Source organism: Neoarius graeffei, chromosome 18 (genome assembly GCF_027579695.1).
Source record: "Neoarius graeffei isolate fNeoGra1 chromosome 18, fNeoGra1.pri, whole genome shotgun sequence".
Lineage (NCBI taxonomy): Eukaryota > Metazoa > Chordata > Actinopteri > Siluriformes > Ariidae > Neoarius > Neoarius graeffei.
The window spans coordinates 46781217-47069574 of NC_083586.1; the positions used below are offsets into that span (position 1 = coordinate 46781217).

General features: G+C 42.6%; 4 protein-coding genes across 4 annotated transcripts; 3 read left to right on the forward strand and 1 right to left on the reverse strand.

Moving 5' to 3' along the window:
• Nucleotides 1–22481: 22481 nt before the first annotated feature.
• Nucleotides 22482–24486, forward strand: zic2b (zic family member 2 (odd-paired homolog, Drosophila) b). The gene is made up of 3 exons (XM_060899537.1): nt 22482–23310; nt 23739–23902; nt 24015–24486. Exons 1-3 carry the CDS (start codon nt 22482–22484, stop codon nt 24186–24188), a joined length of 1167 nt encoding a protein of 388 aa, XP_060755520.1. The 3' UTR covers nt 24189–24486.
• A 6575-nt stretch (nt 24487–31061) lies between these two features.
• pcca (propionyl-CoA carboxylase subunit alpha) lies at nt 31062–183770 on the forward strand. Its single transcript, XM_060898942.1, has 23 exons — nt 31062–31148; nt 41230–41307; nt 46372–46419; nt 51279–51347; nt 59298–59411; nt 59598–59651; nt 79801–79932; nt 93542–93578; nt 101789–101867; nt 105534–105636; nt 109240–109334; nt 112943–113093; nt 113342–113485; nt 122820–122894; nt 127478–127546; nt 127647–127722; nt 128405–128618; nt 144502–144604; nt 148873–148971; nt 149613–149666; nt 164855–164995; nt 176416–176493; nt 179166–183770. Exons 1-23 carry the CDS (start codon nt 31095–31097, stop codon nt 179232–179234), a joined length of 2136 nt encoding a protein of 711 aa, XP_060754925.1. The 5' UTR covers nt 31062–31094; the 3' UTR covers nt 179235–183770.
• Nucleotides 182869–242864, reverse strand: marchf4a (membrane-associated ring finger (C3HC4) 4a). The gene is made up of 4 exons (XM_060898943.1): nt 242433–242864; nt 211129–211284; nt 209786–209978; nt 182869–183393 (listed from the first exon to the last, which is right to left on the reverse strand). The coding sequence occupies exons 1-4, from the start codon at nt 242862–242864 to the stop codon at nt 182972–182974; spliced, it is 1203 nt and encodes a 400-aa protein (XP_060754926.1). The 3' UTR covers nt 182869–182971.
• Nucleotides 242865–257797: 14933 nt separating this feature from the next.
• Nucleotides 257798–258997, forward strand: LOC132865783 (general transcription factor II-I repeat domain-containing protein 2-like). The gene has a single exon (XM_060898293.1). The coding sequence runs from the start codon at nt 257798–257800 to the stop codon at nt 258995–258997; it is 1200 nt and encodes a 399-aa protein (XP_060754276.1).
• Nucleotides 258998–288358: the final 29361 nt, after the last annotated feature.

Sequence of the window (288358 nt, forward strand, 5' to 3'; positions counted from 1 at the left end):
GTGTTTCTGAATTCGAAGCGTGTCAAAAACGTCTAATCCTGGTGCAGTCCAACTATTAGAAAATTTTGTTTGCTAAGTTTATTAAGGGTAGTTTTAACACTGATGGAGGATTTTTCCATCTTTTCAGAGAATGCTTTTTGCTCCCTAAGGTACAAATAATGTCATTATAAATCTGCTATGTATCTTCCGTTATAATGATTTTTATTTAACTAAATGTACATTGAGGGCGGCACGGTGGTGTAGTGGTTAGCACTGTCGCCTCACAGCAAGAAGGTCCTGGGTTCGAGCCCCGTGGCCGGCGAGGGCCTTTGTGTGGAGTTTGCATGTTCTCCCTGTGTCCGTGTGGGTTTCCTCCGGGTGCTCCAGTTTCCCCCACAGTCCAAAGACATGCAGGTTAGGCTAACTGGTGACTCTAAATTGACCGTAGGTGTGAATGTGAGTGTGAATGGTTGTCTGTGTCTGTGTCAGCCCTGTGATGACTTGGTGACTTGTCCAGGGTGTACCCCACCTGTAGTCAGCTGGGATAGGCTCCAGCTTGCCTGCGACCCTGTAGAAGGATAAAGAGGCTACAGATAATGAGATGAGATGTACACTGACGTACACTGCCAGTGAAAAGTTTTAGATCATTTTTGTTCAACTTCAAGAAATTGAGTCAAGTTAATAACTTGTGAATCTGAAATTTCAATCCGATGAAGGTGACCTGAGAAATTTCTGTAACTTTTTTGCAAACTTTTTGTAAAATGTTTGTGTTTTATTAGAAAAAATATCTAGATCAGACTGGAAAATGCTGATCTAGATCACTTGATTTAGGAACTTCCAGCCAGGCTTGTAGTACTCGAGTCTGACTTGTGCCCTAATTTTAAGGACTTGTGACTCGACTCGGACTTGAGCACTGATGACTCGGACTCGTGCATTAACTGTATTTGGACTCGTAACTTGGAGACATTATTGTAATATCTACATTACTACAATATTAATGTAATATCTACATTAATTTTTGTACTAATTTCGTGCAAGAGTGTCACACCTTGGCGCGTGCATCAGACAGACTCTCGGGCGTGCTCCGGACAGTGCGCGTGCAAAGCGGACTCTCGCGTGCGCACCATAAACGACTCGCACTTGCACAGGATTAAGGTGCAATCAGCGCGCCTATATAAAAATTGCGAAAACACACTTACTTTGCGAAGTATTGAGTTGTGTTGCTGACACATTACTGAACCTTATTTCCTTGTTTGGTTTCCTGAGCCCTGATTTCCTGTTTCTTATCTTTGATTCTGCCGAGTCTACAATAGCCTGTTTGTGCCTCACTCGACCTATTGCCTGTTTCACTGTTTTACGATTTTGCTTGCCGTTCTGGATTGTTTACCGTCTTTGCTTGTATTAATAAACGCACCTGCATTTACATCCGTCTCCCAGCCATCTCTGACAGAATACTTCACACTCCCTGATAAAGAGAAGCAAATTCACCTGTTCATACGTCACGTTCAGGAACAAACTAATGGTAATGGCGCTAAAACAGCCACTGTCAAATGGTGCGGTTGGAGTCTTGGACTCGACTTGGATCAATAGTGGACTCGACTTGGACTTAACTCGAAATTTTCTTTAATAACTTAGACTTGACTCGGACTTGAATACTGGGGACTCAAGACTGGACTCTGACTCAAGGTTTAGTGACTCGACTACAACACTGCTTTCAGCACACAATGTATACACTGTCTACTATCAACCTTGAGACAAATTATAAGTCTTACAGTAACTGCTTTACCAAAGTCCCTTTATAATCCGAGGGTGGGCAATGAAGAAATCCATAAATACAAATAATTTGGGGATTTAATGGAGCATTTTGTTTAAATTAGTGCATAAACTAATCAATTAGAAAAGACACATGTTCAATAACTTTTGACAGCCAGTGTACACTCACCGGCCACTTTAATAGGAACTTGTTTTTGATTCTAAGATTCCTGTTCTTGGCTGCAGGAGTGGAACCCAATGTGGTCTTCTGTTTTCTGTTGCATGCTGAGATGCTTTTCTGCTCACCACGGTTGTAAAGAGTTGCTATGAGTTACTGTGTCCTTCCTGGCAGCTCGAACCAATCATCTGGCCATTTTCTTCTGACCTCTCTTATCAACAAGGCATTTGTTTCCACCCACAGGACTGTCGCTCACTTAATGTTTTTTGTTTTTCACACCATTCTGTGTAGAGACTGTTGTGTGTGAAAACCCGAGGAGATCAGCAGTTTCTAAAATACTCAAACCAGTCCATCTGGCTCAAACCAACACCCATGCTACAGGGAAAGAAAGTCACACTTTGAGATCACAATTTTTCCCGTTCTGATGTTTGAAGTGAACATTAAGCTCACTGAAGCTCTTGATTTCTATCTGCATGATTGTGCTGCTGCTGTCAAGGGATTGGCTGATTAGAGAACTGCAGGGGGCGTCGTGGCTCAGGTGGATAAGGCGCCATACCATAAATCCGGGGACCCAGGTTTGATTCCGGCCCGAGGTCATTTCCCGATCCGTCTCTCTCTCTCCCGCTCGTTTCCTGTCTCTACACTGTCCTATCCAATAATAAAGGTGAAAAAAAGCCCAAAAAAATCTTTAAAAAAAAAGAGAACTGCATAAAACAGCGGGTGGATGGGTGTACCTAATAAAGTGGCCGGCGATGGAGGGTGTTTTGAGGTGCTACACCAGTGACAAGTCCTAAAGCTATTTTAGCACCTTTTGATATGCACATGCACAACCATGATGTTTCATCCAGTATTTTTAAATATTTTGTAAGCCTCCTTGTGCGTCATAGAAAGCAGAACATTTTAGAGAAGTAATGGATTTGAAAACCTCAAGCGATATTCCTGTCGTCTCCTAAATTTTCCAATATTCCAAACTTTACCCCAACCCTAACTCAACCTTCAAACATTTTTGTACAAAATACAGTCATTTATTTTAAATGTAAATGTTTCTTTGTTGTCTTTTATGATCCTGTGAATTTCACGTTTCTTATCCATGGCTGGACAAGAAATAGTAGTTGAAAATACTATTTATACACAAACATGCCTTAAAGCAAACAGCGAAACAATGAAAGCATGATTATGGACTTCCTCTTGGGACAGGGCTTTGATCTTTAACAATATGAGCAGTAAACACCCGCACAGACACATCCTTGTTTCTAACACTCATTATAGCAAAACATCAAAACCAGCTAAAGCTGAAAGAGTGTTTGTGCTCATAACCGCTGTGCTCAGACAGCCCTTGCTGTCTTTGTCAATATGGCATATACACTGAGCGGCCACTTTAATAGGAACCAGTGTTGTAGTCGAGTCACTAAACCTCAAGTCTGAGTCCAGTCTCAAGTCCCCACTGTCCAAGTCCAAGCCATTAAAGAAAATTTTGAGTCGAGTCCGACACAAGCCCCGCTATCAACAGGGCAAATAACATGAGAGAGGGTTAACACTAGCTAGTTCATCGGTCAGCAAGCAAACCCTGCTATCAACAGAACAATGAACATAGCATGTCACTTCCTTCTCTGGGTGGAGTCTTACCAAATGACGATTGAAGTTCAAGGTCATCCCCGTCGTCTCCTCGATAGTTCTTCTACATATGGAACACGAAGCAGTGTGTTTTTTTCCCCACTGCATGAGAAGTCTGTATAAGCAAAGCGGACAATCCTAGGGGCTTCTCTCCAGGCATTTTGGCGCCATTAACGTTAGTTTGTTCCTGAACATGGCGTATGAATAAGTGAACGTGCATTCTCTTGCACAAAATTAGTATAAAAATTAATGTAGATATAAATATCTTATGCCAAATTATGGCATCTCATCTCATTATCTCTAGCCGCTTTATCCTGCTCTACAGGGTCGCAGGCAAGCTGGAGCCTATCCCAGCTGACTACGGGCGAAAGGCGGGGTACACCCTGGACAAGTCGCCAGGTCATCACAGGGCTGACACATAGACACAGACAACCATTCACACTCACATTCACACCTACGCTCAATTTAGAGTCACCAGTTAACCTAACCTGCATGTCTTTGGACTGTGGGGGAAACCGGAGCACCCGGAGGAAACCCACGCGGACACGGGGAGAACATGCAAACTCCACACAGAAAGGCCCTCGCCGGCCACGGGGCTCGAACCCAGACCTTCTTGCTGTGAGGCGACAGCGCTAACCACTACACCACCGTGCCGCCCAAATTATGGCATGTTACAAAAAAAAATAAAGAAAAAATCCGAGTCCTCGTCTCCAATTTACAAGTCCGAGTCATCAGTGCTCAAGTCGGACTCAAGTACTACAAGTCTGATAGGAATACATGCACTCCTGCTTGTTCATGCAATAATACAATCTCTGTGACTTTTACAATGGTATAATTGTTGGTTCCAGGTTTGAGTATTTCAAAAACTGCTGATGTCCTGGGAATTTGAAAACAGTATCTGAGTTTACACAGCATGGTGCGAAAAACAAACAAAAAAAATCCCGTGAGAAGCAGTTCAGCAGGTAAACACTGTTGATAAAAGTTAGAGAAGAATGAAAATCTAATCTAACTGGTTTGAGCTCCCAGGAAGTCTACAGTCACTCAAATAAGCACTCTTTACAATGCTAGTGAGCAGAAATGCACAACACATCAGACTTTGAGGCGAATTGGACAGCAACTGCAGAAGACCACACCAGGTTCTGCTCCTGTCAGCCAAGAACAGGAAACTCCCCAAACCTGGACAGTGGGAGGATTGGGACATCATCACCAGGCCTTTTTCCAATCTTCAACTGTCCAGTTTTGGTGAGCCTGTGTCCACTGTAGCATCAGGTTCCTGTTTAACTATATCATCTCACCTGACTGTATCATACTTCATTACTTTTGGCCCTTTTCCACTACCCTTTTTCAGCTCACTTCAGCTCGCTTCAGCTCACTTCAGCCCGACACGGCTCGCGTTTCGACTACCAAAGAACAGAACGACTCAGCTCGCTTCAGCCCTGCTTAGCCCCTAAAACTCGCACCGTTTTGGAGTGGGGCTGAAGCGAGCCAAACCGAGCCGAGTGAGGCTGGGGGCGTGAGCAGACACTCCCCTGTGCACTGATTGGTGAGGAGGAGTGTCCTCACATGCCCACACACGCCCCGCGAGCACGCTGGGATCTGTAAACACCGTAAACCCGGAAGAAGAAGAATTACGAATTACGAGAATTTCTGAAGCCTTATGCGCCTCGCCTCATCTATACACTCTTGCCAGTATCTGTTGGCGTTGTCGGTGACAACAAGCCACAGCACCAAGACCAGCAACACTAACGACTCCATGTTTATTGTTTACTATCCGGGTCGTGAGACTACCGCTTAAAAGATCACTGATGTCATTGTTTGCGCTGCTTAACGACATCACGTGACGTCCACCCACTTTCGCTAACTCCACCCAATGTGTCCACCCACTTCCAACCAGCACGGTTCAGCGCGGTTGTAGTCGAAATGCAACTCCAATAGCCCCACTCAGCTCGACTCAGCCCAACTCAGCCACGTTGGTAGTGGAAAAGCGGCATTTTACTCAAAAATGGATAATAATATTTTGATTATACTGGAGCTATGGATTATTTAATGGCTTAATATTTCACCACCATGAATATCATTGTTTTGACCAGTTGTGGAGCTCTTCAAGTGTTCTTTGGATAGTCCAGGGTGCTTTCCTTTTGAATAAAATCTACTTGGAGTGCTTATGAATTTCAAACTCCGAGCTAAAAAGCGAAGAATGGAAAGGTGAATTTCAAAAAACTCATCGCAAAAATGTGTATACGCTCACATGTGTTGGTTATTCAAATGATTTGGCAAAGCAATATTTCGCAAAATTGAAATGGAAACATGTTTTTTGCATTTAAGTCACATGACATGACATTAAGAAGAAAAATACAACGAAAACCACCGTAACAACCCTCATCAGGTCCTGGAGGTCTGTCATCATGTTTAATTGGAATAACTATTGCGAGAGCAGAAAACCTAGCTTTTGTTTCACATAACATCACTCAGTGGAAACACGGACCATTCACAATTGTGTTTTGTTGACTTAAAAAACAAAATGCTTCTATTTTGTGCAAAACTGCAGTGGAAATCTACCAAATGTGTTAAAGATCTAGATTTTTTTTCCTAAGATTGTATAGTTTTGGCACTGGGACTTTTGCAGTGTTCCAAACAAGACGTGATGAAGGAAGTTCTTACTTGTTATTTCCAACATACAATTGCAAAGTGTTGTAAAGAATGCAAAATCTTAATTTGGGAAACTTGTGGAGCGTTTTCATTGGGCTAACTGAGCAGACAGTAAGGTTCAACAATCATCCTATGTAGTTACATCGGTCACTACAAGTATAGTAGGTTATATTATTAAGTGTAACAGGTTATATATCATTCTACCAATGCATTGTAATGGTATAATAACTCTTAATTGGGGTGTGTCACCAAAAACTGAGTCCAGTTGGTTTAAAAAAAAGAAAAATTATTATTAAAATAATAATTTGTCATTTGTTAAAGGTAAACTGCCCTTCAGATTTTTCAACTGTAGGTCATAAAAAGAATTTTCCCGACACCCAATTATTTTTGTTTAGTGGACCGAAAGCTACTGAATTCGAATCACAGACTTCAAATTTTATTAGGCTTTTTGTAAATAGTACAATTAATGAATTTAGGGCCATGTGGCCCTAAATTCTCCGCTATTTTTTCCTGCTTCACCATGATGCAATTCAAGATACTACTTCATGCATCACGTGGTGGGCTTTCCCCATTCGCTCAAGGCATTGTGGGATACAAATTTGAAACAGGAGAGAAAAATGAAGGACATGAGTGTGCGAATGAAACGTGAAAGCCCGACTACAGTAACGGAAAGCGAGAAGGAAAGATGTTATGTTATATACGAAGGAAAGGAAACGCAGGCCCAAACTAATAAATATCGGCGGTCAGCGAGCACCTCGGTGTGATCAGCTGTTCGTTTAGCGACAGAATGATGGAACTGTCAGTGCACGCTCAAAGGTAAACCTGTAGATGGCAGTAATGCAACACTGTGGATGCTAGTTGTTGTAAAACCCAAAAGAAAAAGAAGGTAAACCTGCGCATGCGCACACGGACTTCCTCTGTCTGCTTGACTGCGTGAAGTAAGCGATTTCATGCACATTATTTGCTCAGGAATCCCCTCAAATTAAATAACCTCCCATCCACAGAATAGCCTCGTTGTTTTTTTTTAGATATTACAGAAATAAACATATGGAAAATTAGGCCAAATTATATATCACAATGACCAAATTTCAGAGGGAACTAAATTCCACCGATTTTATGAAATTGAAAGGCCGCCTACTTTTAAGGAGGTTTCACAGTTTTCCGTTATCTATCCTCAATTATTTGTTCAGTTTTAGACATATAGGTTTTGTGTATTACTGTTTAAACACTATTAGTCACAGGACCAGCCATAAAAGCTGGATCATATATTCATTCTGTATTAACATTGTTGAATATGGATCAGCTTGTCTCCTTTAACAGCTCTGTGCTCCGATTGGATTTGATTGGATTACGTCCTAGTAACTATCACTCTTTATTCTATCCACATTCACTGGATATGAGCAATCGTGTGCTCTGATTGGCTACTCTACTACTAGGCTATCAACTCGTATACCGTGAGTAGAGAAAAACGAAATGGCGGAGCGTGTTGCTGAACCAACTAAGGATGAAATAAAAACTTGACTCGAAAACAAAACCGCAAAAAAGAAGCAGCAAAATATGGAATAAAAGTATTTGATGGTAAGAACATATCTTCTTTTTTTTTTATTTTTCAAGAATGATCACACTTCACAAATTGCTCCTGTCATTTCGCCGGTTTGTTTACATTCTAAGTGGCAATGATTTTGTCGGGCGTTTTGTGTAAAGTTTTTATTTATCGAATTTGCTAAAAATAAAAATGCTCTGCTTCTCAAAATCCAGTGAATGTGGATAGAATAAAACAGCTATTCTACTCAATCTCATCATACATGGCTTATAGCCAACTCAGCACTATCAGCTCATGTATGACTCGATTTTGTGGAATAATTGTTTAATATCCTATTACTGTAAGAATATATTTACATATTTGTCTATTATTGTATATAAAAGCATTGCCTTGTGTGTATATTTGAAGAGTTGCTCCAGTGCGAGTGTGATGCTTTAGTGAGCAGCTTAGTTTAAGCGTGCATTATTGATTGTTAACACAGGCGTTATGTGTGGATAATGGTGCTCTGAAAACTGTGAAACTCTTTTGTCCTTCTCCTCCATCACCTGTTAGCTGGAGATGCCTGGCGGACAAGGGCCTCCAACGCCACAAAGCGCCCTGGGCCGTGTGTCGTCCATCTTGGTAAATCCTGTCTCTGTAGGCATTGTTCCCTGACCTTCGACCTTCTCAGACCCGTTTTGAACAAGGCAGCGATGAGGGAAGCGGAATGCTTGGGAAAAGGTGGATGTCATGGGTGTCCCAGTTGGGGTGGGTTGGCAGGGGGTGTTTGTTGGCCTGACCACAGTTAAATAGCAACAAGTTATAGAGCCATGCTCTGCAGAATTTCAATTCTAGATCCCTATTGAGCAAAGCAAATGCAACAATGATGAGGAAAAAAAACTCTGTGAGGAGGAAACCGTGAGAGAGGAAGCCATCGTCCTTTGGCTCTCCATTTTACAGTCTAATTTCTCATTGAAATGTGCTGATGTCGCTAATAATAAATGAAAGCTATACTATAAAGCTGAAAGCACTTCCAGCCCCCTCATATTTTCTAGCTCCAGGGTTAATATAAAGTACCAGTTAAAATTCTAGACAGATGTGTATCAATCATCTGAACAGAATTATGAACAATGAAGCTGATGTGTATGCGTATTATTTATTTTAAAAAATGACGTCAATTAAAAAACATCCCACCTCCAGCTATTGGAAAAGCATCCAAGTGCTCAGCGTGTGTGAAATTCTTCAGCACTGTTGCAAAACCATCCCAGGTGGCTCCTGATGAAACTCCATCATCAGCATGCCAAGAATGTGCAGAATCGCGATCACGTCTACTCAGAAATATAAGATCATTGATTACTTAGAAAAATATTTAGCTAATGGTGTTTTATGATGAAATTGGGGGGGGGGACATCAAGGAATCGATGTACTGTATTCACAAAAAATCAGCTATTTGGCCCGGTTGGTGTTAAAAATGTCATTATTTATTTATTTATTTATTTATTTTAAATCTCGGCGGTCTTACCCGGTAAAATAAAAGTTCAGTATAATAAATAGAAAAGTGAAATTTGGGAATTGTCAATTCATCTAAACCAAAACGAACATGACTTGATCTTTTTTTTAAAAAAAGCATCTTACCTAAGAAGAAACTGTACTAAATTCTCCACTTCTCAAATCATTTTCAGAGCAATTTTATGAGTTTCTTTCTCTTTTTTTTTTATTTGAAGATGCTACCGTACATCGCTAGCAAGTAATTAAAGCTTCTAGCCACCAGTCTGGCACTGTGTAAGCTGCATGCTTGAAGCCAACAATGTAATTCCAACAAGAAAACCTGTTGGTTTTGAGTTTTTACAGCACAATAAAGACTTATCTTTTGTTCTCAGACTTTCTTTGGTCTGTGATTGTGATTGTTCATCCCAGCAGATTCACAAAACAGCACAATATGTCGTTATTAAAAGAGCTAAATATTAAAATTTAATTGGAATGATGCCATTTTCCAAATCACTTCTATTATTCTATCTACATTCACTGGATATGAGCAATCATGTACTCTGATTGGCTGCTCTACTACTAGGCTATCAGCTCATATACCGTGAGTAGAGAAAAATAAAATGGCGGCGTGTGTTGCTGAACCAACCGAGGATGAAATAAAAACTCTACTCGAAAACAAAACCTCAAAAAATACAAAAAAAAGCAACAAAATATAGAATAAAAGTATTTGATGGCAAGAACATATTGTTTTTTTTATTTTTCAAGAATTATTTTAGCAGGTGCCACGGTGATGTAGTGGTTAGCACTGTCGCCTCACAGCAAGACGGTTCTGGGTTCAAGCCCAGTGGCCGACGGGGGCCTTTCTGTGTGGAGTTTGCATGTCACCCATAGTCAGCCGGGATGGGCTCCAGCTTGCCTGCGACCCTGTACAGGATAAGCGGTTACAGATGATGGATGGATGGATGTTTCAGTATGACGCACTAGAATGTCATTTATAATGGAAGTCTTTGTTGAACTCTGTCAAATGTTTTTGTAGAATCGTGAACTTTTCACTCCAACTTGTTTGGAAATTAAACTCTCAATCTAATTAATCTGTCCTGTTAAAATGGGATTACTTTTTCACATGGAAGAATCTGTCCTAAAGCTGGAATGCTTCATTTGGTATTGCTGCAGTGTTGAAAAGTTGGAGACATCGTCAAAATAATAGCTTTCTTTAACCCTGTGGTGCCATACCCTTTGAATATCGTTCCTCTAGGAATAATGATGTAATGGTTGCTATGAGAAAATATGAAAAAATACCTTGAAAACAAACAAACAAAAATTGTCTTACAATACTTGTTTAAAATGGCAGATAGCATGACGGGTGTCCTGAAGTCCAACCTCAAGCTATATTTGTTTGAATAGGCATTGGTACAAATAGAGGAATTTTGGGCAGGCACTAAAGGGTTAATGTCCATCTCACCCTAAAACCTTTATTGTTAATGTAACAGTTAGAGGTATAACTTTGTTGTTTGTAGTGTTTGTATGTATTTGAAGTGCTTATTAAAGGAATTCAACAACTGCCCTTTGACTTCCATTGCGAGTTTTGCGTAAAACAGGTTTTCTGTTACGTTCTCAGCACAGGAAAAATGTGTTGAAAAATTTTTATGGTAATCATATATATAATTCTACCCACATTCACCAGATATGAACAATTGCACATTCTGATTGGGTACTCTACTACTAGGCTATCAGCTCATATACCGTGAGTAGAGAAAAACAAAATGGCGGCGCGCATCAAGTCAGATATATCACTTTATCAAGTATTTAAAATAAATAGAAACAGCTAAAAGAATATAGTCCCCCCCCCATATCTCCTGTTCCACACTCCAATCCAGTCAGTGGCTGTAATGCACCTTTAAGTTGGTTTGCCAACCACCAAAAAACCCTAAAGAAGAAGAAGAAATGGCGATGTGTGTTACTAAACCAACTGAGGATGAAATAAAAACACTACTCAAAAGCAAAACCCCAAAAAATACAAAAAAAGGCAACAAAATATGGAATGAAAGTATTTGATGGTAAGAACGTATCTTTTTTTAATTTATTTTTTTGAATTTATTTTTATTTCGAACATGTATAAAAAATGTATGTAACTATTTATACATACAAAAGAAAGAAAACGAGAAATAAAAAAAATAAATAAAATAACATAAAGATCTAAGACATTACAAAACACCGCACATTGTTCGAAAAAGGAGTGGGAAGAAGTACAATACTTTTTTTTTAGTTTTTAAGAATTATTATCACATTTTTCACAAATTGCTACTGCCATTTCGCCGGTTTGTTTACATTCTAAGCGGAAATGATTTTGTTGGACATTTTGTATAAAGTTTTTATTTATCGAATTTGCAAAAAATAAAAATGCTCTGTTTCTCAAAAACCAGTGAATGTGGATAGAATAAAACAGTTATTCCAATCAACTTAATTGTATATGGCTTATAACCAACTCGGTGCTACGCTCTTCTTCAGCTCATGTACGACATGATTTTGTGGAATAACTGTTTATATATGCGCTACAGATGTAGTAAATCTAGATCAGGTTAAAAACACTAGAGTATTCCTTTAATGACCAGGAAAATGGGTTTATAACTGTAGGGGGAAAAAAAACGTTCATGATTATGAGTCATTGTGGTACATGAAACACTCCAAGTATTCTTTTTGAGAAGCAAACTGTTACTCTTATATTTTAGCAGAAAGCAATGCTTTCTTTTCTCCTCTAAACCCTTCGAGGGACCAGTGCTGACAGGAGCACCTCATGCTAACTGTCATTAACTTCACGTCAGTTTTGTTTCTCGCTTTCAGGCTAAACTGAAGTAATTACTCTGAAGCTGGCTGCATTCCTGCTGTGGCCCCCTGGTTTTCTCACTATGTCCTGTTTCACCGCCCTGTGGAGAAATGACCTCAACATCTCAGCAGAAACCCCACATCTGCCCCATCAGTTGATATAATTAAAGTAAAGATGATTTGGTTTAGAGACTGTAAAACAACAATGGCTTTGAATGAATTGTGCTCTCTCTCTCTCTCTCTCTGTGTTTGTGTGTGAGTCTGTGATGAAGGTTCAAACTCCTGCTGCTGTTCTGAATAGAGTCCATCATGATCCCCCACTCAGTTTTATTCCTGCCTGTTAGCGCAGACATTATGCTAATCGAGCTCTGCTTCTGAATCACATCAAGTTTTATGGAAATCCAAATCTCATATGAGTATGTTGGGTTCATAACTACAGATCTAATAAGAAATAGAGAGAAAGAGAAATGGGGTGGAGGTGTTTATTAAAGGAATACTCCTGCATTTGTCAGATAATCTCAATTCTCCACAAATGCACTCAATACTTTCAACATGCACTCAAAAAAAAACCCCAGAAAACTTGCCTTTCTCTAAATTAATTTATGATGGAAGTCAAAGGGCAGATGTTGGACTCAGGGCTTTGAACCGGTTCAAGGAACGAAAACGAAAACCGGGAACTTTTTCTATTTCACATGGAACAGAAACGAAACCAGAAACTTTATTATTTTTATGTTCCGGAACAGAAACGCTTATTAAAAATAATGATAACTGGTTAATACCGGTTTTTATTTCGTTCCTCAAAGTTTCCGTAGCCTACAAATAAAAAAGTCATTCTTCTCCTGCGCAAGTTTCTATGACCCGCTGGGGTTCACTTCCTGTGTGACGTTCGCTGACTGAATGGAGAGAGCGGGAGGGTGGACTACTATCACGTCTCCACATCTTAAATAAGAGGTAAATATTGCAGTCTATCGTTATTCGAAAACGTCAGTTTCAAACACGATATCAATATATTTGTCCACGTTAATGAGAGGCTCGCGAACATTAAATGACGTTAACCTTTGTTAGCCTATCGGTTAGCCTATCTGTAGGCCTGACTAGCCTTTGGTAACACACTAAACGAATTCTCTTTCATTTTTGGCACTTTTTCTGTTTGTGTAGATGGGAAGACATACTGAGAATCCAAATCGCCAACATTTGAAATAATAATTGTTTTGAATTATTTCTTGTCTTATTTAATGAAGGTTGTAATAGAATTAGCCTACATTTGGCTTAAGCTGGATGAGACAGAGACATCATTTTATAGCCATTTGTTAAACAGCTGACAGGGAACGTAATTAACCGTTCCGGGAACGAAATTTTTTTGTTCTAACCGGTTCGGGAACGTCTATTTAATGGTGGAACCCAAAACCGGAAACGTTAAAATTCCGTTTCTGTTCGGAACGAACCAATAGGAAAAAAATTCTGGTTCAAAGCCCTGATTGGACTCAATTATGGTTATCATGACTGACTAGATAACCCCTAAATGTGACACTATGACTATACACTCTTACAGTGAAGTGTTTATAATGAGACTGACACCTGCTTTTATGGAGTTTTATACAACATTCTGTACAACAGCTGGAGCAATACAGACATACATTTCGCATAATTCAACATCTGCCCTTCGACTTCTATTGTTGTTTTCTCACTATAGGGAAACATGTTGAAATTCTTGTGTCTGGTTACTGACTTACACAGCAGATAAACATTGGGTTGAAAACTGACAAAGTGTTCTTTTAAATTTAAATATTTTACTATATATTTTTTCACAATTTGTATGAATATTCCCATTTTGAAAACAAGCACAGAAAGACCAAGATGTTGACGAAGAGGAAGTGGAACGAGAGATGAGACCACAGTGTTGTTGAACACTGCTGGAGTTATTTTTCCCCTTCACTCCAAGTTTCCTTCTCATTTTTTCTTTCTTCATCTTCTGTCACATGAACGGAGTCAACAAGGGAGGGAAGGAGAGAGGGAGGGAGAAAGGGTGTGAGGAATAACATTTGTGAGTTTCCAGATGATGGAACTTGATTAGAACTGGAGTTTTCATTGGACAAGGAAGAGCCTGAGACAGAAACTTCCACAAAGAGACAGGAAGAAGAGACACAGAGGCTGTCATACATAACTAATATTATGCTTCTCTCTCTCTCTCTCTCTCTCTCTCTCTTCAAGCTGCATAAAATGCCTTGGGCACCTGCAAACCCTTCCAGATCAACCCCATATAAAATATACTCCTGCACACACTTTATTGATATTTTATAGCAATAATGAAAGATAACGCTTGATGTGAATATATACAGTGCTGTGCAAAAGTTTTCGGCATCCTATTTGTTTTAGTATAAACTTTGCTATGGATTTTTACTGTTTTACAAAAACATTTTCGAGTCCAAACATTTGTTTTCCAGCACAAAATTAAATGTTACAGAAAAAATAGTTTGTATCTGAGCAGCATATTCCATAAAAGAGCACCTTTCAGATGAAAAAAGAAAACATAATGAAGGCTGCTGGGTTTTGGTGCAAAATGAAGACGCGAGCGTGACGGTCCAAGTGTCCAGAAGAACTGTGGCTGGTTCTGTAAGACGCTCAGTAAAACCTACAGCTCATTTCCTTATCAAACTGCACTCACTGTACCGGAGAATCCTTTTTTTTTTTAATTAAAGGGTCGTCTCAATTTATAGTATTTTTTTTAATGTACATCTAATTTCATTATTTTTGAACGCAGATTTTTGCATGTGCCTAAGACTTTTATACAGTAATATATCCACACGGTACCAGTCATAAATTTGGACACACCTTCAAATTCAGTGGTTTTTCTTTATTTTTATGAGTTAAAACACACTTCTTCATGTCTTAAAGTAATGATGGACGTCGTTTCTCTTTACTTAGTTGAGCGGTTCTTGATGTAACATGGAGTTGTGGTGTTGAATTTACTGTATTGCTATTATTTACTGCTTACTATTTAATCTCAAATGCATTAAAAAGGCAAGAAACTCGTCCACTGATTAACTTTTGATGAAACACAACTGTTAATTGAAAAGCATTCCAGGTGACTACCTCATGAAGCTGGATAAGATAATGCCAATAGTGCCATCAAGGCAAACGAAAGTGGATATGTTGAAGAATCTAAAATATGAAACATATTGTGTGTTTTTTTTACTCTTGTTTGTTTACCACTTAATTCCATATGTTATTTCATAGTTTTGATGTCTTCAGTATTGTTCTACAATGTAGAAAAGAGTCCAAATACAGAAAAACCTATGAATGAGTAGAATGGGGGTGTACAAACTTTTGACTTGTTCTGTATATTCTAGTCAGTTATGGAAACAAGTAAAACACGAATGATCTGGAAATATATTTTCCTCTGAGCCTCCATAATCATAAAGAAAGGAAAAAAGGAGACGGAGACATGGAGCCTCAGCACAGGATTTATTTACATTTTGCTCTTGAACCTTCTTTATTACTCTTTTGCAATTTGGCATTTGTTAAATTATCCCGGTTTCTTCCATATCATATTAGTGTACAGTGTTATAATAATAATAAACAGATATATACAGTACTGTGCAAAAGTCTCAGGCACATGTAGACCAAAAATGGCTTAAAAAATAATGAAATGAAATGTTTCACCATTTAAAAAATCCTATAACCAGTAATCAGTAAGCCATAATAAATGAAACAAAGTCAGTATTTGGTGTGAAATGACCCTTTGCTGTTATAGTCTCAGGTACAATGAGTGCAGTTTGATAAGGAAATGAGCTGTAGGTTTTACTGAGCATCTTACAGAACCAGCCACAGTTCTTCTGGACACTTGGACCGTCACACTCGCTTCTTCATTTTGCACCAAACCCCAGCAGCCTTCATTATGTTTTCTTTTTTCATCTGAAAAGTGCTCTCTTATGGAATATACTGCTCAGATACATTTTTTTCTTTCTAACATTTAATTTTGTGCTGGAAAATGAATGTTTGGAACTCTAAATGTTTTTGTAGACAATTTAGAAGTCATAAAATAGAAATCTATAACAAAGTTTGTATGAAAAAACAAACAGGGTGCCCTGAGACTATTGTACAGTTCTGTGTATAGATACAGCTTCAACTATGGCACATTTGTTTCCATGAATAACTCGTACAGAAACAAATTTGTTTAAGCAGAACGTGTGCGAACTCACCTGATCATCCTTTTATACAGGTGTATATATATATATATATATATATATATATATATATATATATATATATATATATAAGTCTTCGGTATATGTAAGGCTTAAAAAAATAATGAAATGAAATGTTTCAACATTTAAAAAATGCATATAGCACTATAAAGCAAAGGGTCGTCTCACACCAAATACTGACTTTGTTTCATTTATTATGGCTTACTGATTACTGCTGATAGCATTTTTTAAAATGTTGAAACATTTCATTTTATTATTTTTTTAAGCCTTACATGTGCCGAAGACATTTAGATTAGATTAGATTAGATTAGATTAGATTAGATTAGATTCACTTTATTGATCCCACATCAGGGAAATTCATGTGTTACAGTAGCAAGAAAATGTCAAACAGATAAAATCAAACTGAAATAAAAATTAAACGAAAGATAAAACAGAGGGCTATTTGCATCATCTACCGTGAAAAAGTATAGAAATATTGCCTTATTGAGAGGCTGAGAAAAATTGCACATTACAGGTAGACTCTGTATTATATATATATATATATATATATATATATATATATATATATATATATATAAGTATGCATAAAAATAGTTTAGGGCCTATATTATTGCACATAATTGCATCGATGAGAGATGGCAGAGGTAGTAGTGGTGAAGGAGTGCAAATATAATGACAAACAGGTTATTGGTGCTACGTTACAAGTTGTGGGTGTTATACAGTCTGACAGCAGCAGGTATGAATGACCTGCGGTATCTCTCCTTCTTACACCGTGGGTCTAGCAGTCTACTACTAAACGAGCTGCTTAAAGCCCCCACAGCCTCATGTAGGGGGTGAGAGGGGTTATCCATGATTGAGGTCAGCTTGGCTAACATCCTCCTCTCACCCACCTCCTCAATATATATATATATATATATATATATATATATATATATATATATATATATATATCAGTAAGCCATAATAAATGAAACAAAGTCAGTATTTGGTGTGAGATGGCCCTTTGCTTTATAGTCTCAGGTACAGTGAGTGCAGTTTTAGATTTTAATGCAGGGGTGGGCAATTATTTTTTCCATGGGGCCACATGAGAAACAGAAAATTTTGTGGAGGGCCGGACCAAAAGGCTGAACTAAATTCTGCATAATATTAATTGTATTTCTTTATATAAAGCAGTAAATAATTGTTTTTACAAGCTGCTAAGACTGGTAAGAGTATGGAAAAAACGAGGTTGCCTTACAAAAAATGTCATTTATTCAATCAAATTTCCCAAAACAATGGTTCACAAAATGTCAACTTTGTACCAATTTTTTTCAGTCACATTCACCCCAAAACACAATAAAGACATCACAATATTGTCTTTCTACTCCAAACATCAAGCAAGATACATCATATTATAATAATGATGCCCACATTTGTAGTCTAATCACCTCATTTGGTGTTTTTCAGTTTTTTATTTGTTCAGTGAGAGAAATCTAGTCTCTGTTGGTCTTTAACGAGTGCATCAGAGTCAGGTTGAATGTCTGAGGTGGAGATGCGAAGCACAGCTGGCAGATTCGGTGTAGGTATCAGATCTACAGATCGGCTCGGGCTCCGGCGCCTGCTGGTGACGTCACACTACGTGATTGGCTGGACCGTTTGAAGGATGACGTAAACGTTTGTGGTTGGTCTGGACAAATTACGGAAGTAGTTATCACGGGATTAGGTTTCGTGGGATTTCATGTCGTGCGCATTGCGTTTTAGTTGAACACAACTTCAAAATAAAAGCACTGCACATTCAGTCCATGCATGAGGTAAAATTAGAAAATACGTTTATTTTGTAATTTCTAATTAACCTTACGCGGGCCGGTCAGAATGAACCAAAGGGCCGGATGCGGCCCGCAAAATGCCCAGGTCTGTTTTAATGAGCATCTTATATATACAGGGTGTCTCAAAAAATGTACTCACACTTTAACTGTCCCTAACATGCTGCCTTTTTTGTGTTGCAGGTGTAATTAATTAATCACAGCATGGACTTCTTTTTGGGGGGATATCTCAAAGACAAAGTTTATCACACCAAACCAAGAACAATTGATGCACTGAAATTGGAAATTGAAAGACAATGTCACGATATTCCTAATGACCTGTTTCGTGACGTTTGCGAATCCCTTGGTGCGCATTATCAGCGTTGTCTGGACAATAACGTTCATCAATTTGAACATTTGCGAACATGATTCTTCAATTACATTTGTCTTCTGTATTCGAAGCTATTCCATTTCACTCTATGTTCATAAATAAAGGTTTTCTCGTCATTCAAAGTGTGAGTACATTTTTTTGAGACACCCTGTATATATATATATATATATATATATATATATATATATATATATATATATATATGTGTGTGTGCAAGTTTATTTAAAAAAAAGCATTTAATCTATACATATAATCATTTCACAGGAACCTTTGGGTCATGGGGGAAATTTTGCTGCACAAAAGAACAAGTTTGATGAATAGTTTGGTGAAACAGCTGTATTAAAATGAACAAACTTCTCCTGAAGGTATTAGAACTATAAATTAATGAGTTTTGTTCTGGGCGGCACGGTGGTGTAATGGTTAGCGCTGGTGCCTCACAGCAAGAAGGTCCTGGGTTCGAGCCCCGTGGCCGGCGAGGGCCTTTCTGTGCGGAGTTTGCATGTTGTCCGCGTGGGTTTCCTCCGGGTGCTCTGGTTTCCCCTACAGTCCAAAGACATGCAGGTTAGCTTAACTGGTGACTTGTCCAGGGTGTACCCCGCCTTTTGCTCGTAGTCAGCTGGGATAGGCTTCAGCTTGCCTGCGACCCTGTAGAAGGATAAAGCGGCTACAGATAATGAGATGAGATGAGTTTTGTTCTGTCATATCTATGCATGGTCAGATTTAGGTTTATATTGTGCTGATTATATTTCATTTTAGAATAGAATATAATAGAATGCCTTTATTGTCACTATACACATGTACAATGAGATTAAAGTGCAGTATTTATTAAATTTATTTACTATTAAATTTAGTAAATATTTATTTATTTTATTAGCAGTTAGACTGTTTAAGTTATTTATAGTTGATCAGTTGTTTAGTGAGACTAATAGTGCTGTCCTGAAGAATGTTAAACATGTCTGGGGTCGTTAAAAGGTGAGAAAACGAGACGCTGTTTTTTTCTTTTTAACAAACTGACAGTGATGATTTTCTTTTTTCTTCTTTTCATTGCATGTGGCGTCTGAGAGTCTGTGCATTAAAGGAAAACTCTGCCCACGGGTTTGGGCTAACTTTATTGTAGAGAGGGCAAGAAGAGAGAGAGAGAGAGAGAGAGAGAGAGAGGAACCACCGCCGTCACCAGGGCAACAGGGTGGCATCCGACAGCATAATACCGGATCACTTCAAAGCGCGCGTCTGCGCCTATTTCCTGCGAGCTCATGCCGCCTGCCCTGCCCGCCCTGCCCCGAGAGAGAGAGAGAGAGAGAGAGAGAGAGCTCTTCCCCACACAAACCCCGCTGCCTTTCTCACAGGAAGTTTTGTGAAAGAGGAAGGAAGAATTAAGTGTCTTGTGTACAAATGTTTAATCCTGCATATAACAACATAAGGAGCACATCCTACTCATTAAGTGTCATTTCTGCAGGAGTCTTTCATTTGTCAAACACACTTTGCTACATTTCCATCATATTATCCAAAACAAAAAGAAAATAAACGCTAACCGGTTATTAGCCCATGACCTCCATTTATTCTGACTCATTACCCCCACCACCTTTTTCTTCCCTTACCTTTTAAATACGTTTTAATTTAAACTTTTCATTTTAATTCATTCAGTTGACGAATCCCCATAATCCATTAAAAATAAAATAAAATATAGCCTAGCAAATATTTGCTAGCTCAAAGTACAGTGCAGTATTAGCTGCGTGTTACCAATACACCCGATTAGCATATTAGCCGAATTTGTTTCTTTCCCCACAAATATGGATTTTAAATCAGTTTTGTTCGTAAAACTTTTTTTTTTTGTAAGCATGGCACTTTTTTACGACTTCCCTCAAGAGCTTTAAAAGAAAGAAAAAAAAGGATAACCTTGTAATCAAGCTAAAATGGCATCGGATTTGGCTAATCTGTGGTAATAAACAGCTAGCAAACAAATGCGTTAAAAGTGTTAGCTTAATTAATGTTTACATCGAAAGCTATCATGAGAATTCGTTCACTGAGTGCTTAATAAATTATTAAGTCGCAGTTTTAAAGAATTATTAAATTCCAGTCTTATTTCAAAGTCAATTAATTGGATGAGACGAAACAAAAACAGAAAACTATGCTAATACCGTGATGTGTTAGCTATTTTAGCTGCTCAAGTGAATATGATATTCTACTGTTACATGAAAAGCTTAACTTCAGCAAGTAAATATATAGTCTTAAAACATTATTATTATTATTATTATTATTATTATTATTATTATTTAATTAGTGTCTGTAGTTGTCTTGTTCAGTTTTTTTTTTTGTTTTACTGCTGTGACAAAACATCTATCTATGCCTATGATTTTCTTACAAATATACAAATTATCTGCTTTAAAAGACTGACCAGAAAAACACTTGTCACTAAATGGCTGAAGAAGCCTATAATAATAATAATAATAATAATAATAATAATAATAAAATGGATGCAGAAATGTCAGTGCAGCACTTAGCTCGAATCAAGAGTGTATAACTTATCCTTGAAGTTTATACCCTAATAGTGTTTATTTTTATTCTGTTTTACTGTAATGTTTGCCATTAAACACTGTGTTTCTTATTTTTGGAGCCCAGTGTCCCTGAGACACATTTTTTCAAAACATAGAAGCGATCACACATGGTGGGGGAATCGTGCACATGTCCAGTTATTGTGTGTTTAAACCCAACTGCCAGAGGACATCAAAAATGCTCCTGCTGTTGGCAGCTTCAAATCTAGACTAAAGACCAAGCTGTTTTCAGATGCTTTCTGCGAATTGATAAATATCATCATCTTTACATGTTTTAAACTTTACTTAACTTTTACAGTCTTTGCATGTCTTAAACTTTACTTAACTTTTATTCTGCTGTTTTTACTGAACTTTCTCTCTTCTTCCCCTTTATTTTATGTAATTTTATTTTCTATTGTTTACTGTTTTGCTTTTACCTCTGTAAAGCACATTGAACTGCCAGTGTGTATGAAATGCACTATATAAATAAACTTGCCTTGCCTTGCCTTGCCTTGCCTTGCCTTGCCAGATTGCATGACACTGTATAGTGTTCAGGTTCAGCTGAGCAGCGCGCGGTCCTCAAGGTCAACATCTGCAGCGCGTGCGGGGATCCAGCTGCTGCTTTTCTGCTCAGCTGCCAAAATACAGTGTGTGTGTGTGTGTGTGTGTGTGTGTGTGTGTGTGTTTGGCTATGGCTATACTAATATACTGGAATGTAAAATAAAAAGCACACAAAAGGGCTGGGATACAATACACCACGTGAACCTGTTGTGTCCAGCTATTATTCAACCTCATGCACAGCTGGTTGTACAGAGCCCAGGTTTTTATTTTGCTGGTTGAGAGGCTGAAGGAGTCTAGCTGCATGCGTAACCCTATTATTATTATTATTATTATTATTATTATTATTATTATTATTATTAAGACTCTGGGTTGCATTCTGGCTGTAATATGGCAATTCTGGTAATATGGTTGCATATGCACATAAACACCTCCTGTGTCAGCTGCATATTTATGCCATGCACCTAAATAAAAACTGTACTACACATGAGAAACTTTTTTTTTTTTAAAATAAATGGATTACAGATAAACACACCTAGATATGATATTTGTATTATCTCTTAGTCACACCACCAAACTGCCCCACTACTGCACCAGAGCAACAGTCAGTAAAGATTAGTCAGGGTGACTCGGCGTCTGATTGGACGACAGTAACGGATTAGGGATTCAGATCAGCCAATCGGAGCGTAGCAGGGCTCTTGTAGTAAAGGGGGCGTGGGGCAGCGAGCTGGGAAATAAACGCAGCCCAACCCGAAAAAGTCGCACATTTACAGGAGGGTATGAGTGCATCCAGTGTGAATGTTTTTTTGCGCATCAGGTTGAGCGAGTTTAATCCTCTACCCAGATGACTTGTTCTGTTTGTTAGGATTTGAGACAAACTTAAACATTTAAAAAAAAAAAGCAAGCTGATCAGAATTTGATCACTTTTTTCTGGGTCATGCCTGCATTTTCATGGTTCTGATTTGCATTTTTACGCACTGTAGCGTGTTTCCGCAGAGAACCTGAGAATGTTACTGGACGCGGGTCACCTGGCTCCATTTTCCCGACATCACCCGGCGGGTGAGTCACACGACAGGGACTCGAACTTTGGAGAAGCGGCGCATGTAGGCGCCTTCAAGCTGAGCCACGGCGAGCTGTCTCCGGGTCAAGGAGCGACCTTCGGCCCACAGGCTTCAGGCTACGCGGCTCTGGGCGCCTCATATGGAGGCTCGGCGTTCGGGTTGTTATGCGGTCGAGGCTTTGCAGATCCAGAACGCAGCCTCTTCAGCCCGGCGACCGGGGCGCTTCATCCATCCCATGCGGACGCGCAGGGTCATCTGCTCATCCCTGGGTTCCACGAGCAGCACAACTCAACCAACAACGCGCTGTTTGCACGGCCAGACCAGTACCACCATCATCACCACCATCACCAGGTGTCCACCAACGCGCGTCCTGACCCGTACGGCTTGAATCCCGTCGCAGCAGCAGCCGCGCATCACCACCATCACCCGGCAGCTTTCTTCCGCTACGTGCGGCAGCAGTGCGTCAAACAGGAGCTCGTGTGCAAGTGGCTCGAACCGGATCGCGAGAAGCGCCGCTGCGGCAGAACCTTCGGCACCATGCACGAGCTGGTGGCGCACGTTTCCACAGAGCACGTCGGCGGCCCTGAGCAATGCAACCACGTGTGCTTTTGGGAAGAATGTCCTCGACAGGGAAAGGCCTTCAAGGCCAAATACAAACTGGTGAACCACATTCGCGTGCACACCGGGGAGAAACCGTTTGCGTGTCCGTTCCCAGGATGCGGTAAAGTGTTCGCGCGCTCCGAGAACCTGAAAATACACAAGAGGACGCATACAGGTGAGAACACACCACACCATTCTCATAGCCACACCATGGTCTTGGCCTGTGCCTTTCAAGTGGACACATCCAATCAGAATTTCTCACTGCAACTTACTTAAACAGACCTCTGAATCATGTCTAGGACCAGAACCATGTCCATTACCGTCCCATGTGATTGTATAGACACTAAGAAATACTTCGCAAGCTCTTTGACCCGCGTGCTTTTCCGGTCCAGAACTCAGTTTCCATGGTTACATGATGGCACTGTTGTGTTTACACGCGTTTGTGCGGTACAGCAGGTCTAAAGATAGGAAGTAGGTGTGAACTGCACTTTATTGAGGCCTGAGTGCTAGCAATAAAGTGTGGCTCAGGTTACAGGTGTGTGTGTGTGTCAGGACTGTGTTCATCCATTCATAATCTTAGAATAATCTGTTTTCTATTTGCAGGTGAGAAGCCGTTTCTGTGTGAGTACGAGGGCTGTGACCGACGCTTCGCCAACAGCAGCGACAGGAAGAAGCACATGCACGTGCACACATCCGACAAGCCGTACTTGTGCAAACTGTGCGACAAGTCGTACACTCATCCCAGCTCTCTGAGAAAACACATGAAGGTGAGTGTAGATGGGATGCAACACCACTGTGTGCGTCATGCCATGCGTGCTGTTGGTAAGAATTATTATTATTATTATTATTATTATTAGAGTCTTATCAAGCTCTTAACAGGTTCACGACGAGCAGAGTCCGATGGCGGAGTCGTCACCAACCGGAAGTTCCGGGTACGAGTCTTCCAGTTTGGTGTCGCCATGTTCAGAGACTCAGAGCACCAGCATGTCTCCAGACTCTGCCGTGATGAACAGCAGCAGCATAGCGTCCAACTTCAGCGAGTGGTACGTTTAGGAACCAGGAACCCTCACACCCAGGCTGTATCCCAAATTGTCCACAGCTCTGCATAATGGGACGCAACAGGATTCCAGGACTTTAGGACTTCAGTGATCAACAACGTAGACAATCCTCTAAAAATATAGTCATATTGTTTATCAATTAATCCCATCCAGTGAGCGATATGTTATGGACTCCATATGGACAGGCTACATAGCCTTCTCACGCTTTAATGTTTTTACTACCACCTGTGGTGATGCCCCTCTCTATTCCTCCACTCCATCCCTTCATCCCTTTAATTTTTTTCAGCAGGATTCAATACGGTATCTGTCAATTAAAAAAATCTTCAACTCTGCTCCGAGTCAAATGTGTATATATAAAAAATAAATGAAGGTTTATCTTTTTTAAATTGCTTTTTTTTGTTGTTTATTAGTATTGCACTGTGAAAATTGCTATGCTATTATCCACTGTGTATTATAAATGATGAAGGATGTATTTCTCATATAAAGTAATAAATATTTGTTTTTCTCTAATAATTTCGACCTGGCTGTTTGTGTCTTGTTCTATATAATCAGGAGGGATTATACGCAATGAAATGGACTAAAGGCAACAATCATAAAAATAAAACTTACCAGATTTTTTTTTTACTATAAATTACACCAAAGGAAAATGGACACGTTTTTTTTTTTTTTTTTAAAGAAACACATTTTTATGAATTGTTGCACTGTACCCTGTGATGACCTGGCGACTTGTCCAGGGTGTACCCCACCTTTCGCCCGTAGTCAGCTGGAATAGGCTCCAGCTTGCCTGCGACCCTGTAGAACAGGATAAAGCGGCTACAGATAATGAGATGTTGCACTGTAGAATTATTATTTATTAGTTTTTTATATTGTTCCCTGTAATGTGCATATTGTGAAAGACACAATAGAAGACAAAGGTATTTTGGGGAAAACAGCAAATATGCGTGGTTTAAAAGGTTTGTAATAACCTATGCAAAATAAACTTTTGTGGGGGGGAAAACCTTGTTCAAAACAGTGAAGAATTAACATTGAGTTGGAAATTGACATTGAGTGAGTTGTTAGATTTAAAATTTGTACGATAATTTTGAAACTTTTATTAAAAGACAGTTCACTGTTCTTATGAGTAAAGTGTTAAGACAATAACATTATACTGTGCTTCATGTGACTAATAATAAAGTCATAAAGTTTGTTTTAAATAGAAATATGCAAGAAAGTACTTGAAGATCTTTATGTTGTAAATTCAGGTATAAAGTTTCTACCAAATATTTTAGAACAGAATAACAATTTTAATTCTTCTTACTCAGATGTATGTCAATAACACAAAAACTATTCTATAAAATACAGTAAACTAGAATATATATAAAACTCCTGCAGGATGGGAATTCAAGCTAAAATCATCCTGTGAAACATTCAATTCTACCAAATATTCTATATCAATTCATCCAAAGGAGTCCTAATAGGTCCTTAATTTATTATATATATTTTTAAAAGAATTCACAAGTTTGTACATTATAAAAAAAATCTTTGGCCATACTATGCTATAATGTGTGAGTAAAAAAAGAAATAATAATAATAATAATGTTCACACCTGTCTATTTCACACAAGTAGATGAAACTATAGGTTATGTATCTAAAATTTTTTCAATGGTACTTTGATGACCATTATTAAACAATTTAACAGGGACAGTACAAGCAAACATTTTTACATGAAATTTGAGAATGATGTGGACAAACAAGCATTTTATGTCCAATACTATTATTATGAAGTAATATAAAATATCTGAACAGCATAAATTAGTAGTATTATCATTATATATTTTTAATTATTATATATACAGGCCACCTTTTCCATGGAATAAAAATGTCTTCTATTCTCTTCTAGTGGGTTTATTGATGGCATGCGATATTATCATATCGCTTATCCTCCATGTATTATGCCACTCTCCCCAATGGAGAATGAGCGTGCAATATTGTTATAATATTGCACGTTGTCAAGACAACACGACGTCACACAATGGCGCTCATGCGAAGATCCAATGAGAAAACTTTTCTGCTGCACATGCGCGCAATCATTTCTTTTTTGTCCAGGAAAAAGAGACGATCTAGTGCTCGGTTTAAGCACTAAACAAATAAACTGAAAACTGAAACTAAAGATGCGCTAAACACCTGAGGCTACCAAAACTTCATTATACATTCTTCATGCATATTTACAAGAGAAAAACATACCAATGGACATCGAAAAACTGGAAAAGATACACATCCAAGATGCAAAACTTCCATGCTAGCAAGTGACTGTGACAGTTTGTACACAAACATGGCTGCGAGGTTTGCTTCATTAAAAGCGGAAGATTTATAGAGGATTTTGAAAGAGAAAGACGTTCTGAACACCTGAAAGGCCACCAAAACATTACTGGATATTCTTCACGCATTTAATTTTCCTCATTAAATATATAGAAAAACTGGAAAAGAGACACATCAGAGACATAAAACTTCTGCGCTAGTGAGTGACTCTGACAGTTTGTACACAAACATGGATGTGAGATTTGCGTCATTAAAAGCGGAAGATTTAAAGCATAAGATATATTTTGAAAGAGAAAGACGCGCTGAACACCGGAAAGGCTACCAAAACTTCACTGGATATTCTTCACACATATTTACAAGAGAAAAACATACCAACGGACATCAAATAACTGGAAAAGAGAGCAATAGCGGAAATATTGTCTAAGTTCTACTTGGAGGTGAGGAAACGTGACGGAGATGTTTACAAGAGGACTTCATTCGTGGATTTCATTCAGCAAAACCCTTTTGTTTTGAACGACTGCAATGTAACAATTAACTACGACCAAAAGTAACTTTGAACTTGAACTGTCAACCTGTATACAGCTTGTATATAAATTGGGTTGTTGTTCAGGCTTCTTGGACTTGTACCATTTTTATTGTTTGAATTTTGACTTTGTACATGTACACTGGATTTACAGAACACTGAATTACATTCGATCAGAATTAGCATTCAATATTGGTAAGTTACCCCCCTGTTCTTAACTTTCTGTAAAATCTATAACTGTTCCATCAAATGTGCATGTAGTATCTCATCTCATCTCATCTCATTATCTCTAGCCACTTTATCCTTCTACAGGGTCGCAGGCAAGCTGGAGCCTATCCCAACTGACTACGGGCGAAAGGCGGGGTACACCCTGGACAAGTCGCCAGGTCATCACAGGGCTGACACATAGACACAGACAACCATTCACACTCACATTCACACCTACGGTCAATTTAGAGTCACCAGTTAACCTAACCTGCATGTCTTTGGACTGTGGGGGAAACCGGAGCACCCGGAGGAAACCCACGCGGACACGGGGAGAACATGCAAACTCCGCACAGAAAGGCCCTCGCCGGCCATGGGGCTCGAACCCGGACCTTCTTGCTGTGAGGCGACAGCGCTAACCACTACACCACCGTGCCGCCCCGCATGTAGTATAATAATAATAATAATAATAATAATGGGCAGCATGGTGGTGTAATGGTTGGCACTGTTGCCTCACAGCAAGAAGGTTCTAGGTTCGAGCCCAGTGGCCAACGAAGGCCTTTCTGTGTGGAGTTTGCATGTTCTCCCCGTGTCTGCGTGGGTTTCCTCTGGGTGCTCCGGTTTCCCCCACAGTCCAAAGACATGCAGGTTAGGTTAACTGGTGACTCTAAATTGACCATAGGTGTGAATGCGAGTGTGAATGGTTGTCTGTGTCTATGTGTCAGCCCTGTGATGACCTGGCGACTTGTCCAGGGTGTACCCCGCCTCTCGCCCGTAGTCAGCTGGGATAGGCTCCAGCTTGCCTGCGACCCTGTAGAACAGGATGAAGCGGTTAGAGATAATGAGATGAGATGAGTTTTTGGGGTTGGTTTCTGTGGTTACAATGATGTCTGGTGGGATTTCATCAATGACGGTAAGGTACTCGGGCTTCTTATTGGTAATATATAACAGGAATGAAGACAAACACAAGACAAGAGGGCATAGTCTACAACTGAAAAAGAACACTGTCAAGAGCAACAAAAGACTGTATTTCTTCAGCAACCGAGTGGTCTGTTGGTGGAACAACCTGCCTGAGACAGTTGTTACAGCGCCAAATGTTAATGTATTCAAAGCATGGTTGGACAAACATATGAAGGACCATCCCATGGTATACAACCACAGGGCACTAGACAACCCACAGAGACCTGAAATGACAGTCAACTGAAAATACGAGCGGCTCAACTTGGAATACTACAGCTCCTACCCAGCCGAAAGACTCTACTCTACTAATAGTCTATATCTAGTATGATCCATCCATCCATTATCTGTAGCCGCTTATCCTGTTCTACAGGGTCGCAGGCAAGCTGGAGCCTATCCCAGCTGACTATGGGCGAGAGGCGGGGTACACCCTGGACAAGTCATCACAGGGCTGACACATAGACACAGACAACCATTCACACTCACATTCACACCTACAGTCAATTTAGAGCCACCAGTTAACCTAACCTGCATGGCTTTGGACTGTGGGGGAAACCGGAGCACCCGGAGGAAACCCACGCGGACACGGGGAGAACATGCAAACTCCGCACAGAAAGGCCCTCGCCGGCCGCTGGGCTCGAACCCAGAACCTTCTTGCTGTGAGGCGACAGTGCTAACCACTACACCACCGTGACGCCTTATCTACACTGCAAAAAATGGCCTTTCAAAAATAAGAAATAAAAGATTAAAACAAAGCATATTTGCTTGAATCAGGTGAAAAAAATCTGCCAATGGAACTAGTCAAATTTGACTTGGTAAGATTTCTTAAAGTAAGATGAAAAATCTAACCTGTTTTTAGATGAAATAATTCCAAAATAAGATTGGGGAACTTATTATGCGAGATCTGATTAACTCAAAATAATCAAAATAGTTCTTATAACAAGATCGTACTTCTTACATTTAGCCATTCAAGTCATTTTTATTTATTTCATTTTAAGGGTATTTCACTTAAATTCATGACAAAGTCTTAGCAGTAAAAACTGAATTTAAGAGAAATATACTAATATTAGGATTGTTAAATTCTACAACTAAGCATTGCTAGCTTAAAAGATTCTCCTTTTGTGACCTGTAATTAGTAAAATACTCTAGATATGAGACCAGAGACTATCTTGAATCAAGTTGACGACACATGTAGCATTGCAACAAATTTATTTTTTTTTCCCATTTCAACATTCAAACATTAAAACATCTCTTAAGATTCCACTTCACCAGGACCTCAGGCACCAAAAAAAATGAATAAATAAAAGTCTACGCATTTTGACTTACAGTGCTTACACAACGCCAAAGCAACAGTGCATTTTGGGGGCACTGACTATTCATGTGTACGAGGGGTTTACAAGATCAGGCACAAAAAAAAACCCCAACCAACCAAACAAACAAAAAACAACACTGAACTTAACTCACAGCATTCCAAAAAGACCTCACTAAAACGCCCTCCACTCACTCATAGCCTTTTTGAAGGCACTTGTCTGGTCTAGAGTCTGTACAGCATCTAGAAGGAGCTCACTCTGAATGACTGAGAAAACAGTCGCAGTAAACTTAGGATATGTAAGGTGGAGTTGAATTGTAATGAAAGATTCAAAGATTTCAGTAAAGTTCATTTATTCCCAAAACAAGCATACTTTGTTTTTTTTTCTTGAAACAAGATGAACCGCATTTGACAAATGTCCAAAATGTACTTACTTGTTTAAAAAAAACTTGTTTTATTTTCAAAGGTGCTCCAAATAAGACTTTTTGTCTATACAAGATTTTCAAGATGGGCAGCACGGTGGTGTAGGGGTTAGCGCTGTCGCCTCACAGCAAGAAGGTCCGGGTTCGAGCCCCGTGGCCGGCGAGGGCCTTTCTGTGTGGAGTTTGCATGTTCTCCCCGTGTCCGTGTGGGTTTCCTCCGGGTGCTCTGGTTTCCCCCACAGTCCAAAGACATGCAGGTCAGGTTTAACTGGTGACTCTAAATTGACCGTAGGTGTGAATGTGAGTGTGAATGGTTGTCTGTGTCTATGTGTCAGCCCTGTGATGACCTGGCGACTTGTCCAGGGTGTACCCCGCCTTTCGCCCGTAGTCAGCTGGGATAGGCTCCAGCTTGCCTGCGACCCTGTAGAACAGGATAAAGCGGCTAGAGATGATGAGATGAGATGAGATGAGAAGATTTTCAAGATGGACTGTCTAAAAACTAGCCTTTCTAGCTAAATGAGGTTTTGCTTGTTGGGCAATTATGTCTTATAATAAGGGTGGCTAGATGTTTTGACTTGAAAATAGACAAATAAACTTCCTAAGATTTTTATTTTTTGCAGTGTATTATGATTTTTAAATAAAATTCTGGTTGTATTATTTTATATAAAATATTACATTATGATTATGGGGGGGGGGCAGCACGGTGGTGTAGTGGTTAGTGCTGTCGCCTCACAGCAAGAAGGTCCTGGGTTCGAGCCCCGTGGCCGGCGAGGGCCTTTCTGTGTGGAGTTTGCATGTTCTCCCCGTGTCCGCGTGGGTTTCCTCCGGGTGCTCCGGTTTCCCCCACAGTCCAAAGACATGCAGGTTAGGTTAACTGGTGACTCTAAATTGACCGTAGGTGTGAATGTGAGTGTGAATGGTTGTCTGTGTCTATGTGTCAGCCCTGTGATGACCTGGCGACTTGTCCAGGGTGTACCCCGCCTTTCGCCCGTAGTCAGCTGGGATAGGCTCCAGCTTGCCTGCGACCCTGTAGAACAGGATAAAGCGGCTACAGATAATAAGATGAGAGATGAGATAAAATAAGAGTATAATTTGTGGATGTAAAACATCTGCATTGTAATTGGCTGAAAGAGAAAACACCTCCGTCTTGGCTGCGCGCATGCGCAGTAACCACCAGCACCGGTCATCATGGCGGCTTACAGGATAACACCAACCTTTCAAAGAGTTTTGCAGGCTGTAAAGGTGAGTGTGTGATCCCTATTCTTTTAAGACACGCAAATGATCGTGAAAGTTTGAAAATAAATAAAAATTAATAATTTTTAAAACACACAACATGTTACAGTCTTGCAGAGAATAAAAGCTGTCGGCTAACTAGTTAGCAAGTTGAGATGAGCGTGAGGGTGAATCCCAAATACCACTCTTCTCCCTGTACAAGTGCACTTCAAAGGCTGTGTTGGAAAGGATTCTGTGACGCACCTAGTGCACTAGGTGTACAAGAAGAATGTATTTGGTATTCAGCCGCTATTCAGCGTCTCCTTTAAAATGTGTAATGCTTGCTTGCTTGCTTGCATGCATGTACTGGATATTTCTATTATTTTGTTTCCGGAAGTAAATGCAGCTGAGGTATATAAAGTGTCAAAGCTGAGAGCTGATGAAGAACTGAAATGATCATGAACCAAAATCAGTATTTTAGTTAAAATGAGCTGTCTTTGGCTCCACAATAATGCCACTATTCACCTTGTTCAAATACCTGTCCACGTCACATGACCCAAATGACATCAACCATAGTGCACACACACCTACTCACAAAAAGTTTATTTACACATTATATTATTTTATATTATATTATGCAATCTTTATTGTTTTACTTACAGCTTGCCTTTTAAGATCACACCCAGGATCAGTATTCTTATCTTCACTACTGTATACTGTGCAAAAGTCTTAGGCACCCTATTTTTTTTCCATACAAACTTTGTTATAGACTTCTTTTTTATGACTTGTACATTAAAAGAGATACACAGGAAAACAGCCCGCGTTTTCCTGCGATAGTGAGGTGAGAAAGCGAGTGCAGGCAGGGTGGAGCAGTTGGAGAAGGATTTGTGATCGGAAAGTCCCAGCAAAAATGAAAGGTAAGATGTATAAGACAGTAGTGAGAGCAGCTGTGATGTATGGATTGGAGACCGTACCCTTAACGAAGAGACAGGAGGCAAAGTTGGAGGTGGCGGAGTTGAGGATGTTAAGGTTTGCGATGGGAGGTTGGACAGGATAAGGAACGAGCACATCAGAGGGACAGCACATGTGGAGAGCTTGGGAATTAAGCTAAGAGAGATGAGACTGAGATGGTATGGGCACATCCTGAGAAGAGATGCAGAGCATGTTGGAAGGATGGAGTTGCCAGGCAAATGAAAATGAGGAAGGCCAAAGAGGAGATACATGGATGTGGTGAGAGAGGACATGAAAGTGGCAGGTGTGGTAGAGAAGGATGCAGAAGACGGAGCGATGGAGACGAAAGAGCCGCTGTGGCGACCCCTAATTGGGAGCAGCCAGAAGAAGAAGAAGATATTAAAGGAGATACACAAAGCCTTTATTTTTAAATGCATTTCTGAGTGGATAGTATCTCCATCCTTGACTCTTGTATGCTGCATAAATGGGAATAAAAAAATATATTTTTGAGAGTTAAAATCGACCGCAAAGTTGGCATTCGAGCTGAGCCAGCCAGCCCTGAGTGCGTGACGTCACAGCGGGAATCGGTTTTAAAGTGCATATCACGGGCAAATTCAGGCGCAAGATCAATGTAATTCTCCTATTTTATATTAAACTTTGGTCAAATATCTGTCACATTTTGCATTTTGTGCAATTTTTTTACCTTGCGCAATACGAGAAAAATTCAGTTGAAATCAAGCCATTTGAGGCGAATTGGTCCGCCTCTGAAAAAACTTGCCATTTGGATTTCCTGGCAAACATTGATTTTCGTGGCGTCGCGTGCGGGACGCCTCCCACTGAATCCTACGTCAGCGCTGGTTTGTTTATGAGAAAACGACCTGGTGGTTTTCTGCAAATTTCTTCAACGTTATCTCGTAATTATTAAAATGGTTAACAGATGTATCGTAGGAGGGTTTAGCAACACCAATCTTGATGGGATTAGTACTCATCGTTTCCCAAAAGACTGGACAATGAGGGAGAAATGGGAGCGCTTGGTCTACACAGGCTGTGCACTGAAACTGTGCAAGCTCTGGCAGCCTGCTGGTGCTTCCGCAGATAACGTCACGAATCTGGCTCCAGACTCCCTTGGGATTTTTCCAGACGCATTTTGTTATTTTATTTTTTTTCTGCTGTAGACAGATGGCCTTGTGCAAAATTACCCTTCTGGATGAGTGTGTAATGGGACATACTTTCATATTAAAAAAAACAAAATTGGTCCAGAATATGCACTTTAAGGCCGAGGCCTTTTACAGCTATAGACCAAAGTCATATAAATAAAAATTTACGGTGAAAGTAAGAAATAGCTTTGCCGACTTGCTCAACTAAGACTGATTTGACTTCATTGATTGTGGGTTGACTCTCATTAAAACAGGATAGGTGTTATAACTTATGCAACATGCATGCATTTTCACTGATAAAACGTAAAAGGCTCATTAAATAATCAGATGAACTGAGACAATCACATTCTGAAGCAAATTAAATAATCTCATACCGGTAACTTAAACACAGAATACAAGTTACATGGATTAATTTAAATGCAGGTAAACAACGTGTTGTTGTTTTTTTTATCCAAATGAGAGTCGGAGCTTACCTGTCTGTGTTCTCGCTTCTTGAAAGCCGACCTTGTGGCTGATTGTTTTTGAAACAGTCTGACTTTTAGTTGTTCGTTCAGTTCTTCATTCATTCGCTTCTTCCACGTAAGGGCGAGATGGCAGCAATATCCAGTTTAGAAATAAGACTGCTGCTCCACTCATTCACTTTTCTTCATACTGTGTACTCCGCCATTACTGCTGGGCTCAGGCAATTACTAAAACCCGGGACGGAACGGGATGTCGCCAGTTTTAGCAACAACTGTGGGGAGGCCACTGCCCTAGAGATATGTCCTGTCTCGTTCCGTCCTGGATTTTAGCAACAACCCTTGGCTCACTCTGGGAGGACTGGTGCAACTGAACTCACTTTCCTTTAAAAATAAATAAATACTTTCCTTTTCTTATAGTTTTCTTTTTCTTTAATTATTGGTACTGCACCCTCTTTCAATACAGGCTTATAGCCAACGCTCCTCAACAGATCAGAGGTTTCGTACGAGTCTTCAGTAAAATGTGCAGAGCAGAAGACAGACCACTTCGTAGGCGCCCAATGTGCCCGTGAACTTCTCGCAAAATGTGTCCAAATATTTGCAGTTTGAACATTCTTGGGCCATGACTGCAACAAATCCACCTTCTGTTGTGTTGCTGCACCGGCCAGCAACACATCTACATGGCATGGCGATAAATTAGCTCAAAATGGAGGATCGGAGTTGCAGTCAGCTCTGTGTTTTAGTATAGCGGAAATGGCGACGAGACCGATAGACTTCCTGCTGTGACGTTACGGATGTCAAGGTCATTCACTCAGACCGCTACCTATATAAATCACTTTAATCGTAAAAATTACCATATTGGATTTATTGTTAACGCTTAAAACTATTCCTGTGCCATGCCTGAGGTCTCAAGGCATTTATAAACGAAAATGAGGCCATGGCTCTGCGTATATACTTTAAAGTTTGTTTTCCAGCACAAAATTAAATGTTACAGGGAAAAAAAAATGTTTGTATCTGAGCAGCTTATATGTATATAAGAGAGCACTTTTCAGATGAAAAAAGAAAACATAATGAAGCCTACTGGGTTTTGGTGCAAAATTAAGAGGCGAGTGTGACAGTCAAAAAGTCCAGAAGAACTGTGGCCGGTTCTGTAAGATGCTCAGTAAAACCTACAGCTCATTTCCTCATGTCCTACCTGTTCTGCTCCTCGAACCTGCCTGATCCATCCTGGTGCCCTGTGTCTGGTTGGAGTCTCATCACGTCGCTCCTGTAGAGGACGGCCCCGTATGGACAGTTGAAAGTCACACCTGGAGGACGCTCTGGACTCTTACAGTAATGCTTTTATGGCTGAGGACTACAGTTGACTTACTAACTTTAGGACTGCAGTTGTCATGAACAGTTTTGCACTCAAGTTTCCATCAATGAAGAGTTACAACATCAACGAAACGACTTCATGTTAAAACTGTTATTATAGTCATGCTGTCTGTTGTTGTCCAAATGAGGATGGGTTCCCTTTTGAGTCTGGTTCCTCTCGAGGTTTCTTCCTCATGTCGTCTGAGGGAGTTTTTCCTTGCCACCGTCGCCACAGGCTTGCTCATTGGGGATAGATTAGGGATAAAATTAGTTCATGTTTTAAGTCGTTCAAATTCTGTAAAGCTGCTTTGCGACAATGCCTATTGTTAAAAGTGCTATACAAATAAACTTGACTTGACGTATAAAACTTATTAAAGCAAAGGGTTGTTTCACACCAAATATTGACTTTGTTTCATTTATTATGGCTTACTGATTACTGTTTATAATAATTTTTTTTATTTTTAAACATTTCATTTCGTTATTTTTCAGCCATTTTTTGTCTACAGCATTTCTTTACATGTGGTGAAGACTTTTGCACAGTACTGTATTAGCCCAGGAGTAATAGGGTTATACCCGGAACAAATTGGTAACAAGCTGAAAATTTCAGAATATGTTCAGAATACCTTTAGGAATAACATACTAATGCCGCTTTTCCACTACCAACGCGGCTGAGTTGGGCTGAGCCGTGCCATGCTGAGTCAGGCTGAGTTGAGCTGAGCGGGGCTGTTGGAGTTGCATTTCGACTACAACCGCGCTGAACCGTGCTGGCTGGAAGTGGGTGGACACATTGAGCGGAGTTAGCGAAAGTGGGTGGACGTCACATGATGTCGTTAGGCGGTGCAAACAGTGACATCAGCGATCTTTTAAGCGGTAGTCTCACGACCCGGAGAGTAAACAATAAACATGGAGGACATGGAGTCGTTAGTGTTGCTGGTCTTGGTGCTGTGGCTTGTTGTCACCGACAACGCCAACAGATACTGGCAAGAGCGTATAGATGAGGCGAGGCGCATAAGGCTTCATAATTCTCGTGATTCGTAATTCTTCTTCTTCCGGGTTTACGGTGTTTACAGATCCCAGCATGCTCGCGGGGCGTGTGTGGGCGTGTGAGGACACTCCTCCTCACCAATCAGTGCACAGGGGAGTGTCTGCTCACGCCCCTAGCCTCACTCGGCTCGGTTTGGCTCGCTTCAGCCCTACTCCAAAACCGTGTGAGTTTTGAGTGCTGAGTAGGGCTGAAGCGAGCCGAGTCGTGCTGTTCTTAGATAGTCGAAACGCGAGCCGTGTCGGGCTGAAGTGAGCTGAAGCGAGCTGAAAAAGGGTAGTGGAAAAGGGCCATAAAAGTCCCCAGAAATCCCCCTCGTGCTCTCTGAGAAATTCAAGATGGCGTCCAAAATGGCCGCCAAATGGAGATCTGCCCATATCTCAGGCCCAAAACAAAATATTAATGCAATTAAAAGGTCAGAATATATGTTTTGTAGGGTAGGAGAGTAAATTCCAACATGTGTGTATTAATTACATTGTGTATTAACATTATATAATAACAATGTACACATTATTATAACAGTATATTTGTGTATAGTGTGGATCCATTGGTTACTCGTTCACTCCGTATCATCCTATTCTGTTCACAAAACAACAAACACAATTACTAGGGGTTGGAGCACTTATTTTCATTAATATTAATTAAAGTAAATTGGTGGTGTAAAATGAAAAATGGCATGTTAAAAGGTCATGCTGAGTTCAGTCATTTTTAAAAGGTCATGCTGAGTTTAGTCATTTTTTGTCCGAACACACTGGCATTGCTAGTAGTTAAGACTGGCGCTAGAAACTCAAAGATTAATTTTTTTCCACCCTTAAACAAGCTTGAATAAATTCCCTACTTCATTGATGGTACAACAAAGGTCCAAGCATCACAACTGAGGCACTGAGAAGTGTTTAAGTCTACTCATTGTTTATAAGCAAGAGCTTTTATTGAGGCAGACCTTTTTGTCATGAAAGTCACCGGAATGTTGAAGAAGTGTACTGAAACAGCTTGCCATTGTAGTTTTAGAAGATAGAGTTCTCAAATTTAATTTCCCTTTAATATTTAATCAAAGCTTAAAGATGCACTAAATATTAAGGAAATTGATGTCTAAGTGTTGTCTTACATTATGTTCATGTATGTAGGTAGCCTACTAAGCTAATCTGTCAATCATGTCAACCATCAAATTCCATGTAATTTCCACATTAATGACCTTGTAATCTTGGTTAATTTTAATTTTAACAGTGTGACAATGGTGAATTTGCATTGCTTGTATGAGAGAACATATAATTTAACATTTTAATTGCATTTATATTATGTTTTATCCCTGAGATATTGAAAAATCTCCAATCGGTGGCCATTTTGGACGCCATCTTGAATTTCTCAGAGAGCACAAGGTGGATTCCCAGGGACTTTTAGTATGTTATTCCTAAGGGTATTCTGAACATATTCTGAAAAATTCAGCTTGTTACTAATTTGTTCCGGGTTGGACTCAATTTTGAGCTAATGCTCTTGGGCTATATATCCAGGGCAATTTTTTTCCCTCTTGCCCCAAATGTAGTCATTCATCCATGACGTGTGGCGTCAAACACTTGGATAACATTAGACTTGGAAAAAGTAATATGGAAAGAATAAAACCGGACAGGGCGTGCTGTTATAGGAATATAACGGGGTGTTGGAATGCAGCTCAACATTAAGTATTCCTCTTATACCACAGCAACACACATACACATTTTAGGCTTTTTATCTGTTTATAGTTGCATTAAATGTTGCTACATCTGTGAGACAAGTTAGTTCTTCCATCCCCAGCCTCACTTTTTCTCTCTCTTGATGTTAATAATAGTAAAAAAAAAACGCATGAACTTGAAACCTGAAGATTTTCCCATGGTAGGAGACTTGCACTGACACGTGTTATGAGACTCATTCCAAAAATGCTTCCTTAGAAAAATCTTCACCATATCAATGATTAAAGGTTTTTTACTTTTTGTTAAATAATGTTTTTATTATCCCTGTGGATGAGTTATTACTATAGACATGATAATGTATTAGAATGAGCGCATTAAAGCTAGACGGCCTTTCAGTGAAATTTAGTTCCCTCTGAAATTTGGTCATTGTGATATGCTTATTTCTGTAATATCTCACAAAATATCAGGCCATTCTGTGGCTGGAAAGTTATTTAATTTGAGCGGATTAAAGTGAATAATGTGCATGAAATCACTCGTTTTGCGCAGTCAAGAAGACAGAGGAAGTCCGTGTGCTCATGCGCAGGTTTACCTTCTTCTTTTGGGTTTTACAGCAGCTGGCATCCATAGTGTTGCATTACTGCCATCTACAGGTTTACCTTTGAGCGTGCACTGACTTCCATCATTCTGTCGCTAAACGAACAGCTGATCACACCGAGGTGCTCGCTGACCGCTGATATTTATTAGTTTGGTCCTGCGTTTGCTTTCCTTCGTATACAACCCCGATTCCAAAAAAGTTGGGACAAAGTACAAATTGTAAATAAAATCGGAATGCAATAATTTACAAATCTCAAAAACTAATATTGTATTCACAATAGAACATAAACAACATATCAAATGTTGAAAGTGAGACATTTTGAAATTTCATGCCAAATATTGGCTCATGGGCGGCACGGTGGTGTAGTGGTTAGCACTGTCGCCTCACAGCAAGAAGGTCCTGGGTTCGAGCCCCGGGGCCGGCGAGGGCCTTTCTGTGTGGAGTTTGCATGTTCTCCCCGTGTCCGCGTGGGTTTCCTCCGGGTGCTCCGGTTTCCCCCGCAGTCCAAAGACATGCAGGTTAGGTTAACTGGTGACTCTAAATTGACCATAGGTGTGAATGTGAGTGTGAATGGTTGTCTGTGTCTATGTGTCAGCCCTGTGATGACCTGGCGACTTGTCCAGGGTGTACCCCGCCTTTCGCCCGTAGTCAGCTGGGATAGGCTCCAGCTTGCCTGCGACCCTGTAGAAGGATAAAGCGGCTAGAGATAATGAGATGAGATATTGGCTCATTTGAAATTTCATGACAGCAACACATCTCAAAAAAGTTGGGACAGGGGCAATAAGAGGCTGGAAAAGTTAAAGGTACAAAAAAGGAACAGCTGGAGGACCAAATTGCAACTCATTAGGTCAATTGGCAATCGGTCATTAACATGACTGGGTATAAAAAGAGCATCTTGGAGTGGCAGTGGCTCTCAGAAGTAAAGATGGGAAGAGGATCACCAATCCCCCTAATTCTGCGCCGACAAATAGTGGAGCAATATCAGAAAGGAGTTCGACAGTGTAAAATTGCAAAGAGTTTGAACATATCATCATCTACAGTGCATAATATCATCAAAAGATTCAGAGAATCTGGAAGAATCTCTGTGCGTAAGGGTCAAGGCCGGAAAACCATACTGGGTGCCCGTGATCTTCGGGCCCTTAGATGGCACTGCATCACATACAGGCATGCTTCTGTATTGGAAATCACAAAATGGGCTCAGGAATATTTCCAGAGAACATTATCTGTGAACACAATTCACCGTGCCATCTGCCGTTGCCAGCTAAAACTCTATAGTTCAAAGAAGCAGCCGTATCTAAACATGATCCAGAAGCGCAGACGTCTTCTCTGGGCCAAGGCTCATTTAAAATGGACTGTGGCAAAGTGGAAAACTGTTCTGTGGTCAGACGAATCAAAATTTGAAGTTCTTTATGGAAATCAGGGACGCCGTGTCATTCGGACTAAAGAGGAGAAGGACGACCCAAGTTGTTATCAGCGCTCAGTTCAGAAGCCTGCATCTCTGATGGTATGGGGTTGCATTAGTGCGTGTGGCATGGGCAGCTTACACATCTGGAAAGACACCATCAATGCTGAAAGGTATATCCAGGTTCTAGAGCAACATACGCTCCCATCCAGATGATGTCTCTTTCAGGGAAGACCTTGCATTTTCCAACATGACAATGCCAAACCACATACTGCATCAATTACAGCATCATGGCTGCATAGAAGAAGGGTCCGGGTACTGAACTGGCCAGCCTGCAGTCCAGATCTTTCACCCATAGAAAACATTTGGCGCATCATAAAACGGAAGATACGACAAAAAAGACCTAAGACAGTTGAGCAACTAGAATCCTACATTAGACAAGAATGGGTTAACATTCCTATCCCTAAACTTGAGCAACTTGTCTCCTCAGTCCCCAGACGTTTACAGACTGTTGTAAAGAGAAAAGGGGATGTCTCACAGTGGTAAACATGGCCTTGTCCCAACTTTTTTGAGGTGTGTTGTTGTCATGAAATTTAAAATCACCTAATTTTTCTCTTTAAATGATACATTTTCTCAGTTTAAACATTTGATATGTCATCTATGTTCTATTCTGAATAAAATATGGAATTTTGAAACTTCCACATCATTGCATTCCGTTTTTATTTACAATTTGTACTTTGTCCCAACTTTTTTGGAATCGGGGTTGTATAACATAACGCCTTTTCTTCTTGCTTTCCGTTACTGTAGTCGGTCTTTCACGTTTCATTTGCGTTCTCCATTTTTCTCTCCTGTTTCAAATTTTTATCCCACAATGCCTTGTGCAAACGGGGAAAGCCCACCACGTGATGTGATGCATGATGTAGTATCTTGAATTGCGTCATGGTGAAGCAGGAAAAAATAGCGGGGAATTTACGGCCAAGTGGCCTTAATTCATTAATTGTTCTATTTAGAAAAAACTAATAAAATTTGAAGTCTGTGATTCGAATTCAGTAGCTTTTGGTCCACTAAACAAAAATAACTGGGTGTCGGGAAAATTCTTTTCATGACCTCCACTTGAAAAATCTGAAAGGCAGTCTACCTTTAATATAAACCTGTGATTTGAATTACTTTCAGAGCTGCTGTTATAGAAACATAACTAATACCTTCTGAACAGTCAGGTTTGAGAATTCAGCAGCGCTGTGGTAAAAAGCGGAGATATCGCATTACAACACTTGTCATTATCACAATATTAGTTTTCCTAACTCAGCTGTATGCGCTGGGGTTTTGTTTTTCCGTGATTTAAAAACTAATAAGCATGTCATTAGGAAAATGATGGAAATTAGACAATTAGTACAAATGCAGTTTTTGCATTTTGCATCCGTACATATTCTTGTGTTTTACATATTCCTTTGTCGACCGATTAAAATACATTCGCACTGTTTTGTTTCAGCGCACCTCTCTGCAGCCTCCGTGCTGGCTCATAAGCCGCCATGCCTGCTACTCCACTGTGTATGACTGCAACGAGAAGGTGAGCTTCAGCACCTCTGATATACTTACCAGAGACCCAGGATCAGGTTTTCTCACCCACACATCTGAATAAATGTGCTGGGAAAACCGGTGTGATTCGAGAACATTGAGCACACAGTCATGGCACGGATTCTTTTGGAGATGAACATCTCCAGCTGTGCAGTCTCCAGTTCAAACATGGCAGCATCTTAGTGCTTTGATCTGCCTCCTTCAAACAGCTAGTGCCCAGAGGCTGTGTGTGTGTGTGTGTGTGTGTGTGTGTGTGTGTGTGTGTGTGTGTGAGAGAGAGAGAGAAAAAGGGATGGTATTTTTGGTACAGATTTAGGAATGCAAAACACATTTCTGCTTACTGTTGAGTCACACTGCTGGATCCTGCATGTGTGTATGTAGTTGTATTTACTCAGGAGGTTACGGCACACAGCTCAGATTAATGGGTTTTACTAAGTGGCCTGGATTTGTAAATAAGCTGAAACTGTGATGGCGTTGAAACATTGATGAGAGTTTTACAGAAAAGCTGTAGATTGGAACTAGTATAAATACCAGTATACTGATTTAATGGGTAGATGGATGGAGTAATGGTTGGATATGTGAATGAATTCCTGAAAAGATAAATGGATACATGGTTTGGGTGGAAGGATGTATAGTTAAACAACAGTTGAATGGATGGATGCATTGGTGGTGAGATACAGTGTATATAAAAAAGTGTACACACCCCGTTAAAATGATCGGTTTTTCTGATGTAAAAAAAACTAGACCACGATAAATAATTTCAAAACTTTTCCCACCTTTATTGTGACCTATAACCTGTACGATTTGATTGAAAAACAAATCTGTTATGGAGAAAAAACAAAAACAAACGTACAATAAGCTGGGTGCATTTAAGTGTGCACACCCTTTTTTTAAAAGATTTTTTTGGGGGCTTTTTTCACCTTTATTGGATAGGACAGTGTAGAGACAGGAAATGAGCGGGAGAGAGAGATGGGGAGGGATCGGGAAATGACCTCGGGTCGGAATCGAACCCGGGTCCCCGGATTTATGGTATGGCGCCTTATCCACCTGAGCCACGACACCCCAAGTGTGCACTAGGGGTGTGCAAAAATATCGATACGGCGATATATCGCAATACTTTGTCTTCCGATTCAATATCGATACTCAAAATTTGAATATCGATATTTTTTCAAATAATAAAATCATGTTTCAGACGGGTTGTAAATCCAGTACGACTTCCGCACCTCCGCTCCGCGAGGTGTCGCTGTGCCGCTACCTCACTGCAAGGCACTCTTCGTCTTCTCTTTTTTCCCCAGCGGTTGCAGTGAGGAAAAAAAACAGGCAAGCATGGCTGTTAACATAAACCTAGAGACGCCGCCGAACTTTAAGGCAGATGTTTGGAGGCACTTTGGATTCCAAAGGAAAGGAGAAAAAAAAACAGTGAGCCGGACAAAGAGAATGCACTTTGCAAAACCTGTTTCGCTCCAATTAAATTAAGATGCTCCAATTAAGATGCCCACTGCACTTTTCAATGTGTTTCAGACAGTGTGTTGTTCCTGCAAAATAAGCACAAGTTAAATGTTCTCAGGTATATGTTCTCAAGTTTACAAAGAACAAATTGATATTAGTGTTAGCACTGAAATGTATGTGCAGTCTGCAGTGCAAGTTTTAAGTTTTCATAAAACAATTTGATTCTGCTTGTTAAGCAGCACTGATGTGTCCATGCTTACAGAAAAGTTGATAATACTAGCACAGAAATGGGAATTTTCTGTATGTTGTAGTGAAGCAACTCTTGGTTTTGCCAGCAGTAGAATAGAGACAAATATATGTCTGGCAAGAGTGTGTAGTTATGTATGTGAAATGTAATTTTACAGTGGTCAATAAATTCTGATTTTCTTCAGTGACACAGATATTGTGATGTGGTTGAAATTTCTTGCAATATATCGATTATCGCAGAATCACTGTACCGTGATATTATCGTTATCGTGGGCAAAATATCGCCATAGTATCGTATCGTGAGGTATCTGGTGATACCCAGCCAAGGTGTGGTGTGCACACCCTTAAACTAATACTTTGTTGAAGCACCTTTTGATTTAATTACAGCATTACTTTTGGGTTCACACCTGCCATCAATTAAAATGACTCTGATTAACCCCAAATAAAGTTCAGACATTTACTCAGTTGCATCCTCCAGCAAAAGCCAGCGTTCACAGAGAGCTTACAAAGCAGCAAAGGGATCTCACTGTTGAAAGGTATCAGTCAGGAGAAGGGGACAAAAACATTTCCACGGCATTAGATATACCATGGAGCACAGTGAAGACAATCATCAAGAAGTGGAGAACATATGGGACAACAGTGACATTACCGAGAACTGGACGTCCCTCCAAAACTGATGAAATAACAAGACGAAAACTGGTCAGGGAGGCTGCCAAGAGGCCTACAGCAATACTGAAGGAGCTGCAGGAATTTCTGGCAAGTACTGGTTGTGTACTACATGTGACGACAATCTCCCGTATTCTCCATATGTCTGGACTATGAAGTAGGGTCAAAGAAAAACATCCAGGCCCGGCTAAATTTTGCAAAAAAAAAAAACATCAACTCTCCCAAAAGCATGTGGGAAAATGTGTTATGGTCTGATGAAACCAAGGTTGAACTTTTTGGCCACAATTCCAAAAGGTATGTTTGGTGCAAAAACAACACTGCGCATCACTTAAAGAACCCCATACCCACGGTGAAGCATGGTGGTGGCAGCATCATGTTTTGGAGTTGTTTTTCTTCAGCTGGAACAGGGGCTTTAGTCAAGGTGGAGGGAATTATGAACAGTTCTAAATACCAGTCAATTTTGGCCTAAAACCTTCAGGTGTCTGCTAGAAAGATGAAGATATAGAGGAATTTCATCTTTCAGCACGACAATGACCCCAAAAAAGTTTTGGAACGGCCCAGCCAGAGCCCAGACCTAAATCCAATTGAAAATCTGTGGGGTGACCTGAAGAGGGCTGTGCACAAGAGATGCCCTCACAATCTGACAGATTTGGAGCGCTTTTGCAAGGAAGAGTGGGCAAATATTGCCAAGTCTAGATGTGGCAGGCTGATAGACTCCGACCCAAAAAGACTGAATGCTGTAATTAAATCAAAAGGTGCTTCAACAAAGTATTAGTTTAAGGGTGTGCACACTTGTTCAACCAGCTTATTGTACTTTTTATTTTTTATTTTTTTAATGTTTCTCCCCCTAACAGATTTGTTAGGTTTTTTTTTTTCTTCAATTGAATTGTACAGGTTATAGGTCACATTAAAGATGGGAAAAGTTTTGAAATTATTTATCGTCGTCTCTTTTTTTTTTTTTACATCAGAAAACCTATCATTTTAATGGGGTGTGTACACTTTTTATATCCACTGTAGATGGATATATATATATATATATATATATATATATATATATATATATATATATATATATATATAGATGGATAGACAGATGGATTGATGAAATGGACAGATTTTAAGATGGATACATGCAGGGATATATAGGCTGGAGGGATGGATTGGTGGTTCGATAGATGGATACTTGCATAGATTGGTTGAATAGATGGTGGATGGAGGGATGTATAAAAACAGTTGAATGCATAGATGGATGGATAATTGGATACATAAATGAGGTGGATAGATGAGAGTTGGGACAGTGGATGGATAGATTAATGGTTGGATACATAAATGGATATAGCTAGGCTGACTGGACAGATGGGTGAATGGAGTGATATATATAGTTAAAAATATTTGAATTGATTGGTAGATTATCCAAGGTCTAAGTATCTAATGGCCCTTTTCCACTACCCTTTTTCAGCTCACTTCAGCTCGCTTCAGCTCACTTCAGCCCGACACGGCTCGCGTTTCGACTACCAAAAACCAGCACGACTCAGCTCGTTTCAGCCCTGCTTAGCCCCTAAAACTCGCACCGTTTTGGAGTGGGGCTGAAGCGAGCCAAGCCGTGCCGAGTGAGGCTGGGGGCGTGAGCAGACACTCCCCTGTGCACTGATTGGTGAGGAGGAGTGTCCTCACATGCCCACACACGCCCCGCGAGCGCGCTGGGATCTGTAAACACCGCAAACCCGGAAGGAGAAGAATTACGAATTACGAGAATTTCTGAAGCCTTATGCGCCTCGCCTCATCTATACGCTCTTGCCAGTATCTGTCCGCGTTGTCGGTGACAACAAGCCACAGCACCAAGACCAGCAACACTAACGACTTCATGTCCTCCATGTTTATTGTTTACTATTCGGGTCGTGAGACTACCGCTTAAAAGATCACTGATGTCACTGTTTGCGCTGCTTAACGACATCACCTGACGTCCACCCACTTTCGCTAACTCCACCCAATGTGTCCACCCAATGTGTCCACCCACTTCCAGCCAGCACGGTTCAGCGCGGTTGTAGTCGAAATGCAACTCCAACAGCCCCGCTCAGCCCGACTCAGCACGGCAAGACTCAGCCCAACTCAGCCGCGTTTGTAGTGGAAAAGCGGCATTAATTGGATATATACTGTACTTAGATGAACGAGTAGATGGCTCTGATTGTCGGATACATGAATGGATGGGTAAAAAGTTGGATGGTGGGACGTATAATAAAGTTGAATGGATAAATGGATGGGTCGATATTGGAAAGATGGATACATACATACTTCGCTGAGTAGGAGGACTGATGCGGGTGGATGAATGGAATGGCAGATGGACTGATGGAATGGATGAATAGAATGGATAGAGGGATGTATAGTTATGTAGTTGAAATGACTAGATGGATGGAAGTATAGAGAGATGTAACACTTGGTATGGATGGAATGATGTATTGATGAGTGGATGGATGGAGGTTAGTCTAATAGTTGGATAGATGGATTTCTTGTTTTGATTTTGTGTATAATCTGTTTCTCAGTAGCATTAAGAAACGTGTTTTGGTCTACAATCACCTTCCTATTACTATGATTCTACTAAGATGCAGTGTGGAGAAGAGATAGTATGGGCACACACACAAATGACTTGTCAAAACGAATGTCCTAATCGCTCTGTGTTCTGGCTCTCTTCCCACAGACCTTTGATAAGATCCTCATCGCAAACAGAGGAGAGATCGCCTGCAGGGTAAGAAGAGTGTGTGAGTGTGAGTTATCAGAAGGAAAGTGTGTGTTCTTGAGCTCCTATGGCACTTACAGGTGGGGGGGGGGGGGGGGTCACTTCAGCAGACTGTCTGAACATAAACTGTATGCATTCTTTATGAATTTTAGTTAGAAAGCTGAATTTCATCGAAGGCCTTGTTCAAAGATTGATTTTATTTTGCAAGTTGCCAGTCCTGTCCACAAACCTGTAAGACAATTTTGAAGTGCAACCTTGCTATCACTAACACACTTACATAATGACATGGAATAAACGTGATTTTTAATGTAAACACTAACGAACCACTGCAACTCTACACACTTCACATCGTGTTGTAATTTGTTTATAGAATGTACATGAGTCGATGGAGAAAAAGGTTTTCAAAGAATAATAACGGAAAAAGATTTTTTGGGAAAAAAGTTTTGGTTGTGTGCATATACTGTATATGGAAGTCACGTCGTGTCCGATGACAACTGTCGGTGGATGGGTGGGTGACATGCGCGGGAATGAGCAGCAAGGCCAGCAGCAGAGGCACACAGCCTGGAGCACACATGGCATCTGTGGGTTGTCTTATCAGCAGCTTCAGGGTATTTCCTTATAAGACAGGCTGATTGATGTTATATTACTTATTTCGCTCGAATTTAGACATGCCATTATGAACGGTAGTTCTCCAAGCTTTGCAGTCAGCAGCAAGCTCTTCAATGTTGCGCAGAGCTATGCCACAGTTCTTTAGTGAGTCTTTGACGCAATCTTTAAATCGCTTCCTGGGTCTTCCTATACTCTGGTATCCTTTAACCAGCTCATTGTAGAAGAGCTGCTTAGGTATTTTGCGATCGTCTATGCGGACAAGATGTCCCATCCATTGCAGTTGACTGTTTATGATGATACTTTCAACAGAAGCGCACTTTGTCTTGCTTAGCACTTCTATATTTGATACTCTATCCTCCCAGCTTAGTTTAAGGATCTTTCTTAAACAGCGTTGTTGGAAAGCCTCAAGCTGTTGGATATGCCGACGATATGTGATCCAGCACTCAGCTCCATACAGTAAGGTGCTTCAGACAATGGCACAGTAGACAGCTATCTTTGTAGATAGTTATCACATGGCTATTTCAAACCCTTTCGTAGAGGTGGCCAAAGGAGGCGCTAGCCTTCGCTATATAGTTTGAGATTTCTCTGTCCAACATTGGTGTAACAAAACGACCATCTGATCCAGACCACCAACGTGCAAGATCGTGACTACGACTGCCAGTACTATCCTATACCTGTCGCTTCACCATGTTCCCATCGCCGTTGGACTTAACACCAAAACCCATCTATCAACTCCAATGCAATGATTTTTTAAGGTGGTGTAGTTGTTGCACAGCATCTACTGCACCCTCTCCTCGTCATCACCTGAGTCCAGTTGCAAGCATTAGCAAGACGACTGGAGGCAAGTCAGAAGCAGCCAAAGCTCAATTAGTTTACCCTGCCGCAAGGCCAAGCTATCCAGGGTGCACCTGTCAGCATTGCTGATGGAGGTGTAATTGGCTTTGGGGTGTGAGAGGCGATCAGACTTGGTTGGACTTATGTAATGCCGACCAAGCCTGGCTGGCAAGATGATATTCGCAAGTTACGCATCAAGACCCCACCCCAGTTGCACCCATGTGTGTGAGAGAGAGAAAGATAGACACTCATGGCTGTGGTGGGAGAATATGAACGCACACAAGCCAGGGATTTAGTACAAGCAGTGAGGACATTTTAATGAAGAAAGGTTGAGGAAGTGAAGCATGCAGTCAATACAGGTGCCAGAGGGCCCAAGCTGGCTGCTGGTGAGGTTGCAGTTGGCAGCTGGCTGCATCTAGGTCTTTCAGCGACCATCCAGAGGCAGTGAAGGCAGCCGGATCTGGCGGCAGTGAAGGAAAGGCTCTCTGAGTTCTTTGGTGTTATCCTTAGCATTGGCAAGGTGCCCTGAATGAAGAAGGAGAGCGAGAATCAGTGTGTGTGCACTGAGTGAGCTTCACTGACCTCTGATGGTCGCAGTGCCTCTTTATACTCCCCTGACTGCTCGAGGAGGGTGAATTGAGGCACCGATTACACCACTCCAGCTGTATCTAATAGATTGGCCCCATCCTGTAGCCGTGTGGCTTTTGACTGTCCAAAACAGTGGTGCTGAAGCGCTTTTGTCTGTTCAGCACCACAGGAGCAGTAGAGCAAGGATCTATGTGCTACTTACATGGTGGTTTTCTAAGGCCACAGTCATATTTCCCCCCCTTTAGCTCCAAGCCTACTGTCCTCCACGGTTCAGCCCAGAGGCTGTCCCTCCTAGAAAGACTGTCGCCGTTCTTGTGCTGGGTCCCGGATCTGTGCCGGACCTGTAAAGAGAAGTCTTGAAGAGACAAGAACCAGCAAGTAACACAAGCATTGGTATCTTTTGGCAGCTGCTATCCACTGGAGTAGGGCATGGTGGGTGACCAATGTGAAATGACGACCAGACAGATGGTGACCAATATGAAATGATGACCAGACCTCAACTAGATTACTGCCCACTTGATGGCCAGGGTTTCTCTCTCCACAGTTGTGTAGTTCTTCTTAACTGGAAGTAGCTTGCAGTTGATGTACAGCACAGGATGCTCTTCAGTCTCTATTACCTGCACGAGCATGGCATCCAGGCCTGTCTCCAAAGCGTCCATCCGTACTATGAACGGGAGGTTGAAGTCTGGGTTTCGGAGGCTTGGGCAGTGGTGAAGGCCTTCTTCAGGGCCTGGAATGCCTGCTCTGCTTGGTTAGTCCACCTCCCCTTTCTCTGGCTGGCCCTTTCTGGTGGGGTATGAGACTAGGGAGGATAACTTGGGCACAAATCTACGATAGTACCCAGCCGGCCCCAAGAATGCACGTACCTGGTGCTTGGTGGTGGGCCAGGGATACTTCTGCATGGCCTCCACTTTCTTCCCCTGTGGCATCAGCAATCCCCGAACAATGCGGTAGTCCAGGTACTGTGCTTGGGGCAGCCTGAGATGGCAGTTCTGGGGATTGGTAGTGAGCCCAGCCTTCCTCAACTCCCATAGCATGGATTTTAGATGGTGCAGGTGATCAGCTCAGGTGGATGAAAGGATGATGATGATGTCATCCAGGTAAGCAGCGGCGAACTCTGAGTGGGAGCACAGCACAATATTGTAAGCCTCTGGAAGGTCACTGGTGCCACATGGAGACTAAATGGGAGGACCCGGTACTGCCTGTGGCCTGACGTGGTGGTGAAGGTGGTTTTGGGGCAGGCCGGGGGCATCAGGGTCACTTGCCAGTAGTCCGTAGTGAGGTCTGGGGTGGAGATGAAGCAGACACTCCTGAGCCTGTCGACCAGTTCATCCACCCTGGGCAGGAGATAGCTGTCGAAGTCCCCGACCGGGTTGAGCTTCTTGATGTCATTGCGTAGTCTCAGACTTGCATCAGGCTTGGGCACTGCTATGATGAGGCTTGAGCAGGGGCTGCTGGACTCCTTGATGATGCCACTTCGCAGCATTTGTGCCACCTCATCCTCAGTCATACGACAGTGGGCCTCTGGGACATATTGACGAATTACCACTCCGGAGCAGTCCGGATGTCCTGCTCTGAATGCATCTGCGTGCTGGTCCAGCAGTTCTCTCAGCTCTTGGTGCTGTTGGCTGGAGAGGTCTTCTCCCAGCAGAACCAGTGCATGCTGTGGAGGATTTGGGGACGCAAGGGTATGGACTGAGAGCGGAGGAAGGGGCTCAGTCCAGCTCTTTAGCAGACTAACACAATACAGTTGAGTGTCTTTGCGCTTACCTGGCTGTTGCAGGTGGTAGCTCACAGGCCTGACATGCTCAGCCACCATGAAGGGACCCTGCTACCATGGGAGGAATTTGCAGTTAGCAGTGGGGACAAGTAGTAGCACTCGATCACCGGGCTGGAACTCCCGAGGCTGGCAGAGCAGTTGTAGTGGTGGCTCTGCTCAGCCTGAGCAGCGAGCATGTGCTAGTGCACGATGGGGATCACTTTGTCAATGCACTTCTGCATCTCTCTTACATGTTCAGTGGTTGTCCAGAATGGTGGGGGCTGCTCCTCCCAGGCTTCCTTGGCCATGTCCAGGAGGTCCCGGGGCCTTCTCCCAAACAACATTCGAGCAAGGAGCAATGTGCTGCTGATATGGCGATTCACCCCCCCCCCCCCCCCCCCCCCCCCCGGCCACCGTGTCTCTGTCTGTCTGTCTGTCTGTCTCTCTCTCTCTCTCTCTCTCTCTCTCTCACATGGTTATTAACTCCCCTTGTAAAGATTACTAAAAAGGGTTACCAAAAAAAAAAAAAGGTGAAGAAGCTTCATCTTGCACTGAAAAAAGGAGAAAAATCCAACCTTTAATTGAGAAATTTACTCGTTACATTTATTTAGTGACGCATGTGACTTTTTGTTTTTTTGAAAGTAATTATTTCTTGATGAGGTATTTTGTTTGATTTCATCTGAATAAATTTATTTCAATTAAAGGTTGGATTTTTCTCATTTTTTTCAGTGTGAGATGAAGCTACTTCACCAAAAGGTGGATTTTTTATTTTTTGTAACTCTTTTTATTAATCTTTATAAGGGGGGCAATAATCGTGGAGGGCACGGTAAAAAAAAAGTGTGTGTGTGTGTGTGTAAAGAAAAATAAATGCTCTAAACATACTTTTCTATGATGGATGCTTGGTATTTTGAAGCATTTACCATAACAATATATTGAATATTTACAATTTTATATTTAACATGTATTTTAGATGCTTTTACTCAGAGAGGCAACAGAAAGGATGTTTTGGATCACAGCCCGGATGTTACAGCTGCTCTATGTTTGCACTACTTTTAGACCTCCTTTCTCTTGCCCTCAGGTGATTAAAACATGTAAAAAGATGGGGATCAGGACCGTCGCCGTGCACAGTGACGTCGACTCGAGTGCGGTGAGTGACCTTATACAAAGTGGTTTGAGCTAAAGTGAAGTGCTAAAGTGTTAGTCATGCAGGGAAGGTGCTACGCTATGCTGCTCCCTTCATCTATTCGTTGTTTTCCACCCCCGTGACTGATGGCTGTCATTCATCCCCCTCTTCCATATGCATGCGAAGGCTTTTTCACACAAAGTCCTGGCTGTCCCCCCTGCTGTCTGAGTCCAAACTGGGGGAGGGGACATGGTTTGGGGTAAAAGAAGAGGGGGATGGCGTGATGTGCATTTGATTGGATGCTTCTAAAGAGCTTTTAAATGAAGATCTCCTTAAACAGAACGGCAGGGGAGCGGCTGATACGCATACGAGTGGAGTTTGGGTTAGAAGTCCTTACTTGCTGGCTTTAGGGTTGGTGTTTTGGACTTTTTGGGAGCCAGGAGGGTTGGTAATCTGTATTAAAGTGTGTATTAATGCTTATTTGTCTTGTAAGAAACCACGTTTACCTTGACTTGAGTGGGATTTGGACTTGCATCAAGATGTTCAGGACATCATGTTATCCAATCAAGGCACACCGTCATCATGATAGAATTGGAACATATGATTTTCAGTCGAATAGAAGTCTTTATCATACAGTGAAGTGTTTAAGAGTTAAGCCCCGTTGTTCATTTTAGCTCTGAAATAATTCAAAATCATTTCTTAAGTTCTTCTAGTGCTAGCCTTCTTCATATTCCACATACGAAACATAAAAAGATCAAAGAGAAACAGCTAAATTTTTTTTTCTCTTTTTATTTTTAACTACTGGCACACTCTTTTGCTTTTATATTATTTTCATGATTTTATTCTATTTTTACATACTTTTAATTTTAAAAAGTATTAGTATTTTCTTCTTTCTGTCACATTATTATTATTATTATTATTATTATTATTATTATTAGCCTATTTAACTATTTTTTGTCTACTTTTTTTTTTTACTTTTATTTGTGATATCACACCGTTAAACACTTTTTTGGCTGCATTTTAAATGTTTGAAAGGTGCTATATAAATCAAATATAAACATCTATGTTCTCATCAATATTATTAGTAATATCGTTTGTGTTTACAGTAATCTGTAGTTGTATTCACATCTGTGATTCAGATAATCGAATAAAAATCAAGTGAATTGCTAATCAGAATTGTAATAAAGCTTAAAAAATTGATACAGAACTTGTATTGAATAACTCCCTGTACTTTATTTATGAGATAACATGGGTTTTCCAAACAGGCTTCACGATATGGACAAAATGTCATCTCATGATTATATAGCTCATCATAATTAAAGATCGACCCGACCAGTGTTCATTTGCCAAAAAGAAAATGGCACTTTTTTCTTTTTTTGAAACCTGCCTGTTCCACGTCTGATATTTCCAGTATATTCTATATATTTTATTCCCATGTTAGTTAGCGTTTATAAGGGAAACTCTGGTTTCCTCACGCCTCAGGATGATCCTGCACTGCCTGAGGTGAACTTTCCTCACGCTGCCAGATGGAGAACTGAGTTTATTGAGACAAATGGTGTGAGAGAACGAAGCCCTTATGAGGACAGCAGACAGACAGAACACATGTGACCTGCTTAAAGCGCTCTGTAAAAACCACTGACCTCGCAGATGGCTGGAAGGCCGCAGCGTGAAAGACTTCCAGTTAGATTTGTGGCCATAAAAAAAACAAACACAAAACAGGATGCGGAATTGATATTTGAGCCACGAAGATAACGGAGCACTGTACTGACATGAAGGAAGATTTCTGAGCAGTGAACGGAGATGAATCTTTTTTTTTTAAACTCTCATAAAGGACTCTGAAGTGTCACATCTACACTACTCCTGTTGGCACGTTTCCTGTTGCCAGGTGGACAAAGTGTTAGCGAAGGAAAAACACTAACATAGTGAGCTCGTTGAATAGTTATGTACATCAAGACAAACCGAAGGAAATGAAATTTCCTCCGTGAACTCGGAGTAGCCTCTTCTAACAAATTTTCTAATGTAGCATATCATATCATTTCTACTTATCAAAAAAAAAAACCCACAAGTGGTATGGCAGAAGATCAGTATCTTTTTCTCTAGAATTACAAAGTGACTACATTGCTGAACCAGCATGGTGGGTACATAACACCATTGGACTGCACTTTATTTCCTCGGTTTAATTAATGTTTCCTCAGAGTTTCATCTTCCTCGTTCTGAAAACATCATAATAATTAATCCATCCAGAGAAACTCATTCCACAGTTAGCCAGATCGTGTGTTGTGTAGATTTGGAAGCATGTACATCGAGGTACATAACACTACAGCGAAGCACTTTAAGCTTAAATGTAATTACGTAGCAAATGAAAACCATGGTGGTGTGAAAGTCAAATAGGAAGTAGATTTTTTTTTTTTTTTCCTTTTTCTTGTTGGTGAACATGTAGTATTTTCCCTATTTGGGCAACTACAGATTACAAAAAAAACCCCCAAAAAACTAGAGCCCAGTTACGAAATCTGCCACTGAGGTGAAACCAGTCCTGATGAACTTCAAGGAAGTGACTGTTTGTTTTTATTTTGTTCAGAATTCTTAATGTGTAGAAAAATCGCTCCTATTTCCTTGAAGTTTTATTCTGTTTCAGGTGATGGGTCTCCATCCAGAAAGAGAAGTCAGGAAGACAGTCTGATATCACTGCAGGGAAGATAGAAGCAAAGCTAAAGTGTGTCATTACTGTAGTAGAGCTCTGAAGGAAACAAAAGTGGACTGAGTACTGATTCTTGGGGAACTCCTCGAGGCTCTAGAGGATGTGAGGAGATGAAGCAGAACCTCTCGCTGCTCCGCGGTGGGAACAATCTTGTAGATCTGATGACAAATCATTATAAAAGTTGAGTAAAAGATGTTGCTGTGAGGGCGGCCTGTTTGCTGCTCTTATTCTTTTTTTTTTAGCTGGTGTTGTGTTTAGGATGAAAAATTCGACAACTGTATCCAATCTCAACATCAGACAAGGAATTCAAGCCAATATGAATCCAATACTGAATCCTCACGGTTGCTTTAATAACACATCCAACCAGGTTCTCCTGTAATCCCTCCTGAGTTCTGCTTCACGCCTATTTGACACCAGAGTGCTCTCCTGTTGAGTGTTTTCAGTGCACGAACTCTCAGATGAGCTCAATGCAAGCTTAAAGTGCATGTCCTGGACCAATTTTTTTTTTTATATGAAAGTATGTCCCTTTACACACTCATCCAGAAGGGTAATTTTGCACAAGGCCATCTGTCTACAGCAGAAAAAAACAAAACGCGTCTGGAAAAATCCCAAGGGAGTCTGGAGCCAGATTCGTGACGTTACCTGCGGAAGCGCCAGCAGGCTGCGAGAGCTTTGCACGGTTTCAGTGCACAGCCTGTGTAGACCAAGCGCTCCCATTTCTCTCTCATTGTCCGGTCTTTTGGGAAATGATGAGTACTAATCCCATCAAGATTGGTGTTGGTACACCCTCCTACGATACATCTGTTAACCATTTTAATAATTACGTGATAACGTTGAAGAAATTTGCAGAAAGCCACCAGGTCGTTTTCTCATAAACAAACCAGCGCTGACGTAGGATTCAGAGGGAGGCGTCCCGCACGCGACGTCACAAAAATCAATGTTTGCCGGGAAATCCAAATGGCAAGTTTTTTCAGAGGTGGACCAATTCGCCTCAAATGGCTTGATTTCAACTGAATTTTTCTGGTATTGCGCAAGGTAAAAAAAATTGCACAAAATGTGGCAGATATTTGACCAAAGTTTAATATAAAATAGGGGAATTACATTGATCTTGCTCCTGAATTTACCCGTGATATGCACTTTAAAGCTAGACGGCCTTTCAGTTTCATAAAATTGGTGAAATTTAGTTCCCTCTGAAATTTGGTCATTATGATATATATATGTTTTTCTGTAATATCTCAAAAATATCAGGCCATTCTGTGGCTGGGAAGTTATTTAATTTGAAGGGATTCTTGAGCAAATAATGTGAATGAAATCGCTCACGTCGCGCAGTCAAGCAGACAGAGGAAGTCCGTGTGTGTGCGCACACGTAGGTTTATCTTTGAGCGTGCACTGACAGTTCCATCATTCTGTCGCTAAACGAACAGCTGATCACACCGAGGTGCTCGCTGAGCGCCGATATTTATTAGTTTGGTCCTGCGTTTCCTTTCCTTTGTGTATAACATAACGTCTTTTCTTCTCGCTTTCTGTTACTGTAGTCGGTCTTTCACGCTTCATTCGCATGTCTTTTTTATTTTTCTCTCCTGTTTCAAATTTGTATCCCACAATGCCTTGTGCGAACGGGGAAAGCCCACCACATGATTTGATGCATGACGTAGTATCTTGAATAGACCCCTTCGCATGTTTGTAAACAAACCGACCGTTGCCAGGATGCGCGCGCAGCCTGGACCCAGAAACAATGGCGCTGCCCATAGACCAGCATTATGAGCTGTCAGATTATGCCAAACAATTGTCGTTACAAGATCGAGAATGCTACATAAATAAGTTAACTCTAACAAGTGGACATCGCCTACCGGATCCGCATTTAATTAAAGAGTGGACGGACGATGTTAGTAAGTTCCCTGGTATACAATGGCCAGATATATACTCGTACCTTATTGACAAGACTTCAGTGTACACCCACGAAAAACTTCATGCCTACAAGTCTTTAGACGCATATGATTATGTTATGTGCGGGCATGTACAGAACGTGTTTTACACTGAAATTGTTTTAATCAAATTATGCCAGTGATGTGATGGCAATGTGGCTTTAGCTACAACAGCAAATACCAACACTAAACAGCAATTTGCAGGAGGTGATGGCATGAAAGGAATGATAGTGTAAAGAGTGCAGCTAAGAGAAATCAGAGCTGCGTAAAAAGCGAGAGGCAGAGAGCAGAAATGAAACTGAACGGGGCGGGAGCTAGGTTAGAGCAGTCAACGTAAGTTGGCATTTAGAGTGAGGGCACACAATTTTACCTTTCCATCCTTGCTTTAAAATTGTGATTTTCGGCATACACAAATAATGACGGCACAAAATGTGGACTGCTTGAGTCAAGCGAGACCTCTCCTACAAACAAAATTGCATGCAAAGCTAAGTTAACATGCTAACAATATTCATTACATTGTGTAACTATGACCCAGCTAATCAGACAAACGCTACCAAAGTATTTTGCTACATCAATAAACGAAGACTGGCCTGGGAACGCCTCGGTGTTCTTCCCGAGGAGCTGGCCGAGGTGTCTGGGGAAAGGGAAGTTTGGGCTTCCATGCTTAGACTGCTGCCTCCGCGACCCGGTCCCGGATAAGCGGAAGAAGACGAGACGAGAATAAACGAAGACTAGAAAGAATAAAAAAGAAAGATTTAATAAATAGCCTGATCTTACCTGTGATGAAGTGGGCGCTGCAAACCCGCACATTTTTGATAGTGCTTTCATCCCAGTCTACACGTATGATGGCTTGTAGTCATAGACGTCGGCGATTTTTATTTTTATTTTTTTTGGAATGGGTGAGATCCTGCTGGAATTCTGTACATGTTAACCCCATCACTGCTACGATTCTGACACCCGACAACACAACAACTAGGCATTTCTGAGTCTTTTTTGGGTCCAGGCTGCGCGCGCAATTTCCGCTTACGTATGAATGACGTTTACTGCGAAGGGGTCTATTGTAGGGATCGACCGATATGTTTTTTTCAGGGCCGATACCGATTATTATGGAATTGGGATGCCGATAACCGATATGTGCAACCGATAAATATAAACATTATAATTCACATGAAATTAAACATAGCACACACTGACACAGACCTTCATATCCATGAAATGTATGTTTAATTGTAAAATTGAACATGAAATTTTGTGCAGGGAGATGCCAGCAGCATTTGTACAATAAAGTCAAACAGTTAGAATAAAATGAGAAATAATAATAAAATAAATATTCACCAATAAAAAAATAAATCACTCCCTACTCTATTACAGCTCACCATTTTCAGTGGAAAATAAATGAAAATACACTCTGGATTCTTTTACACTAAGAACTAAGTAAGACTTGCCAACTTCAAGTAGTTTTTAAATAACAAATCAGGTGTAGGGAGCTGCCTGCAGCATTTTTTAAAAAGTAAAATCAAACATAAAGTAGGCTATCACTCCCTATTATGTAACAACTTAACAAGTAACCATCTACGGCTCTGCTCCTTTAAGAGTATATCGCTTTCCGAATCAGAAGCGCTAGCGAGGAGAATCACTTGCGCAAGAATTATAAATAGTGGAATACATTACAGCGCAATATGAAGTAGCATAAGAACATTTTAAGTCAAGAGTTTAATTGATGTATTTTGTTCATTACCGTTTATCCAAGCAAGTGTGCATCCACGACACAATTAATTACTGAGCCCACAACAAGCGTCCAGACAAACTCCCTACAGTATTACATAGCCTACATACAGTATTACACAGCACCATATCACACCTGGCGTGTTTAAATGTTCAAATAACGCTTTATAAAGTTACCTAACATATACAAGTGCAATGCGCTTTTTGAGCACGAGTCACGTCATGAAGTTTACTCATCACCATAACAAATAGCCAGTAGGCTTGCGCTAGCCTACAGAACACAAACACTACGTTTTACTTCGTCTTCCCTTGACCACCTCTCTGTATGGCTGTCATTCTACTGTTCGAGTAGAACTACTGACACATTCACAACGTTTCCAGACGGGGATTTAAAAATGACTGCAGCCTACGTTATGCTGGGGACTGCTTACTGTGGACAATATTGCATGTAGTTTCAGCGAGACTAGTTGGTTGTAGGCTAATTCAAGTGCTTCCTTCCGTAAGCTAAGTTTGCCTGGCTACACAGATGCAAATGGACAATTTTAACGAGTAGTAGATGAAGAATGTAAACATATAATAATGTTGTGCTTTTGTAACTTGTGTGTTTGTGACTTATTGCGGCAAAAGCAGCGTGTCCTTACCTTGAAGTGGGATCTGCTTCTGTCCGAGTGCCTGTACGAGCGCCTTGAAACAGTTCAGAGTTTAGCTACGCGTGTTGATTGGCTGTATCCCTTGTGCCGCTTCTGCCCGAGTGCCCGTACGGCCGCCTTGAAACAGTTCACAACAAATCAGATGTTGTGGTGGGCGGGACCGTGTTCTTGAACTCAGAGAGGCGAGTGCAGGAAAGGACATGCAGCGACAGTCGCGTTAGAAACGAAATGGCTGCAGAAAGGCATGTTATCGGCATATCGGTGGAAATTATGGCTGATATCGATAACCCTAAAAATGCAGAATATCGGCCCGATATATCGGCCAGGCTGATTATCGGTCGACCCCTAGTCTATTGGGTCATGGTGAAGCAGGAAAAAATAGCGGAGAATTTATGGCCATGTGGCTTTAATTTATTAATTGTTCTATTAAAAAAGCTAACAAAATCGGAAGGCTGTGATTCGAATTCAGTAGCTTTCGGTCCACTAAACAAAAATATTTGGGTGTCGGGAAAATTCTTTTTATGACCTACGCTTGAAAAATCTGAAAGGCAGTTCAGCTTTAATGACTCGAATCAGTTGTGTTGGTGCTGAGAGAACTCGAGTGTCCTTGGAAGCCTGAGAGGTCATCGCTCTTGACCCTGACTTGCAGCATGACTCGTGAAAAGCGCACAAGCGGCACGCCGCGTCGTCTCTTTCCTAGTGTTTGCGTGTTAAGTGAAGTGGTGTGAAAGGCTGCAGCTGGTTAAGGGAGTGTTTTCTGACGCTGTCCTGTTGATGCAGTTGACGTCGTGGATGTTTCCCCTGGCTGATGTCTGTCACTTTGTTACCGAGACACGATTCCTAATGGTGTGTGTGTGTGTGTGTCATCCTGTACCATCTCTTTTAAATAAGCTGTTCTGCATAATTATGGGCAATAAACTTCAGTTTGTACAGTGTTTTATTATAGGTGTGTGTGTGTGGGGGGGGTTTCTCTCAGGTTCACGTGAAGATGGCGGACGAGGCAGTGTGTGTAGGCCCAGCCCCGACCAGTAAGAGCTATCTCAATATGGACGCCATCATGGATGCCATCCGAAGCACAGGAGCTCAAGCTGTGAGTGTGTGTGTGTGTGTGTGTGTGTGTGTGTGTTTTACCTGAAACAAACCTAAATTGCCATTTCTCTATACTCCATATATGTTTAATCTTTATGAGAAATCAAGTGTGTTTTTAAACGCCCCCATCTCTCTCTCTCTCTCTCTCTCTCTCTCTCTCTCTCTCTCTCTCTGCCCATTTCACCAGGTCCACCCAGGCTATGGCTTCCTATCAGAGAATAAAGAGTTTGCTCGGAGGCTGGTGAGTAGTGTGCTCTCTATAAGTCACAGAGAAAGAGAGAATAAAGAAAGAATGAAAGAGAGAGAGAGCGGGCTTAAGAGACGAATATTTAAACGACCTTTTTTTTTTTTTTACAGTCGGGGTTAGAATGACCCACTTGTATGCTGATCTTCAGCACACACACACACACACACACACACACACACACACACACACACACACACACTCTCTCTCTCTCTCTCTGTGTTTTTGTAATTAACACCTCACAGCCCCCTGGGGTAATTTAATTAAAGGTATGAGGTCTAAGGTGAGATGATGATTTACAAACCAAATAGAAGCAGAGAAGCCAAAAGGGTCAGCAGATGAAGTCTCTCACTCGAACGGTTCACACCTCGATGGCTTACATCCACGTTCTCAAACTATCGTTTTATACATCGTATAAATCATTTCAAAAATGTGTAGTTAGAACGTCAACTTGGTCTCAGTAGTGCGATACTGTCCATTACAGCATAACACACGGTTCTGAGATATCGTCGGGGCTGCAGTGTGTCTGATTTTTTTTTTTTTAAAGATATTTTCTTTTATAATTCTTTTTTTTTTTAAGAACGAGTGCAAACTTTTTGCTTGGAAGCAGCTAATTTGATGTTAAAATTGTATATGGTTATTTCATTTTATTGTAATTAAATTACTAAGTATTTCTTTTACTTAAAGGGATCCTCCAGTGGATTTATTCTCAAACTTTAAAAGTCGTCGCAGATTTCAAAAATCAAACTTTCATTTTCGGAGACCGAATAGCATTCGAGAAAAATGAATTTTCTTTAAAATGTCAGATGGGCTTCCTGTGGTGGTGACGTATGCGATGACGCCAGGTAGCGGTCGCTTGGAGCAACTCGGCTGTTTATGTTCTCTGTTTACATCGTAGTTTTGCTACTTTTACAAGTATTTTGCCGAATTTATCAGTTTTTAAATAAGTATGCCTCAGTGTGGCATTTATATGCTACACAGTGATGCTGAAAAGAAAGCACAAGCTGGAACTAGACTGCTTTTCCACAGAGAAAATGCAAAGTGTGCTTGTTCAGCTGGAACAGAGTGTCACTGACAGAAACTGGATCAGACATGAGACTTCGTGCTTCAAAATCTTTTATTTTACATCATATGCAGAAAGTGTGTGTATAGTGTAGTGCTCTAAAATCTCTGTTTTAAACCATATCTCACACACTTTCTGTTAGTTTACCCAGCACCAGCTGGAGATCATGTAAAAAAAGATTTTAGAGCGCAAAGCGTCACGTTGTGCTGCGAGTTGAGCCATTTTAAAGCACACACAGCCACGCACACTACGCCACACACACACTTTCTCTAGATTATGTGGGGAAAAAAAAAAAGATTTTGCAGTACGAAGTCTTATGTCTGATCCAGTTTCTGTCAGTGACGCTCTGTTCCAGCTGAACAGGCACACTTTGCATTTTCTCCATGGAAATTTATTTAAAAACTGATAAATTAAGTGAAATACTTGTAAAAGTAGCAAAACTACGGTGTAAACAAAGAATATAAACTGCCGAGTTGCTCCAAGTGACCGCTACCTGACGTCATCGCATACGTCACCACCACAGGAAGCCCATCTGACATTTTAAAGAAAAGTCATTTTTCTCAAACACTATTCGGTCTCCGAAAATGAAAGGTTGATTTTTGAAATCTGTGACTTCTTTTACTTAATAAGTTTGAGAATAAGTCTGCTGGAGGATCCCTTTAATAGATTTTTTTTTCCACCAGATATATTTAAGGTGTATGCAACCAACCTTTTATATCACGATGTATCTCATCTCATCTCATCTCATCTCATTATCTCTAGCCGTTCTATCATTATCGTTCATTATCATTATCCTGTTCTACAGGGTCGCAGGCAAGCTGGAGCCTATCCCAGCTGACTACGGGCGAAAGGCGGGGTACACCCTGGACAAGTCGCCAGGTCATCACAGGGCTGACACATAGACACAGACAACCATTCACACTCACATTCACACCTACGGTCAATTTAGAGTCACCAGTTAGCCTAACCTGCATGTCTTTGGACTGTGGGAGAAACCGGAGCACCCGGAGGAAACCCACGCGGACACGGGGAGAACATGCAAACTCCGCACAGAAAGGCCCTCGCCGGCCACGGGGCTCGAACCCAGGACCTTCTTGCTGTGAGGCGACAGCGCTAACCACTACACCACCGTGCCGCCCCACGATGCGTATCATGTATTGTGGAAATGCTTTCAAGTATTGCGATCTGATCCTTTTCCCTCATATCGTTCGTCCCTTGTGTCTATGAGATCAGATCATAACAATAATTTGATCAGCGTGTTTACATGTAGTTAAGGAATCTGCTTATGGGGGTTAGATTTCTTTCTAGGAATACGGTGCACTTCCTTTGGATCTGACCAGTAAACTGTCTGAAGCTGATGGCGTGTGAAACTTCCTGTTGCCTTTTTGACTGTAGAGATCTTGCAGTCACGTGACCGGAAAGTACACAGCCGCCATCTTGTCGGTAAAAAACACCGCTGAATACTGCTGCACTCGTGTACAGAATGGATCAATTTCAACCGACGGACTACACGGCTCATTTTTCTAATGAACAGATAACTAGATATATGTCTAAAATAAACGATCTACAGATTTGTGACCCTTATCGCTTACCGGACGGAGTTTTCACGACCGGATTTTGAACTGCCAGCGGAATACCCAGACGTGTATAATTACCTCATCAACTTTCCCTCGCTGTTCAGTGGTGAAGCACTGCGTGCTTATAAATCTCTGGACAGTTATCTTTACAGAAATTCAGGATTTGTCAGCGACTCAGATGTGGCATCTTGTAAACAAGAATCCTCATTGGACGGGTAAGTCACTTAAGTATCTAGTATAGCACTGACCAGCTGATTATAGAATAGAATAAGGTAATTCCAGCTGTAATTCCAAATCGTCCGTGTTGTTTACCATGGATCTGGCGTTGGAGAGATAGAGGCTTAGCAGTGGAGGTTTGAGTGGCTGTTTTCTGAGCTTAGTCAACAGGCCGGCTCTGCAGTCTCGCTTTTGTTTCCGCTCCCGGCGCCGCCTCCTTCGCTTTGCTTCCGATAACAATCCACGGAGACCCCGCTGGTTTCGCCATCTCATCCGGAATGTTGTGCATGCGATGGAAATCGCTACAAACCGTCATTTTCTGCTGGAAACGAATGTCCAGTAAGTCCATACGGTTGTAGTGGATATTGAAGTCCGGTACAGACGAACAACACGCAAAAATACACACAAAAAACATAAAAAACGTGCACAGGTAGGGAGAGCTTGTAGCCGCAGTCGTTGTAGTAGAATTGTATATAGTAGGGTTTTCCAGAAGAAAAGGTAGAAGTAAAAGCAGAAGTAGAAGCAGAAGTAGAAGGCGGAAATATGGCGTTTGACCGACAAGATGGCGTCTGTCACAATCTGGATCGGCTGTGACGTCACATGCAAGTGCTCCATAGACTTTCTTTAGTGCTTACATTTACATTTGGGGTTTTCTGCTTTTTTGCGCATCAGAAATAAACCCACAGAACGACATGACAAAAGAATCGCGTGTCTTTATCTCCAGAGATGAAGGTAGGTTTGCAGACGTGCTTTAAAAATGCAGGAATTTCAGATGTAGATTAGATTTCAGATTTACTGTGACGGTTCACGCAGGATTGAAGAGTGTAAGATAAATAAAACAGTCGAACAGCGTATTGAACTTGCACAGGTACGATGCAGGAATTCGTGTATAAGTCAGGTCAAGTACTTGTATTATGAAACACATCCTCTTTTATTTTTTTAATACTTTTTTTTGCCCCATGATGCCAGTCTGGGGCATTTAAAAAAATTTATTTTTGCTTTCCAAATGTGTGTTACCGTGGCAACCACACCAAATTCCCCCTCCTACCCCCATCTTTGTGCCAACTTGATCCCTTTCTTCTTTCGTCTTGGGGTTTCAGTGTGCCAGGATTTGACACTTTATAGTGAAATGTAGAGGCAGTCGCTGTGAGTACACTCACGCTTGTGGCTTATTTTATTTATTTTCTTCAATTTAAAATTCTCCTGCTGATCTTTTGATCCCAGAAATCAACGCGCGCGCGCGCACACACACGGGTACACTACGCTGTGGGACGTTTCTGTGCAGTGTGATGAAGGATGAGGGGGAAAAATGTAGAAAAGTGCCCTTGATCCATCACTCCTCAAATATGCACTCATCTAGCACTTGCACATGCACACACCAGTTTGCATATCATATAACTTTGTGTGTGAGAGAGAGAGAGAGAGAGAGAGGGAGAGAATTATTTCTCAGTCATGTGTCTGTATGGTTACTAGAGAGAGAGAGAGAGAGAGGCAGAAGGATGGGGAGAGAGAGCGAGAGAGACAGGAAGAGAGAGAATGCATGAGAGAGAGAGGCAGAAGGATGGGGGAGAGAGAGAATGAGAGAGAGACTGAGTGTGGCAGAGAGAGGCAGAAGGATGGAGAGAATTATTTCTCAATCACGTGTCTGTATGGTTACTACAGAGAGAGAGAGAGAGGTGTTTTTTTTCCCCCAAGCAACCAATAGCAGTGCAGCGTGATAATGACATCATAACAGCGGAGTAGAGCGTAGCGGGGTTCCTACAAAAACTGCTTTGATTTCAATCTGGCTCATGCAGGAGACACACACACACACACACACACACACACACACACACACACTCTCGCTCAACCTTGGCCTCACCTTCATGCCCAGAATACTCCTACTGCTCCTGACTGTGCTGAAATCCTGCCTGATGCTTTTCTAATTACTTTTTTTTCAACCACTTTTTCACGTCTCTTGAACAGCACTTATGATCAGGGCTTTGAACCAGAATTTTTTTCTTATTGGTTCGTTCCGAACAGAAACGGAATTTTAACGTTTCCGGTTTCGGGTTCCACCATTAAATAGATGTTCCCGAACCGGTTAGAACAAAAAAATTTCGTTCCCGGAACGGTTAATTACGTTCCCTGTCAGCTGTTTAACAAATGGCTATAAAATGATGTCTCTGTCTCATCCAGCTTAAGCCAAATGTAGGCTAATTCTATTACAACCTTCATTAAATAAGACAAGAAATAATTCAAAACAATTATTATTTCAAATGTTGGCGATTTGGATTCTCAGTATGTCTTCCCATCTACACAAACAGAAAAAGTGCCAAAAATGAAAGAGAATTCGTTTAGTGTGTTACCAAAGGCTAGTCAGGCCCTATGCATTGATAGGCTTACAAAGGTTAACGTCATTTAATGTTCGCGAGCCTATCATTAACGTGGACAAATATATTGATATCGTGTTTGAAATTGACGTTTTTGAATAACGATAGACTGCAATATTTACCTCTTATTTAAGATGTGGAGACGTGATAGTAGTCCACCCTCCCGCTCTCTCCATTCAGTCAGCAAACGTCACACAGGAAGTGAACCCCAGCGGGTCATAGAAACTTGCGCAGGAGAAGAATGACTTTTTTATTTGTAGGCTACGGAAACTTTGAGGAACGAAATAAAAACCGGTATTAACCGGTTACCATTATTTTTAATAAGCGTTTCTGTTCCGGAACATAAAAAATAATAAAGTTTCTGGTTTCGTTCCTGTTCCATGTGAAATAGAAAAAGTTCCCGGTTTTCGTTTTCGTTCCTTGAACCGGTTCAAAGCCCTGCTTATGATTTTAGTCTCATTTCTCATTAGTATTATTAAAACATGGAAATTAAAATTTCAGGGAAAATCGTGTCAAATATTTAAAATGTTGCCTGGATGGTTAATGTAACCCTCAAGCATGGGATTAAAATTTAAAAACAAGCAGCTCTAACAAAGTTATAGTGGGCATGGCCTAATATTCTGAGGAGCGTCCCTGATTGACATGTTTGTGAAAGACTTCCAGTCTGCTGAATGAAACACGAGCACAAACACTGAGAATCAGGAGGTTCAGTACTGGTGTTTTGGACAAATCAGCACTTTGGTCCTGAAATCTTTTGTGTGCAAACATTCCCCTGTTCTTGACACTAACCTCACCAAAGCACGTGCTAATGTCATGTTTTCACAACAGTTATCACGCTTTTACATTTTATTAAAAAGCTGAAAGTGAATATTCATCTTGAATGTCCGGAATAAAAAAAAAAGAAGCAATAAACCTGTGTTCTAGTTTGGCTTTAACTTGCTAGTTTGTACTTGTGCTCTAAGTTAGCTTTCGCTGTTTGTCAGCATTTGCTGTCGATGTTCGCTTTCTCTCATGTTAGCTTTTGCTTTCTAGGTTAGCTTAATCTCTACATTGGCTTTCTCTCTAGGTGAGCTTTCACTTGCTAGTTTTGCGTATTTTCTCTAAGTTAGCATTTACTCTAGGATAGGGTGACCAGATGTCCTTGTTTTCCGGGGACAGTCCAAGTTTTTGGTGGCCTGTCCCCGGAAATGTCCCCAGTTTTAACCATGACCAACACGCCCAAAAAAACCCCAGACCGAAACATCTATCAGCTTTCAGCAAACGCCTCGTGCATTGTTTTGTGGATTGCTTTAAAACGGGCTCAGGCCGATAGCAGAGATGTTCTAGAACACCTCTGGCGATAGCCTTTCCAGTATTTTGATTGGTGCCGCTGAGGAACAACTTTCTAGCGGAGCGCTAGAATCTTTGCCGAAACTAAAGTCATTCATTCAGCTTTGACAGATTGCTTCATTCGTTCCTGGACAGGTGAACCATTGTCTTTTCTGGTAGGCCTAAGTGACATTGTTTGTCATCTGTTATTTAGCCTTTAAAGGAGAACTGAAGTTATTTTTAAACTTGCTTTATTTCTTAATTAATGTGTTATTCAGTTACGTTTTCAGTTTTAGCAACCTTATATCGTGACTCGTATTGGCAACTAATTGCAATTAAACATTATACTTATCGGCCTATTCAGTTTTTAGCCATGTTGAATTTAGTTCGTTTGGTCCACGGCAGGCATCACTTATCCACGTGATCTTCGCGAGACTTCGAAACGTGAAGTGTCAGCCAGGTGTCAGTGCCGCCATTTTTGAAAACTGTTTTTCAAACGAAGTATTGCACAAAAACGAGTTTAAATGACGATTACTGCCTACTTTTTTCAAACTTTCCTGATTGCTATCAAAACAAACAAAACTTCCGGCTTGATTACATCAGCATTCGAAAGAGGGCGCACGCGTCTTTTGATAACGTTGGCAGATGTTGGTCACTTTTTGATTTCCGCTGTACGTTTTCTTCTGTCTTACGATGTCTCGCACAGGTCTCAGCGAATCTCGTTTACGGCCATTGCTTTGACATACTGTATGGACTGATATATTCTCATCTTATCTCATTATCTCTAGCCACTTTATCCTGTCCTACAGGGTCGCAGGCAAGCTGGAGCCTATCCCAGCTGACTACGGGCAAAAGGCGGGGTACACCCTGGACAAGTCGCCAGGTCATCACAGGGCTGACACATAGACACAGACAACCATTCACACATCAGAAATGCATTCCGATATTTAATAAAATGAGAAATAGAATTTTGATGATAAAAAAATTTGCCTTCAGTTCTCCTTTAAATGTGTAAGCTACATTTTGCGATGTTGTATATGACATAACGTTGCTTGTCACACTGTAGTGAGATGCAGCGGTTGACCGAACAAACTGTAGCCTACTGCGGCCAATGCTAGCAGGAGAAAGCTCAGTGCGGCGCCAGTCCGTCAGCCAAAGTTGTTGCTAGCTGTAGTGTTGCTGTAACAGAAATCCAGCTGAGGTAAAAGTGTAACAGTTCCACGGCGTAAGCTAACTTACACACAAATTGGTGTGTTATCCCACAGAGTAGCTGGCTATGTAAAGCTGTAGGTTTATGGTAATGTTACCAAAGTGTCAGTAATTTGTATAATTTGTGATGTATAGCGGACTACACATTTTGATTAAGGCTACTCATTTAGACTACGTCGTCATTTCAGCTATGGCTACAATTTAGGCTATGGGAGATCAGGAATTATGTGTATCCTCAATAATAATAATAATACCTTGAAATTGCTTGGATTGAAGTAAACTGTTTATTTAAATCGTGTTGGGTGTTTTTTGTATATTTTTAAATACATTGTCCATTACTAGTGGCATATATGGTAATTAATTTAATATATTAACTTTCATGGGTCTAAAATATCTGTTTCAGCTCGCCTACAATTTAAGAGTCTATAAATCTAAACTATGAACCTATACCAGAGATTTTCACATTGTCTTTAATTAATGTAACTCTAAATCAGTTGCAGAATCGGCCTACGGTGCACTCAGTGAGGAAAAATCCCACTTTTTATGCAGTGCATGATCAAAATACATGAAAACCAGAAATGCCCTGCTTTTTTTATTACAAAGTTGGAAACGGTAGACGTTTTAATGATATTTTCACCACCGAACTGAAAATGTCCCTGGTTTTCTTCTCAGAAATTTGGTTACCTTACTCTAGGCTAGCATTCTTTTGCTAGTTTTGTTTTTTATTGTCTAGGTTAGCTTGCTCTTGCTAGTTTTGTGTGTGTGTTTATTTTTCTGTAGGTTAGCTTTGACTTGCTTGTTTTTTTTTCCTCTAAGTTATCTTTTTCTCTCTAGGTTAGCGTTCTCTGTACATTGGCTTTCTCTTTAGGATGGCGTTCACTTGCTAGTTTTGCATATTTTCTCTCGGATAGTGTTTACTCTAGCTTTTGCTCTGTAAGTTAGCTTTCTTTTGCAAGTTTTAAATTTTTTTGTCGAGGTTAACATTCTCTGTAGGTTAGCTTTGACCTGCTTGGTTTGTTTTTTTCCCTCTAGGTTAGCTTTTGTGCTCTACAATGTACAGCTTTTTCTGTACATTGGCTTTCTCTTTAGGATGGCTTTCACTTGCTAGTTTTGCATATTTTCTCTAGGTTAGCATTTACGCTAGGTTAGCTTTCTTTTGCTAGTTTTGTGTTTCTTCTCTAGGTTAGCTTGCTCTTGCTAGTTTTGTGTATGTGTTTATTTTTCTGTAGTTTAGCTTTTGCTCTGTAGGTTAGCTTTCTTTTGCTAGTTTTTTTTTTTTTTAGGTTAGCATTCTCTGTAGGTTAGCTTTGACTTGCTTGTTTTTTTTTCCTCTAGGTTATCTTTTTCTCTCTAGGTTAGCGTTCTCTGTACATTGGCTTTCTCTTTAGGATGGCGTTCACTTGCTAGTTTAGCATATTTTCTCTCGGATAGCGTTTACTCTAGGTTTTGCTCTGTAGGTTAGCTTTCTTTTGCTAGGTTTTTTTTTTGGTCAAGGTTAGCATTCTCTGTAGGTTAGCTTTGACCTGCTTGGTTTGTTTTTTCTCTCTAGGTTAGCTTTTGTGCTCTACAATGTACAGCTTTTTCTGTACATTGGCTTTCTCTTTAGGATGACTTTCACTTGCTAGTTTTGCATATTTTCTCTAGGTTAGCATTAATGCTAGGTTAGCTTTCTTTTGCTAGTTTAGTGTTTCTTCTCTAGGTTAGCTTGCTCTTGCTAGTTTTGTGTGTGTGTTTATTTTTCTGTAGGTTAGCTTTCTTTTGCTAGTTTTTTTTTTTTTTTTTTAGGTTAGCATTCTCTGTAGGTTAGCTTTGACTTGCTTGTTTTTTTTTTTCCTCTAGGTTATCTTTTTCTCTCTAGGTTAGCGTTCTCTGTACATTGGCTTTCTCTTTAGGATGGCTTTCACTTGCTAGTTTTGCATATTTTCTCTCGGATAGTGTTTACTCTAGCTTTTGCTCTGTAAGTTAGCTTTCTTTTGCAAGTTTTAAATTTTTTTGTCGAGGTTAACATTCTCTGTAGGTTAGCTTTGACCTGCTTGGTTTGTTTTTTTCCCTCTAGGTTAGCTTTTGTGCTCTACAATGTACAGCTTTTTCTGTACATTGGCTTTCTCTTTAGGATGGCTTTCACTTGCTAGTTTTGCATATTTTCTCTAGGTTAGCATTTACGCTAGGTTAGCTTTCTTTTGCTAGTTTTGTGTTTCTTCTCTAGGTTAGCTTGCTCTTGCTAGTTTTGTGTATGTGTTTATTTTTCTGTAGTTTAGCTTTTGCTCTGTAGGTTAGCTTTCTTTTGCTAGTTTTTTTTTTTTAGGTTAACATTCTCTGTAGGTTAGCTTTGACTTGCTTGTTTTTTTTTTCCTCTAGGTTATCTTTTTCTCTCTAGGTTAGTGTTCTCTGTACATTGGCTTTCTCTTTAGGATGACTTTCACTTGCTAGTTTTGCATATTTTCTCTAGGTTAGCATTTACGCTAGGTTAGCTTTCTTTTGCTAGTTTTGTGTTTCTTCTCTAGGTTAGCTTGCTCTTGCTAGTTTTGTGTGTGTGTTTATTTTTCTGTAGTTTAGCTTTTGCTCTGTAGGTTAGCTTTCTTTTGCTAGTTTTTTTTTTTTTTAGGTTAGCATTCTCTGTAGGTTAGCTTTGACTTGCTTGTTTTTTTTTCCTCTAGGTTATCTTTTTCTCTCTAGGTTAGCGTTCTCTGTACATTGGCTTTCTCTTTAGGATGGCTTTCACTTGCTAGTTTTGCATATTTTCTCTCGGATAGCGTTTACTCTAGGTTTTGCTCTGTAGGTTAGCTTTCTTTTGCAAGTTTTAAATTTTTTTGTCGAGGTTAGCATTCTCTGTAGGTTAGCTTTGACCTGCTTGGTTTGTTTTTTCTCTCTAGGTTAGTTTTTGTGCTCTACAATGTACAGCTTTTTCTGTACATTGGCTTTCTCTTTAGGATGACTTTCACTTGCTAGTTTTGCATATTTTCTCTAGGTTAGCATTTATGCTAGGTTAGCTTTCTTTTGCTAGTTTAGTGTTTCTTCTCTAGGTTAGCTTGCTTTTGCTAGTTTTTTTTTTAGGTTAGCATTCTCTGTAGGTTAGCTTTGACTTGCTTGTTTTTTTTTTCCTCTAGGTTATCTTTTTCTCTCTAGGTTAGTGTTCTCTGTACATTGGCTTTCTCTTTAGGATAGCGTTCACTTGCTAGTTTTGCATATTTTCTCTAGGTTTGCATTTACGCTAGTTTAGCTTTCTTTTGCTAGTTTTGTGTTTCTTCTCTAGGTTAGCTTGCTCTTGCTAGTTTTGTGTGTGTGTTTATTTTTCTGTAGTTTAGCTTTTGCTCTGTAGGTTAGCTTTCTTTTGCTAGTTTTTTTTTAGGTTAGCATTCTCTGTAGGTTAGCTTTGACTTGCTTGTTTTTTTTTCCTCTAGGTTATCTTTTTCTCTCTAGGTTAGCGTTTTCTGTACATTGGCTTTCTCTTTAGGATAGCGTTCACTTGCTAGTTTTGCATATTTTCTCTCGGATAGCATTTACTCTAGGTTTTGCTCTGTAGGTTAGCTTTCTTTTGCAAGTTTTAAATTTTTTTGTCGAGGTTAGCATTCTCTGTAGGTTAGCTTTGATTTGCTTGTTTTTTTTTCTTTCCTCTCTAGGTTAGCATTCTCTGTACATTAACTTTCTCTTTAGGATAGCTTTCACTTACTCGTTTTGCATATTTTCTCTCCGATAGTGTTTAGGTTAGCTTTCTTTTGCTCATTTTTTCCCCCTAGGTTAGCTTTCACTTGCTGGGTTTGTGTTTATTCCCAGGTTAACTTTCACACTTTGTTCACTTGCTGTCTCTCTTCATTTTTACTCTCTAGCTTTAGTTCTGTAGGTTTGTGTTCATTTTCTAGGTTTCCTTTCACTCTTTAGGTTTACTTTTGCTCTCTCTTTCATCTGCTCTCCATGGTACATGGCCTTTTTGTTCTAGTGTGTGTTAACCCTTGAATTGTCACTTTGGGCGCTCGGCTCGGATTAGCCGTATCTAGTCTTCACAAGAGCAAACGTTACACTGATGAGAAACAGTTTTGGAAGTGTTCCAAATTCAATATATAGAGGACATTACACGGTTGCACGAGGATATGAAGTTAATCTTTGAGTGGTGGACATAAAAATATTTTTCAACACGAGAAGATAAACTTCATATCTTCGTGCCACCATGTAATGTTCTTTGTATTATATTGACACATCACAAAAAAAACCCTGCAAGTTAATCAATAGAATTTTAATTTTGACCCGGTTTGGCATTTTGACAACATGTGTCTCGTCAGTGGGAAAACACTGGGAGTGATGTCATCAAAGTGAAATATTGGGAATTATTATACATCTCATCTCATCTCATTATCTCTAGCCGCTTTATCCTTCTACAGGGTCGCAGGCAAGCTGGAGCCTATCCCAGCTGACTACGGGCGAAAGGCGGGGTACACCCTGGACAAGTCGCCAGGTCATCACAGGGCTGACACATAGACACAGACAACCATTCACACTCACATTCACACCTACGGTCAATTTAGAGTCACCAGTTAACCTAACCTGCATGTCTTTGGACTGTGGGGGAAACCGGAGCACCCGGAGGAAACCCACGCGGACACGGGGAGAACATGCAAACTCCACACAGAAAGGCCCTCGCCGGCCCCGGGGCTCGAACCCAGGACCTTCTTGCTGTGAGGCGACAGCGCTAACCACTACACCACCGTGCCGCCCCCATTATTATACATACAGGACACTTTTTCGATGGAATAAAAACATGTATTCTGTTCACTTCTAGCGGGTTTCATTAGTTTGGTTTGATAGCATCCAAAATTGTTAGCATATCCCTTATCCTATGTGTATTACGTCACTCTACCTAATGGAGAATGAGCATTGAATGTGGTTTACGATATTGCATGGTTGTCAAGACAACATATCACATCAGAGACGCAAAACTTCCGCACTAGCGAGCGACTGGGACAATTTGTAAAGAAACAAACATGGCTGCCAGGTTTGCTTCTTTAAATACAGAAGATTTTGAGAGAATTTTGAAAGAGAAAAATGTGTTGAACACCTGAAAGGAATGTGTACGTATAATAATAATAGCTTTTTTTTGTGGTATATCCGATATATTCTGTTCAGCTACTCGTCTTTGACTTGTTCAGTATTGTGCTAGCTGAATGGAATATTTCTGATATACCACTCAACACCAGTCAGTATTATTTAAATGTGTCATGGTTTTGGTTCTCCTTGTCCCAGATGTAGCTTGTATCAAAAAAATACGAGCGGTGTATTTCCTAGTAAAACATTTGTGTCTATGTAATATAACTAGCTATGTCTCGATGTCCATGTTAAGGATGAGGGATGATTAGTGACCTGTGGAGAAAATGAGCAATTGATATAGAGAAAGCAAGATTTCTACACTCACATTACTGACACCAGTTGATGAAAAATCAGCATAAATACACCAGTCCAAGTGAACACATTCATTCACCATTCACTCTGAAGCTCATCCACACTGACTGCTTATTTAGATTGTTTTTAGCTCCGTGCAGTGTGTTTGATGGCATTTGTTTCTGTCATCTTCTCTCAAATTACACTACAGCCTACCTCAAATCCCCATCCTTTCCCACATACATACACAGATGAGTGGGCTGTCTGCTGCATGTGTGTGTGTGTGTGCGTGTGTGTGGAAATGAAGATGTCATTACATTAGCAGTTGAATGGTGAGCATCCCCCTCCCCCTGTGCGTGCACACACCACACACACAAATACAAGGTGAATGAGCGCCCTCATTGTGAATGGAAGCCCCCTCTGTCTGAATGTTAGTACACTTTTATGCAGTGTAATCGACGGGCCGAGGCCTCGGGCCAGAGCACAGCCGCCCCAAAAGACCTCTTAGCATTCCCTCTGTGGCCTCTTTACCATGGCAAAGCCACATCGCTTCTGAATAGAGCAGAGGAGATTGACTTCACGTTGAGTGGCCTTTTCGAGGGATTAGAAAAGTGTGTGTGTGTGGTCATGTACTATTAGGACTTGCCCAAGACAAGATGTTAGAATGCCGAAATGAGCATCACTTTATTTATTTATTTAATAAATAAATAAAAGTATTCTGCGTAATACTTTTTTTTAAAAATCAAGTTTTTTGTATATATAAATACATTTTAAAAAATGGTGTGGAAATAAACAACCACATTTTCACCTTTTTAACACATTTTTCAACAAATTTGAAATTTATTTCTTCTCAAATATGTGATTCCTGCCCTTACCCCTCAATAAACACCTTAATGAGAGATTTGAACAATTGGATGCAAAGGTTTGTGCCCCCTAGAAGCACAAAACATTATCCATTTTACAGTTTACCAACAAAGGAATTCCAGGCTTGAGGAAAAAAAATGTGGCTGCAGCAAATTTCTTTCATGACTGAAGAAAGCAGCGTACAACATCTGATGGCATTGACGATTGTGGGGAAAAATATTACATCTGGTCATACCGGTATATATACACACACACACACACACACACACAGTGGTGCTTGAAAGTTTGTGAACCCTTTAGAATTTTCTATATTTCTGCATAAATATGACCTAAAACATCATCAGATTTTCACACAAGTCCTAAAAGTATATAAAGAGAACCCAGTTAAACAAATGAGACCAAAATATTATACTTGGTCATTTATTTATTGAGGAAAATGATCCAATATTACATATCTGTGAGTGGCAAAAGTATGTGAACCTCTAGGATTAGCAGTTAATTTGAAGGTGAAATTAGAGTCAGGTGTTTTCAATCAGATGTGAGTGGGGATTTATCAAAGTTTGATCTTCACAACATATGTTTATGGAATTGTATCATGGCACGAACAAAGGAGATTTCTGAGGACCTCAGAAAAAGCATTGCTGATACTCTTCAGGCTGGAAAAGGTTACAAAACCATCTCTAAAGAGTTTGGACTCCACCAATCCACAGTCAGACAGATTGTGTACAAATGGAGGAAATTCAAGACCATTGTTACCCTCCCCAGGAGTGGCCGACCAACAAAGATCACTCCAAGAGCAAGGCGTGTAATAGTCAGTGAGGTCACAAAGGACCCCAGGGTAACTTCTAAGCAACTGAAGGCCTCTCTCACATTGGCTAATGTTAATGTTCATGAGTCCACCATCAGGAGAACACTGAACAACAATGGTGTGCATGGCAGGGCTGCAAGTAGAAAGCCGCTGCTCTCCAAAAAGAACATTGCTGCTCGTAAACATTGCTGCAAATATAGAAAATTCTAAAGGGTTCACAAACTTTCAAGCACCACTGTGTGTGTATTTTATATATAAAATTTAAAAAATGGTGTGGAAATAAACGACCAAATTTTCACTTTTTGACACATTTTTCGACAAATTTCAAATGTATTTCTTCTCAAATATGTGATTCCCAGCCTTACCCCTCAATAAACACCTTAATGAGAGAGATAAACAATTAGATGCAAAAGTTTGTGGCCCCTAGAAGCACAAAACATTATCTATTTTACAGTTTACCAACAAAGAAAAAGGAATTCCAGGCTTGAGGGGGAAAAAAAAATTGTGGATGCAGCAAATTTCTTTCATGACTGAAGAAAGCAGCGTATGACATCTGATGGCATTGACGATTGTGGGGAAAAAATATTACATCTGGTCGTTTGTTCATTCCAATAATAATCCATTCTGAAGTATTTAGTTCCTCTGCAGCAGTATGACAATGATTCCACTTTTATTTACCAAACACGGCACACTTTATAAGCGGTTATATGTAATTACATTTAATATTGTGGAATGTCTGCATGACAAGTTATTACTTACATTATAGTAGCTGTAAACGTTCACTCTTTCACCCGCCTCTCTTTTTCCTCTGTCTTCAGTTAGACAAGAAAGATGGTGAGGGGGAAAAAAATGCCTCTATTGATTTTATGGTGATGCTGGCTGGTTATTAGCTTTGCACTTATTAATGATTAGACGTGAGTACAGTGAATGCCTTCACCTTCTCTTACTTACACACACACACACACACACACACACACACACACACACACACACACACACACACACACACTCTTGGAGGTGTGAAACTGAGCAGAAGGTGGGAGGGAGTGTGTGAGTGAGCTGAATAGACAGATGCTTTATTAGATTTCTCTCCTACAGAGAGCTTTTAGTCAAGTGTGTGTGTGTGGTGAACACAAGCTCCTCAGATCACGTCAGTAATGACCACCGACTGATCCACGCTGTGCTCAAGGCTCATTTTCTATTTTTATTTTCTTTGTTGTTAGAGTACACATTACAGCATAAAGGTAGAGGTTTCATTTAACATCTCATTAACAGTAATAACGGGAAAGTTTAAACCTCATGATTAATTATGAAATTGATGTATTTTGTAGTTTTAGAGGTTGGACTTTTTCAGAAAGGAATAAAAACATTTACACTACGTTCAGACTGCAACCTGAAACGACCCATATCCGATTTGTTGTGAAATCCAATTTTTTTGTTAGGCCGTTCACATTACCAATTATATGAGACTTGTATGTGATCTCCAATATGAACGGAAAACGACCCAAAAGTGTCCCGCATGCGCAAATTGACACGTAATAAGCACATCTACGTAATACGTAAACAAAAAAAAAGCGCACTCTTCATGTTTAATGATTTTTTTTTTGTTTGTTTGTTTAATTATCTGGTTAGTGTTAAAGTGTGAGGTCTCGTGTGTGTTTTTGTTTCTGAACTGAAATGAAAACGTGTAGCCTGGTAACGAGGGTTGACTCCTAAATGTCTCTCTAATTTCTATATAAGTGCACTACATGTTACTAGGAAGTAATGGATTTTTAAACTCTATATAGTGCACTCAAGCTTCAGTAGGCAGTCATTTGGGATACGGCCGCTGTATTACCAAACTCTTAATTCAGGCTTAATAATTTGCACATATTTATTTCGTCATATTAATAAACTTTTTCTACATTTTTATAAATATTTATTTAGATTGTTTATAGCCAGCTGAATTCTGCAACTTCTCTCAGCGCTGGCTCAAGGTGCAGAAACACCAGTGCAGTTTGCTATGGAGATGAGGCGAGACCTGGCGATGTGGTTTTTGTGGTGGCGGCGGAACTCAAACAATAATCTGATTAATGTGGGCAGCAGACTAATGAGACCGAAGGTGTCAAATTACTGGAAATTTCCAGAACAATCTTATAATCTTGTAATACAGGATGGTTTAAGTTATAAATCAGTTATAGAAACTGTTTTATTTAATCAGGCTAACAGATCAACATCCAGGTCCCTACCAAATCCACCATTAGCTTGATCAATTCTATAAAAGTCTATTTAAATTCTGAAAACTGTACAAATGTTGTTGTTTTTCACCAAAGAGGCGGGATTAGCCAACGCAGAATAGTGACGTTTGTCTCTTGTTGATGACGTGTAGGTGGCATGAATGCGACCTGTCCGGTCAGACTGCAGTCGCATGTGAAAATAACGGATATGCATCGGATTTAGGACCACATATCCAAGCGGCCTGGGTCGCATATGAAAAAATCGGATCTGTGTCGTTCAGATTGTCAATAACAAATCGGATACAGGTCGCATATGGGCAAAAAAATCGGATATGGGTCGTTTCAGGGTGCAGTCTGAACATAGTCTTAAAATATTTCAAGTTTTCATTATTAACTATAGCTGTTATAACTATTATAAACACTGAAGTTCATTATTTTTAAAGTAGTTTTACAGGTTAAACTTTTTCATCATGGGGGAAAAGGTTTCATTTAAGAAAAAGTTTCAATGATTTCATATTTATTAAAAATTAATAGTTTGGGCATTTTCACTTTTTAATTCATGACACAATTTTTCTTTTTTTTTTTTTTCATTTCCCTCCCACCCCAGGTTGGACTTTTTCATAGATTACCAAAAAAGTGTATATATAATACTTGCTTTCCCCTTTTGTAATTTTTAAATAGGGGTGTTTTTTTTAGCTGAACATGTTGGACTTATTGAAATGCAGTAGAAATTTAATTGGATAAAATACTTCCAACTTTTTTTTGTTGTTTACTAAACATTACAATTTTACGCTTTTTTATTTATGAATTTTTCTTATTTTTATTGGTTTACAGGTTGGACTTTTTCATTAATTTGATAGTATTTTAAAGGGGAACTGAAGTCATTTTTAAACTTGCTTTATTTCTTAATTAACGTGTTATTCAATTACGTTTTCGGTTTTAGTAACCTTATATCGTGACTCGTATTGGCAACTAATTGCAATTAAATATTATACTTATCGGCCTATTCAGTTTGTAACCATGTTGAATTTAGTTCGTTTGGTCCACGGCAGGCGTCGCTTATCCGCGCGATCTTCATGAAACTTGTGCGAGACTTCGAAACGTGAAGTGTCAGCCAGGTGTCAGTGCCGCCATTTTGAAAACTGTTTTCCAAATGAAATATTGTACAAAAACGAGTTTAAATGACGATTACTGCTTACTTTTTTTCAAACTTTCCTGATTGCTATCAAAACAAACAAAACTTCCGGCTTGATTACATCAGCATTCGAAAGAGGGTGCGCGTGTCTTTTGACAACGTTGGCAGATGTTGCCCTGTGTCCGAAATTGCTCCCTACTCAGTAATTAGGGCACTATATAGTGGGGACACCATTTTGTAGCGCCGTCCGAAACCTTAGTGAGGATTATTTACACCCTAATATAGTCCACTTAAAGTATCCCACAATGCATCACGAAAAGTAGTGTACAACGATGGTCACTAACCAAAGCGATATATCCCATCATGCATTGCGGTTGCGCTGAAAGAAATCAAATTAAAAGTCTCAAATTTGATTTAATAAAAGGCAGCGGCAAAGAAGAAAGTATTAAAATAACTGCAAAATGCAGCAGACACAAAGTCCTTTGTATTTATTAATGTGGGAAATTATACGCTGAGTATAATATGGATTTATCACAAAAATACATATGTGTTTATTATTCTGAAAACCCACCAGCCGGCTGATCCGGCACGTTTTAATCGTGCAACAGTAATGACGTAAATCCCAGCGCGACGGACTAGTGTCCGAAAGCGTTTTTTCATTTTACCAATGAGCTCACTATGTAGTCCTCTATATAGTAATTCCCTATATAGGGAAAAGTGAACAAGTGAGCGATTTTGGACACAGGGTTGGTGACTTTAATTTCCGTTGTACGTTTTACTTCCGTCCTACGATGTCTCGCACAGGTCTCAACGCATCTCGTTTACGGCCATCGCTTTGACATATGGACTGATATATCACATAGCGTATTTCAGACACTCATAACTTGCTACAGCAGTGACAAAATAGCGATCAAAAATGCATTCCGATATTTAATAAAATGAGAAATAGAATTTTGATGATAAATTTGCCTTCAATTCTCCTTTAACTTTATTTACTAAACACCAATTATTGGTGTCTTTTTTTTTTTTTTTTTTTTTAACTTTAAAATGCAAAGTAAACAAAATAAAAACATTCCTGTTCCTTATTTATTTATTTATTTATTTATTTATTTGCTTCTTCAATAGAGGAAACAATTGACTGTGATATTAATGATTGTGGCTAAAGTTAGCTTGAAGTCAGATGTTGGATATTGGTTTTATTGACCGGTGTGATCAAATCTGGTTTAACTGTCAGTTTGGATAGATATTTTTCATTAATTTATGCCATTAGTGATGTCAAATAATGATATTTCTGTTCATCGTTGAAACCACTGACGCTTGGAGGACAGAACTAAAGAGTGGATTTGAAACGCTTTTGTGTGCGCTAAAACTTGGTTCAAAACACGAAGCTCTTTTCGTCGAAATAATTATGAGAAATATTGTGATGCCAGTCTTGTAACAGTGATCATATTATTCAGTTTATCAGAATGCAGCTTTAACATTTTAATGAAATATTTAGCAGGAGGATTTAGTCTACAGCTGGATTTCACTCCTTTTCCTCCTCTTTTTTCTCATGACACTAATTGCATTGTTTTGTTGGAGTCATGGGGTCAGATCTGTCTCCTAATTACAGACTCCTCTCTGTGCTGATGAGCGCCCGAGGCCCTTTCTATCTGTAGTATATTAGCCAGGAAGCAATAATCTCCTGATTCTCGGACAGGACAAAGACTAAAACGTGGACCCCATCTTCCCGTGCCGCGCGAAGACTGGGGTTTTCGTGCTGCTTGCGTCCTCGGGTGTTGCTCGAGGCTACACTGGTCCACACTACAAAGTCCAAAGCATCAGGGTGCATTAGTGAGGAGGATTTAGTTTGTAATGGTGAAGCAGTGGGATATCTGCTGCATCCTTTCCTCCTCATGCTTTAGTGTGAAGCTGAATGAGCATTTTAAATGCTTACATTTGTGTGTCATGATTTGAAGGAAACTATTGTTTTATTTGAGGTAACCAGATGTTTTATTTCTTTAAACAGGCAGCCGAGGGCGTCGCCTTCATTGGTCCTGACACACACGCCATCCAGGCTATGGGGGACAAGATCGAGAGCAAACTCATCGCCAAGGCGGCCAGAGTCAACACCATTCCTGGCTTCGACGGAGTTGTGAAGGTTTGGATAATTTATCCAATCCAAAACCTTTTCCCAAGCACCAGTCATAGAATTTGGGCAGAATATTACTGACTAATCCCACAAATGACCACGACACAGTTACAGAAGTGTTTTTTATTTTGTGAATGTCAATTATTATAATAATATGAGAAAATCCTAAATTCATCCCCAAACCTCTCTTTTCTCAGCCTTACCCCAGCCAAGCTCCAGTTTTTCCTCATCCCATCTCTATACAAGTGATGAAATGTTTTGCATCTAGGATCACAGGGCAACACACATGGTTTTGATGCAATTAATCCAAGTTCCCACGCTTTAAACTCAGGTATTTACAGGTCTGGAAAACAGGAAATGTTCTGGACATCTTAGTTAAAGCTAGACGGCCTTTCAATTTCATAAAATCTGTGAAATTTGGTTCTTTCTGAAATTTGGTCATTGTGATATGTTATTTCCCAGCTGGGAGGTCCGTATCGTGAAATACCGTGACCGAGGTCTTGAAAGTACTGAGCGAGGCCCTCTGGGCCGAGGTCAGTATTCAAGGCCGAGGTCACGGCATTTCACCATACGGACCGACCTTAAGCTGGTAAATAATATATTTATTTTTTTCTTTTCCAAATTCTAACAGAAAAAAACGAGAGCGCCCGAAAGGGAAAACCGAGCCGAGACGCCATTTTGAATCCTCATTCACGGCTGTAATGCAAATGGCTTCCTCCACGGTATACAAGTGCACTTCCATGGCAGGAAAAAAATACATTTTGCCACCTACGTAGTCCCCTATTTATACAAATAGGAGTCATTCAGGATTCAGCCATGTTTTTGCTCGGTGTTAGCAAGTTACAAGTTTTTAGCTTTCTCCTGAAATGTTTTCTTTTTCTGCTTCCTCAGGGTAGTAAAACTCGCTTTCATGGTGAAGACTGTCGTTATCGCTATCCATGCTGTAAAATTAATTCTATTCTCCTGAGAAATGCTGACAAAAATTTCTAAGATTTTTGATCATCTTATAAATAAATCTTATAATAAAAAAAGATAAATGTTGACAAAAAATGCTACTATGTTTGTTGTTGTTGTGAACGAGCGAGTCGCCAGAGGTCCATAACTGGGGTCTGTATCGTAGGATACAGACCCGCTCGCCAGCCAATCAGAGCGCAGGATTTGATGGAAACTGCATCGCGAAAAAAAAATACGTTTATTTCTGTAATATCTCTCAAAATATCAGGCCATTCTGTGGGTGGGAAGTTATTTAATTTGAAGGGATTCCCTAGCAAATAATGTGAATGAAATCGCTCGCTTCATGCAGTCAAGCAGACAGAGGAAGTCCGTGTGCGCATGCGCAGGTTTACCACCTTCTTCTTCTTTTGGGTTTTACGGCAGCTAGCATCCATAGTGTTGCATCACTGCCATCTATAGGTTGACCTTTGACCGTGCACTGACAGTTCCATCATTCTGTCGCTAAACGAACAGCTGATCACACCGAGGTGCTCGCTGACCGCCGATATTTATTAGTTTGGTCCTGCGTTTGCTTTCCTTCGCAACATAATGTCTTTTCTTCTTGCTTTCCATTACTGTAGTCGGTCTTTCACATTTCATTCGCACACTCGCGTCCTCCATTTTTCTCTCCTGTTTCAAATTTGTATCCCACAATACCTTGCATGAACGGGGAAAGCCCACCACATGATACATGATGTAGTATCGTGTACTGGGTCATGGTGAAGCAGGAAAAAATAGCAGAGAATTTAGGGCCTTAATTCATTAATTGTTCTATTAAAAAAAACTAATAAAATAGGAATTGTGTGAGATTCAAATTCAGTAGCTTTCGGCCCACTAAACAAAAATATTTGGGTGTCGGGAAAATTCTTTTTATGACCTACAGTTGAAAAATCTGAAAGGCAGTCTACCTTTAATCTTAGTGCTGGTAAAGTGTAAGGTTAGCTGGTTATGCTACTAAAGCTACACATTATAGTGTCATTTTTCTCTTTCCTCCTTAGCAAGTGTTTCTGTAACTGTCTCTAATAGCTGATTTAAAAACAAAAAACACAACAACTGAATATTAGCGGTGTAATGTTATACAAAATTCAGATTCGCCATGATGCGATACTGGTGTGTCTTCAATAAATCAAACGGTTAGTGTCTGTAAGAAAAATTAAACATGGCTAATGGTTTTGTTTTCGAATAGAGTTTTTATTTCATCCTCAGTTGGTTCAGCAACACGCCGCCATTTTGTTTTTTCTACTCGCAGTATATGAGCTGATAGCCTTGTAGTCGAGTAGCCAATCAGAGTACGCGATTGCTCATATCCAGTGAATGTGGATATAAGAATAATACATATATAATACACATCCAGATGTTACTGAGCACAAAACAAATTTTTATAGCTGCTAATAATATCTAATTACTTTAAGTGTAAATATGTACTATAATAAATATGGCTTTTCTTCATCTTTGTTACCTGCAGCAAGTTTTACTGCTGCTGAATATACTTAATTTCCATTAAATACTACGGTTACATGACAAAACAGTGGTACATGGTTTAAAAAGTTTTTAACCGAGAATTATGATATCTGTGATCATTGAGAATGAAGTTTGACTTTGGAGATGTTCGGCTTGACGGATCACATCTACTTTTGTAGAAATAAGCTTGTGAAATCTAACGGTTAATCACGTCAGCTCAGATAATTGCAGTTATGAATGAATTGTGACTATCAGAGTCCAAAAATAAGACTATTAGATAGAGGAGGTCATTATCGACACCCTATTACCAAGATCATTAGCATATATAAATGCTTTAGTTTTATGGTGTAGTCGGAATCCTAATCGGATTTGTGCCATATTGAGTCTCGGTGTTCTATTGTTCTTTGTTCTCCAACAGTTCTTAAAATCTAATCTGTTCCACTTGTGATGTATTTTTGTAGAGAGGAAGGCATTTGTGCTGATTTAAACCTAAGCACAGTTTACAGTGTAAAAAATGGTTCAGAATATAATGCTCCGTTCAACTGGAAGTGGAAGACCCAGAGCTCCAAAGTGTGGAAAAAACATGGATCTTAGAGATTAAGTTCTGAGTTGGGTCATTCCATGCCAAATCAACAAGAGGTTATGCTCGACCATCTCAGATTTCAATGAAATTTGGAGGGCTCAGAGATACTATTAAAAGAAGTTAATCCCCAAAACTTGAGCTTCCTGTCACCAATAGTTTCAGAGATACAGGCATTTGAATTTTTCGATTTTTTTGTTTTTTGCTCAAAACATACATATTTCAAAGTGCAATATAATCTTTATTATGCAAGATAGAAACCTAAAATTTTGCACAGAGAGACTCAATGTCTTGTACTACAAGCTTCAACTTAGAATTTCAATGGTCATTGTATATTAGATGGTGATTTTAACAAGGAAATTAAAAAGACAAATTTGCATTTTTTGCATTTTTAACTCATTCTAGAAGCTTGCCTGTGGCAGTAATGCTTAAACTAAGAATGTTATTCAAATCTACACAGAAATATCTACCAATTTCAGTTTTACCAAGTCTCTACTATTCCTAGTTTGTCTGTAATAGGGTTTTGAAATTCGCCGATTTCTAAAACATGCCATTTTCAGTAACAAGAAATCCAATGTGGGATAGCAGTTAGGAACTTGTAATTTTTTTTTCAGTAATCCTCAAGACCCATATTTTATATTTCCAAATTTTTGTTCTGTCTCTCTCAAGTATTTTTAAACTACAGGGGTTTAAAAAATCCATTTTCACCAAATTCGAATTTTTGATATATTTTCATATAACTGATATTTGAGGGTTAATAAATGCTTCAATAAGGCTCAAGTAGGTTAGGAGACATGTTTCTTCCTCAATTTTAAATAAAATTTCAATTAATGCTCAGTATTAATTATTTGTAAATTGATTTTAATCTAAGACTGTGTAACATTAGCAATCAATGACCAGCTATTGTGTACCAGTCAACAGCCAGCCTTATCAATATCAACACAGCACAATAGGTGACCTTTGATACCAGAACAGGTGGCTCATATCTTATAGTTTTAGAGTCTGTAAACTGCATACTTGTTCAGATAACATTATATTGCTTGGATTATATTAAATACATTGTAATACAGAGCACTGAGAAAATTTACCAATGTTATTAACTGAATGTGTTTCTTTGCAAGGATTGGATATTTTGAATAGTTGACTAGGAAATTTAATTGTAGTTGCTTTCAATTTGAGATCAGTATAAATGAATTTGTTCTTAGACATCTAGAAATGGCTGAACTTCCTCCCTGTTCTATAGGAATTGGACTAAAGAAAGATTCTGACTGTCATAAACTAACATACAACAGAAATTGTAAGTTAAATACACTCTCTCAGTATAGTTTGGAGCAAATGCAAAAAAATCGAAAAATTCAAATGCCTGTATCTCTGAAACCGTTGGAGATAGGAAGCTCAAATTTTGGGGATTAACTTCTTTTAATAGTATCTCTGAGTCCTCCAAATTTCATTGAAATCTGAGATGGTCGAGCATAAATTTGTCAGATATTTGTTGATTTGGCATGGAATGGCCCAGTTACAAGTCAGGTTCAGTCGAATGCAGATTAGACTTCTGTCTTTTGTAGTTAATTTTTTTATCCCCCGCTGGCTGAAAGGCCCGAAGGGGGATTATGTCGTGGCGATTTCTGTCCGTCCGTCCGTCCGTCCGTCCGTCCCAGGAAGGGTGCTCACCTTCTGAAATCAACTCCTCTCACAATTTGTGGAGGATATGTAGTGGAAGTTCATTATGTCTAACTATTAAAGCTATTTTAAGTTCGTTTCTTAAGACAAGGATTTTTAAGATGTTACCTTGTTGACAGTTTTGGCGAGTTCTCGCCGAAACTGTCAACAAGGTAACATCTTAAAAATCCTTGTCTTAAGAAACGAACTTAAAATAGCTATAATTTGTGGAGGAATTTCAGGAAACTTGACAAGAGGTATTATTATACAGTGGTGCTTGAAAGTTTGTGAACCCTTTAGAATTTTCTATATTTCTGCATAAATATGACCTAAAACATCATCCGATTTTCACAGAAGTCCTAAAAGTAGATAAAGAGAACCCAGTTAAACAAATGAGACAAAAAATATTATACTTGGTCATTTATTTATTGAGGAAAATGATCCAATATTATATATCTGTGAGTGGCAAAAGTATGTGAACCTCTAGGATTAGCAGTTAATTTGAAGGTGAAATTAGAGTCAGGTGTTTTCAATCAATGAGACAACAATCAGGTGTGAGTGGGCACCCTGTTTTATTTAAAGAACAGGGATCTATCAAAGTCTGATCTCCACAAACATGTGTTGTGAAGATCAGACTTTGCACGAACAAAGGAGATTTCTGAGGACCTCAGAAAAAGCATTATTGATGCTCATCAGGCTGGAAAAGTTTACAAAACCATCTCTAAAGAGTTTGGACTCCACCAATCCACATTCAGACAGACTGTGTACAAATGGAGGAAATTCAAGACCATTGTTACCCTCCCCAGGAGTGGTCGACCAACAAAGATCACTCCAAGATAAAGGTGTGTAATAGTCGGCGAGGTCACAAAGGACCACAGGGGAACTTCTAAGCAACTGAAGGCCTCTCTCACATTGGCTAATGTTAATGTTCATGGGTCCACCATCAGGAGAACACTGAACAACAATGGTGTGCATGGCAGGGTTACAAGGAGAAAGACACTGCTCTCCAAAAAGAACATTGCTGCTCGTCTGCAGTTTGTTAAGATCACGTGGACAGGCCAGAATGCTATTGGAAAAATGTTTTGTGGATAGAGGAGACCAAAATAGAACTTTTTGGTTTAAATGAGAAGCATTATGTTTGGAGAAAGGAAAACACTGCATTCCAGCATAAGAACCTTATCCCATCTGTGAAACATGGTGGTGGTAGTATCATGGTTTGGGCCTGTTTTGCTGCATCTGGGCCAGGACAGCTTGCCATCATTGATGGAACAATGAATTCTGAATTATACCAGCGAATTCTAAAGAAAAACGTCAGGACATCTGTCCATGAACTGAATCTCAAGAGAAGGTGGGTCATGCAGCAAGACAACGACCCTAAGCACACAAGTCGTTCTACCAAAGAATGGTTACAGAAGAATAAAGTGAATGTTTTGGAATGGCCAAGTCAAAGTCCTGACCTTAATCCAATCGAAATGTTGTGGAAGGACCTGAAGCGAGCAGTTCATGTGAGGAAACCCACCAACATCCCAGAGTTGAAGCTGTTCTGTATGGAGGAATGGGCTAAAATTCCTCCAAGCCGGTGTGCAGGACTGATCAACAGTTACCGCAAACGTTTAGTTGCAGTTATTGCTGCACAAGGGGGTCACTCCAGATACTGAAAGCAAAGGTTCACATACTTTTGCCACTCACAGATATGTAATATTGGATCATTTTCCTCAATAAATAAATGACCAAGTATAATATTTTTATCTCATTTGTTTAACTGGGTTCTCTTTATCTACTTTTAGGACTTGTGTGAAAATCTGATGATGTTTAAGGTCATATTTTTGCAGAAATATAGAAAATTCTAAAGGGTTCACAAACTTTCAAGCACCACTGTATGTCGGTAATATGCATATTGTAATTTCGTTAAATTGGGTCACATTTTACCAGAATTACAGCCCTTGATTAACAAAATTATACTTTGACAATTTCATGAGAGTGTGTTTTCCTTCTGAAATCAACTCCTCTCACAATTTGTGGCGGAATTTCACCAAACTTGGTAAAAGGCTTTGTTATATGTCAGTAGTACACATATTGCAATTTCGTTCAATTCGGTTGCATTTTACCAGAGTTACAGCCCTTGATTTAACAACCTTGCACTTTCACAATTTCATGAAGGTGTGTTCGCCTTCTGATATCAACTCCTCTTACAATTTTTGGATGAATTTTTCGAAGCTCGGCAAAAGGCCTCGTTATATGATGGTAATATGCAAATTGCGATTTAATTTTGTTTGTGAAAATTTTCCCAGAGTTTTGACCCTTGATTAAATAACTTGTACTCTGACAATTTCATGAGGGTGTACGCTCTTCCGAAATCAACTCCTGTCACGATTTGTGGAGGAATTTCACCAAACTTGGCAAAAGCCTTTGTTATATGACAGTTATACGCAGATTGAAATTTCATTTAATTTAAGCAAATTTTCCCCAGAGTTATGCCCTTGATTATTAACAAACTTGTACTTTTGGCAATTTCATCAAGGTGTGCTTGCTTTCTGAAATCAACTTCTCTTGCTATTTTTATTATCCCCCGCTGGCCGAAAGGCCCGAAGGGGAGGGGTTATGTTGTCGCAATGTCCGTCCGTCCGTCCTGGGAAGGGTACTCACCTTCTGAAATCAACTCCTCTCACAATTTTTGGAGGAATTTCACGAAACTTGACAGGATTCTTTGTTATATGTCGGTAATGCACATATTGCAATTTCATTCAATTCAGTCGTATTTTATTAGAGTTATGGCAGAGTTGCCAGCAACGGATACTGTGCTCTCCGAGCACTCTTGTTTAGTATTGCAGTAATACTTGTGATTAAATTGACACTAAGTTAAGGAATGGTCAGCGTGTGAATGTGTGTCTTTCGGTTAGTTAGTACACTGAAAAATTTCTTGCATGCAGCATTTTAATTTTATTATCCCCTCCGGCATATAGTGCAGGGGGATATAGCTATCGCTCTGTTTTGTCTGTAAACATTTTAGTTTCCGGAGCATAACTCAAAAACTATTAGGAATTTTTACACGAAACCTGACCGTTATGTTAAGTGATTAGAGGAATTGTGCCTTTTGATATTTTGGGATTTATGCGATTTAAAAAAAAAAATTCTGTATTTCCATGGCAACCAATACAACTTAGGAAAATTTGGAGCAGGGTTTCATGTGAGGGCCGGGGGAATATATGATCAACCGATGACTCTTGCTCAAACATAGTGTTTTAAAATATAGTGTATTAGAACAGGTATTGCCAAAGAAGAAATTGTGTAATGTATATAATGATATATATAGTACTGTGCAAAAGTCTTAGGCAGATGTAAACAAATGCTGTCGACCAAAAATGGCTTAAAAATAACGAAATGAAATGTTTCAACATTAAAAAATACTATAACCAAGAAGCAGTAAGCCATAATAGATGAAAGAAAGTCAGTATTTGGTGTGAAATGACCCTTTGCTTTAGAAAAGGGTACAATGAGTGCAGTTTTATGCGGAAATGAGCTGTAGGTTTTACTGAGCATCTTACAGAACCAGCTACAGTTCTTCTGGACACTTTGACTGTCACACTCCTCTTAATTTTGCACCAAAACCCAGTAGGCTTCATTATGTTTTCTTTTTTTCATCTGAAAAGTGCGCTCTTATGTAATATGCTGCTCAGATACAAACTTTGTTTTTCTGTAACATTTAATTTTGTGCTGGGAAAAAACAACCGAATGTTTGGAACTCGAAAATGTACTGACTCGATAATGCAGAAGTCATAAAATAGAAATCTGTAACAAAGTTTGTATGAAAAAAAAGGGGGTGCCTAAGACTTTTGCACAGTACTGTATGTTGTGTAATTTTATTTGGTGTGGAACATAGTTAAATGATGTAAATCCAAAGCATCCCTCTTATCATTGTCCTTTAGTCGAATATAAGGGAGTGAGTCGTCTCAAAATGATTTCGTGACCAGCAGTTCTCAGTGAAATCATACAGTTTCATGAATTTACAAGAAAACACTAAGACGACTGTAAATGTACATGACCAACCGTTTTAAGCAGTGAATCAATATTTAAATGAGATGATTGCGATTAAAGATTGTCAGATTTACATGCTCAGACCTATAAAACTCCCAAAGCGACTTGTTTTGCTGCATCTCTCCGTCTCTGCCTCCGCATCCATCCCCCCTCTCTCTGTTCTAAATGTACTTTAACAACCTCATGTAGTGGCCGTTTTGACGCTTCCTGACCTTATTGGCTCCATAAAGGGGTGCTGCGGCGCTCAGCCACGGCAGACAAAGGCAGCATGTCGGAGCAGCCATTACCATATGAGAGAGAGCAGTAACGACCACCGTGCCATCAGCCAGATCACTATCGAACCCTCACACACACGCTAAAACGTGACTCGTTTAGCTTAGGCCGTGTCGTGGGATTTCTCACCTTGCTCTGATATCACACAGTTTGTGGAAGGAGAATAAATGAAGGTGTGTGTGTATGTGAGTCTGAGCTGGGACAAAAGTGGCATGATGAACCGATCAAGAAATGACAAGTAATATAGCATCCTAGGATATTTGTGCACAAAGTTGTTAATGTGAAGGAAGCTGAACGCAGAAGTGGAGACGCAAAGAACTTGCTGTCTGCACCACCGTCAACGTCATCATCGTATCAGCACATGTAGGATCGTGTGAGAGGTGGAAGATGTGACTGTGATGTTGGTATTGTGATTAATTACATCATGGTAAACTTTGAGAGTATTGCATCCACGCCAACCAACTGAAAACTTCAAAAATCAAAAGGAACGCGTTATTAGAGTTGGATAAGATGACGGAAATAAAACTTGATTCTTTTCACGATACACAGTATGCACAGTATATTAGGAGATTTAGACCCATTCACATGGATATTTTTTATCCCCCGCCCAAAGATAGTTCGGCGGGGGATATAGAAACGGGTTCCATCCGTCCGGTCATGTTTTTGTTTCCGGGCCATATCTTTAAAACTACTGAAGATATCTTCATGAAACTTTGCATACATATCAAGCAACTTGTGAACTGGTGCCTTTTGCTATTTTGGATTTTTGAAAAAAAATTGTTTTCAAATTTTTTACATAAAAAATAGATTTTGACTTGGTTTTTAAGAGCAACGCTCGTTTCCAGAGCATATATCCAAAACTATTCACGATACGAATTTGAAACTTGGTACACATGTTAACAAGGTGATGTAGATGCGCCTTTTCATACTAAGAAATTTGAGAAATTTTAATTTTTCATGTTTCCATGGAAACAATTTCAGACTTAATCTCTCCGGTTAGTCTTGGGGGGTAGGTTTTATTTTCAGAGCAGAACTTTAAAACTATGAGTGGTACGGTCTTGAAAGTTGGTGTATGTGTTGATTAAGTAATGTATATGTGCCTTTTGATACTAAGAAATGTGAGAAATTTTAATTTTTAGCTCACCTGGGTCAAAGGTCCGGTGGGTTTATGCCACGGGCTGCTGAGGTCGGTGTAAAGAGGTAGGGTTGGTTTCCTGCAGCAGAACTTGAAAAAAATGTGACAAATAATATCTTGAAACTTGGTATATAGTTGGTATGCAGGGCGGGGAATATAGATGACTCTGTCTTCTTGTTAAAATAGTTTTTTCCCCCCCGACTGTTTTTCAGAAAATTCCTGTCCACATGTATATGGATGCTTTTGGAACATCGTTTTTACCCCTTTGTTTTCCAAACAATTCCCTTCCTTATATTTATGGATATTTTTTTAAATGTAGTTGCACCTATTCTTTTTTTCCTTAGTGTTCTCATCCACACACACAAGGATGCTTTTGAAAAGTTTTTTTTTCACCCCTCTGTTTTTTCATAAAATTCCTGTCCATGTGTATATGGATAGTTTTGAAAGCATAGTTCTTTGCCTGTAATGTAACCTAATGTATTTAGGAGACACTCTTATCCTGGGCAACATGCAACAAGTGCAGAAGTCAGGTACAAGAAGTGTTGAACTTCTAGACAAGAACTTGTTAGCACTTGCATTAAATCAACAGTAAATGTGCTGCAGTTAGGGTAACAGCCAGAGATACACTGCAGTACTCCCAGGAGAATTTACCTCTCTTGCCCCTTTTCCACCAAAGCAGTTCCAGGGCTGGTTCGAGGCCAGTGCTTAGTTTGGAACCGGGTTTTCTGTTTCCACTGACAAAGAACTGGCTCTGGGGCCAGAAAAACCGGTTCCAGGCTAGCACCAACTCTTTGCTGGGCCAGAGGAAAGAACCGCTTATGTCAGCGGGGGGGCGGAATTGTTAAGACCAACAACAATAGCAAGATCGCGAAAGGTCACCATTTTTAAGCGACGAGAAGCAGCAGCTGTACAAACGCGAAGTCATCCATTATTATTATTGTTGTTGTTGCTGCTTCTTCTCCGTGTTGTTGTTGCTACGATGTTTGCGCCAAGGTTTATACAAACGCAGCGATGTAACTGACGTGGCTCTGCTTAGCACCCCAAACTATGGAAAAGCAAACTGGTTCTCAGCTGGCTCGCAAGTTGAACAAGTTGTGAACCAGCACCAGCACTGGCCCCGAACCAGCCCTGGAACTGATTTGGTGGAAAAGGGGTATGTGTTGCCAGAATCATTATTGCCAGCAAGTGTAAGGAGGTTTTGTTAAGGGACAACAAAAAAAAGTTAAGGAGAACATTTTTGATGAGATTTTTACCCTTCTGTTTTCAAAACAATTCCCAAACAGGCTTTAGAAAAGAACTCTGTCCACATGAGAAGGCAAAAGCCATGATGTGAGCATGGCACCCAGTTCCACAGCAATAGCTGCTATGTCAGACTCTTTAAGAATAACAGTAAGGGCGGTTGAGACGGTGAAATGTCGACATACACCAACATGCTTTAAATCCAGCACTGTAGCATTATAGCAGTATTTTTGTAATGTTACAAAAATACTCTCTAATTAAAGCTGAAAAGAGAACATCCAGTCAGCTACTCGTTAACATCAGTAACAATGTAGTTGGTCAAAGGTCCTGGGAGAAAGGTGGTACTGTAACATTTTATCGTGATATTGATTTCACAATCACAATATCATCACCCACACCTACTGAATGGAAGTTTGTTTTGTTTTAGTTTAAGTAGTAAATTGGTCAGTGGCAGCAGCGGTTATCCATCGCTAGCGATGATGACTGCTTCATTAGGAGGCGCAGAAACGCAGCTGGAGGGCGGCACAGTGGTGTAGTGGTTAGCACTGTCGCCTCCCAGCAAGAAGGTTCTGGGTTCAGGCCCAGTGGCCGACGGGGGGCCTTTCTGTGTGGAGTTTGCATGTTCTCCCCGTGTCCGCGTGGGTTTCCTCCGGGTGCTCCGGTTTCCCCCACAGTCCAAAGACATGCAGGTTAGGTTAACTGGTGACTCTAAATTGACCGTAGGTGTGAATGTGAGTGTGAATGGTTGTTTGTCTCTGTGTCAGCCCTGCAATGACCAGGGTGTACCCTGTCTCTCGCCCATAGTCAGCTGGGATAGGCTCCAGCTTGCCCGTGACCCTGCACAGGGTAAGTGGTTACAGATAATGGCTGGATGGATGGAGAAATGCAGATGAGCCACGAGGCCTGCATTAGAGCGACTCTTACCCCTTTTCCACCAAATCAGTTCCAGGGCTGGTTCGGGGCCAGTGCTGGTGCTGGTTCACAACTCGTTCAACTTGCGAGCCAGCTGAGAACCAGTTTGTTTATCCATAGCTCGCGGTGCTAAGGGAAGCCAAGTCATTACGTCGCTGTATACGTCAGTTACATCGCTATGTTTACATAAACCTTGGCGCGAATATCGAAGCAAAAACAACGCGGAAGAAGCAGCAGCAGCAACAACAACAATAATAATAATGGATGACTTCTCGTTTGTACAGCTGCTGCTTCTCGTCGCTTAAAAATGGCGATCTTTTGCGGTCTTGTTATTGTTGTTGGTCTTAACAACTCCGACCCCCCCCCCCCGACATAAGCGGTTCTTTCTTCTGGCCCAGCAGAGAGTTGGTGCTAGCCTGGAACCGGTTTTTCTGGCCCCAGAGCCAGTTCTTTGTCAGTGGAAACAGAAAACCCGGTTCCAAACTAAGCACTGGCCCCCAACCAGCCCTGAAAATGCTTTGGTGGAAAAGGGGCAAGAGTCGCCTGCACTGGCACAGAGCCACCACAGAATGTCTGGCCTTGTGAGCTCTCGCATACTATTCTCCTCTCCTAACGAAGCGCCTTGCACAGTAAGGTAAGACAAACGATGTCGTGCCCTCATCGTGTTGTCTCTCTGGACCTCCAGACCTGATGCACAAAAGTGCCACAGACCTGACAGGTATGGAAGTTGCCCCACAGTGATAACTGACTTGGTGAGTGATGCCATCCGTTGGCCATTTGAGTGGCTCTTCTGCATGCCATCTGTTGGTGTGCTGTTGACGCTGTTGGGTTCATCTGCCACATTGCACCGAAAAGCACCCTGCTGCCAGTGCCTTATTGGTGATGTACTATTTAACCCATAGCTGGAACCCAGGCGGGCGCTACCACTCCAAGTCAGAGTGGACCTGGGACCAATGGTGATCAAGGGCTAACTCCACTTTCCCCAATACCCAAGTCCTCCTGGACCTGAGACTCACCACCTGCTGCAGTTTAAAGTCGCACCCATTTATATTGGCATTTTGTAAATTGGTACACGTTTTACAAGCATTATTTGTAATACGTTTTAGCAAACACGAACATGCGCTGATATGATTTTCAACATCTGCCCAAATCCTTGTTTGCAGTGATTCAGTCTTTAATGAAATGGAAGTAAATGATTATACAGTTTACCAGAAGTTAGCTCATATCATGTCTACCATGATAGTATAACCATGCTATGAACATTTGTAATATGAATCCTTTTCTTATTTGATTAAATTGTGTTTATTGTTTATTTATTTGTTTTTTTTTAGAGTGCAGAGGAGGCTGTGAAGATTTCACAAGAGATCGGTATGTAACTAAATCACTTTTGGTTAACTGAGATATCTGTATTGTTAAGCCAAATTTTTTTTAACATGAAAAGAAATGAGGAACAGGAACAGTTCGTCCAAAATATGAATTGGCCAAATTTTCTTCTTATACCAGTTATACTCCATCAGCCTAGCCTGTCCAAGGTTTGCCAATATTGCTAGGAGAGCAAGGAGACGATTATTGTGAAATATCTGAAGTCTGTCTGACCAAAAATCGTTTCTGTAATTATCTTCTTTAAAACACTTCCACCTCTTCTTCAGTGTCGTCACTCAGACTCGCTGATGCGCTTCAGGATGGAGTGAGATGAGGGCAAGCTACACCACTTCAGAAATCTGAGTGGCTGCACGATGTTTATCACATACAATCTGTTGTTGTCACGGAACAGACAGGAGAGGAGATCAAGTGCGCTCAAACCACAGTTTAATAATAATAGGGGAAAAGGGAGTTGGGAGAATGTGTGTGGGTGAAGTCCAGAGGCAGGAGAACTGAGAGGCAGGGATGGCTGGTGGTGACGTCTGAGGTCTCCCATCCAAGTACTGACTGGGCCCGACCCTGCTTAGCTTCTGAGATCTGACGGGATCTGGCGTAGTCAGAGAGCTGTAGCTGTAGGCAGACAGAACTTGGGTTTCAGGCAGTCTCCAAGCGAGCAGTCCCTCAGCAGGCAGGAGTTAGAGAGCAAACTGGAACACAGAGTCAACGGGACAGAAGGCAGATCAGGTTACCGGGGCTGGAGAGCAGACAGAGTCAAACGGAACAGAAGGCAGGTCAGGGTACCGGGGCTGGAGAGCAGACAGAGTCGAACAGAACAATTTCAGGAGTCAGAGTAGTATGAACACAAAGCAGGTTATCAGGCTGAGAGTTGCAGACGATCTGACACTGAGGCTAGGGAGAACTGCAGCTTAAATACACCCAGGGGGAAGCAGGTGATCGGCAACAGCCAATGACAGTCACTGAAAGTTAATAAGAGGAAGTGAGTGCGGGCGTGGCCGGTAATGCTGAGTGGAGATGTTACCTGAAGAGAGAAGCCCACAGGTAGGACCATGACAGTTGTTATCTCGTACAGGACTTGCATACTGTATGATCTTTCACCTGGAGAGATGCCCACTGAAGCATGTCTGATCCATAAATCCAGCTTTACCATGAAAATAAATGCAAGAGCTTTTTATTATGTGGCTTTGCGACTTTGGCTGTGGTGCTTGCTTCTGCCCTTTTTGGATGGGAACAAGAAAAAAACAAGCCATTATTTCACAGATTGTCTTGTCTGTTCTGCAAAGAGAACTGGAGGTTTGTGTCAAAATGTAGCTATGTTTATACTCTGTGCCCTCAGGAATTTTTGTTTGTTTGTTTGTTTGCTGTTCCTAACAGCTATCTGGGTGTGTCATAACAAAAGTTCTTACAGAAGCATTATTATTGCACTTACGTTTTGCCCTCGTTTTGCCCAACACTAATAGATGGATGATGGAACTGGATTCAGGGTTCTGCTGCGCGTGAGAGCAGATGAATTTGATTTTTTATTGGACTTTCACTGGCTGTTTCTGAGGAATGTTTTTGCTGGTACTTGCACAGTGGCTCACAGTACGCAGTTCAATTCTAGAATGATCAAATATGCTTGAAAATATCAATGCATCGCTAGCCCTTTTTACACAAATATTTCGTCATATTGACGTCAAGAAGGCACCTCAATATTCCAGCTTCAGTGATTTTAAACTGAACCAAATAAAGCCGCATGAAGCCGTGCCAGCGTGTGGTTTTACATTCGGAGCCGGCATTTGTCAACTAGAGGCGTGACGTGCCACAATGGAGCATCAGCATCTAGGGTGAGGTATCCATGCGTCAGAAATATGAATACCCCAAGCATACCGGCGCTGCTTTCAAAACAGCGGCGGGTGAACTGAGTGTTGAAGTGCTTTTGGTATATAACTTGTTTGCGTCTTTTAGCTGAGCTGAGGTTTTTTTTTTCCAGGGAAAAACGTGTCACAGAAAACTGTGCTTGCAAACAGAGAGAGAATCAGAGTGAAAGGTAACGCTGGAGAGAGGAGTGAGCAGCATGTATGCGTGATCAGAATTATCAGAGGAGAAAGTGCAGTATGAAGCGGTTTGAGGCAGAAAGGCATGCGGATCTTCGATGTCGTAGACGGAGACGTTTAAATTCGCACTGGTTTCGGAAAGAAGAAAGTCAATGTCAAAAACGTCATACCCCTGTCCCACCGTGCCATCTGTCCCTTTTACAGAGACGCCGATTCTGGCTCTGTTACTACCAATCGTTCCAGCTCAGAGGCGGAACAAAACAGATCTCCCATTCCACATTTGGACATTTTATACAGAACACGAGGCGGAATAAAGGCGTAAGATTCCCACCTTGAACAGCCGGCTTATGATAAAAGGGACTTCTGATAGTTCGCATGGCAGTGATGGGAATTCAGGGCTAAAATTGTGTAACATGCACTCAGCTTGACCATGTAGTCGAAAATTGTAACGTTATGGGGTGGCCATATTGAACAGCTTTGCTTAGCGAGGTTTGGTATCGGTATCATTCATGTTCTAGGCCCCGTCTTCCAGTCCCTGCTTACTTCAACAGCAGATTATTTACGATGAGATTAGATGCCTTAATGTTTGAAGGAAGTGTATGAAGACTTGGGCGTGTGTGTATAGGTTAAAGTGCATATCACGGGTAAATTCAGGAGCAAGATCAATGTAATTTTCCTATTTTATATTAAATTTTGGTCAAATACAGTATCTGTAACGTTCTGCGCAATTTTTTTACCTTGCGCAGTACCAGTTGAAATCAAGCCATTCAGTTGAAATCAAGCCATTTGAGGTGAATTGGTCCACCTCTGAAAAAACTTGCCATTTGAATTTTCCGGGAAACATTGATTGATTGATCCATTGTGCTACTGGGGGACTTCAATGCTCATGTGGGCGACGACAGTGACACCTGGAGGGGTGTGGTTAGGAGGAACGGCCTCCCTGATCTGAACCCGAGTGGTGTTTTGTTATTGGACTTCTGTGCTAGTCACGGTTTGTCCATAACAAACACCATGTTTGAGCATAGGGGTGTCCATAAGTGCACGTGGCACCAGGACACCTTAGGTCAGAGGTCGATGATAGACTTTGTCGTTTCATCTGATCTCCGGCTCTATGTCTTGGACACTCGGGTGAAGAGAGGGGCTGAGCTGTCAACTGATCACCACCTGGTGGTGAGTTGGATCCGCTGGTGGAGGAGGAAACTGGACAGACCTGGCAGGCCCAAACGTATGGTGAGGGTCTGCTGGGAACGTCTGGCCGAGCACTCTGTCGGGGGGGTCTTTAACTCCCACCTCTGGGAGAGCTTTTCCCAGCTTCCAAGGGAGGCAGGGGACATTGAGTCTGAGTGGACCATGTTCTCTACCTCCATTGTGGACGCAGCTGTTCGGAGCTGTGGCCGCAAGGTCTCCGGTGCCTGTCGTGGCGGCAATCCCTGAACCCGGTGGTGGACACCAGAAGTAAGGGATGCCGTCAAGCTGAAGAAGGAGTCCTATTGGGCCATGTTGACCTCCGGGACTCCTGGGGCAGCTGACGGGTATCGGCAGGCCAGGCGTGCCACAGCTCGGGCAGTTGTGGAGGCAAAAACTTGGAACTGGGAGGAGTTCGGGGAGGCCATGGAGAAGGACTATTGGTCGGCCTCGAAGAAATTCTGGCAAACCATCCGGTGCCTCAGGAGGGGGAAGCAGTACTCTACCAACACTGTTTACGGTGCGGGTGGGGAGCTGTTGACCTCGACTGAGGATATTGTCGGGCAGTGGAAGGAATACTTTGAGGATCTCCTCAATCCCACCGTCATGTCTTCCATTGAGGAGACTGAGGCTGATGACTCAGAGGTGGACTCGTCCATTACCCAAGCCGAAGTCACTGAGGTGGTTTGCAAGCTCCTTGGTGGCAAGGCACCGGGGGTGGATGAGATCCGCCCTGAGTATCTCAAGTCTCTGGATTTTGTGGGGCTGTCTTGGTTGACACGCCTCTGCAACATCGTGTGGTGGTTGGGGACAGTGCCTCTGGAGTGGCAGACTGGGGTGGTGGTCCCTCTTTTTAAGAAAGGGGACCGGAGAGTGTGCTCCAATTATAGGGGAATCACACTTCTCAGCCTCCCAGGGAAGGTTTACTCCAGGGTACTGGAGAGGAGAATTCGACCAATAGTCGAACCTCGGATCCAGGAGGAACAATGCGGTTTTCGTCCTGGTCGCGGAACACTGGACCAGCTCTATACCCTTCATAGGGTGCTCGAGGGTTCATGGGAGTTTGCCCAACCAGTTCACATGTGCTTTGTGGATCTGGAGAAGGCATTCAACCGTGTCCTTCGTGGTATTCTGTGGGGGGTGCTTCAGGAGTATGGGGTTCGGGGCTCTTTGCTAAGGGCTGTCCGGTCCCTGTACGAATGGAGCAGGAGTCTGGTTCGCATTGCCGGCAGTAAGTCAGACCTGTTCCCAGTGCATGTTGGACTCCGGCAGGGCTGCCCTTTGTCACCGGTTCTGTTCATGATTTTTATGGACAGAATTTCTAGGCGCAGCCAGGGGCTGGAAGGAATCCTGTTTGGGAACCACAGGATTTCATCTCTGCTTTTTGCGGATGATGATGTCCTGTTGGCTTCTTCAAACCAGGACCTTCAGCATGCACTGGGGCGGTTTGCAGTCGAGTGTGAAACGGCTGGGATGAGAATCAGCACCTCCAAGTCCGAGGCCATGGTTCTCGACCAGAAAAGGGTGGCTTGCCCTCTCTAGGTTGGTGAAGTCCTGCCTCAAGTGGAGGAGTTTAAGTATCTTGGGATCTTGTTCACGGGTGAGGGAAGGATGGAGCGTGAGATTGACAGGCAGATCGGTGCAGCCTCCGCAGTGATGCGGTCGCTTTACCGGTCCGTCGTGGTGAAGAAGGAGCGGAGCCAAAAGGCGAAGCTCTCAATTTACCGGTCGATCTACGTTCCGACTCTCACCTATGGTCATGAGCTTTGGGTAATGACCGAAAGAACAAGATCGCGGATACAAGCGGCCGAAATGAGTTTCCTTCGCAGGGTGGCTGGGCGCTCCCTTAGAGATGGGGTGAGAAGCACAGTCACTCGGGAGGAGCTCAGAGTAGAGCCGCTGCTCCTCCACATCGAGAGGAATCAACTGAGGTGGCTCGGGCATCTTTTTTGGATGCCTCCTGGACGCCTCCCTGGGGAGGTGTTCCTGGCATGTCCCCCCGGGAGGAGGCCCCGGGGAAGACCCAGGACACGCTGGAGGGACTATGTCTCTTGGCTGGCCTGGGAACGCCTCTGTGTTCTTCCCGAGGAGCTGGCCAAGGTGTCTGGGGGAAAAGGAAGTTTGGGCTTCCATGCTTAGACTGCTGCCTCCGCGACCCGGCCCCGGATAAAGCGGAAGAAGTCGAGACGAGACATTGATTGATTTTCGTGACGTCGCGTGCGGGACGCCTCCTTCTGAATCCTATGTCAGCGCTGGTTTGTTTATGAGAAAATGACCTGGTGGTTTTCTGCAAATGGTTAACAGATGGTTAAACCAGTGGTTAAAATGGTTAACAGATGTATCATAGGAGGGTGTAGCAACACCAATCTTGATGGGATTAGTACTCATCGTTTTCCAAAAGACCGGACAATGAGAGAGAAATGGGAGCGCTTGGTCTACACAGGCTGTGCACTGAAACCGTGCAAGCTCGCGCAGCCTGCTGGCGCTTCCACAGACAACGTTACGAATCTGGCTCCAGACTCCCTTGGGATTTTTCCAGATGCGTTTTGTTATTTTATTTTTTTCTGCTGTAGACAGATGGTCTTGTGCAAAATTACCCTTCTGGATGAGTGTGTAAAGGGACATACTTTCATATTAAAAAAAAACAAAAACGAAATTGGTCCAGAATATGCCCTTTAAATAGATGTCCATTATTTGTTACATTAACCTTGGGCATTAGTTTCTGTGGAAAATGAGCAAGAAGCAAACCTCAGACATCATGTCTTGGCTGATCGAGTACATTTTGAGTAACAGGAAAAATTGGATTTCATTTTCTGTACTATTCCTTGAAAGGTGATGATACACAGGCCAACTTTTTGGGCAATGTTGCCGGCAACGGGCAGCTAGGTGAGATACAGGACAACTAATTAGGGCAATAGACAATTAGCAACAACCAGTCAGATAAGAGCAAATCTATTGGCAGGAAGACAGACACTGCAAAGATGGACACTGAAACATTCGCAGCTGTCACTTTTGTCTTGGCTTCAGCCTTTATTTCGCTCAAGTAAGTATCACTTCTGGAACAAAACTGAATAGATACTCTGGTCAAAAGATAATTTGCCATCATTTTAACATTTATAAGTCAAAATAACCACATTATTCTGTTAATAATTAACACTTTTTAAATCCCTTTAAAAAATGTTACTAGCCTCAATCACATATGCTATAACGTATAACTGACACATGCATCAGAAAAACATAATCATTTAATCCTTGACTTGCGAGTGATGTCAAAGCAAAACAGAAACCCGGATGTCAGCCATGTTGGTGGAGATAAATGCGGGGTCAAGCGACATTCCATACAAAACAAACAGTCACGCCTGCCCAACTCTCTTTCTTTTTCCTCTGCTTTAAGCGTTCTTTTAGCGATGCCATATCTTTGCGCTGTATATCTTTGTGGTCACAACAGTACTCATGACCGTGACATGTTCAGATTTTTTTAGAATTCCGCCCATGATTCGGAAAGAGGGCGAGGAAACTCTGAGGCTGAGTACGGAGAGGAGACGAGCACGGCTGAACAACATCGTCAAGGCTGATCTAACAGAGGCTAAAACCAAAACAGCTTGTGTTTGCAGTGATCATTTTATCTCAGGCGAGATTCAAAAGCTTTCTCGATAATATCATGGAAGAATTTTATTTCGTGTTGCTAGAATTTTGCCATAAAATGAGCGTTCTTTTGTCATGGTTCACTCAGTCGTTGTTATAATTTTAACACACGTATTACCATTTCGCTTCTAGGAGTGCCAGCAAAATTATATGATAAACAGTCCAGACTGGGCACCCACTCAGAAAATGGGCTGTGTTTCGTCCAAGGTCAGACTTGATTCTTCGGCAGCCGAACCGGATAGAATGCGATATCTGGGTACTCGATGGTCGGTACAAGCGTCTTATCTTCAGAAAAGGCTGACTTTTTTAAAATAGTATGGGTCAAAACCACACATATCCATCTTCTCTTTGTATCGAATCTTCGCTCAAGCATTCAAATCGTGGTAATACTGAGAAAATTCAGCATTGTTTACAGACACGCTTTCAGCAGCTGCCATTCTAGCTGCTTTGTATATCCGCCATCATGGCAGACGCTCATGACGTAGCACATTTTGATCATGTGGTTGCAAGTCATGTATTTTCATCTCAGCAAAAAAGACAAAAGGACATGGACCAGGAGATGCTGCTGAGGAAGAAAAGGGGGTGACAGAGCTCCTGAAAGGCTTTCTTTCTTTTTTAGATCCCGAAGTTTGTACTGTTTCACCCTCGGGCTCCACAAGTAGTCGTGCTCTGGATGTGAATTAGATCAAATGATAAGTTAGGCAATCTCTATTACAACTCTCAAAAAAAAAAATCATGAGCCGCCCATCACTTTTAATTTGACGCAAGAGAGCTAACCTTATACTGTACATAGCTAGCAATAACTTTTAGCTAACTATGTTAGCAAAAGCCACTGCTAGTTAGCTAAATCCCATTCAAGCTCTATGGAGCGGTGGTTTGCTAACGGCAGTTTACACTTGACGGAAAAAATCGATGTCTTAATTACAACCCGAGCACGTAAAAATATAAGTCTGTTGGTTTTCTAGGCATTTGATGAGGTAAATTCACCACTTTGGGTTTATGCGTAACAACTTACCGATATAAAAAGATATAAGTTGTCTCTCTTTTTCTTCGCTCTCCTGTCAGAGACGCCGCCATCTTTGTTGAAAATTTCAGAAGCTCTCAGGTGGTCATGTGATTCGCTGCTCACACTCTGATTGGATGATCTTAAAAAGTTGCCCAAAACGATCAAAATCGTTCAGATAGAAATTATGTTGCCCAATCTAAATGGGAAAGTATCGAAGCGCAGTTGCCCGGAAACACTGCCCAAAAAGTTGCTCCATGTATCATCACCTTAAGAGTAGCTAACAGGGTGTTTTTTGGAAAAAGCAACCTTTTTTCCCACTCTTTCAGGTTACCCAGTTATGATCAAAGCGTCTGCTGGTGGTGGAGGTAAAGGAATGAGGATCGCCTGGAACGATGAGGAGACTAGGTGAGAGATCACTGTACACATTTGTAAAGTTCTTCATGATTCTATAAAGGTTGCTGAGATTGAAAAGTTGAATTCTTTTCATGCTTCTGTTTCTTCTCTTCTGAATATTTAACGTGACAGTTGTCGGTGTGAGCGCACAGTGGGTTTTTTTTTTTTTTTTTTGGCTGAGCGTTTAGAAATTCACTTAAAATGTACAAAACCGGGCGGCACGGTGGTGTAGTGGTTAGCGCTGTCGCCTCACAGCAAGAAGGTCCGGGTTTGAGCCCCGTGGCTGGTGAGGGCCTTTCTGTGCGGAGTTTGCATGTTCTCCCCGTGTCCGCGTGGGTTTCCTCCGGGTGCTCCGGTTTCCCCCACAGTCCAAAGACATGCAGGTTAGGTTAACTGGTGACTCTAAATTGACCGTAGGTGTGAATGTGAGTGTGAATGGTTGTCTGTGTCTATGTGTCGGCCCTGTGATGACCTGGCGACTTGTCCAGGGTGTACCCCGCCTTTCGCCCGTAGTCAGCTGGGATAGGCTCCAGCTTGCCTGCGACCCTGTAGAAGGATAAAGCGGCTAGAGATAATGAGATGAGATGTACAAAACCTTTATGCTGTGTTTATGATCAAGTGGGAACTGAAACGTTTCTGAAAAAGAAGTCAATTTAGGGAGAAAAATTTAGAGCATAGTATAATTTTAAAAACAAGAGTGCTCTGAGAACACAATATCCCTTGCTGGCAACTCTGCCATAACTCTCTGGTAAAATGCGACCGAATTGAATGAAATTACAATATGCGTATTACCGACATATAACACAGAATCCTGTCAAGTTTTGTGAAATTCTTCCAAAGATTGTGAGGAGTTGATTTCAGAACGTGAGTACCCTTCCCGGGACGGACAGACGGACATCGCCACGACATAATCCCTCCTTCGGGCCTTTCAGCCAGCGGAGGATAGTAAAAAAATAGTGAGGGAAGTTGATTTCAGAAAGCAAGCACACCTTGATGAAATTGCCAAAGTACAAGTTTGTTAATAATCAAGGCATAACTCTGGGAAAATTTGCCCAAATTAAACGAAATTTCAATATGCGTATAACTGTCGTATAACAAAGCCTTGTGCCAAGTTTGGTGAAATTCCTCCACAAATTGTGAGAGGAGTTGATTTCAGAAGAACGTACACCCTCATGAAATTGTCAAAGTACAAGTTATTTAATCAAGGGTCAAAACTCTGGTAAAATTTTCACAAACGAAATTAAATCACAATATGCGTATTACCGTCATATAACGAGGCCTTTTGCCGAGCTTCGAGAAATTCATCCAAAAATTGTAAGAGGAGTTGATGTCAGAAGGCGAACACACCTTCATGAAATTGTGAGAGTACAAGGTTGTTAATCAAGGGCTGTAACTCTGGTAAAATGTGACCCAATTTAATTAAACTACAATATGCGTATTACCGACATGTAACAAAGAATTCTGCCAAGTTTTGTGAAATTCCTTCAAAAATTGTGAGAGGAGTTGATTTCAAAAGGTGAGCACCCTTCCCGGGATGGATGGAAATTGCTACGACATAATCCCCCTTCGGGACTTTAAAATGTTGTGAAGTGAACTGTGGATAAAATTGAAGCAAAATAATTATGACTATTCCCAGTCACGCAACACTGCTTTCTGATCATTTATAAATTAATTGATTGTTTTATTGACACTTTGCTGTATTGTATTATTTTGTTATTTATGTTTAAATTGATAGTTAAATAATCTTACTTAAAAAATTTATCAGCATGGATGAATATTTATATTATGAATATATTTCTATTTACATTAAGCATTTATTTATATTTAGTAAGTTATTTGTATATTATAAATTCTGATTTCTCTCTCTGTGTACTCTGAGATTAAATTAAGATTTGTATTAATATATGCTGAATCGAAAACATAACATCTGGTTTACCTTAGTGCAGAAAACATGCAACTTCAAGTTATTAACTGAATTTTTAAAATTTTTATTATTATTATTACTACGTACTGATTTACCTTTGTCTGTATGTCCGTATCTCTGTCCGTCTGAAACACCCTTTTTCTCAGCAACCACAAGTCATAGCCACTTGGTACCGAGCTTCAGCTTGGGGTTCTATACCGTGTATACCGTTTTCAGATCTGTCGCACATCGACTTCCTGTTTACCGACTGGATGTATTTACGAAACATATAGGGTGGATTTACAAAATTTTCATCACATTTTTCTCAGCAACGACAAATCACAACTGCTTGATATTTGGTACCAAGTTTCAGCTTGGGGTTCTATACCGTGTGTACCGTTTTCAGATCTGTCGCACATCGACTTCCTGTTTACCGACCGGATGTATTTATGAAACATATAGGGTGAATTTACAAAATTTTCATCACATTTTTCTCAGCAACGACAAATCACAACTGCTTGATATTTAGTACCAGACTTCAGCTTGGGGTTCTATAACATGTACCGGTATACCATTTTCAGGTCTGTCCCACATCGACTTCCTGTTTACCGATTTGAATATATTTACGAAACATACTGTATAGTGTGGATTTACAAAATTTTCGTAACACTTTTCTCAGCAACTATAAATCACAACTGCTTGATACTTGGTACCAAGTTTCAGCTTGGGGTTCTATACCGTGTATACCATTTTCAGATTTGTCGCACATCGACTTCCTGTTTACCGACTGAATGTATTTACGAAACATATAGGGTGGATTTTGACACTATTTCGAGAAGCAAAATGCGATTTCAAAATGACAGTTTACCAGGATGCTATTTGAAATTCCTGGGGAGAGACACGGCTCTTTACTTACTTGTTTCAGGGTTAATTATTTGTTGAAGTCGACATTCATAATAAGTGTCCTATTCCTTCGATCGCTTGCATTCTGATATAAACGAGAGCGGGGGCGAATACGTAAGTGAGCAGTAGCTCTCAGTTGATCTTGTGATAAATATTTTATTCATATATAATATATAAAAAAGGGATCTTAAATCTCTTTACCCTGTTGAATACACTTTTAAAATCATTTTTTTGAATCCAGTGAATGTGTGTTTTATAGAGGAGTAAAACCGCACGATGAAAAGCGTGAGTGAAGTTAACGATTGATCTTTTTCTCGCGTTTATTCCCGATGTGCGTTTACAGCTTGACTCGTAGGTCGAGTGTGTGAACAGCATATGAACACCCAATAAAGTTCTCTCTGTCGTGGGTTTATACAGTCTGCTCCTTCCAGACATACTGTTAGAAAAGCCATGACACCTTCCTCTTGTATTCCTCTGGCTCTGGAGACAGTCTCTCTGATAAAACGCTGAGCAAACGAGGACGCCCCTAATTGCGCTCCTTATCTCTGACGTGAAGTCAACCTTTTGTTTGAGTTGTAAATCGGATTTTATCTCAAGTCAAGAAAGTGTGACAAAACGTGAGCGTGAGGTGAGATTAAAGAGATTGTTAACTGATAAGAGGAAAGCTTTGATACGGCCACTGCGTTGACCCTTCGAGCACCACTCCAACTGCCCAATCAGAGGAGGCGTGAGGAACCCGAGCCAATCCAGCTTCAGTGTCATCTTGGTCAAACGATCACTCCTTATTTATTCTCATATTGTTTATTATTGTTTTAGATCAGTAGAAAAGTCAGCGCAATGTGAAAACTTAGACTTGTGTTTTGTCTCCTTAGGGAAGGGTTTCGTTTTTCCTCTCAGGAGGCTGCGTCCAGTTTCGGGGACGATCGACTCCTTATTGAGAAGTACATTGATAACCCCAGGCACATTGAGATCCAGGTGACCTTGTGTGACTATCTGATGAGAGCAGTGCTCTTTTTTTTTTTTTTTTTTTCTTCCCCCCCTTCCTTTTTTTGTGTATATCCTCCCACTTTTCCAACTCAATTCAGTCTAGTTTCTCAAATGTTTAAATTAATCTTCATTTCGTCAAATGTATATGATCAGCCGAGACTGATTTACTGTCTGAAGTTTCCTGATTTAGGTTTGCACTGGAGCTACGAGGATAATGTAGCTGACTAGTCACGGATCCATAAATGTTCTTTGCCTCAAACCACAGTGATACGGCCTTAGTTCACTAATGTATTTTATTACACAGTCTGATTTAGTGAAATCTGTGAACACAAATAAAACTACACTTTGTAGCTGAAGGCTATAATGTAATGTTTTACAACTTAGAACTAACTGTTGGAAATACTTTTCTGGTATTCAGATATATTTTTATAAATGGAATATAAATTTTAGTCATTATTAATCATCATAATATGTTTGTCTTATTATATTGTATATTACCTATTTTATATGAGTTATATTATATATATTTTACGAATTTAATAAAGTAGATATAGATTATACACACATCTAATGGATTCAGCGTCAGCCAAGTGGATCTTGTGTTTTAATAAAGTTATTATTATTGTTATAGTTAATTTCTTGTGAGACTAGGCTACCGGTACGTAATATATGAAGCATGTGTTTATGGAAAAGATTTTGAGTGAAATACAGTACACTTTTATTCAGTCACTTTTCCTTCAAGATGCCAAGAGGTGAGGTTGTTGAAATATAGAACAAATTTGGTCATGTTTCAACTATTAACGTTTTCCAACATGGTATCTCGGCCCCGCCTTACAAATTTTAAAAGAGGCGTGATAATGGAAAGCTACAAGTTATGTGGATGATGATAATTTTCCAATCTGAACTGGTGTTTTACAAAATTATTTATTAATGAGATTATGTAGTTTAGTAATGCTATTGCTGGGTTTCACGTGACGTGACGTCACATCCGCCTCATTAGTTATTCAAAACTTTAGCTGGTGGTCTATCAAAGCTCAGTTGACAAAGCGTTTGTACGGAGAAGGTGCATTGCTCGCATGAAAAACGCCTTACGCTTGCGTTGTTTTTTTAAGTTGTTCGAATCGATCAAACCGTGAAACTGATCAAAGTTTCTTCAGGGTTCCGTGTAAACTAATAAAAAAGGGTGAACGAACACAGGATTTCACAAAAAGATGTCGAGAAAGGTGGCTTTTGAACGTCTCACTGAAATCGAAGGGAGGCGAGTCGAAGCATGTTCGAGTTTGCAGTGATCACTTGGTGAAAGGTTTGTATCTCCCTCTCAGCTATGGCCTTAGTGTTTTCCAAGTACTTTTCTTGCTATGTGTTGTTATTTTATGGTACGTTTTTTAGTCACGAATCGCTAAAGTCCCCAGCTGTTTCTTTGTTTCCTCCTCACAAAGTCCATGTGCATGAAGGTCGCGACAAAATTCTTCCCCAGCCATACAGTTACAATGCGCCGTGATCACTTCTCCGTCTTGTTTAACTAAGATCCAGGTCTTTAAAGGGGTTTCTGATGATCTTTGTGAATGATTTAGCTGAGAGATAAGAGCCAACACAAGTGAGAATCAAGCAAATTGTTGTTTGTTTACACTTCAACTTGCAGCGCTTCGTTGTAAAGACGCAACGAAAAGCTTTTAAAAAAAAATACTTGCACGGGCAAAAACAATACAGGATTCATTCGGCAGCGACTGTAAGCCTCCGTACTCTTCCACGCTTTCATCTGTTTTGCGGTGTAGAAGGACGTCTGCAACACCAGATAGCTCAAGATGTCGGGGAACTCGACTGAAGGGTAGTTTTCGAGATCGGATGACAAATCCTTCTTTCCCAGACTGTAGGGGTCGATTCCATTGCACATAGCGATCTTCTGAATATATCTAAAGCCAGCAGTGGCTTCTAGATTACGAGCATACTCTGATGAGTTATCACTAGTTGTTTGCACTACGGCAGCCGTTTAAACCGCCAGCTATTTCACTTCTGGTAAAACCGCTAAGAAAAGTCACATGACTGAAACCCAGCAGATATAGGTGGGTTGCATCTGACATCACATCCACCTCATTAGATTTGCAAGACATGAAGTGGTGGTCAGCTAAGCTCACTGTTCACAAAGCATGACCATCACTGGGGCGCCTTGCTAATCATTAAAATGCCCTAGGCTTTTTAATCAAACAAACCGTGAAACTGATCAAAGTTTCTTCCGGGTTCCCCGTGAAGTGATAAAGCGTGAAAGAGCAAAGGATTTTACCAAAAGATGACGAGAAAGGTGGCTCTTGAACCTTTCGCTGCGATGGAAGGGAGCTGAGTTAAAGAATACTTGAAGTTACAGTAATCACTTTTGTGAAAGGTTTGTAAATTCCTCCGATTTATTTCTTTTCTCGCCGTTTTCTGTTATTTCATGATGTTTTGAAGTTCAGGAGACGCTTCAGTCCTCAGACGCACTTTTGTTTACTGTTTGATCGTGGTCACTATATTGTAAACTAACACGCATGTTTTCGCTTTATTTATCAGGGTGTCCAAGCAGTCTTTGCAAGGACGATGATGTAGATTGGGCTCCTACACTGAACTAGATAGATAAGCTAATCAAGACGATCCACTGAAACACAAAAGCAGACTTCATGAGTCAACAGCGCAAAACTGTTTCCCCGGCCATGCGGTTCCAATGAGACGTGATAACTTCTCCGTCTAGTTTCACCAATACCCAGGTCTTTAAAGGGGTTTCTGTGGACCTTTTGTGAATGATTTATCTGGAAGAGAAGAGCAGGGAGGATTGAGAATCAAGTGGCTGTGGTTTGCTTACACCTGATACTAAAACTTGTAGCATCCTAGCAACCATCACAAAGCCGCGTACAAAAAGCCCAGAAATCCCTACTTACCCAGGCATAAACGATCCAGGATTTATCTTGTAGTGTCCTGATCCGCAGATCTTTAACCCAGCCACATATAAAAAGTTGTACTCCTCTGTACTCTTTCAGGTTTTCATCTGTTTGTCGTGTAGAACGATGTCTGCAGCACCAGGTAGTTTGAGATGTCGGGGAAATCAACTGATGGATAATTTTCCAACTCATAAGAAAAATCCTTCTTTGTTAACGTGTAAGGATCTATCCCATCGCAAAGAGCAACTTTCTGAAGGTATCTTGACCGTACATTGGCCTCTAAACTGCAAAAATAGTCTGAGACGGTTTCACTAGCTCTGTGCATGCCAGCAGCCAAATCAGTTTGTCTGACCACCACTTCCTTCACCGGAAGTAAACTCGCAAGCAAAAGTAACAAAATGTAAGCATGTATTTATGGAAAAGATTTTACATGACGTATAGTAGACTTCTTTTACTTCTTAATTGCATTGTAGTGTAACTCCATAGCAAAACTGACAAAGCAAATATCGCACACGGAACACGTCTACGTAAGGGGTTAAGAGGAAATGTGTAGACTCTTTTTGGTGCTAAGCTGTTTCTTTAAAATCAGGCTTGGAATAGTGGAAGGTGATCTATATTGGTGTAAATGGTTTCAATCAGTTCTTCCATTGATGTGTGTGTGTGTAATGGTACATGTGTGCAGGTCTTGGCCGATAAGCATGGAAACGCTCTGTGGCTGAACGAGAGAGAGTGCTCCATCCAGAGACGCAACCAGAAAGTGGTGGAGGAGGCACCCAGGTGTGTGTTACCCCGTTCCCACTCGCACTGAAAACCGCATGTTTTCTGTTATTGTGCTGTAATGGTATCGTGGGAATGGGAGCAAAATGATAACACCTTAATTTTCTCCCAGCTGACCCAATAATATTTACGGAAATGTTTTACCACGGCTCCAGTGGGAATCGGAACAGTCACGGTTTCATACATATTTTGTGACGGTCGTGATGCTGGTGGTGATATAAATGAAGATATAGTGATATTGCGACAGCACTACTCATACTGTCTCAGTGTAACACAACCGGCGGCAAACTCAAAGCAACCAGCCAATCAGCAGATATAAGCAAAAATGTTCTCGATAGCTTTTGCTGGAACAAAACAAATGTTCAGAAACAGGAAGAGACTCTCTGAAGAGAGGCGTGATGCAGCTCGATTCGTGCCATGTTGCTACAGAGATGTCCACGACCAGTGGTTTTCTCCACCTACACAGACGGTCTGTGCCAGCTACTTGATCTCAGAAAAAAAAAAACTTGTCTTTCAGCGTTCAAGTGATTTCTGTCATCTCCGCTAGGGCTGTAACGATACACCCAACTCACGATTCGATTCGTATCGCGATTTTTGGCCCACGATTTTTTTAAAATGTATTTTTAAAGTAGTAAATTTGACTTATTAACATTTACTTACTTACATTAACTATTTAATAAATAATTCAGACCACTGCAGAGAATGAGTAATATGTATGCAAAAATGAACAAATGTATATCCAAAGACTGTTTTATTTCTCAAAATAATACTGTTAAACCGGAAGCTCTGTTTTTTTCAGTTCTGAAAAAGTCATTTTTCCAAATCGTGTAAATCCGTTAAGATTTTTTTGGGGGGGGGTGGCTCTCTCACTGTCTCACTCTCATAGGGCCAATGATTTTCTCTGATCGCGGAAAACAGATGGAAATTACGGAATTTTTATGGTGAAACATTGCTCGCGTGTCAGTGTGTAACTGCCACAGAAGGCTTCCGCCCAAGCAGACATGCCTTCAGTGTTGCCAGATATTGCTAACGTTTTCCACCCCAAAATATGTTCAAAACCAGCCAAAAAGCACCTAAACCCGCCCAATCTGGCAACACTGCATGCCTTTCCGGTCAAGTGATTGTGATTGGCTTGTGGCACACCTAGCCAGCCAATGAGCTGCTTGTTTACAGATTCGCTCCCCACGTCGCAACCAGAATGGCGACCGCTTAAAAGAAATGAATGCTCTGCCAGTGGCGAGCGTGGACGTTGCGTGACTCGCAGAAGATTGTTGCAGGTCGGCGAAAAAACGACTTACTAATAGATATAAAAAATAAAAGTAATTTAAGTAAGTTTAAAATGTAATTTAAATAAAAAGTAAAGTATTCATAAATTGAAGTTTGGAAGCGCCTCTGTTTTTGGGCTGAGGAGAAGTTTGAAAGGGTGTACTGCGATTCTGCCTTCTTGTATCGCGACATGGATCGTGGCTCTGCGTATCGCGATTTCGATTTCGGTACGCATATTGTTACAGCCCTAGTCTCCGCTGCCCATAATTTGCTGCAAATCCAATTATTCCACCACGAAATTGTCTTTGATTCAGGTCTAGTATGACGGGAAGTGACGCCATATTTCTTGATCGATTTTCTCACTCTGATTGGCTGAGCCGGACCATGGGACCACGCCGTAGCATATGTAGTTATGTTACAGAGCCAGGCAGCGTACTACAGAGGGTAACTGAGAAAGCCAAGCACATGCATCTGGAGGGAAATTTCACACATATTTTGCAAGTATTTTACAGGGAAATGGTTATGCCTCGGTCACAGCCAGCCGTACGTGCTCCTACGGCCGGTCTACGTGCAAAAAACGCAAGAAACGCATGGAGGGTGCGTGTGAAATGCACGGAGGGTGCGCGTGTGACGTGCTGATTTTCGAGCCGTAGACCGGCCGCAGAGGTTCTTTGTCATGTCAAACAAACTCTACGGGTGCTTACGTTTTTTTCAGGTTGCAAGACAAACTTACGGCCAACGTGCGTCTTTCTCCATGAACAAAAAAACCGCAGCGATTTGGGAAATGCCAAAAATCGCACGGCCAAAAAATCGTACGTCCAGTTTTGACCTAGGCTTTAGTGATTTATTCGCTAAGAATGCACCAGAAGCCACAAGAAGGCATGTAAATTTCAAAATTTTCTGGGGGGGGGGGCATGCTCCCAGACACCCCCACCCCAGCATTAGTGCACCTTTGGAGCACCATGGTGGCTTTGCCGTGGCAAATTCCAGAGCCGCTTACTACTATTTTTTTTTTTAGCCGGCTGCTACTTTTTTTTTTTTTGAGAACTCTGCTGCTAACTAGCTAATGTCTCATCTTGAGCTTTTTACAGCAATAAACTTGCTGCCTCATGAATTATACATCATATCCGGTTTCACATGGTTCACACGTCTTGTGGAGGTTCGTTCTCCGGAGCATTCTGTTTAATCCAATCAGGTGGAAATACATGATATCCGTTACTTTACCATTATGGAAGACTGAGTGGGAATGAAAAATTTATCATCTGTTTGCTGCTGTTTTCACCTCATACACTAATGGATTTCACATGTTTATTTGTATAGCACGTTTAACAACAGACATTGTCGCAAAGCAGCTTTACAGAAAATTAAAGGCTTTAAACATGAGCTAATTTTATCCCTAATTTATGTGAAAGGGGCTCGAGTGTGTGTGTGTGTGTGTGTGTATGTGATGGTTCATTTGGCCTGATACTTTTTCCACTGGCCAGTGCTCTGGTACCAATGGTTCCAGTTATTTGTTTTTCGGTAGATTGATAGCAGTTGGGGGTGAAGTCAGGTGCAGTGTGCACTGCTGATTGGTTACACAAACATCATACCACACCGCATGAGACACAAAGACAAATCTACAATATAAAAACAAATAAGGGCAGCACGGTGGCGTAGTGGTTAGCGCTGTCGCCTCACAGCAAGAAGGTCCGGGTTCGGGCCCCATGGCCAGCGAGGGCCTTTCTGTGCAGAGTTTGCATGTTGTCCACGTGGGTTTCCTCCAGGTGCTCCGGTTTCCCCCACAGTCCAAAGACATGCAGGTTAGGTTAACTGGTGACTCTAAATTGACCGTAGGTGTGAATGTGAGTGTGAATGGTTGTCTGTGTCTATGTGTCAGCCCTGTGATGACCTGGCGACTTGTCCAGGGTGTACCCCGCCTTTCGCCCGTAGTCAGCTGTGATAGGCTCCAGCTTGCCTGCGACCCTGTAGAACAGGATAAAGCGGCTACAGATAATGAGATGAGATAAAAACAAATAAGCCAGTATAGTCTGGTTAGTTTGTTGGTTTGTTTATTGTCAGAATCACAAAGCTGTACACTTGTAGTTAATTTTCTTTTAAATGTACCAAAACAAACTACATAAACGTAGCATGAAAAAGTAAATGTTTCATTGTTTTCTGATTGTATATGGCACAACAGAAATGTACAGAGGTACTGAAATGATTTTTAATGTCATCACTGTGAAAAGCAGATCAATGGTTTATTTTACAGGTCAAAGACTGAAAATATAGGAAGCGATGGAGAATAAACAACTAAGAATATTGTATGAGAGTTTCTAATAAGTGTGTGTGTGTGTGAACAGCACATTTCTGGACCCGGCCACTCGGCGTGCGATGGGAGAACAGGCCGTGTCTCTGGCTAAAGCTGTAAAATATTCTTCAGCAGGCACTGTTGAGTTTCTGGTTGACTCCAAGAAGAACTTTTACTTTCTTGAGATGAACACACGCCTCCAGGTGTGTGGTTGTGATTCTTCCGAGGCTTACATGTACACACACTCAAAATACTTGGAAGAAACTGTACAGCTTCTGAATACAGACCTCCTTGATTGAGCCTCTGGGTTTAAATAGAAAGTGGGTTTAATTTGTATCATTGTGACTGAGAATGGTTGAAGAGTTGCACTGATACCCCCGTGTGTGTGTGTGTGTGTGTGTGTGTGTGTGTGTGTGTGTGTGTGTGTGTGTGTGTGTGTTTTCTGTGTCAGGTGGAGCACCCCATCACTGAGTGCATCACAGGGTTGGACCTGGTGCAGCAGATGATCCGAATTGCTAAAGGTTATGAGCTCAAGCACAAACAGAAAGACATCCCTATTAATGGCTGGGCCATCGAGAGCAGAGTCTACGCTGAGGTAAACAAACAAACCACACCTTCACTGAGACTGACAGGTGCCGAGGCTACACCCCATTTACTGAGCTACGTAAAGGCCACACCTCCTTCACTTGGACTGACGGATATATAGGCCATGCCTCCTTCAGTGGGACTGCGAGAAAAAGAGGCCACACCTCCTTCACTGGGACTGAAAGATACATAGGCCTAGGGCTGCACAATTAATCGAATTTAATCGAAAATCGCGATTTTGGCTGCCACGATTAAATTAAATGAAAATCGCGATTTATTTCCATTTAAAATGCGAGCTCTGCTGCATATCTGATCAAGCACTTTTTGACCAGTACTCCGCCAAGCCATTAGGGGGCGAACCGACGCATGTAAGGTTTCATTACTCCGCCTAAATAAGCAAGCAAGCCATGTACGCAGAGCTTCAGTGTTGCCAGATTGGGCGGTTTCGAATTCTACTTTGCGGGAAAAAAATGGCTTGGGCTGTTAGTTCGGCGGGTTTTTATCAGATGTTTATATAGTTTCACTCCCACTAGAAAGCAGAGATGGGAGAGAATGTAAACACCCAAGACAAATGATGTTCTTGAATATGCGAAGGAAATCAGGAAAAACAGCTCTCTTTGGTCAACTGAGGCAAATCATAGACCTAGTTTACCCAGCAGCCCTTAGGTATTTTAAACAACCAAAATCGAGCATTGGCCTAAATTAACCATTAACAATAAACATTAATCTCATTAAGTATTATTTAAACAAAAAAATGTTGATGTAACTGTAAGACTAATATGAATGTGTGTAATGTAGTGCAGAAACTGAACTCATAAACTAGTAAATAAGAACGACGCAATCCATTCTCCATTTTCTCTTCTCATGTTACATTCAGCCATGCATTGGAGCCTAACTTTTTTTTTTTTTAATTGAAGTATATGAAACAGGTGCAATCTAACAAATCCACAAAAATCAGGATAACAGATGAAGAAAATATATGGATGTAGACAAAAATAAATTAAGCAGAATAACTAGGCCTATAAAATTAATAAAACAAACAGGATAAATAAAAAGATAAATAAATAAAAGACAAATAAAAAAATAACCTCAGCAATGCAGATGTTAGATATGCATCGTAGCCTAACATAGCCTACATAATATTATGCGTGTGCGTCACCTACTGGTGCATGTAGAATTCAGAACACAGCAGATGATTGCAGAGTTATAATCTGATTGAACCACACGGAGCCGAGTACCAAACAGCAGATTCTTCACCTCCAGCACTGACTGTCTCATGTTACTATTTGTTCGATTTACAAATAGTATACTGGACTTTAGCTGCATATTTTTACTTTACAAGATAGGCATCAAGTACATTTTACATTTTGGGAGGTTTTAAGTGCATTTTGGCGGGTTTTGAACATATTTTGGGCTGGAAAACCTCAGCAGTATCTGGCAACACTGGCAGCGGTATCTTCTTCAAGGGGTGATAGTGTGAGAGTAGGTAACAGATTGAGGTGAGAGAGAAAAGCTAACTATGTCGGAACAACAGAGTCAATCTGTGTCTGAAGAAGCAGGGGGAGGTGAGGAGCATGTTGATAGGCTGGTCTTTCTAGCTAAAAACTTGTAGGCCTCAGTATAATGCTATGTAATTGTTGCAATTGAGTTTTCAGTTCCTTCATCCTTTGGTAATTTCTTGGATAAATTTCATTTATGTGTCATTTGGAAATCAGAATTTCTCTTTTAAATTTCATTCTGCACTGAAAGCTGTTCATATTGTTTGTTTGAATATAGTGAAATAAAATTTAAGTGATTTCCCTAACATCAAGAATAATCGTGATTAATAATCGCGATTACAATTTTGATCAAGATAATCGTGATTATCATTTTTTCCATAATCGTGCAGCCCTACATAGGCCACACCTCCTTCACTGGAACTGATTATGCATAGACCATGCTGCCTTCACTGGGATGGTGAGGAAAAGAGGCCACACCCCCTTCACTAGGAGCTGACCGATATATAGGCCAAGCCTCCTTCACTGGGACTGAAAGATACATAGGCCACACCTCCTTCGCTAGAACTGACGCCATGCCTCCTTCACTGGGGTGGTCAAGAAAAGAGGCCACACCTCCTTCACTTGGACTGACAGCTATATAGGCCACGCCTCCTTCACTTGGACTGACAGATATATATAGGCCACACCTCCTTTGCTAGAACTGACACATGCATAGGCCACGCCTCCTTCAATGGGACTGACAAACATAGGCCATGCCTCCTTTGCTGGAACTGACATATGCATAGGCCACACCTCATTCACTGGAATTGTTGGATACATAGGCCACACTTCCTTTGCTGGAACTGACATATGCATAGGCCACGCCTTATTGACTGGAATTGTTGGATACATAGGCCATGCCTCATTGAGTGGAATTGTTGGATACATAGGCCACACCTCCTTCACTGGAACTGACATATGCATAGGCCACGCCTACTTCACTGGACTTGTTGGATACATAGGCCATGCCTCCTTCCCTGGAACTGACACATGCATAGGCCACACCTCCTTCAATGGGACTGACCGATGCATACACCACACCTCCTTCACTTGAACTGACTGATACAGAGGCCATGTCTACTTCATTCAGTGGCTTCATTAAATTGCCATCATTGAACAGTTTTTACCGTATGCACATACAATCCCAAACACTGAGGCCTGTGCACTGATTCATATATATATATATATATATATATATATACAGCCCCAATTCCAAAATGTTGGGACATTGTGTAAACTGTAAATAAAAACAGAATACGATAATTTGCAAATCATGAAAACCCTATAGTTCATTGAAAATAGTACAAAGACAACATATCAAGTGTTGAAACTGAGAAATTTTATTGTTTTTTGAAAAATATATGCTCATTTTGAATTTGATGTCAGCAACACATTTTCAGAAAAGTTGGGACAGGGGCGTGTTTACCACTGTGTTGCATCACCTCTACTTTTAACAACACTCTGTAAACGTTTGGGAACTGAGGAGACCAATTGCTGTAGATCTGAAAGAGAAATGTTGTCCCATTCTTTGCTGATATACAATTTCAGTTGCTCAACAGTTTAGGGTCTCCTTTGTTGTATTTTGCACTTCATAATGCGCCAAATGTTTTAACTGGGAGACAGGTCTGGACTGCAGCAGGCCAGTTTAGCACCCGGACTCTCTTACTACGGAGCCATGCAGTTCTAATATGTGCAGAAAGCAGTTTGTCGTTGTGGTATGTTCCCTGTGTGTGGGTGGGGCACAGAGGAAGGCAGGACAGAGATCAAGGTATCAGAAGGCTTTATTGCCATACTTTTCAGTTTGACAATTTCAAGACGTGAATACGAGACACACACACGCACACTGTCGTCTTGTCTCGGGAAGCTCGCCTCTGCTCTCCCTCTGCCTCCTTAAATAGGGCGCGGTTACTGGGAAGACACACAAACACAGGTTAATTGCCGTCAGGTGTAGTGATTCTGTCACTCACCTTCCCTGACTCCGCCCTCCTGTCACAGACCGGCGCTTGACCACGCCCCCGCTGCCACATACCCCCACCGCCCGACTCAGGCCGGGCGGCTGTCCGGCCTGCAACCGACTCCCCCCCCCCCCCCCCCCCCTTGACGGGAGAGGAAGTCCGCCACGACCATCTGCGCCCCCGGCCTGTGGACCACCTTGAAATGAAGGGTTGGAGTGCCAGATACCAACGGGTGATCCGCGCATTGGCATCTTTCATGCGGTGGAGCCACTGGAGGGGCGCGTGGTCCGAACAGAGGGTGAAAGGGCGCCCCAGCAGGTAGTAACGGAGGGCAAGGAATGCCCACTTGATCGCTAGACATTCTTTTTCGATTGTGCTGTAGCGCCCCTCATGCGCACCGACAGCTTCCTGTTAATGTACAGGATGGGGCGGTCCTCCCCCTCGACCTCCTGGGACAACACCGCCCCCAGCCCTCTGTCCGACGCACCGGTCTGCAACACAAAAGGAAGAGAAAAGTCAGGGGAGTGTAATAGTGGCCCCCCACACAGTGCAGCCTTTATCTCAGAGAAAGCCCGCTGGCACTGCTCCGTCCACTGGACCGGATCTGGTGCCCCCTTTTTAGTGAGATCAGTCAGCGGGCTGGTGATGTCCGAATAATTAGGTATAAACCTACGATAGTAGCCAGCCAGCCCCAGGAACTGTCTCACCCCCTTTTTGGTCTTGGGCCTTGGGCAGGCTGCAATTGCTGCTGTCTTGTTAATTTGGGGACGCACCTACCCGTTGCCCAAGTGGAAGCCCAGATACCGTACTTCCACCCGCCCAATCGCACACTTCTTCGGGTTGGTAGTGAGACCCGCTCGCCTCAGCGACCTAAGGACGGCCCTCAGGTGTTGTAAGTGCTGCTGCCAGTCGTTACTATAAATGATTATATCATCAAGGTATGTGGCCGCATAGGTGGCGTGGGGGCGGAGGACCCTGTCCATCAGCCACTGAAACGTAGCAGGCGCCCCAAACAGCTCAAAAGGAAGTGTGACGAATTGGTGCAAGCCGAACGGTATGGAAAAGGCCGTTTTTTCCCGGGATAATGGAGTCAAGGGGATCTGCCAATATCCCTTCGTCAAATCCAGTGTTGAATAAAAGCGAGCCGTGCCTAGTCAATCGAGCAGCTCTTCAATACGAGGCATTGGGTACGCGTCGAATTTAGACACCGTGTTGACTTTTCTATAGTCCACACAGAACCGGACCGACCCGTCGGCCTTGGGTACCAAGACCACCGGGCTGCTCCAGTCACTGTGGGACTCCTCGATGATGCCCATTTCGAGCATGGTCTGAAGTTCTTCCTGAGCCACCTTTTTTTTTGTGTTTGGGTAGCCTGTAAGGGCTGCTACGCACTACCACCCCCGGGGGCATCTCTATGTGGTGCTCTATGAGGTTAGTGCGACCGGGCAGGGGCAAGAACACATCCGAAAATTCGGTCTGCAACTGGGCGACCTCCGTGAGTTGGGCCGGGGAGAGGTGGTCTCCACAGGGGACCAGAGAGGTACGTGATGCCAATGTCCCTTTTTGAACCTCCGGCCCCAGCTCCGCCTTCTCCGGAACTACCGACACCAACGCCACGGGGACCTCCTCGTTCCAGAGTTTAAGCAGATTGACGTGGTAAATCTGTAGCGCCCCACCCCTGTCCGTTCGCCTCACCTCATAGTCGACGTCCCCGACTCGCCGTGTGACCTCAAAGGGTCCTTGCCACTTGGCGATCAATTTGGAGCTCGACGTGGGCAACAGTACGAGTACCTTATCTCCCGGAGTGAACTCTCTAAGGCGCGTACCCTTGTTGTACAGGCGGGCTTGCCGTTCCTGGGCCTGCCGCAAATTCTCCTGAGTTAGGTGTGTGAGCGTGTGGAGTTTTGCGCGCAGGTCCATAACGTACTGAATTTCGTTTTTGCTTTGTGAAGGTCCCCCTTCCCAATTTTCCCGCAGCACATCTAGGATGCCGCATGGCTTACGCCCATATAATAATTCGAACGGGGAGAACCCCGTGGAGGCTTGGGGGACCTCTCGCACTGAGAACAGCAAGGGTTCGAGCCACTTATCCCAATTACGTGCGTCCTCACTCACGAATTTTTTAATAATATTTTTGAGGGTGCGGTTGAACCGTTCTACTAAACCGTCCATTTGTGGGTGATACACACTGGTGCGGATCGACTTAATCCCCAACAACCCATACAATTCGTTCAGTGTACGTGACATAAACGAGGTGCCTTGATCAGTCAGAATCTCTTTCGGGATTCCAACTCGGGAGATGACGCGGAAGAGTGCCTCCGCAATACTGCGTGCTGAGATATTGCGCAGAGGCACTGCTTCCGGGTATCACGTTGCATAGTTCACCAGAACTAATATAAAGCGTTACCCTCGTGCTGACCGATCTAATGGCCCGATGAGATCCATCCCAATTCTCTCGAACGGGGTCTCAATTAACGGAAGAGGGCGCAAAGGCGCTTTTGGAATGGCCGCTGGATTTACTAACTGGCATTCGCGGCATGCCATACACCACCTACGGACATCGCCGCGAATCCCCAGCCAATAGAATCGGGCCATTATTCGGGCTAGTGTTTTATCCTGCCCTAAGTGTCCAGCCATGGGATTAAAGTGAGCTGCCTGGAATACCAATTCCTGGCGGCTCTTCGGAATTAACAGCTGTGTGACTCGCTCTTTAGTTTGAGTGTCCTGCGTCACTCGGTATAATCTATCCTTCATAACTGCGAAGTAGGGGAAGGATGGGGTGGTGTTCGGCTGGAGCGTTTGACCATTGATTACTCTCACTTGGTCAAACGCATGCCGCAGAGTCTCGTCTCGCAATTGTTCTAATGGGAAATCCGCGAGGGATTCCCCAATAGAGAGAGGAGGAGCCGGCGGCTCCTCACTCTGACGCGGAGATGACGTAGATGGCTCTGCGACAGCTGCTCCCGCCAAAGCAACACTGGGACCTCCCCCTGTCAAATGGCAGGACCCACTCTTTACTAGCCGCGTCATTAAACCCCGAAATCCCGGCCAATCAGTCCCCAAAATTAAAGAGTAGGTAAGGCGAGGATTAACCGCCACCTTCACTATAGATTTTTCCCCTCTGAAAAATATGTGGACCGACACCAAAGGGTAGCTGTGAACATCCCCGTGCACACACAACACCTTCACCCCCTGTGCTCCCCCCAATGCCTCGTCTTGAACCAGGCTTTGGCGGATCGAGGTCTGATTGCAACCAGAATCCACCAATGCCTGATCTGTAGCCCCTTGGACACTCACCGGTATGCGATACGCTCTGGCCTGATCGAGGGCGGCCTCTGGCGCGTCGGGGATCCGTACCACCGCGCCCACTTCCATTGCTGTGCATTGTTGTTGCAGGTGGCCCGGCTCCCTGCAGCACCAGCAAACCGGCCCAGGCTTTCCCTCTGCACCGGTGCTCTGGGGCTCACTCACCTGAGGGGGGGGAGAGACAGACACAGAAGGGAGAAACGGGAGGGCACCACGGGTGCGGCGGGCCGGCTGGGGTGGAGCCGGCCCCCGTCTCCGCGGTGGGGGAATGGGGCGAGGACGGGACACAGAAGGAAGGGGAGAGAGAGAGAGAGAGAGAGAGAGAGAAGAGGAGAGAAGGGTTGACGTCTTCAGCTGTCCTGCCGCCGGAACAGCCGCCAAATGATCCTCCGCCAGCCCGACTGCCTGATCCAGCGACGCCGGGCGGTGGCACTGGACCCACTCCGCGGTTCCTGCTGGTAGGCGGGCGATGAACTGTTCCAGTACCACCTGGTCGACGATTCCCTCGGCGTCGCGATCGTCGGCCCTCAACCACCGCCAGCAGGCGTCCCGGAGCTGCTGGCCGAACGCGAACGGCCGGCCAACTTCCTCCAAACGCAGCGCGCGGAAGCGCTGGCGCTGTTGTTCTGGTGTGCGCCCCACGCACTGGAGGACGGCCCGGCGGAGGTCCGCGTAGGCCAGCCGGTGGTCGGCGGGGAGCTGTAGCGTGGCCAGCTGTGCCTCTCCCGTTAGCAGGGGGAGGAGGCGCGCCGCTCCATCGGCCACCCCGAGGCTTCAGTGACCTGTTCAAACAACGTAAGGAACGCCTCGGGGTCGTCCTGCGGGCCCATCTTGGTGACAGTGAGGGGGGACGGGCCCGCGGCCGGAGCGCTGGTGGACCCCGCCGACGCGAGGAGATGCCGGAATGCCTCGCGATCTTCCTGCTGGGCCAGCACCAGGGCTTCGAAGCGCCGCTCTTGTTCCTTTCGGAGTGTGACGAGCGCCTGGTGCTGGCTTTGCTGAGCCGTGGCGAGGGCGTGGACTAGGTCGGTGAACGGGGAGGATTCCATGGGGCTGCTGGGTTGGTGCTCCCCTGTTCCGGGTTTCAGCACCACTGTGGTATGTTCCCTATGTGTGGGTGGGGCACAGAGGACGGCAGGACAGAGATCAAGGTATCAGAAGGCTTTATTGCCGTACTTTTCAGTTTGACAATTTCAAGACGTGAATACGACACACACACACACACTGTCGTCTTGTCTCGGGAAGCTCGCCTCTGCTCTCCCTCTGCCTCCTTAAATAGGGCGCGGTTACTGGGAAGACACACAAACACAGGTTAATTGCCGTCAGGTGTAGTGATTCTGCCACTCATCTTCCCTGACTCCGCCCTCCTGTCACAGACCGGCACTTGACCACGCCCCCGCTGCCACAGTCGTTATCTTGCTGAAAGAAGGAAGGCCTTCCCTGAAAAAGATTTAGTCTGGATGGCAGCATATTGCTCTGAAACGTGTTTATATCATTCAGCGTTAATGATGCCTTCCCAGATGTACAAGCTACCCATGTCATGTCCACTAATGCACCCTCATGCCATCACAGATGCTGCTTTTGAACTGTGCACCGGATGGTCCCTATCCTCTTTAGCCTGGAGGACGTGGTGTCCGTGATTTCTAAAAAGAATTTCTACTTTTGATTCATCAGACCTCGGGACAGTTTTCCACTTTGTCTCATAAGAGCTCGGGCCCAGAGAAGGGGGCTGTGTTTCTAGATATTGTTTATATCTGGTTTTAACTTGCATTTGTGGATGCAGTAATGAACTGTTTTCACAGACGATGGTTTTCTGAAGTGTTCCTGAGCCCATACAGTGATTTCCACTACAGACACGTGTCTGCTTTTAACGCAGTGTCTCCTGAGGGTCTGAAGATCACAGGCATCCAGTGTCAGTTTTCAGCCTTGTCTCTTGCATACAGAGATTTCTCCAGATTCTCTGAATCTTTTAATGATATTATGGACCATAGATGATGTGATCCCCAAATTCTTTGTGGTTTAACATTGAGGAACGTTATTCTTAAATTGTTGCGCTGTTTGCCCACGCAGTCTTTCACAGAGCGGTGAACCCCACCCCATCTTTACTTCTGAGAGACTCCGCCTCTCTGGGATGCTCTTTTTATACCCAATCATCTTACTGACCTGTTGCCAATTAACCAAATTATTATTATTATTATTATTTTTTTGAAACTTGTTGCTGATATCAAATTCAAAATGAGCATATATTTTTCAAAAAACAATCAAATTTCTTAGTTTCAACATTTGATATATTATCTTTGTACTATTTTCAAAGAAATATAGAGTTTCCATGATTTGTAGATTATCTCATTCTGTTTTTATTCATGCTTTACACAGCGTCCCAACTTTTTTGGAATTGGGGTTGTGTGTATATATAAAATTCCACTGTATGTGTGTGTTGGCTGTAGTATGGCTGTGCAGAGAAGGATTAGCACTTAACACTGCTTATTGATTGAGATACTGTTTGTCTGGTTGAGGTTTTTTTTTTCCTTTTTTTTTTTTTTAGGATCCCTACAAATCGTTTGGTCTTCCGTCCATTGGTCGACTCTCTCAGTACGAGGAACCTGTAAACCTTGCCGGTGTGAGTATCTGTCTATTGGGGACCTGTACAGTATGTCTCCTTATTCATCATATTTATGCAAACTCAAGTGCTCTCATAGGGTACAAATGTTATTTTGAACAAATCGTATTTTCATGAATACACCATTTCTAGTGTAAATGCTCTTGCGAACAGTTTGAAAAAATACATTAATATCCAGGTTCATAAATGATGTCGGTTTTTTTTTTGGCAGCTACACAGATCAACAGGATCATAACTTGCGCACTGTTTTGGAGTATAAACTGATCCTACATGAGCATTCATGGCCATTCACGGTTGTGTGTGTGTGTGTGTTTAGTCAGGATGCTCACGGCTCAGATGTGCTTTGAAGCCGAGACTGTGGGGGTTTTGCCTCTTTACAGCTTTCCTGCCTCAAAAGTAAACATGTAATTGAGACCAGAGCTCAGGCCATCCGTTGTGTGTGTGTGTGTGTGTGTGTGTGTGTGTGTGTGTGTGTGTGTGTGTGTGAGAGAGAGAGAGAGTTTTTAATGTGTGTTTATACTCATTAACTACAATTATGCCCTATTAATATTTCTGAGTATCATGGTATTTATTGTGCACTGGTGTGGCAGATGCCGTTGCATCTTGCAGCAGGTACAACAGAACATTTAACTCCATTAGTGTAAAAAAAAAAGCGCGAACATCAGCAAGGACGTATTTTCATTGCTCACAACACACGCACGTGTTTTTACTAGCGTCGTATTGTGGTGCTGTGAAGCTTGAAATAGCGCAGCTTTGAAATACGCTATTGTCTTCCTCATATGTTTGTTGTTCTCGACAATAAAGGCGAAAATATGCATTAAAGAGGACTTTATATAACCATTTTGTATAAAATTGGATTTCCTCAGGATGTTGTAAAACTCTTTGATCAGAACACAGCTCTGTTCCGTCTCAGATAAATTCAGTCATCCCATTCTCAACGAGCACTGATTGTTATAGCTGGGTTCCCTAACACTGGCCTACATTTCATCATGCTGTTCTTTCAGAGGAGTGTTTCTGTTTTCCGGGCCACATTCACACACTACAGCCATAAACTACGGTCCTGTAGAGTGTCGGTTATTCTTAACATTGTGACAGTCTGTAATTAGCACAAAGATTATTGTCATTCTCTTATCGTTATCGTGCCACAGTGTACTGTAGCCACCCTCGTTCACTCTGTTTTTAACTCTGTTAAAGCAAAACGCACTCAAACATGGGATTTGTGTGGGTTTTTTTAAATCATACTCTGGAGCACTAAAGAAAAAATGGCATCAATGGCCTTGAGACCAACTTCACAGAGGTTAAATACCTGGGTACTCGCACCAGCTGGTCAGACTAGCCCAGTCTAGTCAGACAAGCTGATGAAGTGAACTGATGAAGCCTCTTGGATGAGAGGTGAAACGTCTTCAAAGACTTAAATCCAAGTCCAGTTGCGTTCAATTCAGTTTCCTTGAGGTAACTATGACCTAGATGAATGGGAATATTCATAGACATTTTTGGCTCAGCCTTTGGTTGAAGCCTACAGAGGCACCTGTCTGTATGCGTATGTTTAACCGAGTTCGAGCGTGTTTAAGAATGTAATTGGCGTGCCAGCCTCAGGTAGCGATTCTACAGTCACGGTGTGGTGCCACTGCGTACTGACTGAAGTTACATAACCTCAGTTCATGGTGTTATCCTCCGTGACCAACCGGTCTAGAACACTGTCTAGGAAAGGAACAGATTTTGCAATGTTGGTTCGAATCCTGGCGTCGACATAAAAGGCTGAGCTCAGACTTGCACAGGTCTCTAGTTTTTGAATTTTTTTTATTTTATTTAAAGTCTGTTAAACCAGACTTCCAAGTGGCACAACAGAAAAATGTTCTTCCTTTTGTTGGAAGGTCATGAGTACAAATTTTAAAGATGCCACAGCCACCCAGGAGTCTAATGCTACTTTTACATGGGCAGCAGGAACAAGTTGTGCCCACTTTCCTCTGTGTTCAACCAAGGACATAGAAAACAAGCTCCATGCAGCATAGCTTGTGTTTGGGAGACTCACAAGCCAGACGTTCAAGAAAAAGGACCTCAGCCATCGAACCAAACTGATGGTCTACAATGCTGTTGTGGTCTTGACCCTCCTTTACGGGTGCAAAACATGGACCCTCTACCGCCAAGACCTGAAGAAGCTGCAACAGTTCCATCAGAAGAAGCTCTGCATCATCCTCAACATCAGCTGGGAGGATTGCATCACCAACATTACAGTCCTCGAAAGAGACGCAACCAGCATTGAAGCGACCATCATGAAACACCGTTCTTTGGTGGTTAGATCACGTTGCCCACATGGATGAAACAAGACTCCCAAGGAGGATCTTCTTTGGTGAGCTGAGCACAGGGAAACGCCCCTGGGGCCGCCCCGTGCTACGCTACAAAGACCAGCTGAAGCAGACCCTCAAGGCAACCAACATAGACCCCGAGACTTGGGAGGAAGCAGCCAGACAGCATACCAAGTGACAAAACACCATCCGTACAGAGACGAAACTCTCTGAAGCGAACAGAAGAACAAATCTGGAAACCAAGCAACAGTGCAAAAAAGAGAAAGAGGCACAACCTCAACCACCACCGACCTTTCAGTGCCACCAATGCCCGCGAGTTTTCAGAGCTAGAAACGGGCTCCTTGGCAGTCAGTGAGCCCACCATCAGATGTGACCAGAAGGAACAAAATACTCGGATATGAGGAATCGACGACATGCCCACTCTATTGTTGGCAAACTGGAGGTTAGACAGGTAAACACAAAAGTGTGCATGTGCAAATAAGTGATCAGAAGCTTGCTTTTAACTTGCTTTATTTGTCCTCTTGCTACTCAATTCTGTTTAACTGCTTGGTGATTTGGTGGTAAATCGGTTTACTGAGGCCCGATTTCTCCAAATCCAACTGGGTATCTGCATTGCCCCACAACTGGATGAGGGTAAGAACAACAACTTCTTTAGTCCGCTTATTATTGTGATTGGCTTGGGAATCGCTTGACTCCATCATTTAAAGGCAGATACGTTTGACAAGGAAACACTTGAGAAGAACTGATCATTGAATTTGCCGTGAAACGATCTTATCTGGATGATAAATGACCTGGATGAATGCTACCGTGTACGCGTAAGCCTTCCTACGTGCCACCAATTGTATTTAGACAGTAAGTGGGAACAAGTTGCACCCAGTACAAGATGTTCCAGAACAAGTTGCACCACCTCGTAAAGTGGAGGAAGTTGCGCCCACTGGTGTCAAATTGTTCCAGAACAAATCGTGTTTAGATGGGCATTTGTGCCGGGGCAACTTGTTCCGGGAACAGCTTGTTCTGGTGCAAGTGCCCTTGTAAAAGCAGCTTAAGAGAGAAAAATTAGATGTGCTGTCTGGGGTGGAGGGAAGGAACAAGGGATGCTCTTTATCTCCACTAAGCAATCGTGAGCATCTACAAGTTCATGTATGCAGAAGAGGGCAGATAGCACTTTCCTCCAAGTGCGCCTGACTACTACCCTGTGGCACAGCACGAGCTAAATTTAGAAAATATGTCTAGGTTAGCTTCACATGCCTTGGAGGAAGCAGAGGTAGCTATTGGTAGCTGACGTATGATGAGCAGAGCTGGCTGGTGGGTGGGAATTGGTAAATACAGAATTCGTAAGAAAATTGGGGAAAATCCTCAAAATTAAACATGCATATGTAGTATTTGTGCACATTTTTTTAGATATTATGTCACAAATAAGCTCAATGGCTTTCAGCCAATCACATCTGATATGTAAATTTGTGAAATAATGGATGACAGCATGGTTACCTGAAAACTGTAAGCCACAGCTACTTGCTGAACTAGCTAGTTATCAACTAGGCTGATGTTAGTAGTGAAAAAAAAAAGTGAGAGATATTCTTTTTTTTATTTATTTTTTTAGTATAATGTGGCATATTTGACTTTTGGTACCTAAATCACTGAAAATATAGCAATCCAAATTGAGACGCTGGTACTGAAGTCTTTCTCGTGATGAGCTGTGATGTACACAAGCTAGATTATTAACAGTATGATTTAGGAAGGCGGAGTAATTTTCTAATTTGCATCTTCATACATATTCATAACGCCTGGCATTTTTATGAAGGGAAAATATGTCATGTTTAATCACTGTCTTTTTAAAAAATATTCAGTTGGTTAAGATTAAAAAGATTAAAGTGCTGAAAATGAACATGTTCAGGGTACTTTAATAAAATATTATTATAGGGCCTGATATTCAATAATGATCATTACATATGTTATGCAAGCAACCTTCAGGCAAATCTGTCAAAGACCCTCACCCTTTTTAAAATTAATTATTATGAATTAAACTGAAACAGTGCATCAATGAATAAATAAACATTGTTAGTAATGTCTGTATGAACCTCTTCTATACTTTTATTCTAGAATATTCCCTCTTCCTGATTTTCCTTGCTAGAGTGTTTCTTCAAGTTTCATAACCTAGTGTGTTGTGCAACGATGATGATTTCACTTGGTCACTGATGTGTGCATTTTGTATTAAAACTGTCCCGATACTTAATGTTTGGGGGGGGGTGTGTGTTTTCTTTTTTTTTTCCTGTCAAGGTGCGTGTGGACAGCGGCATTCAAGAAGGAAGTGACATCAGTATCTACTACGACCCCATGATCTCCAAAGTAATAAGATTAATTTGGATGGTGTTGAGTCTGTGCTGTGCGTTTGATGAATTTAGATGGTGTGTGTTTGAGTTTAATTAGTTGGTGTGTGTGTGTGTAGTTGGTCACTTACGGAGCCACGAGAGCTGAGGCACTGAAGAAAATGGAGGATGCACTTGATAACTACGTCATCAGAGGTATCACAGATAAACACACTCATGAACATGCGCTTTGTCCCATCATGCATTAATCTCCCCCCCCCCCCCCCCCCCCCCGGTCTCGGTCTCTGTGTGTGTCTCTCTCTGTATGTGTGTGTGTCTCTGTATGTCTCTCTGTATCTCTTTCTCTCTGTGTGTCTCTGTCTGTCTGTCTGTCTGTCTGTCTGTCTGTCTGTCTCTCTCTGTATCTCTCTGTTTGTCTCTGTCTCTCTCTCTGTCTGTCTCTTTGTGTCTGTCATTGTCTCTTTCTCTCTCTCTCTCTCTCTGTATCACTTTGTCTCTGTGTCTCTCTCTTTCTGTATCTCTGTCTCTTTGTCTCTGTGTGTGTCTCTCTCTCTGTATCTTTTTCTGTGTGTCTGTCTCTCTGTATCTCTGTCTCTGTGTGTGTCTCTCTCTGTCTCTTTGTCTCTCTCTGTATCTCTGTCTCTTTGTGTCTCTCTGTGTGTATCTCTCTCCCTATCTCTGTCTGTCTCTCTCTCTGTCTGTCTGTCTGTGTGTATCTCTGTCTTTCTGTATCTCTGTCTCTTCGGCTCTCTCTCTCTCTGTCTCTGTGTGTATCTCTCTATCTTTGTCTCTCCCTCTCTCTCTGTATCTCTGTCTCTCTGTCTGTCTGTCTGTCTGTCTGTCTGTCTCTCTCTCTCTCTCTCTCTCTCTCTCTCAGGTGTGACTCATAACATTCCTCTCCTGAGGGAGATCATCGTTCACCCGCGTTTCATCTCAGGTGACATCAGCACCAGCTTCCTGCCTGAGGTTTACCCTGACGGGTTCAAAGGTCACCCGCTTACGGCCGGCGAGCAGCGCGAGCTCATGGCTGCAGCCTCGGCTCTCTATGTAGCCACACAGCTCCGCTCACAAAGGTTCCTAGGACAGCAGAGGTCAGTGACAGGAAGTGACTTAATACTAAAGAGTGTCTTAATTCTTTTAAATGTAATTATTTTCTGACAGAGGGCATGAGGTGATGCGTTTAGGAGTGGTTTAGTGCGCATTAGATAGAAACCCCTTTTTATTGCTTACTAAATCAAAGCTTATTAGAACGAGATGAGAAAATTTAAAAAAAAAAGTTTCACAAGTTTAAAGACTAAAAAGTTCATCTCCTCTCATTATCTGTAGCTGCTTTATCCTGCTCTACAGGGTCGCAGGCAAGCTGGAGCCTATCCCAGCTGACTACGGGTGAAAGGCGGGGTACACCCTGGACAAGTCGCCAGGTCATCACAGGGCTGACACATAGACACAGACAACCATTCACACTCACATTCACACCTACGGTCAATTTAGAGTCACCAGTTAACCTAACCTGCATGTCTTTGGACTGTGGGGGAAACCGGAGCACCCGGAGGAAACCCACGCGGACACGGGGAGAACATGCAAACTCCGCACAGAAAGGCCCTCGCCGGCCACGGGGCTCGAACCCGGACCTTCTTGTTGTGAGGCGACAGCGCTAACCACTACACCACCGTGCCGCCCCAAAGAACTACATGTAAATATGAACTACTTTTTATCCATTTATAGTTATAGTTAAGAAATCTCACCCTCTCCCGTCAGCCCTCCCTCCAAAGCCACTCCTCCAAAGCACATGAACGCAAACTGCCTGAGTACTGCTGGAGTAACAAGTCTGTGAGAGTGTGTCAGGGGGAGGGGCCTAGGGCATCATTATCATATCCAACAACTTCATGTCTCATTCACATGGCCTAATGATTAAAGAAGTAGCTTTGGGACCAAAAGGTCACCGGTTCGATTCCCTGGACTAGCAGGAATGGTTGAAGTGCCCTTGAGCAAGGTACCTAACCCCCAACTGCTCTCCAGGCTGCTCTGGGTGTGTTATACGATGCTCTGGATAAGAGCGTCTGCTAAATGCCATTAATGTAACGTTGTGTAACATCTACTGCTGCTTTCTGTTTTACTTGATTACAGCAGTTATAGAAAGTCGTTCCCTCACCAAGCGCCCCCCCCCTTCTCTTGAACTTAACAAGTAAGACAGTAAGTAAGACAGCTTCTCATGGTAGAGAAAGGACAATTTGCAAAGTGTGTCCTGAAGACTTGACCTCAAAGCACTCACACTGGAGACTCCTTCCTAAAAAATGCCAAATAAAAAGTCTCCTCACAGAAAATGTAATAATATCAACAATAACGTTTTTAAGGAGTGTTTGTGATGCATCCTCTAGAGCAGTGTTTAATGGGCCGCGAAGCACCATCTAGTGGGCTGTGAAATTTTTTCAAGTTTGAAGCCAAATACTAAATAGTTCAGGATGTAGTGTCCCAAATCCAGTAGCTTGTTTGCCGTATACTTTTTCAAGTGGAATAAATACATTTGTGGGTAAATTAAGAAGAACAAGCCTTTATTTTGTCACATTTAACCCATGCATGTGTGTGAGAGAGAGAGCACAGTGGGCAGAATAAATAAATACATTTGTGGGTAAATTATATGGATCTTTGATGCCTGCTGGAAGAGAAGAGCAGGGAAGATTGAGAATCAAGTGGCTGTGGTTTGTTTACACCCGATACTAAAACTTGTAGCGTCCTAGCAACCTTCTCAAAGACACGTACAAAAAGCCCAGAAACTCCTATTTACCCGGGCAAAAACGATACAGGATTTATCTTGTAGTGTCCTGATCCCCAGATCTTTAACCCAGCTGCATATAAAAAGTCGCACTCCTCCATGCTCTTCCAGGTTTTCATCTGTGTAGAACAATGTCTGCAGCACCAGGTAGTTTGAGATGTCGGCGAACTCAAGGGATGGATCATTTTCCAACTCGCAATGAATGAATGAATGAATGAATAACTTTATTTAAACACGATAAGTTGATTAGCAGAGCTGGTGGGGTCGTGCATGTACAGATACAAATAATTACAAATACAAAAGATGAAAAATATACACAATCTTTAAAAAAACCTAAATCTGTTGATTATCTGTTAATTATGTTCGCAATAAGTTAATTAATAGTATGCATAACTATGGTCTTTGTATTTCGTTACGGCTACAATAGGATCAAAATGTATTCTACTAATGTCAAATTTAGCTAGTAAATTTTCTTTCATAGGAAAAATGTATGGAATCAATTTTGTGCCAAAATGTTCATACAATACTTTTGAAATATCAAACAAAAACGACAAATCAAAATACAAAAAAAAAGTAAATTTTTTTAGACTGGCAAACAAATTATTCGTGTAATCGTGCAAAATATCAGTCTATTACTCTTCAGAAACCTTTTATTTTTGTTCCGCGTCTTTCTCAGTTTTGTTTGACGTAATTTATTTTGGTTGCGATTCCAGCTTTCTCATTTGCGCTCCCTGACTTTTTGCTTGCAGTTTTGGCACAAACTTCACGTGTGGGTGGGCTGTCCAGGAATGCATTCCCATTGGCTAACTTGTGTTTGACTGACAGCTACACTCAGCCATTCCCCCGGAGGCTGTTGCGGCCATTTCCTACTCGGATTTTGGCGGACTGTTTGACGAGTGGCCGATCCATTGACGGTAAACAAGGATCGAGTGGACTTCAGTGGCGACTATGATATTGAATTAATTCAACAAAGTGTAAGTGCGGGACAAATGTGTTGTATGTGTTGCAGTGGTACACATTATGCAGGTGTTTCGTGGCAAGTCAAATGTTAGACTTAGCTCCACTACCCAATGTAATAGCTGTCTTGCTAACATTAAACACACCTGCATAATGTGTACTACTGCAACACATACAACACATTTGTCCCGTACTTACACTTTGTTGAATTAATTCAGTATCATAGTCGCCACTGAAGTCCACTCGATCCTTGTTTACCGTCAATGGATCGGTCACTCGTCAAACAGTCCGCCAAAATCCGAGTAGGAAATGGCCGCAACAGCCTCCGGGGGAATCACTGAGCGTAGCTGTCAGTCAAACGCAAGTTACCCAATGGGAATGCATTCCTGGACAGCCCACCCACACGTGAAGTTTGTGCCAAAACTGCAAGCAAAAAGTCAGGGAGCGCAAACGAGAAAGCTGGAATCGCAACCAAAATAAATTACGTCAAACAAAACTGAGAAAGACGCGGAACAAAAATAAAAGGTTTCTGAAGAGTAATAGACTGATATTTTGCACGATTACACGAATAATTTGTTTGCCAGTCTAAAACAATTGACTTTTATTTTTTTGTATTTTGATTTGTCGTTTTTGCTTGATATTTCAAAAGTATTGTATGAACATTTTGGCACAAAACTGATTCCATAAAAATCCTTCTTTGTTAGCGTGTAAGGATCTAATCCCATTGAGTGGTTTCTGTATCCACTTCTTTTGAGTGTACTTCTTGGTTTTAATAACTTGCTTGTTTGCTGTACACAAACATGGCAATAAGTTCTTGTGTTAATGGACCAGACTCCACTTTTGGATCATTAATCCCTTTTGACTGAGAATGCCCTGCATGCATGGTTTTATTTTGGAACATCCATACAGTTTTAAATACAATACCTACAAATAAAAACAGTTTGTTTTTATTGCATTTATTTAATTCCTGGCTCCCATCTGTAACTGGGAGTGATGTTGTATCCCATTAATACACTTCACAGTAGATTATTAGATTCTAATAGAACATTCATTCATTCATTCATTATCTCTAGCCGCTTTATCCTTCTACAGGGTCGCAGGCAAGCTGGAGCCTATCCCAGCTGACTACGGGCGAAAGGCGGGGTACACCCTGGACAAGTCGCCAGGTCATCACAGGGCTGACACATAGACACAGACAACCATTCACACTCACATTCACACCTACGGTCAATTTAGAGTCACCAGTTAACCTAACCTGCATGTCTTTGGACTGTGGGGGAAACCGGAGCACCCGGAGGAAACCCACGCGGACACGGGGAGAACATGCAAACTCCACACAGAAAGGCCCTCGCCGGCCCCGGGGCTCGAACCCAGGACCTTCTTGCTGTGAGGCGACAGCGCTAACCACTACACCACCGTGCCGCCTCTAATAGAACAGATAAGCCAAAATAATTGGGGATCTTTTTTAATGGGTCCCTTCTCGTTATAAGTACAAATAGGTGGGCCTTGAAGGAGAAAAGGTTGAGAACCCCTGCTCTAGAAAAGTCCCTGGCATTCAAGGCTCATTCATGTTTTTTTATTAAAGGGTGAAGAGCCACCAGCATGCCATCTTTGTAAATCAAGCATAGTTTACTTTGCTGTCCTGGTTTAAAATTCACAAGGGAGCGTTTTTACACTCAAAATACTTTGGATGATGTTTTTACAAAGGTGCCACCACCAAAAGTGTTAGAGTGTCTGTCACATGCATTTTTAAAGCAGCTCATTTAGTTCTTTATTGATGTAATTTTATTTGTTTTAATTATTTATTTATGAAGTAACTATAACACCTTTTCAGAAATGTTCTTGCCGTGATATTACATTACACTACATTATATTACATTTAGCAGACACTCTTATCCAGAGCGACATACTCCGAGCAGCCTGGGGAGCAGTTCGGGTTAGGTACCTTGCACTTAAGGGCACTTAAGCCATTCCTGCTGGTCCAGGGAATCGAACCAACAACCGTTTGGTCCCAAAAGCTGCTTCTCTAACCACAAGGCCATGGCTTTCCCCCAGTGATTTACAGTGGTGCTTGAAAGTTTGTGAGCCCTTTATAATTTTCTGTATCTCTGCATAAATATGATCTAAAACAACATCAGATTTTCACACAAGTCCTAAAAGTAGATATACTTGGTCATTTATTTGTTGAGACCGTGGGTTGGCCTAGTGCTTAGTGTGTCCGCCTCTCAATCAGGAGATCGCGAGTTCTATTCATGATCGGGTCATAGCAAAGACCATCATAAACATGGTACCCAGTTACTTGGTGTACGTTGTGTTTTCAAGTACTAGTAATTCATGTTTATGGACAGGTTCTCATTGACAAGACCCGTTGTCTTTTTTTTTTTTTGGATGTTTTTGAAGTTGTTTTTGATTACTAAAGTGATTTTTACTCTACAGCAGTGTTTTTTGTGATTTTTCTATATAAATATTAAAAATATAAAGTTCTGAACAAGTTAGAGAAAGATTATCAAAATATCCCAATTTTGACCTGTTTTTGTCCTATATGCCCGGCACATTACAATTAATTATGGGTGGCAGCCAAGGGGTTAACTGCTAATCCTAGAGGTTCACATACTTTTGCCACTCACAGATACAGTGGGGAAAACAAGTATTTGATCCCTTGCTGATTTTGTTGGTTTACCCACTAAGAAAGACTCGATCAGTCTGTAATTTTAATGGTAGGTGTATTCTAACATGTGGAGAAAGAATATCAAAAAGAAAATCCAGAAAATAACTTTTAAATATCTATATTAATTTATTTGTATTTTATTGAGAAAAAGAAGTATTTGATCCCCTAGTAACCATCAAGAGTTCTTGTTAATACAGACAAGTTAGACTCTCCAAATTACCTTGTCGCCTAAATTGAAGACACCTGATATCACTAATGACTTGTAGAAAAGCCACCTGGCCACAGAATCAATCAGTTTGTCAGACTCCAAACTCTCCAACATGGGAAAGACTAAAGAGCTTTCTGTGGATTTAAGGGAGAAGATTGTAGACCTGCACAAGACCGGTATGGGCTACAAAACCATTAGCAAGAAGCTGGGCGTTAAGGTGACAACTGTTGGTGCAGTTGTGCGCAAGTACAAGACTCACAACATGATCATCAATTGACCTAGGTCTGGGGCTCCAAACAAGATCTCACCTCGTGGGGTTTCCAGGATCATGAGAACGGTGAGAAATAGACCTAATACAACATGGGCAGAGTTAGTGGATGATCTTAAAGCAGCTGGGATCACAGTCACCAAGCAAACAGTTGGTAACACTTGACACCGCAATGGTCTAACGTCTTTCAGTGCTCGCAAAGTACCCCTGCTTAAGAAAGCACATGTGCAGGCCCGCCTGAACTTTGCCAGTGAACATCTGAATGACTTGGAGAGTGACTGGGAGAAGGTGTTATAGTCAGATGAGACCAAAATTGAGCTCTTTGGCATCAATTCAACCCGTCGTGTCTGGAGGGAGAGACATGCTGCTTATGACCCCAAGAACACCATCCCCACTGTCAAGCATGGAGGTGGTAACATTATGCTTTGGGGGTGTTTTTCTGCACAGGGCTACTTCACCGTATCAATGGGAGGATGGACGGAGCCATGTACCGTAAAATCCTAAGTGAAAACCTCCTTCCCTCTGCCAGGAAGCTTAAAATGGGTCGTGGATGGGTCTTCCAGCAGGATAATAACCCAAAGCATACAGCCAAGGCAACCAAGGAATGGCTGAAGAAGAAACATATCAAGGTCATGGAGTGGCCCAGCCAGTCTCCGGACCTGAATCCTATAGAAAATCTATGGAGAGAGCTTATCTGTGAAGATACTCAGTCGTCCAGGTACATAGTAATCTGTGGTTGGTAGAAGAGAGCAACTGGACTTGCTTGAAAAGTCTTGAAGACGTTTCGCCTCTCGTCCGAAAGGCATCATCAGTTCTGTCTGTCTCTGTTCAGTGATGGTCGTTCCAGGCTGACAAAATTGAACGATCCTCTCTGGCTAAGATGTCTGCCAGTTTTCTGGAAGTCCTCTCATACTCCCGCACTAGTCGAAGGGAACTCATCCCAAAGTGTGTAGAACGTCTTCAAGACTTTTCAAGCAAGTCCAGTTGCTCTCTTCTACCAACCACAGATTACTATGTACCTGGACGACTGAGTATCTTCACAGATATGTTTCTACACACTTTGGGATGAGTTCCCTTCGACTAGTGCGGGAGTATGAGAGGACTTCCAGAAAACTGGCAGACATCTTAGCCAGAGAGGATCGTTCAATTTTGTCAGCCTGGAACGACCATCACTGAACAGAGACAGACAGAACTGATGATGCCTTTCGGACGAGAGGCGAAACGTCTTCAAGACTTTTCAAGCAAGTCCAGTTGCTCTCTTCTACCAACCACAGATTATGGAGAGAGCTGAAGCTCAGAGTTGCCAAGCGACAGCCACGGAATCTTGATGATTTAGAGGTCATTTGCAAAGAAGAGTGGACCAAAATTCCTCCTAATATGTGCAGAAACCTGGTCATCAACTACAAAAAACGTCTGACCTCTGTGCTTGCTAATAAGGGGTTTGCCACAAAGTACTAAGTCCTTTTGGCAAGAGGGTTCAAATACTTATTTTCCTCAATAAAATGCAAATAAATGAATACAAATTCTTTAAAGTCGATTTCTTGATTTTCTTTGTGATATTCTGTCTCAGCACGTTAGACTACACCTACCATTAATATTACAGACTGATCGAGTCTTTATTAGTGGCCAAACCAACAAAATCAGCAAGGGATCAGATACTTGTTTTCCCCACTGTATGTAATATTGGATCATTTTCCTCAATAAATAAATGACCAAGTCTAATGTTTTTGTGTCATTTGTAGGGTTGCACCGAATCCAAGATTCAGTTTCGGATTCGGACGAATCTTGGTCTTTTTAAAGGGGTTCGGTTTCGGCCGAACCCTAGAGCGCCGACCGAACCGAATCCTACGTGCGACGCACGTGCATGCGATTACGTCGTCAATGTTGAGGAGAAGATAGCCTCCATTGTGCTTGCAGTCGAAATCGAAAATGGAAGCAGTGAGCCGAAAGAGTGTTGTGTGGCAGTACTTTCGAGTGAAAGAGGGAGATTCAAGTCGCACAACATGCACACTTTGCAGTACAGAGTTGTCTCGTGGTGGGAAGGATGCTAAACAGTACACAACATCTCCGCTGTTAAAACATCTTCGCTCAAAGCGTCCGACGGAGTACGAGTTGTGCATGGCCGACTCTAACGTCAGTGAAGCTTCAGGTACCGCAACCGCACAGTCACAGATAAAAAGTGGTACTCAGACCACCATTACCAACGCTAGCTATAGAACTAAGTTGTTAATAAAATAGCCTACGTGCAGACATGTTCGAGTTTTTTGTGCTACACTTTGTTTAATGAATCTAATTAAGCCTACAGTTGTAAGTGCTTGAAATTGAAGTGAAACAGCCTATAATTTATGTTCCATGAGTGTAAGCATTAAACATGATCAAGATCCCCAGTAAGTTTTTTTTTTTTTTTCTGAGGAAAACAGATTCAGCATTAAATATCACCTTTTTGTTTGAAAATTAAGTAGGCTTACATGTATGCAAGAGTTAAAATGTAAATGTGCCATGTTTTGCTGCCTTCTATCTGCAGAGATTTTTTTTTTTGTTCAACAAAGAGCACTTTAGCAATGGCTCACTGTTACTGACAGGCCTTATTCTTTTAGCAATAATGTCACTTTTTGCTCTTTGTTCTTTATAATGGATAGTATACTAAAGCCTGTACACTGAATGACTTTAAAGGGATAGTTCGGGATTTTTGACATGAATCTGTGTGGCATCCCCATCAATAGTGTCGTGCTGACTTACCCCTGACAGCATCCTGCGAGTCCAGTTCTTGTCCAGTTTTGGTCCAGACGAAAGTAGTCCGGCAAGTTTGTTGGGGTCACGAAAGTAAACCGTTTTTCGTCTCAAAACAGTATGTGTTCAAAAGAGTGATATATTTGCATCACAAAACCATTGCCAAATAAAAAGTCAGACCTCGAAATCGCTTGGCACTATTTTCTCTCCCTTCTTATCACTGCGCGCTGCCGCCAGGTGACAGCCACGGCTGTTTCATTCATTCATTGTTTACTGCTAGCAAAGTTAGCGACAACATGTCTGACTACGACAGCGACGTTGAAAACATTGACTTCATCTCACAGCCAAAGGGATATCTTTATGAACCCGAATATACAGATGAAGAAATTTGCCAGATGGAGTTAGAAAGGGTGGACAGAGAAGTGGAAGAAGGTGAAGCTGGAGCCGCAGCTTGTTAGCGCCGCTGATCTGAACTCCTAATCACTGCCAAACATTGGGAAAGGTGTTGATTCCTGCGCAGATGTCAACATGACAGCGCGCAGTGATACCGAGGGAGACAAAATATAGCGCCAAATAATTGCGAGGTCTGACTTTTTATTTGGCAGCGGTTTTGTGATGCAAAGATATCACTCTTTTGAACACATACTGTTTTGAGAAGAAAAACGTTTTACTTTCGTGACCCCAACAAACTTGCCGGACTACTTTCGTCTGGACCAAAACTGGACAAGAACTGGACTCACAGGATGCTGTCAGGGGTAAGTCAGTGTATTTGCACGACACTGTTGACGGGGATGCCATACAGATTCATGTCAAAAATCCCGAACTATTGCTTTAAGCTGAAAATTTCAGTGGTGTTCTCTAAGTGTGACTATTCAAATACAAAATAGTGGCAGAAGTTATTGCCTATGTTTTTACAATTTAAAATAAAATTATATATTCCTTCTGGATAAAGTATCTCTATCTTACTATTAAGAAAAGGAAATGTGCAACGTTTTTCACTGCATTATAATGTACTAGCTAATGTTCGGAGTAGGATTCGGTTTTGGATTCGGCTGAATCTTAAGCAGTGGATTCGGTATTCGGCAGAACCTTAAAAATCAGGATTCGGTACATCCCTAGTCATTTGTTTAACTGGGTTCTCTTTATCTACTTTTAGGACTTGTGTGAAAATCTGATGATGTTTTAGGTCGTATTTATGCAGAAATATAGAAAATTCTAAAGGGTTCACAAACTTTCAAGCACCACTGTAGCCTCAGGTGCTGACATGGCATTACAAAAAAAAAAAAAATCACACTCACTCACCCACCCTAGACAAGTCCGTGCTTTAAGCCGATGCTGTAGACCCCTTCGCATGTTCGTAAACAAACCGACCGTTGCCAGGATGCGCGCGCAGCCTGGACTCAGAAACAATGGCGCTGCCCATAGACCGGCATTATGAGCTGTCAGATTATGCCAAACAATTGTCGTTACAAGATCGAGAATGCTACATAAATAAGTTAACTCTAACAAGTGGACATCGCCTACCGGATCCGTATTTAATTAAAGAGCGGACGGACGATGTTAGTAAGTTCCCTGGTATACAATGGCCAGATATATACTCGTACCTTAGTGACAAGACTTCAGTGTACACCCACGAAAAACTTCGTGCCTACAATCTGTGGTTGGTAGAAGAGAGCAACTGGACTTGCTTGAAAAGTCTTGAAGACGTTTCGCCTCTCGTCCGAAAGGCATCCTCAGTTCTGTCTGTCTAATAGGGAGCATCAAGTATTTATCCTCTCATGGATCATCATAGAATCCGAATCAGAATGCTGATGGCTGCATTGTAGGTGGCTGATAGATGTCATACAGTACGTTTACATGCGCATCCAAATCGAGCTACTGTCAGTAATCGAGCAAAGGGTCCCAGCAGGGGTGCCAGAGAAATCCAATCCTACATGCACAAGTGAAATCGGGCTATTGTGCACCCGAGCCACATGTGGCGCTACACGCCCCATCGTGTTGGTACACTTCCGGTTGTCGTCATGAAGAAGAGCTATACTGTTGCCAGATACTGCTGACGTATTCCAGCCCAAAACATGTTCAAATCCACCAAAAAGCACTTAAACCCCCCCAATCTGGCAACATTGGCAGTTCCGTGTTCAAGCTGTTAGGCTTGCTCTAACAGACTGTATGGCTACAAACTGTCCGGCGCAGACCACTGTTTTGTAAGACAACTTATTTTGCACAATTGTATATTTTTCAAAAGTCCGTTTTTTGCTTACAAAAAATATTTTTTTTTTGCTTACAATTTAACTTATGTCTTAATAAACACACAAAAAGTTCAATTGTTTTGTTTTTATTGACATTCTTCAGATGTTGGACATCTACACACACACACACACACACACACACACACACACACACACACACACACACACACACAAATACAGTGACTTGTTTATGTACACAATTCACAGCTATGCAACAGCTGTACAGATGTATTTGGTGATACAGTAAGTGAGCTAAATTTTAACAGTGCAAACAATGCCACAAAAAGAAAAGATTCATGCCGTTGTCATGCCGACCGAGGCTGTCGTGTTTCCCGCTTGTGGTCTCGTCACTCGTCACTTCCGGAAGGGGCAGTGCTGAAGTAAGTAGCTCGAATACATAGCTCGATAGGGTTTACATGCACTAAGTAGCTCGGCAGAAATCGCATAAACTAGGTCGTGTAGCTCGATTCCGAGAAATCAAGTTCGGTTCAATTTCAGCCGAATTAAGGTGTATACATGGCATTTTGAACTTCGATTTCAGTCGAGCAACGGCAGAAATTCGATTTTCTCTATGTGCATGTAAACGCACTGATAGACACCCACCTCTGTTCAATGATGGTCGTTCCAGGTTGACAAAAATGAACGATCCTCTCTGGCTAAGATGTCTGCCAGTTTTCTGGAAGTCCTCTCATACTCATGCAGCCATCAGCATTCTGATTCGGATTCTATGATGATCCATGAGAGGATAAATACTTGATACTCCCTATTAGACAGGCAGAACTGAGGATGCCTTTCGGACGAGAGGCGAAACGTCTTCAAGACTTTTCAAGCAAGTCCAGTTGCTCTCTTCTACCAACCACAGATTACTGTGTACCTGGATGACTGAGTATCTTCACAGATATGTTCGTGCCTACAAGTCTTTAGACGCATATGATTATGTGCGGGCATGTACAACTTGATTAACAATGGGACATTCATATTCATTTTGTTTTAATCAAATTATGCCAGCAATGTGATGGCAATGTGGCTTTAGCTACAACAGCAAATACCAACACTAAACAGCAATTTGCAGGAGGTAATGGCATGAAAGGAATGATAGTGTAAAGAGTGCAGCTAAGAGAAATCAGAGCTGCGTAAAAAGCGAGAGGCAGAGAGCAGAAATGAAACTGAACGGGGCGGGAGCTAGGTTAGAGCAGTCAACGCAAGTTGGCATTTAGAGTGAGGGCACACAATTTTACCTTTCCATCCTTGCTTTAAAATTGTGATTTTCGGCATACACAAACAATGATGGCACAAAATCTGGACTGCTTGAGTCAAGCGAGACCTCTCCTACAAACAGAACTGCATGCAAAGCTAAGTTAACATGCTAACAATATTCATTACATTGTGTAACTATGACCCAGCTAATCAGACAAACGCTACCAAAGTATTTTGCTACATCAATAAACGAAGACTAGAAAGAATAAAAAAGAAAGATTTAATAAATAACCTGATCTTACCTGTGATGAAGTGGGCGCTGCAAACCCGCGCATTTTTGATGGTGCTTTCATCCCAGTCTACACGTTTGATGGCTTGTAGTCATAGACGTCAGCGATTTTTTTTTTTTTTTTTGGAATGGGTGAGATCCTGCTGGAATTCTGAACATTTTAACCCCATCACTGCTACGATTCTGACACCCGACAACACAACAACTAGGCATTTCTGAGTCTTTTTTGGGTCCAGGCTGCGCGCGCAATTTCCGCTTACGTATGAATGACGTTTACTGCGAAGGGGTCTATAGAAATGATCACGTATTTGGACGTTTGTGAATATAAACAATGCAGCTGGATCTACTGTCAGAGCTGCTGTTAGAAGATTAATCAACCCCTTCTGACCAATCAGAACGGAGCGCACAACAAAGCAGGATTATAATACAGTTTTCAATCAAAAGTGGATAAAATCAAATTTTATTGTACACTCAAGTGAGTCTTACAAAAAAATACAGCTTTCAGTCTACGTTATTAAATCCTAAGCGCAGGCTTTCTGCACGTTATCACTCTTTGGCCTTGGTTGTTTTTTCATGCATGTCTCATGAACATAAACACGGTGTTATATTAGTTTAGCGTTATCCTGAGCTGAAGATCCGACTCCTGATCCCTAACATGGATAAAAATCCAAACAGTGACATTTTCCATGTTACTAACTCTGCTGATAGTTTCATTATTTTCCCTGGGATGTGTAGCGCTGGCCAAAAAACACACACGCTCCACCAAGCCATCTGTCCAAACATCTCTCCCTCTTCCCTGCCTCCACTTTTTTGATCGCTTTCTAAAGTTATTCATGAGTGTGTGTGTGTGTGTGTGTGTCAGGATGCCCCTCTTTGTAGTGTCTGTGGCCCACCATAGTGGAAAAAACCTCTCCCACTAATTGATTTACTTTAGATCTCGTAACAGAGCAGCTGTCAATCAAACCATGCCCTGTGTGTCTGCAGGGTGTGTGTGTGTGTGTGTGTGTGTGTGTGTGTGTGTGTTGTGGCTCTACATGTGTCCAGCATCAGTAAGGTTGCTGTTCTGTAAGCAGGAAGTCGGGGAGGAAGGATTAGGCAGGAGACAGACACGAAAGTGTGTGTGTGTGTGTGTGTGCTGCTTCTTTTGTTATTGAGATAAACAAGTAAAAGTTTGTCTTTCCTGCATCTGAGATCAAGAGCTTGTGTCTTATTTCCGAGCTGACCAAACTCCAAAATTATTGGCACCCTTCATGATCAGAATTGAGCTTAAACTCTGATTATTTTGCGTGTAAACAATTTACCTGCTGTATAGTATTACTTTAACAATACTCAAATAAAACAGTTCTCTTAATATTGTCCCCCCCATAAACAATGTTGCTTAAAGATTAATATTTGTAATGTTCCCCACTGAGAACAGCATCAAGTATCTTCCTGTAATGTGTAACAAGGTTGGAGACACTTTCATAGGGATTGTTGAACGACTTCAACATTTTAAGTTCCTATATAGAATAGTCACCCACGTCAAATGTTTTTACAACAAATTTTGGTACTCTGGCCCCCTTTTTTGTACAAAATCTTGGGGTAACGTTTGACAGTGGGCTTAAATTTGATAAATAGATTAGTTCTGTTAGAACGAGCTTTTTTCAACTTCGTCTCTTGGCCAAAGCGAAGCCGTTTGTCAGTCGGCAGGATCTCGAGAAGGCAATTCATACGTTTATCAGTTCGAGACTGGACTATTGTAACGCCCTGTATGTTGGCCTCAGCCAGTCTTCAATTTTACGTCTTCAACTTGTACAGCACGCTGCGGCCCGATTTTTAACAAGCACGTCTAGACGTGAACACATTACTCCTGTGTTGTCGTCACTCCATTGGCTTCCAGTCCGTTTTAGAATTGATTTTAAACTTCTGTTGTTTGTTTTTAATGCCATCAATGGCCTGGCTCCCTCTTACTTGTCTGAGATTTTAACTATTCGTGATCATGGTAGGGCCCTGCGTTCTTCGGGTCAGCTTCTGTTAGAAGTTCCAAGGTCGAGATATAAACAGTGGGGTGATCGTTCTTTTGCTGTCGCTGCTCCCAGACTGTGGAACAATCTGCCCCCCGACATTCGCACTACTATTGATCCCGGCCTTTTTAAATCAAAGTTGAAGACGTACTTTTTTAGATTGGCATACAATCCTGACTAGGGGAATCTTTTTTTTGAGGGGTGCTTCGTTTCGTCTGTTTTATTTCATGTACTTCTGAAAGGCTTTTGGTAATCTGCAGCACGGTGGCACCTTCCGCAGTCAAAACCTGTGTTTTTATGTGTTTTGGTGTTCTGTTTTATGGCTTTGATGTAAAGCACTTTGGGTACCTTTTGGTTATTGTAAAGGGCTATATAAATAAAATTTGATTGATTGATTGATAGAATCATTTTTGTGTATTTTTTGTAAGAAGTTGCGTAAAGGATGTGTGCTTGTGGTCGTTTTGTTGAAAGGTTTATTTACGTAGAAGTATATAAGGTAGATACAACCAGGGTTTGGGCTAAAACGTCATAAGAATTGTGATACTATTAAAAAAAATACTATTAAAAAAAATGAATAGATACACTATATTGCCAAAAGTATTTGCTCACCCATCCAAATTATCGGAATCAGGTGTTCCAATCACTTCCATGGCCACAGGTGTCTAAAATCAAGCACCTAGGCATGCAGACTGTTTTTACAGTTTGGAGCTGGCCCCTTCCTCTTCCAACATGACTGTGCACCAGTGCACAAAGCAAGGTCCATAAAGACATGGATGACCGAGTCTGGTGTGGATGAACTTGACTGGCCTGCACAGAGTCCTGACCTCAACCCGATAGAACACCTTTGGGATGAATTAGAGCGGAGACTGAGAGCCAGGCCTTCTCGTCCAACATCAGTGTGTGACCTCACAAATGCGCTTCTGGAAGAATGGTCAAAAATTCCCATAAACACACTCCTAAACCTTGTGGACAGCCTTCCCAGAAGAGTTGAAGCTGTTCTAGCTGCAAAGGGTGGACCGACGTCATATTGAACCCTATGGATTAGGAATGGGATGTCACTTAAGCTCATATGTGAGTCCTGGCAGGTGAGCGAATACTTTTGGCAATATAGTGTATATATGTATTTGCAGGTGTGCCAATATTTCTAGTGTTAACTATATCCTATAAAAGCTGGAATTCTGGTGATATTTTCTTAATTTTATGTTAAAATATGATGTGATAAAGCACAAAAACTAAATGATTAGCTCTCTGAAATTCCTCGGGTTAATTGTACAGCGCGGAGTATTTCCAACATCCTGCAGTTCTCTTCTATTTGTATTTGTATTTTTTTTTTAAATTTCACAGTGTAGAAATAGGAGCTCCTATTAAACGGTCTCATTTGTTCCGGGATTTATTACAACACACTATAAAGTACATTTTGAGACATTGATGTATCTATCATACACAGTTCACTATGTACATTATTTATTCCAGCTTCCTATTAGTACTTAAACAGCCAGATAGGCCACACCCACTTGTGACAGCAGTAACAGTTGCTAAGTGCCCATTATCCAGAGCACTTAATATTTATCTCCATACTAGTGTTTGTGTACATATCTTGTGTATGTAATTTTGGTTGTGTGTGTTTTGCAGAGTCTCTAACACCGTTCAGGAGAGGAGGAGCTGGGAGCTGTGTGTGGAGTTGGAGAAAACAGCTCACATGTTGAGTGTAACTCGCTCTGGAAAGAACTACACAGTGAGTGTCCTTTCATGCCCCTTTCGTACCCTGTATCCTGTGTTTCTAGCAGTTTAGCATTAAATGCCTTCTAATAATAGTAAGAAAATTTGAGATGTGGTCCATTAAACCTGAAATACTCAATGATCTGTACAAAGCACTGAGACGACAAATTTATACAAAACAACAGATACATGACTTTATTTCTTCCATCCATCCATCCATCCATCCATCCTTCCTTCCTCAATTCCTTCCATCCATCCATCCATCCATCCATCCATCCATCCATCCTTCCTTCCTTCCTTCCTTCCTTCCTTCCTTGCTTGCTTCCTTCCTACCTCAATTCCATCCATCCATCCATCCATCCATCCATCCATCCATCTTTCCTTTCTTCCATCCACCCTTCCTTCCTTACATCCATCCATCAGTCTTTCCTTCCATCCTTCCTTCCTTCTTTCATCCATCCTTCCTTCCGTCCATCCTTCCTTCCTTCCTTCTGTCCATCCATCCTTCTTTCCGTCCTTCCATCCATCCTTCTTTCCTTCTATCTGTCCATCCATCAATCCTTCCTTCCTTCCTTCCTTCCTTCCTTCCTTCCTTCCTTCCTACCTCAATTCCATCCATCCATCCATCTTTCCTTTCTTCCATCCACCCTTCCTTCCTTACATCCATCCGTCTTTCCTTCCATCCTTCCTTCTTTCATCCATCCATCCTTCCTTCCTTCTGTCCATCCTTCCTTCCTTCCTTCCTTCATTCTTTCCGTCCTTCCATCCATCCTTCTTTCCTTCTATCTGTCCATCCATCAATCTTTCCTTCTATCCATCCTTCTTTCCTTCCTTCCGTCCATCCTTTCTTTCCTTCCATCTGTCCATCCATCCATTCATCCATCCTTCCATCCAACCAACCAACCATCCACAGCATTACTGGTGGTAAATGTTTTTTTTTTATTATTTTTTATTTTTTTATAACAGCAGCTCTAACATTTAGTTCTGGCTGTAATCCATATCACAGATTTATATTAATGTGCTTGCTTTTATACATTATTGTTTCTATAGTAACAACATAGACAGGGATGTCTATGGCAGATGATCCATATAAATTGATTAAAAACTGTGTGATTCATGAAATGGTGCTGCTTTCTGTGAAAATATTTATTTACCATTGATGGAAGGAGTCTCCAGAGTCAGAAGCCGGCGAGGGAACAGCTGTGATTACCGAACTTGTTTCATAGACATTCCACAACATTAAATGTAACTGTTAATGGATAGAAAATATGATGTATTTTTTAAATGATAAAAATATCAACTTGATGTCGAATACGCAGAATAAAACACTTAGCATTACTTTTCCACCTCTGCTGCACCACTGACACTGCTCAAGTTGTTGTCATGGTAACAAAATGACACCATCCCCCAGCCCATTTCCTTCCTACTGGATCTGCATTCGTTATTTATTTTTCCTAATTCCTACTTTGTCACCTCAAGCCCTCATCTGATCAGCTGGAGAAGGAATAAGGAAGTGGCAGTGTGTGAGAGGGAGTTCTGGGAGCTTGGCGTGTCACTCAGTCACTCTGTGTTTGCACACCTGTGAACGTTCACTCGGGGGTGCCCTCGGGGGTCCATATGGACCCGGGCGCTCAGAGGACCTGTGCCGATCTGGGATCATCGCCCCGTCGTCCATGTAATCGGATTAAGCGGGGTTTAAAGGCAGACTCTGATCTTAGATCAGCCATGCGCAGTTGACCCATGCAAATGTCATTTCCGTCATTTCGAGCCCTATCATTTCTCCCAGCTGTGGACTGACACTTTTGTGCTCACGTCCATCAAAGTGGAGTGCAGAGGGCTGATCTGGGGTCAGTTCCCTGCCTTGTAAATGACAAATACTTGTATTTTTTCAGCCACGATATTTATCAGAAATGTTTGCAAATTTACGAGCACAAATTTTTGGTATATGTAATCAGAAAATAGCTTCTCTTAAGCTAAGCTCATCAGTATCCTAGTCAGTTGTTTCATTGATCAGTAAATCAATTCATATGGTTAATCATGCAACGCTATATATATCGTAATCAAGGGGAATGACTACCGAGACCTGATCCCAACTCACCTCTTTCCTCCTGAGATGTGTAATGTCGAATGAGGCTGTAATGATCGCCGCAGGACACCACTTCAAACCTGGACCCCCTGCTTCTGAAGGCTCAGGGGTCCTGAGGGGTTTAGATGGCCACTGACAGGGAAAGATCTGTACCGTTGTTTAGACAAGTGGTTCTGGGTGGAAAGTGAGCTCCCCCTCCTCTTCTCTTACTGTTTAAAAGTTTGCTTTGTGTGTCTGAGGAGGTGCAGATGGGACGGGGTTTAAACCAGAGCTTCTGATTTCTTTTTTTCTTAAAGGCATCAGGTGGACTGGGGAGAATGTGCTCGTGCTCCAGATGTCTATCGTTCCTGCATTCTTTTGTATCACACAAACACATACACATACTCACTCGGGCTGTCAGAGTAAAGTTATTATTTAAATTTGCAGAATATTTCTGTATTCAGTGGCGCTATATAAGAGTTATTCCACGAAATCGAGTCGTACATGAGCTGTTAGCCGATGAGGCGCGTAGCACCGAGTTGGCTATAAGCCATGTACGACAAGATTGAGTGGAATAACTGTTTTATTCTGTCCACATTCACTGGATTTTGAGAAACAGAGCATTTTTATTTTTTGCTAATTCGATAAATAAAAACTTTATACAAAATGTCTGACAAAATCACTTCCACTTAAAATGTAAATAAACCTGTGATATGACAGGAGCAATTTGTGAAAAATGCGATGATAATAATTCTTGAAAAATGTGTTCTTACCAGCAAATACTTTTATTCCATATTTTGTTGCTTTTTTGTATTTTTTTGGGGGGAAGCCATAGCCTAATGGTTAGAGAAACAGTTTTGGGACCAAAAGGTTGCTGGTTTGATTCCCTGGACCAGCAAGACTGGCTTAAGTGCCCTTGAGCAAGGCTCCCAACCGCTCTGGCAAGAGTGGTGGTGTACCTCGTGTCTGATTAGCCAAAGAAAAACTGATGATGCAGATTATCAGTTTGGGCATTGAACTCAACCCAACTGAACTGTATTTTTTGGGGTTTTGTTTTCGAGTAGAGTTTCTGTTTCGTCATCGGTTGGTTCAGTAACATGCTCCGCCATTCTTCTTGAGGATTGTTTTGGCGACTGGAAAACCAACTTAAAGGTGCATTACCGCCACCGACTGGGCTGGAGTGTGGAACAGGAGATATTTTTTTTGGGGGGGGCACATTCTTTTAGCTATTTTTCTGTTTCTTTTACGTACTTGACAACAAGGTGATATATCTGACTTGATACGCTGTGCCATTTTGTTTTTCTCTACTCATGGTATATGAGCTGCTATCCTAGTAATAGAGTAGCCAATCAGAGTGCGCAATTGCTCATATCCAGTGAATGTGGATAGAATAAATATCAATATACATCAATGCAAGTAGATTATTTGCAGCAGGCACTTATTGTAAATCTGTACATTCATACAGTTTCATCTTCAGTTAATGTTCACATCAAACACACGTTTGTGGTATGGTGGAATTTGATGGGCTGGTTTGAGTGTTTCAGAAGCTCCTGGGATTTTAATGTACTACAGGTCTCAGAGGAAAACAGTTAGGAAGACTGAGGTACCATAATCACTCTTTACACCCGCGTTGAGCTGAAAAGCATCTCGGAATACAAAAAATGTCAAACTTTGAAGTAGATGGGCTACAACAGCAGATGATCACATCGGGTCCTTGTCCTGTCGGCCAAGAACAGGACTCTGAGGCTGTCATGGGGAAGGTTAGAAAAGCTATCACCTGCCCAGTATTTACTCTGGATAAAGTTTAAAAAATGTTATCAAATGTAAGGTTTGTGATTAAAATTATGATGTTGAATCCTTGTGATTTTTTGCTCAAGGAAGTGAAAAGATTCAGCTTCAGTGGTTTATGCGATAAGAGAAAACAGTGTGGCTCTACTGCTGATGTTTGTTCTGTCTGTTTCTCATTAGGCTCAAATGCATTTGAATACTAAATCTGTTAAACCAGTAAAGTTTGAGAACAAACACCACACACACACACACACACACACACACACACACACACACACACACACACACACACACACACACACACACACACACACAATCAAACACCTGTGAGAACAATCTAATACACACACACACACACTTCATTGTTGGCACTGATACTGAATTTCATTCTAGTACCACATGCTGACCCCTATTGATCTTTGTGTGTGTAGGTGGAGATTGACGGAGAGAAGGTGGACGTGTCTGGAGAGTGGAATCTGGCCTCTACACTTCTGCCCCTCAGCATTAATGGCAACCACAGAGTTCTGCAGGTGAACACACACATACACACACTTCCATCATGTACGTATACACTACCGTTCAAAAGTTTGGGGTCACTTTGAAATGTCCTTATTTTTGAAAGAAAAGCACTGTTCTTTCCAATGAAGATCACTTTAAACTAATCAGAAATCCACTCTATACATTGCTAATGTGGTAAATGACTATTCTAGCTGCAAATGTCTGGTTTTTGGTGCAATATCTCCATAGGTGTATAGAGGCCCATTTCCAGCAACTCTCACTCCAGTGTTCTAATGGTACAATGTGTTTGCTCATTGCCTCAGAAGGCTAATGGATGATTAGAAAACCCTTGTACAATCATGTTAGCACAGCTGAAAACAGTTGAGCTCTTTAGAGAAGCTATAAAACTGACCTTCCTTTGAGCAGATTGAGTTTCTGGAGCATCACATTTGTGGGGTCGATTAAATGCTCAAAATGGCCAGAAAAATGTCTTGACTATATTTTCTATTCATTTTACAACTTATGGTGGTAAATAAAAGTGTGACTTTTCGTGGAAAACACAAAATTGTCTGGGTGACCCCAAACTTTTGAACGGTAGTGTACGTGCTCCCTCTCTCTCATATCCATAGAGATTGTGTGTGTGTGTTTTGTGACTGGCTGTTTCTTGTTTCAGTGTCTATCGCGTAACGCTGCAGGCGAGATCACGCTGCAGTATCTGGGCACGTCGGTAAGTCCGGCTCATTAACATCACCTTCACGCACACTCTTATTGGTGTGAATATAAACATTACTATAGGTCATAGGGTCACAGGTTCCCAGCTCTGGTCCTGTAGAAACACTAAAATGCTCAGGATGAAGGTGAGGAGTCTGTGCTGCTGTTCCTTCCTCAGCTCTTACCAGTCACACATTTCTCCTTTAAAACAAGCTTTAATAATTACTGGTTAGATAAACTCGTTTGCTAATCAGGGCAGGTTAATATGCGAAGCTCCTCCCACAAAGGTGTCATTCTGCTGATAAATAAGCCTGGGACAATAAGTAATGGGACACTAAGGGACTAAATTCTTGATAAGTAAGGAATAAAACATGGCAGGGTGTACGCTTATAGGAAAATGATCCATGATCTCAAAGTGTTTTTCCTATTATACACATCTTAAGACAGATTAGTTCCTTTAAGCCTTTACCTTATAGTGTCGTGGAAACTCTCCCAAGCAAAAATAATTCGAAGTCAAAGAGTTTGCAGAAAAGTTTAGACTTTTATTAACTCAATTAACGAAAGCGTCATTCATTTTTAACGTGTTCTGACATAAAGTTTGATAAGTATCATGAATTCTGGTTTGGTTCACATTCAAGTCCTTGTGTCCAACAATATTTTCTATTGGCCCATATAAACCATCGAAGTTTCAAGTTTGTCTCCACCAATATTTCCAGCATGGCACTGATGCCATTTTTGTGGCTACTGCCTCATAGAGACCGAGCCACTACGTCATCGTGTTGTAAGAATGAGTGTAACAATAACGCACTGCGCGTACGCCATAAGCATTACAATCACCAGAACAGCGAATCGTGATCTCGCGATACGAACAGTTGATCTCGCATTATCAAAGGCACACAAGAACGAGTGGCGAAGCCGCTATGTCATCGTGTTGTAAGAATGAGGTGGGGTTTACATTAGACCGTATCAGCGGATCATCAGATTAACGTTTTTAAAACGATTCGCGTGCACACAGCAACGCCAGTACACGGATACACTAATCACATGACTAATTAGACGGCACGTCACATGATCCCAGTGCATATCGGGCATGCGCAAGTCACTCACCACTTGCAAGTGGAAGGATGGCAAGCGAACACCTTCTCCAGCAGATAAACACACCTGGCTGTGATGTTCATGTTCTCACTGAGTTTAAGCGCCTGAAGGAGGTTGAAATGTGTAAATAAACCTCAGTGCGGCTCAGCGCTTCCTCCTGCGCTCCAAATCACTCCGCCCTGAACAGTGAGTGCCCTCTGGAGGGTGCGCACTCCGGCCCTGCGCAGCTCACAGAACGCGCGAGTGAAGCGCACGAGCAGTGATTCGGGACTGAGCCGCTGTGTGTGTGATCCCAATGCCAGCGAATCAGGAAGGTGGATGTCACAGTGACGTTGTCCAATGACGACGTCAGCTAGAGCTCAGCACTGCGTTTCCTCGTTCCTCAATGTTTACACAGCACTGGATCAGATACGAACTGGGTTGAATACGTGAGCCCTGGCGGATTCAAGTTGTTCCGCCTGTGGAGTCGTTTCCCGGCGTTTTAATGTAGACGGACAGTGCATCCGCGACGAAAACGAGACGGATACGGTCTAATGTAAACACCACCTGAGTGTAACAGTAGTGAAACTCAGTAACCAATCAGCGCTTATCCTGATCAAGTTCGATTACCCGTTCTACTTCTTGATAAACTTCGGAACCAATCAGAACCAGAAATTAAATAAGATAAATTTCGTTATAACTTCGTAGTATCGGAAGATAAAAAGATAAACGAAATTCACTTCGTGGTTCGCCAAGGCTACTGATTCGATATCAAGTGGTGTTTATTTTCAGAAAATGTACCTTTTGATTATCAGAGCTTTTGTTTGGTCCTTCTGAAAGGACAAATGAAAGGTTTTGTAAGGTTTTTTTTGAGCTTTTTGGCAGATGTATTGAGAAGCCGATATTAAATTTCTGTTATTCGCTTTAATCTCATCTCATCTCATCTCATTATCTCTAGCCGCTTTATCCTGTTCTACAGGGTCGCAGGCAAGCTGGAGCCTATCCCAGCTGACTACGGGCGAAAGGCGGGGTACACCCTGGACAAGTCGCCAGGTCATCACAGGGCTGACACATAGACACAGACAACCATTCACAGATATGACAGAAATAAACATATATCACTCTGATCACATTTCGGAAAGGACTAAATTTCACCATGTAGTGGTTACCGCTGTCGCCTCACAGCAAGAAGGTCCGGGTTCGAGCCCCGTGGCCGGCGAGGGCCTTTCTGTGCGGAGTTTGCATGTTCTCCCCGTGTCCGCGTGGGTTTCTTCCGGGTGCTCCAGTTTCCCCCACAGTCCAAAGACATGCAGGTTAGGTTAACTGGTGACTCTAAATTGACCGTAGGTGTGAATGGGAGTGTGAATGGTTGTCTGTGTCTGTGTGTCAGCCCTGTGATGACCTGGCAACTTGTCCAGGGTGTACCCCGCCTTTCGCCCGTAGTCAGCTGGGATAGGCTCCTGCGACCCTGTAGAACAGGATAAAGCGGCTACAGATAATGAGATGAGATGAGACTAAATTTCACCAATTTTATGAAATCGAAAGGCCGTCTAGCTTTAATATATATTATAAGGTAAATAATGTATGTTAATGGATGTAAACAATATGCTGTACTGTATATCTGGTGCTCTGGTGTTGATTAATGTTTTGTTAATGTACAGTAGCTATGCAAGGTAAATTATACCCAAATGCATCATCGTTTCTATAGTAACAGCTCATTTAGAGGGACTTGTATGATGGACTGTTGTTATTTAATGAAAAAAAATCCCAGTATCATCTTAAGGTGATGATACACGGGACAATTTTTTAAGCAATGTTGCTGGCAACGGGCAACCAGGTGAGACACAGGGCAACTAATTAGTGCAACAGATAATCAGATAAGAGCAAATCTGTTGGCAAGGAGACAGACACGGCAAAGATGGACACTGAAACATTTACAGCTGTCGCTTTTGTCTTGGCTTCAGCCTTTATTTCACTCAAGTAAATATCACTTCTGGAACAAAACTGAATAGACACTCTGGTCAAAAGATAATTTGCCATCATTTTAACATCTCATCTCATTATCTGTAGCCGCTTTATCCTGTCCTACAGGGTCGCAGGCAAGCTGGAGCCCATCCCAGCTGACTACGGGCGAGAGGCGGGGTACACCCTGGACAAGTCGCCAGGTCATCACAGGGCTGACACATAGACACAGACAACCATTCACACTCACATTCACACCTACGCTCAATTTAGAGTCACCAGTTAACCTAACCTGCATGTCTTTGGACTGTGGGGGAAACCGGAGCACCCGGAGGAAACCCACGCGGACACGGGGAGAACATGCAAACTCCGCACAGAAAGGCCCTCGCCGGCCACGGGGCTCGAACCCGGACCTTCTTGCTGTGAGGCGACAGCGCTAACCACTACACCACCGTGCCGCCCCTAATTCCAACCTGAGTACATAAAAATAGATGTCAGTTGGTTTTCTAAGCATTTGATGAGGTAAATTCACCCCTTTGGGTTTACACATAACTGACCAGCATAAAAAGATATAATAAGTTGTCTCTCTTTTTCTTCGCCCCACTGCCAGAGATGCTGCCATCTTTTGTTGAAAATTTCAGAAGCTCTCAGGTGGTCATGTGATTCGCTGCTCACACTCTGATTGGATGATCTTAAAAAGTTGCCCAAAATGATTAAAATCGTTCAGATAGAAATTCTGTTGCTCAATCTCAATGGAAAAGTATTGAAGCGCAATTGCCCAGCAACACTGCCCAAAAAGTTACCCTGTGTATCATCACCTGAAGAGTAATATTTTATGTATTATTAAAAAATGGAAGTTTTCCACCCTGGGAGAGTCTTCAGGACAGAGGATTTAGCTGTAGAATGTGTATTGTGTGTCTCACTGGGAAGTGTATCCTGTCCTCATACACACCCATTCATAACTCTGTCACACTCAACACTCTGTACACACTACACAGAGCTCCTCAGGTGTCCAGAGCACCTCCACAAATCACCGCATGTCACCCATGATGCCCCGCTCCAATCTGACCCAAACAATAACCGGCATCGTGTCAAACCAGCCTGAAGCCTAAGCAAACAAACAGCGTTAAAAACACACCATACAGGAAGAGTGTAGAGGTGCCGTGCATGTGTGGGCTCAGCGTGTGGGCCGCTCTTTAAAGACGCCGCGAGCTGTTAGCGGCTCGGCTCAAAAGCTCTAGTGTGGTAAGTGCTACCGCAGGAGCGGTTTCCGGTCATTCTGTGCGGTTCGGGGTCACCTAGGCCGCACTCGTTGGCTTCTGTCCGGTTCTCCGGTGGGACAGTGGGAGCCTGCTGAGATTGTAACAGTTTTTAGGGTTTCCCCTCATCACACATGGGACCTCCACTCCCACTCAGGTGCCCGTGTGACCCCTGTAAGAATAGAAACGGCTGTAAAAGTAGGCCAGTTCCCGAAAAATGACAAACTGATACTTCCTTAGTGCTTTCAAGGGCCAGTCAGGATGTTTTTGCTAAAATGAGTTAAATAACATGTCAAATCTGAGAAAGATCAAATCAGTTCCTTGATTTAGAAATGGATATAAATGTAAATCCACTATGATCACCAAAGGTCACAGGGGTCATGATATTGTGATTATTTCATCATACGCTTTTTCTGACAGTATCATGGCTTCTTCAGTACTTTTATAACATTTCTGTGGCTACTGCCTCATAGAGGCGAAGTGAGGCAGTAGCCACTATGTCATCGTGTTGTAAGACTAAGGGTACGCTGACACTTGTACGATTCCGTGGCACGCATTGGCACGACTCGAGTCGTGCCAGTGCGCAAACTAGTCGTAAACTGGCGTGAAGTGTGCGTAAACCCGTCGTGACTGCGTGCCATGTCGGGACGGGAATTTTGAAATGTTCAAAATTTTGGTCACGACAAAATTTCACGACCGGGTCGTGAACTATGCGCAAACTGTTCGTGATCTCGTCGTGAACTCGTCGGGACGATGCGGGAGGATGCGTGCCAGTGCGTGGAAGTGCGCGCCATGCCACGACTGTCACGAACTGCCACGAATAGTTCACGAACAGCTCACGTCAAGTTCACGAGTAGTTCACGACATGTTCACGAATTGGTGCGCGTCGCAGCGTGGCCGTGCCTTCCCACTGACACGGTCACGCATTGATGGCACAAGCAGTTCACGACTAGTTTACGCACTTCACGAACAGTTTGCGCATGGCACGAGCAGTTCATGACGAGTTCACGAGCAGTTCATGACTACTGCGCGACAGTGGCGCTCGCGTCGGTGCGGGGGTATATATAGGGCTTCCCGGACACTTCTCGCCATTCGCATTTTTTTTTTCTTGCTTTTTTCTTTAATGTCTTTTATTTTCTATTCCTTCATGACTTTTTTTTGGGGGGGGGAGTTTCGTTTCTTTTATTTCAAAAATGGAACAACTGTGGATGCAGCTCATGAAGCTACTACCATTCTTTCTTGCCAAGGGACAGCACCAGCAGGGGACATGTAGTAATGTGACAGGTAGTCTCGCTGATCCTTTGCATCCTTCTGGGTATGATGGCCGGTTAGAGGCAGCAGCCCCTGCAGGTGTCGGTCAGTCCTCCATCCACCAGGGATCAGATCATGTGTGTCCGGATCTTCGCGGTCCACTTCTGAAATTGCGTGTGGGTATCTGATGAGGATGAGGTTGTGCATGACACAGGCGTGCCCAAGTCGGCACGACACCGTCCGAATTGCGCAAACTCGTCGTGCCAATGCGGGAAGTGCGTAAACTATGCGCAAACTATGCGTGAACTCGTCGTGCCAGTTCGTGAATGTGGACGGGCACGCATTCGTGAACTCGTCGTGAACTATGCGTGAACTAGTCGTGAACAGTGCGGGAGCCTCCCAGTTCGTGCCCCAAAATGGCACGACTTGCCACGACAAAATCGTGGCCAAAAGTCGTGCAAGTGTCAGCCTAGGGTAAGTGTAACAATAGCGCACCACGCATAAGCATTACAATCACCAGAACGGCGAATCATGATTTCGCGACACGAACAGTTGATCTTGCGTTATCAAAGGTACACAAGAATGAGTGGCGAAGCTGCTATGTCATTGTATTGTAAGAATGAGTGTAACAGTAGTGAAACTTCGTAACCAATCAACACTTATCCTGATCAAGTTCTATTACCCGTTCTATTCTTGATAAACTTCGGAACCAATCAGAACCAGACTTGAAATAAGAGAAACCTCGTTATAACTTTGTAGTATCGGAAGATAATTGGCAGATAAAAAGATAAACGAAATTCACCTCGTGGTTCGCCAAGGCTACTGATTCGATATCAAGTAAGTGATGTTTATTTTAAGAAAATGTACCTTTTGATTATCAGAGCTTTTGTTTGGTCCTTCTGAAAGGGCAAATGAAAAGTTTTGTAAGTTTTTTTATTTTTTTATTTTTTTGAGCTTTTTGGCAGACATTTACGCCAAGAATTCCAGCCATTCAACAAAAACTTGAGAAGGCAGCGAAGACAACGTTGGAATCTTTTGAGCAGTCCACTTGGTTTGCAATTACAAAAGTCCCATGTGGGAATAAATCAGCTCCCTTGTGAAAACTAAAAGTTAAAAGTACAGTGCCTTGCAAAAGTATTCATCCCCCTTGGTGTTTGTCCTGTTTTGTCGCATTACAAGCTGGAATTAAAATGGATTTTTGGAGGGTTAGCACCATTTGATTTACACAACATACCTACCACTTTAAAGGTGCACAATGTTTGGGTTTTTTTTATTGTGACACAAACAATAAGATGAAAAAACAGAAATCTGGAGTGTGCATAAGTATTCACCCCCTTTTATATGAAACCCCCAAATAAGAGCTGGTCCAACCAATTCAGTTCATAAGTCACATAATTAGTTGATTAAAATCCACCTGTGTGCAATCAAAGTGTCACATGATCTGTCACATGATGTCTGCATAAATCAACCTGTTCTGGAAGGACCCTGACTCTGCAACACTACTCAGCAAGCAACATGAAAACCAAGGAGCCTCCAAACAGGTCAAAGTTGTGGAGAAGTATAGGTCAGGGTTGGGTTATAAAAAATATCCCAAACTTTGAATATCCCAGGGAGCTCCATTAAATCCATTATAGCAAAATGGAAAGAATATAGCACCACTACAAACCTGACAAGAGAAGGCCGCCCACCAAAACTCAAGGAGGCAAGGAGGACATTAATCAGAGACACAACAAAGACACCAAAGATAAGACTGAAGGAGCTGCAAAAATCCACAGCGGAGATGGGAGTATCTGTCCATAGGACCACTTTAAATCGTACACTCCACAGAGCAGGGCTTTATGGAAGAGTGGCCAGAAAAAAGTAATTGCTTGAAAAATCATGTTTGGAGTTTGCCCAACAGCATGTGGCAGACTCCCCAAACACATGGAAGAAGATTCTCTGGTCAAATGAGACAAAAATTGAACTTTTTGGCCATCATGGGAAATGTCATGTGTGGTGCAAACCCAACACCCTGAGAACACCATTCCTACAGTGAAGCATGGTGGTGGCAGCATCATGCTGTGGGGATATTTTTCATCTGCAGGGACAGGAAAGCTGGTCAGGACTGAAGGAAAGATGGATGGCACGAAATACAGGGCAATTCTGGAGGAAAACCTGTTTGAGTCGGCCAGAGGTTTGATACTGGGATGAAGGTTCACGGTCTAGCAGGACAATGACCCTAAACATACTGCTAAAGCTACACTGGAATGGTTTAAAGGGAAACATTTAAATGTCTTGGAATGGCCTAATCAAAGCCCAGACCTCAATCCTGTTGAGAATCTGTGGCATAACTTGAAGATTGCTGTACACTATCGCAACCCATCTAACTTGAAGGAGTTGGAGTAGTTTTGCCTTGAGGAACGGGTAAAAATCCCAGTGGCTAGATGTGCTAAGCTAATAGAGACATACCCCCAAGAGACTTGCAGCTGTAATTGCAGGAAAAGGTGGCTCTATAAACTATTGACTTGGGGGGGGAATACCTATGCACACTCCAGAATTTTTTTTTAACCATCTTAATTATTGTTTGTGTCACAATAAAAAAAAAAAACAATGTGCACCTTTAAAGTTGTAGGCATGTTGTGTAAATCAAATGGTGCTAACCCTCCAAAAATCCATTTTAATTCCTGCTTGTAATGCAGCAAAACAGGACAAACACCAAGGGGGATGAATACTTTTGCAAGACACTGTATAATTGGTCAAACTTCTGCTATTCACTTTAATTTTTTTATTTTATTTTTCATTTTAGAGTCTTTACACTAGTGAAACAAAACATGCTCATTAGTACTAAATAATGCTTCTAAGACAATTCATGAACAAGTGCTTTCTTACTATTTTGAAACTAGATCTAGTTCACAGCACTGTATTTTGAACAAAATACAGTAAACAAAATTGGTAACCAAAATACTACGAGCCCTTCTGCTGCTCACAGCTTGGTGATGCTTGCAAGAGATATGAGGCGAGTCTAATTGAGAACATGTATATATGCTATATTTACGGTTTGGGCATGGGATCAGAAAACAATTTTATTTATAAGCAGGAGCCACATGGACCCACAGGGTACCGATTTTATAACATCAACCCTCAGAGTAACAAATGTAGATCATTTCTTGGTTTCGTTTTGTAATATTTCTGAATAAAACAAAATTAAAACCGTGCGTCACGAACCATCATCCGTTATTGTGATGTGATGTTTGTGCCTTGACAGGAGCGTCGTGTCATCCTAATTTCAAATCAACTACTGCTCGAGTGCAGGAACCGTGACCCAGCGGTCAATTGGAGGTCTCTAACTTTATGACCTTGCGTGACCTGTCATACAGGACGATGCAAGACTTCCTCAGTTGAATTTATGAAAAATAGGGCACTTCCCTCCCCATAAGAACCTTCCGGATGTTTCTCTAAGAGCTGTGATTAACGAGAGCATGTCAAACTCGCAGCTAAAATTAGCCTCATTAGGGGATGACATCAGTGCCAGTGGAGACCGCGTGTGGACTCACTCTATATACACACACACACACACACACACACACACACACACACACACACACACACACACAGCACTCAGGGTCAGCATAGTTTCTTAAAGGCCTGCATAGATTGATAGATAGAAAGAAAGTAAGAAAGAAAGAACTTTATCGATCCTTTTGGGAGAGTTCCCTTAGGGAAATAAAAATCCCAGCAGCATCATCTCATTATCTCTAGCCGCTTTATCCTGTTCTACAGGGTCGCAGGCAAGCTGGAGCCTATCCCAGCTGACTACGGGCGAGAGGCGGGGTACACCCTGGACAAGTCGCCAGGTCATCACAGGGCTGACACATAGACACAGACAACCATTCACACTCACGGTCAATTTAGAGTCACCAGTTAAGCTAACCTGCATGTCTTTGGACTGTGGGGGAAACCGGAGCACCCGGAGGAAACCCACGCGGACACGGGGAGAACATGCAAACTCCACACAGAAAGGCCCTCGCTGGCCATGGGGCTCGAACCCGGACCTTCTTGCTGTGAGGCGACAGCACTAACCACTACACCACTGTGCCGCCCCCAGCAGCATCATTACAGGATAAACAGAGAATAGAAAGTAGAGAAAACTTCTAGATAAATTAAGTATTAACATATACAAGTATTAACAGATAAACAGCTTGTGTTGTCTGTCTGGGGTCATTTCCATTCACTAGACTGAGAACTTGTATAAATTTCCACAAATATCCTAAAAGGTTTTGTCTGTGATGTGCTAACAGGGGCTGCGAACAGATTTTTAAGAACAAGTGATGATTCAGAGAGTGTGTTTTCGTCTCTGCATTACTGCCATTTTGTTGACTTTTTTTTGTGCTCCTCTTCAAACTCTTCACTAATGAGTAGCTGACGGAAACGCATCGGAGATTTAGATTTTATTTTGGCAACTTTGTTCAGTATATCAGGTGCTTAAAAAGTCCTTAAAATTCACCTCGAATATATTTTATTTTGAATTCATTTGTTTTATTTTATCTTGAAGAATTGTTTTAGGTTGGAAGGACAAAATACTGCTTTATCCAAAAAAAAGAAGAAATAAAATAAAATTGTCACATAGAAATGTGAAAATGAAAGATTGATTTGATTTTGTTTGTCTGTCTATTTGTTTCACTAGTATGATGATGATGATGATGATGTGGTTTGGCCTCTAGAACATTTCACATAGTATGCTATAAGACTACAACCAAAAAAGGTTTAAGGGCACCGAAACGCCTACAATTTTACCCCCCGTCCCTAAATCTTATGAAAATGCAAATTAGATGCACCTCACCTCATTCCCCTGGGAACTTCGTGCTTCATGAACTTCATTTGTATACTATAATCTGATTGGCTCTTATATTTTATGACACCCTAACAGTACAAGAAGTGATCATTTCCAGCCTGTGCATTCAGATCATTTCCTCAGGAGGACTGAATCGTAAAGAAACAGGTTTTAGGAAGGTTTTCTTTTCGCATGAAGAGAAACACCGGTCATAATAAACAACAATAAAAGTGTAAATGTAATAATTTGCTTCATTTTTACAACCTCGTTTCCAAAGAAGGTGGAACGTTGTGCAAAAGGTCAATAAACAGAATGTGAAGAATTGCCAATTATGGAAACCCTATATTTAATTGAAAATAGTACAAAAACAACGTCAATGTTGAAACTGAGAAATTTTGTTTTTTTGAAAGACATACAGTGGGGAAAATAAGTATTTGATACACTGCCGATTTTGCATGTTTTCCCACTTAAAAGAATGGAGAGGTCTGTAATTTTTATCGTAGGTACACTTCAACTGCGAGAGACAGAATCTTTAAAAAAAAAATCCAGAAAATCACAATGTATGATTTTTAAATAATTAATTTGCATTTTCTCATTTCGTCTCATTATCTTTAGCCGCTTTATCCTGTTCTACAGGGTCGCAGGCAAGCTGGAGCCTATCCCAGCTGACTACGGGTGAAAGGCGGGGTACACCCTGGACAAGTCGCCAGGTCATCACAGGGCTGACACATAGACACAGACAACCATTCACACTCACATTCACACCTACGCTCAATTTAGAGTCACCAGTTAACCTAACCTGCATGTCTTTGGACTGTGGGGGAAACCGGAGCACCCGGAGGAAACCCACGCAGACACGGGGAGAACATGCAAACTCCACACAGAAAGGCCCTCGTCGGCCCCGGGGCTCGAACCCAGACCTTCTTGCTGTGAGGCGACAGCGCTAACCACTACACCACCGTGCCGCCCTAATTTGCATTTTATTGCATGAAATAAGTATTTGAGCACCTACCAACCAGCAAGAATTCTGGCTCTCACAGACCTGTTAGTTTTTCTTTAAGAAGCTCTCCTATTCTCCACTCATTACCTGTATTAATTGCACCTGTTTGAACTCGTTACTTGTATAAAAGACACCTGTCCACACACTCAATCAATCAGACTCCAACCTCTCCACTATGGGCAAGACCAAAGAGCTGTCTAAGGACACCAGGGACAAAATTGTAGACCTGCACAAAGCTGGGATGAGCTACAGGGCAATAGGCAAGCAGCTTGGTGAGAAGGCAACAACTGTTGGCGCAATTATTAGAAAATGGAAGAAACTCAAGATGACAGTCAATCTCCCTCGGTCTGGGACTCCATGCAAGAGCTCGCCTCGTGGGGTATCAATGATCATGAGAAAGGTGAGGGATCAGCCCAGAACTACATGGGAGGACCTAGTCAATGACCTGAAGAGAGCTGGGACCACAGTCTCAAAGATTACCATTAATAACACACTACGCCATCATGGATTAAAATCCTGCAGTGCGCGGAAGGTCCCCCTGCTCAAGCCAGCACATGTCCAGGCCCGTCTGAAGTTTGCCAGTGACCATCTGGATAATCCAGAGGAGGCATGGGAGAAGGTCATGTAGTCAGATGAGACCAAAGTAGAGCTTTTTGGTATAAACTCCACTTGCCGTGTTTGGAGGAAGAAGAAGGATGAGTACAACCCCAAGCACACCATCCCAACTGTGAAGCATGGGGGTGGAAACATCATACTTTGGGGGTGCTTTTCTGCAAAGGGGACAGGACAACTGCACCGTATTGAGGGGAGGTTGGATGGGGCCATGTATCGCGAGATTTTGGGCAACAACCTCCTGCCCTCAGTAAAAGCATTGAAGATGGGTCGTGGCTGGGTCTTCCAGCATGACAGTGACCCGAAACACACAGCCAGGGCAACCAAGGAGTGGCTCTGTAAGAAGCATTTCAAGGTCCTGGAGTGGCCTAGCCAGTCTCTAGACCTGAACCCAATAGAAAGTCTTTGGAGAGAGCTGAAACTCCGTGTTGCCCACTGACAGCCCTGAAACCTGTAAGATCTGGAGAAGATCTGTATGGAGGAGTGGGCCAAAATCCCTGCTGCAGTGTGTGCAAACTTGTACAAGAACTACAGGAAACATCTGAGCTCTGTAATTGTAAACAAAGGGTTTCTGTACCAAATATTAAGTTCTGTTTTTCTATTGTATCAAATACTTATTTCATGCAATAAAATGCAAATTAATTATTTAAAAATCATACAATGTGATTTTCTGGATTTTTTTTTTTAGATTCTGTCTCTCACAGTTGAAGTGCACCTACAATAAAAATTACAGACCTCTCCATTCTTTGTAAGTGGGAAAACTTGCAAAATCGGCAGTGTATCAAATACTTATTTTCCCCACTGTATACTCATTTTAAATTTAGTGCCAGCAACATTTTTCAAAAAATTTGGGACAGGGGCATGTTTACCACTGTGTTACATCACCTGTGCTTTTAACAACACTCTGTAAATGTCTGGGAACTGAGGAGACCAATTGCTGTAGTTTTGAAACTGATACAGGAGTTCAGTTTCTCAACAGTTCTGGTCTTTTTTTTTTTTTTTGTCATATTTTGCGCTTCATAACGCAACAAATGTTTTCAGTGAGTGACAGGGCTGGAGTGCAGGCAGGCCAGTTTAGCACCTGGACTCTTTTACTACAGAGCCATGCAGTTGTAATACATCCAGACCTGTCACTCATTTGAAAACATTTGGTGCATTACGAAGCGCATAATACGACAAAAAAGACCCGAACTGTTAAGCAACTGAACTCCTGTATCAGTTTCAAAACTACAGCGATTGGTCTCCTCAGTTCCCAAATATTTATTTACAGTGTTGTTAAAAGTAGAGGTGATGCAACTCTGTGGTAAACATACCCCTGTCCCAACTTTTTTCCAAACATGTTGCTGTGTGTATATATATATATATATATATATATATATATATATCTCATCTCATCTCATTATCTCTAGCCGCTTTATCCTTCTACAGGGTCGCAGGCAAGCTGGAGCCTATCCCAGCTGACTACGGGCGAAAGGCGGGGTACACCCTGGACAAGTCACCAAGTCATCACAGGGCTGACACATAGACACAGACAACCATTCACACTCACATTCACACCTACGGTCAATTTAGAGTCACCAGTTAACCTAACCTGCATGTCTTTGGACTGTGGGGGAAACCGGAGCACCCGGAGGAAACCCACGCGGACACGGGGAGAACATGCAAACTCCGCACAGAAAGGCTCTCGCCGGCCACGGGGCTCGAACCCGGACCTTCTTGCTGTGAGGCGACAGCGCTAACCACTACACCACCGTGCCGCCCATATATATATATATATATATATATATATATATATATATATATATTTATTTATTTATCGGTTTCAACATTTGATATGTTGTCTTTGTACTATTTTCAATGAAATATAGGGTTTCCATGATTTGCAAAGCTTCACATTCTGTTTCTATTTACAGTTTACACAATGTCCCAACTTTTTGGAATCAGGGTTGGGAGGGAAAAAGTCAAATGGTGGATATTCAGTGCTGAAATGCAGAAGGCCACACATCCCTGAACATTAAGTGTGAGTAGTTTTGGGAAATAAAAAACGAGTAAATGAGTATGCGGAACGTGGGTCTAAAAACTCTGAAATTTCAGAGTAGTTGAAAAGTTCTCTCTCGCCCTCTCTGCAGCATATTATAGCTAATAGCTCTCCGTTAATGACGACTATGTGCAGTGTTCTTAGCTGTGTGTGTGTGTGTGTGTGTGTGTGTGTGTGTGTGTGTGTGTGTGTGAGAGAGAGAGAGAACTTTTCATATACTCTGAGTATGGAGAGCTGAGTTGTTCTGAGTCTAATTGAATCAGTGTGTTCTCTGCCTGAGCCTCTCCTGTGTGTGTGTGTGTTGTGTGAATGAGGTGAGTGCCATCTACTGGCACACGGGAGCACTGTAGTGTGAGAGAGGAGTGCAGGGTCACTTCTGGAGTGAGCAGGAGCCATGTTATTAATTAGGGGGTGTGTGTGAGAAAGAGATGCTGACTATCCAAATTATTTATTAATTTCCCTTTCCGTCTTATTCTTTAAAATTCTGTTTATTTTTTTTTCTGACATGTTGCTCACAATTATGTAATAATTTCTTAATTTCTATCCCATTTTTATTTCAATTTAATTTCCTTTCTAATTTTATTTCTTTGACCTAGACTGTGTCGTGATAGGATTTGAATATCAAAATGTTGAACAATTTGTCCACTTCTGTCCTAATTATTTACGTTTTATTTTTTTTCTGACATGCTGACAGTTTAAATTGTTTTAATTTCTACATTTCAGATTTATTTATATTTATTTATTTTTATTTACCCTGAGATACAGACTGTTCAATCTTCTACATTTTCTATCCTATTTATTTAAAATAAATTTTGATTGAGTTTTTTGGTTTTTTTGTCATGCTGACTCGGTTTATTAATTTGTACATTTTTCTTCTATTTATTTAAATTTAATTTTGTTTATTATTTTTCTTTCATTTTTTTCAGACGAGATGACGTTCCAACTTATTAGCATCTACATTTTTTGTTCCATTTCTTTTTCTTTTATTTGTTTGTTTATTTAGATAAAGCAGTATTTGGTCCTCCATTCCATGTCAAGCAGTTCCACGAGATCAAAAATATAAATCCCCCAAAGACATTCTGTGTGATTTTCGAAATTTTAGAGAAACTTTTCAGTCACTTCAGCAGGAAAATTTTATTGTGAATTTTTGGAAAATTCTCTGTGTCCAGCTTCTTGTATGTTGTGTCTGTGTGTTCAGTTTAAGGTGCGTGTGTTGAGTAAGCTGGCAGCGTCCCTCAGTAAGCACATGCCTGAGAAGGTTCCAGAAGACTCCAGCAGCATCCTGAGATCTCCGATGCCTGGGACCGTCGTGGCCGTTTCTGTTAAAGCTGGAGATACGGTAAAAAAAAAAAAAGTATAAATATATACACGGTTCCATTCACATGCCTGTGTTAAGGTCTACGGGTGAAATTCTTGTTTTGGGACATTAGGAAAGACACGAACCTGATCATTAGTATCACGTACTCGGGTCCTCGTGTGAACCTAATCAGTAATCTGTAGCTGTCTCATGAAAGCGAATGAAGTAAAAAGCAAAGTAAAGGACCTGATGTATCCGATTTACACTGAGCAGGCTGAAGATTCTCCACAAGGGGGCGCAATTAACACTTAGGAAAGCATAACCCTTGATCAGCATGAAGGAAAACACATATAGATACTTAATTTAACCATCACAGAATTGAACATAACTCGAAACACACTGCAGCTGAGTAGATCAGCAGTGGCGCTGAGGGACATCACTAACACTGTGGCTTGTTTATTCATCAGCCACTAATTCAGCTGTATCGGTCTCGGAGGGTTTGTTTTGCCCAAAATATCATTCTCGGGCTGTTTTCAAGTGGATAATTTGTTCTTCGTTCTTGTGTTAATAGTTCTTTCAGAGCACTTGCACACACATTAATCAAAGAGAAATCAATATTTCTGTTTCACAAAAATCTTCAGCGCGCAGAGAACACAGAGCAGTGAGTGACTGTGATATAAAGGTCTACTTTAAAACATTTTGCGGATCCCATTTAGCAATTATTTTCTCCAGATATCCAGAACACATCAAACTTCTTCTGCAGTTCACACAATCGCACAAAAACCTCGCTGAATCGGAGACGGCATGATGCACAGGGATGTTTTTAACAGAATAGGAATCGAATCACCGTGATTACGCTACCAGTTTATAGTTACTATAGCTACCAGTTTAGCATAAAGTACCTCAGACCCTGGACAAAACATTAATCACATCCTTGGTGCAAATTACCTGTGGGATTTCCTTGTATTTTCTTTTGCATTCTTTTTTTAAGTCCTCGAGTTGTCAAACTACATTAAGTAAATGCATTTCCAGTGTGTAACACTAGATGGTGTGGTTTAGTAACTTTAGCTAGCATCCATCCATCCATTATCTGTAACCGCTTATCCTGTGCAGGGTCACGGGCAAGCTGGAGCCTATCCCAGCTGACTATGGGCGAGAGGCGGGGTACACCAGATCATCACAGGGCTGACACATAGAAACAAACAACCATTCACATTCACACCTACGGTCAATTTAGAGCCACCAATTAGCCTAACCTGCATGCCTTTGGACTGTGGGGGAAACCGGAGCACCCGGAAGAAACCCACACAGACACGGGGAGAACAACTTTAGCTAACAGTATTTCAAAAAAGATGTAATGGATCCTCCAGACTAGAACGGGAGTGTGCATAAGTGCTTTCAGACCAAACAGGGACTTATTGAGAGGGACTACCCATTAGGGATCTCCCCGAGAACTACGTACCTTCAAGGATTTTTTTTTCTTTGTGTTTGCCTAATGGTTAGAAAAGCAACTTTGGGACCAAAAGATCACCGATTCGATTCCCTGAACCAGCAGGAATGGCTGAAGTGCCCTTGAGCAAGGCACCTAACCCCCAACTGCTCCCCAGGCTGCTCTATGTTGTATATAGCTCTGGATAAGAGCGTCTACTAAATACCATTAATGTAATGTAATGTATTCACATCACCAGTAGGAATGCTGAAGTGACGTAAGCCGGATTGCTCGCGTGATGTTCGTAGGAAATGCTAGTGAAGTGTTTTTTATATTTTGCTTCGATGCAGCAAAATCATGCTGGATTTCCTCCATCACATATCGGCTCGATAAAGCCTGGACTTCTCTGTTGGTCCATTTGTCTGTGGTTATTTTTTTCCCTTCATTTTTAGTGCTAATGCTCAGAGCTGTTGTTTACAAGGCTAATGTTTTACACAGATTTTTTTATTATTATTATTTTTTTAATGGTGGCTGCCAGCACTGCATTAGCTCATGTTCAACCAGTGTATACTTATGTCACTCATAGTTCCTCTTATGCTGGAAGAGTACCTACCCTGAAGCAGGAGCTAAAAGAGTCCCTCAAAACAGCGTTCCAAGAACTACGATCGTCCTCAGTTCCTACAGTCTGGACACACACAAAAAAAAAGGGGAACTTCCTCCAACAGTTCTAAGAACTATGGGGGGGGCACTGGGCTCTTTATAAAATCTGGAGAGCTCATAGGCTTGTCAGAGTGAAGCCAGCTGGCCGCCATCTTACCACTCCCACTGTGGAGCAGAACGGTCATTTAGGCCAGTGTTTCTCGACCTTTTTTCAGTCACGGCACCCTTCAGAAGTATGCAAATTCTCAAGGCACCCCCATATAAAATATACGCAGTCACGCTGACCATACGCTGACCCCGGCAGTGATGATGTGACCTGGGAAAGGGGGCCATGAGACAAATTTTGATGATGCATGAGGCAGCAATGATCTGCATTAGTCTAACTTGAGTTTTTTGGAATTTTAATTTTATTTATTTCAATGTTAGAATATATAATTTTTTGATGGCACCCCTAACGAAGCCAGACGGCACCCCAGGGTGCCGCGGCACCCCGGTTGAGAAAGGTTGATTTAGGCTACTGGAGGCTACACAAAATTAGACAAGTCATTTATGTAGCCGGTGAGAAAACTTAGAAGAAAAACACCTACATGTGCAGCAGTGAACTGTACAAATCATCAGGTCAAAGGTTGTGGACGGACATTTCACCTGTGAGTATTGAGATATAATATAACTAAATATAAAATATTATAATATAAAATAAGTAGATATTTATGTTATAATGTTATATATATAGTATAATATGATATCTTTCTCTTTCATACATTTCTTCTTCCTTTTATATAAAGGAAGAAAAAATGTATGAAAGAGAAAGGTACACTGTATAAGAGAAACTGAAATCTCTGTAAAAATAATTATAGTAAAAAAGAGCTGTTAAAAATAAATGATCAGAGACTGAACTGGAAAAGGAAAAAAACAACAGTGAAGCGGAGCGCTATAAAGATATGTAAGGAATGTGGGTAAAGTTGAGAAAATAAGAGGAGGTGATGAAAGTGGGGGAAAAAAAGTCAGGAGGTATTTTTCTTGGGACAAATTTGATCGGATACCATGGTTTAACACACAAACCAAATACACGCAATGGGAGTGGTAATATGGCAGCCAGATGGCTTCAGTCATCTCTACAGCAGGGAATAGGCTCTGAGCTCTCCAGGTTTTATATAGAGCTCAGTGGGGAAGCCATGGCCTAAAGGTTAGAGCAGCAGCTTTGGGACCAAAAGGTCGCTGGTTTGATTCCCTGGTCCAAGCAGGAATGGCTGAAGTGCCCTTGAGCAAGGCACCTAACCCCCACCTGCCCCCCAGGCAGCTCTGGGTATGATGTATGTTGCTCTGTATAAGAGAGTATCTGCTAATGTAATGTAACTATGAAACACTTCCTCCAGTCTGAAAGCGCCTCATGTATGTTGCCATGACAATCGGAAGACGGTGACTCTTGTCACTGTCCATAACCAAGAAGGTGAACTGTAACTAACTCACATTAACTCTGTCTCGCCAAGGAATGTTATGAAGAGATGCATCTGTGCAGCAAAGCACTTTGTCATATTTCACAGGAAGAGAAAAAGCCTACAAAAGAAGTCGGGTATACACCATGTCATTAAAATTTCAATGTACTATATATGGCCAAAAGTACCGTATTTCACCTATATGCTGTTCTTCCCCAGACTGTTGCCACAAAGTTGGAAGCATACAATCGTATATTATTTCCGTATTTGCTGTAGAATTACAATTTCCCCTTTACTGGATCTAAGAGGCCTAAACTTGTTCCAGCACGACAATGCCCTTGTGCGCAAAGCGAGCTCCATGAAGATATGGTGCGTTAAGGTTGGAGTGGAAGAGCACAGTGTCCTGCACAGAACCCTGACCTCAACTCAACTGAACACTTTTAGGATGAACTGGAACACTGATTGAACCCCAGGCCTTCTCACCCAACATCAGTGTCTGATCTCACTAATGCTCTTGTCACTGAATGATCACAAATCCACATAGCTATGCTCCAAAATCTAGTGGAAAGCCTTCATGGAAGAGTGGAGGTTACTATAACAGCAAACAGGGACTGAATCTGGAATGAGATGTTCAAAAAGCACACATGGCCGTGATGCTTGGGTGTCCACAAACATTTGGCCATATACAGTCATAGTAAAAAGTATGTGAACCCTTTGGAATTATCTGGTTTTCTGCATGAATTGGGAATAAAAAGTGATCTGATCTTCATCCAAGTCACCGGTACTGATGTACACAATGAGTTTAAGTCAAAAAATTCTACTTTTTCATGACTTTATTATACAAATGCATTCAACATTCACAGTAGTAGTGGAAAAAGTAAGTGAACCTTTGGATTTAATAACTGGTTGATCCTCCTTTGGCAGCAATGACCTCAACCAGGCACTTCCTGTAACTGCAGATCAGACCTGCACATTGTGCAGGGGGAATTTTAGCCCATTTTTCCCTGCAGAACTGCCTTAACTCTTCCATATTCTTGGGTTGTCTTCTGTGTATGGATGTCTTCAAGTTATTCCACAGCATCTCAATAGGATTGAGATCTGGGCTCTGACTAGGCCACTCCAAAAGGCGGATTTTGTTCTTCTGAAACCATTGCGCTGTGGATTTGCTGCGATGTTTGGGGTCATTGTCCTGATGCATCACCCAGCCTCTTCCGAGCTTCAGTTGATGGACAGACACCCTCACGTTATCCTGGAGAATTTGTTGATAAATTTGGGAATTCATTTTCCCCTCACTGATGGCAAGCTGTCCAGGCCCTGACGCAGCAAAGCAGGCCCAAATCATGATGTTCCCTCCAGCATACTTTACTGTAGAGATGATGTTTTGATGTTGACATGCAGTGCCCTTTTTACGCCAAATGGAGTTCTGCTTGTTCCTCCCAAATAGTTCAATTTTGGTTTCATCACTCCACAAAACATTTTCCCAGTACCATTGTAGTGTCCAAGTGCTCTTTTGCAAAATTCAGGCGTGCAGCAATGTTCTTTTTTGACAGCAGTGGCTTCCTTCTTGGTGTCCTGCCATGGACTCCTTTCTTGTTCAATGTTTTGCGTATCGTTGAATCATGAACAGAGATGTTAGCCAGCTCTAATGACATCTTCAAGTCTTTTGCTGTCACTATAGGGTTCTTCTTTACCTTATAAATGATTTTGCGTTGTGCTCTTGGGGTCATCTTGGCGGGGCGCCCGCTTCTAGGCAGAGCAGCCACAATACCTAATCGTCTCCATTTATAAACAACTTGCCTGACAGTAGACTGATGAATTCCTAAAATCTTTGAGATGACTTTGTAACCCTTTCCAGCCTTATGCAAGTTAACAATTCTTGACCTTAGGTCTTCAGATAGCTCTTTTGTGCGAGGCATGATTCCCATCTGGATATGCTTCTTGTCAAAAGTTCAAACTCAAACTTTTCAGGGGTTTTTATCAATCAAAGTAATTCTAGGCCATATCTCTGAACTCGTTTCATTAAATGGAACCTAGGTGTGCTAAATTCTGACTGCAATGAGCTTTTTAAAAAGTCATTAGCTTAGGGTTCACTTACTTTTTCCAACCTTCAGTTTCACAGTTTGAATTATTTATTCAGTATGGTCAAACATTCTTTGAAAATCTGTGCATCTTTAGTTATCGGACTGTCTTTGTTCATTATTGTGACTTACATGAAGATATGACCATGTTTTATATGGGAATTAGACATAAATATAGAAAATTCCAAGGGGTTCACAAACTTTTTACTTTCACTATAGTGTAGTTTTTTTTTTTTTAAACACAAGTCTCACATCTATTAATAGCAGCTCCTTATTGGATAACATGGAAATGCTCATTCAGCCGGATAAATGTAATTCAGTGTCAAAGTTGATGGTCAGTTTTTTGACCAACGCGGACACTGTAAGGTGCACAGGGTAAAATATGTGTGAGACATGTTGGATGAGCATGATGAAACACGGCAATACTTTGAAAATAACTTGGGATTATTTGGGTCAAACAGCAGGATAAAGACTGAAATCGACCATAGTATCAAGCTGAATTGCACCCACTCAGTGGAAGCGTGGACTAGAGTGCTCAGGAATCATCACAACACACCGGTGCCACCTGGAAACAGCCAGGCATTAGAGAAGAAATGACTCATGGAACAATTTTTTTTTTTTGTCTGGGGAGCTTAAATGTGTACATACAGTACGGCGGTAATAACCCTAACCCATAACTACGTCATTGCTTGTTCATCGCAATGCATTATGGGCGATACTCAGGGTCAGCTCCACCGTATTGTTTACTTTCACCTTTGTTAAACGTTGCATTGTTCTGTCTAAGCGGTTTTAATCATGCCTAAAGTGAATTGCTGCGTGCCTTACTGTGTCTCCACAGCAAAGGGAACACCTACAGTACCAGTCAAAAGTTTAGAAACGCCTCTAATTCAGTGGTTTTTCATTATTTTAAAATTTTCTGAATTGTAGATTAATACTAAAGTCTTCGACATTATGAAGAAATATATATGGAATTATTTGGTAAACAAAAAAGTGTTAATCAAACCAGAATATGTTTTATATTTTAGATTCTTCAAAGTAGGCACCTTTTGTTTAGATGACAGCTTTGCACATCTTGGCGTTTTCTCAGTCAGCTTTACGAGGTAGTCACCTGGAATGGCTTTCAGTTTACAGCTGTGCCTTGTCGAGTTAATTTCTTGAATTTCTTGACCTCTTAATGTGTTTGAGACCATCAGTTGTGTTGTGAAGAGGTAGAGTTGGTATACAGTGAATGGCCCTATTTGAGTACTGTTCTAATCCATATTATGCCAAGAACTACTCAACTAAGTAAAGAAAAACGACAGTCCATCATTACTTTAAGAAATGAAGATCAGTCAGTCCGAAAAAGTTTGGGATGAGTTGGACCGCAGGGTGAAGGCAAAGCAACCAACGAGTGCTCAGACTCCTTCAAGACTGTTGGAAAACCATTTTGAGTGATTACCTCATGAAGCTGACTGAAAGAACGTCAAGAGTGTGCAAAGCTGTAATCAAAGCAAAAGGTGCCTACTTTGAAGAATCAAAAACATATTTTGCTTTGATTAACATTTTAAAGTTTACTGAATAATTCCTTACGTGTTGCTGCATAGTCTGGATGACTTCAGTATTAATTTACAATGTAGGGAAAAATAAATACATAAAAACATTGAATTTGAAGGTGTTTCCAAACTTTTGACTGGTACTGTAATTTGAGCTTTTATCAGCTGCCACTCGAGAAGAAGAGAAGAAAGAAATGGATAAGTTTCATCCACAATGAAAATCTTCAAACTGAATCGAAATGTACAAGTGTTTTGTCGCTTACATTTCTCTGGTGGGATAAAGACGTACTTAAACTGTGACCAGCAATATTTCCATGGTCTGCAGAACGGCCTTCGGCTACGGAAGATTATAAGAATCGACACTGTTCATCATCTGAAACTTGCGATATTCCAAAGCCTGTAAAATACAGAAGCATTCTTCGGCCTTTGCCTCTCAATGTGCCGAAGCACTCGGCAGCCAGACCGATAAAACTCCCGAACCACGAAGGGCTCTCTTTTGGGTGTGTATAATGTTCAGTGTATCTCACTAGCAACATTTATTGAAGAAAATGCACTTATACTGAACATGATACAGCAACTTTCCAAAGTTTTTTTTTTTTTTTTGTAATGTTTCCTGATATCAAATTTAATTGAACTAATCACTCATTTATCACTCGGACCATTATTCGCCCATGAATCCCCCGCAAGAATGCTGCTCTGCGCCCATTCCTGACATTCAGATAGATTTGTTTTCTCGATAAAGTTTAGCTGGTGCAATATGTGTCCTCGGAAATAAGACATTCTGAGATTTGATGATGATGTTGTACAGTGTGGTAAACTCGGTCTGGACTCTTACCTTCTCACCAAGCTTGATTTGGATTCTGATTTTCCTGCTCTAAACCCTCAACATGTTATCCATCTCTTTAAATCACCAATTTCATTGTCTTCCACAAGAGCACGGCAAAATCGCTCCTCTCGCATAAAATTAATCTGACATCCATCATATCGCTCAACTACCGACCCTGGCTATCCCTCACAATGCATTATGGTAAACAAATGGTGACGTAGTTATGCTTGGGGGCTATTACAGGTCAGCGTTAGTGAAAAGGTAGTTGTTAACATGAAGACGTGTGTGTGTGTGTGTGTGTGTGTGGTTGGTGTTAGCATACATAATGTATACGTAGTCTGTGTGTGTGTGTGTGTGTGTGTGTGTGTGTGTGTGTGTCTGGAAAAGCACTTTGTGTGTGTGTGGGGTGTCGGGTTGGACTGAAGGCATGCTGATGCACAAAGGAGGTGAGGTATGTCATCTATATGCTGGACTCAGACTCTGTGGCTCCACTTAATACATTACAGCCAGGCTCTGCCCTATTACTGTAATATTGCCCTTGTGTAGAGACACACACACACACACACACACACACACACACACACACACACACACACACACAGCTGCTAAGTGCTCAAACGCTGATTACTCTCGCACAAGCATGGTTATACCATAGTCTGTAGGTATTGTGCCTACAGTGTAGTCAACATTTAAAACGCTGATACGTGATACACACACTGAGACACAAACATTCACACAGAACACACACACACTTTGTCCATGCTGCTCATTCACATAAAGGCCTGACTGATGAGGTAAATGTAATGCTGTCATTTATTAGATGGAGCTCAGGAGGAAGTCATTAATGCTTCCATTCCCTCAGACAGAGATGGAGTTTATTGAATCGGATCCCGATCACATGAACCAGCACCACTTAGAGCCTTTCATGTGCATGTGTGTGTGTGTGTGTGTGTGTTGTCAACTGATCGTTCATACAACTGAATGCTTTTTAAAATGGTACAGCACAGTTTGTTATTTAGAATGATAGTATCCAGTTTAGTTTTAGGACCTAGCCTAGTAGCTAGTTAATCGCTTTTCTATTGTACTATACAACCCCGATTCCAAAAAAAGTTGGGACAAAGTACAAATTGTAAATAAAAATGGAATGCAATGATGTGGAAGTTTCAAAATTCCATATTTTATTCAGAATAGAACATAGATGACATATCAAATGTTTCAACTGGGAAAATGTATCATTTAAAGAGAAAAATTAGGTGATTTTAAATTTCATGACAACAACACATCTCAAAAAAGTTGGGACAAGGCCATGTTTACCACTGTGAGACATCCCCTTTTCTCTTTACAACAGTCTGTAAACGTCTGGGGACTGAGGAGACAAGTTGCTCAAGTTTAGGGATAGGAATGTTAACCCATTCTTGTCTAATGTAGGATTCTAGTTGCTCAACTGCCTTAGGTCTTTTTTGTCGTATCTTCCGTTTTATGATGCGCCAAATGTTTTCTATGGGTGAAAGATCTGGACTGCAGGCTGGCCAGTTCAGTACCCGGACCCTTCTTCTACGCAGCCATGATGCTGTAATTGATGCAGTATGTGGTTTGGCATTGTCATGTTGGAAAATGCAAGGTCTTCCCTGAAAGAGACGTCGTCTGGATGGGAGCATATGTTGCTCTAGAACCTGGATATACCTTTCAGCATTGATGGTGTCTTTCCAGATGTGTAAGCTGCCCATGCCACATGCACTAATGCAACCCCATACCATCAGAGATGCAGGCTTCTGAACTGAGCGCTGATAACAACTCGGGCCGTCCTTCTCCTCTTTAGTCCGAATGACACGGCGTCCCTGATTTCCATAAAGAACTTCAAATTTTGATTCGTCTGACCACAGAACAGTTTTCCACTTTGCCACAGTCCATTTTAAATGAGCCTTGGCCCAGAGAAGACGTCTGCACTTCTGGATCGTGTTTAGATATGGCTTCTTCTTTGAACTATCGAGTTTTAGCTGGCAACGGCGGATGGCACGGTGAATTGTGTTCACAGATAATGTTCTCTGGAAATATTCCTGAGCCCATTTTGTGATTTCCAATACAGAAGCATGCCTGTATGTGATGCAGTGCCGTCTAAGGGCCCGAAGATCACGGGCACCCAGTATGGTTTTCCGGCCTTGACCCTTACGCACAGAGATTCTTCCAGATTCTCTGAATCTTTTGATGATATTATGCACTGTAGATGATGATGATATGTTCAAACTCTTTGCAATTTTACACTGTCGAACTCCTTTCTGATATTGCTCCACTATTTGTCGGCGCAGAATTAGGGGGATTGGTGATCCTCTTCCCATCTTTACTTCTGAGAGCCGCTGCCACTCCGAGATGCTCTTTTTATACCCAGTCATGTTAATGACCTATTGCCAATTGACCTAATGAGTTGCAATTTGGTCCTCCAGCTGTTCCTTTTTTGTACCTTTAACTTTTCCAGCCTCTTATTGCCCCTGTCCCAACTTTTTTGAGATGTGTTGCTGTCATGAAATTTCAAATGAGTCAATATTTGGCATGAAATTTCAAAATGTCTTACTTTCGACATTTGATATGTTGTCTATGTTCTATTGTGAATACAATATCAGTTTTTGAGATTTGTAAATTATTGCATTCCGTTTTTATTTACAATTTGTACTTTGTCCCAACATTTTTGGAATCGGGGTTGTACGTCACACGGTCCTTCAGTAGCATCTGATGATGCAAAATGGTGGAAAAATTCACTAGCTTTAAGTCATTTCACATGAAGCCAAATGCAGACTAAAAGAGAAATCACAGCTCGACGTATACTGTTAAAAAATAATGTGGGAATCGATGCCACGCCTACAAGCTCCTCCTACTTTCCGTTATGCAGTAATGTACTCAATCAGGGTGCCAATAGTTCTGGATTTGGAATAAAAATTATACTTCATTGGACAGAATTTTTAGCTCGACTGGCACCATTATGTTAATGGAATTTAGCAGATGCTCTTGTCAAGAGCGATGTACAATGTACCCGGAGCAGTTGGGGGTTAGGTGCCTTGCTCAAGGGTACTTAAGCCATTCCTGCTGGTCTAGGGAATCCAACCAGTGACCTTTTGGTCCCAAAGCTGCTTCTCTAACCTTTAGGCCATGGCTTCCATGGATTAATGTTATTACCGACTAGCACCAACTATACTTCAGACTGAATAATAGCTAGCTATAAAATCTAGCCGTATAAATTTGTCAGGTTGTGTTACAATGACTAGATGATTTTAACCACAGAATAATTTCAAGTAACATGAATATAAACGCACATGACGATTAGCTCCACTAACATAACTCTTCACTTATATTTGTAAATAGGAATGTATTCAGTATAAATGATTGGAGCGATAGTTCGGTCCACTGTGTTTGCCTCTGCAGTGAACAGAATTATGGGATTGACTACATCGATAAGGACACATGCCAAAGTAAAGCACCTCAGAGGGTTAAGTGTGTGTGTGTTTGCAGGTTGCAGAGGGGCAGGAGATCTGTGTGATTGAAGCGATGAAGATGCAGAACAGCATGACCGCTGCCAAAACCGCCAAGGTGAGCATGCGGACACACACACACACACACACACACACACACACAGTTCTAGTCAGTCACCCACACACTTACTCACCCTCCAGCACACAGATCATGATACATGATCCACCTCAGTACCAGTCTGCTCGATTAATCAGCATGACATATAGAACGTCCTTTTCTACTGAACCACACTGAGCCACCTTCCAGAAACAAGGAACAAGACAAGAGAGAAAAAGACAAAGGAACGCTCCATCTGCTCCACTCCATCTGCTAATGTGTGAAGTTATTTCTCTCTAATTGTGTGATGCATATCTCAGGATGTAATGAGTGATCTGGTGCAGGAAATACATGTTTAAAAGACCAGAGATTCAGTGAAATGCAAACCTCCTGCATTGGAACTGACAGAGGCCACGCCTTCTTCACTGGGACTGAGAGACACAGAGGCCACGCCTTCTTCACTGGGACTGGGAGACACAGAAGGCCACGCCTTCTTCACTGGGACTGAGAGACACAGAGGCCACACCTTCTTCACTGGGACTGAGAGATACAGAGGCCACGCCTTCTTGACTGGGACTGACGGACACAGAGGCCACGCCTTCTTGACTGGGACTGACAGACACAGAGTCCACGCCTTCTTGACTGGGACTGACAGACACAGAGGCCACGCCTTCTTGACTGGGACTGACAGACACAGAGGCCACGCCTTCTTCATTGGGACTAATGAACACAGAGGCCATGCCTCCTTCACTGGGACTGGAGAGACAGAACCCACGCCTTCTTTACTGGAACAAACTGGGACACAGAGGCCACACCTTCTTTACTGGGACTGGGAGACACAGAAGGCCACACCTTCTTCACTGGGACTGAGAGACACAGAGGCCACACCTTCTTGACTGGGACTGAGAGATACAGAGGCCACGCCTTCTTGACTGGGACTGACGGACACAGAGGCCATGCCTTCTTGACTGGGACTGGGAGACACAGAAGGCCACGCCTTCTTGACTGAGAGACACAGAGGCCACACCTTCTTCACTGGGACTGAGAGATACAGAGGCCACGCCTTCTTGACTGGGACTGACAGACACAGAGGCCACGCCTTCTTGACTGGGACTGACAGACACAGAGTCCACGCCTTCTTGACTGGGACTGAGAGATACAGAGGCCCCGCCTTCTTGACTGGGACTGACAGACACAGAGGCCACGCCTTCTTGACTGGGACTGACAGACACAGAGGCCACGCCTTCTTGACTGGGACTGACAGACACAGAGGCCACGCCTTCTTGACTGGGACTGACAGACACAGAGGCCACGCCTTCTTGACTGGGACTGACAGACACAGAGGCCATGCCTTCTTGACTGGGACTGACAGACACAGAGGCCACGCCTTCTTGACTGGGACTGACAGACACAGAGGCCACGCCTTCTTGACTGGGACTGACAGACACAGAGGCCACGCCTTCTTGACTGGGACTGACAGACACAGAGGCCACGCCTTCTTGACTGGGACTGACAGACACAGAGGCCACGCCTTCTTGACTGGGACTGACAGACACAGAGGCCACGCCTTCTTGACTGGGACTGACAGACACAGAGGCCACGCCTTCTTGACTGGGACTGACAGACACAGAGGCCACGCCTTCTTGACTGGGACTGACAGACACAGAGGCCACGCCTTCTTGACTGGGACTGACGGACACAGAGGCCACGCCTTCTTGACTGGGACTGACGGACACAGAGGCCACGCCTTCTTGACTGGGACTGACGGACACAGGCCATGCCTCCTTCACTGGGACTGGAGACACAGAAGCTACGCCTCCTTTACTGGGACAAACTGGGACACAGAGACCACGCCTTCTTTACTGGAACAGACTGGGACACAGAGGCCACACATTCTTTACTGGGACTGATGGACACGGAAGCCACGCCTTCACTGGGACTGTCAGATACAGAGGCCACACCTTCTTTACTGGGACTGATGAACAGAGAGACCACGCCTCCTTCATTGGGACTGACGGACACAGAAGCCACACCTCCTTGACTGGGACTGACGGACAGAGGCCACGCCTCCTTGACTGGGACTGACGGACACAGAAGCCACACCTTCACTGGGACTGACATAATCAGAGGCCACACCTACTTAATTTTCTTCCATTTTCTGCGCAGTAGCCTTGTAGACTGCTCAGTTTTCAATAACAGTCTTCCAGTTTACTTTGCACTGAGTCTTCAGCCCAGATGGAGATGAGGAATCTCATTTCGCTCGTCTTGCAGCCGCTTGCGTCGTCTTTATCTATTAGCCTAACGCTGGAGAGCTCGAATATTCAGTGTGATTTCCAAACAGTCTGGCGACGATTATGTGTTTTCTGGCTGAAGTAATGACACTACAAATGTTCCGTGGTCATATGTGTTATAGACCACCTCCGAAAGTGGTGTGAGTGATCAGATCACAGTGTGTCTCTGAGAAACATTACACCCCGTTCACACCGATACTGAACGCTGTCCACTTCTGATCGGATCATTCGGGACACATGGCGACGCCATTTAGCAGAAAAAATAAGAGCAGCATTTATAAATTGAATGAATTGCATTGTATTAATGTTATTTAAAATCTTGAGAATGTTTAAGATTGAAGGGTTTCAGTTGGCCAAGTTACATAACCGTGTGTGTGTGTGTGTTTGTGTGTCTACCTTCAGGTTAAGAGTATACACTGTAAAGCTGGGGAGACGGTCGGTGAGGGAGATCTGCTGGTGGAACTGGAGTAAACACACCTACACTCTGCTATCCGACCCAATATCCACTCAGTGGACACGGACTAAGACACTACTAGCCTGGAGCGAATGTCCTTGACCCTTTAGTCTTTGCCTAGTCTTTGGTTTTTTTTTTTTCTAATGATCTGATTGTTTTCGCGTCTGTGTGGGATTTCCTGGTCAGATTTCAACAACGAAAATTTAAAAGCAAGCTCACTCTTGTGCCTTTAAACAAACCGGTCCGCTGAGAGTCATTCACATCTCAGCATTTCATCACTGACATTTTATTACTGTATAATGCAAGAACTTGAATACGAGTATTTTATTTTTTTGGGGGGGGGGAGGAGAGCTTGGTAATTCTAGCACGGTTCAGCTCATGAAGCAAAACTGTTATACTGCTGAAAAAGTGAAGAGAAATGCCAGTGGTGATGTCACATGATGATCAAGAATGAATTTACAATTAGCTCCACCCATTTTGACCATGAATGCTTGTTGCTTGGCAAAACCAGGATGTGCACACACACCGTGTCCGTTATCTATATGCACCTTTAAAGGACATGGGACATGAAACATAAATGCACGCTATATCAGTTTCTTTCCATTAAAAATATGAAATAATTGCATCAACAAATACAAAATTATCTATTAAATTCAGCAAAATCGTTATATTCGTGATGATTATATGGCATTTCTGCTCGAGCTCCGATATGCATATTTTACAACCGGAAGAGCCGCTGTCACGTGATCATACGTCACAAAAACTTTCGGGTACAGCACAAGCGGGTAGATGAATATGGAGAAGTGTGAATCGTGATGATGACGAATGCGACAAAATAGTTTTTGTGTCTTGGATGACAAGAAAATTGTTTCGTTTTTAGTGTGTTTAACGTACATTGAACATCATGGTGTATTGCGACCTCCCAGTCAGTCAGACGCGCTGTCACTCCTGTTAGCAATGTAGCTAGGCTCAGCATGGCCAGTGGTATTTTTTGGGGCTGTAGTTAGATGCGACCAAACTCTTCCACGTTTTTCCTGTTTACATAGGTTTATATGACCAGTGACATGAAACAAAGTTCAGTTACACAAATTGAAACGTGGCGATTTCTATGCTATGGAAAGTCCGCACTATAATGACAGGCGTACTAACACCTTCTGCGCGCTTCGACAGCGCATTGATACCTTCACTCGGAGTTGTACCATTATTTTTTAGACAGGGCGGACGGACCAGGGCATTCGCCCGCCTGGCCGTGCCCGACGAGGAGCGCTCTCGGCCGGCTTGGGAGGCAGACGGCAGCCCCTCCTGGAAGTGTGGTTTTACCATGGGCCTCATGCGGTAAGGATTAGTATTATAATTTTGGGTGTATCAATTATTGATTATCATAATTCTGACTCGTTTCGCCATTTTGAATGTTTTCATCTCGGACTCTGGAAGCATTGTATCTCAATCAATCTCGAAAAATATCAGCAAAAAAAACTAGCTTGCAACGGACTTTAGCTAGATCTATGATGAACTTTCAATGTATGATACAAAAATAATACTTCTTTCAACAGATCATTAGCCTTTGAGCAGAATTGTTTTTAACTTACCAGGAAGTGTTATCGAGCCGACCGCTTTCAGTTTCATGGGGATTGAATGAACTCTCACTCTCAGAATCATCTGACCCGTCAGAGTAAAGACAAGATCCATGTTCATGTGAATTTCCAGCTATCGGTTCGAATTGATAGGGTCTAACTTCACATCTCTGTGAAACACCGGGAATGTAACTGTCGATGGTGTCCATTTCGGTAACCTGTTTACATTAGATACCCAAGCGCTGGCTCCTTGAAAAGTTTTTGTGACGTCACGGGTCACGTGACCGCTTAGCTAATTAACGAATCATTGTTTTACGCTGATGTATAGAAAAGTTGAATAATGTGATGATTTTCACATTTTTGACGCCCTGCAGTGATTTAGATGGCATTTCTTATGTCCTTTATACATAATTATACCCAGAAAAAAATTCATGTCCCATGTCCTTTAACATAAGCATAGCATCATTTTCTTTCCCCTTTAATTATTTTGAGGTGTGTATACAGTTTTAGTGATTGATTAAGGTTCGATCTATTTTGGGATGACCCCGAGTTCTGAAAGGACCAGAAACTCCAAAACATAACCTGCAGTGTGTGTTTTCCTGATGAAGCAGGACAAAGAAAGAAAGAGAACACCAACCCTGGACAGCAGTACTGGAGCTCGAGTAGCTTTCTGCAGTTATCACAGATATACACGACGTTCGAAATGTTTATAAAAATCAATCTTTGTTATAATAAAGACCGGACTCGTGGGGAAAAGCTTCACTGTTCCAGTTGGGTTGGAGACGGACATATTGTCCTGCATGAATATTCCCTCGATAGCCAATCAGTGAGAGTACTTGGGAGTGAGTGGCACGGATTGATTTACAGCAGAAGCGATGATGTCACCATTTTTCCCCACTCTTCGTCAATCATTTCCTTCCTTCCTCCTTTCCGCTCTCCTCCCTTCCTTCTTCCCCTCCCAAGAGAAATGACAAATCCATCATTTTTTATATATTGCACTCATTCTTCATCTTTTAATGTCGCAATGTATTTTCTTTTCTGACATTTTAACAAATGTAAACAAAATGAGTCCGTCAAACAGGAGCGCTTGACTCAGGCCACGTTAGTTGGGTAGTTTCAGTGTGGCTGCAGGTGGTCTCCATGGAAATCAGTCTCGTATTCAATTGAGAGTCTGTTAACAGCGTTACTGACCCTTGTCCGTACAGCCAGTTGTGTTTAAATGTAAACTTAAAGGTGTTGTTGGCCAGAAAAACTTTTTTTTTCCATTTTCCACTCACCCTAAATAGTCAAAGAGCCATGACTGATGCCATTTGCTTCCTTACTTTTACAATGCTAATGTAGCTATCAAATAATTTCCATTTTATTCAAAAACTTTTCTGTAAATTCAAGCACAAAACGGTGCGTTCTCATTTCAAACAAAACAAAGAGGCTGCATTTCCCAGTGTAAGTTCACTGTGGAACTGGGCAGACAACTTTGCCAGGTGGGGCCGACGAGGCAGAATGATACTAAACTGCTGAGGACAAGATGGCTGCCTAGAACATTATGGTTTTGAAATTTTGTTCATGTTAAGTTAGTTCCGTTGTGTCCTAAACCAAATCTGGATAGACATCACTGAAAATCTGATGTGATTGGAGACAAATATTTACAGAAAAGATTCTGGGTGACAAAGGCTTCTATTATTTGTTAGTTAAATTGACCTTGTAGCGTTAGTGCAAAGCTAACTGGACACCAAACGTCCTGGCTGATGGACTACATTTGGGATTAGTAAAAAACCATACATCCCCCTCCCCCATAAAATTCTTTATATTTCAGGTTTGTGTGTGTGTGTTACATATTAGAGCTGCATTGCATTGTTGGATCTTGTGCTTGAAAATGCTCACCACTTGGTGTAGCCATGTCCTAACATCAGCCCTAATGAACCACTCACTTAAAAAAAACAACACTTCGCTCTGAACTTTAACTTTTTTGTTGTACTCTAAAACATACCGCCTTGCACAACTGTGAAGGTGTGCTTGACAGCTTCTAAAATCCTCAACCCAAACCTCTGTCTTACTTTCACAAATGAATACTTCCATAAATGCCAAAGTGGACCTTGAGAAGAACATTGAGCTCATTTGCTAGCAAACATCTCTACCACTGGGTCCAACTGTCATTCTTCCCTTCCCGAGTTTGGCTTCACTCAGACGGTGGTGACTCTCATGACCAGCTCGCGGTTGTCGTTTCTGGGCTGCATTGTGGTATTTCTGGGCTCCTGGTTTCGGAGATTGAGACTGAGCAGCTGCAGCAGGCTGTACGCACAGTGACGCTCCGCCTCTGAGGAGTCCTCTGGAGCCATCGTGTCTACTGGGACAGTCGTGCCTGGGGTCACGGTCGCTGTAGCAGCTGTAGTAAGGGCGGAGCTAGAGGGAGAAGGTGAAGTGGGTGGGGCCACTCCTCCCCGATTGCTCAGAGGGAGTGTGAGGGAGCGTAGGGTGCTGCTGCCCTTCTGAGGGTCATCTGAGTCCTTCAGTTTGTCATAGTTGAGCACCTTCCACTGCTGATTCACAGCCTGCCAGCGGTGGAAGATCCGAAACACGGACGGCCCCTCGTGCACGATCAGAGCTGAGAGAGAGAGAGAGAAAACACGTTTACCTTTCTACTATTGTGAACATTTTGCTTTGTATCACCTGTACCAGGGTTCAGCAGCAATATACTTTACCAAGTATTTAAAAATACTGTAACAGAGCTGTAGTTTCTAAACATGAATATTCTTAGATTCTGTCGCAGCTCCTCTGTTGCATCTTATCCAATCACACACATTTATTTATGTAAATTATTCAGCCTGAAGGCAGCACATTGGTCCAGGGATGAGCTACAGGGCTAGTGACATTCACTTAAAAGGGGAAAGTTTTCATAGACTTTTCATTTTATTTGTTCATTCTGGTCTGATTGGCAAACTCGTGACATGAATTGTTAAATAAAGGTCGATCAAAACAAAATGACAGAGTATGGCTTTATTCTCGCCACGTCAAATTCATTACAGAAGTCTGTTCAGGGTCTTTGGTGCTCGTCAAAAGTGGGAACGCCAAGTGCCACGACGAAACAAAAAATTGTCTTATTTATGTCTATACTAGGGGCGGCACGGTGGTGTTGTGGTTAGCACTGTTGCCTCACAGCAAGAAGGTCCTGGGTTCGAGCCCGGGCGGCCGATGAGGGTCTTTCTGTGTGGAGTTTGTATGTTCTCCCTGTCTCTGCTTGGGTTTCCTCCGGGTGCTCCGGTTTCCCCCACAGTCCAAAGGCATGCAGGTTAGGCTAACTGGTGGCTCTAAATTGACCGTAGGTGTGAATGAGAGTGTGAATGGTTGTCTGTGTCTATGTGTCAGCCCTGTGATGACCTGGCGACTTGTCCAGGGTGTACCCCGCCTTTCGCCCGTAGTCAGCTGGGATAGGCTCCAGCTTGCCCGCGACCCTGTAGAACAGGAGAAGCGTCTACAGATAATGGATGGATGGATATTTATACTACTAAAGGAAGGCTGTCTGTCTGTTCACCTATGCAAATCGACACGGCTGGACGCACAGACTCCATACTTTGCACATGGATTGGTGACACCCCAGAGGGGCCGAAGACAACATGTTCAATTTTCCAAAACAAGGGATTCGTGCTAATCTAACACACTATTCATTTCCCATAGGCTACATGCTTGTGCTAATACACTGTATGCAGCCTCGGCGGGGAATCCCCTCCCCCACTCACCTGAGAGTTTCGATTGTACAGGACCTCGAAGAGCACCATTCAGAGGAAATCAGGTTCACGAGCAATAACTGCTAGTTATATTTAAAGCTGTAAGCTAATCATTAACTGTTGAGCGTTAAATGGTAACCATCACAGCATTGTCATGTTAGTCGCTTACAGTATATGGACCGAAGCTGAAAGTAACACAGTAATCTGAGTAATTTATACAGTAGCCTGTGTATAATTTGGCTGCTACAGTTTTTGACTCCTGAAACAATTCTGCCCAGGCCACGCCCACCATTTGAAATTGGTCCCGCTATCTATCTCCATGTTCACAGTAGACGAATCCAGATTAAATGCAGCTACTCTGTGTTTTCTAGCATGAGAGCAGAGTCAGCATTACATCCTTTTATTTTAAAATAAAGTAGAAAGCAGTCAATACACATGCTTTATCAGAGTAATATTATGAGAAGCTGACAGCAGTTTGTAAAGTAGTATGGACAGAGAGAGAAAGAGGAGAACACACACACACTACACACACATTTCATCTTCCTTCTTCTGAGGCAGTCTGACTGATTCAGGTCAGCAAAATCCAACATGCACATTTCAAAGCTTGTGTCTAGCCTTTAACTTAGTTTTGCTTTTTTATAACAATGCGTATCTTCATGACGGTGCATGTTCGATAGTGAGGACATAAAGTCTTAAAAAGAACCACATTAAAACAAAATTGCAGCAGCTTACAGGAGAGAAAGCTGAAGGCTGACCCTGGACTAGTGGGTGTGTACAGTTTGCTTTTGTCACTTTTAATGAGAAATGGTATGAGGAAAAACATCGCTTATCATCCACTATACCATTTATTCAAATCACGTTTGTTTCAAATGGATTTAAGTTTGAGTCACGTGTAAGGTGTCGTGTTAGCCCTTTGACGTCATATTTTCATCATTTTGCCAATAAATGATCCTTTACCCACCAAATGAGCAAATCTGAAGTTTGAACTCTCTCTGTCAAATAGTTTGAGCGATGGTCATGTTTCTGAGGGGGTGAGGGATCCAACATGGTGACCATGAAATTTGACACCTTTTTCAGAGTTTAATATTGAATTAAACCCCAACATCAAGGACGTAGTAGCTCATCTGGCCTGGTATCAAAACAACCATGACTACTAAAACATCAGACAGAACTGAAATGAGACAATGTGAGAGAGGACCAACCTCCATGACAAATTGTTTACAACAGCAAAATCAACAAAGGACTAAATTTTGTTCCCCGAGGGAAGATCGACCCAAAACATCGATCAGAACTGAATTCGCATGACAAATGAGAGCAGAGATACAATTCTAGCCAGAAGAAAATGTTAAGTTGACCTAATTACTAATTTGTTAGCAAAAATTTGACAATACAATGACCAGGTTTTATGCAGAAGGTCTAGTTCTTTCAAATAAAACAATCAGAACTGAAATCCATTGAGAACTGAGGGAGGAGACACGATTTAACTGAAAATAAATTGTTTACAACAGGAAAATCAACAAACAAACGGCCAAGTTTTGTTCCTCGAGGGAAGATCTGCCCAAGACCTCGATCAGAACTGGAATCGGATGAGAAATGCGAGAGGGGATACAATTCTAGTGAGAGGCCTGGAAAATTTGTTAATTTGGCCTAATTACTAACTCGTTTATTAGCAAAAAAATTTGACAAAACAATGACCAAGTTTTGTGCGGAGTGATGAGTTCTTTCAAGCAAAACAATTGGAATGGAAATCCGTGTAAAACTGACAGAAGAGATACGATTTAACTGAATTGTGGACGATGGACGCCATGCCATGGCAACAGCTCACTCATCGGCCTTATGGACAGATGAGCGAAAAAATTTATCCAGAAACCTGAACTTTTCTATGCCTGTAGACTAACAGGTAGAGAAGACAAATATAGAAAAATATTATTCTTGTATATAAATCCTAATCTGACAGCACATGCAAGATGCAAAGATACTTGGATCCACCCTTCAACATGGCCATGTTTGGAAGCCCAAAAATCAAGTCCACCTTAGTGGCTTTGCTCGTCACCAATTAGACAGTCTGGCAACAATTTGTTGAACTACAGCACCTCCAATTTTGAAAAACAGTGATTTGGGGGTGATATTCAGGGGGCTGGAACTCAATGTGGGCATAAACATTTGAACATGTTAATGGTTTCATTTTGAACTAAACTCAAAAATAAAAACTTTACACTCGTTTCAAAGTCAATAATTTGAACATTTTGGAAAATAGGTTTGAAATAACGATTGTATTCAATTATCTTGTCATTAAAGATGCTATAGCATACAGATCATGTTTGTCATGGAATCGGTTCCACCGGAAATGCGACGACAATGTCCATGATCGAAAACTGTGAGTCACAACTTAATGAAATCATGTCAATATCGGGTGTGTCCTCCATGGGCGTTCACAACTGCGATACAACGTCTCCTCATGGATTGGATGATGCATCTGAACACAGCTTGGGGAATGCGCCGCCATATTTGTACCAACATGGCACCAAGCTCCTGCAAGTTCTGTGGAGGGTTCCAGTGGTTCCTGTGGTACCAGTCTGATGGAGACATGTCTGGAGATTATGGATGGTCTGTCGACTGCATCCCATAACCCTCGCAACGTCAGTGACGGATGTTCCCGTATTCAGCATGCCAATGGCACGTTCACGCTGAATGTTTGACAGTCGTGGCATTGCAAATTAACGAATAATTAACCATAAAACCTTGTTTTTCTGAGATGACACTCTACTCTGCTACCGTGAGATCAATTGCACGTGTATCAATAAGTCACGTCACTTGTGTCACGTGGAAACGTGATTTTAGCGTGCAGTGCTCTCACACGTGCTACGTAGGCCCGACCAGTAGAATGAATGTGTGACGTAATGCCCTTGACAATGCATTTAACCATAATCACAACAAGAACTCTTTCAAGAAAAGTTTCTAAACACTATTTGAAAAATAATGAGTGTCAAGTTTTTATTTTTGCTGAGTATACTTCATACATAGTTTATTTATGCCAAATATTGTGATCTGTTCAAAATTCCTTCAAGGTAAAAATATTCTAGATGCATATTGTGGTTTAGACAGTGACATGGTGGTGTAGTGGTTAGCACTGTCACTTCACAGCAAGAAGGTCCTGGGTTCGAGCCCAGCAGCCGACGAGGGCCTTTCTGTGTGGAGTTTGCGTGTTCTCCCTGTGTCCGTGTGGGTTTCCTCCGGGTGCTCCGGTTTCCCTCACAGTTCAAAGACATGCAGGTTAGGCTTACTAGTGGCTCTAAATTGACCGTAGGTGTGAGTGTGAATGGTTGTGTGTCTCTATGTGTTAGCCCTATGATGACCTGGTGACTTGTCCAGGGTGTACCCTGGCTCTCACCCATAGTCAGCTGGGATAGGCTCCAGCTTGCCTACGACCCTGTACAGGATAAGCGGCTACAGATAATGGATGGATGTGGTTTAGACCCTCTGTGGCTTTCAGGCAGTACCACAGACTGGGCCAATGATCAACATCAAGCAACAGGAGATGAGGTTCATGAATGCAAGGACTGTTGAAGGCACAGGAAGCCTTCACTGCTACATGCCACAAAGAGATGGAAAGAGTCTTTGAAGACCCTGAGGATTCATAGAGTTCAGGCACTCATGTAAAGTTGAAGGACTGCAATGTCCTGAACGTATGATGGCAAGTGGTGGACTGGCCTCATCAGAGATGCCTCAGAGGAAGAAGGTGTCTAGATATCGTTTATGCATCCCCATGGTCCAGCTGCATCTTTCCACGGGCCTAGCTGAGAGGACATCTGCTATGTACCACTGCAATATATCCTTTGCATAATGAATGCTCCTAGCACACCAAATGGGAGGCAATACTGTCTGGACAATGAAGACAAGAAAGCATGAGGAACATTCAACTGAAAAGAACATGCACTTCTTGAAACTACTATGAAATACATATGTTTAGTTAAATTAGCTGTAGACTCGAATCGTAGCGCACACAACTGTATGAATCCATTAGATCATTTTTGTTTGAATGAGTACACATGGACTAGCATTATTACCATTGGTGATAGTCAGGGGACGAGAACTTGATGTGGGCATAAAAGCACTTGATATGTAGTTGCAATGCAAGTTGGCCTAGTGGTTGGCGTGTCTGCCTCTCAAGCAGGAGATCAAGAGTTCTACTTGTGGTCCAGTCATACCAAAGACCATCATAAAAATGGTACCTATTGCCATCTGCTGATAGCCTAGTAAACTAGACCCACCCGCCTAGTGGCCAAAAATATTTTTGCCTAGCGAGTGGGTCTAGCCTCGCACCATATCAACAAAACACCCCGGGCATCAAATCGTGCCCGCCAATCACAACGCAAGGTTTTTGTTTGGATTCTTTGGGCGGGCTTTTGCAGGAGTGACGACAAAGCTGCGCGACGCTGGAGAAAGCACAGCAGGAAAGATGGCTACAGGCTAGTGAACAGCGCACGTTTGACTCCGCTTTGGAATCAGTTTTAGAAGAATTAGACTTGGAGTTTTCGTTGAAACATGAGCAGGAAGAGGCTCTCCGCTCATTCCTTTTCAAGAAGGACATTTTCGCTGTTTTGACGACCGGCTATGGCAAAAGTCTGATCTACCAGCTGGCTCCGCTCGTAGCCAAAAGGATGGGCTAGTTTGTGCAGTACGAAGAATTAATAAACAGCTTTGAAACATTACTTTTTGATTGTTTATTTTCCCGTTATTTTAAATTTAAGGGAAATTATTTCACCAAACACCACTAAATAAAAACTCTCAAAAACAGTTTAAGCAAACATTGAAAAACACTTGGGGAAAAAAAAAAGTGTGTATGTGGTACAGACTCCAAACTTGTGGTCATTATCTCCAAACTTCTTAATATCTAGAACCTGTTTATTAATTAATACGCATTTTGAAAAATTATTTATTTCAAGGCCTCCCCCACTGCTTTCTGTCACTCTGACTACGTCACAGTCACTGTTGCGCTGATTGGTCAGAGCGTTGGCCTATACGCACAGAGACAGTTTGAAAGACAGCAGTTTGTTCCTCCCACCCCCATCGGAAATGTCTACAGATCGAGGCCAGACTAAATATTCACATTTAGTCTGGCTTGCCAGGCTAATCTGCTGAAGCACACTGCAATACCGATATGAATAAGGAGTCAAACTCTTGTGGTTACCAGAGGACCAGTCCCCCACTGTAACTCTAGCTATGTGATAGGCGAGAAGCTGAGGGATATAGAAACGGAGATCAGCGCCACCCAATGTGCCTTAAGGGCCTGGTTAGTACTTAGATCGGAGACTGCCTGGGAAGACCAGGTACTGGCATGGGAAGGACTTTGACTTTTTTTGATATGTGGTTTATGAGGTATGACCATAAAGTTCCAAGACTGTTCCTGTCAGGAATGAACGGAGTGCGGCAAGGTCATGTGCATGCACCAGGAGTGAAAAGTAACTTTTGAGTCAGGATGCCACGTGACATGCGTTGTCAACATTGGGATCTGTGTTACACTTGTGCATTTGCAGTTTACACCGACAGCAATGAAGAAATAATCTGGACAAGGTGTTTTGAGTGGCATTCACGCTTCAAGAGGACCAGGATATCATTGGAGAATGATATCCTGCTCCTCTTGTCACAAAAACGCCACTCAAAACACCTCTCCCAGCTCATTTCTTCATTGCCATAGGCTTGCTAAATCATTTCCAGGATCTGTGTTGCTGATTCCCCAAGTTTAACACAGAATTTGATGTTTGCTCTCTGTTCCATAGTAAAATCACAAATGTACATGTCACAAAAATGTGTGTAACACAGGTCCCGATGTTGACAGTGTGCCATCATGCCATTGCTGCACTCCGTATGTTCACAACAGGAACAGTACCAGAACTTTATGATCGTACCTCGTAAATTACACATCATGTATTTCAAAATGAAACCATTAAAATTTTCAATATTTTCAATATTTTATGCCCGTATTGCTATCCCCTGGATATCATCCACAAATTACTTTTTTCCACATTTGCAGGCACTGTAGTTCAACAACAACTTCTTGTCAGACTGTCTAATTGGCAATGAGCAAAGCCACTAGGGTGAAAATTCATCAGAAAAAAATATTGTGTTTAATTGGTGTTTGCAGTTAATTTAAGCATGGGGGGTTGGGGGCTTCCAAACATGGCTGTTTTTGATTTAAAAAGGTTTTTCTCTTGTGGAAACACTTCATACATATATATATATATATATATATATATATATATATATATATATATATATAAACCTATTACCTAATCACAATACACTAGAACAGACAAATTCTGGGGAAAAAAGCCAAATAAATATACCCATTATTGTCAGAATACAGGCGTTTATGGATGCAGGGGTGAGCAGGTGAAGCAAACTGGAAACAAAGCCAAATCGGAGGACGAGAATCGTGGTCAGAGAAATGTGCAGGGGTCGGTCGATCGGCAAACAGAGAAGCATAGATAAAGAGAAAAGACGAGGTTGAAGAGAGCATAAACAAAGTCAAGATAATGAGAAGACAGGCAGAAAGTAAACGGCTTGGTACAACAGGAAAGAAACTGAACAATACTTCGCAAGGTGTGTTTGTGACTGCTGAATTTATATAGGGAAGGTGATTGCAGGATAATTACAGACGGGTGATCTAGTTAGAACTCTGGTGACAGGGGGAGACGCTGTGTATCACGGGAATTGTCGTTTCGAGTGGCCGTATTTGGAGGCTGTTTCGAGTTGGTGCTCTCAATACTGTTACTGACAATTATCTTCATCTTTGAAAACAATTGCAAAAAAGGTGGTGGGGGGCGAGAAAAACATCCATCCAACCATTATCCATAACCGCTTATCCTGTGCAGGGTTGCAGGCAAGCTGGAGCCTATCCCAGGTGACTATGGGCGAGAGGTGGGGTACACCCTGGACAAGTTGTCAGATCATCACAGGGCTGACACACAAACAACCATTCACACTCACGTTCACACCTACAGTCAATTTAGAGCCACCAATTAGCTTAACCTGCATGTCTTTGGACTGTGGGGGAAACCGGAGCACCCGGAGGAAACCCACACAGACACGAGGAGAACATACAAACTCCACACAGAAAGGGCCCCGTCGGCTACTGGGCTTGAACCCTGAACCTTCTTGCCATGAGGCGACAGTGCTAACCACAACACCACCATGAGACAAATGTGATACTACTTAACTATGAGACATTCAATAGTTCAAATTGTATAAAGTGTAAGAAACAGGACCAGACCAGGCAAAATTTCCCCTTGCCAACCTTAGATCTTGCAATAAGATCTTCAAAGGAGGCTGTGTCTGTCATCAATTTGAACCGTTCTGTAAAGCTCAGCTTTATGTGACTTTTCCCATGTCTGTGGATAATTCTTATTGCCAGGACAGACTGTTTTAGACAGCCCTGGTGACAGACGGTGCCTGTCTCCTAATAGACAAAGTTGTGGGGGATTCTGGTAATGGCGTGGCCAACCACTTTCCAATAGTCTTAATAATTTGTTTTTAAAAAGGGAAAACAAGTGGGCATTCCCACATTAAATGGAGGTAAGAGCCCATGGCATTCGTACATTTCCAGCACTGATTGATTGTCCTTCATGAATCCAATTTTATGAAGCTAAACTGGTGTGTAATAATATCTATTATTCTACATATAGGACACTTTTTCGATGGAATAAAAACGTGTTCTATTCCCTTCTAGTGGGTTTCATTCATTTGGTTTGATAACATGCAATATTGTTAGCATATCGCTTATCCTATGTGTATTAAGTCACTCTACCCAATGGAGAATGAGCGTTGAATATGGTTTACAATATTGCATGGTTGTCAAGACAACATGACGTCACACATCAGAGATGTAATAATTCCACGCTAGTGAGCGATTGTGACAATTTGTAAACAAACATGGCTGCCAGGTTTGCTTCATTAAATATGGAAGATTTTGAGAGAATTTTGAAAGAGAAAGCTGCGTTGAACACCCAAATGTGTATGTATAATAATAATATTGGCTGGCTTTTTTTTGTGGTATATCAGATATATTCCATTCAGCTAGCCGTCTTCAACTTGTTCAATATCATGCCAGCTGAATGGAATATATCGGATATACCACTCAACGCCAGCCAATATTATTTAAATAATATCTGTGAATAACCTTATAATGTGTAAATCTGCTGAATACACCCCACACTGGCCATCCAGCATTAAACACCACCTTTTCCCACGTGTCCTCCCCAATGTATGAATTCAAGTCTCTTTCCCAATCTTGCCTGAACTGACCACAATGACCATGACATCATTTTGTAAAATACATGGCTGTGTTGAAGGGTAGACTCAAGCTTTCATGGTCTCTACCTGTTAGTCTAGAGCTATAGAGGAGTTCAGGTTTCTGGATTTATTATTTAATTCAAGATTAAACTCTAAACATGTTGAACACGGTGTCAAATTTCATGGCCACCATCTTGGTTTCCCAACTCCCCTCAAAAAATAGTTGTAAAGCACAAATTATTTGACAGAGAGAGCTCAAACTTGAGATTTGTTCATTTGGCATGTAAAGGAACATTTATTGGTCGAATTAAGAAAATCAAACACCAAAGGGCGTGGGAGATTCTGGAATTATCAGGTGTGTTCAAACTTTTTGTAGCCAGAGACCACTTGTAAAGCAAATTGGGCTGTTTCACAATCACGGTTGTCTTTTTGAATAACACCAACTAACTCGTGCAACTCGGTCCAGTACGTATACACTAGAGCTTCTTATCCCTTATTTTTACAGGGACACACCAGCCCTACCTACAGCACTAATGTCTCTTATAAATTCTTATAAATATGATTGTAAGAGTCAAATGCAGCTCAGTTTTGACCTTGTGGTCATTTCATTTCATCTACTTTAATCATTACACTTATATTTTACTGGTTAAATTCAGAATCACATTTTTAGCACTATTTTTTTCTTTGGGACGTACACTTTTACTTTCATTCACAATAGAAAGATATTTAAGTGGAAGTTACATTGTTTTGTAAACTAAGTGCCTCTGACAGGGTCCTTTGTCTGTCAAAAATGTCCTCTCTGGAAATCACTCACTATATGATGAGGTTGTAAATTATTCATCTCATCTCATTATCTCTAGCCGCTTTATCCTGTTCTACAGGGTCGCAGGCAAGCTGGAGCCTATCCCAGCTGACTACGGGCGAAAGGCGGGGTACACCCTGGACAAGTCGCCAGGTCATCACAGGGCTGACACATAGACACAGACAACCATTCACACTCACATTCACACCTACGGTCAATTTAGAGTCACCAGTTAACCTAACCTGCATGTCTTTGGACTGTGGGGGAAACCGGAGCACCCGGAGGAAACCCACGCGGACACGGGGAGAACATGCAAACTCCGCACAGAAAGGCCCTCGCCAGCCACAGGGCTCGAACCCGGACCTTCTTGCTGTGAGGCGACAGCGCTAACCACTACACCACCGTGCCACCCGTTGTAAATTATGTTTTTAAGAAAATATTTGTCTCTTTTGAAGTAGAACACTGTCATTGCTCAGGACAGATGCGAGACACATTTGCAGCAGAGCTTCACAGGTGGTTGAAATATGAGTCTGTCAAAAAATGTCCTCTCTGGAAAACCACAAGGATTGTGGTCACCACTTCAGTTGTTATTCCAGTTACCACCATGTACAAACATCACTGCACAGGACTTGAAAATTTGTACTTAAAATCACAGACATTTCAACAGTTTTTGTGGCCTCATAGACGCAGAAGCCACTATGTCATCGTGCTGTAAGAATGTAAGAGTGTAACAGTCACGCACTGTGTATGCGCATACTGGTGTTCCTATTAAAATGGCCGGTGAGTGTATACAATTCAGTTCACCATTCAAAATAAATGGACTAGACCAGGGCTTTTCAAAGTGTGGGGCGCGCCTCCCCTAGGGGGCGCCAGAGTTCTTCGGGGGGGGCGCAACATGAGGAAAAATAAACCAGAATAAGTTACGATTGCGGACATTTAGCGAACTTCAGCTAGCCTTTGCCAGAGACAAAATGGATGGATTTTTAGTACCTAAAGCTACAGTGAGTGAGGAGACAGAGTCTGGGCCAAGCAAAAAAAGAAGGAAGTATGACCACGATTATTTAAAGTTTGGATTTGCATGGACTGGATCTGAAGATGCTCCACTGCCAGTGTGTTGTTTGCCAAGAGGTGCTAGCTAACGATGCTATGAGATGTTTAAAATGTGTAAAACAAGATGTTTTAAAAAAGCACAGATGTTTAAAATGTGTGAAAGAAAAAAATAAAAATGTGTACAACACCCATTTTTTTTTTTTTTTTTTTTACATACGAATGGAACATTAAGTATAGCAACAACAAAAATTGTAAGGGGGGGGGGGGGGGGGGCGCTGTTGTTTATTTGCTCTCTGAGGGGGGGGCTGACTCTCCCACACTTTGAAAACCCCTGGACTAGACTAAAGAAATCGCTTTAAGACATGTTTAAGCTTATTACTGAGGGAAAGTGCGTTCCTATTTTAAATATACTCCAGGTTGTCCCTCTTTCCTCACCTTCTTCAGCCAGTGGTCCCATGTGTGATGTAGATGTGACGCACTTCTGCGTTGTTACAGGAAGTTGTTGAAAAGAGTATTGAGACCACTGAGCTCTAGCGCCGGGCCATTTCTGGGAAATAAGAGTTTGGGTCATGGCAACAGTGTGTGTATGTCAGCCTCAGTTCTGAGGTTTCAGTTTCGAAAACTGTAAGAGTAGAATGATATAAAGTACAGACACTTGGTATATTTTACTTCTGTGATTTTTAAATTGTTCATTTTTGGATTACGCTTCATTTTTGTGGCTATTGCCTCATAGAGTAAATATATATATATGCTATATTTACTGTATGGACATGGAATCAGAAAACAATTTTATTTATAAGCAGTAGCCACATGGACCCATAGGGTACCTATTTTCACTTCCTATAAGAAAGTGGGTCAATTTTAGAAATACACTATATGCCTCTTCTCACCACAAGCAACACACCTAGTATACGACCTGCCGCTCTGACATTCTGCGCAGTTCATTTCCATTTCAAAAGGTCATTTTTGGCATCAGAGAAACACAAACATCTGAGGTTTGATTTTTGGACTATCTTCTTCTTCCTTTGGCTGCTCCCATTAGAAGTTGCCACAGAAGACCATGATGATCCACATATTTGATTTGGCATTGGTTTTACACTGGATGCCCTTCCTGACACAACCCTCCCCAGTCTATCCAGGCTTGGGACTGGCGCCAAGTACACACTGGCTTGTACAACCCCAGTGGCTGGGTATTGTACCTAATCTGCATATCTTTGGACTGTGGGTGAAACCGGAGCACCCGGAGGAAACCCATGCAGACATTCACACAGAAAGGCCCCTGTCAGCTGTGAGGTTCAAATCCAGAACCTTCTTGCTGTGAGGCGACAGTGCTAACCACTGCACCACCAAACTATTGTGGACCCAGTAAGTACACCCTGACTGTGAAACAGCCCTACTGGGTTCAGTCAGAAGGATAAATTGGCTCCAACTCTAGAAACCAAAAGCAACCTAGACTGTACTATAGGGTGCATCAGTTGCCCCCTAAAAATGAAAAATTCCTCCGATCATGATGCATTTTTGTTTTTATGTTCCTTTTGGTAAGAAAACACACTGGGTGAAATATTTTGACAAAATTCAAAAGTTTAATGGTGGCACCAGGAGCTCAAAGTTATGGAAAAAGCTGCTATTTTATGACAAAATTTTGATCACTTTTCATGAAACATTATGGCACCTTATAGAGTATACCAGATATCAAATGCCGCTTTTCCACTACCAACGCGGCTGAGTTGGGCTGAGTCGAGCTGAGTGGGGCTGTTGGAGTTGCATTTCGACTACAACCACGCTGAACCGTGCTGGCTGGAAGTGGGTGGACACATTGGGTGGAGTTAGCGAAAGTGGGTGGACGTCACGTGATGTCGTTAGGCGGCGCAAACAGTGACATCAGTGACTTTTAAGCGGTAGTCTCACGACCCGGATAGTAAACAATAAACATGGAGGACATGGAGTCATTAGTGTTGCTGGTCTTGGTGCTGTGGCTTGTTGTCACCAACAACGCCAACAGATACTGGCAAGAGCGTATAGATGAGACGAGGCGCATAAGGCTTCAGAAATTCTCGTAATTCGTAATTCTTCCGGGTTTACAGATCCCAGCGTGCTCGGGGGGCGTGTGTGGGCATGTGAGGAGACACCTCCTCACCAATCAATGCACAGGGGAGTGTCTCCTCACGCCCCTAGCCCCACTCGGCTCGGTTTGGCTCGCTTCAGCCCCACTCCAAAACCGTGCGAGTTTTGGGTGCTGAGTAGGGCTGAAGCGAGCTGAGTTGTGCTGCTCTGAGGTAGTCGAAACGCGAGCCGTGTCGGGCTGAAGTGAGCTGAAAAAGGGTAGTGGAAAAGGGCCATTAGATACACATTTTTAGTACATATTCTAAATATATTATCAAGCACAGTTTGAGTTTTAGCTGTTCATTGAATCATTGTTCAACTACTTTTAAACAATACAAATGTATTATGAATCACATGAATGCTTCTCAATCCCTTGCAAAGGTTCTTAACATGATCTCTGGCTCACAAGAAATCAATAAATGGAGTCCAACATTGTGATTCAAACCTTACGCGAAAACATAAAATAAGCGTTTTTTGGCAAAAAATGAACCTCATGGTGCCACCATTAGACTTTTGAATATGGTCAGAAAATTTTACAGGATGTCTTTATTGGTGAAAAGGAACACCCAAACAAAAACGCATCAGATTTTATGAAAGTGAGGGCAACTGATGCAACCTACTGCACTATTACTATTTATAATGTCAGGATCACTAGGCTTGGAAAAAAAATCTAATCACTTTTCTCTTCAAATGTATGCCATCAACCAGAATGTGTTTGTAATCCAAAATATGCTTGTCTAGCTTCGTACTGGAGTTATGAGGCTAATGTTGCTATCAAGTAAGGAACACAATTTTAGTTTCCAGTTCAATATTATGCATGGTGAAATCATCACACACACACTTCAAGCTTTGCTTATGTGGTTTCTGACACACTTTTATTTATAAAAATGGAAACAAGGATGTCACAGCGCTTAAAAAAAAAATAGCTACGGGTATCTTGAAGCCACAAACGCTTTCTTCCTCGGCACATAGTGTGAAAACAAACAAAAGACTCATGTAGCCTCAGGTTTGAATCCTGAATTGGATTTAGATGATAATATAGTTCCAGTTTTATGCTTATCCTTATATTTTATGCAACTTTTCATGTGCAAATGTTTCTACTAACTATCAAGTTAGTAGAAACTATCAAGAAACCAAACCAAATTACATCATTTGACTGTGTGATGATTTATGCTAAAACAGTGATTATAAGATTGTTAGCATCATTAGCTTTGTATCTCCAGTACGAAAAAAAAAGAGTAAGACTTTCTTACTAAATTGGGTAAGAAATAAAAACTATCAAGAAGTGCTTAATAGAAAGGAGCCTCCTGATTTCTTAGTTAATCTCTTTTTCTCTCTATCAATCACACACCATCCTTCTAAATAAACCCCACAGAAAGGACTCCTTGTCTATCAGGTAATCTCGCTGTCTCTCTTTCTCCCTGCATGCTGGACTGCGGTCTTTCTCATTACCGGTGGAGAATCTGAGCTGCGTATTGATTTAACAAACACATTTCGTCCACTAAAGCTGGGAAAATGGAAAATGAGGCTGACTGGAGGAAGTGCTAGAGGCGATGTTTGAATTTTGATCAGCGAGTCATTTCCAGAGTCTGGCGGCTTCACAACTTTCTATTCTGTCTATCACTTTCTTCTGTCCTCCACATGGTAACTATAAATTATTCTTGCTTGTGGCGAACCAAATTAAAATGATACGTCCGGGGCGTAATCAGGCTCAAAACATTAAATGGCTTCCACATTTAGAGGTGTGCTGTCTCAGCAGGTACTGTTAAAGGGAACCCAATTCTTTCTTTGTGTTTCTAAATAAAGAGCCTGTTCTCCTGAGCATTTTCCGAACAGCTTCATTATAAAGATTCTTCAACATTTCAGCAGCGTTACAGTGGATTAAACATCATCTTAATGACGTAAAGTGGGTGGTTTTTTTTTCCCCTGCTACTCCAACAACTGAACCCCAACTGTCTGTCAATTTGCAGTGCATAGCTTATGTTTTCTCTTTTTCTACAGTGATGACTCAGGCTGCCTTGTAATGCCCTTTTAATAGGCGTATCAGACGCTTGCGGGCCGTGCTGTGAAAATTATGCATGCAGATGGTCATCTAAGTTTCCAAATCTGCCACTGCTTAACTCTTGAATATTTTCTATCGTGAATACTACCATTAAAAAGCTTATAATCTCTGCTTTCCAAATAAATTTATCTCGTTAAAATCTGTTCAGTACTTTGGGAGTAACAGCAGGTTGAAGTTGGTACAACAGAGTTCACTCCCTGCTCGTGGGACGTCGGGAAACTGCTGGTGCTTTTTGAGTCACAGGAAAGCAGTCAGGCTCTCTCTCTCTCCCCTGATCGATTTCCAACTGGATTACTCGTGAATATCAATCAGATAACTTTTTTATAGGGATGTTCTCTAGCTCTCGTGGTTTCTGATTAAGTATTCAGCAAAATTTTCCGTCTGCTAGTTTTGATGTTATGCTTCACGGGAGACTTTGAAGTGAGTTTTCATAGCTTTACCTACTTATTTTTTCAAATTGAACTGAATATAACTGTAGTTGTCTCATCTCATCTCATCATCTCTAGCCGCTTTATCCTGTTCTACAGGGTCGCAGGCAAGCTGGAGCCTATCCCAGCTGACTACGGGCGAAAGGCGGGGTACACCCTGGACAAGTCGCCAGGTCATCACAGGGCTGACACATAGACACAGACAAACATTCACACTCACATTCACACCTACGGTCAGTTTAGAGTCACCAGTTAACCTAACCTGCATGTCTTTGGACTGTGGGAGAAACCGGAGCACCCGGAGGAAACCCACGCAGACACGAGGAGAACATGGAAACTCCGCACAGAAAGGCCCTCACCGGCCACGGGGCTCGAACCCGGACCTTCTTGCTGTGAGGCGACAGCACTAACCATTACACCACCGTGCCGCCACTGTAGTTGTTTTGATGAAAAATATTGAGATCTTAGTGGTCGGAATGATATTTTTAAAAATTGGAAGTCAGAAACACAAGTGTCAATTTCAATTCAATTAATTGGAATTGTTTATTGGATGTGGATCAGACAGTTTTTTTGAGGTTAGCCTTGAAAGCTGTGAATATTATCATTTATATTCTTTAATATAACACTAGTAGGCCCTACTTTTGAGAAATACAAAGGCCTACAGAGCACAAAGAGGGTATTAGAAATAATCTTTTATTACTTTTTTATTGAGTGTACTGATTTAACGTTTAAAAAAAACCTAATTAGCATTTATTCGCATTTTTTTTTTACTAATTTTTCAAAATTTGTATTCAGTATACAACCATCTATGTGCCTGCCAATTTCTGTGTAAATATCTTGAAAAATAGAAAAGTTATTAAGAAAAAACATTTGATCTCATTGGTTAATGAGGCCCATTTTGGACCATGTGATCCTCATACAGAATTATGATTATATTACGGCAGTTTTCTTAACATTAAGCCGTTTCTTCAATCTTTGATTTGTAATATCTCAAGAACGGATAAACATATTTTAATTCTGTAAAAAGTATGTTGTTTAGCATTCAATTCTGAATTCAATGAGAGCAGTTTCAAGCAATTTGGATTGAATTTTAATTTTCACCTGATATGCCTACTTTACTTTAACACTGCCTTGATGACTTCGCTTTGGGGTTTCCTTTGTTTTGAGGAACTCCCATCGCCATTTTAATGCCTCTTCTAGCAATATTGACTCATCCTACGTGACGTCACGACAAATGCGGCTGCCATTTTGGACATGAACTACCAGTAGTCTACCACAGCCAACAACGAGGAACGACGGCGAAGCATCGAAAGGAATATAGCCATCAAAGAAAGTTTTTACTTTCAGCAAGACTTCCATCATGCCATTATATTGTTGTGCACCTGGATGTAGTAACCATCAACACACAAGGCAAGATTTATCATTTTATCGGATCCCGACAGATGCTGACCGACGGAGAAGATGGATAGCGGCCATTAACAGGAAAGATTGGCAGCCCTCGGCATACCAACGCTTGTGTAGTGACCACTTTGTTGGAGGTAAGATGAATAAAATTAGCCAGAAAAGGCATTACATTGCTGTTAACATTTTGTGGCGGCGAGTGTGTAACCAAATAGGTTAAAATAACCCATTGTAACCTCTTTGTTCTTCTGTAGTAGCTATTAGCTAACGACATTAGCAAATTTATAACGGGCCATGTCTCAACAGACTAAGAAGTTATTTCAATGACATTTAATAACATTTTGTTTATCCTGAGGACCGACATTAAATGAAAATGTGAACAAACCTTAGCTGTAATAAGATGGCGACCACCGGCTCCAGGGACGACCCGCTGATGTAGGCATGTGACCCAGCCTGACACAAAATATTTGTAGGCATCCAAACTCTTATATGCTTTCAGATCAATACCTGTGTATGGCGATGGGTTTTTAACGACATAGGTATACAGATCATGTGGGCCGAAGTCAGGTAAAGACGAGGGCTTCGTGTACTTCCGAACGTCAGTGAACAATCCTGGTGGAAGCAGGTAAACGTCGTTCTCTAAGCCTGCTAACCTCAATTTTTGCAAATACCTCTCCCTCTGCTCGCCCTGTAAATGCCCTACGTCGCTGGATAGTGAAGGTGTTTTCTGCATCTCGCTCCTTTTTCTTTTATGTTTTTCGTTTGTCGTCTTCCTCGCATTCAAACTGATTCGAACCGAAGTCCACTTCATGTCCAAAATGGCGGTCACGTTTACGAAGGTCACGTGAGTGGGAAGGGTCAATATATTCATTCACCTTCACCTTCTTTGTCCTGGTATGGGTTGCTGTTGAATCAGAGTCTATCCAGAGGACACTAGGCGTCAGATAGGAATATACCCGGAATGGGACCCTAGTCTATTGAAGAGTGCAATACACACACATTCACATCTCTGGGCAATTTAGTGTATCCGATCCACCTACTGGCACATTTTTGGAAGGTGGGACGAAACTGGAGAACCCCACATAGATACAATGAGAACCTGGACAACTCTAATAACCTGAATTTAGGACCAAACCCAGGACCGTGGATCTGTGAAGCAGTAGCACTACCTGCTAGAACACCATGCCTCCTAGAAAGCTCTCTAGCTAATGCTAAGTATAAATGCCAGTTAGTGTATTTAATCGTATAGCATAAGTTGTATTTCATCATTTTTCTCTTTTTTGTAATTCTGACTCACCAGCAGCTCAATCATCAGCTAATAGGATGACTCAGGCTGTGTTCCAATACAGTTTTAACACTCCTTTGTCGACTCCCCTTTGGTGTTTCCCTAGGGGATTCCCACTGCCATTTAAGGCTTGTTCTAACACTAGTAACATTTCAAGAACATAACACTTCATTTGTATTATAATTGTGTTCAGAGTTAAAAAAAAGACCATGACTAAAACTCCTTTTTATATGGTATGGCCAAAAGTATGTGGACACCTGACCATCACACTCTCTTATGTGCTTGTTGAACATCTCATTATAGATTTATTCCTCACTTTGCTGTGATAATAAGCACCATTCTTCTGGGAAGGCTTTCCACTAGATTTTGGAATGTGGCCGTAGGGATTTGTGTTCATTCAGCTACAAGAGCATTAGTGAGCTCAGGCTCTGATGTCGGATGAGGAAACCTGGCATGTAGTCAGCATTCCAGCTCATCCCAAAAATGCTCAGTAGGGTTGAAATCATGGCTCTGTGCAGGACACTCGAGTTCTTCCACTTCAACCTTTGCAAACCATTTCTTCATGGAGTTCACTTTGTTCACAGAGGCATTGTCGTGCTGGAACAGGTTTGGGCCTCTTAGATCCAGTGAAGGCAAACTGTAATTCTACAGCATATAAGACATCCTATACAACTGTGGGCTTCCAACGTTATGTCAACAGTTTGTAGAAGACACATATCACACATATGGGTGTGATGGTAAGGTGTCCACATACATTTGGCCATATGCGACAAAATTTTCCCATCCTCCTCTCTATCTCTTGTCGAGCAACAAAAGGGCTTGAACAGGTCCTGATCTCCAGCCCTCTTTCTCAGGGTTGCCTCTTCTTTACAATCCTACACTCACACTTCACACCACCAAATTTAAAGACATGGGCTGCACTCACAAGTTGTGTTTTATGCAACTCAATGCTCAGGTCTGGGTTTCCCAAAACGCTTCACACCACCAAGCTTCATCATGATTAAATGGTAGAGCAAGCATCACACTGAAAACGCTCTCTACCAGTTTTGATACCTACAGTAGCTCATGCAACTTCATTATGTTTTCTGCAAGGTAGTTAGCATGCTATGTAATTAGCACATACCTGAAATGGAAATTTGACAAATATGCAAGGACTTCTTGCTCCACATTGACTTTCTTCTGCAAATGGCCACTCTTAGGCAGCAGAGGTTTACATTCCTAGATAATACTTTGTCAATTCAACCTCCTTCACTACAGACAGATCAAAACCTAACAGCCACTTAATGATGAATTCGTTGTGAATAAACTTTAAATAAACTCTGCATAACACTTCTGAGTAAAAAAAAAAAAAAAGAGCCCCATTATGAAATTGTCATTAAGGCTAACAGTGACTAACAGTACTGTAGACTGATTAGCATCATAATCTTATTATACAATTAAAGATAATGATTTAACAAATGAAATGATGACAAATCATTTCATTTGTTGCATACCTTGCATACAAAAAGAATATTATACACAATATATCCAAAAGTACCTACAGTGGTGCTTGAAAGTTTGTGAACCCTTTAGAATTTTCCATATTTCTGCATAAATATGACCTAAAACATCATCAGATTTTCACACAAGTCCTAGAAATATATAAAGATAACCCAGTTAAACAAATGAGACAAAAATATTATACTTGGCCATTTATTTATTGAGGAAAATGATCCAATATTACATATCTGTGAGTGGCAAAAGTATGTGAACCTTTGCTTTCAGTATCTAATAACTGCAACTAAACGTTTCCGGTAACTGTTGATCAGTCCTGAACACCGGCTTGGAGGAATTTTAGCCCATTCCTCCGTACAGAACAGCTTCAACTCTGGGATGTTGGTGGGTTTCCTCACATGAACTGCTCGCTTTAGGTCCTTCCACAACATTTCGATTGGATTAAGGTCAGGACTTTGACTTAGCCATTCCAAAACATTAACTTTATTCTTTTTTAATCATTCTTTGGTAGAATGACTTGTGTGCTTAGGGTCGTTGTCTTGCTGCATGACTCACCTTCTCTTGAGATTCAGTTCATGGACAGATGTCCTGACATTTTCCTTTAGAATTCGCTGATATAATTCAGAATTCATTGTTCCATCAATGATGGCAAGCCGTCCTGGCCCAGATGCAGCAAAACAGGCCCAAACCATGATACTACCACCACCATGTTTCACAGATGGGATAAGGTTCTTATGCTGGAATGCAGTGTTTTCCTTTCTCCAAACGTAACGCTTCTCATTTAAACCAAAAAGTTTTATTTTGGTCTCATCCGTCCACAAAACATTTTTCTAATAGGCTTCTGGCTTGTCCATGTGATCTTTAGCAAACTGCAGAGGAGCAGCAATGTTCTTTTTGGAGAGCAGTGGCTTTCTCCTTGCAACCCTGCCATGAACACCACTATTGTTCAGTGTTCTCCTGATGGTGGACTCATGAACATTAACATTAGCCAATGTGAGAGAGGCCTTCAGTTACTTAGAAGTTACGTGACCTCGTCGACTATTACACGCCTTGCTCTTGGAGTGATCTTTGTTGGTCGACCACTCCTGGGGAGGGTAACAATGGTCTTGAATTTCCTCCATTTGTACACAACCTGTCTGACTGTGGATTGGTGGAGTCCAAACTCTTTAGAGATGGTTTTGTAACCTTTTCCAGCCTGATGAGCATCAACAATGTTTTTTCTGAGGTCCTTAGAAATCTCCTTTGTTCATGCCATGATACACTTCCACAAACATGTGTTGTGAAGCTCAGACTTTGATAGATCCCTGTTCTTTAAATAAAACAGGGTGCCCACTCACACCGGATTGTCATCCCATTGATTGAAAACACCTGACTCTAATTTCACCTTCAAATTAACTGCTAATCCTAGAGGTTCACATACTTTTGCCACTCACAGATATGTAATATTGGATCATTTTCCTCAATAAATAAATGACCAAGTATAATATTTTTGTCTCATTTGTTTAACTGGGTTCTCTTTATCTACTTTTAGGACTTGTGTGAAAATCTGATGTTGTTTTAGGTCATATTTATGCCGAAATGTAGAAAATTCTAAAGGGTTCACAAACTTTCAAGCACCTTGAAAGTATTAGTGGACAATATAAATTATTCTATCCACATTCACTGGATATGAGCAATCGCATGTTCTGATTGGCTACTCTACTACTAGGATATCAGCTAATATACCATGAGTCAAGAAAAACAAAATGGTGGAGCGTGTTGGTGAGCCAACCGAGGATGAAATAAAAACTCTACTTGAAAACAAAACACCAAAAAATACAAAAAAAAAGCAACAAAATATGGAATAAGAGTATTTGATGGTAAGAATGTATCTTTTTTATTTTTCAAGAATTATAATTATAGCATATTTCACAAATTGCTACTGTCATTTCACCAGTTTGTTTACATTCTAATTGGAAACTATTTTGTCGGACGTTTTGTATAAAGTTTTTATTTATCAAATTTGCAAAAAATAAAAATAAAAATGCTCTGTTTCTCAAAATCCAGTGAATGTGGATAGAATAAAACAGTTATTCCACTCAATCTAGTTGTACATGCCTTATAGCCAACTTGGTGCTACATGCCATGTTGACTATCAGCTCATGTACGACTTGATTTCGTGGAATAACTGTTAAAGTTACTAGCAGTAATTTACTACAAATTCAGCTAAATATTTATGTGTATCTGGGTTTGAAATAAGTATATTGGTTATGGCAAAAAAAACCTTTTTTGTCACACTTGTGTAGTGTGATGACATCAGCCATGCTGTAATAGATGGCGCCCTCTGTCTCTATGGAGGAATAACAGATGACTTAATAGAAAATCCAACAATTACAGACAGGTAAGTATTACTGGAAAATACAGCCTTCATTAATTGGATCTCGATTTCTCTCTCTCTCTCCATTCATACACTCTATATAGTCACTCGCAATAATGTAGTGATGCATCACAGAAAGGACCCCTGAAGGACAGAGTCATTGATTTCTCCCTCTCACATACATGTACACACACAGATTATTCATAGAAACCACTTCTTGCATCCAGTCTTCCATCAGCACTAATAAAAATATATTATTATTCTCTTTAATCTGCCAAAGGAGTGTGTAACATCCTCCACTCTCAATCCAATAGCTTTGCCTGATCTATTCAGGCGTGTCTGTCATCCTAATTGAGGGAGAGTCTTTTTCTTCCATCAGTGCGTGGGTATTATAGCCTCGGCCTCTCAAGCCCTCGCCATATTTCTCATCCGTTTTTATGGACCGTCTGTGACACGACGCTACAGAACAGTGACTCTGTCAAAGCCTCATAATTCACAAAGCTGTCAGAGAAGAGCATGGTGCTGAAGAAGCCATCGCACGCATGCCAGCTCTTTTATAGTGGCCTGTGGATTATGGGGCAGCCTTTTATTGTAGCGATTATGTTCGAGGAAATCTTCTCCATGCTCAGGTTGAGCCATTTGTCAGTCTTTCTTTCTCTCTGGCTTATCTTCGCGTCCTGTTTATCTCTTGCTCTATAAACATGCAAATAGCTCTTGTCACAGATCTCACAGCGAAGCAGATTCACAATTATCATCTGACACTTTATTAATCAACAATTCTATCATTTAATTAGGAGCGAAGCTTCTCTGAAAGAGCCACTCGGAGAGGAATAGAGTGATAGCATGAGCGACTTTTCTGTCATCCAGGCTTTGGACTATTTTGTGTTTTTAATGTCCATTGGGTGGATTATAGCTGGGCAATCCTGGGTACTGAGAGCAAATGAAAAGAAATATATATTCTACTCACATTCACTGGATATGAGCAATTGCGCGCTCTGATTGGCTGCTCTACTACTAGGCTATCAGCTCATATATCGTGAGTAGAGAAAAACAAAATGGCTGAACGCATCAAGTTGGATACATCACTTTATCAAGTATTTAAAAGAATAGCTAAAAGAATATAGTTTTTGTTTTTTCCTCCCCAAATATCGCCTGTTCGACACTCCAGCCCAGTTGGTGGCGGTAATGCACCTTTAAGTTGGTTTGCCAACCGACAAAAAACCCTAAAGAAGAAGAAAATGGCAGCGTGTGTTGCTGAACCAATCGAGGACAAAATAAAAACTCTACTCGAAAACAAAACCCCCCAAAATACAAAAAAAGCAAGAAAATATGGAATGAAAGTATTTGCTGGTAAGAACGCATCTTTTTTTATTTTTCAAGAATTATTATTATCGCATTTTTCACAAATTGCTCCTGTCATTTCACAGGTTTATTTACATTTTAAGTGGAAATGATTTTGTCAGACATTTTGTATAAAGTTTTTATTTATCGAATTTGCAAAAAATAAAAGTTCTGTTTGTCAAAATCCAGTGAATGTAGACAGAATGAAACAGTTATTCCTCTCAATCTTGTCGTACATGGCTTATAGCCAACTTGGTGTTACACACCTCGTCGGCTATCAGCTCATGTACCACTCGATTTCGTGGAATAACTGTTTATATATATAAATTTAAATATTTCTCAGGGCTATCAGTTATCTCATTCTCATCTCATTATCTCTAGCCGCTTTATCCTTCTACAGGGTCGCAGGCAAGCTGGAGCCTATCCCAGCTGACTACGGGCGAAAGGCGGGGTACACCCTGGACAAGTCGCCAGGTCATCACAGGGCTGACACATAGACACAGACAAACATTCACACTCACATTCACACCTACGGTCAGTTTAGAGTCACCAGTTAACCTAACCTGCATGTCTTTGGACTGTGGGGGAAACCGGAGCACCCGGAGGAAACCCACGCAGACACAGGGAGAACATGCAAACTCCACACAGAAAGGCCCTCGCTGGCCCCGGGGCTCGAACCCGGACCTTCTTGCTGTGAGGCGACAGCGCTAACCACTACACCACCGTGCCGCCGCTATCAGTTATATTCTGCATATATATTTTGAAAGAAAATATTATTCCTTCAAATAAAGATTTTTCCTTTCAAACAAAGACAAATGGTTTATCCTTTTGTTTAACTGGACATTTTATTCAATATGTCTAAATGTATTTGACACAACGAGATCTGCTCTTTTTTTTTAAATAGAGTGCCAATACTTCTGGACTTCTGCTCTACTGCTCTGGACATGTCGGAGATCAATTAGCTTCAGCATTCCTTGAAACATTAATGTGCAGGCTGTGAAGATCTGACTGAGCAGCAGAAAATTCGAGCTCTGCTCAGTCTAGACGAGTCTGTCTGCACATTTAAATTCTGAGATGAGAGAATCTGGCAGCTTTTATGTAGAAATATCTCAATTATCCATAGCCAAGAATGAAGCCGTTCAATAACGCCCACGGTCTTGTCTTCTTGTCTTGCTTTTTTCCAGGAGATTTTCATGCTGTCATATTTTAAATGAGCCTTTTGCGTACATGTGTTGTTACCATCCCAGTGATGCTCCAGGGGACAGTTGGACCAACATGCCTTAATTAAGGTGGTTTTAGCTGAAAAGCAGCTGAGACATGACTTTATGCTAACACCAAAGATAGTCCTACTTTTTTCTTTGGGGTAAATGTTACAGAAAGTTACTACCAACTTGCAGTTTGGATATATACTCAAGATGAATATCTTGTTGACGGCAAGTCGTAACCTCCTGGCAGGTGCAAGCAAGCAAGTTTAGGGTGAAAATCTCTTGGAACTTGGAAGCACTACTCTGTAAAGATTAGTGTTGTAGTACTTGAGACTGGTCTCGAGACCACTTTTTGAAGGTCTCGGTCTCGTCTTGGAATCGACTGCATTTTTACTCCATCTCATCTCTGCCCCAGATATAGAGACTCTGTCAACTCTGTTATTTCAAGATGGATCAAGACCACAATTGCAGGGATTTAACTAAATTCCCTATGCGTTGTCTGATTTACACTATATTGCCAAAAGTATTTGCTCACCCATCCAAATTATTGGAATCAGGTTTTCCAATCACTTCCATGGCCACAGGTGTATAAAATCAAGCACCTAGGCATGCAGACTGTTTTTACAGTTTGGAGCTGCCCCTTCCTCTTCCAACATGACTGTGCACCAGTGCACAAAGCAAGGGCCATAAAGACATGGCTGACCGAGTCTGGTGTGGATGAACTTGACTGGCCTGCACAGAGTCCTGACCTCAACCCGATAGAACACCTTTGGGATGAATTAGAGCGGAGACTGAGAGCCAGGCCTTCTCGTCCAACATCAGTGTGTGACCTCACAAATGCGCTTCTGGAAGAATGGTCAAAAATTCCCATAAACACACTCCTAAACCTTGTGGACAGCCTTCCCAGAAGAGTTGAAGCTGTTCTAGCTGCAAAGGGTGGACCGACGTCATATTGAACCCTATGGATTAGGAATGGGATGTCACTTAAGCTCATATGTGAGTCAAGGCAGGTGAGCGAATACTTTTGGCAATATAGTGTATTTGTTGACATTGTTACTGTGATTGGATGGAAAACTTCTTGCTTCAAATGACACCAATAATGTGATTCATTACGGATTTGAAATTTTTCTTCCTGTTAACAGCTGTCAGCCCTCCCTCACCTCCTTCATACCCACTGGTCTGGTCCTGATCTTGACTCAGTCTCACCCTGCCTTGGTCTTTGTCTTGACTTGGTCTCAACCCCTCAAAGTCTTGGTCTTGTCTTGGTCTCGATACACTTTGATCTTGATCATGACTTGGTTTTGGTTTAGGTGGTCTCGACTACAACACTAGTAATGACATTAATTAAAGATTTCCTTTGGGGTTTAGCTACCCCATGGTGCTGGATAACACTTGTGAAACCTCACACATGAGAGAGAAAAAAAACCCCACACGCGCCAGCTCCTTGACTTACCGATGCACACCAGGTCCATAAAGCCGTACATGGCATAGCAGATCTGGAAGAGCAGGTCCTGGCGCTGCCACTTGGCTGAGGGACTGAGCGAAGACCACACGAGCCATGAGATGCTAGCGATGAGGAAGAGCGAACCGAGCACCGCCGCTGCAATCTGCACCTTCTCGATCACCGTCAGAGAGATCGCCTGCCACTGCATGGACAGAAAGACAGACACATGCACCAGTTTAACAACCCGAATACACAACTACAAACAGCTACAACCAAGATGGTAAGGTAAGTTGTGCAAATATATCAGTACTCAATAAATGATAGAATACTTTAGACAAACAGAAATAATCTCAGCTCATCTTTAGTAAGAAATGCTTAAGCATACAATTTACTCAATTCACAATTTGATTCGGTTCATGGTATTGGGTTCAAAAATTGATTTTCCCATGATATTTTTGAAAAACATTAAATGAAGAAAATTTTATTATTCAAAAAATGCAGCATTTATTTTGCTCTTCTTTTTCAACTTAAATATTCCTTTTGTTAAATTAAGAAAAGTTTAATTTTCTAAATAACCCAAAAAATATTATTTACCCACTTTTGTCAAGGTTGCAGTAAAATATAACAGCCTATTAACTAAAATATTCATTTTAGTAAAAATGAAAAAAGTTAATAATAAAGGCCTTTTTCTTGATAAACATACGAACATTTGTTCTCCCTCCATTTCCTTCTCTTTTATTTATCTTTCAGCAGTCTATAAAAAAAGAGCTCTGGATTCTTGTTAAATCTATTTGTATAGTCAATCACACAACAGCTTTTCCCCCTTTTTAAAAAATGTTTTTGTGTTTTTGCAGCATTAGAGTAGCGTTACTTCTGCCTATGTTGAAGTCACATGCATTCCCGCTATTGTATGTTATATCTGTACTCTGCTGTCTAAACAGTGCAATTACAGCGAAGAAAAGCTAAGAGATACAGCCTGATAATCATATCACGATTCATTTTATATTTCACCTATTCGAATCGTCATGAATTTGTATTGTGATTTATCGTTTCACAATATATCGTTACATGCCTAGTAATATTTTATTTATAAAGTGGACAATACCCAATAGTGTCTTTTGTTTAATCCCTTCAAATAGGGGCTAAACCAATTCAAATTTTGTCTACAGTCCAATCAGTTGCTCACAATTTACTCTGCACTCAAGTGTTTCTTTTGAGTACACACGATCTACAGTTCTGACTCAAACTTACACATGTTCTCAACATTCTATCACAAACACTTTATTTTTTACAAAGAGCTTGATTGTTCTTTGGCTATGAGCTGGATGTGTCCATGGTGTGCAGCAGGTCACCTGTAGCGGATTCTTGGTGCTGATGGCGATGACTTGGTATTTGTAGTAGCACAGCTCACAGCTCCACGAGCCTCTCTCACTGATCCACTTTATCAGGCATGGCTCATGAGTGCAGCGCACTGAGCCACTACAGCGGCACGGACTCAACAGCTCACCCTGCAGGACCCAACACACAGCACACTCATTAGCACACTTGCATGGTTACGTAATATTTGAATCCAGGACCTGAACTCTCATGACTCGAACTTATGTACAGCGTCTATGGCTTGAAATTTGACCTAGCATGTTTTAGGAGGTGAAAGGAAACCCAGGTGAACCCAGTAACCTGAGCTTAGAATCGAACCAGGGACCACTGTGCAACCCCATGTGAAGGTCAACAATTATTCCTATTTTGTACTGCAAATGATGGCTCAAAAAGACCAAGGTTAACCTTATTAGAAAACAATGTTGTTTTGCTATCATTGTCTTTAGACCATCCTCTTCCACTATGAGGTTTATAGTTGGTGCTAAAGTAGAGTTTTAATGTTGCGGTTACGTTAAGTGCACCTGCACTGAGAATTTCCTAAAAAGTTCCATCCAGGCTACATAAAGCATTTCAAAAACTTGTACAATGTCCATTATTCGACAGCCGTATTCAGAAGAGCTTCAGGACAACACTGCACAGCTTGAAAGTGCCTTCAGTAAAGTGTGTGTGGGTGGCAGACACAAAAAAAACACTCATGAGAAAGAGTGCCGTGTTTGCATGAAGCTCTTTTAGCCAATTTGTTGAATGACTGTACATCCTTCTGTCACTGCCTTTGTTATGAGAATACAAACGCTCCTTGTGGAGAAACTTTGTCTCCAAGCGCATTCTTTATTGAAGAGTAACCAGAGACAATGACTGTGCTGAACTAATTTGGCCCAACACCTTCTTCATACACAGATGATCATGTGTGTAATATACCGGTATGACACAATCAAAAATGCATGTCAAAGAAAGTGAACTTACAATAAATACGCTAGTGTATAAAGCTACAGTGGATTAACTAGAGAACTCATTATAGCTAGTTAGTACCTAACGAAAGTTACTACACTATATTTTAGCTGATGATTATGTTCGTCCTTTGGGGTCGAAGATGACCATGACTTCAATTTGGTGGGTGGTGGTTGTGGGTCTGGAGGTGACTGATGAGGCCAATCTGGGCTTTGAAGGTACACCCACACGTCGGGCACGCGTGGGTAGGTGCTGTAGTGGGGGTGGCAATAGTTTGAGCCTTCCGTGCAGCTTGTTTCTTCTGGGCCTCGGTGATGCGTTTCATCTCTGCTGCACATGCGCGAATAGTGAGCTTTACTTGCCATGCTGGACGATCCTGAGCAAGCGACTCCCAGGAGCTGAGATCGATTTCAAGGATTTTGAGGGACATTTTGAGATTGTTCTTGAAGCGTTTCTTCTGCCCTCCAAATGAGCACTTGCCTTGGCACAGCTCTCCATACAAAAACTGTTTGGGCAGTCAACTGTCTGACATTCTGAAAACATGGCCGGTCCATCTGGCTGTATTCTAGCTACACTGACCATCACACACATACGTGGTTCTTCCCCAAACTGTTGCCACAAGGTTGGAAGTACACATTGACTTATATGCTGTAGCATTCTGATTTCCTTTCATTTGAACTAAGAAGTCCAAACCTGTTCCAGTCTCATAATGTCCCTGTGTGTACAGAGTAAGCTTGATGAAGACATGGTTTGCCAAGGTTGAAGTGGAAGAACTCAAGTGTCCTGCAAAGAACCCTGACCTCAACCCCACTGAACATCTTTAAGGTGAACTGGAACACCGACTGCACCCCAGACCTCGTCACCCAACATCAGTACCTGACCTCACTAATACTCTTGTCACTGAATGATCACAAATCCCAACAGCTATGCTCCAAAATCTAGTGTAAAGCCTTCCCAGAAGAGTGGAGGTTATTATAAAAACCAAAAGGGGGACCAACTCCATTTCAAACCCATCCATCCATTATCCCTAACCGCTTATCCTGTGCAGGGTTGCAGGAGCCTGTCCCAGCTGACTATGGGCAAGAGGCAGGGTACACCCTGGACAAGTCACCAGATCATCGCAGGGCTGACACATAGAGACAAACAACTATTCATACTCACATTCACACCTACGGTCAATTTAGAGCCACCAATTAGCCTAACCTGCATGTCTTTGGACTGTGGGGGAAACCGGCGCACCCGGAGGAAACCCACGCAGACACGGGGAGAACATGCAAACTCCACACAGAAAGGCTCCCGTCGGCCGCTGGGCTCGAACCCAGAACCTTCTTGCTGTGAGACGACAGTGCTAACCACTACACCACTGTGCCACCACATTTGTAAATCCATATTCAATAAATATTTCTTCATATTTTCATGCTTGTTTCTTGACTTCTGTTATTCGATTGGATCAGAGTGACTCAATGTTATCGAGGAATAGGATAACAAAAAAGCCTAAACTAGCTAAAATATCACTCTTAATTTAAATGTGGCTTGTTTGTATATGACTCCCAATAATGCTTCAAAATAGTAGCACACAAAATCTGTCTTCATATTTACATATTCATAGTATTCATATTAATGTGTAAAATAAATGAATACATCAAATAGGAGGCTGGGAGTTTCTTGTGACCTCATTTTTAATCTAGTGATCCCAAATGGGGTCATTACCTGCAGTCAGATTTAACATAACTATTATTTTTCCTTTGCTGTTAACTTTTAGTTTTGCTGTTTGAACTGTTTGGTTAACTTCATTCCAGCTTGGTCATCATACAAAATTATTAACAATGAGACCAACTTCTACTGAACGTTTTTCCTGCAGCTCACCTCAAATGTAAACTACGGTAAAGTCTAGACTGCCTCGAGGTCCAGACTGCTCAAGGCTATTTTGCTCAGAGCAGTTTGTCTGTTACTTTCCAGTAAAAAGAGCAGTAAAAAGTGAACGTCTTCTTTTCAGTCATGAGGTGAATATAAACGCATTAATGCTGACTGGAGCTCACTCAAAGTCTCATCTGTATCCTGCTTTGGAATTTTTATACACCATGAGGTCACGAATCTTGTCTTCATTCTAAAATTTCACAGTGGGAACTTTTCATTAACCAGTGGTTTCCAGCCTTGGGGGAACCCCTGATCTGCAGATTTTCATTTCTCTGCTGTAAGACGCTTGGCTTACTCATGAATAGCTGATGAGTTGGAGAAGTTGTTCAACCATATAGAGCTACAAAAAAAAAAAAAAAAAACACCATTCGCTGTCATAGAAACTACCATACTTCAAATAGGAGACATTTCCTGAACCAGAAACGGACAGTCTTGCACGAGTCTCAGTTTTTGTTGTCATCATGGGAGGGCATTAGAGTTCCCTCATTAGGAAATGAGCTTTCTGGCAACTGACTTGCAAACGCAGCAATGCATGCATTTCAACATCTCTGACAAAGCACTCATATAGATGGGTCTCCACCGCTTTCTCTGTCTTCATTAAAAAAATCATGCTCATAGATATTATTCCTGTCAATGCTGAGAGGATTTTGAAGCTATATGTGCTAGCTTCTGATCTAGCAGGTGCATGGAGCATGGTTGCTGATCATCAAGTAGCTGATGAGCTTATTTTTTTCCTTCTTCAGCTGCTTGAGAGAAGAAAGTTTTAGAGGGGACTGGAAGGAGCAGCATGGGATATGAGTGATTCCACGCTTATGGGTACTGAAATGGGGACATGAACTTATTCACCTAAAACCATTTCTTTTTTTACCATCAGGTCACAAAACATGTAATCTTTAATGAATGATATGTTAAAAGATAACTTTAATTTTCTGAGATGTAATAAAAACATATTTATATGCCAAAGTCAAGCCTATGAATTCCAAAATGATGTCTGTTCCATTACTTCTGTTACGATTGTCCATCTCGTGTCTGTTACAAATTAATTACAATCTAGCTCTATACCATGTTAATCTTATTGAAAGAATGTGCATGTTTATTCTACTACACATGTTTATTAATTATATTTGCTAAAACATCACCTTCCTATGTTTCAAAAAGTAATTCTACATTGTTAAAATTGAGAATATATATGTCCACAACACTTCTGTTACGTTCTGACTTTGGCATATAAATATGTTTTTATTGTTTTTGTTGTACAAATAAACTTGATTTTATTACATCTCAGAAAACTAAAGTTATCTTTTAACATATCATTCATTAAAGATTACATGTTTTGTGACCTGATGGTAAAAAAAGAAATGGTTTTAGGTGAATTTTTAAAAATAAGTTCATGTCCCCATTTCAGTACCCATAAGCGTGGAATCACTCATATGTCAGTTTTACAAGCAACTCTCTGGTGTCTAACATTACTCTACATGAACAACAGTAAAGCTGGGTTTATGGTGTATGATTTTGGCATGGGCACGGTGGTGTAGTGGTTAGCGCTGTCGCCTCACAGCAAGAAGGTCCGGGTTCGAGCCCCGGGGCCGGCGAGGGCCTTTCTGTGTGGAGTTTGCATGTTCTCCCCGTGTCCGCATGGGTTTCCTCCGGGTGCTCCGGTTTCCCCGACAGTCCAAAGACATGCAGGTTAGGTTAACTGGTGACTCTAAATTGACCGTAGGTGTGAATGTGAGTGTGAATGGTTGTCTGTGTGTCGGCCCTGTGATGACCTGGCGACTTGTCCAGGGTGTACCCCGCCTTTCGCCCGTGGTCAGCTGGGATAGACTCCAGCTTGCCTGCGACCCTGTAGAAGGATAAAGCGGCTAGAGATGATGAGATGAGATGAGATTTTGGCATGATTTTATGACAAGTCACATTCTTAACATTCACAACTTGTTTGCGACTGAGAGAGGAAGATGATCACAAAAACACCCAATAATACTGTGGTGCAGCCTCACAGTTCTAGGGTCCCTGGTTCCATCCTGGTATGTTTGCTGCCTGTACATATTCTTTCTATGACTGTCTGGGTTTCCTCTGGGTTCACTGTTTTCTCCTAACTCCAAAAACATGCTGGTATCTGGAATGGCTATGTATATTACATGACATTACAGGCATTTAACAGACGCTCTTATCCAGAGTGATGTACAACATACCCAGAGCAGCCTGGGGAGCAGTTGGGGGTTAGATACCTTGCTCAAGGGCACTTCAGCCATTCCTGCTGGTCCAGGAAATCAACCCGGTGACCTTTTGGTCCCAAAGCTGCTTCTCTAACCATTAGGCAATGGCTTCTCCACAGGTGTAAATGACTGGTGTCCTGCAATGGACTGGAATCCCATTCGAGGTGTATTCCTGCTTCTCCCCCAGTGTTTTTGGAATAGACTCTGGATCGTTTGACCAGGATTAGTGCAAGCAGCATGAACTAAAGAATGATCATATTGTTCTTTGCTGTTTCCTTTTCTTGTGAAGTTGGAGCACAAGTTTTGTGTCATCAAATGATGTCAGATGTCAGAAAACAAGATTTCTTTTGTAGTACAATGTAAACCTGCTGAATGTTTTTTTTTTTAAGGTTTGACAGAACGTAGAATGATAAAACCATTATACATTCAAAACCTCTGTATTTATAAATACACTACACAAAAAAGGGTTCTTTAAAGATCTCTGAGAGGTTATTGGGTCTAGCTTTAAACGGTCTTTTGTTGGATTCTACATAAAACTACAACAACAACAACAAAAAGGTTTCTCAAAAAGAGACGGTCCAAAAAGCATACCAAGTGTTAGATGAAACCATCTCTTCCAAAGACCTAACTTTATTTTTCTTTATGTGTAATTTCATAACGTATGAGAAGAAGAGTCGAAGGAAGGAAGGAAGGATAATAATACACTTGCAGTGGCACATCCTGCAAAGTTGCCCTTGTGACCCCACCCTTGTGGTGATACCAGTGGTTAAATAGCTATTTTAAACATTACAGACTGTGGCTCAACAGTAAAGACCCTTTGTTAAAGCTTCAGGGCTTGGCTCCAGTCTCAAACAGAGAACGAGCATGAAATTGTCGGTCATAAGGTTAGTCAATATTGATCCCTGCTTCCCGAGCTGTATTTTAAAGGGACAGGACAAGTCCAGGGCTTTTCAGAGAATAATATTAATACTGTATTTTCTCTTAATGTTTGTGGCTGTGACATTGAGCATCACAGCATACATTTCATTTAAATGATGAACACCTTGGTGATGGTTTGGTTGTGTTGTTTTGGTGAATTAAGACTGAGGAGGACTAAGTAGAAGGAAGGTAGAAGGAAAAGAGGAAGCCCAAAGATAAGATTCATGGATGTGGTGAAGGACATGAGGATGGTTGGTGTGACAGAAAAAGATACAGAGGACAGGAGGAGATGGAGGGACATTATCCCCTGTGGATAATGGATAACAGGAACAGCTGAAAGAAGAAGAATTGACTATCCAGATAACTTAGCAACCACAAAGACAATTAAAAGGCAGAGAGAAAGTGAGTCAAAGAGTGCTAGAGTACTTCCTGTTCAGCTCTCTTTGAGAGGATTTGAGTTTTCAGGATTTGAGACTACTGGTTAACAGTTTGGCAGTGCAGAGAGACAATTCTGAGGATGCATTTGTATGTGTGAAGGACAGCGTTTCCTATCTAAACACGCTTCCCTTAAGAGGATTATGGTATAAGGAGCTTAAACAGACAACTGGTCCCCTGCTCTATGTAAATTACATCTGATTTGGGGGAATCTGAGTTTTCTATTCAACGCTGCTTTATAATTTTCTACACTTAAAGATCCTCAAACACATTATATGGCTAAAGGTTTATGGACACCTGGCCATAACACATACAGGTGTAACTTTTGCAAATATAGTGTATAGAGTTATTGTAAATTAGTTGGGATATGTTTTGTGAATCTGGTGTCAGTTTGTTGGCAGGTGCTATATTCACGTTATTCCCATGACAATTAGTGGTTATGTGCCACGCTGATGTCACAGAGGGGCATTATTTTTGCTAGCACAGTTGCAATGGGAATAATAGAAGATGCATATTAAACAATTTCAAACACAAGGGATAATGGTCATATTTAGTTATTGGCTCCTAAAAACAAAACAGCAAAAGCTTCTTTTCTCACTCACCATTTACCAGTGACATCCAATATCAGTAACGAGACGTAGCTCACTCCGGCCCCGTCTAGTCCAGAAGGAACGATCTAAAGTGGAGCACCTTGCCCAATAAATGTTGCAGGCTATATACACTATATACAAGCTATATATAGAAGCTATATACACCCTAGGAATACCGACCTATTTGCCAGAAAGAATCCAAAACGGCAAGGAATTGACCGAGAAGAAGTGATTTTTGTTGAACTGCTCATTAAGGCTTAATTAGTCCATAACTTCATTAATAATTGTAATGAAGCAAATCTGGGTAGAAGTTATATGCACCCTAGGTACCCCTACCTTCATGCCAGAGAAAATCAAAATTGGTGTAGAATTGAGGGAGAAGAAGCGATTTGTGTGGAAACTGCTCATTAGGGCTTAATTACTCCATAGCTTCATGATTAATTGCACTTACACAAATTTAGGTAGAAGCTATATGCACCCCAGGCAGACCTACCTTCCTGCCAAAAAGAATACAACTCAGTAAAGAACTGAGAGAGAAGTGATTTTCATGAAATATGGATGATGCCGGACAGACGACAGATAACACATGATGGCATAAGCTCATCGCGTGTTGGCCAGATGAGCTAATAAGAAATCCAACATGGATACATTGGTGCATTGGTGACAGAGACTCAGCTTGGCTAGGTGGTGATGTACAAGATTATGAGCCTGATGGTGATCATAGATGTATTAGCATGAACGTTCAGTCTTTAGATCCTGATTTGTTTGAAGACAACGTACAGATGAGAAGGTGAGATAGCTGGACAGACTGAAGCGCCGCTGCATCACTGTCTTTAAGTCAAGATGAAACCTTTATCCAAAGTGAAAATAGACCAAAATTTTAGAAGAACTTTATTCATCACATGCTTGTGAAATTCCTTTCTGCATTTAACCCATCTAAAGCAGTGAACATACACATGCACAGACACGTGAGCAATGAGCACACACCCACACCCAGAGCAGTGGGCAGCCATGCTAACAGCACCTGGGGAGCAGTTGGGAGTTAGGTGCCTCGCTCAAGGGCACCTCAGCCCAAGGCCGTCCCATATTAACCTAACCGCATGTCTTTGAACTGTGGAGGAAACCGGAGCACCTGGAGGAAACCCACGCAGACACGGGGAGAACATGCAAACTCCACACAGAAAGGCCCCCGCCAGCCACTGGGCTCGAACCCAGAACCTTCTTGCTGTCAGGTGATCGTGCTAACCACTTACACCAATCAAAAAAGTTAGCTCAGAATTTATTACGAAATCTCATCTCATCTCATTATCTCTAGCCGCTTTATCCTTCTACAGGGTCGCAGGCAAGCTGGAGCCTATCCCAGCTGACTACGGGCGAGAGGCGGGGTACACCCTGGACAAGTCGCCAGGTCATCACAGGGCTGACACATAGACACAGACAGCCATTCACACTCACATTCACACCTACGGTCAATTTAGAGTCACCAGTTAACCTAACCTGCATGTCTTTGGACTGTGGGGGAAACCGGAGCACCCGGAGGAAACCCACGCGGACACGGGGAGAACATGCAAACTCCACACAGAAAGGCCCCCGCCAGCCACTGGGCTCAAACCCAGAACCTTCTTGCTGTCAGGTGATCGTGCTAACCACTTACACCAATCAAAAAAGTTAGCTCAGAATTTATTATGAAATAAATCAATATAAAACACATTATTATATCCTAGATTACTGTGTAGGTCATTCAGGGTGGAATTTTACTTTAAATATTGAGAATAGTAGAGGTGTATTGTCTGGATTCTCTGGAAAACTTTTTATTTGATTCACTTGGCAGTAATTATTCATCTGATTTGCTCTTAAACATTAATGGTAAGTGTCGTAATCATGGTGTATGTAGAGCCGGTTTGATGGAGCACTTGATGCAGCATATTTGAGCAGGAAATGAGGCCACTTTATTTAATTGAGTCAAGTGAGCCAATCAGTCGATCTGCTCCACTCACCTGCAGGCCAGCTGGCTGTTTTCCGCACATTAATCTGATGATTTTATTCCTCTAGATTTACATCCTGCAGCGAAGTCCTATTCTGGGTGATCATTTGAAACCCAACGAGGAACATACTGAAGGCTGTCAGAAACAGCACATGAACACGCTCATTAGTCTTTATAAAGCGGTCAGATGAGGACTGACAACTGAAGACCATGGAAATGTCAAATGTCAAAATGTGGGAATCATCGTAAAACTTACAAGAGCCAATGAACAGTGACATTTGATGAAACCGCCTTCGTATTGCTAGCATGTCTGTGACTTATCAGAAAGACAAAGCCAAAAAAAAAAAAAAGGAACAAGAGAAGTAAGACAAAAAGCAGCAGAAAAGTGAGAGGCAGCTCAAGGACTTGGTGCTTGGTTTTGAAGCATTATGCTAATCCAGCTTTCTTGCTAAAACTAGTTATTGTTTCAGCAGTCGCTTTGAACTGCCTTATTAGCTCAGCGTTTAGCAATAGCAAAAGTTAAAACGCTAGCACGTATGCTGTTTTTGAGCCTATGTAATGTAGCAATAGTTTAATGGATTGAAAAGGCATCTGATTTACATAGCTGAAAAAATATCGCCTTTTTTTTTTTGCAAGCGGTTATCTCAAACGCTCGTTGTGTTGGGCTCTGGGCAATTTTTTTCAAAGCTCCCTACAGTGTTCTGAATAGCCTTTGCAACAGTTATTAGGCACGCTAATAAACTTGAAGTTATATTATGTCAATCGTATGTATCTCCCCTCTTTATGAACCTATTCATCTCTAAATAGCGGCATAGAGGCATCGTCAGTTAGAATTAATAAAGCAACATGAAGAGATAAGAAGAACTGTCTGTTTCGGTCCTTAGAAGGCCCTTCGGCAACACATCACAAAGCTTAATAACTGTGTTGCTGCACAGAGAGAAGAAGTTCACTGAGGGCAGGAGCGAGCGTGTCAGAAAACATTAACATCTCTTTCTCTCTTCACTACCTTTTCCCTAGCCTTAGGTGCTACGTCCCACACAAACAGACTGACTGGAGCTGACTGTAGAACAGTGGGTGGAGTGTATATTATATACAGTACATGTACATTGTCCTGAAAAGTCAGACAGTTGGAATTTGTACACGGAAAGAGAAGGCTGTGATGAGATGGAGACCTTTCATGCTCCACTGAGAGTGGGAATCACTTGTCTAAACAAAGTGTGTTCTTGTCTAACAGACTGTGAGTACAGAAAGATAGAGGAAGAGATCTGTATTTGCCCAGAGGACGACGCTATAGGGCGCTATGTTACACACGGCGCAAGTGTCTTTGCTAGTTTGAAACAGATGCAGTTGTCATTTTTCCTCTCCAGTGCCCATGTTTTTTAAACAGCAAATATACTTGTGCCCATTTGAGTGCTCATGGGCACACTGGTCTTAAAACAAGGTGTGGTCAGGTGCATTGGTGGCGCATTGCTATCTTAAGGTAGCGGTTATTTGGCATGATTGATCAATAAAAACCTGGTCTGAAGTCAATGGCGCAGTATTTCAGGGTTATTTTAAATAAAATATCTCAGAAATAGAGCTAAAAGTCTATCTTTATCTCATCTCATTATCTCTAGCCGCTTTATCCTGTTCTACAGGGTCGCAGGCAAGCTGGAGCCTATCCCAGCTGACTACGGGCGAAAGGCGGGGTACACCCTGGACAAGTCGCCAGGTCATCACAGGGCTGACACATAGACACAGACAACCATTCACACTCACATTCACACCTACGGTCAGTTTAGTCACCAGTTAACCTAACCTGCATGCCTTTGGACTGTGGGGGAAACCGGAGCACCCGGAGGAAACCCACGCGGACACAGGGAGAACATGCAAACTCCGTACAGAAAGGCCCTCGCCGGTCACGGGGCTCAAACCCGGACCTTCTTGCTGTGAGGCGACAGCGCTAACCACTACACCACCGTGCCGCCCGTCTATCTTTATGTCTGTCCTTTATAAAAAAAAAGATGCATGTTGAATTTGTTCTTAATGATATAACCATTAAAGTGATGAAAATAGACGGGACTATTTTTTGTCAGGGAGGCCGCCGTAACTCTATCGTGTGTGATGTCATTTTCCGCGAGCACAGTGGAGGTGTACAAGTGCATGCTATACTAGACTATAGTACAATATTATGGTCTATCGTGACTTCTCAGTCAATTTGTTTGCATTTCTCCACAAAAATTATGGCAATGCAGGATTAGAAAAGGAATCAAAATAAAGTAGTGGCTAGTTTATTGCCTGTTTATTTAAAAAAAAATATATTTACCTGCTTATCTTCTATCCGTTTGATGCGTGTCGCGGTATGTTGTCGTGCTGTCGGTGTATTGTAGTGAAACAAAGTCGGGATCACATCTGGCTTCAGTTGTCGTTTCTGCCTCGTGTCTCGCTTCTTCCCAGTGATTTTTTCATACAAATCCTTCACAAAACAATCTTCTGTAAAATGCTCACTGCACCATTTGCTGCTTTTTCCAAGAGTAAAGTTTGCTCGCTTTACTTGATGAAGCCACTCGGCCAAATGTCTTTGATCCAGGACGGAATGAGGATGATGTGCGGAATCCTACGTCACGTAGCACCACCCTCGTTTTCGTCTCCTAATACATCCATGTATCTGGCTAATCCAGTATGGCCACGCCCGGGGAAATGACCCAATGGACTGATGTTACAACTTTAACATGTTTTTTAAGCTAAAGTCCGCTTAATTTTTTTTTGTCTAGAACATCTTGTATTAATGTATAATGATGACATTTCATAACCCCGTAATTTCAAAATTTCCTGGTTAATCACTTTAAGGGCATGTTATCAAGATAGTATTATGCACCTTCATAGGCGGGTGCATAAAGCGCATACACTCTGTTTATTGCACACACAGGGACGTGCAGCAGCGCATAAATAAGCAAAAGATTAAAAATTCAAAAGATTACAATGTGAAGGATTATTATTGTGTACATCAAGAAATAAAAAAAAAAGTAGATGGTCTGCTCACACACTTTATCATCACACGAGCAGATCTACTTCCTCTACAGGGAAGTGTTCTTTCCTACTACCTGGCAAATCCGCAATTATAATAGCAATCTGCCAAGGTGTAAGTGCACCTGGCTTTTAAACAGAATGGCTGATTGGTTTATTCCATGTTACACGTAAAATTAATTAAGAGACTAATGGCCCTTTTCCACTACCCTTTTTCAGCTCACTTCAGCTCACTTCAGCCCGACACGGCTTGCGTTTCGACTATCTCAGAGCAGCACGACTCAGCTCGCTTCAGCCCTACTCAGCACCCAAAACTCGCACGGTTTTGGAGTGGGGCTGAAGCGAGCCAAACCGAGCCGAGTGGGGCGAGGGGCATGAGCAGACACTCCCCTGTGCACTGATTGGTGAGGAGGAGTGTCCTCACATGCCCACACACGCCCCGCGAGCACGCTGGGATCTGTAAACACCGTAAACCCGGAAGAAGAAGAATTACAAGAATTTCTGAAGCCTTATGCGCCTCGCCTCATCTATACGCTCTTGCCAGTATCTGTTGGCGTTGTCGGTGACAACAAGCCACAGAACCAAGACCAGCAACACTAACGACTCCATGTTTATTGTTTACTATCCGGGTCGTGAGACTACCGCTTAAAAGGTCACTGATGTCACTGTTTGCGCCGCCTAACGACATCACGTGACGTCCACCCACTTTCGCTAACTCCACCCAATGTGTCCACCCATTTCCAGCCAGCACGGTTCAGCACGGTTGTAGTCGAAATGCAACTCCAACAGCCCCACTCAGCTCGACTCAGCCCAACTCAGCACCGCACGGCTCAGCCCAACTCAGCTGCGTTGGTAGTGGAAAAGCGGCATAAGTATAACCCGTTTGAACCATGCGCCTGTGCTGCGACCATTTTTTCTCCCATTAAACTAGCAAAATTGGATTTGGACACGCCCTAAATGCACTTGGGCCATGCACTTTAGGCCATGCACTTAGATCGTTAAAATAGGGCCCATATAGTTTGATATCTGCAGTGGCAATCTATGTATTCATGCTATCCTAACAGCAAAGCATGGTGGTGGTAGCATCGTTGGAGCCTTTTCATCCGCAGGGACTGGGAAGCTATTCTGGTTTGAGGGCAAGATGGATGGAGATGAATTCTGCCAAAGCTACAATGAAGTGTTTCAAAACTGAGAACCTGAATGTGTTAGAATGGTCATGTGTTCAAATCTGATTGAGAGTATATGGAACAAAAATTGCTGTTCACCACCAGACCATACAGTTTGACTTTGCCAAGAGGAACGGGCTAAAATATCAGGATCCAGGCACACAAACATGACCGAGACATATCCCAGAAGACTTGCAGCTTTAATTAAAGCCAAATCAACATCATCACTGACATTCATTAAAGTGAGTCAGATCTGCTTCTTTTCCCTGCGTGCACATGTTGGCCTCCATGCAAAATGTAAAAATCACTCCACTGAAGTCAAACACGATGGTTCCTGATGTGTTACAGCTACACTCGGAAGCTGGAAAAAACATACTGTATTAGCAAAAAAAAAAAAGCCAGAGGTGGACTCCAGCTGTGAAACACGCTTGAATCACGAGGTCACAGTTCAATCCCAGATGACGACTGCTGTTACTGCTGCATCCTTGAGCAAGGCCCTTAACGCTGCTTCACCACAAAGACAGTCCCAGGTAAAGTTGAATGTAAACCGATACTGGATTTATTTGATTCACTAGATTAGGCCAAAACAATCATAAAAGGGCTTGGTATTTTTGTTCGCTGAACTCTCTTGGTGAAGGGGGGGGGTAGGGATGACACAAAAAACACTGCTTAATATTTTACAGCCAAACGTTTGATACTCTGACATCTTCAGGGTTGTTTACAACAATTTAGAAGCGATGGATCCACTAGATCTCAGCCTCAGTAAGTTACGTGGCATGTAAATTATGTCACAATCTCAGATTCTCTCGCGTAATTTGTACTCAGAGCGCAATGCTTGAACCTCGGAGAGAGTAAGATGTCAGCACCCAAGGACATTTTATTTTAAAAGAAAAACAATCCAGATCACTCTGAGGGCCCGGTCCCACAACACTGATAACTATAATTATACCTATAACTACAACTATGACTATACCTCTGCCTGAATTTAGTTCCAGTCTGGAGCAGTCACACCACAACTATAATCCCGACTATAATATCGCTTGGTCCTGACACTCAGGGAAATAAATGCATGCAACTTAGGAATAGTCATGGAAGTTTTTTCCAAGTAGTAGCACATTATTCCGGGTCACACTGTACAGCTTGGACTTCAGAACAACCCACGTACATAGTCCGGTGATTGATATAATACGGATAGGTCACAGACCTATGTAATAAAAAAGGATACAAAATAAGTCTAAAACAATTAAATGTTTTGGACTGCAGGAGTTCATAATTAAAATATACTCAGCAAAAATAAAAACTTGACACTCATTATTTTTCAAATAGTGTTTAGAAACTTTTCTTGAAAGAGTTCTTGTTGTGATTATGGTTAAATGCATTGTGAAGGGCATTACGTCACACATTCATTCTACTGGTCGGGCCTACGTAGCACATGCGAGAGCACTGCACGCTAAAATCACGTTTCCACGTGACACAAGTGACGTGACCTATTGATACACGTGCAATTGATCTCACGGTAGCAGAGTAGAGTGTCATCTCAGAAAAACAAGGTTTTATGGTTAATTATTCGTTAATTTGCAATGCCACGACTGTCAAACATTCAGCGCGAACGTGCCATTGGCATGCTGAATACGGGAACATCCGTCACTGACGTTGCGAGGGTTATGGGATGCAGTCGACAGACCATCCATAATCTCCAGACACGTCTCCATCAAACTGGCACCACAGCCGACCGTAAGGAACCCTCCACAGAACTTGCAGGAGCTTGGTGCCATGTTGGTACAAATATGGCGGCACATTCCCCAAGCTGTGTTCAGACGCATCATCCAATCCATGAGGAGACGTTGTATCGCAGTTGTGAACGCCCATGGAGGACACACCCGATATTGACATGATTTCATTAAGTTGTGACTCACAGTTTTCGATCATGGACATTGTCATCGCATTTCCGGTGGAACCGATTCCATGACAAACATGATCTGTATGCTATAGCATCTTTAATGACAAGATAATTGAATACAATCGTTATTTCAAACCTATTTTCCAAAATGTTCAAATTATTGACTTTGAAACGAGTGTAAAGTTTTTATTTTTGTTCAGTATATCTGATCTGCATTTATATGTTTACTTTATTAATTGGGGGCCAAGCAGCAAAGCTGCGAAGGCACCCATAGGGATTCTACTGTTTCTTATTATTATTCAACGTTCTTCCGCCTCTGCAAGTCTATGGCAGCCCATAGAACCGTCTGGTAAAAAGTTGTGAATTTTTGCACACTGATTCTAGACAGTCTCAACATTACTCTCAGCAAATTTCAGGCCTCTCCTTTAAAAGCTTTAGCGCCACCAACAGGTCAAAGTTGCAGGTACATTTCTGCTTGTAACTTTTGAACCGTTGCTCCGATTTTCAAAAACTTGGTATCCCTGGAATCCTTGGGCCAAGACGAATCCAACGGACCCCATGACGTCATTTTCCGCCCATATAGTTTTCCCGCCATTTTGAATTTTGTCAAAATCAGTTAAAACGCATCAACTCCCGCAATTTTTAAACAAATTTTCCCAGACTTGGTTGATAGCATAAGTGGACCAAGCCGCATAAAAGTTATGCTCTGTGTTTTCAACTTCTCAAGCGTTTGGCCATGGCAGCCAATCAAATTTGGCTGCGCAGACGCGAAACAGGAAGTGTGCTCATATCTCTTCCACCCTTTGGCATATCTTAACGAAACTTGGTGGCATGATGCCCCACCCCTCCACAAACGCCCACAAAAAATTTGGAATAAATTTGCCTCTAGGGGGCGCTATAACTAGGAAAAATGACTTTTGTCTCATATCTCATGATGCGTTTTGGCTAGAAACAAAATTCCACTATGTCAGGAATCCTTGGCTCAAGACGAATACATCGAACCCTATGACGTCATATTCTGCCTTGAGGATTTTCCGCCATTTTGAATTTTGTTAAAATCAATGAAATTCTATGGCAACGCATAGAACCGTCTGACTAGAGGTTTGTAAACTTGGCACACTGATTCTAGGCTGCGTCACGGATCTTGTGACCAAATTTCAACTCAGCACCTCAAACTCTCTAGCGCCACCAACAGGTCAAAGTTGGAAGTACATTTATGCTTGTTACTTTTGAACCATACGTCCGATCGTCAAAATCTTAGTATCTCTGGACTCCTTCGGTCAAGTCGAATCCAAATCGCCCTATCTCGTCATCTTCCACCTGGTAGATTTTCCGCCATTTTGAATTTTGTGAAAATCAATTAAAACGCATCAACTCCCTCAATTTTTGATCAATTTTTCCCAGACTTGGTACATGGCATCATTGGACGAAGCCGCTCAAAAGTTATGCTCAGTGTTTTGAAATTCAAAACTATTTGGCCGCAGCAGCCAATGAAACGCTTCTGCAAAGACGCCAAACAGGAAGTGAGCTGATATCTCGGCAGCCTTCAAAGGAATGTTTTCAAATTTTTCACACAGATTCTAGTCTATCCCAGGACTCGCCACAAAAAAATCCAGATGCTCAGCTCAAACCCTCTAGCGCCACCAACAGGTCAAAATTTGAGGTACATTTCTGCTTGTAACTTTTGAACCGTACGCCCGATTGTCAATAACTTGATATCGGTAGAATCCTTGGGCCAAGAGGATTCCAACGCACCCTATGACGTCATGTACACCAGAATAGAATCTCCGCCATTTTGGATTTTGTGAAAATCAATAAAATGCTTCTCCTTCTGCAAATTTAGTTGGATTTTCCCAAAAAGTGGTCTGCAGCCACATTCTAGACAGTCTCATGATTGCCTTCAAGAAATTTTAGGTCCCCACCCCCAATCCTCTAGCGCCACCAGCAGGTGAAAGTTTCAAGTACATTTCTGCTTGTAACTTTTGAACCTTACGTCCAATTTTCAAAAACTTGGTATCACTGGAATCCTTGGGCCATGCCGAATCCAACGCACCCTATGACGTCATTTGCCGCAGGATATTTTTCCCGCCATTTTGAATTTTGTGAAAATCAATTAAAATGCTTCTCCTCCCTCAATTTTTGACCAATTTTTCCCAGGCTTGGTGCATAGGATAAGTGGACCAAGCCGCACAAAAGTTATGCTCAGTGTTTTGAATTTCATAAGCGTTTTGCCATGGCAGCCAGTCAAATTTGGCTGCACTGATGCGAAACAGGAAGTGTGGTCATATCTCGGCCGGCCTTTGGCGTACCTTAACGAAACTTGGTAGCATTATGCCGCACCACTCCAAAAAGGCCCACAAAACATTTGGAACAAATTGGCTGCTAGGGGGCGCTATAACTAGGGAAAACGTCTTTTGGCTCATATTTCATGATGCTTTTTGGGTAGAAACAACATTCCACTATTTCTGGAATCCGTGGGTCAAGCCGAATCCATTGCACCCTGTGAAGTCATATTCTGCCTTGAGGATTTTCCGCCATTTTGAATTTCGTGAAAATCAATTAAAATGCTTCTCCTCCCTCAATTTTTGACCAATTTCTCCCAAACTTGGTACATAGCAACTTTGGACTAAGCTGCACAAAGGCATTACCTGGGCCAAGTGCATTCTGCTGCCCTGACGACTGTGCTCATATGCTGCTTGGCCCCCACATTGCTGCTTGCAGCTATATTTGACTATTGATATTTCATGGAAAATCACATATCCGTGAATAAAAGATCCGTGCTTTGTATTATATTTTTAATTTTCTGTGAATCCATATTCCGTGACTTCATGATGCAGCAAGGATGTACTAAGATGCCCCGGGAAAAATAGCACGTGCTCAGACAACGTCACATGTAAACAATTACCTGACTGGTCAGATGTTTTATCGGATCAGGTCCAGGCCTGGAGAAATCAGTCCAGAAGCAATCTCGCCGATACGGATAAACCCAAGCCTGAGCTATAGGTATCGTTATCGGTCTGGTGTGACCTCCAACCACATAAACTGCAGGGGACCCATTTATTTATAGTTATCGTTATAGTTGTAGTTATAGTTATCGGTATTGTGGAACTGGGCCTTATACAGGCACAAATATGAACAAGTGAACACTTGAACATGTCGCATGGATATTATCTGTCAGTATAAAGGAGTTTATTTTTTGAGTTTTGTTTGGCTTTAATACTGTAGATTTCTTCTCCACTAGTGCATGCATGGTGATGTTTCTCATGCACAGTTTTATCTTAAAATGAAGCAACAGACTATATTGACTTGCTTCTTGTAGTCTGGTAAACAACGTAAAGAACAAGTGTTGCCAGGCAAAACAGACCTCACCCGGCAGTACTTATTTTATACCTATATGTTGATAATGGTAATATTTCTCAACCATCAGCTGTCAGGTTATAGTCCTATGAAAATCCATGACCTTGAGTTTGACATTTCAAAGTCATTCAAGGTCAAAGGTCATGGCAGCAACTGAAAGCCCATATGGGACTTCTTATATGTTGATAATGGTAAACATCTGGCTATCATGAACCATGTTACAAGTTACAACCCTTTGAAAACTTATGACCCTAAGTTTAACCTTTCAAGGTCACTCAAGGTCAAAGATCATGGTGCCAAATGAAAGCCCATATGGCACTTCCTGTAAGTTCTCATCTCATTATCCCTAGCCACTTTATCCTGTTCTACAGGGTCGCAGGCAAGCTGGAGCCTATCCCAGCTGACTATGGGTGAAAGGCGGGGTACACCCTGGACAAGTCGCCAGGTCATCACAGGGCTGACACATAGACACAGACAACCATTCACACTCACATTCACACCTACGGTCAATTTAGAGTCACTAGTTAACCTAACCTGCATGTCTTTGGACTGTGGGGGAAACCGGAGCACCCGGAGGAAACCCACGCGGACACGGGGAGAAAATGCAAACTCCGCACAGAAAGGCCCTCGTCGGCCACGGGGCTCGAACCCAGAACCTTCTTGCTGTGAGGCGACAGCGCTAACCACTACACCACCGTGCCGCCCCCTCCTGTAAGTTGATAATGGTAAATATCTGTCAACCGTCAACCGTTTTCAAGTTACAGCCCTCTGAAAATCCATGACCTTGAGTCTGACCTTTCATGGTCACTCAAGGTAAAAGATCATGGTGCCAAATGAAAGGCCATATGGGAATTCCTATACGCTCATAATAGTAAACATCTGTCTATCAGCAACTGTTTTTGAGTTACAATGGAAAATGTGTTATTTTGACCAAAAGGTTGACCTTTCTGATGACCTTGACCTGATTACCCCCAAAATTTAATCAGGTAATCTATTACCCACCCTGAAAAGTCAATCGGTGCAACCATCTAGATGCTAGATTGCTAACAGACAGACACACAAACAAATAGATAAACAGACAAACAAACAAACAAACCGCACTGATTACAATACCTCGCCCTGCTTACTCCATCATGGACGAGGTAATAACCTGTATTTTCCAGACTACACAACCTCGAGGAGGTGAAACTAATTATAAAGCATCAGAAACAAACAATGACCTTTTTTTTAAAGGTATATTTTTTCTCCAAGCTACAAAAGAAGCAGATCTAAAATGGCAATTATGTACATAATATTAAAGATGGGCGGCACGGTGGTGTAATGGTTAGCGCTGTCGCCTCACAATAAGAAGGTCCGGGTTCGAGCCCCGTGGCCGGCGAGGGCCTTTCTGTGTGGAGTTTGCATGTTCTCCCCGTGTCCGCGTGGGTTTCCTCTGGGTGCTCCGGTTTCCCCCACAGTCCAAAGACATGCAGGTTAGGTTAACTGGTGACTCTAAATTGACCGTAGGTGTGAATGTGAGTGTGAATGGTTGTCTGTGTCTATGTGTCAGCCCTGTGATGACCTGGCGACTTGTCCAGGGTGTACCCCGCCTTTCGCCCGTAGTCAGCTGGGATAGGCTCCAGCTTGCCTGCGACCCTGTAGAACAGGATAAAGCGGCTACAGATAATGAGATGAGATGAGATATTAAAGATGAACTACATTTCCTTTCCCAGGTTACTAAAAGTACAAAAGATGTCCAGTGACAGTGTTTTCAGTTTGGCATTAGTCAGTTTTTAATTTAAGTCCATTTATTGGTGTTTTTATGGTTGGTATGCTGCTGTAGCAAACACCTCAGGAGGAAATAAACAAAACCTCGAGCGTGAAAAAGCTCACAGTCCGAGACAAAAGCTGCTTATAATAAATAACCAGGTTGCAATGTTAAACATTGATAAAATGACTTCTTTGTAAGGACAGAAAATCTAATGGGACAAAAATGTCAATTTAGAGGCAGAACAAAAATAAGGTAAAATAAAAAAAAAAGGCCTGGTGCACTAAAGCAATTTCTACAACAAAGCAATGTTTATATAGATTTTTTTTCCAAAGCAGATTCAAAGGTGTTTAATATTCCCCAAGAGACTTATAGCACAGAAAATATGGTGCTTCATCCCAAGCTAGAAGCTAGAAGGCATCATACAAGGCAGATCCTGTTAAGTGGCTTTCTAACAACCTTTCCTTCATGAACATTTTGGCATGAAGTATTCCTTAATCCAGGTTCTGAGCAGCTTTTTTCCGTACTCCTATGCAGTTAGGACTTTGAGAGTATTCATTCGTGCTGGACGTGCCCTGCTGGACACAGGACATCAGGTCTAATGACACGGCTGATTAATCAACACAGTGCGATTGAAGCTGTGCAGATGTGATTATCTTCTGGCAGGATTCAAGACGACCCTGTGTATTTCCACTTGCTGGTTATTAAAGCAAGCTTTCTCTCTCTCTCTCTCTCTCTCTCTCTCTTTGTCCCTCATTAAACACACGACAGGAGCAGGCCCATTGTGGATTTCTCCTCATGATGAGCAGGAGGGAGGGAGAGGGAAAAAACGGAAGTGTTATACCTTTTCCGTAGCATGTAACTGGTCCCACGTTCGTCATGCAAACAGAGGACTTCTGTATTTTTCCTGCCCCTGCTTGGGTTCGGGTGTGGACCATTTATAAAGCACTTATCCTTGTTTGAACCATTGGTGCTTGAGGAGAGATAGAGCAAGAAAAAATGGAGATACAGGAAATGGAGTGACTCAAGGTCTAACAAACGCAGGCGCACACACACACCTCTGTTAGAGAGAGTCTTCTCACAGACCCATCTGCTTCCTGCACAGCTCTCATTATAGACAAAAGAACCATCCATCAGCCGCCAGCCAGATCTCCCTAACACACTTCACACACTGATGGATACCAGAGGGAAATATCCTGCTGGTGCTGGGAGTGGGATATCATATGGTCATATAATATTAATATTGCAATGAACTGTCACGATACACTTTTCTCTAAGTACCACAGGTATCAATAAACTGAATATATCGACCCATCATTATAAACATCTCCATGTATCATATGCGATGCGATGTGTTTATTTTGCCCAACGTTCAATCTAACAAGTGATACAGTAAGTCCTCATGTTGCTTGTAGCTTGTTTCTTTTCTTGTGAGAGTGTAGCAACTGATATTGTTGTCACTTGTAGGGGTGAAGTGTGTTGTAGCTAATCAGTGAAATTCAAATTATATTTCATCAATATCGCATGAGCAAGAGTTATACTCAGTTACAGTCAGCCTTCAGCTCTATGTCTACGCCGAATCACAGCCGTGCCCATATATGGTACAAAAGCATGACCTTGAGTGTTATATTGCTTTTATACAACACTTCTATAAACAAGAAATTGAATTAGTGACATTTCGGACACAATATGACCAATTATATATACAAAACAAAATGGCGGTGCGCGAGGACGAAATAAAAACTCTACTCGAAAACAAAACCCCCAAAAATACAAAAAAAGCAAGAAAATATGGAATAGAAGTATTTGATGGTAAGAATGTGCCTTTATATTATATATATATATATATATATATATATATATATATATATATATATATATATATAAAAGTGTTGTTTTTGGCAGCCATTTTTTATTTAGTTTTAGTCTTTTGGACGAAATGCTTATTAGTTTTAGTCACATTTTAGTCAATTCTATCCTTGATAGTTTTGGTCTAGTTTTAGTCGACAAAAACTAAAAAGGTTTTAGTCCAGTTTTAGTCATTCATTTTAGTCGAAAAAAATAATTACTTTAAAACATTAAATTAGGCCAATACAGAGATAGGAAATTGTAATCGAGGTTGACAGGTTGTGCATAACATGCTCTCTACATAAACGCTGTCTAGTGTGCATGCTCTCTACATAAACACTGTCTAGTGTGCATGCTCTCTACATAAACGCTGTCTAGTGTGCATGCTCTCTACATAAACGCTGTCTAGTGTGCATGCTCTCTACATAAACGCTGTCTAGTGTGTATACTCTCTACATAAACGCTGTCTAGTGTGTATGCTCTCTACATAAATGCTGTCTAGTGTGCATGCTCTCTACATAAACGCTGTCTAGTGTGCATGCTCTCTACATAAATGCTGTCTAGTGTGCATGCTCTCTACATAAACGCTGTCTATGCTCTCTACATAAATGCTGTCTAGTGTGCATGATCTCTACATAAACGCTGTCTAGTGTGCATGCTCTCTACATAAACGCTGTCTATGCTCTCTACATAAATGCTGTCTAGGGTGCATGATCTCTACATAAACGCTGTCTATGCTCTCTACATAAATGCTGTCTAGTGTGCATGATCTCTACATAAACGCTGTCTATGCTCTCTACATAAATGCTGTCTAGTGTGCATGCTCTCTACATAAACGCTGTCTATGCTCTCTACATAAATGCTGTCTAGTGTGCATGATCTCTACATAAACGCTGTCTAGTGTGCATACTCTACATAAACGCTGTCTATGCTCTCTACATAAATGCTGTCTAGTGTGCATGATCTCTACATAAACGCTGTCTAGTGTGCATGCTCTCTACATAAACGCTGTCTAGTGTGCATGCTCTCTACATAAACGCTGTCTAGTGTGCATGCTCTCTACATAAACGCTGTCTAGTGTGCATACTTTCTACATAAACGCTGTCTAGTATGCATGCTCTCTACATAAACGCTGTCTAGTGTGCATGCTCTCTACATAAATGCTGTCTAGTGTGCATGCTCTCTACATAAACGCTGTCTAGTGTGCATGCTCTCTACATAAATGCTGTCTAGTGTGCATGCTCTCTACATAAACGCTGTCTATGCTCTCTACATAAATGCTGTCTAGTGTGCATGATCTCTACATAAACGCTGTCTAGTGTGCATGCTCTCTACATAAACGCTGTCTATGCTCTCTACATAAATGCTGTCTAGGGTGCATGATCTCTACATAAACGCTGTCTAGTGTGCATGCTCTCTACATAAACGCTGTCTATGCTCTCTACATAAATGCTGTCTAGTGTGCATGATCTCTACATAAACGCTGTCTAGTGTGCATACTCTACATAAACGCTGTCTATGCTCTCTACATAAATGCTGTCTAGTGTGCATGATCTCTACATAAACGCTGTCTAGTGTGCATGCTCTCTACATAAACGCTGTCTAGTGTGCATGCTCTCTACATAAACGCTGTCTAGTGTGCATGCTCTCTACATAAACGCTGTCTAGTGTGCATACTTTCTACATAAACGCTGTCTAGTATGCATGCTCTCTACATAAACGCTGTCTAGTGTGCATGCTCTCTACATAAACGCTGTCTAGGGTGCATGATCTCTACATAAACGCTGTCTAGGGTGCATGATCTCTACATAAACGCTGTCTAGTGTGCATGCTCTCTACATAAACGCTGTCTAGTGTGCATGCTCTCTACATAAACGCTGTCTAGTGTGCATGCTTTCTACATAAACGCTGTCTAGTGTGCATGCTCTCTACATAAACGCTGTCTAGTGTGCATGCTCTCTACATAAACGCTGTCTAGTGTGCATGCTCTCTACATAAACGCTGTCTCGTGTGCATGCTCTCTACATAAACGCTGTCTAGTGTGCATGCTCTCTACATAAACGCTGTCTAGTGTGCATGCTCTCTACATAAACGCTGTCTAGTGTGCATGCTCTCTACATAAACGCTGTCTAGTGTGCATGCTCTCTACATAAACGCTGTCTAGTGTGCATACTCTCTACACAGACATCCCAACCTGCAGAAACTCATTTCAAGGAGGTGTCGTGACACATGACTTTTTTCCCATCAGCGTGGGGGTGGGGGTGTCACAACACCTCCCTGAAATTAGTTTGGATGTCTGTAAACCAATCAGGATGCGCTTTGTCTAGCATGCGCTACATGAACAGGCACACACGCAGTCTCTCTCGCTCTCCCTCGCGCACTCCGTCATATGCGCGATGCAGACATTAATGTTTTGCGTGCACGCTCTTGCTCGCTTGCTCTAGATTCCGGGAGATATTATCCAATTTGCGGGCATCAGGCAGTCCCCCCAGGATTTCGTGGGCCTTTTTTGTGATTGTTGCGTGCTAAAATGTCTGATGCGTGGGTTTTTCCAAAAAATTGCGATGAAAATTGCGGTGTTTTTTTAGGTTTTTGTTGCGATTACATTGCGGGAGGAAGTGAAAGTTGCGAGAAATTGTTGCGATTTTCTCTTTTTGTGATTAAAATTGAGTGATATGTTAAATATTAAGTTATTACTGAAAAACTATTGATTAAAAGAACAAAGACACTGAGAAATGGTCGTATAAACAACTTTACCAATATAAAAGATTACCAGGACTACAAAAATGCAGAAAAATAGGCTTTACTTATCCAAATGCTCCTGTTGGTTCAAAAGTTCAAGTGCATAGAACCTCACAGCACAACATGAAGTTACCTTAAAATATAATATAAATGCCTCAGCTTTCATGTAAGAAAAAAAACAATTAATACTAGTACTGTGTGCAGGCAGTCTCTCCTGAAGACTAAATTAAACAATAATTATAAACTAATAAAATAAATGGCTCAGGCTTCATAGAAAAAGAAAAAAACAATTTGAACAGAATCTCACAGTATGATGCTGAAGCTGCCTAAACAATGGAAAATATACCATTTTGGCAAAAATGTTGGCATCCATTAATTTCTTGTATTAAGTTAAAAATAGGGCGGCACGGTGGTGTAGTGGTTAGCGCTGTCGCCTCACAGCAAGAAGGTCTTGGGTTCGAGCCCCAGGGCCGGCGAGGGCCTTTCTGTGTGGAGTTTGCATGTTCTCCCCGTGTCCGCGTGGGTTTCCTCCGGGTGCTCCGGTTTCCCCCACAGTCCAAAGACATGCAGGTTAGGTTAACTGGTGACTCTAAATTGACCGTAGGTGTGAATGTGAGTGTGAATGGTTGTCTGTGTCTATGTGTCAGCCCTGTGATGACCTGGCGACTTGTCCAGGGTGTACCCCGCCTTTCGCCCGTAGTCAGCTGGGATAGGCTCAGCTTGCCTGCGACCCTGTAGAAGGATAAAGCGGCTAAAGATAATGAGATGAGAGATGAAGTTAAAAATAATGTAAAGTGCGCACAGTCCTTCACTGTAAACATAACACTTTCAGCAACACCATAGAGAACTTAAGCCTATATAAACACTGACTCCAAATTCAAAAGGAAATGCCTCAGCCTTCATATAAGAAAAAAAAAAACTATTAATACTAGTGCTGTGTGCAGGCAGTCTCTCCTGAGATTCGCACATGCTGCTTCTCTTGAACGTATACACGGAAGTAAGGCGGAAGGTAGTTTGCCAACGTCACCTCAAGACGACGCCAACGATTGGTCAAATTTGCGGGAAAGTTGCGGTGATTGGATATAATTGCAACACCGCCCTGAATTCACGGGGATTGGTTGAATTTGCGTTGATGTTGCAAATCGCAACATTGTGAAATCCTGGAGGGTCTGATCAGGGAGCCACTATCAATATGCGGGAGACTCCCGGAACTTCCGGGAGACTTGGGATGTCTGTCTACATAAACGCTGTCTAGTGTGTATACTCCATTGTTCACAGACTCGTGTTTCTGCCTCCGTTTAACATGTCGCAATGCGCTGATAGAGCACAAACATGCCATGATGAACACACAACTAGAAGATGACCACGCTGTCCATTAATGTAAATATGATGGCTAAACATGCTGCTAACATTAGAGTAGCCAGGTGTGCTGCTGCTCATTTAGACATATTAAGGCACAGCAACAGGTCTGAAAAGCTACATTTCCCCCCGTATGTTTCACAGTGACTCAAATATGGGTTAATATATGACAAAGCATTCGGTTGCTGTCCCACCAATAATCCCTGCAGGACAAGTTTTACTCATGACATGTTCATTGAATTTAAGTTCGCTTAACCAAGCCAACTTTAGCATGAAGCTAGCGGTCCCATTCATTTTCGCCAGGTCACGGTGTTTTGGAAAACTTCATAGGAAATTCATCACAGACCGATTGTTGAGTGACATTAACCAAAGCTAGCAAACGTATACATGATCTATTAAGGACTTCTTGTAATGTTAACTTGCCGTCGCAGAAATAGCAGCATGGTGAGCCTTTAGATGCCTCTTGAGGTCGGTCGTATTCTTGCCACGTAGTTTATAGCCACAGCGTGTACCTCTGTCTCTCACTACAAGGCATTCCGTTTTATTTTCTGCTGGATTATGTGTAAAGTATGTCCATAAATCATTGCGTCTTTTCCGCCCACCAAGCCCTTGTGATGGCGTTGCCGCCGCCATGGTCCATGAACTGTGCACTGTGCCCGGACATGCCCGGTGATTGGCGTGGCCAAACAAGGACAGGATGCAGGTGCATTGCTTATATTTTCAGCATTTGGCAGACAGGTTGCGCGCGCTGTTGGAGGAAACGCCATGCATTTTGATAGTCCTATAGCCAACCCACTAACATTTTCGTCTCGTCTCGTCAACGAAAACAACAGATACATCTCGTCATATTTTCGTGATCAAAAAGTTATGTTTAGCTCGTCACTGTCTCGTTTTAGTCATGAAAAAAGGTGCGTTAACAAAAACAACACTGATATATGTATATATATATAAATTATATCCACGTTTACTGGATATAGAGGCGATTCTAGAGTCTGTTGTGGCCCCAAGCAAAAATTTCCAAGGGGCCCTTCTGACCAGTGTTCATCACCAATATTATAAATAATCTGACACCAACAAAAAATGTATGAAACCAAAGTTTTTTAAATTCCAAATGTGAAAATACAATGGTAAAGAACAATAAAAACAATAAAAAACAAAATAAATAAGCCCTCGGGCCCTGACTCTCGGGGGGCCCCTGGGCCAGGGGGCCCCAAGCAGTCGCCTGCCTTGCCTGTTCACAAGCTGCGCATCTGACTGGATATGAGCGATCACACGCTCTGATTGGCTACTCTACTACTAGGCTAGCAGCTTATATACCATGAGTAGAGAAAAACAAAATGGCAGCGCACGAGGACGAAATAAAAACTCTACTCGAAAACAAAACCCCCAAAATACAAAAAAAGCAAGAAAATATGGAATACAAGTATTTGATGGTAAGAATGTGCCTTTTTTATTTTTCAAGAATTATTATTATCGCGTTTTTCACAAATTGCTCCTGTCATTTCACCGGTTTGTTTACATTCTAAGCGGAAATGATTTTGTCGGATGCTTTGTATAAAGTTTTTATTTATCGAATTTACAAAAAATAAAAATGCTCTGTTTCTCAAAATTGAGTGAGTGTGAATAGAATAAAACAGTTCCTCCACTCAGTCTCACCGGCTATCAGCACATGTACGACTCGATTTTGAGAAACAGAGCATTTTATTTTGTGTAGTTTCTTCTGGATCCATTTCCATTAGCGGTGCAAAAAATTATATATATGTATATATATCACTATTAATGGAAATAGATCCGGAAGAAACTACACACACGTCAGTATAGCACATGAGCTAGCTGGCTCACATTCATTTGTACATTCCTGTTAAATGTGCTTCTGATGAAATTCGCTTCCCTTCTTCCTTTTCATCTTCATTTCATGAGCATTCATATTTTAAGTCACATTCTCAGAAAATAAAGGACATTACTGTACCTTTAGTGGTCCAGTGGCTGGTCTTTGAGGCAGTACCATCTAAGGTACTTATTTGTACCCTTTATATACTGCTTGGGAACATATATGTAGCTTTTTGGCCCTTTTTGGTTACCTTGAGGTCCAATAATGAGCCCTAGGGGATACATTAGTGCAGACTGTACCTTGGAGGACAGAAATAGGCTCCTATTGTACCCCTGTTTCTGACAGTGAAGAAGTATATCCATGAAAAATCATTTGCCATGTCTGCTGATAATCTGACTAATGCTACTGTAGAAACCATTTCTAACTCGGAAATGGAATTTTACATGACGGATACAGATGGGGGCAGCACGGTGGTGTAGTAGTTAGCACTGTCGCCTCACAGCAAGAAGGTCCGGGTTCGAGCCCCGTGGCCGGCGAGGGCCTTTCTGTGTGGAGTTTGCATGTTCTCCCCGTGTCCGCGTGGGTTTCCTCTGGGTGCTCCGGTTTCCCCCACAGTCCAAAGACATGCAGGTTAGGTTAACTGGTGACTCTAAATTGACCGTAGGTGTGAATGTGAGTGTGAATGGTTGTCTGTGTCTATGTGTCAGCCCTGTGATGACCTGGCGACTTGTCCAGGGTGTACCCCGCCTTTCGCCCGTAGTCAGCTGGGATAGGCTCCAGCTTGCCTGCGACCCTGTAGAACAGGATAAAGCGGCTAGAGATAATGAGATGAATGAAATGGGATACAGATGGGTGGAGTGATACACACAGTAAAGTTATAGTACGCAGTGTAGTTATAGTAATTATAAGCACTCTTGGAATGCTGTTTGACCAATCAAATTAGTGGACCAGAACGAACTGTTGTATAAAGGCATTAATCAGTGAGAAAACTGCTGTTTGATTTACATGTTACACGCTTGGCTTTGTTGGCAGATTAGCAAAGCAAACTCGCTTTCCTAGCTACGTAAACTCACCAGAGGCACCAACGATCTTTGCTATTTTCTTCCAAGCTTTACTTTTCTGCATAATGTTTCTATATGCATTTAATAAAACGATGTATAAGACGGGCAGTATAAGATGAACCCATGATTATGAGATATTCTTCCATGTTTGTGCATCACATAGAAAATGGAAATTAACTGCAGCTATGAACTAAAGTTGTGAGTGAGGAACTGAAAAAACAAACATCGGACCACTTTCAAGCTGGTTGTTTGGATAAATAGTCGCCTGTCGTTTTGTTGCCTGCAGGAATGTGATGACATGTGAGTAGCATGTTCACTTTTATAAACGGTGTTCAATTCTAAACAATATAAGTGATTGTGTATCCATACACAGTTAGCCAAGCAGTGTGTGTATCATCTGACAGCTATGCCACAAAATCCAGCGAGCTAACCTTTACATAAGTGACTCTCCAGGCAAATGGCAGACGTTAAGGACAAATATCAGTCTCATAAAACCACTGTGGTGGAATTTGAGAGCAAGGGGACGTCAGCTAGAGAGAAGATCTCATGATTGTTCTTGTGTAATAGCATAGATGCCCTGATGTTCATTACTTCAGTGTAGGACAGGGCTTCAGAGGGTCTAGAGTCTGTTTTCCTGCTCTTTATGGTCAGAGCCTCCTGTTTACTTCAAATTAGAAACAGCAGGTACCGTTGCCAGATCCAGATCCAAGTTCGATCCTGAACTCGGGTTACTGTCTATGCAGGGCTTCGCATGTTCCCCCTGTGTTCATATGAGTTTCCTCTGGGTTGTCAGGTTTCCTCCGAGCTCCCAAAAACATGTCATGCCACACTATGTTGCCTCTGTGTGTGTGTGTGCGCATGCAGAGTCTTTCCTACATTTAGGATTCTCTCTCGCGCACGTTATTAAAGATACGACTGCTCTCGGAAGTCAATTCTCTTGTAGGCTTCAGTACTGTGTAAAAGTCTTAGGCCCTCTATTTCAGTCCAAACTTTGTTATAGATTTTTATTTTACGACTTCTACATTTTCGAGTGGTGGCACAGTGGTGTAGTGTACTGTCGCCTCACAGCAAGAAGGTTCTGGGTTCCAACCCAGTGGCCGACGAGGGCCTTTCTGTGTGGAGTTTGCATGTTGTCTGCGTGGGTTTCATCCCACAGTCCAAAAATATGCAGGTTAGGTTAATCGGTGGCTCTAAATTGACCGTGAATGGTTGTTTGTGTCACTATGTGTGTGTCAGCCCTGCGATGAGCTGGCGACTTGTCCAGGGTGTACCCTGCCACTCGCCCATGGTCAGCTGGGATAGGCTCCAGCTTGCCCTGCGACCCCGCGCGGGATAAGCAGCTACAGATAAAACAAACATTTTCGAGTTGGTACAAAAACATTTTAGATTTCTAGCACAAGATTAAATGTTACCAGCCCTGCGATAACCTGGCGACTGGTCCAGGGTGTACCCCGACTCTCGCCCATAGTCAGCTGGGATAGGTTCCAGCTTGCCTGCAACCCTGTAGAACAGGATAAGCGGCTACAGATAATGGATGGATGGATGGATGGATTAAATGTTACAGGAAAAAAAATATGTTTGCATATCAGGGAAGAAGAAAGCATAAGAGAGCACTTTTCTGATGAAAAAAGAAAACATAATGAAAACGACTGGGTTTTGGTGCAAAATGAAGAAGCGAGTATGACAGTCCAAGTGTCCAGAAGAACTGGCTGGTTCTGTAAGATCTCATCTCATCTCATTATCTCTAGCCGCTTTATCCTGTTCTGCAGGGTCGCAGGCAAGCTGGAGCCTATCCCAGCTGACTACGGGCGAAAGGCGGGGTACACCCTGGACAAGTCGCCAGGTCATCACAGGGCTGACACATAGACACAGACAACCATTCACACTCACATTCACACCTACGGTCAATTTAGAGTCACCAGTTAACCTAACCTGCATGTCTTTGGACTGTGGGGGAAACCGGAGCACCCGGAGGAAACCCACGCCAACCATGGGGCTCGAACCCGGACCGTACCACTAGTACACCACCGTGCCGCCCATGTTCTGTAAGATGGTCAGTAAAACTGCACTCACTGTAACTGAGATGCAGAGGGTTATGACATCAAATATTGACTTGTACTGCTCTTTGTAGAAACATTTAATTTCCTTGAAAGCATCTTTACTCTACAGCATTTCTTTGGATGTGCATAAGACTTTTGGACAGTACTGGAGATGATGATGTTGATGATGGGGTGTGTTTAAGGCCCTCTCTTACCTGATCTGCGCCCTGAAAACAGATCCTGCACAGCGGTGTCCGCGCTCCGCTCTCCGTGCAGCTCTCCAGACTCGCTCTCTCGTCGAGCTTCTCTTTGCTGCAGTCCTCGCTCGAGCTGCCGCCGTCCGGACTCTCCGTGGCGCACCGTTCCGCTCCTTCTCCAGCCCACTCGGCGGCGGCGGCGGCGGCTGCGTCCTCTTCGTTCTCCTCCCGTGTCCGGTCCGTCGGAGAAGCGCCGTGTGAGCTCGGCGCTCCGTTCATGTCCGACGGTGCCGGTGCCGGTGTCGGTGGTGGCCTGAGCAGCAAAGCCTTCAGGTCACTTAACAAGACGCGACAGCGGCGGCCTCTCTGCTTTCCCTCGCGCCGCAGCATCGGTAAACGGCTCAGCGAACTCCGGCACCATCCAACACCGACACCGACAGCGCACCACATGTGCCCGTTTTTACTCGCTTAACGATGGACGAGGCGCACAAGGAAAACACTTTACCGTTTTAGCGTCGCAAACTCTCCCGGATACAGTCACAATAATGCACGCAAATCGGTTCACCGGAACCACCGATCGCTCTCAGACAGCCACTGACAGTGACTAACACTAACACACAGTCAGGAAACCGCTTTTTATTCCCGACAGCGTCTTTGTTCGAGTCGCTCTACACCTTCTACACACACAACGCACACTGACGTATCACCCGCTTCAGGGAGTCGACTCCGATTCTCATTCTCATTCTCTTTTTAACTGTCAATGGAGTCGATTCCTTGAACCGATTCCACACAATACTGCAATTTTTTTTCAATTCCAGAATTGATATTGGTGTGATCTTGTTTTTTTTTTTTTTTAGTGTGCAATATTAATTAAGAATCCTTGTTTTCAAAATCTCTATTATTATTATTATTATTATTTATTACACTGTGAGAATTTTCACCTTCATTTGAACATTCATGATGAATAAAAATGACACTTTGGTTCGCAACATAATTTATAACTAAGTTAAATGTTTTACTAAATAATGATGATGCTGTTTTATCCCCCCCCCCCCCCCCCCTTTTTTTGGACGTGGAATCGACTCCAGAAATTGCGATCAGGGAATCGACTCCCTGCCCTACGACTGAGTCTGACACACTGGAACAGGGTGCGAGCTCACAAAAGACCGCGACGTTTATAGGGAACCCCGATAAAACCTAGAACATGGGTTGGCTGTGTTCTTTCAGATGGTGTCCTAAAAATTATAATAAACCACACACACACACACACACACACACACAGCGCGCATGCACGCACGCACGCACGCACACAGATCAGATTCCTGGTCAGACTTTAAAGCGGCAGCACGAGCGAAGAGAACGGTGTGCACGAGCTGACCCAGGCAGCGGTCCGTTTCGGTGTCATGCAGCGAACAGAAACGGAATCGCGTGCTCCTGACCTGATCCTCCACACCCACTGGATAATGTTTTGTCTGTCTGGTGCCATGGCAAACGTAGGTTCTGATATCCGTAAAAGTCTTCCTTCAAGCGCCTGTCCGTTTGTGCAGGGAGTCGCTGGACAATCCGGGGAGCAGGCTCGTGCAGTCCAGATCATATCAGATATCAATCAATCAATCAATCAATCAATCAATCACGGCAAACGCCCGAGCGCGTGAGGTGTCCACCGTCATCAAAGGAAGATGGAGGGGGGATTTGGTGGGGGTGGAGAGGGGACCCACCGTTACCTTCCGTTCTTCATTGTCGTCATGTCGTTGTGTATCTGTAGCTGGATGCGTCCCGAAATCCGCGCGCCTTCTTCACCCTTCACTTCGCGCCCGACTGGACACACACACACACACACACACACACACACACACACACACCGGACGTATTTGTGTAGCGCTTCTACCGCGCCCGCGCTGCAGCTTTCAGCACCATGTTTTCCTGGGACAGCTCCCAGCTCCAAGGCGCGAGCCCGTTCTCCGCCTCTCAGCTCAGCTTCGCGAGACGGGAGCGCGCGAACAAACCAGTGATGCATCAACCGGACACTCGGTCCTCGATCTCAAAACAAACAAACTGTATATTTCCTTGTCACTGTTTGGAATGGTGCTCTTCACTTTGGCACCTTTTCATATGCATCCCTAAGTCAAAATGTCGACGTCCATTCATCCATCTATTATCTATACTACTCATCCATTCCAAGTTGTAGGGGAAGCTGGAGCCAATCCCAAATGACACTGGGTGAGAGGCGGGGTTCACCCTGGACAGGTCAGGAGTCTGTCACAAGCCTAACACAGAGAGACAGACAGACATTCACACTCACACTTCGAGTAGCCAGCTGATCTAATCTACATGTGTTTGGACTGTAGGAGGAAACCAGCACACCTGGAAGAAACTCACACAGAGACGAGGAGAACAGGCAAACTCGGCCCCAGTAGACCGACAGGTTTGAACCCAGAACCTTCTTGCTATGAGGCAACAGTGCTAACCACTGCCCACGTAAAAAAAAAAAAACAGATTGAAAGTAGGCGGGGGCGGCACGGTGGTGTAGTGGTTAGCGCTGTCGCCTCACAGCAAGAAGGTCCTGGGTTCGAGCCCCGGGGCCGGCGAGGGCCTTTCTGTGTGGAGTTTGCATGTTCTCCCCGTGTCCGCGTGGGTTTCCTCCGGGTGCTCCGGTTTCCCCCACAGTCCAAAGACATGCAGGTTAGGTTAACTGGTGACTCTAAATTGACTGTAGGTGTGAGTGTGAATGGTTGTCTGTGTCTATGTGTCAGCCCTGTGATGACCTGGCGACTTGTCCAGGGTGTACCCCGCCTTTCGCCCGTAGTCAGCTGGGATAGGCTCCAGCTTGCCTGCGACCCTGTAGAAGGATAAAGCGGCTAGAGATAATGAGATGAGATGAAAGTAGGCGGCATGGTGGTGTAGTGGTTAGCGCTGTCGCCTCACAGCAAGAAGGTCCGGGTTCGATCCCCGTGGCTGGCGAGGGCCGTGCTGTGCAGAGTTTGCATGTTCTCCCCGTGTCCACGTGGGTTTCCTCCGGGTGCTCCGGTTTCCTCCACAGTCCAAAGACATGCAGGTTAGGTTAACTGGTGACTCTAAATTGACTGTGAGTGTGAATGGTTGTCTGTGTCTATGTGTCAGCCCTGTGATGACCTGGCGACTTGTCCAGGGTGTACCCCGCCTTTCGCCCGTAGTCAGCTGGGATAGGCTCCAGCTTGCCTGCGACCCTGTAGAACAGGATAAAGCGGCTAGAGATAATGAGATGAGATTGAAAGTACATAATTGATCCCTAATTAACTTTTAAAGCTTTAAAAGTACACTACATGCTAGCGATGAACAGGTCAGAGGTTTTTAATACCCGCACCCATTGGACCCTTTATGAGAGCCAACCTGCATCACCCAGCCCACAAAAATATGCATTAATCAACCAGTTGAGCCTGACCAGACCTGCTAACTTTAGCCAAATGGTGATGCTTTGTTACTATTTGTTCCACCCAGCAATATTTTTCTAGTAAGCTTATCCAAACCTGCGGTTCAACCCTCACATCATGACCATGTGCCTTTTCAGGTAAAATATATCAATATAATAAAGGCAGCACGGTGGTGTAGTGGTTAGCACTGTCACCTCATAGCAAGAAGGTTCTGGGTTCAAGCCCAGTGGCCAATGGGGGTCTTTCTCTGTGGAGTTTGCAAGTTCTCCCCGTGTCCGCGTGGGTTTCCTCTGGGTGCTCCGGTTTCCCCCACAGTCCAAAGACATGCAGGTTAGGTTAATTGGTGGCTCTAAATTGACCGTAGGTGCAAATGTGAGTGTGAATGGTTGTTTGTCTTTGTATGTCAGCCCTGTGATGATCTGGCGACTTGTCCAGGGTGTACCCCGCCTCTCACCCATAATCAGCTGGGATAGGCTCCAGCTTGCCCATGACCCTGCACAGGATAAATGGTTACAGATAATGGATGGATGGATGGATGGATGGATGGATGGATAAAGGTCAAAAAGGTGTAGACTTGAGGGTACCATCTCATCAACAAGGAAAGGTCCTGTTTAGTACTGTTTTTTTCTTCTGAGATTGCATAAGGGATTAATATATCAAGTTATTTCTTCTGTCAGAGGTAATTATATACCGGTATGAATGTACTTTTTATAAGCTGCAAATCCTTAAGCAGAGTTGATTTTGTAATTTCATATGCGTTTCTTGTGTGACATTTATGAATCTTTATTTGTTCACTTTATGTCATCAGCAGGATTTTAATACTGAGACAACATATGCTTCTCTCTGTACAGCTGTGGCTATATTTGGACACAGAAAAAATACACACTGTTGAATTTGTTGCACCAATTTAAACTTGTCACAAGTAAGATTTACAAGTTAGTTCAATGCTGAAGATTTTGCTATGTAGTTGACCTGACAAGTTTCTTCCTCTTGGAGATCTGAAACCAGCAGAATTTTGTTATAACCCGACATAACACACTTGATCAAAGTTAAAGATTAACTGTATACAGTACAAGTCAAAAGTTTGTACACCCCTACTCATTCATAGTTTTTTCTGTATTCTGACTCTTTTCTACATTGTTGAACAATTCTGAAGCCATCAAAACTATGAAATAACACGGAACATACATTCACTGGCCACTTTAATCAGAACTTGTTCTTGATTCTAAGATTCCTGTTCTTGGCTGGCAGGAGTGGAACCCAGTGTGGTCATCTGCTGTTGCATGTTGAGATGCTTTTCTGCTCAGCACGGTTGTAAAGAGTTGCTATGAGTTACTATATCCTTCCTGGCAGTTCGAACCAATCTGGCCATTTTCGTCTGACCTCTCTTATCAACCAGGCATTTGTTTCCACCCACAGAACTGTCACACACTCAGTGTTTTGGTGAATGATATGTTCTTTGCGGAAAGTTGTGGCCACTGAGGGGCATCGGTAAGAATGCACAATTGAAGATGTGGAAGATAAGGTTCTTGGGGATTTATTAATAAGAACTCAATAATGACATTAATTAGTTTGTGGGGTGTGTGTGTGTGTGTGGTTGTTCTGAAAGGGAAATAGAAATGACATAGAGGAAAACAATTACTCCTAAGCATAATGACATAAGAAATTAGCATCCATAGCTTTACAGAGAAATATGAATAGCCTGACCTACAGTGAGCTAAACACAAAATGCTCTACTACAAGTTATAAACACAGTAAGTCAAAACGGTACTGTTCCCCCCATACTCTGCCAAATAATTACTACGAAAGTCCGTTTTACACATATATCAACAGCATAAGCATGAATATACACAATATCAAGATGTTAGATAAAACATTAAAGACTATAACCTCGCGGTTAACTCGCGCTAAATTCCGCGGTAGAAATTTACCTCCGCGAATTATATGAAGCCATGTTTAAACAGAATATCTGGCTTATAAACAGCAAATAAGTAAGTGTACTTACATTTCTGAACGCACACAAGAAACCAATGGCATAAATCAAGGCACTAAGTAAACCTAGAAACACTGCTGACTCATCAGTCTAAAGTGGCGACCTCACCCCGAACTTTTTTCTGGAATATTAAAGTGGCAGGCGTCCTTCACATGCCTGCGTGGGAGGAGGCGCTCTCTGATTGGCTAATAATAATAATAATAATAATAATAATATTAATAGAATAGGTACTCTGGCACAGGTCAGCCCTTTGTAACAGCCGCCCCCAAATTTGTCCCATCAAATTTGTCACTTGCGGAAGGGCTGACAGGGTCCATGTCCTGAAGGTCAGGGAGGGCGATGAGGCGTGCCACGGGCCTGGTGTAGGTCTTCTCCTTCACCTGGACGACAGCAGTGCGGACTCGTCCGTCTATGCCTGGGATGACGCTGGTGACACGACCCACAGGCCACAGGGCCCTTGGCAGTTGGGGGTCCACCACCATCACAACAGTTCCTGGCTGCAGCTGCAGTGGGTCCCTGTGCCACTTGGACCTGGTCTGCAGTGACGGGAGGTAACGCTGGATGAAGTGGGTCCAGAACTGATCTGCTAACACCTGAGCATGCTTCCAGCGGCGGCGGCTCAGCAGATCAGACTCTGTGTAGACTGCTTGGGGGAGTGAGGGATCCAGCCGCCCCATGAGGAGCAGATTGGGTGTCACGGGGTCCACATCAGCTACGTCTGTGGAAACATAGCCTAGAGGCTTCGAATTCAATACCCCCTCCACTTCTATCAGCACTGTCCTAAGAACCTCTTCAGGGACAGGCTGAAGCTGAATAGTGGAGTATAGTGCTGCCTTGACGGATCTCACTTCCCGCTCCCAAACACCTCCGAAATGTGGAGCGCTGGGAGGATTGAACTGGAACTGGATCTGGTACTTCCTCAGGTGATCTTGAAGAGTGGCATGCATGGCTCTGAAGGCTTCTTGCAGCTCTCGATCCCCACCACGGAAGTTTGTCCCCTGATCTGATAGGAGTTCTGCAGGCTTGCCTCTCCGTGCAATGAACCTGCGGAGGGCCATTAGGAAGGAGTCTGTGTCGAGGCTGGACAGGATGTCCAGGTGTACTGCCCGGGTTGTGAGGCACTTAAACAGGATACCCCACCTCTTTTCATGACGGCGGCCCATCTTCACTGTAAAGGGGCCAAAGCAGTCCATTCCCGTTGAGAAGAATGGGGGCTTCATCAGTCGCAGCCTTGCTGGTGGGAGGTCTGCCATTTTGGGCACAGAGGGAGTAGCTCTCCACTGCTGGCAATCTGTGCAGGCATGCTGATGACGCTTGACAGCTTCACGGCCTTGTAGGATCCAGTATTTGCGACGAAGCTCTGCAAACAAGCGCTCTGATCCAGGGTGGTGCAGTCTCCTGTCTGTGTCTTGAATGATGAGGCGGGTGACTTCATGCTGGGGGTCGAGGACCACTGGGTGGATGGCATCCAGGTCCAGCTGGTCACTGCGGCGAAGCCTCCCTCCAACCCGAATGAGACACACGGTGTCATCGTACTCTGGGGCTAGAGTACGTAGCCGACTGGTCATAGACACTGGCTTGCCAGCACATAGTAGGTCGAACTCCTCCGGGAAGCTCTCCTGCTGGGCTTGTCTCAGGACTTCTCGCTCCGCATCCCTGTAGTCCTCAGCCGAGACATTGGCCTGGTCAGTGGCTGCCTCATGGCGGGATCGCACAACAGTTTCGACCATGTCTTTGAAGGAGGAGAACCGAGCGGCCGGAGGCGATGAGCTCTGAGTAGTTGTGTTGAGGCAGCAGACTGTAGGTTTCCGCACCTCAACAGTGTCTTCCAGCTCTGCTGTGGCAGGTGTTGTAGGCCAGAAGTCAGCCGACTGCTGTAAGAAACCTGGGCCTTCGCTCCATCTGTTGTTGCCGCTCAGCTCTAGCAGCGTCTTGCCTCGCGTGATGTCATCAGCTGGGTTATTGGCCGAGTCCACATACCTCCACACCTGGACATCAGTCAGGTCCTGGATCTCGGCTACCCGCGTCCCCACAAACACTTTGTAGCGGCAGGAGTCAGAACGGAGCCAGGTAAGGACTGTGGTGGAATCGGTCCACAGCACAACTTCATTGATGGGCAATGGGAGCTCTCGCTGCAGAAGTGAAGCCAACTGAGCTGCTGTCAGTGCAGCACACAACTCGAGCCTGGGCATCGACAGCTGTTTCTTTGGGGCTACTCGCGATCTTGCAGACAAGAAGGACACCTCCACACGGCCATCAGGACTCTTTGTTCTCAGGTAGGCTACAGAACCATAGGCCCTTTCGGACGCATCGGCAAAGACATGCAGGTCTCTTTGGCAGCTTGAGATGTCCAGCTCACGGCTCACGTAACAACGGGGTAGGGAGATCTCTGAGAGATGCTGCAGCTCCTCTTCCCATGCCAGCCAGGGTTGCAGCACATCCTCCGGAAGTGAGGGATCATCCCACTCCCTTCGCTTGTCCCACAAGTGCTGCACTAGGACTTTGGCTCGTGTTGTGAAAGGGACAATGAATCCCAAGGGATCATACAAGCGGGCCAGGACTCTGTAGATGTTCCGCATCGTGGGTATGGGATGGTCTGGCATCCGGTACTTGTACCTCAAGGTGTCCGAGTTGCAGAGCCAACGGAGCCCTAGAGCTAGCTCCTGCGGGTCGGCACTGGACTCATTGAGCCATAGCTCGCTGCTCTCCGACCTGGCTTCCCTGGGCAAGTGGCTGATCGAGTCAGGGACGTTACTAGCCCACTGACGCAGCTCGAATCCTCCCGAAGCCAGCAGTGAGGTGATCTTGTCCACGAACTGTTGAGCTTCGTCCACAGAGGCAATACTCTGGAGGCAGTTATCCACATAGAATGACCTCTCTATGGCCACCCGAACATCATCGTCTTGCTGGCTGTGGTCAAGGACGTGCTTCTGCAGCGCGAAGGTAGCACAGCAGGGGCTACATGTTGTGCCGAAGGGCAAGACTTGCCAGACATAGGTGTTCAGTGGTTTCTCTGTTTCCAGGTTGCGCCACAGAAAGCGAAGCAAGGGCTTGTCTTTGGGGAGTAGCCTCACCTGATGAAACATGCCCTTGATATCGCTGCTGACTGCAACGGCATGCTCTCGGAAGCGCAGTAGGATACCAATTAGGCTGGAGCTTAGAGTGGGCCCTGGCAGCAGCAGCTCGTTCAGGTTGTCTCCCTTGTACACAAATGAACAGTTAAAGACAATCCTGTTCTTGCCGTTGTGGGACACCATGTGGTGCGGCACGTACCACGATTCTGCGGCACTCTTGAGGTCCTCTTCTGGCACCTTGACTGCGTAGCCGGCTGTCTCCAGCTTGGCGATCTCTGCACAGTATGCCACTGCGCGCTCTGTGTCTTTCAGTAGGCGCCTTTCTGTGCTGCGGAGGTTAGCCAGCACGGCCTCTTTGGGTGCATGCAGCTGTGGCATATTCTTCACCCGTAGGAGTGGAGCAGCGTATCGTTGGATACCATCTACATCGATGCGTGTGGTCTTCTCTTCCAACAGGTGGATAGCATCCTGATCCTGCCTGGAGCGGGTGACCAGCTTCTCACTCCTGTAGGGGAGAACATCCAACTGCCACAATCTCTCGACACTATGCAGGAGCTCAGCAGTGGGGGAGAAGGTTGACAGATGCATGCAGCTCTGTTCAGACAGCTGTGGCTTCCTCTGCAGAACTGGCCCTTGTAGTGTCCAGCCTAACCTCGTCTTCACTGCTGCTGGAGTTCCGGGTGGTCCCAGGCGCACTGGTTCCACTGGAGTGACGAGGTGAGGGTGGTCGGACCCAATTAGAAGCAGCGGGTGCACTCCATCTAGAGCCTTGAATGGGATACCTCTCAGGTGCTTGTGCTTTCGTTGAAGAGCCTTCACCGGGTATGAATGCTCTGCCAGACTCAACTGCTCAGCTGTAAAGGCCCGCTGTATCTTGAAGGACTGCTTTGGCTGGTCCACTGGCGAGACGGAGAACGACACGGTAGTGCCATGCAGGACTCTGAGATCTTGGCGGACTGTCCTCAAGGCCAGGTCCTCAGGCTGGCCTGTGAGCTTAAGGCTGTGGGCAGCTGCTGGGAGTAGAATGGTCCTCTCTGAACCATCATCGAGAATGGCATATGTCTCCAGGGTGTGAGGGCCATTCCGCAGTAACACTCGACTCACTTTCAGGAGTACCTGATTGCAGCCTGACCGCCTGTCCAAGTACAAGACGTCATTGACACTGGGTGTGCTAACAAAGCAGGCTAGGTTCTTTGTATCGGTTTCAGACTTGGCATTCACATCATGTAAGGCATGCAGATGTTTGCCTTTACACCTTTGGCACAGCATCTTCAGACGACACTGGGCGGCCTGGTGCAGTCTGCCACAACGCCAGCATCTTCTGTTGGTCTTGATCCACGCCGTCTTCTGTTCCACAGTGAGCAGCTTAAAGTTAGCACAGTGATCAAGGAAGTGCTGGTTGTTGTTGCAGTAGGGGCAATATGAGGTTTTGTCCAACTGCTTGGCATTGGAGGGTGGCGTAGCTGCTACTGGGGCACTTTCAGGCTGATCCGTAGTGTGCAAAACGCTAGTGACTTTGGCACCCTTGCTGTCTTGGCGACGGTCAGTCCTAGACTTTGCCTTGCTCTTCTCATCATGGTCCCGAGGGTCACACATAGACTGCTGCATCTTCAACTCGTAATTGAGCCAGTCAGAGAAGTGCAGAAGGGTAGGTATGGTGACTCGCTGTGGGTACAGGAACCTCTTGAACTCTGCCCTCATGTCCTGGGGCAACTTAGACAAGAGCCGGGATACGTGTGAGCCACAACAGAGTTCGGTCTGTCCACTCGTCCCAAGCTGATTCAGTAGGCCCACCAGTGATCTTACTTGGAGTGCGAACCTCTTGAAGCCTTTTGTGTCGCCATGTGCAATGCTCTGGGCGTCCATCAGGTCCGCGATGTACCTGAGTGCCAGCTGGTGTGGCTGTCCGTAGTGCTCTGTAAGGCTGGCCATTGTATCGGTGTAGGGCTGAGGGGAGTTGGTGTATGAATCGGCGATGAGCAGAGCGTCTTCATACTTTAGGTGATCGACCAGTATCTGGAACTTAAAGCGCTCTGTTGCGTCCCTTGGCAGCAGATTCTCCAGTGCATCCTTCAGCCTCGCGAACTCCCTTGGATCTCCTTTGGTGAATGGAGGGATTTTTGCCTTGGGCCCACGATACACTCTCTCCCTCTGGGGGGCAGATATTGGCTCACCAAACTCTGACGCTGATGGCGTGTATGGTAGACAATACTCTGGTGTTAGTACCCTGGGTACTGGCGGTGGAGGTTGAGGCAGCACTGGGCGCGGCTGAACTGGGTGCAATGCCCTCAGGCGTGCTGTAAGCTCTTCCATTAAGTCCTTTACCGGAGAGGCTGGCTGCTCCGCTTCCTCTGCTACGGGAGGTGGAGGCAGTGGCCAGTCACCGTCATCTCCTGGAGGCAACATGTATGCACTGGGTTGAGCAGATGGTGGCGGTGGCGGTCCAAAGGACTGGGACCACTCCCTTTCCTGCTTAATAGGACGCAGTTGTGGATATGGTGCAGGCATATGAAGAGAAGGAGGAGGGGCAGATGGCGGTTGAGACGGTGAGTGTGGCAGTGCAGCGTTAGTGTCGAGTCGCCTGTGCAGGTCCAACATCTGTTGTTGCATTCTCTGGTTATCCTCCACTATCCTATGCAGAACAGCCATGACATCAGGCGCAGCTTCAGTGATGGGCTTACTTCGTGGCACAGCAGGTGTGCTCTGGTAAAGGGGGGCGACAGGTTCAGGTAAGTAGACTGAGTGCTGAATTCCTGCTACCTGTGCTGCACCACGCTCTTCCCCCAGAGCTGGAGGTGTGAGAGGCGTCATCCTGGCGTATCTCTCTGAAGCTCCCTCCATGCTATGATAGCGCTGTTGTCCGGGTAAGTAAGCTGCATCATGAGGGGGGTAGTTGGACCGCTGCAGGGCTGGAAGAGAGACGGCATAGTCCTCCAGCCAGGCTGGCTGCCGCACTGCACGGCGGGGACGCACATCTGCAGGCGGAGGGCTCCTTCTCTGATCTGGGAACATCTTCAATAAATCCACAATGACCACTCAATCCTCGCTGGGGCCTCCAATTTGTTTTGGTGAATGATATGTTCTTTGCGGAAAGTTGTGGCCACTGAGGGGCATCGGTAAGAATGCACAATTGAAGATGTGGAAGATAAGGTTCTTGGGGATTTATTAATAAGAACTCAATAATGACATTAATTAGTTTGTGGGGTGTGTGTGTGTGTGTGGTTGTTCTGAAAGGGAAATAGAAATGACATAGAGGAAAACAATTACTCCTAAGCATAATGACATAAGAAATTAGCATCCATAGCTTTACAGAGAAATATGAATAGCCTGACCTACAGTGAGCTAAACACAAAATGCTCTACTACAAGTTATAAACACAGTAAGTCAAAACGGTACTGTTCCCCCCATACTCTGCCAAATAATTACTACGAAAGTCCGTTTTACACATATATCAACAGCATAAGCATGAATATACACAATATCAAGATGTTAGATAAAACATTAAAGACTATAACCTCGCGGTTAACTCGCGCTAAATTCCGCGGTAGAAATTTACCTCCGCGAATTATATGAAGCCATGTTTAAACAGAATATCTGGCTTATAAACAGCAAATAAGTAAGTGTACTTACATTTCTGAACGCACACAAGAAACCAATGGCATAAATCAAGGCACTAAGTAAACCTAGAAACACTGCTGACTCATCAGTCTAAAGTGGCGACCTCACCCCGAACTTTTTTCTGGAATATTAAAGTGGCAGGCGTCCTTCACATGCCTGCGCGGGAGGAGGCGCTCTCTGATTGGCTAATAATAATAATAATAATAATAATAATAATAATAATATTAATAGAATAGGTACTCTGGCACAGGTCAGCCCTTTGTAACACTCAGTGTTTTTTTTGTTGATTTTTGCACCATTCTGTGTAAACTCTAGAGACTGTTATGTGTGAAAACCTCAGGAAATCAGCAGTTTCTGAAATACTCAAACCAGTCCATCTGGCTCAAACCAACACCCATGCCACAGTGACAGTCACACTTTGAGATCACATTTTTTCCCATTCTGATGTTTGAACATTCACTGTAAACCCAGATAAGTTGATTGTACTTAAACTGTTTGTGTCAAGTGATTGCCTCAAATGGTTTAAGTAATTGACAGTAGAAAAAACGAATTTGTTCAAGTAGAGTCAGCTTAAATGTACAATAGTTAGAATTTAACATTTTAAGTTATATACACACTTAAATGGTTTAAGTAATCAACAATAGAAAAAAAATTGTGGCGTCTACTTAAAAGTACAATAGTCAAAACTTACATAATATTATAAGTCAAATACACTTAAAATCTTAGTTTTATTTTTTTAAAAATTTAAATATTTGGGATAAGAAAATTCCAATTAAATTCTTCTTTTGTCAATGACCACACAGTGCAGTACATTTTATTTATTTTATTGAAACACACAACAAAGCAACAAATATGTATTAACACTGATGCTCTGTGTGAAATACCAGATGCAAATCCAAAATAACAATAAGACCTTGTTTTCATAAAATTACCAAAATGGGTTTTTGCCAACAGTTACAACAGTATATTCTTACTTTTTTGCTGCAGATATTACCTTATTACAGTACCTTTCTATGATGCAGCAACTAGAACATGTGTATTGAATTATGAAACGATTTCCTTCCAAATACAATCACAGCACAGTTTTTTAATTGTTTGCTCTGTGAACAATTTTCAAGTTTGGGGAAAAAAACAACACACAACACTGACCATGTAGCAGCATATACTGCAAGTGCAAAAGGAAAAACTTGTGCTTTGTGTGCCACACAACAAAGCAGGCGTTAAGAACCGCAGCATTAAGAACAACTATGCAGTGAGGACCAGAGTTGGTGAATAAAAACAGCAGCTTTCTCAAATGTGTCCTCTGTAGAATAATTTCAGTAGAACAAACAGTACTAGATTCATCTAAGAAGAATCACATACAAAATGAGCAACTGCAAGAATATTTGCTCCAGTCAGTGCAATATAATTGTGCAACAATCCAGACTCAGACATGAAGAATTGTGCCATGAGCATAAATGTGCCTTACACTGCAAGCTCATTCTTCAGCTTTTGAACCTCTGGAGGTAGCTCACTTTGACCTAAAGTTAGCATTACTTGCTGAATGAAGGTAAAAGTGTTTTTCAAGCACTTCGGGTACTGCAGGTGGACTGCGTAGGTAAAGCCAAACAAGAAGCACATTGCTTGAGGTAGGTTGGTGAGTGCTTCCATTACAAGGCTGCCCTCTAGGATGAGCCCCACTCTTGAGGGGTTTAGTCGTGGCGATGCTGGGCTTTCAGCTCTGTTGTCCTCATAGTAGAGGATTCCCACTGGAATGTCCACAGAGTCTCCCTCACTAAGATTCTACATAGTGCAAGAAACAAGACAAAAAGAGGATATTCAGGTTAACAGCAAATTGTCTACAATCAGCTGCATAGCCTTCTTTAATATTATGATTTTTATAATTCACTGTGGTTTTATTTTAGGTAATATTGTGTAAACAAGCTGCTAGAGCCATTTTTGTGTTTGTTCATGTATAGGTGTCTGTTGTGGTGTAGATCCCATGTTGTGACAGTAGGTGTATTGGACAATGCGATATGTGAATGGTATAAACAGAAGAAGGGTTAATTACTCTTCAGGTGTGCTGCTGACAGGGGAGAAGCACAATGTTTGTGACCGGAGTTTTAGTGGCCTAATTTGAGCCTTTTTGTTTATTTTGTATACAAGTTGTTATGTGGATAAGTGCATGTAGATCAATAAAGGCGATATTGGAAATACGTTGGAGATGTTTGGATTCATTCAGTGGAGCCACCACAAACTAAATGTTGACTAGAAGTTCCGGCAGCAGCCCCTCAGCGGTTTAGAATTTTTGTTTTTGTAGAAATCAAGTCACGATACAAACCCTGAATTTTTGCATAATTTGCAGTATAAAATGCAGTAATTAATTTCCTCTTGCTAACAGGGAAGGCACATTATCAAGTTAAAATCAACTTAAGTTCAATGAAATGTCTTCAGAAATCCACCTGCAGTCCACCTCTTCTATGCAGTCCACCTGCAGTACCCGATGATGGGTATCATAACCCATCATCCCAAATAAACAAAACATGACAAAAAACTGACTCAAACACTAATCAAAAAATGTTACTCACCGAACTGCTCTTAAAGAACATAGACCTGGCCTCGCCAACACGGTGCCCACGGGCACCAGGTAGCCCGCTGGGAGCCTGGGAGGCGCCTCTGATGGATGTTCTAAAAATAGCCAGTGACTATTGCACTGTTCAAATCATATTTGGTAATCTTTAAAAAAATATATTATTTTTATTGTTTTCATGTTTTAAGACGCCTTGAAGTTTAATCCAGAAGTATTTTCTAAAAATCCCCCTAACATTTTTTAAAATTAAAATAGAAGCCTAATGTAGATAATTTTCTTTGCCAGGTCAAAGTTTAGCCTACTATGCCACCGCGCCAACTCCCCTTTGCGTTCAGTCCTCAGTCATTAGCCCGCCAATGGATAGTGATCAACACAGTGCGATAAGTTGTAAATTTTCTGTAAAGGTAGTTTTGTAAAAGTATTTATACGTGATGTTGGAGAGCAAGACAAAGAAGACTTACCACTTTCAGGATGAATGGGAGAAAGAGTTCTTCTTTACTCAAGTTGGTGAACGTTGTGTGTGTCTGATCTGTGGAGCTGCCATAGCCTTGACTAAGAGACACAATGTGGAGAGACATTTTTCTACATGCCACAGAACGTTTGATGCTAGCTACCCTCCAGGCAGCGCATTACATGCTCAAAAGACTCGTGACCTCAAGGCAGCTTTGGGCAGACAACAGTCTTTTTTCACCAAGCTGGCAAAGCAATCAAAAGCGTCTATGGAAGCTTCCTTCAGAGCAGCACACTACCTGGCTAAGCACAAAAAGGCATTTTCGGATGGAGAGGTGGTCAAAGGGGTGATGTCAGTGGTTGCAGATACTTTGTTTAAAGATCACAAGAATGGGAAGGAGATCCTCGTTGCCATCGTGGATATTCAGCTAAGTGCCAACACCACCGCCAGGAGAGTATCAGCAATGTCCACTAACTTGGTGGAACAGCTGAACGGTGACATGAGTACATACAGGTACTTTAGCATCCAATGTGACAAGTCGGTGGATAAAACCAGCACAGCGCAGCTGATGGTCTTCATCAGAATGGTGTTCAGTGATTTCACTGTGAAGGAGGAGATGCTTACTTTGCTGCCCCTGAAAACCACAACAAGGGCTGTTGACATCTATGAGGCCATAAAGCGCTATTTTACAGAGAAAAACATCCCACTTCAAAAATTGGTATCGGTAACTACCGATGGAGTCCCCGCGGTGACCGGCTGTCATTCTGATCTTATTGCGTGCTGCAGAAGTGATCCAGATTTTCCCCGTTTCCTCAGTTACCACTGTATCATCCATCAACAGGCAATTTGTGCCAAAGTGATGGGTTTTGATCCCGTCATGACTCCGGTCATGAAGATTGTCAACAGTATCTATGCGAATGCCACACAACACCGGGCATTCAAACTTCTTCTGGAGGAGCTGTCAGCTGAGTACTGTGACCTCTTGCTGCACACAGAGATAGGATGGCTCAGCAGGGGTAGAGTTCTGCAGTGCTTTTTGTCACTTCTGGACAAAATCAAAGAGTTCATGGAATCCAGAGGGCAGGACACTACTTTGCTCCAGGACACTGAGTGGGTGCTTGACCTTGCCTTTCTGACAGACATCACAGGGAAACTGAATCACTTGAACTGTGAATTGCAAGGCAAAGGTAAGAATGTACCGGACATGATCAGTGCTGTGAACGCATTCAGAGCAAAGATGAACATTTTCTCTGTGCACTTGCAGAGTAAGAAATTCCTGCACTTTCCATCTGTGCAGTCAGTTTTGAATGGAAATGCCCCTGCATCTGTAGCCTTAGACGGGGCTGTAGGAAAGTACACTCAGCTAATATCTAGGCTTGGGCAAGAGTTTGAAGAAAGATTTCATGACTTTGGTAAACTGCAGCCTTGTGTTGCATTCATTGCTAATAGTACCTTTCATGCAATGTGACATAACATACATTTCTGAACAACTTAGGTGAAGTATTCAACTTGAATGCTGATGGGATTGAAATGGAAATCATTACATTGCAAAACGACATTACTCTAAAAGCCCACCAGGGGTCCTCAAACTTCTGGTATCTTGTGGACTCCGTAAAATACAAAGGTGTGCACACAGTAGCCTTGAAAGTTGCGTGTCTGTTTGGTTCGACATATCTCTGTGAGTCAGCTTTTTCTAACATGAATTTCATTAAAAACAAACACAGAACTTGCTTAACTGATATACACCTTGAAGATTCAATCAGAGTTGCTGTGTCAAGCTATACCCCTGACTACAGTGCACTGGTGGATTCAATGCAGTGTCAAGCTTCCCACTAGGAACCATTCACATGCAAACATCAATGCATGAAATGCATTTTAAAACTTAGAAGAGAAAAGACTATTAAGAGAATGCTAAGAGAATTATTTCTTGAATGTTATGAATCTGCAATAAGGTGAAATCATTTAAGGATGCAATTAAGAGTTTCAACTTGTACTGTATGCTGTGTTAGAAGTGCAAGTGTTATATTACTGTTGCAGTGCAGTTTTCTAAGGAATGGATTTTGAATAGTTTTAACTTTCACAGAAATTTTGTGTGTTGAAAAGGGAAAATTGTAGCCTTTTGCCAGTTTCTATTCCTTGATTGTTGTTAATTAAGAGCACACAATCCTACATAGTCTTATCTTAAAGGGATGTTAAGCCTTTTATTTATTTTAAGTAAATTATTTTGAATGACTAGCCCTCCATATAGTTTCTCATCCTTCTGGTAGCCCTCAGTCCCAGAAAAGTTGGAGACCCCTGACATAGATGCATCATCCCCAAGAATGACTGGAAGTCCTCTCGGGATGAGGCATCTAATGGCTGTTGGCTCAGTGCTCTGCAAAGAGGTATAACACACACTTAAATGTCTCATTCTCATCTCATTATCTCTAGCCACTTTATCCTGTTCTACAGGGTCACAGGCAAGCTGGAGCCTATCCCAGCTGACTACGGGTGAAAGGCAGGGTACACCCTGGACAAGTCGCCAGGTCACCACAGGGCTGACACATAGACACAGACAACCATTCACACCTACAGTCAATTTAGAGTCACCAGTTAACCTAACCTGTATGTCTTTGGACTGTGGGGGAAACCGGAGCAACCGGAGGAAACCCACGCGGACACAGGGAGAACATGCAAACTCCGCACAGAAAGGCCCTCGCTGGCCACGGGGCTCGAACCCGGACCTTCTTGCTGTGAGGCGACAGCGCTAACCACTACACCACCGTGCCGCCACACTTAAATGTAAAACAAAGAAATATATATAATATCAGTTTATTTGTCCATATAGAGAAACACCATAAGGGAAGGTGAGAGAATAATTTTTTTGTAATATGGATGAGCAATATAATTACAAGAAAAAACAGAAATATCAACCCACCTGTAGTATGTTGAGCGGGTGGGTGGAGCACAGAAGTACGGCAGGCCAGAACTGAGTTGCACAAAACTCTTTATTTGCAGCTTTTCAGCTTTTTAACAAACTCCCAGACACGCACACACCCATCGGTCGTCTGGTTGGGGGGAGAGACTCTTCTCTCCTCTCCCCTCCCCCTCCCTTTATACTCCATCCCTGCAACACACACACACACACACACACACACACACACACACACACACACACACACAAATTAACATCAAGTGTAATGACCTAGCTACTTACCTTCCCCGACCCCACCCTCCATTCACAGACTGCTGCTTGGCCATGCCCCCGCTGCCACATACCCCCGTCCAGCCTGAAGTTGACTCCCCCCCCCCGACTGGACAGGAAGTCCGCCACCACCATCTGCGCCCCCGGCCTGTGGATCACCTCGAACTTAAATGGCTGGAGCGCGAGATACCAACGGGTGATCCGCGCATTGGCATCCTTCATGCGGTGGAGCCACTGGAGGGGCGCGTGGTCCGAACAGAGAGTGAAAGGGCGCCCCAGCAGGTAGTATTGGAGGGCAAGGACCACCCACTTGATGGCGAGACACTCCTTTTCAATTGTGCTGTACTTGCTCTCGCGCATCGACAGCTTCCGGCTGATGTACAGCACCGGGCGCTCCTCACCCTCCACCTCCTGGGACAAAACGGCCCCCAGCCCCCTGTCCGATGCATCAGTCTGTAAAATAAAGGGGAGAGAGAAGTCAGGGGAGTGTAAAAGTGGCCCCCCACACAGTGCAGCTTTTACCTCCGAGAAGGCCTGTTGGCACTGCTCCGTCCACTGGACCGGATCTGGAGCCCCCTTTTTAGTGAGGTCGGTTAGCGGGCTGGTGATGTCCGAATAGTTAGGTATAAACCTACGATAATAGCCAGCCAGCCTCAAGAACCGCCTCACCTCCTTTTTGGTCTTGGGCCTCGGGCAGGCCGCAATCGCTGCAGTCTTGTTAATTTGGGGACGCACCTGCCCATGACCCAAGTGGAACCCCAGATACCGTACTTCCACCTGCCCAATCGCACACTTTTTCGGGTTAGCTGTGAGGCCCGCTCACCTCAGCGACTTTAGAACAGCCCTCAGGTGTTCCAAGTGCCACGGTCAATCATGACTATAGATTATTATGTCGTCTAGATAGGCGGCCGCGTAGGCAGCATGAGGGCGGAGGACCCTGTCCATAAGCTGCTGAAACGTAGCGGGCGCCCCAAACAACCCAAAGGGGAGTGTGATGAATTGGTGTAAACCAAACGGTGTGGAAAAGGCCATTTTCTTTCGGGATAGAGGAGTCAAGGGGATCTGCCAATATCCCTTGGTTAGATCCAGTGTCGAATAAAAGCGAGCAGCGCCTAAACGATCAAGCAACTCATCAATGCGAGGCATTGGGTATGCGTCAAATTTAGACACCGCATTGACCTTTCTATAGTCCACACAGAACCGGACCGACCCATCAGTCTTGGGAACCACGACCACTGGGCTGCTCCAGTCACTGTGGGACTCCTCGATTATGCCCATTTCGAGCATGGCCTTGAGTTCATCCCGAACCACCTTTTTCTTGTGTTCGGGCAAGAGGTAAGGGCGGCTACACACTACCACCCCCAGGGGCGTTTCAATGTGGTGTTCTATGAGGTGGGTATGACCCGGAAGGGGCGAGAACAAGTCGGAAAATTCCTTCTGCAACCTGGCTACCTCCGTGAGTTGGGTCGGCGAGAGGTGGTCTCCACAAGGGACCGGAGTGGTCCGCGATGTTCTCTTTTTTACCTCCGGCCCCAGCTCTGCCTTCTCTGGGACGACCGACGCCAACGCCACGGGGACCCCCTCATTCCAGCGTTTTAAAAGGTTGAGGTGGTATACTTGCAGTGCCCCACCCCATCCATTCACTTTACCTCCTAGTCGACGTCGTCGACTCGCTGTGTGACCGCGAAGGGCCCTTGCCACTTGGCGACTAATTTAGAACTCGACGTGGGCAATAATACGAGTACTTTTTCTCCCGGCGTGAATTCTCTAAGGCGCGTACCCCTGTCGTACAGCCGGCTTTGACGTTCTTGTGCCTGCCGTAAATTCTCCTGTGTTAATTGCGTGAGTGTGTGGAGTTTTGCGCGCAGGTCAAGAACGTACTGGATTTCATTTTTACTCGGTGAAGGTCCTTCCTCCCAATTTTCCTGCAGCACATCCAGAATGCCATGCGGCTTATGCCCATATAATAATTCGAAGGGAGAAAACCCTGTGGAGGCTTGTGGGACCTCTCATACTGCGAACAACAGGGGTTCGAGCCATTTATCCCAATTACGCGCATCTTCACTAACGAATTTCCGGATTATGTTTTTGAATGTCTGGTTGAATCGCTCTACTAATCCATCCGTTTGTGGGTGATATACACTGGTGCGGATGGACTTAATCCCCAGTAACCCATACAGCTCGCGCAGTGTGCGTGACATAAACGAGGTGCCTTGGTGTGTCAGGATTTCTTTTGGAATCCCGACCCGGGAGATAACGCGGAAGAGCTCTTCCACAATACTGCATGCTGAGATATTGTGGAGAGGCACTGCCTCCGGATATTATGTTCCATAGTCCACCAGAACTAAAATAAAGCGATATCCCCGTGCTGACCAATCTAATGGCCCGACGAGATCCATCCCAATTCGCTCAAACGGGGTCTCGATTAGAGGAAGAGGGCGCAATGGCGCTTTTGGAGTGGCTGCGGGATTTACTAATTGGCATTCACGGCACGCCGCACACCACCGACGGACATCCCCGTGAATCCCAGGCCAATAGAACCGGGCCATTATTCGGGCTAGTGTTTTGTCTTGCCCCAAGTGTCCAGCCATGGGATTAAAGTGAGCCGCATGGAATAGGAGTTCCCTACGGCTCTTTGGGATTAACAACTGGGTTACTCGTTCCTTGGTTTGAGTGCCCTGCGTCACTCGGTACAATCTATCTTTCATAATAGTAAAATAGGGGAAGGTTGGCGCCGCGCTCGGCTAAAGAGTTTGACCATCGATTACTCTCACTTGGTCAAACGCATGCCACAGAGTCTCGTCTCACGACTGCTCTAACAGGAAATCCCCAAGGGAATCCCCGAGAGAGGGAGGAGGCGCGGAGTGCTCCTCACTCCGACGCGGTGTTGACGCAGACGGCTCTGTGACAGCTTCTCCAGCCAATGCCACACCAGGATCTTCCCGTGACCTACTAGGGCAGGACCCACTGTGTGTTAAATATTCCATTAATTCTTTAAATCCCAGCCAATCAGAACCCAAAATCAACAAGTGGGTAAGACGAGGATTAACCGCTGCCTCCATTTTATGCGTTTGGCCCCGGAATAGAATATGGACAGCCAGTAGAGGGTAATGGTGAACATCCCCGTGCACACACAACACTTTCACCACTTGTGCTCCCCCAATGCCTCACCTTGCACCAGGCATTGGTGAATTGAGGTCTGATTGCAACCGGAATCCACCAAAGCGTGATATGTATCCCCTTGAATACTCACCGGTACGCCATATGCTCCGGCCTGATCGGGGGCGGTTTCTGGCGCGTCGGGGATCCGGATGACAGTCCCCACCTCCCTTGCAGGGCTCTGATTTGGGAGACGCTCCGATTCCCCGCCGTGCCAGCACACCGGCCCAGGCTTTCCCTCTGCACTGGTGTTATGGGTGTCACTCACCTGAGGGGGAGACAACACAGACACAGAAGAGGGAGATAGGAGGACACCATGGGTGCGACGGGCCGGCTAGGGAGGAGCCAGCTGCCACCTTCGTGGCAGGGGAACGGGGTGGGGAGGGGGACAAAAGACAGGAGAGAGAGAGGGAGAGAGAGAGGGGGAAGAGAAGCAAGGGGAGGCGCCTCGTCTGCCTGCCGTCAGCGCCGCCTCCAGATGGTCCTCCGCCAGCTCGATGGCTCGTTCCAGCGACGCCGGGCGGTGACACTGGACCCATTCCGCCGTTCCTTCCGGAAGTTGAGAGATAAACTGCTCCAGTGCCACCAGATCGATGATCTCCTCGGCGTTGTGGTCTTCCACCCTCAGCCACCTCCGGCAGGCATCCCGGAGTTGCTGGCCGAATGCAAACGGCCGGCTGACCTCCTCCAGTGTCAGCGTCTGGAAGCGCTGACGGTGTTGCTCCGGGGAGCGGCCGAGCCGCTGCAGGATGGCTTTCCTCAGATCGGCAAAGACCAGCCGGCTGTCAGCAGGGAGCTGCTGTGCTGCGAGCTGCACCTCACCAGTTAGGAGCGGGAGGAGGCTCGCCGCGCACTGCTCCAGCGGCCACCCCCACGCCTCGGCTGTTTGCTCAAAGAGAGCAAGGAACGCTTCCGGATCGTCCTGCGGTCCCATCTTCGTGAGGGTGGCGGCAGTGGCGGCCAGCGGCCCTGCTGACATGAGCCGGTGCCAGAACGCCTGGTGATCTTCCCGCTGGGCCAGCATCAAGGCTTCGAAGCGCTGCTGCTGCTCCTTCCGGAGGGTGATCAGCTCTTGATGCTGGTTCTGCTGGGCGGTAGCGAGGGCAAGGATGAGCTCCTTGAATGGGGAGGACTCCATGGGGCGGTTCCCTTCTGTGCGTCCCAGGTTTCGGCACCACTGTAGTATGTTGAGCGGGTGGGTGGAGCACAGAAGTACGGCAGGCCAGAACTGAGTTTCACAAAACTCTTTATTTGCAGCTTTTTAACAAACTCCCAGTCACACAGACACGCACACACCCATCAGTCATCTGGTTGGGGAGTGAGACTCTTCTCTCCTCTCCCCTCCCCCTCCCTTTATACTCCATCCCTGCAACACACACACATTAACATCAGGTGTAATGACCTAGCCACTTACCTTCCCCGACCCCACCCTCCATTCACAGACTGCTGCTTGGCCATGCCCCCGCTGCCACACCACCATTGTCTGTTGTAGCAGGTCAGCTAACTGCTTGCCTGTCTTCATCTTGAAGACTTCCATTAAGCTTGGACACAAACCATCAAGAACACCAAAGAATTCTTCTTTAAGATTTCTACCAACAACCCTGTTAAACTCCAAGTAAACTTGAAAATTTTGAAATAAGCACAATTTTGATATTCAGGCAGAGTTACTTATAACAGTAATAAACCTCTCTGAACATGTTGTCCATGACATATGTAACACAAATAAGAACAAAAATAGTAAGGCAATAAATGAGGCTAATGTTAAAAGTGGGCATTTACTTTTCAAAACTACACTGAAATAATTTGAATTCTACACTACTGTTGCAAAACTGTATGTAGAGAACACACAAGTAGAGAGCTACTCTAAAAATACAATGCTGCAATTATCAAATGCTCACTAATCACCTAAGTCAACCTCAAATTTCAAAGTTTCAAACTAGAAAAGTTCCAGCAGTTTCTAATTAGTAGTACTTGAATAGAGAAAACAACTCACCTCGTTTACACAGAAATTGGCATCCTCTTTACTGCAGGCAAATGTCCTTTAAAGGAACAGTCCACCGTATTTCCATAATGAAATATGCTCTTATCTGAATTGAGACGAGCTGCTCCATACCTATCCGAGCTTTGCGGGACCTCCCAGTCAGTCAGACACAGTCAGACGTGCTGTCACTCCTGTTAGCAATGTAGCTAGGCTCAGTATGACCAACGGTATTTTTTGGGGCTGTAGTTAGATGCGACCAAACTCTTCCGCGTTTTTCCTGTTTACTTAGGTTTATATGAACAGTGATATGAAACAAGTTCAGTTACACAAATTGAAACGTAGCGATTTTCTATGCTATGGAAAGTCCGCACTATAATGACAGGTGTACTAACACCTTCTGCGCGCTTCGGCAGCGCATTGATATCTGAGCTCCATATCAATGCGCTGCTGAAGCGTGCAGAAGGTGTTAGTACACCATTATAGTGCGGACTTTCCATAGCATACAAAATCGCTACGTTTCAATTTGTGTAACTGAACTTGTTTCATATCACTGTTCATATAAACCTATGTAAACAGGAAAAACGCGGAAGAGTTTTATTCATGTCATTATAGTGCGGACTTTCCATAGCGTAGAAAATCGCTACGTTTCAATTTGTGTAACTGAACTTGTTTCATATCACTGGTCATATAAACCTATGTAAACAGGAAAAACGCGGAAGAGTTTGGTCGCATCTAACTACAGCCCCAAAAAATACCGTTGGCCATGCTGAGCCTAGCTACATTGCTAACAGGAGTGACAGCGCGTCTGACTGCGTCTGACTGACTGGGAGGTCGCGCAAAGCTCGGATAGGTACGGAGCAGCTCGTCTCAATTCAGATAAGAGCATATTTCATTATGGAAATATGGTGGACTGTTCCTTTAAAAGGATCAAGAACTTGTGAAAAGCAGAAAATGTATTGTCCAAGGAGCATGCAAAGTGCAAAGACCTTAAATTGCTCTGTGAAAATGAGAAAATGGCACAATTTTCTCTGTATCCTCCAACGGACAAGTGCAGACTTGTCTTGAGTTTTGAGCCAATCACAACAGGGAGGCACTGTGGCCTGAGGTAAAACTTGAAGGTTTAAGTTTGTTAAATTTACAAAAATGAGTACACCCAATACACCCTTCATATACTCATACTGTTTAAGTAATGCAACAAAACAAATTTTTTAAAGTGGTATTTACTCAAACTGTTTGCATAGAAAGAACTTTTGGGTTAACAGTGAAGCTCTTGATTTGTATCTGTATGATTTTATGTATCATGCTGCTGACAAAGGATTGGCTGATTAGATAACTGCATTAAACAGCAGGTGGATGTATATGGAATTATGTGGTAAACAAAAACTTGTTTAAAAAAACTAAGCATTTCATATTTTAGATTTTTCAAAGTAGCCAGCGTTTACTTTGATGACACTTTGTACACTATTGGCATTATCTTAACCAGCTTCATGAGGTGGTCACCTGGAATGCTTTTCAATTAACAGGTGTGCCTCGTCAAAAGTTAATTAGTGCAATTTCTTGTCTTCTTAATGCGTTTGAGATTAAACAGTAAATAATTAAAATACAGTAAATAGCCCGATTTCACAACTGTAGTAATCCATATCCTGCAACCTCAGTGCCCACAAGGGGGTGATTCCTGGAATCACTGGTGGAAAGGAGAACACAGGCTGAAAGCCAGGTGGTCCAAATGTTCTGGTGATTCCTGTGGCCAACGCAGGCATGTACCCCCATCCTCCCAGGAACCATCATCAGAGGTGCAGCTCCCCATTGGTGCTGGTCGTTCTGCTTCCTTGCTTATACCCTGGATCCCTGGCGGGGAGCAAAGCATTGTGGATGAGGACTGCACACTCTTATCACCACCATCAAGAACAAATCCTTGTGCTGGCTATGTCCTCCCCCCCCCCCCCCTTCCGGATGGTCCTCTACAGAGAACTCACAGAAGGGACCCACTCCAGTGGAAGACCCAAGAAGCATTGGAAGGCCTTCTTGAAGTGGTCCCTGCAGTCCTGCAACATCCCTCCTGCCGACCTTGAGATCCTCGCCAAGGACCACGTGAACTGGAGGCGGACTGTGTCCCAGGGAGTCTGCCACTTTGAGGAAGAATGGACCAGGCTGAGGGAGGAGAAACAGGCCTAACGACACCTGCGGCAATTTCTTCCCTCTGCTCCTGTGCCTGGTCCCTTCACCTGTCGTCGTTGTCCCAGGATCTGCCAGTCCAGGATCGGGCTTCTCTCTCATGAGTGGGTGCATAAGAAACAGTGACAACCCCAACAGCAACAACAGCAAGACCTGGGAAGGCAAAGAAGACAGTGAAGAGGAGGACCTCGTCATCGTCAAATTTTTTGACAGACAGCCATAAGCGTAATCCATATTACATCAAGAACCGCTCAATTAAGTAAAGAGAAATGACATCCATCATTACTTTAAGGCAGTCCTTCTCAAATAGTGGGGCGCGCCCCCTGGGGGGGGTGCGGTACGATGCCAGGGGGTGCGTGTGTGACCCTGGGGAACATGCTTTTGCCGTACTAGAATAAAGTGTAATTGCACATCCACTACAGTAGGTGGCAGTGGCGCTCACATTGTCAGGGTGTGCGCGGGGAGTATTAGCGCTATGGGGTAGGGTAGGGGTTTTTTGCGTACACACAGCACAGAGCAGGAGATATGAAGTGCAGTGAACAAACCGTCAAGAGACACCATGGAAAAATATTTAACAGGGATGAAAAGAAAGGCGGAGAGAGATGGAGATAATGAGACAAACGACAGTCTCCCGAAAGCTAAGACGAGGAAATATGATGAAGCGTATGTAGTGCTTGGCTTCACTGTGACTACGGTGGGAAACGAGGAAAGACCAGTGTGTTTACTGTGTCTAAAAATGTTGGCAGCGGACAGCATGAAGCCAAATAAATTAAGGCATCACTTAAAGACATTACACCCCAATCACGCTGATAAGCCGCTTGAGTTTTTTCAGCGAAAATGTGCCGAATATTGCCAACAATCATCCTGCTTTGTGAATGCTATTTCAATAAACCAGTGAGCACTGTTAACATCATATAAGGTGGCGTACCAAATTGCTCAATGCAAAAAACCCCACACCATAGCAGAGGAGCTGATACTGCCTGCAGCATTAGACATGGTTTCTGTCATGCTGGATGATGCAAGTGCTGCCAAAATAAAAACTATCCCTCTGTCCAATGACACTGTCGCCAGACGTATAAATGACATTGCTAACCATCTTCAAGAACAGCTGGTAGATAAACTCAAAGACAAACGTTTTGCCTTACAATCTGATGAAGCAACTGACAGCAACAAAGACTGTTTGTTTATTGCTTATGTACGTTTTGACATGACAAACTCCCTGTGTGAGGATCTACTTTTTTGTAAATATGTCAGACAGAGCCACAGCTGAAGAGCTATTCATAATGCTGGACTGCTTCCTGACTGAGAATGGGCTAAAGTGGGATAACTGCATTGGTGTTTGCAGTGATGGTGCACAGACCATGGCAGGGATGAGAAAAGGACTTCGGGCACTCATCAAGAAGGCCATGTTAATAAGGATACAATGTTATGCAGAGGTGTACTTATATTATAAGTATACCTAACACCATTGTTATAAGTCTTATAACAATTTTATAGACAAATTATACTATTTATAGTTGCGGCGGAGAGTGGAGGGGCGCAAAATGTTTTCTTCTTCCTGGGGGGGAAATAATTGAGAAGCACTGCTTTAAGGCATGAAATTACTTAATTCATAAATATAAAGAAAAAACATTGAATTAGAAGGTGTGTCCAAACTATTCACTGGTATTGTATCTGATGTAGATTTAGTGGAAGTACACTATATGGCCAAAGGTTTGTGGACACATGACCATCAGACTACAGTGCCTTGCAGAAGTATTCATCCCCCTTGGTGCTTGTCCTGTTTTGTTGCATTACAAGCTGGAATTAAAATGGATTTTTGGGGGTTTAGCACCATTTGATTCACACAACTTACAGTACCTACCACTTTAAAGGTGCACATTGTTTGTTATGGTGACACAAACAATAATTAAGATGAAAAAACAGAAATTTGGAGTGTGCATAGGTTCCCCCCCAAGTCAATAGTTTATAGAGCCACCTTTTGCTACAATTACAGCTGCAAGTCTCAAGTCTCTTGGGGGTATGTCTCTATTAGCTTAGCACATCTAGCCACTGAGATTTTTGTCCATTCCTCAAGGCAAAACTGCTGCAACTCCTTCAAGTTAGATGGGTTGTGTTGGTGTACAGCAATCTTCAAGTTATGCCACAGATTGTCAATTGGATTAAGGTCTGGGCTTTGATTAAGTCATTCCAAGACATTTAAATGTTTCCCTTTAAACCACTCCAGTGTAGCTTGAGCAGTATGTTTAGGGTCATTTTCCTGCTGGAACATAAACCTTCATCCCAGTCTCAAACCTCTGGCTGACTCAAGCAGGTTTTCCTCTGAAATTGCCCTGTATTTAGTGCCATCCATCTTTCCTTCAGTCCTGACCAGCTTTCCTGTCCTTGCAGATGAAAAACATCCCCACAACATGATGCTGCCACCACCATGCTTCACTGTAGAAATGGTGTTCTCAGGGTGTTGGGTTTGTGCCACACATGGCATTTCCCATGATGGCCAAAAAGTTCAATTTTTGTCTCATTTGACCAGAGAACCTTCTTCCATGTGTTTGGGGAGTCTGCCACATGCTGTTGGGCAAACTCCAAATGTGATTTTTTTTAAAGCAATGACTTTTTTCTGGCCACTCTTCCATAAAGCCCCACTCTGTGGAGTGTACAGCTTAAAGTGGTCCCATGGACAGATACTCCCATCTCTGCTGTGGAGCTTTGCAGTTCTCTCAGCGTTATCGTTGGTCTCTTTGTTGCATCTCTGATTAATGCCCTCCTTGCCCGGTCTGTGAGTTTTGGTAGGCGGCCTTCTCTTGTCAGGTTTGTAGTGGTGCCATGTTCTTTCCATTTTGCTATAATGGATTTAATGGTGCTCCCTGGGATAATCTAAGTTTGGGATATTTTTTATAACCCAACCCTGACCTATACTTCTCCACAACTTTGTCTCTGACCTGTTTGGAGTGATCCTTGGTTTTCATGTTGTTTGCTTAGTAGTGTTGCAGAGTCAGGGTCTTTCCAGAACAGGTTGATTTATACAGACATCATGTGACAGATCATGTGTCACTTTGATTGCACACATCTGGATCTTAATCAACTAGTTATGTGACTTATGAAGTGAATTGGTTGAACCAGCTCTTATTTAGGGGTTTCATACGAAAGGGGGTGAATACCTATGCACACTCCAAATTTCTGTTTTTTCTTCTAATTATTGTTTGTGTCACAATAAAACAACAATGTGCACCTTTGAAGTTGTAGGCATGTTGTGTAAATCAAATGGTGCTAACCCTCCAAAAATCAATTTTAATTCCAGCTTGTAATGCAACAAAACAGGACAAACACCAAGGGGGATGAATACTTTTGCAAGGCACTGTATATGCAGTTCTTCCCCAAACTATTACCAGAAAGTTAGAAGCACACAATTACCTTGAATGTCTTTGTATGCTGTAGAATTACAATTTCCCTTCACTGGAACTAAGAGGGGGCAGCACGGTGGTGTAGTGGTTAGCACTGTCGCCTCACAGCAAGAAGGTCCTGGGTTTGAGCCCAGCGGCCGACAAGGGCCTTTCTGTGTGGAGTTTGCATGTTCTCCCTGTGTCTGTGTGGGTTTCCTCCAGGTGCTCCAGTTTCCCCCACAATCCAAAGACATGCAGTTTAGGCTAATTGGTGGCTCTAAATTGACCGTTGGTGTGAATGTGAGTGTGAATGGTTGTTTGTCTCTATGTGTCAGCCTGCGATGGCCTGGCGACTTGTCCAGGGTGTACCCCACCTCTCGCCCATAGTCAGCTGGGATAGGCTCCAGCTTGCCTGTGACCCTGTAGAGGATAAGTGGCTACAAATAATGGATGGATGGAACTAAGAGGCACAATGCCTCTGTGCACAAAATGAACTCCATAAAGACATGGTTTGCCAAAGTTGGAGTGGAAGAACTTGAGTGTCCTGTCCAGAGACCTGACCTCAACCCCACTGAACACCTTTGAGATGAGCTGGAGTCCAACTACATCTCAGGCCTTCTTGCCCAACATCAGTACCTGAGCTCACTAATGCTCTTGTAGTTGAATGAACACAAATTCCCACAGCTACACTCCAAAATCTAGTGGAAAGTCTTCCCAGAAAAGTGGAACTTATAATATTATAACAATAAAGAGGGACTGAATCTGGAATGAAATGTTCAACAAGCACATACTGCATGGGTATAATAGTCAAGCGTCCACAAACCTTTGGCCATATAATGTATGTAGTTCTTCACTCAGATTAATGTTTGGTAATTTTGGCTGCTAAAAACCTTCCTTCACTGATATTTTGCACTGATTATCTTATCAGTTCTGCTATTGCACTTCACATTGCCCACCAGGAAACTCAGTGAATTCATGCTAAAAATAGCCTGAGCGTGGCGCTTCCTTCTTTCATGTTCACAGCTCATGAACTCTCGTGGGCCATTTCTTTTTATGGCCTTCAATTATGGGGAAGACAAAGAGAAAGGGTTTGTTTCTCAGCTCAACTGTGGTTATGCGCTGGTCTAAAAGTTCATGATTTAGTGTTTCATTACAGAGAGGAGAGGCTCAGATTCTAGAGCTGTACTCAGGGATAAATACAGTATGAGCAAAACAGAACATGGGAGAGCTGGAAATTTATTAAAAGGACTAAATGTTGTGCTTATGTCCTACTGGAAAGGAACTAATTTGCTCAAGTGAGAAAACATTCTTTACGTAAGCTGTCACATTATTCTCTATTGAATATTCTCTATATAGAATGAATAGCCAGCAATGCTTCTACTGATTTTCACACTTCTACATGTGGATAATAATGTAGGTCCTTCAAATGATACCCAGTATTGATCTGCACCCACCATCAGCTTTTTGTTAGGATTTCCAGTATATGTGTCAGTCCACCAGATTTTCATACCCGATTCTCAGATTATGGATATTGAGTTATACCTGCTGCATTAAACTACCAAGCCTTCATATGCAGGAAATACAAACCAAAGTGAAATTGGACCAAAGGGACTGTAAATCTGACATGCAATAATGTGCACGCAACCCCAAATGGTCCAATTTCCAGGCACTGACTCCAGATGATACAGAACCCTGTGAATCCATCAGGAGACAATCTTAACTGGAGATTATTGGTGAATTTCCCAGATTTGTTGAGCAATGGACCACAAAATGCTGCTCAGAAGGTCAAGAAAACATGTGGTGAACTATTAGCGCTGCCAAGCGAATGTTGCGCGAAAATTGCACTTGCATGATCGACGCATTTTCACTACACATCAAAATGTCATTCACCAATTTTTATGGCAGAAGGAAGATCTAAACTGGTCTCAGTTGTGGATGATGTTAAAAGTGGGAAATGTATCCCGTAGGGGCGCTATTGAGGTGATTATTCATTGATAGTTACTGGATCAGCTAGTGAAAACGGTGCAGAATATTGCACGCTTTTCAACACCGTTTCTACACATTCTGTAACCAGAGCATCTGGTACAAAAATCCCATGGTGCGACACATTGAGGCTGCCTTGCCACCTACTTTGGACCCCACCAATTTGCATATAGAACTAACAGGTCAACAGAAGATGCCATCTCCTATGCCCTCTACACTGTACTATGCCCCTTGGAACAACAAGGAACATATGCACAACTGCTATTTGTGGACCACAGCTCTGCGTTTAATACCATCTTACCCAGCAGACTGTTTTCCAAGCTGTCCAACCTGGGCAAATCGCACAACATCTGCCTGTGGATAAAGGACTTCTTGACAGACTGGTCACAATCAGTCAGGATGGGCCCCTACTGCTCCTCCACTCTGGTACTCAGCACAGGAGCCCCATAAGGCTGTGTGCTGAGCCCATTCCTCTATTCTCTGTATACTCATGACTGTGTTCCATCTCATAACACCACCACCCTTGTTAAATTTGCAGATGATACAACCGTGGTGGGCCTGATCACCAAAGGCAGTGAGTCTGCCTACAGAGAGGAGGTACAGAGGCTGACAGAGTGGTGAACAGAAAATAATCTGACTCATAACATCAAGAAAACAAAATAACTCATAACTGATTACAAGAAGAAGCAGGAGGTACATTCACCACTGTACATCAATGGGGAGAGGGTGAAGAGGGTGTCCAGCTTCAACTTCCTGGGCACACACATTACAGAGGACCTCTCATGGACGACAAACACCAAGGTGCTGGTTAAGAAGGCACAAAACCGGCTGTACTTCTTGATAACACTCAGGAAGGTAAACCTGTTGCAACAGCTCTTGATGTCATTCTACCACTGCTCCACTGAGAGTGTCCTCACACACAGCATCCTCGTGTGGTATGGTAGCAGCTCTGCAGCAGACAACAAGTCCCTGCAGAGAATTATAAAGTCTGCACATAACATCATAAACCAACAGCTACCTGTTCTAGATGACATCTTTACCCCCCCCCCGTTGCCTGAAGAAAACACACAGCATACTAAAAGATTCATTTCACCCTGTGCATCATCTGTTTGAACTGTTGCCCTGCAGAAAACGCTACAGGTCCATCAAAACATACATGACAAGACTCATGTCATGGCTTTCTATCCAAAAGCCATGACCAAAATGAACTCTGAACTGAAAGTAAACCCTCAAACATATCACAATTTTAATGTGCAATAATATGTGCAATAATAACTGAGCACTTTTTTTTAACTGCATACACTGGCAATGTGTTTGTGTGTGTGTATGGTACAAACTGAATGAATGGAAACTTTTATTTATTTATTTATTTATTTTCCTTTTAATATTTGAGTCCGGGCGGCACGGTGGTGTAGTGGTTAGCGCTGTCGCCTCACAGCAAGAAGGTCTGGGTTTGAGCCCCGTGGCTGGCGAGGGCCTTTCTGTGCGGAGTTTGCATGTTCTCCCCGTGTCCGCGTGGGTTTCCTCCGGGTGCTCCGGTTTCCCCCACAGTCCAAAGACATGCAGGCTAGGTTAACTGGTGACTTTAAATTGACCGTGAGTGTGAATGGTTGTCTGTGTCTATGTGTCAGCCCTGTGATGACCTGGCGACTTGTCCAGGGTGTACCCTGCCTTTCGCCCGTAGTCAGCTGGGATAGGCTCCAGCTTGCCTGTGACCCTGTAGAAGAATAAAGCGGCTAGAAATAGTGAGATGAGATATTTGAGTCCAGTACTCAAATGCACTTGAATTTTGTTGTATGTTTTCTGGATGATGACAATAAAGTATCTTATCTTATATAATTGCAAGCTTATGTGGAAATGCTTGTGATGTGTGCGAATGTGTTGGCTGGTTCAGTATTTTGATGTCACTGGTAGACGTTGCTAGATTTTGCTGTTATCTGCAAACAATTAAATTGTTTCCTTTCTCACTCACCATTTTCTGGTGACTTTCAATGTCATATTAATGAGAAATCCAGCATCTAGTGGAGTCAACACAAGTTAGACTCAAACTGCCAGAATGCAATACTGTGACTCAGCTAGTTAGTGATCTATGAGATGATCTATGAGTACGATGATGCTGATAAAATACAGCAATATTATTATGAAAGTTAAACCTTTGGAAGCTGATCTGTTTGAGCATACCAATGACAAGGGTGAGTCAGACTAAAGTATTAAAGTGCTGTTGCATCAGGGAATCCTCATTGGCACCTCTATCAGGAAGCAGTTGAACAGAATTGTGGGTAATATTAAAAAAAAGTCAAAGTCCCTCCCATTCCAGGTCTGGTCTTCCCAGGCAGTCTCCCATCCCAGTACAAATCAGGCCCTTAAGGTGCATTGGGCAGTGCCGATCTCAGTTTCTCACCTATTACATAGGGTTAAAGTGGAGGGCTGGGCCTCTGGTTTGATTCCCTACTTATATCTGTATTGTACTGTGCCTCACCAGATGGCAGTAGGTACCATTTTTATGATGGTCTTTGGTATGACCCAACCATGAGTAGAACTCATGATCTCCTGGTCAAAAGGCAGACATGCTAACCACTAGGCCAACTCACAGTATGGGAAATGTAGGAAAGTGAAAATAGACCAACATATTGATGAAGGAACTTTGAATTAGGTGAAAATATTTAAAAAAAAAAAATTGTACACTGGTGAGTGTGAATGGTTGTCTGTGTCTATGTGTCAGCCCTGTGATGATCTGGCGACTTGTCCAGGGTGTACCCCACCTTTCGCCCGTAGTCAGCTGGGATAGGCTCCAGCTTGCCTGCGACCCTGTAGAACAGGATAAAGCGGCTAGAGATAATGAGATGAGAATGAGACATTTAAGCGGGCATGGGAACTTCATGCATCAACATAACTACTGTATTCCTGGACTACACTGTAGACTACATGTAAAGAGTGTGTGCCATCCTTTTATGTCTATGGTATTGTTAACATGCATGTTCACAAGGCAAAATGATGAGATTCTGCAAGAGGCTTACTGCACACGTCGGCTGTCCAGCTACTGCTCGTATTCATTAATAGGGTATCCATGTACTCACTATACCCTATGTATGTACATGGTACACGTGCTGTTTTGGGGGTGAGCCTCACTTTGATTTTTATGACAGTGGCTGGATAGGTCTGTGAGAGATGTTGATTTTTGCAACAGCTCTGAAGGAAATCTGCTTGAAATCCCCTGAGTCTTTGGAACTAAGACTTATTATAGGACTTGTTCATATGCAACTCACACAATCATTGTATCGTTATCTCGGTCTATTAGACTCAGGAGCTCAGATTACAGTTACTGACTTTGTATTATAGACATGCAACTCTTGCAGGGTGGCATGGTGGTGTAGTGGTTAGCGCTGTCGCCTCACAGCAAGAAGGTCCAGGTTCAAGCCCTGTGGCTGGCAAGGGCCTTTCTGTGCAGAGTTTGCATGTTGTGTGGGTTTGCTCTGGGTGCTCCAGTTTTCCCCCACAGTCCAAAGACATGCAGGTTAGGTTAACTGGTGACTCTAAATTGACCGTAGGTGTGAATGGTTGTCTGTGTCTATGTGTCAGCCCTGTGATGACCTGGCGACTTGTCCAGGGTGCACCCCGCCTTTCGCCCGTAGTCAGCTGGGATAGGCTCCAACTTGCCTGCGACCCTGTAGAACAGGATAAAGCGGCTAGAGATAATGAGACGAGATGAAAACTCTTGCAGTCTTTGTTTATAGTTATCTTGGGATTAAGCTCTGTCTTAAGTGGCCACTTACATTACCTCAGTTTCCCTGGGTATATTCACTGTGTTATGTGTACATTGAATGTCCTGAGCAGGAGCTCAGATTGCAGTTGCTAAAATAGTAATAATTTATTGATTTAAGGTGTTTTGTGCAGAGTGTACTACACTGTAGTGTCATGTGGTCATGCATTATATGACAATGCAACTTTCATAAATATTACCATATATCAGTTGTAATTCTGTTCTATGCATATACCTGCAAGTCTGACAATATCATTTTCAGTGACTAATAAAATGGTTTTTAAAGTTCCTACTTTTAAAACATATTTTGATATGGTAATTTTCTTTAAGATATTTCATTTACAGCATGCTCTGACAGCTCAAAATGCATCTCCGGACATTTAAAAACTGCAGAGCTTCTGGGGGCCTCTGGTGGCCCCCAGACCCCCGGCCTTTCTGGGTTGAGCCCTCCCCTCAATTTTCCTGGATCCACCCCTGAGTACTGCTGATGTTTTGCCATTGCTCTTCACTGTCACTTTTCCGAAGAAACAAACTACTTGTCCGAAGTTTAATCGATACACAACCTGATCTCATGAGGAATTCATGCAAGCTTAACTGAGCAAGGGTGATGTGGTTGGATCGAATTCTGCACCAGACTTCAAGTTAACCTTCAATATTTTGCTTATAATTATGAATGAGTTGTGCAAACTGCTACAAATTTACATACTGGCTGTTTGCTAATTTTTCCTTACTTCCTGGTTTTCAGGCCAAGCTCTAAGTTGTATCCAAAAGTTTCTATTACGCCTACTTGTGAAGATGGGAATGAATCCAGAGCCACAGGGAAAGTGCTGCTGCCTCTGACTGGTTAACAAACCCACACTGACCACAACAATCTTACATAAGCATTGGAATGGAAGAAAAGAGCACAGGAAGAAGAGGAGGCATTTGTCTCCTGTGGCTGCTAATAGTCCCTGACAGCCTGGCCTCTATATTTCAGTTGTGACTTTGCTTTCACGCATAAACCAAGATAAAGAGACCCATAAAATGTACAATGCTGTAAGTGAATATCTTCAGACCTAAAAGAAAAAGAAACAGTTCTGCTGGTGAATTTTCTTCATAAATATATTACGCTCTTCCAGTTTTGGCTGCGAGTCCAATGATTGTTCTGAGCGATTAGGGATTTTTTAAATTTCTTTATTTTTTTGTTGGATCTTGTCATGAGGGCAAAATCTGAAGCCGTAAGCTATGCATGTGTTCCAACAATATTCCATGGGCCAAAAGATAATTTCAACTGACCTGAAAATTTCCATTTATTACCATTTTTTTTCTCTTGGTACTTTTCTTGATGCAAAGCAGAATCACGTTACCACCCCAAAGTTGATCATTTTCCAATAACAGCACAAGATGAAGGTTATAATTTGAATTTATAATGTTATGGCCAGGTTCTTGCCCGAACTGATAATCACATCATCGTTTTTTCTTTGGCTAATCAGACACAAGGTATGCCACCACACTTACCAGGGGATTAGGTGTCTTGCTTAAGGGCACTTAAGCTAGTTCTGGTAGTTCAGGGAATCAAACCAAAAACCTTTTGGTCCCAAAGCTGTTTCTCTAACCATTTGGCCATGGCTCCCTACCCAGTAAGAAATAATAATAAAAGAACAATACAATAATAAATAAAATAATGATAAACTCTGAATTTACAGTGGTGCTTGAAAGTTTGTGAACCCTTTAGAATTTTCCATATTTCTGCATAAATATGATCTAAAGCATAATGAGATTTTCACACAAGGCCTAAAAGTAGATAAAGAGAACCCAGATTTTAGAGGGAGATACAGTTGGGAATCGTCAGCATAAAAGTGGAATGTAATATTACATTTTCTAATGATGCTACCCAGTGGGAGCATATAAAGGCAAAAAAGAACAGGACCCAGGATAGACCCCTGGGGGACACCGCAAGACACAGGGGCAGGGGGTGAGGAGTATTGGCCTATGGACACTGAAAAGGTTCTTTGCTGGAGGCATGAGTGGAACCATTTTAGAGCAGAACCCTTAATCCCAACCCACTGTTCAAGCCGGGCCAGCAGTGTTGTGTGGTCTACAGTGTCAAATGCAGCACTACGGTCTAACAGGATAAGAATGGCATTATCACCAAAGTCGAGGGTGAGCAGCAGGTCATTTGTTACCTTTAACAGAGCTGTCTCAGTGCTATGATGGGCCTTAAAGCCAGATTGAAATGGCTCTAGGATTTCTGCTGAATTAAGGAAGGGAAGCAACTGTGTTAACACGACCTGTTCCATAATTTTTTAAATGAATAGGAGTTTAGAGATGGGCCTGAAATTTTTTAAACATTTTGGATCAAGGTTATGCTTTTTAAGCAGAGGCGGGACTACTGCATGCTTAAAACAGGTGGGAACACTACTGGTGGCAAGGCAGGAATTTAGAATGATTTGAATACTTGGACCAATACATCAAATACATCTTTAATAATCAGGGAAGGGATAGGGTTGTGAGGGGCTGTTGAAGTTTTCATGTGTTTTACAATGTCCCACAGCTCAGTGTATGAAACTGCCTGAAAGTGGTCAAAGGTAGCTGTGGCACTGGGGAGGGTATGGGGGGGGGTTTCAGATACAACAGGAGAAAACTGTGCCCCAATGTGGTCAATTTTCTCAATGAAAAACTTCAAGAATTTCTCACAGAGGTCGGTGGATGCCTCGACCTCTGGGGACACTTGGGGGTTAATAATTGAGTTGATGGAACTAAATAAAATTTTTGGCCGGTGGGAATGTTTTTCTATGATGTCAGAGTAATGCTTAGCTCTAGCTTTCTTAGCAGCAGCCTGGAAATTTGACAGAGAAGTTCAGAACATTTCTAGGGACACCATGAGGTGGTCCCTCTTCCATTTCTGCTCGACTCTACGATAGACCTGCCTGAGGAGGCGGGTAGACTCATCAAGCTACTGTTGGGATTTAAAATTGGGATGCCTAAATTTAAGAGGAGCTACAGTGTCTAAGATGGCAACACAGGAGGTATTGAAAAGGAGCATTAACTCCTCTGGACTGGAGAGGTGCTGATGTGCAGTGGAAATAGAGGTGGTAATGTCATTTATTAAATAACATTGAGAAAACTTCTTTGCAGTGAAAGAGTTATGTAGGTACACACAGTCCCTTTAAGAAACTACAGATCCCATCAACTAACTTCCGCGGTGACCTACGTCACGGCTGGGCGGGATTTCCTACGTTACATCCTCCATGAAGCCATAAGTAACTCAGTAAACTTCCGTTCTATCTCTTTGGCTCTGTGAACCACGCGGTAACAGACATAAAAAGAGGCTCTCTCTTTGGTGCTGTTTATCTCGCCGCGGACCGGCGCGTTCTACAGACATAAAGAGGTCTGCTCACCAGAACATCTAGAACCAAGACGTCTGCTTTGCAAGTAAGAATTTAACGTGTTTTCTTTCATTTACCACTGGCCATGGTAAAACTCCAGAATCGCGCGATCTAACTCAGACTGAGTTACAACCAATTTCCTTTCATTTGTTCATTATAAGTAACATTACGACTGCAGCCCAAAGCAGTTAATTAAAAGTTAGAAGTGACCGGATTCCTTCTGACTAAAGCGCTGTGCACATTGTTTGATCAGAGACTTTTCCTCACGAACGCTGAAGTTCGGACCAAAGATCCTCCTCTGTTTTTCCATGGAGACGACCCACGTGCTCCTGTGGACTCCAAAAGTCTCGGAACATCTCTATAATCTTGTACTGGAAGCAAGATACTGGAAAAGTAAGACTGGCATTTGGGCAAACTAGTCTTAGGAATTAGCTTTATGAAGTAGTGTGAATTTAAACTCAGGAACAGTTTAATTGTTTACACTGTAGACACTCAGCGTGTTGAACTGATCATTGTTCTATTTTGTTTTGATCTCTCAATTGTTAATAGATAGGCTGTTGCATGCTTCTCTATTCCTTCCTAACACTTTTAATTTCATTATTACACATATTTGGATCTTATCAAGGTTTCAGTGGATTTAGTAATGTTATAAGCTAGTGGGTTAGCAATCCAGGCTAACTCTTTTGTTCAGGCCACGAGGCCACACACAAACACACCTTAGCTAGCAATCCAGGCTAACTCTTTTGTTCAGGCCACGAGGCCACACACAAACACACACACACACAAATACACCTTAGCTAGCAATCAAAGCTAACCCTTTTATTTTAGGCCATAAGGCCCCCCCACACACACACACACACACTACAACACACATCCACACACACACACACACCCAGATATATCACTGTTTTTTTATCATTGTTATAATAAATCCAATTACTCTGTTAAACTGTGTCTGTTGTTGTACCGATATTTTTGAAGTCACACAATTTCAAAGAATTCTGAAGTGTACATGAGTGCTGTTGGCTGTCTATGTAATACGGTAAGTGATACACATTGCCGCATTGATAGTGATCATTAATAATTTGGAACATACCATAATTTAGCTGTTTGGTAATTTATTAGTAAACGCCAAAATTAATGGTATGATTCAATGAGACTGATTCAATAAACGATCCAATGAGACTGATTCAATGGTATGATTCAATGAGACTGATTCAATTTAATGATTTAATGAAACTGATTTAATGAGATTGATCGCTTAAGACCAATTGCACATACATATACCTACAGTTAATATGACGGGAGTAGTGACCAGAAGATCTGGTTATAAACAGGTGGTGAAATAATTTTACGCTGAACACAATAGGCATATGATCGGAGATAATTCTACTTTGGTCTCATCCATCCACAAAACATTTTTCCAATAGCCTTTTGGCTTGTCCACGTGATCATTAACAAACTGCAGTTGAGCAGTAATGTTCTTTTTGGAGAGCAGTGGCTTTCTCCTTGCAACCCTGCCATGCACAACATTGTTGTTCAGTGTTCTCCTGATGGTGGACTCATGAACATTAACATTAGCCAATGTGAGAGAGGCCTTCAGTTGCTTAGAAGTCACCCTGGGGTCCTTTGTGACCTTGCCAACTATTACACACCTTGCTCTTGGAGTGATCTTTGTTGGTCGACCACTCTTGCGGAGGGTAACAATGGTCTTGAATTTCCTCCATTTGTACACAATCTGTCTGACTGTGGATTGGTGGAGTCTAAACTCATTAGAGATGGTTTTGTAACCTTTTCCAGGCTGATGAGCATCAATAATGCTTTTTCTGAGGTCCTCAGAAATCTTCTTTCTTTCACCTTCAAATTAATTGCTAATCCTAGAGGTTCACATACTTTTGCCACTCACAGGTATGTAATATTGGATCATTTTCCTCAATAAATAAATGACCAAGTATAATATTTTTGTCTCATTTGTTTAACTGGGTTCTCTTTATCTCTTGTAGCAGTTCCTGATGTGGGTGGAGTACAGAAGCACGGCAGGCGAGAGTTGCTGTTCACGTACATGCTTTTTATTTGACTTATTTTAGCTTTTCAGCTTGCTTCATTCATTCATTCATTCAGTCACACACATGCGTTGGGGTCAGGGAGCTGCTCTTCTCTGCTCTCCCCCTCCTTTTATGCTCGATCCCTGAAACAAACAAACAAACAAACACACACCCACACACATTAATGGACACCAGGTGTAATGACAGCCACTTACCTAACCCCGACCCCGCCTTCCATTCACAAACTGCTGCTTGGCCATGCCCCCACCACCACATACCCCCACCACCCGACTCAGGCTGGGGAGCCGTCCGGCCTGAAGCAGACTCCCCCCCCCCCCAACGGGACAGGAAGTCTGCCACCACCATCTGCGCCCCCAGCCTGTGGACCACCTCGAACTTAAAAGGCTGGAGGGCAAGATACCAATGGGTGATCCATGCATTGGCATCCTTCATGCGATGGAGCCACTGGAGGGGCGCGTGGTCCGAACAGAGAGTGAAAGGGTGCCCCAGCAGGTAGTATCGGAGGGCGAGGACTGCCCACTTGATGGCAAGGCACTCTTTTTCAATGGTGCTGTACTTGCTTTCACGCATCGAGAGTTTATGGCTGATGTCAAGTCAAGTTTATTTGTATAGCGCTTTTAACAATAAACATTGTTGCAAAGCAGCTTTACAGAATTTGAACAACAAAACATGAGCTAATTTTTTCCCTAATCTATCCCCAATGAGCAAGCCTGTGGCGACGGTGGCAAGGAAAAACTCCCTCAGACGACATGAGGAAGAAACCTCAAGAGGAAACAGACTCAAAAGGGAACCCATCCTCATTTGGGCAACAACAGACAGCATGACTATAATATTAACAGTTTTAACATGCAGACAGTTTCGTTGATGTTGTAACTCTTCATTGATGGAAACTTGAGTGCAAAACTGTTCATGACAACTGCAGTCCTAAAGTTAGCAAGTCAACTGTAGTCCTCAGCCATAAAAGCATTACTGTAAGAGTCCAGAGCATCCTCCAGGTGTGACTTTCAACTGTCCTCATGGGGCCATCCTCCACAGGAGCGATGCGATGAGACTCCAACCAGACACAGGGCACCAGGATGGATCAAGCAGGTCTGAGGAGCAGAAGAGGTCAGCATCTCAATCCCAGGACCGACATATAACTCAGAGGGACAGATTTTTTTTGGGGGGGAGAGGGAGAGAAAACACAGATTGTTAGGTATGCCCAATGTCACCTCAGTATTAAGTCTGTGTGGTAGGCTCGCAGAGACGAGAGTCCTGACATCAGGCATAATACACAACAATGGCATGTTAATATGGTTAAAAAATATCATGACCTGCTCTGGCTGGATGCTTGATTGGGTGATGGGAGCACACTCCTCAGCAATGAGACAGTTGGAATTATAGATCAGAGTGAGTGCAGGCAGATGCAGATGGGACCCTTAGGGCTGGCCAAGACAATTCAGTTACATTTCACCGGGTCTGGGACATGCAACAGAAGTACAGCACGGGGCGCTCCTCGCCCTCCACCTTCTGGGACAAAACGGCCCCCAGCCCTCTGTCCGATGCATCAGTCTGTAAAGGGGAGAGAGAAGTCAGGGGAGTGCAAAAGTGTCTCCCCCCACAGTTCAGCTTTTACCTTAGAGAATGCCTGTTGGCACTGCTCCGTCCACTGGACCGGATCTGGAGCACCCTTTTTAGTGAGATCGGTTAAAGGGCTGGTGACGTCCGAATAATTAGGTATAAACCTACAATAATAGCCAGCCAGCCCCAGGAACTGTTTCACCCCCTATTTGGTCTTGCGCCTCGGGCAGGCCGCAATTGCTGCAGTCTTGTTAATTTGGGGACACACCTGCCAATGACCCAAGTGGAACCCCAGATACCGTACTTCCACCCGCCCAATTGCATACTTTTTTGGGTTAGCTGTGAGGCCCGCATGCCTCAGCGACTTTAGAATGGCCCTCAGATGTTCTAGGTGCCATGGCTAATCATGGCTGTAGATTATTATATTATCGAGATATGCAGCCGCGTAGGCAGCATGAGGGTGGAGAACCCTGTCCATGAGCCCCTGGAACGTAGCGGGCACCCCAAATAACCCAAAAGGGAGCATGACAAATTGGTGTAATCCAAATGGTGTGGAAAAGGCCGTGTTCTCTTGGGATAGAGGAGTCAAGGGGATCTGCCAATATCCCTTTGTTAGATCCAGTGTTGAATAAAAGTGAGCCGCACCTAACCGATCGAGCAACTCATCAGTGCAAGGCATTGGGTATGCGTCAAATTTAGACACCGCGTTGACCTTTCTATAATCCACACAGAAGCGAACCAACCCATTGGTCTTGGGAACCAGGACCACTGGGCTGCTCCAGCCACTGTGGGACTCCTCAATTATGCCCATCTCGAGCATGGCCTTGAGTTAATCCCAAACCACTTTTTTTTGTGTTTGGGTAGGTGGTAAGGGCGGCTACGCACCACCACCCCCAGGGGCATCTCAATGTGGTGTTCTATGAGGTGGGTGCAGCTGGGTAGGGGCGAGAACACGTCAGAAAATTCCTCCTGCAACTTGGATACCTCCGTGAGTTGGGTCAGTGAGAAGTGGTCTCCACAGGGGCCCAGAGTGTTTTGAGATGTTACCTTTTTTACCTCCAGCCCCAGCTCCACCTTTTCTGGAACTACTGATGCCAACGCCACGGAGACCCCCTCATTCCAACGTTTTAAAAGGTTGAGGTTGTAGATTTGCAATGCCCCGCCCCATCCGCTCGCCTCACCTCATAGTTGACGTCCCCAACTCGCCGTGTGACCTCGAAGGGTCCTTGCCACTTGGAGATTAATTTAGAACTCGACGTGGGCAATAATACGAGCACTTTGTCTCCCGGTGTGAACTCTCTAAGGCGTGTGCCCTGTCATACAGCCAGATTTGATGTTCTTGTGCCTGCTGCAAATTCTCCTGGGTTAGGTGTGTGAGTGTGTGGAGTTTTGCACGCAGGTCAAGAATGTACTGAATTTCATTCTTGCTAAGTGAAGGTCCCTCCTCCCAATTTTCTCGTAGCACAACCAAAATGCCACGTGGCTTACACCCATATAATAATTAGGATGGAGAAAACCCTGTGGAGGCTTGCAGGACCTCTCATACTGCAAATAGCAGGGGCTCGAGCCACTTATCCCAATTACATGCGTCCTCACTTAAAAATTTTCAAATTATGTTCTTGAGTGTTTGGTTAAAAAAATCCCTGTCCTGACCAATCTAATGGCCCAATGAGATCCATCCCAATTCTTTCAAAAGGGGTCTCGATTAGAGGGAGAGAGTGCAATGGCGCTTTTGGAGTGGCTGCAGGATTTAGTAACTGGCATCCCGGCATGCCGCACACCACCAATGGATGTCACTGCGAATCCCTGGCCAATAGAACTGGGCCATTATTCGGGCTAGTGTTTTATCTTGCCCCAAGTGTCCAGCCATGGGATTAAAGTGAGCCGCATGGAATACGAGTTCCCTGCGGCTCTTTGGGATCAACAATTGAGTTATCTGTTCTCCAGTTTGAGTGTCCTGCATCACTCGACACAACCTATCCTTAATAATAGCAAATAAGGGAAGGCTGGCGCCGCATTTGGCTGGAGAGTTTAACCATCAATTACTCTTACTTGGTCAAACGCATGCCACAGAGTCTTGTCTCGTGACTGATCTAACGGGGAAATCCCAAGGGAATCCCCGAGAGAGGGAGGAGGGGTGGGGTGCTCCTCACTCCTCGCATTGCTCTGACACGGTGCTGACATAGACGGCTCTGTGACAGCTTCCCCAGTCAATGCCACACTGGGATCTTCCCGTGACATATTTATGCAAGACCCACCTCTCATTATGTGTTCCATCAATTCTTTAAACCCTGGCCAATCAGTTCCCAAAATTAATGAGTGGGTGAGATGAGGGTTAACCGCCACCTTAATTCTATGCATTTGGCCCCAGAATAGAATATGGATGGATACTAGAGGGTAATTGTGAACATCCCCATGCACATATAACACCTTTACTGCTTGTGCTCTCCCCAATGCCTCACCTTGCACCAGGCGTTGGTGAATTGAGGTCTGGTTACAACCGGAATCCACCAATGCGTGATATGTATCCCTTTGAACACTTACTGGTATGTGATACATTCCGGCCCGATCGGGGGCGGTCTCTGGTGCGTTGGGGATCCAGATCACAGCTCCCACCTCCCTGGTGGAGCTCCGACTCTGGAGATGCTCCGACTCCCTGCCGCACCAGCACACCAGCCCAGGGTTTCCCTCTGTACCGGCATTATGGGAGTCACTCATCTGAGGAGGAGACAACACAGACACGGAAGAGGGAGATGGGAGGACACCACGAGTTCGATGGGCCGGCTGGGGAGGATCTGGCCACCACCTCCATGTTAGGGGAATGGGGTGGGGAGGGGAAAGAGAGACAGGGGGAGAAGAGAGAGCGAGAGGAGAAGCGAGGAGAGATGCCTCATCTACCTGCTGTCAGAGCCGCCTCCAGATAGTCCTCTGCCAGCTAGATGGCTCTTTCTAGCAACGCCAGGTGATGACATTGGACCCATTCCACTGTTCCTTCCGGAAGTCGAGAGATGAACTGTCTCAGTGCCACCAGATCGATGATCTCGTCAGCGTTGCGATCTTCTGCCCTCAGCCACTGCCGGCAGGCATCCCGGAGTTGCTGGCCGAATGCAAACGGCCAGCCGACCTCCTCCAGAAGCGCTGGTGATGTTGTTCCGGAGAGTGGCCGACCCACTGCAGGATGGCTTTCTTCAGGTGAGCATACACCAGTTGGCTGTCAGCAGGGAGCTGCTGCGCTGTGAGCTGCGCCTCACCAGTCAGGAGCAGGAGGAGGCGTGCTGCTCCAGCAGTCACCCCCACGCCTCGGCTGCTTGTTCGAAGAGGGTAAGGGGTGCTTCCAGATCATCCTGCGGGCCCATCTTCGTGAGGGTGCCGGCTGTGGTGATGGTCGATGCCCCTGCTGATGTGAGCAGATGCCGGAATGCCTGGCGAGGTTCCTGCTGTGCTCTTTTGGGCTGGGCTTGAAGCGTGTCTCTTTTTCCTTTCGGAGGGTGATCAGCGCTTAATGCTGGTTCTGCTGGGCAGTAGAGAGGGCAAGGATGAGCTCTTCGAATGGGGAGGACTCCATGGGGTGGTTCCCTTCTGTGCGTCCCGGGTTTCGGCACAACTGTAGCAGTTCCTGATGTGGGTGGAGCACAGAAGCATGGCAGGCGAGAGTTGATGTTCACATACATACTTTTTATTTGACTTATTTTAGCTTTTCAGCTTGCTTCATTCATTCATTCATTCATTCATTCAGTCACACACATGCGTTGGGGTCAGGGAGCTGCTCTTCTCTGCTCTCCCCCTCCTTTTATGCTCGATCCCTGCAATAAACAAACAAACAAACACACACACACACATTAATGGACACCAGGTGTAATGACTTAGCCACTTACCTTCCCCGACCCTGCCCTGCATTCACAAACTGCCTCTTGGCCACGCCCCCATTGCCACACTACTTTTAGGACTTGTGTGAAAACCTGATGATGTTTTTGGTCATAATATGCAAAAATATAGAAAATTCTAAAGGGTTCACAAACTTTCAAGCATCACTGTATAATTATTGGTACAAGGCAGCAACTTGCTAAAGTCACTGTTGAGTCTCTCTGGGTAGGTGATGCCCATTTAACACCACTGAGTGAAGTAAGAAATCTAGGATGTTGGTTGAACTCTGAACTAAGTTTAAGCTCCCACATAAATAAATTCTGTCAGGCTGCATTCTACTATATACAGT

Bases quoted from the DNA above. Each gene is read 5' to 3' on its own strand.
- zic2b (XM_060899537.1), top strand. From the start codon at position 22,482: ATGTTACTGGACGCGGGTCACCTGGCTCCATTTTCCCGACATCACCCG. The intron at 23,311-23,738 runs GTGAGAACACAC...TTCTATTTGCAG, and splicing joins ACACAAGAGGACGCATACAG to GTGAGAAGCCGTTTCTGTGT. The intron at 23,903-24,014 runs GTGAGTGTAGAT...AGCTCTTAACAG, and splicing joins CTCTGAGAAAACACATGAAG to GTTCACGACGAGCAGAGTCC.
- pcca (XM_060898942.1), top strand. From the start codon at position 31,095: ATGGCGGCTTACAGGATAACACCAACCTTTCAAAGAGTTTTGCAGGCT. The intron at 41,308-46,371 runs GTGAGCTTCAGC...CTCTTCCCACAG, and splicing joins TGTATGACTGCAACGAGAAG to ACCTTTGATAAGATCCTCAT. The intron at 144,605-148,872 runs GTGAGTGTCCTT...TTGTGTGTGTAG, and splicing joins GCTCTGGAAAGAACTACACA to GTGGAGATTGACGGAGAGAA.
- marchf4a (XM_060898943.1), bottom strand. From the start codon at position 242,864: ATGTGGTGCGCTGTCGGTGTCGGTGTTGGATGGTGCCGGAGTTCGCTG. The intron at 211,285-242,432 runs GTAAGAGAGGGC...TGGGTCCTGCAG, and splicing joins GTTTTCAGGGCGCAGATCAG to GGTGAGCTGTTGAGTCCGTG. The intron at 183,394-209,785 runs GTAAGTCAAGGA...TCTCTCTCTCAG, and splicing joins TATGGACCTGGTGTGCATCG to CTCTGATCGTGCACGAGGGG.
- LOC132865783 (XM_060898293.1), top strand. From the start codon at position 257,798: ATGGAAGCTTCCTTCAGAGCAGCACACTACCTGGCTAAGCACAAAAAG.